General features: G+C 47.5%; 30 protein-coding genes and 1 non-coding gene across 38 annotated transcripts; 18 read left to right on the top strand and 13 right to left on the bottom strand.

The window, feature by feature from the left end:
- Positions 1-1862: 1862 nt before the first annotated feature.
- On the top strand, positions 1863-4622 carry LOC117843482 (mevalonate kinase). The gene is made up of 5 exons (XM_034724085.2): positions 1863-2079; positions 2161-2410; positions 2502-2761; positions 3257-3670; positions 4221-4622. The coding sequence occupies exons 1-5, from the start codon at positions 1950-1952 to the stop codon at positions 4328-4330; spliced, it is 1164 nt and encodes a 387-aa protein (XP_034579976.1). The 5' UTR covers positions 1863-1949; the 3' UTR covers positions 4331-4622.
- Positions 4623-4709: 87 nt separating this feature from the next.
- LOC117843483 (uncharacterized) lies at positions 4710-9078 on the top strand. The gene is made up of 9 exons (XM_034724088.2): positions 4710-4824; positions 5949-6065; positions 6149-6202; positions 6384-6450; positions 7215-7268; positions 7855-7944; positions 8373-8438; positions 8522-8554; positions 8804-9078. Exons 1-9 carry the CDS (start codon positions 4748-4750, stop codon positions 8933-8935), a joined length of 690 nt encoding a protein of 229 aa, XP_034579979.1. The 5' UTR covers positions 4710-4747; the 3' UTR covers positions 8936-9078.
- A 4039-nt stretch (positions 9079-13117) lies between these two features.
- LOC117845189 (brefeldin A-inhibited guanine nucleotide-exchange protein 5) lies at positions 13118-23805 on the top strand. Its single transcript, XM_034726141.2, has 32 exons — positions 13118-13446; positions 13545-13711; positions 14662-14783; positions 14865-14923; positions 15318-15375; positions 15461-15545; positions 15638-15841; positions 15937-15995; positions 16114-16183; positions 16269-16337; positions 16416-16538; positions 16650-16703; positions 16807-16895; positions 17019-17115; positions 17242-17340; positions 17422-17625; positions 17711-17821; positions 17921-18105; positions 18191-18814; positions 18914-19331; positions 19476-19715; positions 19819-19942; positions 20052-20200; positions 20342-20695; positions 20892-21058; positions 21138-21346; positions 21445-21608; positions 22242-22355; positions 22541-22677; positions 22755-23043; positions 23154-23249; positions 23342-23805. Exons 1-32 carry the CDS (start codon positions 13332-13334, stop codon positions 23402-23404), a joined length of 5118 nt encoding a protein of 1705 aa, XP_034582032.1. The 5' UTR covers positions 13118-13331; the 3' UTR covers positions 23405-23805.
- Positions 23806-24912: 1107 nt separating this feature from the next.
- LOC117845191 (secretory carrier-associated membrane protein 1) lies at positions 24913-29531 on the top strand. The gene is made up of 13 exons (XM_034726143.2): positions 24913-25199; positions 25525-25587; positions 25696-25800; positions 25934-25996; positions 26283-26316; positions 26805-26927; positions 27444-27506; positions 27591-27684; positions 28291-28336; positions 28441-28508; positions 28895-28943; positions 29097-29162; positions 29249-29531. Exons 1-13 carry the CDS (start codon positions 25143-25145, stop codon positions 29333-29335), a joined length of 918 nt encoding a protein of 305 aa, XP_034582034.1. The 5' UTR covers positions 24913-25142; the 3' UTR covers positions 29336-29531.
- A 139-nt stretch (positions 29532-29670) lies between these two features.
- Positions 29671-33511, bottom strand: LOC117845190 (internal alternative NAD(P)H-ubiquinone oxidoreductase A1, mitochondrial). Its single transcript, XM_034726142.2, has 4 exons — positions 31491-33511; positions 31204-31364; positions 31000-31065; positions 29671-30883 (listed from the first exon to the last, which is right to left on the bottom strand). The coding sequence occupies exons 1-4, from the start codon at positions 32362-32364 to the stop codon at positions 30269-30271; spliced, it is 1716 nt and encodes a 571-aa protein (XP_034582033.1). The 5' UTR covers positions 32365-33511; the 3' UTR covers positions 29671-30268.
- A 152-nt stretch (positions 33512-33663) lies between these two features.
- Positions 33664-34909, bottom strand: LOC117845192 (uncharacterized). The gene is made up of 2 exons (XM_034726144.2): positions 34544-34909; positions 33664-34355 (listed from the first exon to the last, which is right to left on the bottom strand). Exons 1-2 carry the CDS (start codon positions 34556-34558, stop codon positions 33849-33851), a joined length of 522 nt encoding a protein of 173 aa, XP_034582035.1. The 5' UTR covers positions 34559-34909; the 3' UTR covers positions 33664-33848.
- Positions 34910-41114: 6205 nt separating this feature from the next.
- LOC140221730 (uncharacterized) lies at positions 41115-41957 on the top strand. The gene has a single exon (XM_072291584.1). It carries the CDS (start codon positions 41181-41183, stop codon positions 41703-41705), a length of 525 nt encoding a protein of 174 aa, XP_072147685.1. The 5' UTR covers positions 41115-41180; the 3' UTR covers positions 41706-41957.
- A 1408-nt stretch (positions 41958-43365) lies between these two features.
- LOC117845686 (uncharacterized) lies at positions 43366-47290 on the bottom strand. 2 transcript variants are annotated; one of them, XM_072291582.1, is made up of 8 exons: positions 47120-47290; positions 46710-46878; positions 46237-46424; positions 45258-45336; positions 45039-45163; positions 44809-44890; positions 44491-44594; positions 43366-43962 (listed from the first exon to the last, which is right to left on the bottom strand). In XM_072291582.1, exons 1-8 carry the CDS (start codon positions 47210-47212, stop codon positions 43624-43626), a joined length of 1179 nt encoding a protein of 392 aa, XP_072147683.1. In that variant the 5' UTR covers positions 47213-47290; the 3' UTR covers positions 43366-43623. The 2 variants fall into 2 exon arrangements, with proteins under 2 accessions (XP_072147683.1, XP_072147684.1); XM_072291583.1 differs by having other exon boundaries at positions 44521-44594.
- Positions 47291-57290: 10000 nt separating this feature from the next.
- LOC117846623 (ADP-ribosylation factor GTPase-activating protein AGD5) lies at positions 57291-62414 on the top strand. The gene is made up of 11 exons (XM_034727856.2): positions 57291-57600; positions 58189-58247; positions 58651-58741; positions 59319-59373; positions 59471-59561; positions 59667-59859; positions 60639-60873; positions 60965-61143; positions 61336-61578; positions 61674-61729; positions 61880-62414. Exons 1-11 carry the CDS (start codon positions 57550-57552, stop codon positions 62037-62039), a joined length of 1413 nt encoding a protein of 470 aa, XP_034583747.1. The 5' UTR covers positions 57291-57549; the 3' UTR covers positions 62040-62414.
- Positions 62415-62674: 260 nt separating this feature from the next.
- Positions 62675-67411, bottom strand: LOC117846622 (protein FAR1-RELATED SEQUENCE 5). Of its 5 annotated transcripts, none has more exons than XR_004638366.2 (6): positions 66507-67106; positions 66089-66430; positions 63580-65992; positions 63445-63500; positions 63098-63249; positions 62675-63015 (listed from the first exon to the last, which is right to left on the bottom strand). XR_004638366.2 is itself a non-coding variant. In XM_034727852.2 (6 exons), the coding sequence occupies exons 2-5, from the start codon at positions 66507-66509 to the stop codon at positions 63448-63450; spliced, it is 2811 nt and encodes a 936-aa protein (XP_034583743.1). In that variant the 5' UTR covers positions 66510-66656; positions 67120-67411; the 3' UTR covers positions 62675-63142; positions 63445-63447. The 5 variants fall into 5 exon arrangements, 4 of the variants coding, with proteins under 4 accessions (XP_034583743.1, XP_034583745.1, XP_034583746.1 ...); XM_034727852.2 differs by adding an exon at positions 67120-67411 and having other exon boundaries at positions 62675-63142; positions 66507-66656; XM_034727854.2 differs by having other exon boundaries at positions 63098-63142.
- A 14990-nt stretch (positions 67412-82401) lies between these two features.
- Positions 82402-84256, top strand: LOC117843563 (uncharacterized). The gene is made up of 2 exons (XM_034724201.2): positions 82402-83407; positions 83595-84256. Exons 1-2 carry the CDS (start codon positions 82768-82770, stop codon positions 84008-84010), a joined length of 1056 nt encoding a protein of 351 aa, XP_034580092.1. The 5' UTR covers positions 82402-82767; the 3' UTR covers positions 84011-84256.
- Positions 84257-84667: 411 nt separating this feature from the next.
- On the bottom strand, positions 84668-93063 carry LOC117843562 (B3 domain-containing protein Os07g0563300). 2 transcript variants are annotated; one of them, XM_034724199.2, is made up of 12 exons: positions 92632-93063; positions 92227-92308; positions 92023-92124; positions 90703-91517; positions 90477-90573; positions 89802-89976; positions 89280-89356; positions 88453-88848; positions 88221-88270; positions 87605-87718; positions 86259-86326; positions 84668-85578 (listed from the first exon to the last, which is right to left on the bottom strand). In XM_034724199.2, the coding sequence occupies exons 1-12, from the start codon at positions 92988-92990 to the stop codon at positions 85016-85018; spliced, it is 2898 nt and encodes a 965-aa protein (XP_034580090.1). In that variant the 5' UTR covers positions 92991-93063; the 3' UTR covers positions 84668-85015. The 2 variants fall into 2 exon arrangements, with proteins under 2 accessions (XP_034580090.1, XP_034580091.1); XM_034724200.2 differs by having other exon boundaries at positions 90712-91517; positions 92632-93061.
- Positions 93064-115947: 22884 nt separating this feature from the next.
- LOC117846535 (sphingosine kinase 1) lies at positions 115948-120299 on the bottom strand. Its single transcript, XM_034727740.2, has 9 exons — positions 119813-120299; positions 118344-118466; positions 118161-118261; positions 117949-118021; positions 117632-117718; positions 117430-117507; positions 117209-117279; positions 116570-116875; positions 115948-116436 (listed from the first exon to the last, which is right to left on the bottom strand). The coding sequence occupies exons 1-9, from the start codon at positions 120180-120182 to the stop codon at positions 116110-116112; spliced, it is 1536 nt and encodes a 511-aa protein (XP_034583631.1). The 5' UTR covers positions 120183-120299; the 3' UTR covers positions 115948-116109.
- Positions 120300-123833: 3534 nt separating this feature from the next.
- LOC117842213 (uncharacterized) lies at positions 123834-125968 on the bottom strand. The gene is made up of 3 exons (XM_034722581.2): positions 125765-125968; positions 125585-125648; positions 123834-124105 (listed from the first exon to the last, which is right to left on the bottom strand). The coding sequence occupies exons 1-3, from the start codon at positions 125877-125879 to the stop codon at positions 123946-123948; spliced, it is 339 nt and encodes a 112-aa protein (XP_034578472.1). The 5' UTR covers positions 125880-125968; the 3' UTR covers positions 123834-123945.
- An 8233-nt stretch (positions 125969-134201) lies between these two features.
- Positions 134202-144364, top strand: LOC117846276 (myosin-3). The gene is made up of 24 exons (XM_034727414.2): positions 134202-135505; positions 136111-136212; positions 136302-136445; positions 136522-136672; positions 136750-136777; positions 136860-137025; positions 137119-137182; positions 137296-137309; positions 137392-137476; positions 137594-137697; positions 137783-137921; positions 138091-138209; positions 138287-138439; positions 138516-138605; positions 139398-139475; positions 140313-140471; positions 140628-140828; positions 141018-141223; positions 141322-141457; positions 141950-142079; positions 142243-142389; positions 142480-142604; positions 142936-143142; positions 143446-144364. The coding sequence occupies exons 1-24, from the start codon at positions 135011-135013 to the stop codon at positions 143917-143919; spliced, it is 3717 nt and encodes a 1238-aa protein (XP_034583305.1). The 5' UTR covers positions 134202-135010; the 3' UTR covers positions 143920-144364.
- Positions 144365-144938: 574 nt separating this feature from the next.
- Positions 144939-145995, bottom strand: LOC117846277 (chlorophyll a-b binding protein of LHCII type III, chloroplastic). Its single transcript, XM_034727415.2, has 2 exons — positions 145794-145995; positions 144939-145704 (listed from the first exon to the last, which is right to left on the bottom strand). Exons 1-2 carry the CDS (start codon positions 145926-145928, stop codon positions 145033-145035), a joined length of 807 nt encoding a protein of 268 aa, XP_034583306.1. The 5' UTR covers positions 145929-145995; the 3' UTR covers positions 144939-145032.
- A 13083-nt stretch (positions 145996-159078) lies between these two features.
- LOC117841969 (organic cation/carnitine transporter 2) lies at positions 159079-160953 on the bottom strand. The gene has a single exon (XM_034722297.2). It carries the CDS (start codon positions 160873-160875, stop codon positions 159262-159264), a length of 1614 nt encoding a protein of 537 aa, XP_034578188.1. The 5' UTR covers positions 160876-160953; the 3' UTR covers positions 159079-159261.
- A 5735-nt stretch (positions 160954-166688) lies between these two features.
- On the top strand, positions 166689-168498 carry LOC117842622 (F-box protein At1g61340). The gene is made up of 4 exons (XM_034723106.2): positions 166689-166849; positions 167351-167672; positions 167768-167842; positions 167943-168498. The coding sequence occupies exons 2-4, from the start codon at positions 167442-167444 to the stop codon at positions 168147-168149; spliced, it is 513 nt and encodes a 170-aa protein (XP_034578997.1). The 5' UTR covers positions 166689-166849; positions 167351-167441; the 3' UTR covers positions 168150-168498.
- A 6355-nt stretch (positions 168499-174853) lies between these two features.
- On the top strand, positions 174854-175899 carry LOC117842932 (uncharacterized). The gene has a single exon (XM_034723459.2). The coding sequence runs from the start codon at positions 174956-174958 to the stop codon at positions 175622-175624; it is 669 nt and encodes a 222-aa protein (XP_034579350.1). The 5' UTR covers positions 174854-174955; the 3' UTR covers positions 175625-175899.
- A 3155-nt stretch (positions 175900-179054) lies between these two features.
- LOC117845664 (uncharacterized) lies at positions 179055-180081 on the bottom strand. Its single transcript, XM_034726728.2, has 2 exons — positions 179623-180081; positions 179055-179517 (listed from the first exon to the last, which is right to left on the bottom strand). The coding sequence occupies exons 1-2, from the start codon at positions 179758-179760 to the stop codon at positions 179308-179310; spliced, it is 348 nt and encodes a 115-aa protein (XP_034582619.1). The 5' UTR covers positions 179761-180081; the 3' UTR covers positions 179055-179307.
- Positions 180082-184992: 4911 nt separating this feature from the next.
- LOC117842155 (uncharacterized) lies at positions 184993-187482 on the top strand. The gene is made up of 2 exons (XM_034722519.2): positions 184993-187087; positions 187195-187482. The coding sequence occupies exons 1-2, from the start codon at positions 185397-185399 to the stop codon at positions 187301-187303; spliced, it is 1800 nt and encodes a 599-aa protein (XP_034578410.1). The 5' UTR covers positions 184993-185396; the 3' UTR covers positions 187304-187482.
- A 1758-nt stretch (positions 187483-189240) lies between these two features.
- TRNAG-UCC (transfer RNA glycine (anticodon UCC)) lies at positions 189241-189312 on the top strand. Its single transcript has one exon. It is a non-coding gene; the product is annotated as a tRNA-Gly (tRNA).
- Positions 189313-194881: 5569 nt separating this feature from the next.
- Positions 194882-197344, top strand: LOC117844589 (sugar transport protein MST6). Its single transcript, XM_034725311.2, has 2 exons — positions 194882-195211; positions 195638-197344. The coding sequence occupies exons 1-2, from the start codon at positions 195079-195081 to the stop codon at positions 197086-197088; spliced, it is 1584 nt and encodes a 527-aa protein (XP_034581202.1). The 5' UTR covers positions 194882-195078; the 3' UTR covers positions 197089-197344.
- Positions 197345-203676: 6332 nt separating this feature from the next.
- LOC117844590 (uncharacterized) lies at positions 203677-205507 on the top strand. The gene is made up of 2 exons (XM_034725312.2): positions 203677-204636; positions 204918-205507. Exons 1-2 carry the CDS (start codon positions 204175-204177, stop codon positions 205281-205283), a joined length of 828 nt encoding a protein of 275 aa, XP_034581203.1. The 5' UTR covers positions 203677-204174; the 3' UTR covers positions 205284-205507.
- A 1777-nt stretch (positions 205508-207284) lies between these two features.
- Positions 207285-207969, bottom strand: LOC140221729 (uncharacterized). The gene has a single exon (XM_072291581.1). It carries the CDS (start codon positions 207813-207815, stop codon positions 207570-207572), a length of 246 nt encoding a protein of 81 aa, XP_072147682.1. The 5' UTR covers positions 207816-207969; the 3' UTR covers positions 207285-207569.
- A 2969-nt stretch (positions 207970-210938) lies between these two features.
- LOC117843278 (uncharacterized) lies at positions 210939-212804 on the bottom strand. Its single transcript, XM_034723844.2, has one exon. It carries the CDS (start codon positions 212415-212417, stop codon positions 211959-211961), a length of 459 nt encoding a protein of 152 aa, XP_034579735.1. The 5' UTR covers positions 212418-212804; the 3' UTR covers positions 210939-211958.
- Positions 212805-214290: 1486 nt separating this feature from the next.
- LOC117845731 (vesicle-associated protein 4-1) lies at positions 214291-219473 on the bottom strand. The gene is made up of 7 exons (XM_034726795.2): positions 219017-219473; positions 217177-217247; positions 216973-217054; positions 216759-216874; positions 214964-215041; positions 214751-214870; positions 214291-214659 (listed from the first exon to the last, which is right to left on the bottom strand). Exons 1-7 carry the CDS (start codon positions 219321-219323, stop codon positions 214600-214602), a joined length of 834 nt encoding a protein of 277 aa, XP_034582686.1. The 5' UTR covers positions 219324-219473; the 3' UTR covers positions 214291-214599.
- Positions 219474-225439: 5966 nt separating this feature from the next.
- Positions 225440-229751, top strand: LOC117844991 (protein THYLAKOID FORMATION1, chloroplastic). Its single transcript, XM_034725863.2, has 5 exons — positions 225440-225734; positions 227072-227342; positions 227826-228042; positions 228939-229054; positions 229344-229751. The coding sequence occupies exons 1-5, from the start codon at positions 225578-225580 to the stop codon at positions 229435-229437; spliced, it is 855 nt and encodes a 284-aa protein (XP_034581754.1). The 5' UTR covers positions 225440-225577; the 3' UTR covers positions 229438-229751.
- Positions 229752-231390: 1639 nt separating this feature from the next.
- On the top strand, positions 231391-232664 carry LOC117845796 (chlorophyll a-b binding protein CP29.1, chloroplastic). The gene is made up of 2 exons (XM_034726880.2): positions 231391-231962; positions 232049-232664. Exons 1-2 carry the CDS (start codon positions 231456-231458, stop codon positions 232412-232414), a joined length of 873 nt encoding a protein of 290 aa, XP_034582771.1. The 5' UTR covers positions 231391-231455; the 3' UTR covers positions 232415-232664.
- A 1792-nt stretch (positions 232665-234456) lies between these two features.
- Positions 234457-238831, top strand: LOC117845424 (putative 3'(2'),5'-bisphosphate nucleotidase, mitochondrial). Of its 2 annotated transcripts, XM_034726467.2 has the most exons (9): positions 234458-234613; positions 234732-234870; positions 236130-236232; positions 236310-236545; positions 236660-236719; positions 237364-237746; positions 238163-238241; positions 238352-238402; positions 238500-238831. In XM_034726467.2, the coding sequence occupies exons 1-9, from the start codon at positions 234510-234512 to the stop codon at positions 238641-238643; spliced, it is 1299 nt and encodes a 432-aa protein (XP_034582358.1). In that variant the 5' UTR covers positions 234458-234509; the 3' UTR covers positions 238644-238831. The 2 variants fall into 2 exon arrangements, with proteins under 2 accessions (XP_034582359.1, XP_034582358.1); XM_034726468.2 differs by lacking the exon at positions 236660-236719 and having other exon boundaries at positions 234457-234613.
- Positions 238832-247941: 9110 nt separating this feature from the next.
- Positions 247942-249721, top strand: LOC117844930 (uncharacterized). The gene is made up of 3 exons (XM_034725780.2): positions 247942-248300; positions 248395-248524; positions 248688-249721. The coding sequence occupies exons 1-3, from the start codon at positions 248168-248170 to the stop codon at positions 249517-249519; spliced, it is 1095 nt and encodes a 364-aa protein (XP_034581671.1). The 5' UTR covers positions 247942-248167; the 3' UTR covers positions 249520-249721.
- Positions 249722-255133: the final 5412 nt, after the last annotated feature.

Genomic DNA, 255133 nt, shown 5'->3' with positions numbered 1-255133 from the left:
TCGTCATCGCATGGAAGAGAGAAGAAAGCATGCCGATATCATAGCCGTCACACACACAAAAAAAAAAGTCAATAAAGCACAGAAGCACTGAATAAGCAACATGTACTGCGAAGAAAATTTGCTAGCTATTGAAATGATCGGCGAACAGGAATTTTGCAACTTGCGATCAACGGAATTCTTGCAACTTTTTAGGAGATGAGAATCACAAATGTCACATGGGCATTTCAAACTACTTATTTGCTTAAGTTGAGGATATTATAGCCACTTTGTCAAGTATTCATGTAAAAGCCATAACTCTCCAATGCAAACATCACTTAGTAAATCCTTTGATCCTTTTTATGTTCCATTGATTGTATTGCACTTGTGATTAATGGTTTAAGATTATTGTTAGCGCATCAGCTGCTTATGTGATAAGCAAAGCTTTCATCCCACATAATTAGAATTTAATGTTTTCTTTTGCTAAATGCTGCATTATATACTTTCATCCTAAATCAAGCTCAAATGTAAGGTTGCGATCGATGAACTATTTTTTTTTAAAAAAACATGACTATGTAATGAGTTGATGCGACCTTAAAATAAAGAATCTTCTACCAATCTTCCGTAGAATTTTACCCAAACACAAGTCGTAGGAACATGTACATGACACATTAGCTCCGGAGCAGCAAAACACGGTGCCAAAGCAAGTATATACCCGCGTAAAAAAATTTCGCAAAGGGTCCGATCTGCCTGCTGAGAGCCTGAGAAACCAAATCAGCCAAGCGAGCGTGCGTGCGTCGGTGCATGCGCGACTGTCCGAGACAACCAGGTCTGATCCGCCCCGACCTGGGGATATTTAACTATTTACCATCCTTACGGATGGCAACTCTCCATTTACCATTCTTATGGATGCACTTACATATTTACCATCCCTCTACAAACAAAGCAATACATTTGCCATTTTCGCTGACGTGACGCGCCAACTCACTCGTGCTAGCGTGGATCGGGATCGGAAAAGACCAGAACGCCCCTACCTTATTTCTTATTACCTATCCCTTTCCCCTCTCTCCACCACTGACGGGTGGGACCCACATCTTGGGGTCATCTTCAACCTTCGGACACTCTTGCGACCACGAGCTGTTGCCCCCCAACGGCGCTCGCCGACGGTCGGCCGGGGCGGCCGTCGCCGCTCATCCTCGGAGCTGGCGCTCGTTAGGCCGCCGTCTCTGGTCCCGTGGGTGGAGCTCGACAGGGGCTAGCTGTCACGGCCCCCGCAGCGCCCTCTTCACCGTCGTCGGCATGCAAGCTCGGTGGATCGAGAGGTTAAAGATGACCTGACGCATGGGTCCCACAGTGGCACGAGAGAGGGAAAGGGATGGGTAGCAGGAGAAAGGCAGAGGCGTTTTGATCTTTTCCTGTCCCAGTCCACACTGACACGGTGAGTTACGCAGTGAAAATTAGGGGGTGTTTGGATCTTTAGTCCCGACTAAAATTTATGTCACATCGAATATTCGAAGGCTAATTAGGAGGACTAAACATGAGCTAACTATAAAACTAATTACACAAATGGAGGCTAATTGACGAGACGAATCTATTAAGCCTAATTAATCCATCATTAGCACATGTTTACTGTAGCATCACATTATCAAATTATGGACTAATTAGGCTTAATAGATTCATCTCGCAATTTAGTCTCTATCTGTGCAATTAGTTTTGTAATTAATCTATATTTAATACTTCTAATTAGTATCTAAACATTCGATGTGATAGAAATTTTAGGAGCTCCCAGGAACAAACACCCAGACACTTCGTTTGAGAGGAATGACAAATATGCAAGCGCTTTTGCATGAATACAACACAAATAGTTAAATATTCCGCCGAACCGAGGACAGCAGCGGGTGCTCGCGGTCTTCAGATCTCGCATCCCCTTTCAGATCGCGACGACCGCGACGACCGACCGTGACCGGGGATCGATGGAGGTACGCGCCCGGGCGCCCGGCAAGATCATCCTCGCGGGCGAGCACGCCGTCGTCCACGGCTCCGCTGCCGTCGCCGCTGCCATCGACCTCTACACCACATCCTCCCTCAGCCTCCTCCCCGAAGGTGGCCCCCGCCCGCCCTGGATCAGATTATTTGTTCTTCGTCACTCCGCCGCCCTCACCTCCGCTTCTTCGTTCTACACAGGGGAGGATGGCGGCGCAGGCGTGGTGGAGCTGGACCTCAGGGACTCATGCCTCACCTTCTCTTGGCCGTGTTCGCGCCTCCGCGGGGCCCTGGGGGAGGTGGGCGGCAAGGCCGGGGCGCCGACGCCATGCTCCCCTGACGAGCTCGCCGCCATTGCCAAGCTCTTGGAGGGCCAAGAGATCCCCGAGGCCAAGATCTGGCTCTCTTCCGGCCTCTCCGCCTTCCTTTACCTCTACACCTCCATCATGGGGTTGGTTTTTTCTGTCCATATCAATCTTGCAGCGTCGACACCTGCCCCCACATTATATTTGACAGATGTGATTGGTTGTGTTCTTGTGCAGCTTCAAGCCTGGGAAGGCGGTGGTCACCTCGGACCTGCCCATAGGTGCGGGGCTCGGCTCGTCCGCAGCTTTCTGCGTGTCCATGTCGGGTGCTATATTGACGGCGGCTGGTGCAGTCGGCATTGGAGGAGACAGGGAGGCTGATGAGTGGGAGTTGTTCAGGAAGGATGATCTTGAGCTGGTCAACCAGTGGGCGTTCCAAGGGGAAAAGATCATCCATGGCAAGCCTTCTGGCATCGACAATTCTGTTAGCACTTTCGGTATGCTATCAAAGTGACTGAGTTTTTAAACCTTCAGAACTTGTAGGATTGCAATGCCTTCGCATTCCGGATTGACCTCTAGTGGAATCCTTATTGAGTTTTTTCCACATTTACTTACTGATTGATTGCTTAATGGCACCACCACTCTTAGTTGCTGCAAGGATTGCTTCTAGTTTATTTATGGCTTGTTTGTTATATGTACTTGAGTTACAGCTAGATGGATAGATGATGCATCTAGTGGAATTACTATCTGATAATAGATATACCGAAAGTTACCTGATGCTGCCATAGGGATTATCAGTATTTGAAATCAGTGATTTAACCTAAAAGTCTTGTCAATTTTAGGTGTCAAGCCATGGAAATCTTTGCAAATGGTGCAAAAAAGAAAAAAACTTGTGTAGTTTCCTAGAATCCATAAGACCATCTGAATCTCAATTCCCCCCTATCAATTCTCCTAACTTGTTTTGCTTCACTAAACTTATGTGTGAATGTTAGGAAGCATGATTAAATTCAAGAAGGGGGAAATGACAAACCTCAAGTCCAGGAACCCAGTCAAAATGCTCATCACTGATACAAGAGTTGGTAGGAACACAAAGGCCCTAGTTGCTGGTGTATCTGAAAGAGCATCTAGGCATCCAGATGCTATGGCTTCTGTCTTCCATGCAGTGGACTCCATTAGTGAAGAGCTTTCAAGCATTGTTGAGTTAGCAGCCGAGGATGAAATAGCCATCACCTCGAAGGAGGAAAAGCTAGCAGAGCTTATGGAGATGAACCAAGGTTTGCTTCAGTGCATGGGAGTTAGCCATTCTTCTATAGAAACAGTGTTGCGAACAACTCTGAAATATAGCCTGGTCTCAAAGCTAACAGGAGCTGGTGGTGGAGGCTGTGTGTTAACTCTAATACCGACCCGTATCCTTTTCATATCCCCTGACTGCATCTTTTCCTTCATTGTTTGATATGATATAAACACCATACTACTTATATATGGTTTCTGTTTATCTTTAACATCTCAATTCAAAGCTTCCAGAAATCTGGGTCTTGATATTCACTAATAAAGAATCTGACAGGAGAGAAACTTCAGAACTACAATGGCCTGTCTTTTGAAAAGCAAAATGCTCAGTACTTATAATAACATATAACCATGTAAAATGATTCTGGTTCGCATCCCATCTAATCTAGATGAATTTTAATGGACTAAATCTATCAACATGGAAGGAAAAGGACTGTAGCAGCTTAAATTTCTAATTATCCTTTTGTTTTCAGATCCGAGTTTCTAATTTGTACCTGCTTAGCTATGCATAGGCTATGGCATTGACTTTTACTGGTTTAGTCATGGTACTTCTTTGCGCTTTCATTTTTCTGCATATGCACTCAATAATGTTTGAACTTCATGGATCTTTCAATTTTGCGTTTGCTGTCCCTTCAATGATGCACAAAGCTTCCTTGACATGATTATCAGTATCAGCCAGCATAGTTTTGGAGAAAGTCGCCACAGAGCTTGAATCTCATGGTTTTTGCTGCTTTAAAGTTGAGGTTGGTGGACGAGGTCTTCAAGTATGCCGAGGATAAGACTCATCATGTTCCAAGGAGATGTTGTACCATACTTTTAGAAAATGCCTTACCCTACCGAACTAAAGAAGTTAAGATTCACTACTTCAATTGTTCGATGATTAGGATATTCTTCTGCCTTCCCTAGGAGATTCTTGTATTCACTACATGAATTTCAAGATGCGGATATTCTTCTGCTATTCCTAGCAGATTCTTGTATCGAATAAGCACCCAGCTGCACTATTGCTGGTGCTATTGTTGTATCAAAATTAAAATTAAACTTAATAATTATTGCAATGTTGTATCAATAAAATATCAGTCCCCCCCCCCCAAAAAAAAGAAAAAGAAAATCAGATCATTCCATAAATTGCTTTGAATTGTTCGTTTTGTGCAAACTTTATCCAATCAAGATCCTTGTTCGCTCTATGTGCACAGGCTATGCAAACTGAAGGCATTTTTTGTTGGACTGGAATCACGCATCAATCTTGTTGTATGAAGAACACAGCGAGTATACGGTATACTGCAATGCTCGTTTTGGCACCACCACTCTTAGTTGCTGCAAGGATTGCTTCTAGTTTATTTATGGCTTGTTTGTTTTATGTACTTGAGTGACAGCTAGATGGATAGATGATGCATCTGGTGGAATTACTAGCCGATCATAGATATGCCGATAGTTACCTGATGCTGCCATAGGGATTATCAGTATTTGAAATCAGTAATTTAACCTAAAAGTCTTGTCAATTTTAGGCGTCAAGCCATGGAAATCTTTGCAAATGGTGCAAAAGAAAAAAACTTGAGTAGTTTCCTAGAATGCATAAGACCATCTGAATTTCAATTCCTCCCCTATAAATTCTCCTAACTTGTTTTGCTTCACTAAACTTATGTGTGAATGTTAGGAAGCATGATTAAATTCAAGAAGGGGGAAATGACAAACCTCAAGTCCAGGAACCCAGTCAAAATGCTCATTACTGATACAAGAGTTGGTAGGAACACAAAGGCCCTAGTTGCTGGTGTATCTGAAAGAAGGCATCCAGATGCTATGGCTTCTGTCTTCCATGCAGTGAACTCCATTAGTGAAGAGCTTTCAAGCATTGTTGAGTTAGCAGCCGAGGATGAAATAGCCATCACCTCGAAGGAGGAAAAGCTAGCAGAGCTTATGGAGATGAACCAAGGTTTGCTTCAGTGCATGGGAGTTAGCCATTCTTCTATAGAAACAGTGTTGCGAACAACTCTGAAATATAGCCCGGTCTCAAAGCTAACTTTAACCAAAGAAGGTATTGTGTTACATGAAGTAACCTGATGCTTCAAACTTATCATTGCCTAGCGGTAAAAAAATGCAAACAAGGAAAGATGTACAGAAACGTATAATTTTGTCAGAGTCCAGTTTATTGGATTTTTTAAATCATGGTTCATGCTGCTACTACTATAAACTGACAGTTTTCTAGATGTTTCTGCTGCCAGGCATGTTCTAGGCGTCAAATGTTACTTGCCTTCTTAAAAGTGATCCAACTTTAAGTACTTGTTCCAGATAGGAGAAATCTGTGAAGAAATGGCATTATGCTAATGTTCTCCCCGAAAGGAGTTTGTTTGATCTGTTCATTCTCTACACCAATTTAGCTAATGCATTAATTCCTTTCAGATACTTAAATATAGTTAAATCAGAAGTGCTGGAGATATCACAACCAGGTCTTGACTCTAAACTTTCTGAAATTCATCACTGGATAACTGTTCGTAAAAAAACAGGGAGTTTTCATAGGTAAGTTCCATGTCGTGCAACCTTTATTTTGGAAACTTGTGGTTACATCATAACTAAATCAAACAGCATGTGGATTTGTATAGAAGAGTTAGTCGGGCTAACAAAGAATGTTCAAGAGAAGGACCGCCTTGTTCTGGGTATATTTTCTTTCTTGAATCCTTTCTTGTGCTACAACAGAAACTTTTGCTGATTAGCTATTTACATTTTTACTGCTTGATCTGGTTACACCAGAATCGTCTTACTGTTTAGTAACCACAGTACACTTACGACAAATATGATTGAGAGCTGTCCATGACATGATAATTATTTGATCCATAGATGGGTTGAGGGCATGGCGCCGGTTTTCTCAAAGTCTGCTTGGCAATGTGTGTGGCATCTTATTCAGGTAGACTTTGTCTTCATATAATTTCTTAACTAGGTTTGCATATTTGAACTTACCATTGTACCACACAGTATGACCGTTTTCCTTTCAGCGGTTCATAAGTTGTGGGCATGGGTTGTACAAAATGGTATAGGATTAGATGTCCATGTGTATGGCTAGTCCCGGTTGGTATTTGGACTCGCATAACTGTGGTTAACCATGTTGAGAAAAGTATGGACGGAAACCCAAACAGGCAAAGCTAGTGCATTTTGGAACTTGGGGCTTACGCTGACCTCTCTTAGTGTTAATTCTTCACATTTTGTTTCTTTCTGAAATACCTTAGGTCTTCACATTTTTTTTCTTTCTAAAATGTATTAAGTATCTATATTTTGCTTCTTTCTGAAATAATATGACTACAAAAGCAGTTAATATATACTAGATAGGTATTAATTACTTGTATCATTGGCCCAATATATTTCTGGATTTTTAATATCACAACTAAGATTAGTTTGGACTGTGGATGCTACATAGGTTGGCATTTTATGTCATTACTCGTGTTGTCACTGCTGCATTTGTCCGGAGCACAGGAAGGAGAAAGAGCCCACATTAATTCATATGTTATATTTAAACTGACTGTTTGATTGCTATAAGAGTATGATACATTGACATATAATCAACCTGCTTTTGAGAAAAGAAAGTACTTTGTGTGATATTCTCTTTTGTCTTCTACCTGGTTGACTTTTGTGGATTATTCCAGCTATTGATATATCTACATTAAATTTATACAGAATGATCTTATCCATGGATGGGGCAACGATTACAAGTTTGGGTATTGTGCTCAGGTTTGTTTAAATATTGTTTAAGTAACTGTGGCATGCTTTATAATTTAAGTTCATCTAAAGCATTTATTGATTTAAGTTGTTCATATGGCTTCTCTCCATTCATAATTATTTGTTACCATAATGATGAAAACTATAAATTATGATAGTAATCCCAAGAAAATTATATAACACTATTTTTCATGTGGTCAATATAATTTTTCTATGGTAATCTATTGAAAGTGATCTTTTTTTTGGCTCAGGTTAATTGATTTAAAAGAATAGAAACTTCTGTAGTCATTTATGTTCTAAAGCATCTACTCCCTCCATTCCAAATTGTAGGTCGTTTTGGCTTTTCTAGGTGCATAGATATTATTATGCATCTAGAGCCACATAGATGCATAATAATATCTGTGCACCTAGAAAAGCCACATAGATGCATAATAATATTTATGCACCTAGAAAAGCTAAAATGACCTACAATTTGGAACAGAGGCAGTAGCATTTTTTAATCCAGACTATAGTAACTCTGAGTTTGTGACCTCATTGTCCAAGATATCTTCTTCTTATTTGGCAAACATTCTAAATATAACTTGTTTTTTCTTATACTGCTTTCAGGGTGACTAACATCAGAGTAGTTGATAGTGAATTTATAGTTCATCGAGGAGTGCAGACATTAGGAGGTTCAACAACAACAAAGGTTTGTGGAAACTTCTGTTTTAGTGTTGCAAGTTGGAACCTTGATGTCTCTTCAAAACATGCATTCACAATACTTGTTACTTATATAAGAACAATACATTTCAGCACACTCCAAATTTGAGCTGCACCTTGTAATGCAACAACACACAAAGCTTTTGTCTGTTCTTGAGAATAACAGTTTTAGCGCACTTGTTTGCATAATTCATATACTCCTTTCATAATCAAGTCTTTTGAGGAGACAACAAAAACCCTTTGTCGTGATTTGTGGTAGGTGTGGTGGAAAGTGCATTAAATATTGCCATAGGACCTTCTTCTGATAATCCTCTTTGTATCTGCACCTTCACATCTTGTATAGTATGAATTTTCTTTGTTCATTTGCAAAGTAATGTTGAATGCTTCCTGTATTTTTCTCCTTTTGAATTCTGGAAGGATGGCGCTCGAGGCAAAAAAGCTAAGCAACTCCATCAGAAAGATGCTGAAGTGAAAAAGACAAGAGTATGTTCTTTGTGCATGACATCGTAATGCTGCGTTTTCTTATGTGACCGCTACATAACTCTTGTGTTATAATCTGTAACCAGGGGAGGGCAGCAGGTCTCGACATGCGAACAAAGGTGAGCTAACAAACCATTTAGCTGCTGCGCATCGTATCAAATGTCAACTCATCCCTCAGCCGGGAGAAAATGCTGTTGGAATCTGAAACCTCAGAGCTCCAGGAAAAAAAAACCACTGCCACAGTGCCACTTCACTTGTAAAATCTGCATTTCCCTTGAGTTAAAAATGACACCACAAGAATTAATCATAATTTTGTGTCATTAACAGATTGTAGTACAGATTGTCATAATTTTGTTTCAACCTTGCAGATCCGGAGAAAATCACGATCTGAGCTTCGTGATTTCCAGAAGCGTTGGGACCGGGCCACAAGGGAAGACAGAACATGGGTCGATCCGTTTGCTCGCTCTCGAAGAAAACGGAGGAATAGAAACCCACAGTAGATTGGCAGTCTTCATAGTTACACAATATCCCATTTGGACCATTGATTTAGAATGTATACTTGCATAATTAATGCCGTATAAAATTTCAAGGACGAAACAGAAACAAATGACCATACACACGTGAACAATTTCAGCGCGGTGCCTCGGTGAGTTTCCCGTGGGAAGTGTGGGTTCACGCTCCTTATCCACCCCAAATGTCATGCTGGTTTGCTGTACTAGGCTGCTAGCACGGGTGCTTTCGAGGCTCTGTTTCAGTGTATCTGGAACTTGCAGCAGCAGCGTCATAAATGGGCTGGCAGTGGTACCCACATACTAACAGTGGAAATTTGTGGTTTATGCTGATGTGTGCTGGCATAGCTCCAGTGGTGTTTTTGCCGTTGGCTGTGAATGTCAGCATGTTGCTTTCGGAATGCGTGGTAGTGGCCTGTGGATTGAGACGAATACCCAGCAAAATGAAATGTGTCTTTGGTCGCGCCTCGATTGTTGACTGGCTGGCACACACGAGCGAACAAAACAAAGGTCTTGTTTAGTTTCCAATTTAGGAGTGGCCAAATTGACATTTTGCTATAAATGCGCTACTGTATTATTTCGTTTTTATTTGTGAATTATTGTTCAAATATTGACTAATTAGGCTCAAAAGATTCGTCTCGCAAAGTACAACAAAACTGTACAATTAGTTTTTGATTTCGTCTACATTTAGTATTCCAGGCATGTACCGCAAGTTTGATGTGATGAAGAATCTTCTTTTTGCATAGTGATAAAGTTGAGAATTTGGAGTAACTAATAAACATGGCCAAAACTGGCGGACATGTCGCACGTCCTCGCAGGTTGGTCGCCGCGTCGTGTTCGGTGACAGCTAGTCCAAATCCGTGTTGGCTGTTGCGGCAGCGAGTTGGCATGGAAACTACGGCCCCACGAAGGTACTTGAAAAGCTGTTCTGGCCCGTGTGTTTAAACGAGAACTGACCGGTACAGGTACATCTCTGTTTTTTTTTTCTCAAGAAAAACAAATCCCTGGAGCTTCCTGTAGCATGGCGCAATGGCAGCTTCGTTCGTCGCACAGTTGACTTTTACCGGACGTGATTTTGTTTACCCCGTGAAAGAGACCACTATTTCTCTGGTACGTCATCGCGCATGGAAGAGAGAAGAAAACAGGCCGATATCATAGCCGTCACACACAGAAAAAAGGAGTCACTAAAGCACAGAAGCACTGAATAAGCAACATGTACTGCGAAGAAACTTGGCCAGCTATTGAAATGATCGACGAACAGGAATCTTGCAACTTGCGAGCAACGAAATTCTTGAACTTTTTAGGTGATGAGAATCCCAAATGTCAAAGGGCATTTCAAACTTCCTACTTTAGTTTCTCTCTTATGACTTATGTACCTCTTAAAAGGTGTTGAAGTTAGACCAAACGGCTTTGAGCGTACTTCTCGTTGAAAGCAAAATATTTATGTTAGAAGTACTAGCTCGTAATATACAGACCACATGTACGGTATCTGGAAAAAATAAAAAAAGAAACCCCGCAGGTAATGAAATCTTAGTGATGGACTCAATGATGGTTAATTACAAAACATCCGGACGATGTGATTATATGCTTAAGTTGAGGATATTACAGCCACTTCATCAAGCATTCATAAAAAGCCACAACTCTCTGATGCAAACATTATTACTTAGTAAATTCTTTGATCATTTTTATGTTCCATTAATCAGTAATATTACGTGTGTGATTAATAGTCTAAGGTTATTTTAGTGCACCAGCAAGTACTAGTGTGCTACGTGATAAACAAAGCTCCGTTCCACATAATCAAAATATAATGTTTTCTTTTTCTAAATACCGATTTATGCACCTTCATCTTGTAAGTCTAAATCAATTCAATTGTCGGGTCAACGAACTATTTTACCGATTTATGCACCTTCATTTTGGAACAGAGACATTGCAAAAGTGGGGTTTTGTATAGAACGCATCGTCAATGTTGATTTTGTCTACCGCACATCTTCAAAGCTCAATTTGGTCTGCAACACACCACATCGTATAAAGTACTAATCATTTCTGAGTAAGATGACAGGTAAAATGACCATTTTACCCTCCTCGCGGAGCCCACGTCATCTTCTTCCTCCTCGCCTCTCTTCATCCTCTTTACTCCTCTAACGACCTCTCTTCTTCCCGTCGCTATCCTCATGTGCATGTGCTGCTGCTCCGCTCTTGTTGGAGCTCTTTCACGCGGCCGTAGTGCTCACGCTCCCTGCTGCCGGCGGCCGTGCCGTTCGAGGTCCCCGACGTCGGCCGGCGTGAACCGCGCCGCCCGAGCTCTCCGTCGCCGACCGCGGCGAGCTGCGCACCTCGAGCTGCCCACCGGCCGCCTCCTGCACATTCCCCGCCGCGAGTCGCCGCGACGCCGCCGCCCGCGCGAGATCCGCCGCCGTCGGTCATGGGCGAGCTCGCCGCCGTCGGTCACGCGCACTCCTGCGTCTGTCCACGTGCAGGCCAGCACTCAGCGCCGCTCACGTGAGTTGCCTGCTGCTGCGTGCCGAGCTCCTCAAGTACGAGCTCGCGAGGTCCATTTGGAGAGAGAGGAAACACGAGGGAAGGCGCAGTAGAGAGAGGCCGGCGGATGGACAGGGGAGGAAGAGACGAGAGAGAAGGACGTGGCTGCCCGCGAAGGGTAAAATGGTCTTTTAACATGTTCTTTTTAGAAAAATGACTAGTTTATTTGATGTAGTGTGTTGGAGACTAAACTGCACTTTTACGGTGTGCTGCATATAAAATCTCAAATTTGATGTTTCAGTGTCCCGCGGACAAATTTTTCAACTATTGTTTTATGAAAAACATGATATTGAAATGGATTGGCGCAACGTTTAAACAATCTTTTATCATCATCTGCAAAAATTTATCAAACACATGTTGCAGGATACACGAGCAATTCGCTCTGGTGCTCTGTAACAGTAAAACGCCCTGACAAGGCAAGTATATGCCCGCGTAAAGAAATTTCGCAAAGTGTCCTGGCAATCTGCCTGCTAAAAGCCTAAAACAAACGAAGGACTCGTTTGACAGGGCTGTGACTATAGCTGAAATAGCTTCGGCTATGGCTGCTCTGATGGAGCGGTTTTTTACTCTGACTTTTCCAATTGGAAAAGGCAAAACGTCTTCTCCTGTATGTTTAAAATATAACAATATAAAATGTCCATACTATCCTTACCTTTTTTATTTATCCTCTTTTCCTTCCTATACTTCTTTTTCCTTCTTTTTTCATTTCCTTTCTCTTTTACTTTTCTTCCCACCGTTCTTTATCCATTCACGCCGTCTCCACGCTAGTACTGCTGCCGTCCGCTCCTCTACTCCACGCCAGCACCGCTGTCCGCTACAAGCCCGCTCTCTTGCGCCGCCAGTACCGTCCAGCCCCACCATGCCCGTGCTCGCGCCCTCCAGCCCCACCGCGGCCGCGCCCTCTTCCCACACCATCAACACTCTCCGGCCTCATTTCCTCCCCACGCCACCGGCGCCACACGTGCGCGCATGCTCCCCCATTGCCGCAGCGGCCCTCCGCTCACCGTCGCCCCAACCTCGTCCGCCTCCGCCTCCGCCGCCCACCTCGGCCGCACCGTCATCGTCTTTGCCTCCGCCGCCCACTGCCGGCTACCTCTACCCTCACTTCCTGATGTTGGCCCCCTCGCTCCGTCTGCGGGCCCCACCGAGGACAAGAGTGGCAAAAGGAGGAGAAGGGGTGTTTGATACATCCCACTAAAATTTAGCACATGTCACATCAGATGTTTGGATGCTAATTAGGAGTATTAAACATAGGCTAATTATAAAACTAATTGCACTGATGAAGTCTAATTCGCGAGACGAATCTATTAAGCCTAATTAGTATATGATTTGACAAGGTGGTGCTACATTAACCATTTGCTAATAGATTCGTCGCACGAATTAGCACATGGTTCTGCAATTAGTTTTATAATTAGCTCATGTTTAGTCCTCCTAATTAGCATATGAACATTCGATGTGACACGGATAAAGTTTAGCACCTAGTATCCAAACACCTCGAAGTCGCTGGAGCTATTTTTTTTTTTAAGCTCCCGCTACATCAAATGGCTCCCGTTAGTGGGTTTCAAGGAGCTTAAGTGAGGTCATTTTCATGTGAGGTGTTTGGCACGGTTTCTCCAAAATCAGCCGAGCAAGCGTGCGTGCGTGTGCCACTGTGCGAGACAACCAGGTCCGATCCGCCCTCGCCGAGCCGAGGACAGCAGCGGGGGCTCTCCCGGTCTCCTCCTCATTCAGATCTCGCATCCCCTCCAGATCTCGCGCCCTCTTCCATCCCATGCCCACTCTTCCTCCTCGGATCTAACCACTCCGCCCCTCTACCTCGTCTCCGCGGCCGGAGCTGAGATCCGCGGCCATGGCGGGCGCCGCGGGCGGGTTCGTCACGCGGGCCTTCGAGGCCATGCTCAAGGAGTGCGCCGCCAACCGCGGCAAGTTCGCCGCGCTCCAGCAATCCATCCAGTCGTACCTCGGTGCGTGCCCTTTCCTCGCCTCCCCTCCCGCGCATTGGGATCTCGTGGTGTCTGACGATGGAGCTGCGGTGGTCTCCGCGCGGCGCGTGTCGTTGCAGATAGCATCAAGGGCGCCACCGCGGAGGGCGCGGTCATCACGGAGGCGCTCGCGTCGGCCGGGCGCGTGCTCGAGGGACCCCAGGCCGAGCTCGTGCTGCAGCCGCTCCGCCTCGCCGTCGAGACCAAGCACGTCAAGCTCGTCGAGCCCGCGCTCGACTGCCTCCACGTAATTAATCATCATCACCGTCCCCTTTCTCCTCGTCCTTTGCTTACCTGCCTGCCTGCTTGAGGCTCTCAAAGCGGCAGATGTGTTGCATTGATGCCGAGAATCGTTGACTAGCAAAAATGCGTGCCGTTGGAGGGATCATTCGCTCTGGCACCATGTATGCTTTGGACGTTAGCAGGCTCGAACCACATTTCCTTGTCTAGGGTAGATGCTGGCATGGACCATTCCTCATTTTGCATGTGCAAAGCCAAGTCTCTGACAATTGGTTGTTTGGGCTAGAGATGATAGATAGTTGCAGGTTTATGCCATTTGACTTATTTACAATTTTGGCGAGATTGCAGACTATCGTTATGCAAAGAGGATATGTATAGTAGTATATAAAATGGAACTCAGGATAGTAAAATGAGTGCGCAATAAGAACATGTAGGTGTCCAGACATTAAGTTGATTCATCAATTATATTACAAGTTTCAATGAGATACGATGCTATGCCACCCATAATCTGGAATTCACAAACATGATGTGCAAATACGTCTATATAAGTTCTATGTTGCCAACTTGCCATCATATACATCTAGTGTATCTCTGAATTTGGGTCCTTCTTCTTTGCGTGGTAATTGTCTATACACTTATACAGATGTGAGATCTGGTGCTACCATATCTTCCCCATGATCCATCAGAAATCTATTTCCACCCCATCCTTATACTACGTGTCCAAAAGTTGGGGCAGTGCTAAATTACTTGGGATTGCATCAAGCGTGTGGATTTTATGCTAGTTGCAAAGCAGTCCAGATCAATGCACTAGTTGCCAGTCCTTTTCAACCCATTTTTTTGGACCAAGAATCAGCCTGCTATTGTATCTTTACCACTTTTTTTATGTAAAAATGCAACATTAGATGACAGATCTTAAACAATCCTTTCTGATTGAGCTGTTCAATGTTTTTTTACCAGAAACTTATTGCTTATGACCATTTAGAAGGTGATCCTGGTTTGGAAGGTGGTAAAAATTCCGCATTATTTACAGACATCCTAAACATGGTCTGTGGTTGTGTCGATAACACCTCCTCAGACAGGTATACATCACATTAAACTAAGATAATGTTCTGTCGCACTTTTGCACAAGTACTAACTTGAGTATCATCTCTGTGTTGTAGTACTGTTCTCCAAGTCTTGAAAGTGCTTCTCAATGCTGTTGCTTCAAATAGGTTTAGAGGTAATCTTTACAAGTTATTCTCATTCTCTATGTTTCCTAATATTCTGTTTATTGGGCAAGTTTAATTAACTCTGTTGTTTGTTTGAAATGCATTTGTGAGATATGATGGCATCATGCTAGGCAATGGCCAAGCTTATACATAACATTGCAAGATGCATGTATTAGTTTCGGCAAACGTTCCTTACTGTACTTTTATTTTTTTGCATCTGTTTGTGTCTTCATAAAAACCATGTACAAAAACACGGTGGAAGTCGTTAATGCATTCATATAATTTACTGCTAAAAAAAGGCAGTGAGGCCAAAATAGTTCTGCATGTAGCTATCTTACTATATTAAAGAACAATCTGAGCAGCAAATACATATTTTGAGTTTGCTTCTGTTTGTTTGGAATGCAGTTCATGGAGAACCATTGCTTGGAGTCATTAGAGTATGCTATAACATTGCTCTCAATAGGTACCTTTTATATTGCCGTCTTCTCATTTGCAGTATTTTACCCTTTAAAACATGTATGATAATTTATTCATTTGTATTTCCATAGCAAGAGCCCTGTGAACCAGGCTACCTCAAAGGCTATGTTGACCCAGATGATCAGCATTGTATTCAGGAGAATGGAATCCGAGCAGGCAAAGAATTTCCGCATATCCTCTCTTATGCATACGAAAATTATTCATTGAGGTTGTTTCCAGGTATTGATTTTACCTTTTCTTGGTTCCAGGTTTCTGTATCACCTGCAAGCTCTGCGGTTAAAGAGACACCGCCATCTAGCACAAAGGACTCTGAAAATGGGGAAATATCTACTGATAGCCAAGATGAGGAAAAAGTTACTCTTGGAGATGCATTGTCCATGAATCGGGCTTCAGAAGCACCTCCGACATCTGTTGAAGAGCTTCAGAATCTTGCAGGAGGAGCAGATATTAAGGTAGTGAAATTGGATCGTTTGTTGCTATGATGCTTCTATCAGGACTTCCCAAATGTGTCATGTATTGCATTACTCTAATACCAGTTCTTTTACAGGGGTTGGAGGCTGTTCTGGACAAGGCTGTTGAACTTGAAGATGGGAAGAAAGTGTCACGGTTTGTTAGGCTTGTTAAGTTGTGCTTAGTATATGGGATTTTTCTTGTCTTTCCAGGTGACACATCGGAAACTTGGATGTGACAGTTACTAATTGCTTTTGTCCCCCTCCTTTTCCAGTGGAATCGACCTGGACACTGTGAATATAATACAGCGTGATGCGCTGTTGCTCTTTCGGACTCTTTGCAAGGTTGGTTGGTTATATAGTGTTACTTTAATGAGAGCTAACACGAAAGTCACCCTTGCATCCTTCCTAACTTTTGCCATCCTTTCAGATGAGCATGAAAGAAGAAAGCGATGAGGTTGCTACAAAGACAAGGCTGCTGTCACTTGAACTGTTACAGGTTAGTTTACCTCTTTTGGGTTCCTAATATTTGTATTATTTGTTTGTTTTGATGTTATTTCGTAGCTATTTTCACCAGGGGCTGCTAGAAGGAGTCAGTGATGCGTTCACAAAAAATTTCCACTTCATTGATTCGGTCAAAGCATATCTTTCATACGCTCTTCTCCGAGCATCCGTCTCTTCATCTCCAGTTGTTTTTCAGGTCAAAATTGAAAATTTATCAATGTTGATTTCATCATACTTGGTGTGACAGTACTGATCGATTTTGTAACAAGTGGGCTATCATGCTAAACTGTCTTTTCTTCTTTGACAGTATGCTTGTGGAATATTTTCAGTCCTGTTGCTCCGTTTTAGAGAGAGTCTGAAGGTAAGTTTGTTATTAAGAAGATTAATATGTTTGTTGTTTTTGTTTTGTGTTGTGTTGCTTTTCACATCATTACATTCTTCGTGTTTTTTAAATACTTGTGCAGGGGGAAATTGGTGTCTTCTTTCCTCTGATAATTTTGAGGTCTCTAGATAGCTCTGATAGCCCCCTCAGCCAGAAGGCTAGTGTTCTTAGGTGATCCTCTTTTTTCTTTATGGAATCTCAGCTACATGCATAATGCATGAACAGACACGGTTTGGTCGTTCTAGATATCCTGTACATGTATAATTGATGTTATTTGACTGATTTTCCAACCAGGATGTTGGAGAAAGTTTGCAGAGATCCCCAAATGCTTGCAGATGTGTTTGTGAACTATGACTGTGATCTTGAGGGACCAAATCTTTTTGAACTCATGGTAAGCATAAGGTTTTTTTTTTGTTCACAAAGCATGGCTTCTGAATTTCTCATAGAAACCATATCTTCTTTTTTTTTTCTCCTTTTGTTTGGCTTGTAACATATCTGATCATATATCTCCTATCAGGTTAGTGCACTCTCAAGAATTGCACAAGGATCTCAAATTGCTGATACTAACTCCATTGTGTCATCTCAAACAGTTTCTGTAAAAGGCTCGTCTCTCCAGGTTACTATCATTCAGATTACTTACATCTCCTTGATAATTTCTTGTTTAATGTTAGTGTGACATGAAGACTTTGAATTGCAGTGCTTGGTGAGTATTCTGAAGTCATTGGCTGATTGGGAGCAACTTCGAAGAGATTCCTCAAAGCAAGGGAGCACTGTTGAATCTCATGAAGAGGATGCTTCAAGGAGCTTGACAACCGATGAGACCAAGGGCCAAGAGGATGGCCGGAATCAGTTTGAGAGAGCCAAAGCTCACAAGTCGACAATGGAAGCTGCAGTCTCAGAGGTGTAGTGCCTGCACCTGCAGTTTTCTTATCCACTTCGCAACTGAAATCTTGCCATGTTTCTTAAACGTTTTACATCTTTTGTAGTTTAATCGTAAACCAGCAAAAGGGATCGAGTATTTATTGTCAAATAAGTTGGTTGAAAATAAGGCGTCATCTGTAGCTCAGTTTCTCAAGAACACTTCCAGCTTGGATAAGGTGATTTTAAGATTTTATTGAGTGTCTTGCTGTAACATGCAATATAATATTATTTGTCAAAAGGTGTACCTCCATCTAACCTTTATTATCTCTATGCAGGTTATGATTGGTGAATATTTGGGACAGCATGAGGAGTTTCCTCTTGCTGTGATGCATGCCTATGTTGACTCCATGCAGTTTTCAGGGTTGACGTTTGATGCTGCAATTCGTGAGTTCCTGAAAGGATTTCGCCTTCCTGGTGAGGCACAGAAGATAGATCGCATAATGGAAAAGTTTGCTGAGCGGTATGTATATATTTATAGGACTCGATGCGTTTTTTCTTCAAGATTTCCACCAGTGATCCCCAAATGCTGATATGATTATTTGCAGGTACTGTGCTGATAATCCTGGACTTTTCAAAAATGCTGATACTGCTTATGTTCTTGCTTATGCTGTTATAATGTTGAATACTGATGCACATAATCCGATGGTGTGGCCTAAGATGTCAAAATCAGATTTTGTTCGTATGAACACTGTGAGTGATGCAGAGGAATGTGCTCCGAAGGAGCTCTTGGAAGAAATTTATGATTCCATTGTCAAGGAAGAGATAAAAATGAAAGATGATTTGCATGATGCATCAAAAACTATTAAGAGACCTGAAACAGAAGAAAGAGGCCGTCTTGTCAATATCCTCAATCTAGCCCTTCCAAGACTGAAGTCAGCAAGTGATACAAAGGCAGAGAGTGAAAAGATCATCAAACAGACTCAGGCACTTTTCAAGAACCAGGGACAGAAGAAAGGTGTTTTTCATGTTGCACAGCAGGTTGAGCTTGTTAGGCCAATGCTTGAAGCTGTAGGATGGCCTTTGCTTGCAACATTTTCTGTGACCATGGAGGAAGGTGACAGTAAGCCTAGGGTTGTATCATGCATGGATGGGTTTCGAGCTGGTATCCATCTTACTCGTGTTCTTGGGATGGACACCATGCGCTATGCTTTCTTGACGTCCTTAGTGAGGTAGTTTATCCTTTGAATTTCATCATATAGTACAATTCCACTTTTTTAATATAGTAATATGAACGCACTGCCATCCTTTTCTTAATTACCCTTTTGCAGGTTTACATTTTTGCATGCTCCCAAGGAGATGCGTAGTAAAAATGTTGAGGCACTGCGGACTCTTCTTGGTCTAGCTGACACAGATATGGATGCTTTACAAGATACTTGGAATGCTGTTTTAGAATGTGTTTCGAGACTTGAATATATCACTTCAAACCCTTCAATTTCTGCATCTGTAATGGTGGGATCAAATCAAATATCAAGGGATTCTGTAGTCCAATCATTGAAAGAGTTGGCTGGGAAGCCTGCTGAACAAATCTTTGTAAACAGTGTAAAACTGCCAAGTGATTCAATTGTTGAATTCTTCACTGCCCTTTGCGGTGTTTCTGCTGAAGAGCTGAAACAAACACCTGCTCGTGTTTTTAGCTTGCAAAAGCTTGTTGAGATAAGCTACTATAACATGGCTCGTATACGTCTGGTATGCCCTGGCTCTCGTTTGCGCTGTGCCATCCATTTCACTCTATTTTTCTTAAGACTATTAATATGAAGTGATAAATAGTGGGTTTAAACATGCAATCTGCCCTAGCCAGCAATAACTAACCATTTGCACATGGAAATGTAGGTGTGGGCTAGAATATGGTCTGTGTTGGCTCAGCATTTTATTGCTGCTGGAAGCCACCAGGAGGAGAAAGTTGCTATGTATGCCATCGACTCGCTAAGACAGCTTGGTATGAAGTACTTGGAGCGTGCAGAACTAAACAACTTCACATTTCAAAGTGACATACTGAAGCCTTTTGTCATTTTAATGAGGAATAGCCACAACTCAAAAATCCGTGGTCTAATTGTTGATTGCATTGTTCAGGTATGTCCTGATGCATGGAATTTAAGCCTCAATCAAATATGATGATCTGGTGTTTCTTATCAAATAATGTTATATGTAAAAACTTTGCTTGATGAACATGTAGTTGATCAAGTCAAAAGTTGGCAGCATAAAGTCAGGTTGGCGTTGCGTATTCATGATATTCACTGCAGCGGCTGATGACGAGGATGAATCAATTGTTGAGAGTGCTTTTGAAAACGTAGAACAAGGTAAATAAGGAATTTATACAGCTGGCTCATAAAGTGCCTTACCCAGCTTATATCCTAGCAATATTGAAATTTTATTGTCTGACTTTGTCATTTAAATGATGTTTTGCAGTTATCTTGGAACATTTTGATCAAGTTGTTGGTGATTGCTTCATGGATTGTGTCAACTGTCTTATTGGTTTTGCAAATAACAAATGCACTCCTCGAATTAGTTTGAAGGCTATTGCTCTCCTACGTATATGTGAAGATCGTTTGGCAGAGGTGGGGATTGTCAATACCCTTTACTTGTATATTAAGTTGTCTGCATCCACTTTTTGTTGATGTTGTCCTTCTCGTTGCTCTCTTATTCATGGGAATTGGGACTGCCTTCTTGTTTGCCTCATTCATCTCTTCATCATACAGGGGTTCATTCCAGGTGGTGCTGTTAAACCTATTGATGTTGTTCCAGAAGCCAATTTTGATGTGACTGAGCACTACTGGTTTCCAATGCTCGCTGGCTTGTCTGATTTGACTTTGGACTCTAGACCAGAAGTCAGACATTGCGCACTTGAAGTGTTGTTTGATTTGCTGAATGAGAGAGGACATAAGTTCTCTTCTCCCTTCTGGGAGAGTATTTTCCATCGTGTTCTGTTTCCTATATTTGATCATGTAAGGCATGCTGGAAGAGATGGGCTTTCGTCTGGCGATGATTGGCTTCGTGATACTAGCATTCATTCGCTGCAGTTAATCTGCAACCTTTTCAATACTTTCTATAAGGTATGTATGCTATCCTTCCTTTCTGACTCTAGTTGCTTCAGGGACATCCTTTGTGTAATTCAGAACATCAGTTTGCTGAATTGTTGATCCCTCCTACATTTCACAGACATTTTATATTTCATTTAAGCTGCCCATAGAACAAGAGATCCAATTGAAACTTGTTTGATTGGTCACCACCTGATTCTGGCATTTACAGGAGGTATCCTTTATGCTTCCACCTCTTCTGAGCTTGCTGCTTGAGTGTGCCAAGAAAACAGACCAAACTGTTGTTTCAATTGCTCTTGGTGCTTTAGTTCATCTGATAGAGGTTGGTGGTCACCAGTTCAGCGATGGTGACTGGGAAACATTACTAAAGAGTATTAGGTACTTTCTTAAATTTTATTCCTACCAAAGTTAGTATTTACGTATCATTATTTATTTATGTATTATTGTCACTTGTCAGGGATGCATCATACACAACTCAGCCCCTCGAACTGCTCAATTCATTAGGATTTCAGAAGTCAAACAACCAGCAGGTACTTTCAAGAGAAGCAGAGAGCAACTCACATGGTGATAGTTACAATGGCACCAGGGGAGAAGTCTCCATAAGCAATAATGGTGAATATAGTCATCCAGAAGCAAATCCACAAACTAGCCTGGATAATTCGGAAGGTATCCTGATATGAGGTGTTCCTCTAGTTGTTTTTATGCACTAAATTCGATATGGACTGCAACATGAAAAGATCTACACAATTTATGTATTCATCTAGGTTCGCCATCACCATCAGGGAGAACACAACCTGCTGTTTCCCCACGTGGCCAAAGCATAGGGCAAAGAATTATGGGCAACATGATGGATAATCTTTTGGTCAGAAGTCTTACATCCAAATCAAAAGGCCGATCTGATGATATTGCTCCACCCTCACCTGTGAAGGTATACGCATGCATTTTCCCCAACACAATTTGATAGGTCATATGTGCTTGCAGCTTGGTGTATCTGTGCATAACTAATTATTTAACCACACATTCTCATAAAAGAACTATTTATCAATAACTTTCATTTAGTATTGTCAAATTTTGTTTTGGTCCATCTCACGAAAGATGCTGGTTATTTTGTTATAGCTTGTATGTTAACTTCGGCACCTGAGTCCATTTGGGGTTGTGACTTGTGATTTTGTGAACAAGGGATGCATTGCATGAACTCATAAGTAATATGGTAACATGTATAGTTAATAAAATTCTATTTATGCATCCCTACTACTGTGAGCCTGTGACAGCTGATGGTATGTGTTACCATTAGTAGTCAATTTGTTATGTCAAATAAGTTGTTAGATTTCCTGAACTTTCTGCTATTCTGCTTGTTGTCCAAAAAATTTGGCCGTTGTTGAAGCTTGGCTCATTTGAGCTAGTTTTAGCCTGTTCTAACCCTTCATATTTGGTAGCTCATGTGGCATCCAAAGTAGCTATGAACACTGGAACTCAAGTGTTTTGGCATTGATACCATGAGTATGCAAGTATGGAAGTACTGATATTTCTCCTTTGGCTATGTACTTACGTGTTGATCTAGGCACCTGATGATGAGGCTGACAAGGCTGAAGAGGAAGAGAGCCCTATGATGGAAACTGTCAGGAGCAAATGTATCACCCAGTTACTGCTGCTTGGGGCAATTGACAGCATACAGGTATGCAGTTTCCATCCATTTTCTCACTGACATGTGGGTCTGGACGACTGGACCCAGTCTGTGACGCAATTAGGAGCTCACAAATTTCTAGTGGCAAATAAAGAATTCGTAACACCTAATATATCAGCCCTTTCTTGGGTAACTGGGTTGATACACTGTGACTGATTGCTGATGGAACATTGCAGAAGAGATATTGGAGTAGGCTAAAAGCCACACAGCAGATAGCAATAATGGATATCTTGTTCTCACTCTTAGAATTTGCTTCTTCGTATAACTCACCTTCAAATCTTCGAACGAGGATGCACCATATACCACCAGAAAGGTAAGGCTTGAAGGCCAATGCTTTTTTTCCTTTTGCTGATCTAGGCATCAGTTTCTTAACATTTTAATTTTGTGTAGGCCTCCACTGAATCTTCTTCGGCAAGAACTAGTTGGAACTGCTATTTATTTAGACATCCTCCACAAATCAACAGTGGAGCAGGAAGAAAAGGACTCGACTGAGGAAACAAATGGTTTTAGTGCCGAATCTGGTGAGCAGGAAAAGATCAAGAACCTAGCAGAAGGGAAGCTGGTTTCCTTTTGCGGGCAGATTTTGAAAGAGGCGTCTGATCTCCAGCCTAGCACTGGTGAGGCTGCCAGTGCAGACATACATCGTGTGTTGGACCTACGAGCGCCTGTTATTGTCAAGGTATAATATATCTGGATTCTGGGAGCTTTGTCTTAGAACTTTTGAGATTCTCATCTATATTTTGAGGTAATTTGTTTATGCTCTGACATGAAATTTTGTTTGCATTTCAGGTTTTGAAAGGAATGTGCATCATGGATGCTCAGATATTCAAAAGGCACCTGAAAGAGTTCTATCCATTGATTACTAAACTTATCTGTTGCGATCAGGTATGTACTTTCCCTGACATGCGGTTTGGTCTCAAGGTATCAATAATGAAACATATGAAGTTCTAGAGCTTTAACTTGTGGTTATGCCTCAGATGGATGTTCGTGGAGCGCTTGGCGATCTCTTCAGCAAACAACTTACTCCACTTATGCCCTGAAGCACAGCTCTAGTTCTTCTATTGCATATATCTCTTGTTGTTCATCATTGGCATTTTTGTGCAAGCATGGAGCACTGGTAGGGAGCTTGACATCCTTAAGGCACATGTCTGGCGCAACAGCCTACTCCCTAGGCATGAGCTTGGTTAGTGGGAAACCGCAAGTCCGAAAGCCACACTTTTTTGGATGATGGAAGGGGGAAGTAGGCTTGCCTGTTGCGCACGCCATGTTTTTCCTTGTGACTTATTGTACTTTTGGGCTATTTATCTATTCCCGGGTGGGGATGATGCTTCTATACGCACATTACACAGTAGGATAGTGCCGGCGATATGTACACATTGTTCAGGACAGTGTACTTGAGGCCTGTTGTTATTATATGGCAAATAGTAGATTATGCGTGGTAGAGTCTCCTTTTTGTGCAACTAATAAATCTGAGATCCTGAGTAGTATGAGCCTTATCTGACTCTGGTTACGTTCCGCGTTGGCAAATTGCTGCTGCCCTCCCAAGTTGCTGTGATGTTAGCATGATAGTGCATTTTATGATTTTATCTGTTGGTATTATTCTCTTGACCCTATTGGTGGTTGTCTTGTTTGATGTTGTGCGTTAGTGTATTAGTTGCTGACAATGCAGATATTAAGTTTGCATCTTCCGATCATTCATTTGTTGCCCAATGCAGCTGCATTGTTGATTTGTTTTCATCATTTTCAATCAGCTGCCGAGACAGTTGGATCCAGCCTCTTGGCAGCTAATGCTACTTTGTACACTCGATATGACCAGCCCAAGTTCCCAACTACCCAAAAAGTGCTTAATCATTTTAAGGCAAAATGGAAACTGGACATCGAAGGGTGGTGACCTTGTGCCCTTGTCCAGTCGGTCAACCTCTAAAAAGGACGACATAGTGAGCAGTTTTGCACAAAGCCGTGGTTCCAGGTCAAAGGTCACTGTCGGAAATATGTCCACAGTGTTTGCAAAGTCGTGCAGCTATAGGAAATAAAATACTCATGGTACTAACCGTGACCTTTTCTGGTCACATCATTTTCTGGTCGAGAACCACAAAAAGGTAGTGAGATTGCATGGCACGTCTCCAAACATGGCGTTACATGATGTTACAGTCCCACGAAGGAGGACGCGTGATCCTTCTCCCTGAAACTACGTTGTCTTTTTCGCGTGGAGAAGAACATAGATGTCTAAACAGCACATTACAAGGAAAATAGCAATTGTCGCTTAAGAAGAAAATCTTGGTGGTAAAAGCGTACGCTCACTTCCTTCCTTATAATGTTGCATCAGTTATTGCTACATATACAGTATAAATGAGAATTCGAGAAGAACACCTAACATTTGGTGATGTTTCGCTCGGATGAGTTTGCAAAGAAATTCGTAGACTTCCGCACGGCACAATTGAACCGTGTGGACCTAACTTTTCCCTATAAAAAACAGTTTGACGGGCCCATGCCCATGAGATAGGAGGGGAACAGCCGGGAAAAACCCGAAGTTTGGCCCACGAGCGGTTACTGGCCGGACAGGTCGTTCGGCGCGTGCGCACGTTCACGGTTCACCCGCCGCCTCCCCCTTCGCAAGACAGCAAAGAGGAGTCGCCATCGCCCCACCCCATCTAGTCGGCGTGGGGGCGGTGCTGCGTCTGCGCGCTCCCTCTACCGTTCGACAGGACTCCTCGTCGCCGCCTCACTACTCCAATCTCCATCTCGCCATTGCCGGCGCAAGCAAAGGAGCGGAGCGTGATGGCGGGGCGCTACGACAGCAACCCCTTCGAGGAGGAGGACGTGAACCCTTTCTCGGTACGCGCGCCCGATCCTCCTCCACTTCCCCTGGCCGTCGCGATCCCGCCATTGCCCTGGCGCAGATCTAGTTTCCCTATTTGGCATCATGTTTGCTCCGGGCGCTCGCTACTTCGGTCCAGTTTGGATCTGGGAGGGGCGCAGATCTGACCACGGCCCGGCGATGGAAGAATCAACAGATTTTTTTCCTTTTTATTTATTTTTCTCGACACTTTGCCGTCACCGGCGCTGCTCGGGGAATTCGTGCTGCTCGGATGATGCATTGGTGCCCGAAACCTCTTGTATGCGCGTGAGATTGAAGTATTTTTTGTCGGTTGCTTGGTAGGAACAAGCGCGCGGCAAGGCTGGCGGGCAGTCCAACTTCGGCGGCGGCGCGTTCTACATGCCGGTGAGTTGTTCTGTTCTTATGAGTCGTGGCGTCCGTGGAATGTCACAGGAGTTGGGGGGTTAATGTTGCTTGCCTGCTCACTGCTGCGTGATTTCTGCTGGAATGTAGAACCCCAGAAACGTGCCTCCCGCGTCCAATTCACGCCTTTCACCGCTTCCTCCTGAACCGGCAGACTTCAGTGCCACAGTGGATATACCACTTGACTCATCGAAGGTGGGTGTGAATGTGCATTTGGTTCTTCTCAGCTGCAAAATGCGGCTGTAACAAGTGCTCTTAGAAGTAAATGCTGTTTGGTGCCTAGCTCGTGTGACTGGTTGGGTTAACATGTGCTTCCTGGATCCTCCAGGACCTTAAGAGAAGGGAGAAGGAGCTGCAAGCAAGGGAAGCGGAATTGAACAAGAGGGAGAAGGTATGCTGCACATATATCTATCTACAGTGATGCTTTTCATTTTGACGAAAGGCAACACAGCCATAATTCCTTCTTAAGCTCGAGATGATTGGTTTAATGTTTCATTCCAAGCATGAAGAATTTCTTGCTAGGCTTAAATGCGAAGTAGAATTCATTAGTTATTTCTCTTCTAGACTCCACTCTGTAGCTGCAAAGTGTATTTTTGTGCTGTACTCTAATATATTTGCAGGATCCTCTGAAATTTCTGAAGTTTCTGAGTCTTTGCTATCTCTGTTATACTGTCCAGGAACTAAAGAGGAGAGAGGAGGCTGCAGCACGAGGTAAATGCTCGTTGCTTTACATCAATACTTTAGAAGAAACATTGTATCTTCATAGTATTTTTTCCCTGTTTGCTAGAGAAGCAAGGCACATGATAACCCAATGTTGGCATGTTAGGAATATGGCATATTATATCTGAAAGAATAACACAGTGCTAAGTGCTAATGCTATATACTTTTTGTAAAAACATATACTTCTACTGGTTTGTTAACACAAGGATAGATCTCATGCCAAAGCTGCAGATTTGTCGTTTATGATTATTTTTATCAGTTGCAAAACTAGAGTGTAACTAATTGTCTTAAAGGAAAAGGGTAATGTGGTCATGACACCACATGTGGTTATGTATAACAAGTATGGCTACTGCGCATGAGAAGCTTTGGGCAGCTTTCATATATTCGTTGACTTTTTTCTCTCAACGGGCTGTTGGCATGAAGATTATTGTGATCCATGTTTTTACATAAAGTTTATGTTTCCTTATTTTGTTTGGCAGCTGGCATTGTCATTGAAGAGAAAAACTGGCCTCCTTTTCTGCCACTCATCCATCATGATATCACCAATGAGATACCGAGTCACCTTCAAAGAATGCAATATGTTGCCTTTGCATCTTTTCTTGGTATGCATCTTCTGAATGTTAAACTCCTGAAATAGTTCACTTGGGTGAAGAATATCCTCCTTTATTTAATGGTGCAGTGGGCATGCATTCCACCCATATATTTAACTTCTTTGAGGTCTGCATTGGTTTGTTCCAACCTTTGAATCATGACCCCTGCATTCCTGCAGTGATTTTGGTCAAATGGGTTTTGCATCAGAAATCAAATATGTTGGTAGATATATTTCTTATTTTATAGCTAGAGCACAAGGGTGATTAAATTAATATGGTTGTATATCGCTGTATCGTCTGTACATGTTAATGGGGTTTCTAAAACATAGGTAGAAGTTTTTGAGATCTTAATGGTATTAAAAAGGTGTGCTTTATTTGAAGTTATATGGAGAGCCGAATAGCATTTAAAAATCTGCATATTTTCATAGGCACAAATGGAAGGATGAGCAATATTATAGTATTTTGCATACGTGAAGCATTTTATTTTCAGCAATACAAATTGTTGAAGCTTTATTTGGTATTGAATAGGGTTGGTTTGCTGCCTCTTCTGGAATGTCATAGCAGTTACTACAGCTTGGATCAAGGGGGAAGGTATACTGGATCCTTTTGGTGTGACCTGTGGTTCTATCAAATTTGTTAATCATACTCTTTTTAAAATATCGAATCTATTTTCAGGTGTTAAGATCTGGTTGTTGGCAGTGATCTACTTCATATCTGGTGTTCCTGGTGCATATGTTTTATGGTATCGCCCTCTGTATAATGCCATGAGGTAATTTATTTGAAATATCATTGCATTGACGCTTTTTGAAATATCATTGCATTGGCGCTTTTTTTTTTCTCGAACACGTAGGAGAACTGCGTATCATTATATTAAGAAGAAAAACGAGTGGGTCTAGAAACCCCATACAACCCCCCCCCCCCCCCCCCCCCCCAACACGCACACACTCACACTCCCTATTACATCTTACGGGAAAATCTGTTTAAAATGTGAAAGGCTTGACCCAAGACCACTAAAAGAACTCACGCATTGGCCGGCACTAGAGCAAGGAGATTGGATATTCCGCAGGCTCCGGCCAAACTGTAAAGGCGAAGTTCATCTTTCACAAAAACCAGAACCTCATTTAGATTCGGTTGGATCCCATCAAACACACAACGGTTACGGTGTTTCCATATGGACCAAGCCCCCAGAATGATGATAGAGTTGAGACCATTTTTAGCCTGATCCCCAGTTCCATTGTTCGTGCTTGTCCACCATTCATCAAAGGAGTTGTTGTCAGGCTGCATTGATGCATTGTTTTGTGTATCTCTACCATCAGGGTTTTTTTTTTGTGTGTGTGTGTGGATAGGTAACATTTGCTGGAAACTTGTTTTGTAGGACTGATAGCGCATTGAAGTTTGGGTTGTTCTTCTTGCTTTACTTGGTAAGTTTTACAAGTCACTTACTGAAGCATCCGTGATTGTATTCATCTAGTTCATTAATTTTAAATGCAAATTTATATAATGCTTGAATTTCCTGTGATTACAGTTCCACATTCTTTTCTGCGTGTTCTCTGCTGTGGCTCCTCCTGTTGTATTTGAGGGAAAATCATTGGCGTAAGTTTCTTGCCTGTATTTTCCTGTCTAGAAAACTGTGAATACTGAAAGCTTGCATCTTCTGTAAACTTGCATCAATGCAAATGTTTTTTGCTATGATTATCAATGACATGATCTGTTTATTGTGCACATTTTGATGTACCTATAAAGTAACATTCGCATCAGGATACAGTTTAGTTGGCCGTTGGGCATTATTATTGAACAAAGCTCCACGGCCCCATTCCACCTTGTTGGACAACCCCATCGCTTCACCAAGATAAAAACATGAAAAGTTTTACTAATTTGGGCAATGGCATTACAAGATCTACAGTGCTAGATAACTGAGCTATATGTAGTTGCTTGACAAATCCTTGGCATGAACTAACTTCTGTTTTATGTTCTTGCAGAGGGATTTTGCCAGCAATTGATCTTATCAGCGTGAATGCTTTGGTTGGGGTAAGGGCAGGACCTTTGTGTTTGCTAATTACATTTCCCACGAGATATGTAGCTTTGAAAATTTTGCTTAAATTTATTCCGTCCTATCCCTGATGCAAAGTATAATTCTCCACTTTGGCTAGTAAGAGAGTAATCAATATGATTGTTCTGCAGATCTTCTACTTTGTTGGATTTGGATTGTTCTGTCTCGAGTCATTGCTCAGCATCTGGGTCATTCAGGTCAGTGTTCTATAAGCAACCAATCTGATTTTCCAGAATTAAATTAATGTGAACTAGCTGAGCCATTTTGGATTTTATGAGTGCAGCAAGTGTACATGTACTTCCGAGGCAGTGGAAAGGCTGCAGAGATGAAGCGTGATGCGACAAGGGGTGCCATGAGAGCCGCATTTTAAGTGTGGCATGGTACATTTCAGATGATAGTCCCAAGCGTATACTTACCCGTGGATAGGTTGTGCTACAAATGAAAGTATATGTTTCCTCCTTGACTATGATGCCAAAACTATCAGTAGGTTATCGTGGTGTGACTCGCCATCTACTTTTTTTGACCTATATAGAGAATGTGCAGCTTTTATAGCGTTACTTCATCCATTTCCTTTTTGTTCCTAATCGCAATGTGGGAGTGCAGCATTATCTTTAACTTGTTGTACAGTACTATCGTTAACTATTTGTACTTTGCTGTAAGAATAAACATTGGCAAAAGCATTTGGAAGTGCGAAATAGCAAACCGATCAGATAGGGCCAGCCAACCAATAATGGTTTGGCGTCTCTCCATCTAAATCTCTAGGGACTTACATTTTGCTTACATTTAAGCCACTACTCAAATATACGACGTTTATGGAGGTAGTACTTCTTTAACCCTTGAAGCTGATATCAATGAGCCAAAGACTCTGTTGCTCTCTCATTCGTGCTCCCCTGGCCGAGCGAAATCCTAAATCTACGTGTCCCTCGTGCGTTAGCAAGGGTCCTATGTAGCCGAAGCTTTTGTTCCAAAATAAATTGATTTGTCGGCTTGTCCGTTGTTTTGTACACTTGTCCAGTTGCCGTCACTATCTCTTTAACCATTCCACCCGTTTAAATTGATTTGTAGGCCACGTGAACGCCGAATTTATCTAGTAACCACCATCAACAGAAATGGTGCCCATGCTTCATAATTCTCTCGTGGAAAATGTGAAACTTTGAACCGCTATAACCGTAAGAAGTCTAATAGAATTCTCTAAACACAGGGACGGACACGAAGCAGAAGAAAGGACAGAAATGACAGCCAGTCTGTCGCTCCCGTGGAGCACAGCAGCCGGCCAGCTAGTAAAAACTGCACCCCCACGTCGTCAGCCAATTCTGGTGTTGTCCCTGCCAAACACGAGCGTCGTCGCCCAGTTCACCGCCACGTAGAACCTGTTCCTCCAGCTCACCACCCGCGTCAGGTACGCCGACCGCCACATCACCCAGCTGAGGAACCCCGCCATCGACACCCCCTTGGCGTCCTTGTTCTCCCTCAGGTCGACCAGCGCCTTGTACCGCCCGACGGACGCCATGCTGCCGATGTGCTTGTACACGAACGGCTCGCCGAGGTTCGCCTTGCCGGCGCAGTGCGCCTTGCTGCCGCCCTGCGCCGCCACCTTGCCGAGCAGCCGCGCCAGGTACCTGCCCTCCCGCTCCGCCACCTGCGCCAGCGCCGGGAGCACCGGCTTGCCCGTCTGCTCCAGGAAGCCCGCGCAGTCGCCCAGCGCGAACACGTCCGGGGCCGAGGGCACGCGGAGCCACTCGTCCACGCCGATCCTCCCGCCGGGTGACTTGGGCAGGTCCAGGGACTTGACGAACTCCGACGGGCCGACGCCCGTGGACCAGACCAGCAGGCCGTAGGGCACGAGGGTGCCGTCGCTCAGGGTGATCTCCGTGGGCTTCACCTCCTTCACGATGCCTCGCACCAGCTTAACTCCATACTGTCAAAAATGCAGCGTGCGCACGGTTAGGATTGAGACCACACAAGTTAATGTGCATTTGCAAGAACATTGCTACATTTCAGAGTGTCATCACTGATGTCTGAAGCTTTCATTACCTTTGACAGGTGATTCGTTGCATACTGACGCAGCCCGACATCAAACGATGACAAGATCTCGTTTGCCTGGAAAGAAACAGATAATCGTGAACGATGAGAAGAGAGTGGCAACATACTTCTTTAGAAAGTCCATTCGATGCAAGATATGCTCCGATATGCTCCGGATCATGTAGTCTGTTCATGAGGTGCACTGTGTATCCGTACCTCGATGAGGGTGACCTTGACGTGGTCCTTGACGTGCGCGTACCTCTCCCGCACGTCGCGCATGATGAAGTCACTGAGCTCGCCGCTGAACTCGACGCCGGTGGGGCCTCCGCCGACGACCACGCAGTGCAGGAGCCGCGCCTTCTCCTCCTCAGACAAGCCTGGAGTAGATACAGTAACACTTAATCATCAGAACCAAAGGTTGCAATGCCCAACTGATGAACTCATGATCAATATAATGCATTTTCCTTCTGCAAACGTGTGTGAACTTGAACTGGTGTGGCTACCTGGATTCTCGGAGAGCATGAGGTTGGTGAGCAGCTTCCTGCGGATCTCCTGCGCGTGGTTGACCTCGCGGAGGAAGATGGCGTTCTCCTTGACGCCCTTGATGTTGAACGTCAGCGGCTCGGCGCCGCTGGCGATCACCAGCTTGTCGTAGGCGATCTTGAAGTGGTACGGGTCGCTGGGCAGCCCATCGCCGGCGGCGGCGGCCGTGCAGTACACCTCGTGCGCCTTCGTGTCGACGCCGGTGCAGTTGGCGAGGAAGAAGTAGGAGCCGGGGTGGGTGGCGAGCGCCGACTGGATGCGGCTGACGGGCTCGACGACGGAGCGGAACTCGAGCGTGCCGACGCACGTGGACGCCAGCAGCGGCGTGAACACCATGTGGTTCCGGGGGGAGACGCACACCACGTCGTAGGCGCTCGTGTCCACGTCCTTGAGAAGCCGGCACGCCGCCCACCCGGTGCCCAGCACCACCAAGCGGGGTTTCTCCGCGGGCTTCGTCGGCCCCAGGCTCGGCATGCGGGGAGGAGGCGCCGGCGCGGCCTCGGGCTCCCTCGTCTCCGCGTCCGAGAGCTCCGCCGCCACCGCCGCCGCCGACGCGGGGTGCAGCATCGCGGGCGTGGTGCCGATGCCCCTGCTGCTCGGCGGCGTCTGGAGGAGGTGGCCGCCGGCGCACGCGCTCCTGCCCGCGAGGCCCGGGAACGCGAGGCTGTGGAGCGACGACGCGTGGTGCCCGCGGCCGCGGGACAGAGCGGCACCGCGCATCGCGGACGCCGCCTCCGCCGGCGAAGCGCCGCCGCCGCCCTCGGAGACGATCCTCGACAGGGACTGCGACAGCGACAGCTGCGCGCACCTCCCGATCCTAGACCACGCCGCCATCTCTGCGGCGCGCTCGCCTAGTTCAGCTTCAGCTGCAAACCTCTGCGCAAGTCACCGCTCGAGGAAAGGATCAGAAGAGCCTGCAAAACGGACGTCGAGATCGCATTCAGCACAGATACAAAAACCGACGACAAATCTGCAAGGGAATATATATGAACGAGAACGGCAGCAGAGCAAAAAGCACATGGGTAATGCGACTTGGCTTTGGTTCGATTAGCTTTTTCCTGGGAAGATTCGGTAAGGAAAAAAATGGGACATGCGACATGGACCAACTTCCCAGGAAACCGGAGCCGACGAACTCTGCATCTACGAATTGTACTAAAAGTAAAACCAGTCAAATTGTTCCCCAAGAAATTTGCAGGAGAGAAGAAAGTACGATCCCCTTTCTATTTCCATTGGGCCTGGCAATCAGCATGCGCGCATCTACCACGTCGTGTGCGCGTTGGGCACGCCGCCGCCGAAACGGAGCTTCGTCCATGGTTCCAGAACTTCCAGCCCCCCTTTTGCCCTCGCGTGCTTGAAAAACCCTAGTGCCCCCAGCTTTCGTGGATGACCAGTCCAGACCCGCACCCGCACAAACACACGAAGAGTGGTTGAAGAATTTACCGTGCGAAGATCACCAGGAAAGCGACGGGAGGGGAGCCTTCCCACGACCCATCGCCATCGATCACCTCGGACTAAGAATCTGGAGGGAGAAGGACAGGCGGTATATGTTATGGGAAGGGAAGGGGGGGAGACCCGGAAAGATCTGGAGACGGCGGGGCCCTCCGGATATCTGGTGCCAAATCGATGTTGCCTTGCCTCGTTTTATTCCTGATGACCGACTTGCCGGAGGGGGAAGATCTCGCGGCGGGGGCGGGCGGGCTCGACTTGCGTCGCAAGAAGAAAAGGGCTACCGTGACCCCACACACAAGCCCGCTCGCCCCGCGCGGCCCGGGTCTCTCACAGGTTTTGGTCCGTCCCCTCCGTCAGCGTTTGCGCTTAGCCGTTGGCCGCCCAGATACTTGCGGCGCGCGCATACTGCTCGCCTTGGTGTTGTGTTTGTGCAGGCTTGCCGTTGACAAGACATGGTCACCTTCTGTCCTGTGCCCATAGTGGCATTCCAGCATACGGAGTAGTACTAAAGATGATGTGCCATTAGCTCAGCAATTTGGTATGGAGTCAGGAGGCGACAATGTGCTTGTGTAGGAGTTTGTACGTGTGCTGAAAACTTTACTTATATATAAGCAAGCGCTACAGATTGCACATGTTGTAATCTTGTAATTTTGACAGACATTTGCTGCTGACAGCTGATCGATATGCCTTTCAGACAAACACAGCTTAAGCATTTCCTTTTCATGCTTCTTGATCGCAGGTTCATAAACATTCCTCTGTGTTACAGAAGTTCAGGCGCGCACGCACAAAAGGTTGAAATTAAGATGTCACACAGTCACACTATAGCAAGAACGGCAAGGCAACGAGCTGCAACGCAACGGGAAGCAAGCTCATCGCAGCGGCTTGAAGACCTGGGAGCAGGGCGAGACGACGGCCTCCTGCACCATCCTCCTGGGGTCGTCGGGGTCCCGCCCCCACTGGATCTCGCTCATGTTGGGCGTCTCCACGAAGAGCATGGTGAACTCGCCCACCTTCTCCGCGCGGCCGCGCCGGCCCGCGCGCAGCACGAGCGCGTTGCCCCTGTGGTACGAGAAGATGCCGCCCGTGAGCCGCACGATGTCGCCCGGCTCGAAGGCGCCGCACTCGCCGCCCCACAGCAGGAAGTGCGCCGCCGCGGTCTCGTCTGCCACCAGCGCCAGGCACGTCACCTCCTCGCCGCCGCGGGCCTGGGCCTGGGCGTGGGGTTGAGGATGGGGGTAGGGCGGACGGGCCGTCGGCGCCGCCTTGTCCAGCACGATGAACGTCGTGTTCACCGTGTTGGTCGCCGCCGGGACCAGGTCCTTGAGCTTCACCGTCCCTCCGATGGTGCCGGGCGCGCCGCCGCCCGGCGCGTCGGCCTGCAGCAGAGTGCCAGGTTGATCAATGAATATACAAGGCTAGACGCTTCTATCAGGCTTTCCATCGAACACCTTGCGGGCGTCTCGGATTTGAACGACAACGCCGCAAGCATTGAAGCAAACGCGTGAGGCGAGAGAGGAGGGAAGGAGGCGAGGGGAGGGGGGGGGGGGGGAAGCGGCGGGCTCACCTCTCCCTGCGCCATCAACGGTGCTGCGCTCGGGAGAGCAGCCCCGCGGCCGCGGTCGCCGCCGGTCAGGTGCTTTTCTGCGTGCGCGGACGTGACTCGCCCCACGGTGTTGGGCCCGAGTCTTTGCCGCACAAACGGATGATGATGAAGTCGGTCGGTAACGCGAGGCGCTGGCCGCTGGGCCGTCACTGCGCGCACTGATATGGGCTCGGACTGGGCCGACTTGGTATGAGGCCATGCGGGCTTCTTGTCTTCCCATCGCCTCTACAAACTCGGCTGGCTGCTGCCTGCTGCAGAAGGCCGCAAACTCAACCGCGATGCCGCCGAGGCGCCGAACGCCGATACGTCGTCACTCCAACCAACGGCCATTCGGCCAATCCAATCCGACAGGCGACACCTCAGCACTGAAGTGCAGCGGCCAGCCAGCCAGCCACCGCAGCAGCTCACGTCGCCGTCGCCGTCGGGATCGCACCACCCCAATCAAGCCGTAGCCCGTACAACGCGTGTCCCCGCGCATCATGATCTTGCCTCCTGGCAGTAGTACACTAGCTAGTCTTATCACATTGTTGTGCGCTGGACTGGTGCCTCCAAAATGCTCTACACGCGCGTACCGACGGACGGCCGGCGCGGCTCGCCGGCCGATCGACAGCTGCCTCGCCGACTGCGGCCGATTCGCGCGAACTGTTCAGGCTCGACCTCGAGCGCTAACACTGTAGCAGTGCAGTGTAGGTGCAGCCTCTCTACCTCTAACGAGATGACACTTGCCAAGCCTGCCGATCGTGCTTCGTGCACGCATCATGGATAACTCGCATCTGTCGATCGACACACATACAGTCACGCCAGCGGATATACTCTACTAGCACTCAACATGTCAGGTCTTCTACAGTTACGCTGGCTGTGAGCGTACGTCTCCGCTAATCGTGGATCAGTCTGTTATGCTGCACTTATAAGTCGGCTGAAGAGCTAAAACAGTTAATTTGTTATGAGAAAAAAATATTGTTCAGTGGTTGATAAACTGAAGCGAACAGAGCGCGGATCATGCGTGATCCTACACCGCTGTACGATTGCATCTTGCAAATGATGGCACCACGACGACGTGACAGCGGCCCGTCCCTAAATTCCTTGTGGTCGAAGAGAGGATGAGCCGGTTTGTCTGTCAGTCCTCAGTTTCATGGGATCGATCGGTCCATTGCGTATTTATATGGCTTGTCTGCTTATGATGATGTCCCGAATTAAAGCCCGGTTAGTTACGCGGCAAATAATGCCAACATGACATAGGACGAAATCACGCGGACCAGTTATCAGTTACGGACGCACACGGATCCTATTTATGTCGTGCTGGGCGGCGCGGACCGTGCGTGTATTTCTCCCGGTATTGAGTATTGTTTCCGTCTATTATTTGGAGGATACGGTGCATAGGGACACACAGACTACATGCAGACGTTGGATTTCGTCCTGTGAAGCATGGGGCGCAGAATCTAGGTTCGTCTGGCAGGGTTGTGGTCGTTGTGGTCGTGGTTGTAGCTGTTGTGGTTGTAGCTGAAATGGTTCCACAACTCCTTCGGTAAAGTAGCTTCTTTAGTGAAGCTAAAGCTATTTCTGAAAAGTGTTTGGCAAAACAGTTTCTCATATATTTTTATGAATGGATGTAAGAAGCCAAATATCCTATATGCCCTTAGCTATGTGATTTGGATATACACATAAGTTTATGTTTGCCCTTAATTATATATGATTTGTCATATGAAATGAAAAAATTAATGAATAGAAATTAGATTAACCAATAATGAGTAGATTGTTATAATTCCCTTTTCTTCTCTTGTTTTTTTTATGAAAGAGGCAAATGTCTATTGTGCCCATTGCTATATGACTTGTACATGTGAATTTTATATTTTTTTAAGTTAAATACACCCGCGGTCTTTGAACTTGTCTCGAGATACCACTTAGGTCCATCAACTCGCAAATCCGAAATCTAGCATCTTGAACTTGTTAAGTGTGCCACTTAGGTCCATACCCCTTCAAGATCTGATTTGGCATGCTAACATGGCACCACATGGACGAACATATGCAAAAAAGCCCTTCATCCTCCTCGTCTCTTTCTCTTTCTCTCTTCGGATGACGCTAGGCGGGCCACGTGCGGTGCGATCGGGAAAGCGGCGCGCCAGCTGGGCGTGGCGGTGGCGGTGCCTTGAGAGGTGGTGGCACTCCTGGCCACGGGGATGGATGGCCCCCACCGGTGCCGGGTGCGGAGGGTCCCCAACCGTCGGGATAGGCGGCTCCCGCGTGGCACTTCGGCGGTGGAGGAGGAGGTGGCGGCACTGGGTGGGGGAGTGAGGAGAGGGAGGGAGACGAGGTGGAGGGGCTGCCAGCTTCGGGATGGCCACCGGCGCGGCCGAGGGAGGGCGGGTGGCGGCGCAAGGGGCCAGGACAGAGGGACGTTGGCGACTAGGGGAGGAGGAGGCAAGGCGGGAGGTGGCGGGGATTGGTGGCCGCCGGTGTTGGAGCGGCAGGCGGCTGTGGACGCTAAGGCCAGAGTGGCCGGCAGCAGTGGGAGCGGGGTGCGAGGCTGGCGGATATATATAGAGAAAAGAAAGAGACGAGGAGGATGCAGATATAAAAGAAGATAAAATTTAAGGATTTTTTGCATATATTCGTTCATATGGCGCCATGTGGGCATGCCACATCATATTTCGAAGGGGTATGGACCTAAGTGGCACAATTTAACAAGTTCAGGGTGCCAGATTTCGATTTTGCGAGTTCGTGGACCTAAGGGGTACCTTAGGACAAGTTCAAGGGCCGTGGGTGTATTTAACTCTTTCTTTAAATTTATATGTTATTTCATTTGAAATAAAAATGATTAGTGAATATATGATTAAACAATAATTTCTATTTTCCTTTTTCTTTTTTTCTCTCTCCATTTTTTCCCCCTTATTTCCATGCCTTATCCATTCCTCACAACCTCAGCCCGTACTCGTCCGTTCTTCACGCCAGGCTCTGCTCTACTGCCGTCCCTGCTCCTCCTGGTCCGTGTGTCCGGGTGTTGCTACTGCTAATTCATCGCAGTCCCATTCTCCCAGCCAAGCGATGCTGCTTCCCCCCAGCCGAGTGCTACTGCTGCTGCTGCTTCGTCATCGCTGCCCGCCACGAGGTGGCGCCGCGCCTGACCCTCACCCTCCTGCTCCATCGCTGGTCGCGTGATGCATCTCCCTCGCGTGCCCTGCTCCTTTCCCGCCGCGTTCTTTCTCCACTACGCAACACATCTCCGCCGCCACCACCCTTCCCCGACATGTGCCGTTGATGTGCGCTGCTCGGGCGGAGTTATTTTTGCTAAGATCTTGGGAGGTGGGGGTTGAAGTTGTGGGAAGCTTTTTTTTTTTTGCTCCCTCTCCGCTCTAGAGAGCGGGATATGCGGAAGCTTCCATGGTTGAGGTGCACTTTGGCAGGCTTTCAGGACTTCACTTAAGTCGGTGGAGAAGTCGTCCAGCCAAAGAGGGCCCTAGTCGTGAAATCTGACCAGATTCTAAGACCATCACTGAACGATCAATGCCACGCTCGCATTCAACGCCACTATTTTTCCAGGCATGGGCATGGAAATGGCATCATGGCGTGTTGCATCATCACGTAATAAGTCGGACGCGTGTCCTGGGAGCCGACTTTTGTCCGGATTCAAGAGCAGAGTAGCGGAGTAACGCTGCTCTCAAACGGCACGATACGGTCAAGCTGACGCCGAAGGTGCTCGACGTAGGCTATTTGGATTTCTAATCCGGATTAAAATTCATGTCACATCAAATATTCGAGAATTAATTAAGAGGACTAAATATAAACTAATTATAAAACTAATTACACATATGTAGGCTAATTCCCATACGAATCTATTAAACCTAATTAATCTATCATTAGCACATATTTATTGTAGCATTATATTGTCAAATCATGGACTAATTAGGCTCTCGCAAATTAGCCTCCATCTGTGCAATTAGTTTTGTAATTAGTCAATGTTTAATACTCCTAATTAATATCTAAATATTCGATAAGATAGAAATCTTAGGAGCTCTTGAAGAACCGAACGGGACCGTAGCTGCTAGTAGTACAGTGGTAATACGAGTACAACTGAGCTAGCAGCAACAGCAGACTCATGTCATCCAGGAAGCTATGCTCTGGCGCGTTTTGTAGCAGTACCGGCCGTAATCAATAGAAATCCGTTTGCCGACCAGGTAGCACGGATCTCGCTTGCTTCGCATGGAAGTATTTTTTGTGACGGTTTTGGCCAGAGGCAAGCGGGGATGCAGGATTGGCTAGCCATTTAAGGGCTTGACAGTGCCACCCTTCTAGATCCGAATTCCGAACATGAGATTCATATGTAGGTCTGGTTTAGTCTCTCTTCCTTATTTTTAGCACCCGTCACAACGAATGTTTAATTAGGAGTATTAAACGTAGACTATTTACAAAACTCATTACATAAGTGGAGGCTAAACGGCGAGACGAATCTATTAAACCTAATTAGTCCATGATTTGATAATATGTTGCTACAGTAACATTTGCTAATGATGTATTAATTAGGCTTAATAAATTCATCTCGCCGTTTTAATCTCCACTTATATAATGGGTTTTGTAAATAGTCTACATTTAATACTTCTAATTAGTATCTAAATATTCGATGTGACACGTGCTAAAAATAAGCAAAGGGAACCAAACGCCCCGTAGTAAACCCTCACTACAAATTAATAAAGCTTAGACTTTTCCTTGCCAAAAAAAATAAAATGTTACAAGACCTGGTAACTCCGATGCACAATTGCAAGGACTCGTTTGACAAAGCAAAGTTGTGGCTCCTCTGGTGGAGCAGCTTCTCTGGTGAAGCTAAAACTGTTCTGTAAAGTATTTGGCAAAACGTTTTTTCTTGTAATTTTTAGAATGGAGTGAGAGATCAAATGTCATGTATGCTCTCGGCGTGAGAGATCAAATGTCATGTATGCTCTCGGCGATGTGGCTGGTTTGAATAAATGAATTGGATATTTAATATTAGTTTATAATTTAAGTTCATTAGAAATATAAAAAATAAATTAAAAGGATTAGTGTTGTTTAATCAATAATTAGTGTGTTTAATTTTTCTTTATTCTCCAAATAATACCTATTCTCTTTTTTTTCTACTTTATCCATTCCCTTCCTCTCTTATCGTTACCCCCGCCGCTAGGAACGTCGCACGACGCAGGCTCCTCCATCGCCGCTCCTTTTTTCTCCATCGGACATGTTGCTCCTACTGGCTGCTGCCCGTCCCCTGCTGCTGTTGCTCCACCTGCCGGTTTGCTGCTGTTGCCCATCTGCTGCTGCTGCTCCTCCGCCTGCCACTGTTGCCGTCCACTGCTGCTGCTACTCCGCCTGCTGCTGTTTGTCCGTCCACTGCTGCTGATGATGCTCCGCCGGCCGCTAGATCCATCGCTTTGAGCCATCGTCTCTTCTTTTCCGGCTGCGCGGCCACCGCCCCTTCATCCATATGCGTTGTTGCCGCAGGTGGATCGTGAGAGGGAGACGGAAGAATCGCTGATGGGGATGAGGGCTTGTCCGTTCGGAGGTATGCGGTGGTAATTTTGCCGTAATTACGGCTAAGGTAGGGTAGTTTCGTACCGAAAGGTGGGGGCGAGGGGTGAAGCCGTGGGGAATCAGTTTTATTGGCTTCGCCCCTCTAGTATAAATTACAGACCAATTGTTTTGAGTCAGTTTTATTGGCTCCACCCTTCTGGTACAAATTTCAGACCAGTTTCTTTGACCTTCGCATGAGAAGCTGTTTTTTTTATACTGAAAAGTTAAATTGCTCAGAACAACCCTACTAAAGGGATCTAAAATTGCTCAGAACAACCCTACTAAAGGGGACCTAAAGTTGCTCAAAACAAGGGACCCAAAATTGCTCCGAACCCTTGTTGGTAAGGTAGATTCCTCTATTCCCAAACCTTTGGAGAAGCAAATTGTTTCTCGTAAAATTCAGGTCTGGTTTAGTTCCATCCAAACTTCCAATTTTGACACTATGCAAAAAGAAGATTCCCCGTCACATCAAACTTGCGGTACATGCATGAAGTACTAAATGTAAACGAAATTAAAAACTAATTGCACAGTTTTGTTGTACTTTGCGAGACAAAACTTTTGAACCTAATTAGTCAATATTTGGACAATAATTCACAAATACAAACGAAACGCTACAGTATGCTACAGTGCTACAACAGTAATTTTGGACACCCAAATTCAGAGCAACTAAACAAGTCCTCAAGCTCTTGCTTTGCAGGCGCTAGTACAGAGGCAATGATGCCTTGGCAGGTCATCATCCTTGAAGCGACAATCAATTTCAACCGGAAAGCTGCGAGTCCTGGATCGCACAATTTTCACCCCAAAAACTGCTCCCAGTCTCACACCACACATACTCTCGGCAGGTCGGCCGGCCGGCCGCCGTGATGAACGTGAACCCATCTCGGACGCGAGCTGCCTGCTCCAGCTCCACACCGGTGAGACCACCCTCGCTGTGCAGCGCCCGTTCCGAAAACCAAGTCAAGACGGGAACGCGCCATGGTCGGCCGGCTGGCAAGGCCATTAACGCCTCCTCCTACCCCACCCCTACCCCTCTACCACCACCACTCCTCCTACCCCGCCATCAATGCGATCCATATGCCCCGCCTTAAATTCCCCTCGTCCCCCTCCCGTCCCCCACGTCGCATCTCGCGGAATTGCTTCCTACTGGCGCTGCCTGCCCCCTGCTCCTCGTTCGCCATTGCTGACCTCACAGAAGCCTCGTCACCGCGAGTTAGCTGCAGGCCTCGCCCCGCTACGCATTGCCGCTGCACTGCCGCTATATAAGAAAGCGCCAAACGCGAGCAGATTAGTCTGTTGGTGTTGTTGGAGTCTCGGAGAGCCGGGCCGCGAAAGAAACCAAAAGGGAATCAAGGAGAGGGAAGGGATGGTGTTCTTCTGCTTCCTGGTGGACCAGCGGCGGACGGTGCGGAGCAGCAAGCCGGCGGCGGGGATCTGCTCGCGGTGCGGTGGGTGCGCGAGCGTGGCAGACATGGAGACCTCCACCCGGGTCTGCTACCTCCTCACCGTGCACCGACGCACCTGGCGCGCCATCATCTGCACCTTCTGCGGCGCCATGCTCAAGTCCTACCGCCACTACAGGCTCTACTGATCGATTTCCTCCTTCCGCGCGCGCCTTGTGAGGTGTAGTGAGCTAGTGATGATCTGCATGTGTTCTTTGTTGGTGATCTTGCTCGATCTCGCGGCTATTGGATTTTTTTTTTTGGGTTCCTGCTTGATAGATTATGCTCGGTTTGCAGATTGTAATGGCAGCTTGCCTGTGTGCATGCATCATGTAAATATGGGATCGGAGCCATGAAGTGAACCCTATTTCCGACTAATTAACAATTGATCCATATGACCATATCTTCTTCCTCTTCTTGCTGAAGCAGGAGCGCTTTTTTTTTTTATTGTGAAACAACATTGCAGAAGATTCACATTTCGCTCTTTCCATCATGCATCTGGAATGCCACTACTGTAGTAGGATCAGTTCTAGTTTTACATCTCTGGGATGCCATGCATGGAAGAGATGCAGGAGAAATGTTCAGATCGCCTTTTTTTTTTCTGCTTATTAATCGGTCAGCATTCATCGGTCATACTCATACACTTCTTCTCCCTTCCCCATAGCACCAACGTGATCCCTCACACCTGAACAGCCTCGTCAGATGGTACAGTATTTCGAAATATTATTTCCAATAAATCAATAAATAGAGCTCCGAAATTTTCATCTACTCCATGTATGCCCGACCACCAATTAATAGGCATTAACTACGCCATGCGAGATCATTTAAATTGACGCGGGCGGGGGCCTCCACTACAAAACAACTCCGGTTTAATTCCATCGGACCACACACACATGAGCAGCAGCTGACCAGCTGTCATCTGGTGGTGGCATTCCTAGGCTGTCAAAATGTCAACGTCACGGCGCTGGACGCTGGTGCGGCGGAGCATAGCCAGCCCGCCGCCGGCAGCCGCTAACGAGGACGAATAGCGGCGGCGCGGCGCGGCAGGGCGAGGCGCGGCGGGCAGCTGGTGGTTGGGGCTCGGAACCCAGCCAGGCGCGGGGTTTGGTGGTTGTTGACTTGTAGCAGCACACGGACATGGCGGCGGGGTGCCAAATCTGACTCGGTCAGTTGGGGGCGCGCCAGAGCGTCAGACCCGTGCGGTTGGCGAGCCGACAGCCGAGGCGCTGGCGCTCCGCCTCCTGGTGGCGCGCCGTCCCGTGCTCCCGACCGCCGAGGCGCGCGCATGACGATCGGCAACGGCAGGCATGGTCGGTTGAGACGTCACCGCTTGCCGGCTTCGCGCCGCGGGCACGAGGTGGACGGATCGCCGGGGACGTGAGGAGGAGGGCGGTTGGGCGAGCCGTTGATGGACACACGCCGGGGACTGGCAGCGTTGCTGCGTTGGTGTCTTGGTCACCGGCACCCACCCCTGCCACCCAGCGAGCTCTTTTTCCTTGGACTGAAACCGTCGGCCGGCTGGAGAGTTTAACATGGGCCGGTCGACAACTCAACATCGCCACAGAAACGATCCAGAATTTGGGGCCATTTCGCGGGACAATACCATGTGAACCGAAATGCGTAGTAATACTGGTGACTGGTGAGCAGTAACGGACAGTAGGACAGCGGTTTTAATGATGCATATGCCAGCATGGGGCGCATCTTCTGCTTGTATACACCATGCTGGCGCTGTTCTTTTCAGAGGTTGCCACACCGATCTAACGACGCCGACAGATAAAAATGATGGGTGCTGTATAAAGAAATTAAGAATGTAGTGTTCAGAAGCAAATGGATAGTTTACTCATAGTGGACTGTTACACAATGTGTTCTTTTGTTATACTGAACTGTACTTCTGAAAAGTCTAGTAGTCTACATCAGCTTCCTAGTAATAAAAAAGATCATACAGAAATGACAAACAAAAGTCTGTTAAGAAGACCTTCTCACTTCATCATCTTCTAGGATAAGAAATAGTCCGCACGAAGAGTGAAAAAGAGCACAACCAATAATCCAATATCAGCACTGCCAGGCCTAGGATGATTCAGGAACTCCATCATTCTTCTCAGGCGGAGATGCAGTATTATCCCCTTCGATCGATTTTTCCTCTTCGCTTAGAACAGTTTCATTCACCGGGGAGGCCCTTTCAGCTGAATCCTCAACTGCAGGATTAGCTGAGTCTGATGCTGGGTCCACAGCTAGTATCTCATCACCAGCATCAAAAAGGCCCTCTCTAACCAAGGCAGAATAGATGTCATGAACATTGATGTCTGGGTTTTGCAAGCTTGCCAAAAGTTCCGCCTCTTCAGCATTATCTGCTTCTGTTGATTTTTCATCCGCTGCTCCATCCATCCTGGTCGACAAAGCTGGGTCCTGAAGCCATCATTGAGGTAACATTGTTAGGGGATTGTTCATACTTGGGCCAGGACCAACAGAACAGTAAAGCAAGAAATACAAGTTAGTCGCGGATGAGCTTGGTATGAATCAAACAATGCAAAATTGTTCCGTTCAACATCCTTACTTCAAGTAACATCTTTAAAATTTAGTCAACGAAGAAGTAATATAGCTTTTTTTTAGAACAGGAAGTAATATAGCTAAGAATGCCCAGTATTTGGGACTTAGACTCTGAAAGTTGTAATGACCATCATTCAGGAACTCCCAGAAAAGCATGTAACGGAAAAGGGATATTTAATTATACTACAATTTTAAATAAAAATTATGGACGAGAACAAATATGCACAAATCTCTACATGAGGAAATAATCAGTTAGCTTGCCATGTCAACTGATGAATACATATGTGTGCTACTGCAAGGGGTTGCCTTGGATTTATAGGATTTATAAAAAAAAAATCCTTTTGCAGCCAAAGTATAGAAAGATGCAGAAGACAAAGCTACACAGACCAGTGGCATCGAGGTAGAAGGAGAATTAACTGTGTTATGGTGTACTTCACTCGTGCCTGTATTCTCTACAGAAGCATCTCGTGCTGTATTACTCGCATCATCATCTGCAAGGAGCATGATATGGCAGAACAAAGAAAGAAAAGTAATCAATTACGTGAATAAAATTATTGAATTTAAAAGGGTATATAACAATGCAAAATTGCAAGAAAAATCGAGGTTATGATGATATGATTATTCAATAAGCCAAATGGCATATGAAGTAAAACCATGTTTCAAAAAACTACGCACATAGGCAGAAACAGAAAAATAGTCACGTACAGAACTTGTAGGGATTAACAAGTGCAGCTTCCAACATTGCTTTGAATTCTCGTGAGGCAGATACTAGAGAGTCTGTCTCCCCCTGGATTACAAAAAACAACAGATTTGATACTATGTAGGAATACACACGTTGCCAGCTCCAGCTAAGAGTACTAGATATTCTAGAACATGCAAGAATATCAGACGGCACGGTGAATGAAGAACTCCAATATGATAAATAAACCATCTACCTTTTCAAAACCTTCCTGCACTCCAAGCATTTGAGATCCAAATAGATCATAAGGTCCCAAATCTGAAGACTCCCCTTGAAACTCTCGCAGCCAGCTGAAGTCATCAGTTATAGCTTGTGCATCATCTATTTGAATATATAGAAAAACTCAATGAATATGTTCACAGAAAGTATGAGACTTTTTCTGAAGACAGACAACTGGGAAAAAAAACACTATTACCTGCCAAGCCACAGCTATTGTCATGATTATACTCTTCAGAACCAATAATATGTGGGAGAGGATTGTATGTGGACATAGCCTTCAAGAGTCAAGAAGTGAATCCAAGTCAAAATGTTGAGCAAAAATCAAATGCCAATGAAATGGGTTTGATTTCAGGCAAATTGAACTTAAAAAAGGCGCTAGATGGACAGTGGGTTAGTGCATAACTGGACACCTAGGCAGACAATTTGACAATCAGGTGTTAGGCAGGAGGTGGGCTAGGCGACCTGTTTTTCCAACAGTGCTACTATCAACAATGGCATAGCTAAACAATCCCATTACCATATTGCCAAATTTTGGCTGTGGACCAGATTTGGCATGCATGTACTACCTGTCGAACTCTTAGCAAAATTCAGTTCAAAAAATCCTTTTTCATACCAAATCCAGGGTTATGAAAGGATCTGTTTAGCTGGAAGCTGAAATAACCCAATTATGTTTTCCAAGATTTGGCCATCAAATTGACCGCCAATGAACTGGCAAGAAAGTGAACTAAGATGCCAAGGGAAATGGAATCTTTCCTAAATTTGCCAGAAAACTAAATGGGCGTGAAACCCAGTCAACAACTCAACATGCACAAATTCTGGCAACAACAAGTGGCTCTTGCTCTTTGGCTCAAAAACAAACAAACCCAAATCCATGATAAAATTTACTATCCCAAGTTAGGGCACAAAAATAAACAGTTGCCAACATTCCTTTTGCAAGTAACATTACCAATACTGATTGGACATAATCTCTCTTGTGGCCTGGAGATCCTGGGTTTGAACCAGCCTCTTTGCAGAATTTTAAAGGAATTTTGCAAGGGTAAGGCTGTATATGAATTCCCTTCCCCAGACCCCACCTTGTGTGGGAGCTTTCAGCACTGGGTACACCCTTATTGGACATGATCTCTGTAACCAATCAATACTTTGCAAAAACCATTGACCATACAAGCAAAGCTTACCCTGAAAACAGAGGTCGTCGAACGGCCTTTCTTTCGAAAGTGATCCTTACAGGAAGCAAGTCCTATATGCAAAGCGTCTTTGTATCTTGGTAAGATATCACGTTCATAATCCTGAGCTCGCACTTGTGGCAGAGTAGAACTTCGTACACCGTCTCGTGTTTTCAAGTCAATATTATCATCATCAGAAACTTTCTGCAGTTAAAGCCTCAATGTCAGACTCAGCGAAAATGGTTTATGTTCCATTACTTGATGAGAAATACAAACATTGTTCTCTAAAACTAACGAAAATAACTACAGATGGACTTTGAAGGGCATGCCAGCATGAAATGAGTAACAAACCATACGTACAGCCAAAAAATAATCCTTTCATAATCTCAAGTCAATAGCCAACAGCTCAATTGTACAAACGACCATAATTCTACTAAATAGAGCGGTTCAGGACAAGGGCAGTGCACACAGATTGGAAACTCTACTTGCATGTTCAGTGAACCTTTGGCGGGTGAGGTGGTCGAAGGCGACCACCGCCGTCTTCATATCCAGCTCCAGCGCCCCGGCCTCCTCCAGCAACCCATTCACCTCCGCGGCAGCCCCTTTAGCCCTCTCCTCCACCCTGTCAGAGAAATGCTGCAGCCACTTCAAGACCTGCAATGTGAGAAGAGAGAAGGCACATCGCACGTTACTCGAGCAGGAACAATGCCTACTTGCCTAGGGTGGGCTTGACTATCAATTCCCAAGTCTGAATAAGATCTCAGCGCTCAAAGAGGTGGTGGACTGAATTGCTACTGATTCGAGCGAGTCTGCGAGCGGGCGCAGGGATCCGCATCGGCCGGCGGCGTGACGGCAAGAATCGCAGGAGGCAGGAGCAGGGCAGTTTAATCGGTACCTGGTTCTGGATTCCGACGTGCTTGGCGATGTAATTGGAGCCGCCGCCACCGCGGATTTCTCCTGCCCAGCGGTGGGCTCCCTGCGCCTCCATCTCGCTCCGCGCTCTTCCTCTCGCCACACGCTCCGGCGGACTTCGTTGCAGGAGGGAGGGGGAAATCGGTTTACCTGAGAAGCGTATTCCAGTCAGAAAATGCCTTACTGGGTACTGGACTGGGCGTCTGGGCCGGGGATGGAAGATAGAACCTGGGCCTTGCTTACTCTCGCTCGGCGGCTCTCTGGGCGACGGCCCGTGCAAGAGTTAGAGTGGGCCAGAAATCTCGAGTCCAGTATGTACAGCTCAATTTCATTTCATTCGCCTGCATGCCTTTTCTTTTTCATTCTTTTTTCCTTAGAGATTGGATTGGATGCATCCTGTTTTGCTTGACTGGGACTCCCGCTAGAACTTCAGCTCCACGCACGAAAATGCTGCAAAAACAATCTGTCAGAGTATACAGTATTATGTAGGAGCTGTGATCCAAGCACAGAAGAAGAACCCTGCATTCTCTACGGACTTCCAAATGGATGTGCATAAGTACTCGTGGCATCAACTAGCTTCTGCGTGCTACAAAAGCAAACGAACAAAGAGTTGCTACCAATCTGGGACCCCCTCTTTTAACTTAAGGTCCTATTTCGCATGGTTCTGGAGCTGAACTTTAGCAACTCTAGCAATAATTCTAGTCAAACATCTCAACTCCAAAATTTCATGGAGCTATAGTGCAAATAGGGGTGGAATTTTTGACCACCTCTTTTGCAGTTCTAAGACCATCTCTTTTGAACCTCCTCGTGGAGTTGGTGGGTAATTACCCACCAATACCATTGGTTAAAAAAGGTTCATTCTATTCCTCTCGAGACCCCCCCCTGCGCCACATCTCCCTCCCGCGCGCATGTTCCCCCGCGTCCACCCCCGCCGCCGGCCGCCGAGCCCTTCCGCCGGCCGCATCTCCCTCTCGACCGCCGTCGACCCGCCGAGCCCCGCCACCGGCCACCGTCCACCCCCGCCGCCCAGCGCCCTCCGCCTTCCACCCGCAGGGGTTGGGCGCACTGGTGGTGGGCATGGGCTGGCAGTACAGGTGGGACGGGGCCTCCGCGGTGGTGTCGTTCCGCGAGGCCCGCGGCACGCTAGGGCCATGGGCGGCGCCAGCCTACGTGGCTGCACACGCGCTCACGCTCGCGCTCTGCCCACCTTACGCCATCTTCTTCGAGGGTGGCGCCGCGCTCGTCTTCGGATTCCTGCCCGGCATCGCGTGCCTCTTCTCCGCCAAGGTCCTCGGGGCATCCATCTCCTTCTGGATCGGAAGGTTGCGACGCCTCTCCTATTCTCTTTCCCTTTCTTCCCTGCTCTGTCGTGCTTTGTTGCGTTCATGAGGAAGAAAAGAGGGGGATAAGAGGATGACAGGTGGGACCATGAGTTGGGGGCAAGAATGGTAATTCACCTTCAAACTCCTTTTTTCTGGAGCTGTGGATACCCTCCCAGCCAAACACTTCCATCAAACAGCTCCAACTCCACTCAGAGCTGGCTCCACCTGGAGTTCTGGAGTGGAGCAGCTCCACCCAGAGTTGGAGCCATGCCAAACAAGATCTTAGATCACGAACTCTGTCAATCTATCCCCGCCGTGTGTACACAAATAGTTCGCTTTGTTATTGTTGGCACTGTCACGTACTCAGCCGTGTATATATACACAGTAACACAGCCGAATCCAGAATGCTCTCCAGTTGGTACATTACACAATAGAAGCAACAAGACACCAAATAGAGCATCCAATAGCTCTCCATCAGGTAAACCAAAACAATACGAGAACAAACAACAAACGCAGAGGACCAGCTGCAGCACAAGCTGCATGACAGCCATGGAACAACCCCGGTAATCATATCAAAATTAAAAGCCTGAGCCGATAAACTATGTTGACAACTGCACACTGTTATCTCTCGTGTCGTCTATCTGTGGGCCTCTGCCTCGACAGGTCAATGTTAACTTTGTGTTGCATCGACATCGGGGTCAGAGGCTCGGAGCACTCGGACCCACTTCGTGGGTTCTTGCTATTGGGTTGAATACTTGAATCAATCGCTCAGCTTAGAACACCACGTAAGGGAAATAGTCCTTGGCTATAATAATCTTGGTGATTAATGATAAGATAATCATTGAAACTAATGTGTTTGTAAGATGTATCAGAACCATCAAAACGAGAAGAAAAAGAAAAACTTAGAAGAATTCTACGACATCCAAATGATAGTAAAGAAATCCAAAGACAGTCTTATTATAAGGTTTACAAATGATGGTAATAAAATCGGGATAAAGACATGCGAAGATTTGAAGCGAATCCTACTAAAAATATACACTGACACATTCCACTAACTCATACTATGGTAATAATAATTGTCACCGATTCAGTCAGTGACCACAAGACCACGGTAGGCGCGTGCACTGTTAGCACCGATTCATACTTTGGTAATAGTAACCGCACAGAATCAGTTGGTGACCACAGGCAGAGCCAATATAGGCGTGTGCATTGTTACCACCGATTCATACTCTGGTAACAGTAACCGTACCGAATCAGTCGGTGACCACAGGCAGGGCCAATGTAAGCGCGTGCACTATTACCACCGATTGATACTCTGGTAACACTAATCATCACCGAATCAGTCAGTGATCGTCGACTCAGCTCAGATCAGCTCAAAATCAGCTCTGGAAGTTTTGCAATATAATTGGGCCTCACCGATTCATACGGTGGCTACAGTCAGCAAATGAGTCAGTGATACGTAGAAAGTTACAATGGCTATGTAACAGATAGTTCTTGGAGTTAGGGCTATATATACCCCATTGCCCGGCCATTTGAGGTGTGTTAGAGCTTGGAGAAGCTATAGGCTTGGTTCTCATGTACACACAAGTGCTCAATCCATCAAAGTGCTAAAGAGAAAATTAAGGCAATTAGCATAAGGATTCGGTCTTGATTAGTGCTAGTTTAGATCTATTAGCGCATTGCTTTAGGGTTTAGCCTAGCGTTAGGCGAGGTTTGCACACCTTCTTTGTATCGGTGCTTCCGCGCATCAAAAGTTGTAAATCTGAGGCTTGTAACTCTTGCGAGACCCTCCAACCACCTAAGAAAAAAGAAGGCATGTCTTGGTTGTGGTGAGGAGGGACACTACATTGAATATTGCCTGTTGATGGAGAAGAGATGCAAGCAAATAAAGAAAGAAAGAAAGAAAAGAAAGGAAGAAGGAAAAGAAGGCAAGCAAGAAGAAGGCTTTCATAAGCATTGCAAAGGGGGTGGTTTGATATGACAAGCTCAAGTGATGAAGAAACCCACCGCAAGCCACGTGCCCTCTTATTATCATCAAGCTCACCACATATTTGCCTAATGGCCAAAGGTATGAAAGAGAGCGATGTAAGTGATGATGACTCCCCTCCTTCAATTCATGAGCTTGCAGATCTTGTTTATAGTCAAGAGGTAGTAATAACAAAACTCCTTAATAAAAATAAGAAACTCAAAGAAAAATTGGATAGCCCATCATCCAATTATAAAGAATTGGTCGAAAGGTTTGATGATATCATTGACCAAAATGATGAGCTAACTAAGAAAATTGAGATCCTTGAATAAGCTAAAACTACCTCTAACAAGACATCCACATCTTGTCAAAAAAAAATCTAAAAAGAATGCCTCTACTTCTTGCATTGATTTAATTGATAAATCTTGCTCACCATCTTGCAATGAGACTTGTGCCAAGAATGTTGTTGTAGAAACATGTGATGATCTCATTGCTTAATAAAATGATGATCTCAATCGAGAAGTGGAAAGGCTCATGAAGTACTTAACAAGGCTCAAGGGCAAGGAGAAGGCAAATGAGAGCGAGAAATAACCTCCTCAAAATAACCGTCCTAAGATGGTGAAGAAGCTTGAGAAGAATGCAATCGTGACTTGCTACTCATGCCAAGAAGGCCACAAGTCCTATGAGTGCAAGAACAAGAAGAAGAGGGAAGAAAAGAAGAAGTCAACTCCAACACCTAGCCTTACTTGAAGGTTGACAAGAAGAAGAGCACAACCTACCTCCTCAAGAAGAAAGATGATAAGACGGTGGCTTATTTGATCAACAAGCAAGGCAAGTGGTGGAACCAACCTATTTGGGTGCCCAAGAAAATCATCACTACCATGAAGGGCTCCAAGAAGGTTTTCGTTGCAAAGGCGACTTAGAGTCCATAGGACTCGGGAAGATTTGGAGACTTGGTCACAAGAGGAGCATTTCATACAAGTGCCAAGTTAATCAAGATTTGAAGCAAGTTGCAAATCATTGATGAATCCTATGCCCAAATCCTCTAAAGGTAACTAGGTAACCAGATATACTTTCCTGCCTTTTCAATTAGCGTCTAGTTCCTATGGTTGTATAAGATTGCATGAGCATATTTAATTTTTTTTTGCATTACCTAGTGTGCAATTTCATATGGTAGGTTGCTTGTGCTTCTCTCTAACCCATGAGCAACCTACATGGTTTATTAGTTGTAGGAAAATAGTACTAGTGCTTATTTCATACCTTATGTGGCTAGTCCAAGTCATAGGATAACTTCCCAATGTCGTTATTGACTAGTGCATGCCTCTCACAAGAATTTCAAATCCTTGTATGCACATATTTAGGGGGAGCTATCTTATTGTTTGTGATTTTGAGACTAACATTGTTTGCAAGCTTATCATGTGTGTAATCGAATGTTACAAGAAATAATCCTCGAAGATATGTAAGGATTATTCTTCAAATGGTGCTCAAATGTTCATTTGGTATCTTTGTCTACATGGATATCATACATTTCAATTCATTTAACGCTATCTCTCCATGCATAATATAGATTAAACTCCCCATCTTGTCTTAATTGTCTGTATGTATACACACACTTAGGAAAGCTTAGTCTATGTTATATGAGTTCCATGTTCATGATTTTGTTTGCCTTCCACATCCAAAAGATTATGATCTATGAAACTCTCCCTTGTGCTTTTAATATCTTCCTTTTTCGGCGTTTGATTCCAAGGGGGAGAATTTTAGCAACCAAAGCAAGTAAACCTTAAAGGGGGAGCCGCCCTTAAGGGGGAGCATGAAAAGAAAGTAAGAACCTCAACTATAGGAGAGATTGTACATTTTAAGCTTGTGAGAGATTGCAAGAATTTGGTCCAAGAAAGGGAGAAAAGTGGCATTGGATTTTTTTGAGGGGGGGCGGGGGGCTTATGATCATATGATCACATGAAAGGGATTTCAAGTTAGTTTTCAAATTGGTAAGAGTAAGGTATGGTTTAATTCAATTTGATATTCATTGCATATTTCAATTTGCATATGATTCTTGCTCTTGTATTGCATCGAAGCAAATAGTTGAACTTAACTTCTATATTATCTCTTGCTTTGATTGTGTTGTCATCACAAAAAGGGGGAGATTATAAGAAAAATGGCCCTAGGCCATAATGATTTTGGTGATTAATGATAAGATAATCATTGGGACTAATGCGTTTGCAAGATGTACATTTGTAGGTGTTTTATAAGTCACAAAGATGAATTACAAAACCATCAAAATGAGATGAAAAAAAAGGCTTAGAAGAATTCTACGACATCCAAATGATAGTAAAGAAATCCAGAGGTAGTCTTATTCTAAGGCGTAGAAATGATGGTAATCAAAATCGGGACAAAGATACGTGAAGATTTGAAACAAATCCTGCTGAAAATATGCACCGACACATTCCACTGACTCATACTCTGGTAACAAAAATCGTCATCGATTCAGTCGGTGACCACAGGACCAAGGTAGGCGCGTGCATTGTTACCACCGATTCATACTTTGGTAATAGTAACCATCACCGAATCAATCGGTGACCACATGCAGGACCAAGGTAGGTGCGTGCACTGTTACCACCGATTCATACTATGGTAACAGCAATCGTCACCAAATCAGTCGATGACCACAGGCAGGGCCAAGGTAGGCGCGTGCACTATTACCACCGATTCATACTTTGGTAACAGTAACCATCACCGAATGAGTCGGCTCATATCGTCTCAAAATCGACTCTAAAAGTTTTGGAGTATAATTGGACCTCACCGATTCATACGGTGGCTACAGTGACAAGGGCAGCGAATAAGTCGGTGATACGAAGAAAATTACAACGGGTAGTTCTTGGAGTTGAGGCTATATATACCCTATTGCCCGGCCATTTGAGGTGTGTTAGAGTTTGGAGAAGCTATAGGTTTGGCTCTCACATGCACACAAGTGCTCTATCCATGAAAGTGCTAAAGAGAAGATTAAGACAATTAGCATAAGGATTAGGTCTCGATCAATGCTAGTCTAGGCCTATTAGCGCATTGTTTTAGGGTTTAGCTTAGAGTTAGGTGAGATTTGCACACTTCCTTTGTATCGGTGCTTGCGCGCACCAAGAGTTGTAAATCCGGGGCTTGCAGGTCTTGTGAGACCCTCCAACCATGTTTGTGGAGTGGTCGCATGTGCTTGTAAGAGGAAGGAGAGGCCCTCGGCGTTTTGCCGAAGCTCCACCAAGTGAAGAGCGGCAAGGAGCATCCGAGAGAGGCTAGGCGGAGACCCACTTGCATGTGGGGAAGGCCCGTCGACTATCCTACGGAGTTACTTGACCAGGGAGTTTATGTCCTTGCGCGGGCATTCCCTTTGAGGAGGGCTCCAACAACGAGGACTAGTAGCAAGTTTTGCTTTCCGATACCTCGGTAAAAATCGTCGTGTCGCCACGCCGGGATTTTGCCTTCTCTACCTCATTTACCTTCCACATTTCTTATTGCACTTTCAGTTCCGCATTTACCTTTCCTAGAATTGTCATGTATAGTTTATAGGATTGGAACCTAGGGTGCAAAATTCTTTTATGGTAGAGATAACAACACATAGGAAAATCTAGTGCACATCTATATAGAAATTGATATAGATTTTTATTTTTGCTTAGAGTCTTAGTTTTTAGAACACACAATTCACCCCCTTCTTGTGGTGTCACGGTCTCTTCAACCACGATGGCATGCATACTCTTGTTTGTATTGAGATGAGGACATCCAAAGTCCAAACCACTGCGATCGAGGCTGCTCACCACGTATCTGTCACTCGTCTACATGAGCGTATCGACGGGTGCCGCCAGCTGCACGCCTGTCAGCGTCAGGCGGGGCTCTTGATCGCATCACTGTCCGTCGTCCTCGCCTTACGCCGTTGAGTTCATCACCACCACCATGCCGGCGCCTCCGGCGATCTTGATGACGATGATGCCTTCTCCACCATGTGCAAGTGGTTCACACCACGGTCGCAGATGATGATCTTGCCGGCGACCTTCTTTTGGGCGAGCGTGCCGGCCAAGCAGAGCCCGCCCCCCTTGCTCGTTGTGTCATTCGACGCTTTGGTAGCGTAGGTGAGCGGCAAGGTGTCGCCGCCGAACGAGGATACTCTTTGGCATCTTGTTGTTGCCCAAAATATGTTGGTGTTGTAGAACGTCGACGTCGTCTGCCACCGCGGCCTCCATAGCCGCTAGGAGTTCGGCGCTATAGCACACCCGCGGGCCCAGCACACGTTGTACGCCACGACGCGCACATGCCCCTGGCCGTGCCTACCCTTCCGATCCCAATGCCCCGCCTCTGTGCTAGCCGTGCTCGAGGTCGGAGCTAACGACGAGAACGCCGGGCTTGGACTCGAGGCCTCAAGCTGTGCAGCCTGCGCTGGCATCATCCGCGTCGCCGCTGGACGGTGTTGGCGCGGTGGAGGGTAGCAAAGCCGCCACCGCCAGAGCCGCATCTTTGGCACTGGCGTCCTCGCCGGCCGCCGTCTCATTGGCCTGGATAGTAGGGGTTTTCTGAAAATCAACGAACCAAGTATTTTTCAATAACACCCCTAATTTGGACCGCGATCAATAATCCTTAGGACGTCCGGGTGGATTTTTATGTAAAGCCCCTTATTTGAATCGCGATTATTAACCGCGATTCGATATATTTCATAGAGTCCCCTACTTATTTACAAATAAACCCTTCATTCACCTCTAGATGGGCAGCCGCTCCTTCTCTCCCGTCGGCGATCCGCCGCTGATGAGGGCCACCGCCCTCTATCCACTGCAAGCGCAAGGCTCGACCAATCCATGCTCTCCCCTTCACATCCTCGAGCCCTAGCACCAGCTCGTCACCCACCCGCCCTCGCGGCAGGGACCGAAAGCTCGCGCATTTGCTTCATACGAGCCCAGGTATGCTTAGGCCTTGCCGATCCGCCGTGCCGGGACGAGATTAGTCCTCCGGTGGCGACGTCCGGCGGCTCCGTGCGGAAGGAATTTGGTCATCTGGCGCCAGTCATGCTCTGTTCTTGCGGCCGAGAGAGAAAAGAGTAAGTTCACAGATTCAGGTATTCTAAGATGATTGTGGCCAGCCACGTGACAGTTATTCATTATGATCTTCTTTTGTTTTTCTTTCTCTTTCTTTATGTCGGCGTATGCGAGTTGGGTGAAGAGAGGGAAAATGATTTTTTTTTCAACGAAAAGAAAAAAGAATGGGTAATGGTTGACTTTTTTTTCAAGAGAGGATGATGGTTGACTAGCAGACGGGGATTATGATCGGTCGAAAAAGTTAGCAATAGGACCGTCCTAGAAAGGTCACATATGCATCATAATGCTGCCGACCATTGCCAGCATCATCGTAGTGCGCGGTGAGGTGCCCATTTCACCATGCAATTTTCACGCTCCTGTCGTACTCATCTTCAGTTCTTCACACTTTGCTTCAGCCATCTTTCCCTAACGGAATCAGTTTCTTTCAGTTTCCAAATGGTGTGTTAGATCCAAATGTTTTCAATTTCATTTTTGCTTCGTTCTGAATTTTAACCCAAAAAGGGATATAGAAGGAACAACCGAACAAGACACCAAACAGAGCATCATTAGCTCTCCGTCAGGTAAAACAACAGACGGAGGAGAGGACCAGCTGCCGCACTTCACCAACTAGGCAACTACTAATCATGCACAAGCAACTATCTGCACGACTGCACTCTACTGTCTCTCTTGTCGTCTGTGTGCCGTTGCCTTTGCCTCGACAGGTCAATGTTAACTTTGTGTTGCATCGAGATCGGGGCCGGAGCACTCGGACAGCCACGTGACAGTTACTCATCATGATGTTTTTTTTTCCCTTCCCTTTATGTCGGCGTAGGACAAAAGAACGGATACGACTAGGATGAAGAGAGGGTAAAGGAATGGGTAATGGTTGACTACCAGATGGGGATGGTATGCCGTCGAAAAAGCTGGCAATAGTACCGGCCTATCAAGGTCATCTATGAATCATGACGCTGCCGACCGTGGTGCTCATCATCGTAGCGCGCGGTGAAGTGCCCATTTCCATTTCACAATGCAATCTTCACGCTCATGTCACCTTCAGTTCTTCAGAATCTACCTTGGCCATCAGTTTTTTCAGGTTTCCAGATGCTGTCACAGCCATGGTTCAATTCCGGACTGAGTTTTGGTTGAAAAAAGTTTAAGCAAATTCGAAAATGTCGTCGTCATCCTTGCATCCACCGTGTCCACAACATGGTCCCGCATCGTGCGAGGATTGAGAGACGTCAGCTCCAAACCTGCAATTTCTAATTTGCCTTTCCTGACTCTAGTGACGTATCTTTGATAATTTTGGAAAATCGACCCTCCATACGTCTTTTGGCTCTAGCAATAACTTGAGACGATAAAACTATAATAAAATTCAAGAAAAAACAGCTACGCGTGAAACTTTTGACCTATATATATGACTTTATTTACTGTGAAAACTTTTGACCACAATCTACGAAATTCAGTTGAAACTGAAATCACTAATCACAGTTAAAAAAAATACAAATTTCGGCATGCACTGCCAAAATTTCCTTGGATAAGTCTGATGAAGACATGCCAATTTTCTGCCGCTAGCCACGAAGGATCAATGCGTTGAGAAAACATCTGATGAAATTTTGGGTGAGTTTATGTTCCAATCAATCCTACTCTAGTCGATGGTGAGCGCTGGAAAAATATCCGAGGCTTAATCGTGGTTAGGCCAGCAAACCCTCGCACCACCGTCATTGTCAAGCCACACAAATAAACTAGTCTCCCACCATAAACAAAACAAGAAAAAACAAGAAAAAAACAGATAAAGAAAATAAAGAAAATCCAGGGGGAAGAGAAAGAGGAAGAGGAAGCAAGCGAGAAGGTCAAGCCGCGAAGAGAACAGGCGCACGGCACAGATCCCTCTCCTCTCCCTTTCTCTCTCCTCGACCCTTCCGACGCGGCAAAGTAAAAACACAGGGAGGGAGAGGGAGAGAGAAAGAGGGAGCAGGAGGAGACCGTAATCCCAACCCCCAGCCCCAAATCCTGGTCCAACCTCTCAATCAGGGGAGCCTCCGGGTGTCTGATCGGGTCGGAGGATTCGGGGGGCGCAGCCATGAACGAGAAGGCATCCGTCTCCAAGGAGCTCAACGCCAAGCACAAGAAGGTCCGGTTGTTGCTTCCTGCTCCGAGTTTTTCTTAGATCGGGACCGCGCGCTGCTGCTTCGGTTGATGAGAGGATTGAGGGGGAATCCGTTTTCGTGTGCGGTTAATTGTTTGGTTCGGGATTAAGGATTCGGGATCTGCGGTGACGTCGGCAGTTGATTTCTCTTTCGCCGCTGCGCTGATCTGCGTAATTGATTTGTGATTCTGCTGTTGAGTTGATGCGAGGGGCGGATCCGAGCTCTGCTCTGTGCCGTTTTGCTACGGGTCGTGTGGGGGACCAAGGAAACGACGCTCACTGTTGGTAATGCTTAGGGCTCTTCAATCGACTGTTAGAAGGCGGATTGATTCCGAACTTTCTTATCAGTGTCTGTCTGTTAGACTTACAGACTATCTCGTTTATCTTGTGTATGGTGATAAGAAAGGATGAACCATTTTTTGGCTCCCTTTTATTGTAGTTCAAGTGCACCTCGCTAGCTGTCTTCATTTTCAAGCCAAAAATTCGCCAGTTTGTTGACCCGCTCAACTATGTCATGTATTCTTTATGCCGTGTTAACATCATTCTTAACTGATTGTATCTTCTCTGTTCCAGATATTGGAAGGTCTTCTTCGGCTGCCTGAGAACAGAGAATGTGCGGACTGCAAGTCAAAGTGAGTGGAACTGTGCTGTTTGGTTGTTTCAAACATGGAAAATGGTGATTTAGACATCTGGATGTCATCAAAATAACCCCCTTAAAATTTTGTAGTTATCGCTTGAGTAGATGGAATGCTATTTTATGGTTCAAAACATCTATCTAAATTTCTTTAGGCATATATGTTTCACGTGCAAACGCACCTTTGATTACAGGAAAATGGTCTAATGAAAATTTTATGTCAGCGGAAAAGGATTTCAGTGGATTGTAGTTTTTAGTTTTATCCTAGTCTCCTAGTGAATCTAGCAATTAGCAAAGCCTCCTTAACTTCTTTATATTCCATGTTGTTGCATGTACTATTGGTAGATACTTGTGCTTACAACTTTGCTCATGTTTACGCTCCTAATTTGACCATATTGCAGGGGTCCTCGATGGGCAAGTGTGAATCTGGGGATCTTTATATGCATGACGTGTTCTGGAATTCATAGAAGCCTTGGGGTGCATATATCTAAGGTCAGTGACTAATCATGTGCATGAGCTTTGCTGTTTACTTTTCCAACTCAGCATCTGTCTCTAGCAGACATTTTGTCCTTCATAGTACTCAGAGAATTGAATTGAAGCCACAACACTGATGTATGGCTTAAGATGATCTGCTTTTGAAGACAATTGCTAGCTGTTGACCCTTTGTTTTACAGCGTCAAATGTTTATACTTGAAATTGTGTATTATGCTGCCAACTTCAATTTCACTGCATAAAAATAGCTGGCATAACGGCAATCATGTTTCACTACAGCACTACCCAGTTCTAGAGTATCAGCTTAGTTATCCTTATCATGCGTGAACCTTGGCATCTAGCTGTGTTTATGTTTTTTGTCGGCTACATTGCTTCTACCCTGATCTTGTTGCATTTAAGTTTATTTAGTTTGTGGATAACAAAATTTGTGTAAGCCAGAGAGACGACAACAATTCTTTTGATGCCTTCACACGACACAGTTTGCTTTCTTTGATGTTGTATTGTCTTTATAAAGAGCTGGTTATCAAATAATCCACGACTTATATCATTTTAGTAAAGGATTTTCTTCCTTATGCAGGTAAGATCTGCCACCCTGGATACATGGCTGCCAGAGCAAGTTGCATTTATTCAATGTATGGATTACAATCTGTTGTGAAATTTGAAGGGCAATTTTAGCTGAATAAAACCATGATGGCATTTCTCATGATGGTTGCATTTGTTTTCTTACAGCAATGGGAAATGAAAAGGCAAACAGCTATTGGGAAGCAGAGCTGCCTCCTAACTATGATAGAGTTGGGATAGAGAATTTCATCCGTGCAAAGTATGGTTCTTTCCAGATCTTTCAGCACTTTGAATCTAGCATAACTTATTCCTATCTGCTTTCTTTTCAAACACTACATGTGACTAATATTATGCCTGAATGTAGATACGAGGACAAGAGATGGGTACCGAGGAATGGAACATCTCGACCTTCCTCCGGTGCTCGAGATGAGAAGAACCAAGAATCTCCGGCTAGTGCTAACAGAAGTGGATATGGTCACAGATCTTCATTTGAGCAAAACCGTGCTTCACCAGCTCCGAGCAAAATTGCACCTGTAGCTTCTAGGATGCCCTCTCAGGTATCCCTTAACTACCACAAGCTTTCATAGGCAATAGTCAATTTGTCAATGTCAAACTGATTAACATCTCTTCAGACAACTTCTTTAAAAATTTTAGCACTTGTCCGTCAACTTAAGATGAGTAATCCATGTTGCAGAATTTTTAATTATTAATCACTTTAATACACCAACAATAACAAGGCATTAAGTCCAAGAGTTACTTTAATAATGTACTAGTTGAAATGAAATAACTTTAACATCACATATGAGACACTACATACACTAAGCCATATTGACTAAAAACAGTTACAGCTTAAATTGTTGATAACCTGACATATTAAAACTTGAACTTGTTGATATGCAATAGCATGGTAATGAATGTTTCATGAATGAGCATGGATAAAGGCCCCGATAGGCATTATATGGTATATTGTGGTCAAGGCCATGTTTACAGTTTGTTTCTTATGCTTGTCCTTGACAACCAATCTTGATGGTAATCAGTGGTTTCATCTGGTTCATATAGTCTTCGCTTACCATAATCTCTAGCCTAGTTGGTCAAATTAGTCAATGTTTACACTTTAGCATTGTGATCATGTGTGATGAATAAAGGTATTATGTCTAACCAGTGAACTGTTCAGCATTAGGATTGCACATTATTCTATTTGAAATTTGAATACTGCTTCAAGTAGTTTTGGAGACTAAAGTTAGTTCATTCCTATTTTTTCTCTATATTTTATATGTTTCCTTGTTTATTTAGTTGAATAATCTTGAGTTTCAATCTGGCATTGCATGGGAAGCAGGCATCACCTCCAAAGGTAGAACCACCAGTTCCTAAGGTGGTTTCACCTCCTCAGCTACAGAAATCTCCTGTCAACGTTGATGCAACACCCCCTAAAGTTGAGAAGCCATCGGTTGCACCACCTCCTAAAGTTGATTACGCCACTGATCTCTTTAACATGTTATCTATGGATGGAACAACGGAGAAAGAGTCAGAGTCATCTTCAAATGATGATAATGCCTGGGATGGCTTCCAGTGTAAGTTTTTGCAACTAATCTTTTGACTGAGGAATTATTCAATTTCCTTTTTTTTTTTGCTGTTGCTCATGGAATATTCAAAATTGTTCAGCTGCACAACCAGTGCCTAGCTCAGAGAAAAAGGATTCTGCCAAACCAGCAGAAATTAAGCCCCAGCCCACGTCAGGAATAGAAGACTTATTTAAAGACCCGCCAGCTGTGTCATTATCCTCAGCTCCAGCCGTTTCCCAAGTAAATGCAAAGAATGATATCATGAGTTTGTTTGAGAAGGTGAGCACCATCACTCGTTTTACGACATTGTTCATGAAAAAATTGCTGTTCTCACAAATGAAAGGGCACATCTATGGTGTAAGGAATAGCTATGTCATCACTCATTTCACAACATTCTTCATGAACAATGGCTCTTCTCGCAAATTAAAGGGCACATCTATGGTCTATCTAAGGAATAGCTATGTTTTGCAGTCCAATATGGTATCACCGTTCGCTGCCCATCAGCAGCAGCTGGCGTTTATGTCCCAGCAACAAGCTCTTCTATTGGCTGCTCTTAAAGCAGGAAATGCGGGAAATGCACCCCAAATGATTCCGGGGAATGCCAATCAGCTAAATGCTAACGGGTCTATGGGAACCTTACCTTTCCAAAACTGGACAAATCTTGGTTATCAAAACCCTGGGTTGACTCCAGCAGCACAGAATGGTGCCACTAAGGTAAAGACTCGAAGGTGTTACATATATTTATTCACATTATTTCTGAATAAATATATGGTATATTTGTTATCTTTATTTGCTTTACTGTTTGACAGGGTGTGAGCAACAATCAGGACTTATCTGCTGGGAACTTCGGTTTTGGTACTCCTGGGTAAGCTGTATTGTCTGGCATTTAGTTGCAGATTCGTGGTTATTGAAATTTCGTGCTGCGCCACACTGGATTTGTAAACAAAGTTTACATGTGTATTGAAGTACTATTGATCATATGGCCATTTTTTCTGATGCGCGCTGTTGATTGCAGGCTGTACAACATTAGTTCAGCTGTCCCAGCAAATGGGGCCGCGGCTGCAGGTGCTAGCAACAATGGCACTGCATCCACTGCCTCATCTACTCTCCCGTCACAATCTGGCAAAGATTACGATTTTTCCTCATTAACTCAAGGATTTTTCTCCAAGCGATGAGCCCCTTGTGAGCTTGGAAACCGAACAGATCAGCGTGTGATGTTGGACAAGGCATATTGGTTTAGGGAGCACAAGGGGCTTGCACAGACTTATTTTGAGGCAGTCTTTTTTCTGGTGGATACATAGTTACATGACTTTGTAGCTGTCGGGGACAAATAAGAGGGAAAATATGTCGCTAAATAGCTCGTGATGTTTCTACAATTGAGGATTTCATTGTCAGTTATGCCTCCAGCTTTCCTCCAGGATTGTGCCTTGTCAGTTATAGAAGTATAATGCAGCCTTTTCATTATCTTGGTCGTGATTTAGCTGCAATGCCGATACTGATTACAGATTATTTTGTATTGTACAACAATTGGATTTTAATTTGTTTCCGTATTTGTGTACTGTTTTTTTTTTTGAAACTCGTATTTGTGTACTGTTGTGAGACTGAAGTGGCCTCACTAAGGCATTGAACCACACTTCTTCCCAACATTTGTTCATATATATCTTCAACAGTTCCATGTACCACATGTTTCCCAAGTTCGCAGGTTGCTTCACTATTACTTTATTTCCCTATTTCATGGGCTGCTCACGTACATTTTACCAAAGCCATGGCACGTTCCAATTTGACCAATAAAAAAACCTAACGAACTATATAGTACACCAGCAACTGATTACCAGTTGCCAAATACTATTGATATAATGATGTTAGAAAGATTCATACATTACACATTTGGGATGACTAAGCTACTGAAACAGCAATACAGCATGTACAGCACGGGTTAAAAGGCTACAGCTCATATGGAGTCGGTTAGCCTTGGTTAAGTGATCAGAAGCTCAGTAAACCAGGCCATGATCAACGTATCTGGTTGCTTATTCCAACTCATGAAAAACGCTTCCCAGCAAAGTATATACATGTATTGCTGGCTAAGGGGAAAGAATGCTTGACTTTCTTCAGGTGTAGAGCTACAGCGGAAACAATATTAGGCCTGCAATGCTGAGAATAGTTTCACAGGGAGTAGTCAGCGGTTGTGGCTTATGAGTTATAATATTTGAGATTTCTTCATAAGAAGACCTACTAAATGGATAAATCTCCAGCAATTTCGTATTCCTTCTGCAACGACCTGTGCAAGTAGATGTGCCATTGTTAATTGCAGCTCCATAATTAATGCGCAGTCACCAACAAATTAGTAGAAATCCAGTTATGTCATCCTGCCTAAAAAGACTTGGTCTGCAAATGAAAAACCAAATTATCTTCTGGCAGGTGGTCAAGCAGACATTCTCCACACAGATTAATGAACAAATAATGCAATCATAACAAGCATGGTTCCATGTGGAAACATAAAGACGATGTATCATGTGGTGCGTAGCAAAACAGAAATGCTCTGTTCAGTACTGCAGTATGACTTATAACAACTATAGTTACCTGTCAGCGGTAATCCAATGCGCCAGCACCCAATGTGAATGGAAATGTTAGAGAGCCTGCAATGCACAGAATGCACTTACTGCATAGAAATAATAAGCATTTAAATGGGGAAGAAGACAATACTTGAGCACCTACCATCAGCGGAGCCATTAAGAAAATTAGTATGACCGTGAATGCCTTCGGCGACAATATTGTCAACTGAACTTTGAGTTCGGTCACAATTAGCACCAATAAGGTCAACTATGTCAGGGGGCCTGGTTTGAATAACTTGCTCTACTTGATCCATCAGTATGTTTGATTGGTTTTCCATAAATGTGAATGATTCTGCAGAGGTTGCAGCCCTAGCCGCTGCTATACTGAATATGCGACACAGTAAATTGTAACGTTTTGTCTGAGCAGACTCAGGTTCAAATGAGAAAGCACAACCACCATTTGAAGACCCTGATTTGGCATCCTTTGTCCACCTTTTCACAATGTACTGAACAGGAAGGTCCTTGATATTCCTTGTGTCAAGTACCTTCAGCATATGGCGACATGGGATGCCAATAAACTCAAAGGTCTTACAAGTACAGTTCATCATGGAATTGTGTGAATCGAATTTAACAAAATGATCTTTTGGATTGTCTTCAACACTTATCCTGTACTCGAAAATAGTGCCCATCTCACCACAGTTGTAAAGCATGCAATCCATGTATAACTCAAATTCCCTCTCAAACATTTTAAAGGCAGCAGGTGTATATACATTGGCAGCTTGCCTCAACATTCGCATAGGTGGCTTCTTTGTGCTTTGATTAGCATTCACATCAGCTTCCAGCTCTGCAGATCGACGATCACATAATAGTCTTTCAAACTGCTCAAAGAAGTTCAAAAGGTCATATTCCAAGCATAAATGTTTTTTCAACTCACTTGTCAAGCTTTCCTTTTGTTGGACACTTTTCATATCAGCATAAAATGCATCGCGACCATATGGCAATGCCCATTTCTCCTTAATTGAGTACAAATCTGCTAGCCATTGATTATCTTCTAGGTCATATTTTTCCAACATTTCCTTCCATGCTGTCAAAAACTCATCCTCATCCTCACAATCAAATAAGCATCTCTTGAAGTTGCATTCTAGAGTTTTTGAACCGTGGAAAGCTTGACTCAACTGCTGAAGAGCATTTTGGTAAATTTGCCACACACAATAACGATGGGCTGTAGCAGGTAATGTGGCTGCAACAGCTTCACTTATTGCAGCAGATCTATCAGTTAACAATGTCTTAGGATTTCCATTCATTGCCATCTTGAAAGTATCTAATAACCATCTGAAAGCCTCATTACTTTCATCATAAAGTAATGCAGCACCAAAGATAACTGTTTGCTTATGATGATTCAAACCTGTAAACAGAGCAAGTGGCCTACCATAGCCTTGCAATGCATATCCTGAATCAAAACACACTACATCACCAAAATGGACAAAATCTACAGTAGACTTTGAATCTGCCCAGAAAAAATTCGTGAAGTTCCCATTCTCATCAGATTTTACAGCATAGAAGAATGAAGGGTTATCGTGTTGCATCTTTTGCAGGTACTCTAGAGTAGCACCAACATCACCATAGTGTGGAGTCTTTGTACACTTGTATCTTTTGCAACTTCTACCTTCTATGGAATTTAGAGTGGCACTTTCATTAATAAGATTTTGCTTGTGAACAGAATCATCAGGCGATCTATCTGCCAGATCAACTCCATCCTCTTGATCATTTTCTGTACTCTGTGATGCCATGGCAAGATCAGAAGCTGCTGCAGCCCCGAGCTGGTGATTGTGGAAGGTAACAAATTCTGTGACTTGATATTTGCCATTAGTTCCAAGCCTGATGACCATACATGCTGGACAGCCAGTCCGTGTCTCCGGTCGAGGTTTCTTTACTCTTTTCGCTCCTCTCTTCTTCTCACGGAACCCTTCTTTTGAACAAACAAACATTCTTCTGGTGATAACATTCTCAGTATTCACCGTCATGCTAGCCCTTCGCACATTGAACCCAATTTTCCCTGCATACATGCTGTAAAATTCATATGCCTCATCTTCATTTTCAAATTCTGGCATACTTACAGTCTCGTCAACCAGATTTTCTCTCACAGCCCGTGCTTTGCGCCTGATTTTCTTTGCTTTCAGCATATGAATTGTAGATGCTGTTGCCAGTTGATGGTTATGATTTGGTACAAACTCTGTCAAACGGTACTTGCCGTTAGCAGTAAGTCTAATGGTCAAGCTTGCAGGGCACCCAATTCGTGTTTCAGGGCGTGGGCATTTTGCTTCCTTGGCCCCCTTCTTCTTCTCCCGGAAACCCTCTCTTGAGCATACAAAAGTTCTCCTAGTGATTATGTTCTTTGAAGTTGTCCAGAGCGTTGACCTCCGGACAAAGAAGCCCACCTTCTCCGCATAAGCATTGTAGAACTCATACGCATCACTCTCGCCATCAAAAAGCATGTTCACCTTGGGCAACATATTCTCGTCACAGCTATCTATCGCAGGGTTAACATCTGCCGCAGCCACATCCGCCATAGCATTCTGCCCAACAAGAACAGCATTAGCACAACAAGTAACAAGACGTTGTTCTTCATTAGGAGAAATGAGCTGGATCAGAGTGTGTGAGGGAGAGCCTACCGCATTTTGCTGCGGATTTGCAGCACTAAGCAGCAGCGGGACAGGCACCTGAGGAGGCCAAGGCACACATGGACGCAGGAGTACTACATGGCCGGGCCAAGACTGCTGCGCTAGCCTCGGGTCTATGACGGGACTACCTGTGGCATCGGCAGGCCTGAGAGCCTGTACCTGCGGAGGTGCAGTCGCAGGCCCCGGCGCAACTTGGGGATCCTTCTCCCCAAGCGCCGACGGCATCGGGGGTCCCTTTGAACCGCCAATTTCGCTGGTGGGGATTGAACTGCGCCCTCGCCGCAGAACCCAAGTCCAAATCCTATGGCGCAAATTGACAGCTCGAGGCCAATCCTGAGCACGCAGAAGATTGAGAATGACTGACTGAACCCCGAAAAAAAATGAACGCTTGATTGGATTAGTACGACACCATGGGTGGAGGAACGAAAATTTTGGATTCGACTGCTCAAGGAGAAGGTGAATGATCTCCCAGAACAAAATCCACTCCGGGAGAAATGCACCCAAGCAGTGGCGGACCCAGCTTTTGGTCAAGACTAGGGCCAAAATTCAGCGACCAAAGCTACAGCACATGTGTCACATATAGAGTAATAGCAATTAGCAACAGGACATGAAAGGGTCCATCTTCATAGCAAAAACACCAAGGTCCACACAATTTGTAAAAGGATCAGCTCCAACATCAGCAATGAAATTATCAAGTTGGCACCAAAGTTTAGAAAGCTCAGTAGGAAAAGTCAGCATAGTAAATCTCAGCAAGTTCAATTAGTTTCTCACGGTCATAATTGGTAAAGGAATTCTTTGGATCTAGACAAGGTGGAGAGTGTTTATCAATTTCATTCAGTTGTGTGGCATGAACACGAGGTAAATAGAGATGCCAATATCCTACTCCTCTTCATTTTGCAGTATCAATTACAAAGCATAGGTCTGAAATTTCAGGGCATGGATGATTCAACTTTCAATCCAAAATTCCAATCAATGAATCGAATAGAAACTAGAAAGAGTCAGATTGGGGAGGGGATAAACACCTCAGAGGCTCAGAACAGGGAGGCCGGCGAGTGGCGGCGCCTGTCTCCTTGCGGCCGGCGGCGTGCACCGCAATGGCGCGCCGGTGCAGCCCGCGCGTGGGGAGACGACCGTAGGTCGGAGGAGGCGAGTCCGCGAGGATCCGAGCCGAGGGGCACTCCGGCGGGCAGTCCAGGCGGCGGCGGCGGCGGAACTAGGCGGGCGGTTCAGGCAGCGTCGGTAGCAACAGGGGATGCGAGAAGTCGCGACACTCGAGTCGCTCGCTAGACAGGCGAGGCGACGGCGGAACGGATTCTTTTGCCTTCGGTGGACTGGGCCTCCTTTTTTTTTTGCCTAAAATCAAGAGTGGGTAGCAGAGAAATTTGGGCCTCGACTAGGGCCACGGTCCAGGTGGCCCCAGCCGTAGGTCCGCCCCTGCACCCAAGCAGTTAGGTTCCTTACCAACGAAAAAAAATCGAAGCCGCGAAGGATCTCCAGTCAACGCCAGCCCAATAAAACTAGCGGTGACAGTGGGACGAGGGCAACGACTGGGGGTGTTTGGATTACCCTAAACTTTAGCACCTGTCACATCGGATGTTTGATACTAATTAGGAGTATTAAATATAGTTCAATTACAAAACTAATTGCACAAATGGAGTCTAATTCGCGAGACGAATCTATTAATCCTAATTAGTCCATGATTTAACAATGTGGTGCTACAGTAACCATTTGCTAATGATAGATTAATTATCCTTAATAGATTTATCTCACGAATTAGATTCCATCTGTGTAATTAGTTTTGTAATTAAACTATATTTAGTCCTCCTAATTAGCATCCGAGAATGACAGATGCTAAAGTTTAGCACGGAGTATCCAAACACCCCTATGAGGGAAGAGGGGCCTGTTCGCTTCAGTTTATAAGTCGGCTGAAAAGCTGAAACGACTGATTTGTTATGAGAGGAAAATACTGTTTGGTAGCTGATAAACCGATTGAATAAGCTGAAGCGAACAGGTCGGAGGTCTCTCCGGGGAGCTGGTTTGGCGGCATGGACGCGGGCGCCGGCGAAGGAGAGGACAACGATGGTGTCAGCAACGCTCCTCACTATCAGAAACGAAGATCGGAGGAGGTCAAGTGCCAGACTGGGCTGGGCCGGAACCGTGGAGTTGTATGAATGGACCCAGCCAGCCTGCGCATTGGGGGCAGTGGAAGTGGAACCCGACCGCGGTCGCCGTTTTCGCCGAACCAGCCAGGCTGTGAGGGTGGGCAATTGGTTGTGGAGAACAGCCCGTTCTTCGGGCACGTTTTGTGTTCTGTTCGGGTGGGCTGGCGTAGTAGTAGGCCCAAGCCATGCTGTTTCGCATGGGCCTTCACCAATGGGACGCCAATCCTTTTCCAATTTCTTAAAAAGAAAAATAAATCCGATCTCTCATAAAGGGATTATCTGATGGATAATGTGATCGTACCATTTAAATGCGCATGTCCACCGAAACCACAAGTTGAAGACTTTAAAACCTAGTCTTCAACCATTTATTTAAAAAAAAACAACTCGCAGTAAGTACGTAGCCACTAGATAACGTTCACCACTGTTACAGCGGAACAATTTTTTTTTTGGAAATACAATAGAACCTGAAAATTGTGTGGCGCTATTCTGAAGCATATCCTGATCCTGAGAGTCAAGGTACCAAGTAGGCTGTACTTATCTTGCTATCCTTTGTTATCCAGTCTCCATCCCAAAGATTATACGTGTCGACTTCAGTCCTTCTCGCCTACCCTGACATGAGTCATGACCATGGCTTCCTGTACGTACTCTGTAGTCTGGAGACTGGAGAGCCCATGAATACGTGCAGTTTTTGCGCGCAGGAAGATCCAGAAGCTAAGGCACCACTGGCCATACACTTTCGCCTACCATACATGACCATCTATACGGTCGGTACAAACCTACAACCGACACGGTCACCTTCCACTGCCGGCACGTCCCTTCGTCGAGTCTGTAGGGGCACCGTACAGTTCATCGGTGGTCAGGCACTGCAGGTGCGCTCTCTCTGCCGTCTGACTTGACCTTTGACTAGTGAGCATCGACCGAATGGCTAGTCTGCAACGCGCAAAGCTTGTCCGGTTAGTTGGTCGTTGGATGCGTACGTCCAGGTGCCTCCGGTCGTCCTCGACCGATGCATGGCCGGCGTGTCGATCAGCGTTTGGCTCGCCGGCGGCGCGGCAGTCGTTATATTAGCCGGGAAGTTAGGAGACAGAGACAGTGCCTGTATAAGATTTGAACGGACGCCCACGCTATTTTACACTTGATTGCTGATGAAAAAGCGCTTAACTCTATCTATTAGCCCGGCCCCACAGTTTTCCGGTCAACCCTGCCTTATCTTTTGTAACGGGCCAAAGGCTTAGCTATATATGTGTGGCGTCAGTTGCATGGACGACGTCGGCCTGGATCCATGCCAGGGTTGTGTCTCTGTTGCATTTGCATGGCCTGCGCCGACGAAGGATGGACCCGACCCGACCCGACCCCACCGACCGATAGATGCGTCGGGATACTTGCTGTACCGTACGTCTGTACGTGTACTTGCATCATACGTGTGTGCACACGTTGACGTGACCGCTTGTTTATTTTCTGTGCATACATACATACATACATACACTGACGGACCGACCAGCGTACGTGTGTAGCAAGGCTAGGACTACAAGTCTACAAGTGTTTGAACAGTGGTACGGTATTTGTGCGCGACGATCATGCTATACCGACAGCAATTAATGGATCATGTGTGTCGTCGCGTGTACGTGTCGTAGGGCTATGACAAAAAGGAAGTCGACGAAGTAGTGTTCCTGATCAAACACATGTATATGTACACTTGCAACTTGATCTCTCTCTGACGACTGCCTCGACTCGTCTCAATCTACTAGTGACAGCCTGACTGGTCGCGTAGAAGGTTCTGCTGGACGCTTGAAATTTAGGTTAGTTGGTTGGTCGGTCGGTCGGTCGTCGTAGCTGGTCTTTTGGATGAAGCACGTACCGGTCGTCATCCATTTCTTTCGATCACTAGCTAATATAGGTGGCCGGTCCCAGAGTCCCGGACGCGCTAGATCTCGGCTCGCGGCCGCTTGGGCAAGTGTCGAGCTGCTTTTGGTTCGCCGGTGGCACCAGGGCCGCCATGAAATCGATCGGGAGAAGTAAAAGTGATACTGGTGTCGACAAGATTAAGAATATATCCATGAATGAACTAAAACAAAGATTGGAAAAAGGATGTACACATATGCTGTACAGCTGATTCGGTGGTCAATGAGATATGTTCACACCGCCCGCGCGCGGTAGACGGATAGATGGATTGACATGGAGAACCACGCGCGCACCGTACCTTATTGCTACGACTTTGTTCATGGCTTACGTGCTCATATTCATGACGTAAATCGGAAGCATCTGCGTGGATGAGGTGGGCGTCCTGATCCATTACAAGTTTGTGCCATGCATTGCTTGCCTGAGCAGGCACCTGAACGCACGAGTAGCAAGAACTGCATGGGCGCATGGCCCTCTTGCCAACAAGCCCCTGCACATGGATCGTCCGGCTCGGTTAACGCGGCCCCTGGTCGGCTGGCTCACATAATCCCGGAAATGACAGGTTACTGATCGATGATGCGCGTGCCGCCGCCGGATGTCGCCATGCGTTTTTATGCTTGGTGTTGGTGCACGAGCCCGGCCGCGATATGATCGAGCAGAGTGCCCTCCACCCGGCACCCGCAGCTTTCTACAAGTGGCGGCGGACGAGGACGCCAACGCGCGCCGAGGAGCGGGATCCACCACCACGTCCCGTCGAAAAGTACTCGACGGGGGCTGGTGCCCGCCGCGTACGCGCGCCCACCGGCCTCGGTTCTGGATTTGCTGCCCAACTACCCTAGCAGGATACGAGACTACGAGAGAGTGCGAGACTAAGCTTTGACGTACCACAGTGTGATGCTTATATATAGTTGTGACAAGCTAAATTCTTCATTCACGGTAAAGAGGATGCGTATAATTAGGACAGAACTTTAAAAAGGTCCCGCATTTCAAAAGATGCCTAAAAGCGAACGGAGATCTTGTTATCTAGTATTGTTTCAAATGTAAGTTGTTTTAATTTTGTCGTAAGTCAAATTTATCTATCTTTGACCAAGTTAGTAGAAAAAATAAATACATTAATAATAAGAGCTTTGTTACAATATTTTCAAGTATGATACTTGCAGGTACTTTTCTTTCTTATCATTCTTAAAAAAAATTAAATAGATTTACACATAATTAAAAGAGTAATTTCTCACCATTTTGGTACTTGGTCTCACTAAATTGGTACTTCTCTTCAGGTACTTCACGGTACTTCCTTTGTTTCCACTGCTCGATTTCTCGGGATGGACGGCTCTCATTTTTTTCAATCACTTTAAAATCTCTCATAATTGATAAGACATATTATATGGTGTATTTAACAGAATTAGATGGATGTTTGTTAAAGTGTTGATGCATTTTCTACAAATTTGGTTAAAGTTAGAGCGATTTGACGTAGGCAAAATTAAAACGACCTATGCTACGGAGTCAATACATATCTCCGTTATGTAATTGGTTAGATTTCTCTATGGGTACAAATGTGCTTGATGGTACAACAGGTATGTATAACTAATTAAGATGTGTGCTGAGATACGTATACGATCAAAAAAGTTAGGTTTGTATCTTTAAAGTGCACATGTCTCTCTATCTCCATAGTCCAAACACAACAAGAAAATTAAATTAATCAGCAACAGTTTGGAAGCCTAGTATGATAATGTTTACAATATAGTTAGATTTTTTTTATCTTTCACAAGAGTCACAATCACTTTCTGATCAATGAATATTCCCTAGCTGGCTGACGTTCACAACATAGTTAGATTTCTTTATTTTACCACATATTTTATAGTACTCGAGATATTGCTAGATCTCTAACCATATCCTCATCCTGATTTTTTTGAGGGCATATCCTGATCCTGATTGTCAGAGGCACCAAATTACTTGTACTTATCTTGCTATACCTATCCTTGTTTATCCTGTCTCTAATCCAGGATTATTATCTGTGTCGACTTCAATCCTTTTCGCCGATGACGACGTTAACACTGCGGTTGTTGCCTCATGTACGTACTCTGTAGAGGAGTACCAGAGGAGTACCACAGGACACTTCTTGTACATGAACTACGACAGTTCTTGCGCGCAGGAAGAGCTAGGGCACTCAGCACTGGTCACACACACGTTCGCCTACTGCACATGCATTTGCAATAGTCGTCAGAAGCCCACTATCGACACATTTGCCACCAGTATGATCATTCGTGTCTGTAGGGGCACCATGCACTGCTCTGCCGACTTGACCTGACCTCTGACTAGCTCGTTACCGATGTGACTGAACGATCTCGTTGCAACGCGCAAAGCTTTGTGTCAACGGGGTGTTTGTTTCTTCGGTATTTCCTAAAATTTTTGTCATATCGAATATTTAGATACTAATTATTAAATATAGAGTAATTATAAAACTAATTGTAAAGATGGAAACTAATTTGCAAGATAAATCTATAAAGTCTAATTAATCCATAATTTGACAACGTAATGCTACAATAATCATTTACTAATGATTGATTAATTAGGTTTAATAGATTCATCTCGTGAATTAACTTCGTAATTAGTTTTATAATTAGCTCATATTTAATTTTCATAATTAGTATTAAATATTCAATGAGACACGGATTTTAATCCATCCTTCGACTGTTTGGTCGTTGGATGAGTCCAGGTGCATGGCCGGCGGCATGCGCAGGTGTTGGGCAGTGTTTGGCTCGCCGGCGACGTGGCAGTTAGCCGGGGAGTTGGGAGACAGTGCTAGCAAGTGTCCATCTCGATAAGATTAAGAATCCATGTGAGATTCGGATATACCCGTGTGTGCTTACGCTTGATTCGCTGATGAAGTTAAGGGCTCAGGTGAAATCAAATTTATTAATATATAAGCTTATAACTTTTTCATGGTCAACGCGTCATGTACGGCGGTGCAGTGTTGTGGATAGGTATGGCCCTAGCTAAGCAACCTTATTATCGCGGAGCGTCAATTGCATGGAAACCCTTGGGTCCATGCAGTTGTTATCTTCTTATTTTTGCCACTTTGCATGGTTTGGTCGTGGTGGTTACGCAAACCAACAAGTACTAGAGTACAGTTCTATAATTCTTTGTGTGACATGCCAAACGAAATGACGTCTCTAGATTTGTGAGTAACGGTCCTAAAAAGGAAGATTTGTGAGTAACGCATATGATCTCTCAACACTCAAGAACGGAGCAGGTTGATGCAGTACACGGAAATTAACAACTTAAGCTCTCTCCTATTCCCGTCATCTTCGTTGTAGCCAACGATCCTCCATTCCAAATTATAAGTCGTTTTGGCTTGTCTAGATATTTAATAATATTTATAAATAAGAAAATTTAATAATAATATTTATAAACTAGAAAATTCAAAACTTTGAAGTAATCAGTACCGATACTCTCAGCTGACGCTTGCCTCGATTTGCCCCTGGCTAAACGAACTGCACCCGGCCGGCCCTCTAGTCGCGGCACGTGCGTTCACGCTAACGAACCTTACGCGTTGACGTGATCGCTTGTTCTGTGTACACGTAAACGCACCGGCAAGTAGTGCAACATGCATGTACACGAACGCTGACACGGTATTTAATTTTGTGCACGTACTGTTGGAGGGTGTACCTACCATACACGTCGGGCTACTGCTACAATCTACAGCTTAAATTGGCACAGGATGTTTGGATACGAGGTGCTAAATTTTAGCAGGGTCACATCGGATGTTCGGATGCTAATTAGAAGGAATGAACATGAGCTAATTATAAAATTAATTGCACTGATGGAGTCTAATTCGTGAGATGAATCTATTAAAGCTAATTAATCCATCATTAGCAAATGATTACTGTAGCACCACATTGTCAAATTATGAACTAATTAGGTCTAATAAATTCGTCTCGCGAATTAGACTCCATCTGTATAATTAGTTTTGTAATTAGATTATATTTAATACTCCTAATTAGTATCCAAACAATGTGACTGTACAATTAGTTTTGTAATTAGATTATATTTAATACTCCTAATTAGTATCCAAACATCCAATATGATAGGTACAGTTTAGCACGGTGTTCTCAAACAACCTCATGGTCGGCACAAACCTTCAATGTGCATGTCTCGTCGTGACATCGTGAAACGGTAGTTGAAGAAGTGTTCCTCGTTCAAACAGAGAGAGGGCCGGGGCAGCTGCGAGCTAGGGCTCACTGCAGGTGCACTCTGGCGACCGGCTTGACTACTGCTGACGATCAGTGACAGGTCGCGTAGAAGTCTTCTCCTAAACGCGCAAAACTCGGGTTGGTTGGTAGTTTTATCTGGATCGGCCCGTCGTCGACCAGGTGGCCGGCCCCGGAAGTCCCGGACGCGGTGGCCGATCTCGGCGCTCGGCCGCTTGTGCAAGTGTCGAGAGGCTTTTGGTTCGCCGGCGGCACCAGAGCGCCCACCGGCCAGGAAGAAGTCAGGAGACAGTGATGGTAGTGTCGACAAGATTAAGAATATCCTTGTACATGTAGACTGGATAAAGATGTAACCAATCGATTCGCTGATGCAACCCGTTTCTATTATTAGGTCCCGTTTGGTTCTTTATTCCTTCCTAAAATTCCTATCACATCAAATATTTAGATACTAATTAGGAGTATTAAATATATACTAATTATAAAATTAATTGCACACGTAGAGATTAATTTGCGAGACGAATCTATTAAACCTAATTAGACCATGATTTGACAATGTGATGCTAAAGTAAACATGTGCTAATGATGGATTAATTAGGCTTAATAGATTCGTCTCGCGAATTAGCCTCCATCTGTGTAATTAGTTTTATAATTAGTTCATGTTTAGTCCTCCTAATTAGTCTTCAAATATTCGATGTAACATGGACTAGACTTTAGCTCAAGGATCCAAACGCCCCCTAAAACACATCGTCAACAGTTGGATCTTCTCCCTCTCGCGTCTCTCATGATAAGCACAAGAACAAAGTAGACAAGTAGACAAGGCACAATATAGATGGAGCTTCTCTTTATTCATCATATCGAAGTATTACAATAGGGATGCTCCTCCGATATATATACTCCGAACTAAGCCTAGTGTTTTGGTAAGAGCCCACAAGCAACCGGACAAGGACTATGACTTCTAGTCCTCCTTTCCATCCATACAAAGTCTGGTTGTTTTACAACACTCCTCCTTGGGCGATTACCGTGAATGCATATGCCTCATCAAAAACTCCATCCGAAAACCCAGTGGGAAAAAAGGTTCTAGAAGAAAAGAGTACATATCAACCACATATGTATTGCATATGTTGCCTCATCAAAAACCTTATGTGAGAAACTTCCAAGTAAAAACTCACAAAGGGAAAAGGAGCACAACATTAAACCTTCTTGGTTACATAGTATTCTATGTTTGCTATTCTTCATGAATAGTAATCAATCTTCAAGATTTATGCATGAACTTCATGATTCTTGCGATAAAGATCTAGAAGATCTAGAATAAAGATCTACATGATTGTCGGATTTGGTGACCGGCAGTCCACCAGGAGTTACCCAGGTGGTAGATTTGTAGGCGGGAGAGATCGTAAAACCAAGGACTTGAATGGTAACACAGAGATGCAATATTTAGATAGGTTCGGGCCTTCGGAGAGTAATACCCCACATCTTGTGTTCTGGTGGATTGTATTGCTAATCGTAGGTACGAAGAGTTAACGTTGGGTTGAGTTAAGGTAGGATGGTTCACCCTCGGGGGGCGCCCCTAGCTGTCATATATAGGCTGACAACCTAGGGTTACAATCAAATATGATCTAATCCTAGTTGGTTGTTACATGTAAAGCAATCTGAGTCGTTTTACAACAAGTATCTCATGATATCCGGGCTGAATTGATTTGCCCAGCCTCCTGGCTTGTGCTCCACGTGTTTTCATACCTTGACCCGCACGATATGGTCGGACGGGCTCACTTGCCACGGCCGACCGGTATCCTGTTCGGTGGGGACCCGTGGGTACCCTTATCCCTCAAGCTCCCGAGTGATGTGGAGTCGAATAAGAACCTGACGGATGCGCAACGAAGCTTGTAATGTACTCGGCTGAAGGTGTGGTGTCATTATAGTGATGGAGAGGCTGCGCAGTGCTCAAAAAAAGGAAGAAAAAATTGAAGCTTCCACAGGCGTATGATCAGATGCACATGACTATGCAACTGTCGAGCTCCGGGATATCTGGCATGCTATAGATCGAAGGGAAGCACATGGAGGACATCGCAAGATGCACTTCGTATGGAGCCGAGAATTGAAGCGATTAAAGTAATCGATCCAATGGTCAAGAATCTGATGTATTGTTTCCGTCGTAAAAGGGATACAAATATAGTGCTCAGCCCCCGAGCGCGAAGACTGGCAGAGCCATGGAGGCACGCCAACTTGAGATAGGCACCCAGCCCCCAAGCGCGAGGACTGGCAGAGCCAAGGAGACATGCCGAGTCGCCTACCGCCCCGAGCCAGAGAGGTCGGCCGGGCAATGAAAGGCACACCAAATCATCACGCTGAGTCGTCTGTAGCACCCAGCCTCTGAGCCTGGGAGACAGCCGAGCCACATAAGCACGCCAAGTCACCTCCCGAGCCAGAGAGGTCGGCCGGGCAACGGGAAGTACGCCGAGTCATCTGTAGCGCCCAGCCCCCGAGCCTGGGAGCCGGCCGAGCGGCAGGAGGCACGCAGAGTCGCCTCCTGCACTGTAAAAGACAATACAAAGATTATGCAACATAACGTAGAAAAATTAATGATTGAATAACTCGGAATTTTATTCGGCGTAGAAGTAAATTCTTGCGCGTCCTGCTCTTGTAGGTCATGTAATTCCCTCGGGTCATGTAATTCCCTCGGGTAGTTAGTTTGTTACGTTTAAGCACTTGACCCTGCCGGGGTGTTTCCAAGAGTGGGCTCGAGCATGCTTAGCAGGAAGCGACACATAAGGGCCATGTTTCACGAATTAAGCCATGTGCTACCCGAGTACTTTAGCAACCATTAAGAGAAATGGACAAGCCGCAAAGCAGTCGAAACTGTGCGGAAAAGTAAAATCGTGCACTAGGCACTCGTAAGGCGCAACCCCCTACTGCCCATTTAGTCGGGTCGCAACCAAGGTGGTCGGTCAAATTGAGACATAGAAGAATCGAAACATGTGGAGATATTAGAAAGTCATAAAATATTTAATTGAAATAAAACTTAGCTTGATTCCTAGCTGAGTCGGAGAATCGATGTTGTGTGCCCGAGTGGGCTGCTATGTGTAAACAGTTGTTGTCGAAGTGATTCGTGTGTTTGAAGTGGTCGACGGTGTATATCGACGGTAAGCAGTGCACGGTCATGTCGGTTGTCTCGTCGAGGCTACCGCCGAGCGCACCGGGTGCGCATGAGCTTCGACCCATGAGATCCGTCATCAGGTGCTCAGCAGGTTAGCCGTAAGGAAGACCATGCATGCGTCACGTTGGATGAATAACATATTAGAATAAATCTTGCCGGCCAAACAAGCGAGATCGGATATTATGGAAAGAAAAGTAGAATAAAGAGAATATTTCCTGTTCACGTAAGCTCCTTGTAGATTGATTTTTCTTAGCATGATCGCAGAGTGAAGATAGCAAACATGGTGGCGGCAACCATGGCAGTTGCCACGTCTTCCGCGCGTAGTTGTCATGAGGCCGTCGCTGATGACACGTGGGCGACGCTAGGCGGCGCTCGGTCCGATATTTCTACGATTGCTGCTATCAAGCTCGCCATAGGACGCAGATGCTAACCTCATGATCAGATCGGAGGGTGTGGGTGGGTGGGCATCATGTTGTCGGGGAAGATGATGTCAGGGCGAGATGCCATTAAGTTCGCTGGGGAGGATCTCACGATCCCTCCTACCTGGCGCGCCAACTGTCGGATTGGTGATCGGCAGTACACCATGGGTTACCCAAGTGGTAGATTTGTAGGTGGGGAAGATCGTAAAACCAAGAACTCGAATGGTAACACAGAGACGCTATGAGGTTCAAAGGAGTTTACAAAATTTAGAGAGCTCGTATACCTAAAACCATGTTTCTACAATAACGTGTTTTCATATGCCTCAAAGGGGTTATTGTGCTGATAACGTGCTATAAAACACATCGTCAACGGTTGGATCTTCTCCCTCTCGCGTCTCTCATGACAAGCACAAGAACAAAGTAGACAAGTAGACAAGGCATAATATAGATGGAGCTTCTCTTTATTCATCATATCGATGTATTACAATAGGAGTGCTCCTCCAATATATATATTCGGAACTAAGCCTAGTGTTTTGGTAAGAGCCCACAAACAATCGGATAAGGACACTTCTAATCCTCCTCTCCATCCATACGAAGTCGGTTGTTTTTCAACACTTTCCAATTTCCATGGTCAATCAGATATGTTCACACAGGCCGCAACCCGCGCGCGGTCGTTGTTCACGGATGGATTGATTGGTATGCATGGAGCCGCAGCCATGTGCACGGCAAACGTCTCCGCCGCACACCCAACGGCCTGGAACAATTCTTCTCAACACGACGAAGCATATTTGCATATATCATAATATATATGTATCTGGGCGGTGAAACAGCTTCGTCTAGGTCCAGCAGCTTCCAACGACCCGGACGTGTGTCGTCGATCAAATCAAATCGCGACTAATCACAGCGTTTCACGGCCAAGAATCAATGAGTGCTCCTCTGACGACGGACCTGTCCGCCGCCGACCCAAATGATGAGAACCGTGAAACGCTCCAAGCAAAAAGGTATGCCCGGTATCGATCTCCAGCGAATCCATGCCCCAACACGTGGCTACCCCCCACAACGACGATGAGTTTGTGCCCTTTAGGCTAGTCCCAGTGCAAGGTTTCATTGCACTGTAACCAAGGATGCCACATCATCCTATGAGGTGTATTCTCATGAATGAAACGGGAAGTCCCAGTGCATAGTTTCATTTCACGATTTCATAGGATGCCCATGACATTTAATTGTGAGGCATGTGATTGGCTATGGTTAGATGGAATGAAACTCTATAGCCCCCAATGCAAGTTTCAATAGGTTTCATAGTCTTGGAAACAGTGTATACACAGTTTCATCCTGATGAAACTCCTTCCCTCTCTCACTTCATAATTACCATGCCATGTCATCACATATGCTGATGTGTCACCGTATTTAATGTGCATGAAACCTCTATGAAACTCCCACTGGGATTAGCCTTAATTTTTTCCGCTCGCTGATGATGCATCCATCGTAAACGGCAAACCGGATCGCAATTCGATCACAGAAATTAAAGCTCTTGCCTCGACGGCTGGGAGTACTACGGCCACTGATTATATTGTTAATCCAAGCATAGACACTACTCTGGGAGTATGCATGATGCCCTGCGTACGGTCGTTACTAAATTGGGGCCTGCACATGGGTCCCCAGCTCGGTCGGCCGGAAATGACAAACTACTCATGAGTTTTGGTAGGTAGGTAGGTCAGGCGGTCCGGCCACGGATGTCCTTTCCATGGCTGGCCTCTTCCTTCCCGATCGGCCGGGCGGTTTCCGCTTCTGCACGGCACACGCATGGTGCACGCCTACACTGGCAGGCCGGCCGCGCGCGGGCATGCTGGTGGCGGCGGACGAGGACGCCAAGCCAAGCGTATCCACACGTCCCGTCGTAAAAAATACTCGGCCGTGGCCGCGGAGTGTTTTGACGTACATCATGTTGCTTATCCATCAACTGATCACCATTCTGCAAGCGGATTTATTTCTGCTTCAGTTTCGTCGGTAAGAAAATGTCGTCGAGACATGCAGGGTGAGTTTTGCACAAGGATTAAGGAATCGGCAAATTGATCGTTCGTTGTCAGCAGTACGTCACTTTTCTATCTTGCATGCTTGCCACGCTTTGATTCATCGATGTGTACATATACGCGCTCTCGAGCCAGGCTGCAACAGGTAGTACTGTAATGTGCTGAGATGCGCACTGGAGAAAGTTCGGTTTCGTATGGTAGAGCGCTGCCGGTCGATCCCTGTAGTTTAAGATCTAAAAGTCGACGCGCAAGCGTAGTGCGCTGCTTGGCTGCTCCATTGTTTTGGAGACACGAACGAGTTCGCGGGCCGGAAGCAAGCGTCGGGCGGTGGCACCAGGTCGCCTTATCGCCGGCTCCCGAGGCCACCGACGTCGCCGGGTTCGGGAACCGTCGCTATCCCGGAGATCCGCCGCGAGTCCAACTTGTACGCCCGGCTGTACCAAATCAATCATTATACTATTACAAGCAGGCGATTAACTAGCCCTAATCCTAGTTTAGAAATCTAACTGCTAGTTGTGTATACATTACACTGACGCTACTGGTATTGAACTAGTGCGATATTTTGCGAGTTGTTGATGAATTATTCATTATTACAATCGCTGTCGCACGTACGGTGGATATCGACCCAGCTCGGCTCGTTATCTTAACGAGCTAAAAGTCCAGCTCAGCTCGGCTCGTTTGCTGGCTCGAGCTGGCTCGTTTAGCTCGCAAGCTAGCTTGATAGCATACGAGTGAAAGACAAATCGCAAATTCCAAGCTCGTGCCCCTGGCCCCTTGGGCAAGGGCGTGTGGCGCGCACGAGAGCCGTGCGTGCCGCCACCACGTGCGGCGCGGGCGGCGGCACGCGCGTACGGTGATGGGCGCGGTCACATGGTGAGATCGAGTGAGAGAACGCCGGGCGGGCGGCCGGCGTGCAGGCGCAGCGGCCTCCCATCCTTTCTGCCCCCATGCCCCGTGCGCGCAAGCAAAAAAGGGGTAGCACGCTACCGAAGTTTTCTTGTGGTTGCGGGCGGAGAGGCGGGCGGGTAGGCGGGCGAGGGCGAAAGCTGCAGGCTAGGCTACGCATGCACACGACATACGTGCGCAAGGATGGCGCGAGTCGGGCTAGGCCACTGGCCACCGCACGACGCACACGTCGTCGATCTGATGCCGCGTGCCCGCATGTAGAAATACGTATACAGCTAGGCACCCCTGCATGGGCGGGTAGGCACACGGCCCAACCGAGCCGCACCTGTACGTATTTGCCGTGCGCCCCGTGTACGTGCCCCCAGCTTGTTTTGCCCCATCCGCCACGAGTCACACGTTGCGCGCCACGTTTCGATCGACACGCTCTCTTTCACGGCCCCTTTTTTGTACGGTAGCATGATGAGCACGCGGATGCATCTAAGCGCCGGTTCGTGTTCGCTAATCGGCTATTTACAGACCATTTCTTTTGCTAGACTACAACTCTAGGAGAGGATGTCATCTAGAACCTCCCGGTTATGTACCTAGTTGGTATTTTAGGGATACGAAACGTGCGTTAATGAATCATGAGGCGATGTATTTTAGATCCATTCACGTACGGGTAGCGGCACATGTCGTACAGTAATCGGCAGGTATGGCAGACGGCTGGAACCTGCATGTACGAGACGGCCAGGATCCGGGAGAGGATCACAGGAGAAGTCAAGATGGACTCGAGCTCTGACACCGATCAGGAGAGGCGTTGGTGATGTCAGCCGAGCTGGACACATTAGCCTAGCCTGGGAAAAAAGCGGTACGGACGCCAGGTTGGCCGCGGCCCCGGGGTCAGAGAAAGCGGGACCTCGCGTTTTGTTTATCGTGGGAGCCCGGCACACGTGGCTGCGCACTCGGGCCCACGCTGGTACGATAGATCCTGCCGGTTATATTTCCTCAGGCCCACCGCCCCACCCCCACCCCGCCGCACCCAACGGTTATATTTTTTCTGACCGTTTGAGTTGAGCCCAGAGCCCCCATCGTTTTCCTTCGAAGCTGGGTATCGCATCAGCGTTTATTATCAGCAGGGCCCGGGACACGGATCGATCGACCGCCGTAGTGAATGAACCCCACATGGCACGTAGTACTCTGCAACAGCAGGATGCCACGCCACCACGGCCACGGGATCCACCGTTCATCCTGAGCAGTGGCCCAGCACTGTGCGGACGCAATGGCCATGACACGGTCCAGTGGTGTCAACGACCCTGCAACGCTATGATCCGAGCCGTCTGATCAATGCGCGGCCCGTGAACAAACGCCATCGTGTGGACGGATGGACGAACCCGAGCCGGAAAACTTCAGCGGATTTCCGTGGCGCTTTGAGCCGCCGGCCACCCGGCCGGGGAGGTCGACGTCCACCTCTCGCCACCGGCTATGGACCCTGGTAGTCGTCCCCACGGTCACACCAGCCAGCCAGTCAGCCACTGCGTGTTACTGCGGCGATGCCTCAGCTGATCCAGACCTTTCTAACGAAGCAACACATATGCCCAGACAGGAAGGGCATCATCCACACCGCTCAGAACACCTCATCCAACGGCCCGCGCGTCGCAGCCGGCCCGGCCCTCCTCGGTTATAAATTCCTCGCCCCACCGCGCCCACCTCTTCTCGCCGCGACGCCCTGCTTTGCTACGCTTCCGTTTCGTTTCGCTAGCTGCCGCGCACAACAACGCTGCGAACAAACCAAACGGTCGACGACACGGGAAGGGCGCGGGGGGCGGCGGCATCACACAATTGAGACAACTCGTGTGTTGGCTTGAGGAACTGGAACCACAGGGGAGGAGAGGGTCAGGGCGGGGAGGAGACCGATGGGGTACGAGCGGACGGTGAAGGCGGCGGCAGCGGTGCTGGTGGCGGCGGCGGGGGTGCGGTTCCTGGGGCCTGCGGCGGCGGCGTTCGTGGAGGAGGAGCTGCCGCGCGCGCGGGCGGTCGCGGCGACCTGGCTCACGCCGCCGTACCTCTACCTCGTCATCAACGCCATCATCATCTCCATCGCCGCGTCGTCGCGCTTCCAGCCGAGCACCGGCGGCGGCGGACGCCCGTCGGCCACTTCTTATGCTTCCGCCGCCGCCGCTGCCGGAGGTGGAGGAGTAGTGGCGGAGGATGAGGTGGAGCAGGATGAGATCCAGCCGCCGGTTGCGCTGCAGGTGCCTGTGCCGGTCTTGGCGATGCCCGTGCCAGCTGCGCCGGCCGCGGAGGTCGCTGCTGTGGAGGAGCCCGTGGTGGAGATGAACGCTGCGACGGTGGCGCCGGCGCCGGTACCGGTGGAGGAGGATGAGGAATTCTCGATTTCAAGGTCGACGTGGACGCCGCGCCGGAGGGGCGCGGAGCCGGAGGTGGAGGCGGATGCGGAGAGCGAGGTGCCGTTCGCGGACCTGACCAACTCCAGGGAGAAGCCTCTGGTGTCGGCGAGGTTCAGCCGGAAGGCGGCCAAGCCAAGCCCCGAAGGTAAACACAACGTTAACTACACACTCCCATCATTATAACAGAGCAGAAATCTCAAATTCTAATTATTCCCCGAATGCTCTGCCTTGGGCAATCTGTTTTCGAGCCATAAGAAATTAAGCCCTTGATTCATGAATTCTACCATAGAGGTTTTGCTATGATACCAACGGGGATTTTTTTGGCATTGCAGGGAGCAGGGCACTGCGGGTGGCGCGGCCGCGGAAGGAGGAGACGCTGGAGAGCACATGGAAGGCCATCACGGAGGGGCGGGGCCCGCCGCTGGCTCGGCACCTCAAGAAGTCCGACACCTGGGACACCCGCCCGGGGCGCCGCCCGTCCGGCGGCGTGGGCAGCGGGGAGATCGATCCCGCGGCCGCCGTCCCGGCGGGGGCGATGCGGAAGGCCGAGACTTTCAACGACGGCGGCGCCGGGAGGGGCAAGGCGGCGCCCGCCGCGCCGGTGCGGCGGGAGCCGTCGCTGGGGCAGGACGAGCTGAACCGGCGCGTGGAGGCCTTCATCCACAAGTTCAACATGGAGATGCGGCTGCAGCGGCAGGAGTCGCTCAAGCACTACAGCGACATGCTCGGCAGGGGCAGCCAGTACTGAAACGAAAACTAGCTGAAAATGGTTGCAGCTTGCAAGCGAAGTGCTACCCTTTTTGTTTTCGTGTTCGTTCTCGATTTTGGGTTTGGGTCTTGGTCTCTGTAAGATATGGTTTTGTCAAGTAAGAAGGGATAGTTTTTTTTGCACAAAACAAAGGACAAGTTTGACAGCACTTGTTAGGAGTGAGTGACAGGTGCTGATTAGTGATGGCCTGAGCCATCCCCCAATTTCTTTTGGGGGTTCATAGTATCTTTGGAGTGCCTGCTTATTCAGCTACTGCTCGCTGCGTTTCGCTGCTACTTTTTTTTTCGATAGGAGTTGATTTTTTCGTTATGCGCTCCTGTGCTGTATACTCTAGATGAGCCTCACCGAAGCAAACACAGTCCTTTTTGAAACGATCAGACGAACAGAATGTAGTCACGATATGACTACGCGCCTGACAAAGCAAAACATTTCTCAGGTAAGCAGATGAGTCAAAACTTATCGTCGGTGTCAGGGCGCCCGTTTACAGTCTAACGCTAAACTTTGCAGTCAACCAGGATTATTCATCACCACTGGTTGCTAAACTAGGCAATTTTTACATACGTGAGACATACAACGCATTTATCTTTAACACAGACAGAAGACGGACCCATTGCTGCACAGACCAGGAAAAGAAGATAGCAATACTTCGGTAGCGAAGCAATGGAATACATGAATAACTCCCCGTTTACACTGCCGAAACGACGCGCTGATCTTGCAATACATACATCATACAGGGTATGCAAGGCCCCACGCAACACCTACGGATATCCTGACCTATGGTATACACGATAACATTACCACTGGAGTCTGTCTGGGGAAAAAGGAAACCAGCTCTATGGTATGGAAGGTAAGAGATAACACCTACACTACAACACCTCATGCCACATTTTTTTCTTAATGGGTATAGACATTTCGGAAGGATATGTTGGATCAGCTATCTATGTCCACTCTCGCCGGTATAATCCTGCCTCTCCGCTCGCCACCCTAAGTGGGATTGTCTCGGCTCAATGCACCAGCTGCGCCCGACTTTGGTGATTGCTCATCATCCCGTTCAGGCTGGCTGTTCAGGTCAATGTGGTTCTTGACGGGAGAGGATGTCACCTTGTGGTCGACAGCCATGTCTTCAGGCCCATCGGCATTTCCGACTGCTTTCTTGGAAGAGTTGGTTGCATTGGCACTGGTTGCCTGCAGGCCAGATCCAGCTTGTGTGACTGTTTGGCTGGATTGGCCTGTCTCTTTCCTGCGAGGCGAATCTGTCGTCGCCCTCTTCTCGCGGCGAAGCATGAGTGTTCTGAAACGGCGTCGAACCGTCATACAGACGTTGCAGGTGCATGTTTGCTTGTGCTTTGGGCCCTTCCCGCTTGGTGGTTGGATGCAGACGATACATGAGCAGCCAGGTCGATGGCGGGGATGTTTTGTGGTTGGCTGGGAAGGGAGAGCTTCACCTTCACCAAGAATTGCAAGGTTTGCAAGCGTGTCGAGCCCATCTGAAGTATCAATAGCTTCACCTTCTATCTTCGATTTGGGCTTTTTTGCTCCACCTGGACCTGCAATTCAGCAAAAGCTCCTTATTAATGTAACTCAACTGAGAAGCCAGCTATCCTCAAGTGTAATTGTAATGTAAGGGGGGTGTTTGGTTCTTTAGTTCGGAAATATTCGGATATTAATTAGGAGGACTAAACATGAGCTAATTATAAAACTAATTACACAGATGGAGGCTAATTCACGAGACGAATCTATTAAGCCTAATTAATCCATCATTAGCACATGTTTAGTGTAGCATCATATTGTCAAATTATGGACTAATTAGGCTTAATAGATTCGTCTCGCAAATTAGTCTCCATCTGTGCAATTGGTTTTATAATTAGTCTATGTTTAATACTCCTAATTAGTATCTAAACATTCGATGTGACAGGAATTTAGGAGGTCCTAAGGAACCAAACACCCCCTAATTTGCATCCTTAGAGCAGACATTAAATGCAGTTATAGTCCAATTGCTCGAGTAAATGAAACCTCCAACCTAGTAGACATTATGCAAAGAATAATGCGGGACATGTGCACTGTTAGAGTATATTAGGCAACTCCGGATATGGTTAGTTTAGGATTGATTGTAATCCTAGGATAGGAGAGGCTACTTGCCCTCCAAGCCATGTACTCCTATATAATCGGCCCATGAGGCTCAAGCAATACATCCCACGCATTATACAAAATATTACATGGACCATACCAGATTTTATAGGAATCAATTCTGCAAGCTCCTCCATACTTATTTCTTGTGCAGCTTCGCAAGAAGACCTGGAGACAAAAATAGTGGTGATTAATTGAAGAGCTAACATATAGTGATAAGCAAACCATACATAACCAGTCATAAAATAACAAATATCAGAACATACACCTAACTGCTCATTTCAATACCAACTGTGTATGATGTTTTCATGATGAAAAAATCCAATATTATTTGTAAAACCTTACTAGTTTTAAGTTATGTATTAAATAACGGCTATTTAATAGAAAGATCACGATAAACCTGGTAGAGTACAGATACAAATTATTTAGCACACCACCATATCTTCTAGAACAACACTTGAGAAAAAGGCTCGCTAGTTTCCACCCGGTGCTAAAAACAGTTTACCAGTTGGTCATATTTTAGTGTTCGATTTTGTTGGTGATATTTTTATTTTAAGCTTAGGTTTACTCATACATAGTAGCGATCAGCATTCTTCAGCATGCACTTTACATACAGATTTGCGTAGATCATTTTCCAAATAAACCGGAAAATGATTTTAGAAACCAAGGTACAATGAAAAATAGATCTAAATCGAACGACATGACGTATTCTTATGTGTAGAACACTGAACTTGTTGGTATCATATAGTTAGAGTAAACAAGAAAAAACCACACACCTTACCATTGCAATACAAAGGTGATAATTTAAAACTTATACAAGAAAATAAAGTGTCTTATAATTGAACATATCAGGTGTTCAGGTCAAATCACACCAGTGAATTATATTCTATGGATTACTGGAAACATTTGAACATGTATGTGGGCTAATTTTTGGCAACTTACTAATGACAAAAGAAATATGTGCTTATATATCAGTAGCCTTTTAATCATAGTTGCATCAAACCAGTAACATTCTATCTAGTACATGAGCAATTGAATCATGTACTACGTAGAGGCTGCAGGCATCATATACATCCTAGAAAATGTTCAAAGAATGATCACTTCTATGTAATGCCTCTTTTTATGAAGCTGCTATAAATTAAACAATGTCAAAGTTTGTCTAGTGATTCTTTGTCCAATGTTTTGCTACAGATTTTGATTCCACATACTTGGATCGATTACCCATTCCTTTAATAAGTTCTTATTACAACCAATATAGTATATATAAAGATCAGGCTGGCATTTGGGTTAAGGTTTGTTTCCAGGTAGGCCCACTTTGAAAGGAAAAGCTTCCACTGCAGGACCCATGGATGTAAATATGTTTTATCATTTTTCCATATGCCACAAAAAATAAAATGGGAAGAAATCATCTTAAAGAAACAACAAGTCACACTAACAAAAGATCACCTTTCTGAATCCCATTTATTGTCATTGCATGTCCATTTAGAGGGCATCAGGGCATCTGCTGGCAGTTTCCTCCATTTGGAACAATTCTCACATTGGGCCCATTGATGATTTGAACTGTTAAAACAATGATAAATTAGATGCAAGTGTGAAAGAGACTACTGTCCTGCTAAAAAAAAGCTTAAATTGCTGGGAGAATTACAGCTGAACTCAAAAGGATTTAAATTGCATTCTTCAGTGTCACTGATTAACTTCTTAACTCATACTCCCTCCGTCCCAAATTATAAGTCGTTTTGGCTTTTTTAGATTCATAGGTTTTGCTATGCACCTAGATATATATTATGTCTAGATGCATAGTAAAAGGTATGAATCTAGAAAACCCAAAACGACATAATTTGGCACGGAGGGAGTATGTCATAAGAACTGACAGCTAATATACATTTGAAGTTTGAACCGTTTAGTAAAAACACAACCAAACAGAGAGATAGCTTGATAACTTTGGTGAGCAAAACAGTTGGTATCAGCATGAGCGTTAACACAGCTAAGGTTATTGAAATCCATTTAATAAGATAAAATTAAAAAAAACACATGTAAAACTTCTGAGTTTGAGAAATGTTACCCTGATTGATCTGTTGCAAAATACGTCTTTCTTCCAAGTATCGGTGGCTCCTGAAATGCACAGGATTTCAATACAGAAACACGTGTCTTTTATTTTTGTCTATTAAGCAGTAAGAATAAACATCAGAACAAGTGTTGCATGCAAATATAATCCTTGAAAATAGATATTCTCAGAACAAGTTTCAATTTGAGAAGGCAATTTTCCAAGACAAATGTTGAAAGGAATGGCATACCTCATATTCCTCGAACTCATGGCCATCGACAATAACAATTGAGGGGGCCTTAGGAGGGGGACGGAGCAATTCTTGAGCTTCCTCCCATGTTATCTTCAACTCCATTGATTCCTCATTTTCCATCCGTAGTCGTTTATTCTTTGGAGTGAGATTAGTTGCTTTTCTCTTAACAGGCCCTGGGGAAGAACTAGCAGTTCCTGGCCCTTCCTTAGGTGCTGATACGTCCTTATCAATTTTAGAAGTAGCAGCTTGTTCCACAGGGCTAGAGCTTTTGGTTTCTGTGTTGACCTTGTTTTGTCGGGAAATTGCAGCATTTGGACTGGAATCTGGAGCAGAAACTTTACCATTTGCCTCTGAAGTTGCTGGGGCACCATTTGCAGGCTTTGTTGTTTGCTCCTGAGAAAAAAAAGACAATGAGTGAGGATGGTTTACTTTTAAAATTCTAAGATATAACCAACCATATTGTAGACTAAGTTTGATAAAGGAAAAATACACAACAAATTGTTTATATTCCTGACATAACTATTGCAATAGCTATCTCATTTCAGTTGACAAAAAAGGTCCCAGAATCAAAACCAGAACTTGAATCCTGAGAAATGGAATACAATAAAGATGTGCCATATCATCGAAAGTGCAGAGATTGGAGTGGTATGGACATTAAAATCGCATTTCATCAGTCACAAACAATTATTGACAGAACTGGAAGCATCTTACTTATCCATTTAAGTTACAGTAACTGCAATCAATGCACTAGCGGTTTAATCTTTTGAAAGCCTTTTTAATGCTGCAGCAACAACACATGTAATTAAATACTTCAATGTGCATACCTGTTCAGAAGACATATTAGTTGCCTTCCTGAATCCCATGATCAACTTCCCTTCTGGATCTATTCGGCTGAAGGTTACTACAGAAAAGTAGGATTTTAAGTTAAAACTAAAAAAATGATAACTGCAAGGATAATGAGAAATACATGAAATGATAAAGCACAACATAGTTTGGAAGACATAAAGTAAAAGCATTAGCATTGCAGCAAAAAGTCAGGTCAGGGTGTGTCAGGCAACATATTTAAGAAGTGCGGTGTGACTGGAATGCAATGGTAACTTAAATAAATATTGTCTCCATCGCATGAACATGAACAGTTTAGAGTAGTGTATCTGAATGGTGAGATGAGTCACAGTTATATCAGGATTTAAGATTCTTAATGTTTATTATGTACTGTAAACAGACACACTATACAGAAATAGGACTGTTCTGTTGTACAAGTAATTTATAGTTAGTATATCTAACTAATGTCAATAATCTTTGGTAGGGCTACTCCAATATCCATTTGTTTAAGAAAAGATACATACCTGTATCGCCTGCTTGTAACTGCATTGACTGAATACAAGGTGTGACACCCTCCAATACATACATCCTGCTATTATTATTAGGCCAGAAACGGAATTGAAATATCCATTCTTTACCACTGGCATCCTGAACCTTTAAAGGGAGCCCTTCAGCCTGAGAGATTGGAGGGAAGTACGCCTGTTCAAAATGATTTTCCTATTAGGGAACTTTTCTGAAATAAGGCAAGCACAAAAAGAAAATATATAACGGTCTAAGATTCTATGTACAAAATATGATCGTAGTCAAAGCAACAACTAGATAATCAAAAGTAAACTCTCAAGATAGTTCTCTTAAATAAGCCCTACTTTCTACAGATATTATGTAATTTAGTCATGCATCTATTAACAATTTATAAAATAGCCCAGGATAACTAACAAAGATGAATTTTCAACTCATACATTAACAAAACATCCTAATATGCACAACTAGTAAAAAAAAGATCATACAAATAAAACTAGTAACAGCAATAGCATTCCAATATGCACACCTAGTAAAAAAAAGATATCATGTTGACATACAAATAAAACTAGTAACAGCAACGAAGGCAATGTTGCATTCTCAATAGCATTAGGCCCTAAGATAGCATAATAACAGAGAATCTACACAACAAAAAAGTGGCAATCGAATCAACAACTCACCTCAGCACACTTCTTTGGCAAAACTAAACGACCAATGCGCCCAGCGTCACTAGCACTTAACATCTTTTCAAACAAAGGAGTAATGACAGAATTTGAACTGTGTGAAAGTTAAGGGAAAACTTAATAAGAGTTCAGAAAAATAACAATTCTACGGGAGTTGAGAATTTCAACTATAAAGAGGAATATCTTTCTGAAGGAATATTGCTCAATAACATAAGTAGAATACGTTGGATACTCGTTAGATAAGTGCTGTAGCTCTTGATCTGTTATTCTTGGCCAATAGCGAGGAAGTAACTGTGATCTCGCCTTTGCATCCATTCTGGGTCTTCCATTGCGCAATTGAGCTTGGAATTCACTATAACCAGTTACTGGGTGAGAATAGAATTGTTTCTGCAATGAGGACGAAGCCATTTGCGCTTGCTGCTGAGCAGGTGCAATTCTGATGTGGTCTTTCGGTCCATTCTGTGATGCAAAATTAGAAGCCAATCCAACTGAAAGGGATGGTGGATCATCCTTTAAAATAGATGGATGATGTGAATCATGCTTGAAGCCATCCACACCTGTAGAAGCATCTGGCAACGCCACTTTCCGGGAAGACAAAGAATCATTTTCTCCACCATGGTGACTAGGATCATGAAGATTATTTGGATGCGGTCCATCTCTGTGATAGAGGTTATAAGGGTATGCTGGATCCATATTGGTGGGCTGACCGTGCCCATTGGCATCTCTCTCCCTCATAATGTGGTTCATGCCAGCAGGAGTTGTTGGTCTGTCATGCATGTCATCAAATTTCCTTTCCTGGGCATGGATAAAAGTGCGCCCAGGAAGTAATTTTTCGCTACCACTAGGCCTATCAAACTCAAAAGCAAGACGCTGCTGCAAGTCCGATTGTATACTGGACACACTCCAAAGATTAGTCTGTCGCCACTGACTTGAAATTTGCCCAGCAGGAGGTCTCCAGCTTTTTACAGGAATGTCTTTTCTGTCAGCTACATTTTGAGAATTATGCATTGGGGACGCCCATACCGGACTTGGTGGTGCCTACAAAGCACAAGGGCCAATTGTGGTCAACAATGGATCGAAACATGAACTAAATTCGAAGAGAACATCTGAACTGCAAACTCCTACTATTTAGTTAACATAATAAATGGAACTATGGAAGCCTCTTCAATATGAAAATAGACATCCTCCATGTAAATAGCTTTCAACTTCAGTAAATGACATTAGCAATAAATAAGTGAAACATCCTTGATATAACTACATAAGTTAATTGATGATATTAGCAATATAGCATCCACCTAATTAATGCTGCCAATCAAATAGCATAATTAGAACACAAGTGGCAAACAGACCACTGAAATGCACTCCTTCAAGAGATTTCTGCCTACTAATGGATGCAACATGCTGAAATCTCACAAACTTAAAAAGCAGCAAACAGTCATCGATATAAGTGGCTCATGATGCATGCACTTAGCACCCCCCCATCTAATCACCCCCAATAATAGCAAATCCTCTGTGACAATCAAAATTTCCACAACATACATACCATGGCAGTACGGGTGTTCCGAGCACACTTGGCACAGTCAACCCCGCCAGCGTCACGGAGCTGATACTTGTGGATGGACACGATGCAGCCGCAATGCACCCTCTGCTCAATCAGAACACAAACGCACACGAACCGATCACTCATCAGGTAAAAGAAGCATGGACGGCCACCAAGAGGGAATAATCAGCATGCAAGAGCACGTACCCTCCCGCAGGATTCGCAGTTCCTCCAGCCCCCCTCATCGGAATGGAACGTCTCGCAGTATATCCCCTGTTCAAACTGCGAACTGGCCACACAAAACAGAGAACAGAGAGCAGCAGTAAGCCACACATGCATGCATGCATCAGGAATTAGGAGTCGCACGCAAGTCAAAGCACCCAAAAAAAACCACACCAACTTTACACAAAACCCCCGCGTATCCCGCGAAATCGCAACGACGTGGCGATCACTCCACGTAGATCCGGTGGGCGCCATGGGCGAATCCGCCCCCGACGGAGCGAGCTTCCCCCGCGCGATTCGAGCACGCGGGACGCCTCGCCGACGGCGCGATTGGGCGGGGAGCGAGGGTGAGAGGCAGAGGAAGGTGGTTAAGGGGGGAACGGCACGTACTAGCATCTCCCGCAGAGGTCGGCGTATATGGAGAAGGGCGGGCCCGAGCGGACCTTCCACCCGCGGCGGCCGAAGGAGTTGGGGTCGGGGTCCTTGCAGTAGGAGTTCCAGCAGATCGGGCCCCGGTACAGCGGCGGCTGCGGGCCCAGATTCAGGAGCTGCGCCGGCGTCGGCGTCGGCGGGCCGGAAACAGGCCCCGCCGGCTGCGGCTGCTGCTGTGGCGGCGGCGGCGGTTTGGGCTGGATAGGGGGCGGCTGCACCGAGATGGGGGTCGCGGTGACCCCCGCGGGTGCGGCCGGCGGCGGCGGAGGCGGAGGCGGCTGCGCCGGCGGCGCCTGCTGCGGCGCCGGCGCCGACATGGGCGCGCCGAACCCTAAAGCCGGCGGCCGCGCGGCGAGGCGAGGCGAGGCGAGGCGGGGGGGGTTTTGGGAGGGGGCGTGGGAATCGTGGGGGCGGAAGGAATAAGACGAGGAGGAGGGGCGGAGACGAGACGAGGCAGGGGAAGACGGGGAGGGAGGTGAGGGGAAGGCTTTTAAAGCGAGGCCCAGAAAAGCAGCAGCAGCAGTAGTACCGGCGTTCGGACTGCCTCTGCTACGTGTACACCGGCTTTGCCTCGGTCTCACCTCCCAAACCCACTGCCAGCGCTGTAGCACTAGTGTTTTCTTCTCATTTTATTACGGTTTATCGCTAACCCGTACGTAATCGTCTACGTGACGACCGATTCCTTCTTCTTCACCGAAACGGACGTACTAGTTTGCAAGCTCTGTACGATTCGTTGTTCACCACAAACAACTCGCAAGTGATTTGCTTGGGTCACCGTAGCGACTTGCATATTCTTGTACGTCCGGCGGAAATTCATGCATGCATGGATGGAAATTTTATCCCCTCCTCAATAAAGGAGAAAAAACAACAGAGCCGATAATGCCAGAAACAAAAAAGGGTGAAATTGTTGACTACGCCCCCTGAGACTCGTCAATTAGCAACTCTTCTATTCAATCCCCTCCCCCTTCCCCTGCAAAGTCAAACGGAGGAAAACGTGCTCGACCCACCCATGCACGTTCAATCCCAAGCCCCTCCTGCATGAGGCCGTAAAATAAACTAGCGAAAATGACAACCGGCGTTGTATACTCTCAATGCAACCCGCATCTATCTACCTGCAATGTACCACTGGCATTGTTAGGGGGGAGGAAATTGTTTTATGGTCGCTGATCGACGTAGTACTGCCGAGTGAATATAAATCAATACTTCCACACAACAACAATCATGCAGGGGACGTACGGGGTTACGTACGCGCGCTAGCTTACAAGGCAATAATGGAGTTCTTTTACGCCCCCGAACCGGGGCTCGGACGAACGGACCAATCGATGCGAGGCATGGCGTGGTGCGCGTAGCCGTGTAGTTAAGTTGTAGGAAGGGTAAGTTTTAAAAAAAAAATAAGTTGTAGGAAGGGCGCGGCGTCGAATGGGGCAACAGCCAACAGGGCAGGAGGCCGGCCGGCCGGACGGCATGGAAGCGCGCCGGCGCGCGGCGCGATCACCTCACCGGGCACCCACCCACCCCCGTCGTGCCCCGCGCGGGGACGGGCTCGTGCTCTCCTCGCTCCGGCTCCGGCTCGGTGCCGTGCCCGGGGGAAAAATGCTTTTGCGCGAGAGGGAAAAAGGAACGACGGCGGCCACGTCGTGCGGTCCTCGTCGCGGCGCGCGCTCGTCGTCCGTCAAAGGCCACCTGGCTACGGGGGCTCGGCTCGGTGCGGACGCCCGCGTCCGCGTAGCCTGTAACCCCGTGGACGCGCCGCGCCCGGCCGGCCTCCGTTCATCCATCCTTCCTTCACCCCATCCTCACGTCCCAACGAAACCAAGCGTGGTGGTGGTTCGCGACGAAACCCCTTGTTTATTTCCGCCTGCAGGGCTTGCTGCTCGGGCTAGTGGCGGGGCCCGTGGGGCTAGCAGTACTCTACTCTACTAGACCACGTGTCGTGCTTTGAGATCGGTGCGCGGGCGAGACGAGACCCCGAGACCGAGACGTACGTCGCGATCGCCCGCCAGACGCACAGGACGCGCGCCGGGTGTACGTACGCTGTACGCCGGGGGTAGTTGGTTGGGTTGGGGTGGGGTGGGAACCACCTGTCCGAGGGGGCGCGCATCGCATGCTGGACGCGGGCACGCGGTCGACCCGAGATACATGGATACTGTGCGTCCAGATCGATCCGACGTACGGTACGGCGTGCCCGTGAAGCGTCCCCACATAAGTAGAGACTAAATGTGATACAAATATCAGTCCTAGGAGGCTGATAACACATTTATTCGACAGATAATTCAGTTACCGTACAACTCCCGAGGGAGTGGGCGTGAAAGCCACGCAGCGATAAACAGTAAATAGATAACGGCGGCTAACCAAGCGACTGCCAAAAGACAGCACTCGGGACTACACGGCAGCAGCAGCATCTTGGGCAGGGCAACACCACAGGCAGCGTCGGGTGCGGACACAACCTCTACTCGAGGTCTTCTGCGACGAACTCAGGGTCTTCCTCTGTAGCAATGAAGCAAGGGTGAGTACTAACGTACTCAACAAGTCCAACCCCATCCACGGAGGGGATACAAGCAAGATTATGCACAAGTATAACAAGGATAGGCTAGGGTTTATTTTGCGGAAAAGCTAATTTTCAACACATGCAGGGGATCGTTTTCGGAAGGATTTTTGTAAAGTTGCCTTTAATACCCGAAATACTGGGTGGGGTTGATCCTACACAAAGGATCCAACTTTTATCGCTATCGGACTCCCCGTCCGTCATAGCGCACGGCACAACTGCCGGACTCTTCTGAAATCCCACACACACACACACACACTCATGACATCCTTGCCCAAACACTAGTTATGTGACCAAGCCGTAATTCGTCCAATTCCGTGGACACGGCTACCCGGATAGGTTTTCACTCTGCAGAGGGTGTACACTTTTCCCACAAGTAGGGTACCGTAGCGCGATCACCTTAGTGACGGTACGGATCCTAACAAAGCCATTACCCACCTTAGCTAAGACTGGCTAGTTCTCACGGAACACCCAAGGGGTCCACGGCTCATTCAGGAGACCGTAACCGGGACTCAAGTCACCAAGATCTTAATCCTTTTCCGTGGGTTCCCGTTGCTCACCAGCACTCCTGAGGACTAACCATCCAGCTAGTGGGGTTTATGCTAAGCCGTTGCCCATACAACGGTCGAGTGGTTGCACGATAGTGGAATTAGGCAAGATGACACATTAACTCGGTCCTTAATTACGATCGGATGGATATCTCCCAACATTGCCCAACCACCAAGGTACGAGCACCACAACTGGGCATCCCACGCAAGGAACACCCATCCATCCCGTCCACACATTTCTTTTCCCGAACCAAAAGCCATTATTCTTACTTGGACACATACACACCTTAATTTCCCGAATACACCATTGTAATAATGTTTGCATTTGAGTAACAGGTTCCTAAGCGTTCTAGCGGCGGTTATCAACTAAACAGAGCGAGTCATATTTAGAGATAAGCATAGGACAACAAGGAATGTTCATAATAATCAAGGGGTGGCTATCCAACCATGTCTTGCGATAAAATAATATGCATTTTGTAAAAACAGGCCAATAGGTTGTGTTTGAAAAACTAGGTATTAAGTATGCATCAAAAGGGTGAGATTGGACTTGCCGTCTTCAAAGCCTTCCGGGGGTTCCGGCTCGCGGTACTGGTCCTCGGGCTCGGGCTCGCGGTCAAACTCTTCCTCGGGCTCCTCCTCGGGCAATCCGCGATCTACGGCACACACAAACAGGCACACGAATAAATAAAAGAGAAAACGATTTTTAACCGTGAGCTCCGAACAGGAAACGCGAACGGAAAATAGGTAGAGGGATTATTTTTGGGAAATTTGGATATGGATCGGCGAAAGTATTCTGGAGGGTGACGTGGTAAAATTTGGGATTAATTGGAGGGAGTTTGGCGCATGAAATGACGGATTAATCATTGATTTAGGCTTAAATGGAGGTTTAGGGCTGATTTTTAATAAACCAGGGACCTATTTGTAATTTCTTTCGGAAGTGGAGGGGCTTATGTGTAATTTGGGGAAACTTGGGGGTTAGATCGGAATTCTTGGAGTTTTGGCTCCTTCTTCTTCCAGGAAACAGAGGAAGAGAGAGGGAGGGAGAGAGTGGCCGGCGGCCGGCCGGCCGGGCGTCGCCGGCGGCGAGCCGGGGGCGGCGGGTGGTGGAGGAAGAGGAGGGGGCCCCGTTTTGCCCCTCACCTTGGGGAGGGGTGGACCGGGCGCCGGTCTTTGGGCGAAGGAAGGCGGCGGCGGGGCTCACGGCGGCGGCGGTGGTGCACAGCGGCGGCGGTGGCGCACGGCGGCGGCGGCGGCTCGTAGTGGGTGCGGTGGGGGTGCTGGTGGGTGGAGAGTGGGGAGGCCGGGTGGCTTTTTATAGGCGGCGGGGAGGGCGCCGGCGGTGGCGTGCGGGTCGGGGCGCGGCGTGGCGCCAGGCGCCGGGCGGAGTGGCGGCGGCGTACGGCGGGGTAGGGGCCGGGCGGGCCGGCCGGGGAGTGGCGCCGGGCGGCGGCACGTGCCCCCCCCCCGGGCGCGGGCCAAGGCGGCCAGGCGGCGTGGCGCCAGGCGCGCCGGTAGGGCCGGGCGGACCGGCGCGACGCGCCTGTCGTGGGCGCGGCCGGGTTCAGGCGCGGGCGGGGTCGGGCGCCAGGCGCCGTGCGGAGTGGCCGGCGGGCCCAAGGTGGCCGGGCGGCGTGGCTCCAGGAGGGAGGGGCGCCGGGTAGTAAATGAGTTGGGGCCGGTCCGGGTGCCAGGAAGAAGAAGGAGGAGAGAGAAGGGGGGAGGAAGAAGAAAGGAGAAGGAGGAAGAAAGAAGAAGGAAAAAGAAAAAGGAGAAAAGGGGAAGAAAAAAGAGAAGGAAAAAGGAGGAGACCGGCGGCACTCGCGGCACGCGGTCGGAGCACGCGCACGGCGTCTGACACCGGCACGCGGCGAGATTCGCGGGCACAGATAAAAAGACAGGTGGGGGTCGGCATGGGTACCGGGACGGCGAAATCGCCGGGGAGGTTTTCGATTTCCGGGAGCTCAGCGGTAAAAGATTTTAAAGACGGTTTTTAACGGGTGATTTTTGTTAGTGATTTTTGCGGGCGTTACAAACCTACCCCACTTAGATTGAATCTCGTCCTCGAGATTCGACTGATTCCTGAAGAGATGGGGAAATTCCTTCTTTAACGCGTCCTCGCGTTCCCACGTGGCCTCTTCTTCGCCATGCCTGCTCCATTGTACTCTGCAGATCCGGACTGCTGTATTCCTTGTCCTTCTGGTGACAGTGTCCAAAATCTTGACAGGTACTTCTTGATACCGAAGGTCCTTTTGTAGGTCCATTGTTTCCACCGGTACTTGTTCCTCCGGTACCCTCAAGCATTTTCTTAGTTGGGAGACATGGAATACCGGGTGTATATCCGACATTTCTTCGGGCAGTTGGATACGGTATGCTACGGCTCCAACTTTCTTTAACACCTGGTATGGCCCAATATACCGAGGGGCTAGCTTTCCTTGCACCTGAAACCTTCGCGTACCCCGAATCGGGGATACCTTGAGGTAGACAAAATCTCCCTCACTGAAGCACAATTCTCGTCTTCTCTTGTTAGAGTAGCTCTTCTGTCTGGACTGTGCAGCTTTTAACTTCTCTCGGATTTCTGCTACACGGTCCTCTGCTTCCTTGATAAAAGCTGGTCCGACCAGGGAACGCTCTCCGACTTCTGACCACATCAAAGGGGTCCGACACTTTCTACCATAAAGGGCTTCAAATGGTGACATGCCTAGACTGGCTTGGTAACTATTGTTGTATGAGAATTCTGCATAGGGTAGACTCTGTTCCCAATCCTTTCCATAGGTGAGGACACACGCTCTTAACATATCTTCCATGATCTGATTTACCCGTTCGGTTTGGCCATCGGTCTGGGGGTGATAGGCTGAACTAAAATCCAGTTTGGTACCCATGGCTTTGTGTAAGCTCCTCCAAAACCTAGAGGTGAACTGAGTTCCTCTATCTGAGACGATTCGGCTGGGCACACCATGCAACTTCACTATGTTGTCGACGTAGAGTCGAGCCAGTTTTTCCCCACCGTAGGTGGTCCGTACGGGCAGATAGTGAGCAACCTTGGTGAGTCGGTCCACTATTACCCATATGGAGTCATTTCCTTTCTGGGTTCTGGGCAAGCCTACCACAAAATCCATGCCAATCTCATCCCACTTCCAAACCGGGATAGGCAAGGGTTGTAGCAAGCCGGCTGGCTTCTGGTGCTCGGCCTTGACTCTTTGGCAGGTATCGCACCGGGCGACGAACTGAGCTATGTCTGCCTTCATCCCGTTCCACCAGTATTTCTGTTTTAGGTCCATGTACATCTTAGTGGATCCGGGGTGAATGGAGTATGCTGAGTTATGGGCTTCATCCATGATGGTCTGCCGGAATTCTCCGTCCTTAGGGACACAAATTCTGTTTTTATACCACAAGGTTCCCGTGTCATCTACCCTGAATCCGGGGCTTTATTTTCTCCGGTCTGCTTGCGGATTTTTACTAGATCTTGGTCTGAATTCTGGGCTTCTCGGATTTTATCCTCCAATGTGGGCTGGACACTTAGCCTACGGCTAGTATTCTGGGGAATGATATGCACATTCAACCGGGCCACTTCCTCTCGTAGACGGGCATTCTCGGGTCCGGGCTGTCCATAGGACTTTCGGCTTAGGGCATCAGCTACAACATTAGCTTTGCCGGGGTGGTAATGGATTTCCAGGTTGTAGTCTTTCACCAGCTCTAGCCACCTTCTTTGCCTTAGGTTCAGATCGGGTTGGGTAAAAATGTACTTTAGGCTCTTATGGTCGGTGTAGATTTCACACTTATTCCCAATCAGATAATGTCTCCAGATCTTGAGGGCATGCACTACGGCTGCAAATTCTAGGTCATGGGTTGGGTAGTTCTGCTCATGGGGCTTAAGCTGTCGGGAAGCATATGCCACGACCTTCCCATCTTGCATGAGGACACAGCCTAATCCTTGTCGAGATGCATCGCAGTAGATGACGAAGTCTCGCTGGATATCTGGCAAGGTCAGCACTGGGGCTGTGGTCAATCTTCTCTTCAGCTCCTGGAAACTCCGCTCACATGACTCGGTCCATGTGAACTTCTTGTCCTTCCTGAGCAACTCGGTCATGGGCCGGGCTATCTTGGAGAATCCCTCAATAAACCTCCGATAATATCCAGCTAAACCCAGGAAACTCCTGATTTCACTAACATTAGTGGGCTGCTGCCAGTTGGAGACGGCTTCCACCTTCTCAGGATCAACTGCTACTCCTTCCGCGGTCAAGATATGACCAAGGAATGCCACTTTCTCAAGCCAAAATTCGCACTTGCTGAATTTAGCATAGAGTCGGTGGGCTCTTAATTTTTCCAAGACCACCCGTAAGTGGTGTTCATGCTCTTGAACACTCTTGGAATAGATAAGTATGTCGTCGATAAAGACTACGACAAACTTATCTAACTCGTCCATAAACACCTTGTTCATGAGGTTCATGAAGTAAGCAGGTGCATTGGTCAATCCAAAGGACATCACTGTAAACTCAAATTGACCATAGCGAGTGACAAAGGCGGTCTTCGGGATGTCGCTTTCCTTGATCTTGAGCTGATGATACCCCGATCTCAGATCTATCTTGGAGAAATACTTGGCTCCCTTTAGTTGGTCAAACAAGTCATCTATTCTAGGGAGGGGGTACTTGTTCTTAATGGTGACCTCATTTAATGCACGATAATCCACGCACATCCTCATACTCCCATCTTTCTTTTTGACAAAAAGCACGGGGGCTCCCCACGGGGATGAGCTGGGTCTGATAAAACCACTCTGTTGCAACTCTCCCAACTGTTTCTTCAGCTCGGCTAACTTTGGGGCTGCCATTCTATAGGGTCTCTTGGCTATAGGGGAGGTTCCGGGGACAAGGTCAATCACGAACTCTATGTCTCTGTCAGGGGGCATTCCAGGTAGTTCCTCAGGAAAGACGTCCGGGTATTCACTCACTACCGGGACTTCTCCTAAGATCTTAGTCTCCATGCTGAACACCATGGGGTCTGGACCACTTCCCTTAGTGTGACAGGTTACTTGCACACCATCTTGATTGGTCAGGTGCACTACCTTATCAGCACACCCTATATGACTGTCATGTAGGCTTAACCAGTCCATCCCAAGGATCACATCTATCCCCTTAGACTTAAGTACTACTAGATCCGCTAGAAATTCTACCCCACTTAAATTGATCCTTACCCGAGAACAGCCTAGTCGACACTGAATGTCGGCTCCAGGGGTCCGGGTTAATAGGGGTAACTTTAGTAGTACTGTAGGTATATGATGTTTCTCCACAAAACTTGAGGATATGAAGGAATGTGATGCCCCAGAATCAAAAAGTACTGTTGCCAAGACTGAGCTGACTAGGAACTCACCGAGTACCACGCCCTGAGCGTCGCGAGCCTCCTGCGCGCCGATGTGGTTGACGCGGGCTCGACCAAATGACTGCTGGGGCGGCCTCATCTGCTGGCTGTTGTTGTTGCTGGGGTTGCCACTGCTGCGGACTGGCACACGGTTGGCTCCTGACAATGCGGCCCTGGGCCCAGCTACTGAGTTGGACAAGGCTGATGCTGCTGGCTTGTTGGCATAGGGGCAGTTGGCGATGAAATGCCCTGGCTCTCTGCAGTTGAAGCATGCCCTTCCATTACTGGAGACCTGGCTGGCGCTGCTCTGTGGGGCCTTGATGGAGTTCTGGCTCCGGAATGGGGCAGCAGTCTGATGTGAGCCAGGTGTTTGGGACTGGGTCCGATAATGCATGGGAGCTTGGGATCTGGGCAAGGGATGACCGAAGCTCCTTGGCTTCTGGAAGCGGTCCTGCTGGTGTGCCTTGTTTTCCAGGAACCGACGCTTGTTGTCCCTCCGCTCTTCTGCCTTGGCCCTCTCAGTCAAGATGGCCATGTTCATCAAGGTGTTGAAGTCGGGGTAGATCTGAGGAGTGAGCAGGGTCCTTAATTCCGCGTTCAAGCCCTTCTTGAACATGTCCTGCTTCTTCTCGTCCTTGTCCACCTCTTCCGGAGCATAACAGGCCAGCTCCATGAACTGGAAGGTGTACTCCTCCACCGAGCGGTTGCCCTGGCGGAGTTCACGGAACTCATCTGCCTTGCGCTTCATGGTGGCGGCGGGGATGTGGTAGCGACGGAATTCCGTCATGAACTCATCCCAGGTGATAGTGGAGGCGTCCTGGGCAGCCGAGCAGTAGTTCTCCCACCAGGCTAGGGCAGTCCCAGTGAGCTGGTGGGCAGCCAAGAGAACTTTGTCCCTGCTCTCACACCCAAAGGGTTCCAGCTTCCTCTGGATGATGCGCAGCCAGTCATCCGCGTCCAGAGGGTTGACAGACACGCCAAAAGTAGGTGGCTTGGTCCGGAGAAAGTCCGTCAACTTCTCATTCATATTCTGCCCGCGGGGCCTCTAGCGGGTAACGGCGTTGGCTAGAGCTTCCAGCAGAAGGGTCTGGTTGTTCATCACTTGAACCAGATCGATGACCGGTGGGGGCGGTGGCTGCTGTGTTCCCACTTGGCTTTCTCCCCTTCCTTCTGGCTGGCTTACTTCCTGCTCCTCAGGGAGTACCGCCGGGGGCGGCTCCTGCCTTTCAGGCTGCCTCTCTGCACTGGGGGAGGCATGAGCCTGACTTGGGGAAGTCCTGGTGGCACGCTTGGGCGGCATCTGCAGATTGAGTGAGACCTTTTTATGAGAGTATGATTTGGATTTTAGTGATCTTTAAAGTGGTTATTTCATATTTTCGAAGAGACAGAATCCACCTCCTGTCGACAAACACACAGACTAACAAGCAACAAACGCAAGCGATTTTATTTATTTTGCCACGGGGGTACAACACTGCTGGGGTAAGGCCAAAACACGCACTACACGACCGGTTACAGCAACACAACTGAAGGGGTACAACTCTCAACTGTGGACCATGATGGCTTCATCCCTTGGGCAATTCTGGCTGGGCATGCTACTCGCGGGGCGAGTCTTCTCCCTGGACTGAGTGATCTTCTATCGGAAGGAGAAGGGCCAGCACCTCGTCCTTCAGAGTCCCGCCCGTGGGAGGGGTCTCGGGAACCACTCCATCCGACACCTCGGAGTCCCTTTCTGAAGGTGGTGGTGCCGGGGTGGCATCCGGGCTTTTCCGCTTACTGGGCCCTGGGGCAATGGGAATCCCTTCAAGGATCGGGGCCTCGTCGTCCTCGATGGCCACCATCCTCCTTCTGGCACGAATGGTGAGGTGGGCATCCTTCAGTTCCTTGGAGTGCCGATCCTCAGCCTCCTTGAGAGCCTCAACGGCAATGGCCTCGTTGCTTTGAGCGGCCGCGGCTCGAGCTTCGGCAGCGGCTAACTTCACCTGAAGCCTCCTCACCATGAATTCTGCGTCCTCAGCCCTACGGAGTTGCTGCTTCAACTTAGCAGCCTGCTCGTCGTAGAGCTCATCCAAGGTGAGAAGGTAGGCAGCCATGTGTAGCACAGTGGGGTCATCCTCGCGCTGTCCACGTCCTTCCAAGGTCCGAACCCGGGCCAGCCAAACCGGGCTGTTCTTCTTGACAGGCGGGTAGAACCTCATCGGAGTGCGGCCAATGTGCCTCTCATAGATCTGGCACAGGAAACGGAGGGCCTTCCGGGCTGCCACCTGATAAGTATCCTTGTGTCGGAAGCCAGTGGCAGTCACATTCCATGGCTGGATGTCCGCGTAGCGGCTACTCCGCCCGATGTAGATAATCATCTCACACCGAGGGGTCCCGCGGTCCTCGTACTCCCTGCTGGTGTACTCCGGACGCTCATAAATCCCAAGGCGGTCCATGCAGGCGAACAGCAACCTGGGAAAACCAGGCTCCTCCAGGCAGTGGCTGTTGACCCATCCTTCCTCGGCCATCTGGAAAAGATCCGGGGCACAAATTAGTTTTCCAATAGAGCAAGGGTAGGGAGAAATTTTGTAATTCTTTTGTTTTGGTCAAAAAGGTTAATCCAGTCCTAAGGTTGCGTCCTACAGCCAACGACGGCTCTGATACCACCTGAAGCGTCCCCACATAAGTAGAGACTAAATGTGATACAAATATCAGTCCCAAGAGGCTGATAACACATTTATTCGACAGATAATTCAGTTACCGTACAACTCCCGAGGGAGTGGGCGTGAAAGCCACGTAGCGATAAACAGTAAATAGATAACGGCGGCTAACCAAGCGACTGCCAAAAGACAGCACTCGGGACTACACGGCAGCAGCAGCATCTTGGGCAGGGCAACACCACAGGCAGCGTCGGGTGCGGACACAACCTCTACTCGAGGTCTTCTGCGACGAACTCAGGGTCTTCCTCTGTAGCAATGAAGCAAGGGTGAGTACTAACGTACTCAACAAGTCCAACCCCATCCACGGAGGGGATACAAGCAAGATTATGCACAAGTATAACAAGGATAGGCTAGGGTTTATTTTGCGGAAAAGCTAATTTTCAACACATGCAGGGGATCGTTTTCGGAAGGATTTTTGTAAAGTTGCCTTTAATACCCGAAATACTGGGTGGGGTTGATCCTACACAAAGGATCCAACTTTTATCGCTATCGGACTCCCCGTCCGTCATAGCGCACGGCACAACTGCCGGACTCTTCTGAAATCCCCCCCCCCACACACACACACACTCATGACATCCTTGCCCAAACACTAGTTATGTGACCAAGCCGTAATTCGTCCAATTCCGTGGACACGGCTACCCGGATAGGTTTTCACTCTGCAGAGGGTGTACACTTTTCCCACAAGTAGGGTACCGTAGCGCGATCACCTTAGTGACGGTACGGATCCTAACAAAGCCATTACCCACCTTAGCTAAGACTGGCTAGTTCTCACGGAACACCCAAGGGGTCCACGGCTCATTCAGGAGACCGTAACCGGGACTCAAGTCACCAAGATCTTAATCCTTTTCCGTGGGTTCCCGTTGCTCACCAGCACTCCTGAGGACTAACCATCCAGCTAGTGGGGTTTATGCTAAGCCGTTGCCCATACAACGGTCGAGTGGTTGCACGATAGTGGAATTAGGCAAGATGACACATTAACTCGGTCCTTAATTACGACCGGATGGATATCTCCCAACATTGCCCAACCACCAAGGTACGAGCACCACAACTGGGCATCCCACGCAAGGAACACCCATCCATCCCGTCCACACATTTCTTTTCCCGAACCAAAAGCCATTATTCTTACTTGGACACATACACACCTTAATTTCCCGAATACACCATTGTAATAATGTTTGCATTTGAGTAACAGGTTCCTAAGCGTTCTAGCGGCGGTTATCAACTAAACAGAGCGAGTCATATTTAGAGATAAGCATAGGACAACAAGGAATGTTCATAATAATCAAGGGGTGGCTATCCAACCATGTCTTGCGATAAAATAATATGCATTTTGTAAAAACAGGCCAATAGGTTGTGTTTGAAAAACTAGGTATTAAGTATGCATCAAAAGGGTGAGATTGGACTTGCCGTCTTCAAAGCCTTCCGGGGGTTCCGGCTCGCGGTACTGGTCCTCGGGCTCGGGCTCGCGGTCAAACTCTTCCTCGGGCTCCTCCTCGGGCAATCCGCAATCTACGGCACACACAAACAGGCACACGAATAAATAAAAGAGAAAACGATTTTTAACCGTGAGCTCCGAACAGGAAACGCGAACGGAAAATAGGTAGAGGGATTATTTTTGGGAAATTTGGATATGGATCGGCGAAAGTATTCTGGAGGGTGACGTGGTAAAATTTGGGATTAATTGGAGGGAGTTTGGCGCATGAAATGACGGGTTAATCATTGATTAGGGGCTTAAATGGAGGTTTAGGGCTGATTTTTAATAAACCAGGGACCTATTTGTAATTTCTTTCGGAAGTGGAGGGGCTTATGTGTAATTTGGGGAAACTTGGGGGTTAGATCGGAATTCTTGGAGTTTTGGCTCCTTCTTCTTCCAGGAAACAGAGGAAGAGAGAGGGAGGGAGAGAGTGGCCGGCGGCCGGCCGGCCGGGCGTCGCCGGCGGCGAGCCGGGGGCGGCGGGTGGTGGAGGAAGAGGAGGGGGCCCCGTTTTGCCCCTCACCTTGGGGAGGGGTGGACCGGGCGCCGGTCTTTGGGCGAAGGAAGGCGGCGGCGGGGCTCACGGCGGCGGCGGTGGTGCACAGCGGCGGCGGTGGCGCACGGCGGCGGCGGTGGCGCACGGCGGCGGCGGCGGCTCGTAGTGGGTGCGGTGGGGGTGCTGGTGGGTGGAGAGTGGGGAGGCCGGGTGGCTTTTTATAGGCGGCGGGGAGGGCGCCGGCGGTGGCGTGCGGGTCGGGGCGCGGCGTGGCGCCAGGCGCCGGGCGGAGTGGCGGCGGCGTACGGCGGGGTAGGGGCCGGGCGGGCCGGCCGGGGAGTGGCGCCGGGCGGCGGCACGTGCCCCCCCCCCCCCCCCGGGCGCGGGCCAAGGCGGCCAGGCGGCGTGGCGCCAGGCGCGCCGGCAGGGCCGGGCGGACCGGCGCGACGCGCCTGTCGTGGGCGCGGCCGGGTTCAGGCGCGGGCGGGGTCGGGCGCCAGGCGCCGTGCGGAGTGGCCGGCGGGCCTAAGGTGGCCGGGCGGCGTGGCTCCAGGAGGGAGGGGCGCCGGGTAGTAAATGAGTTGGGGCCGGTCCGGGTGCCAGGAAGAAGAAGGAGGAGAGAGAAGGGGGGAGGAAGAAGAAAGGAGAAGGAGGAAGAAAGAAGAAGGAAAAAGAAAAAGGAGAAAAGGGGAAGAAAAAAGAGAAGGAAAAAGGAGGAGACCGGCGGCACTCGCGGCACGCGGTCGGAGCACGCGCACGGCGTCTGACACCGGCACGCGGCGAGATTCGCGGGCACAGATAAAAAGACAGGTGGGGGTCGGCATGGGTACCGGGACGGCGAAATCGCCGGGGAGGTTTTCGATTTCCGGGAGCTCAGCGGTAAAAGATTTTAAAGACGGTTTTTAACGGGTGATTTTTGTTAGTGATTTTTGCGGGCGTTACAGCCCGTGTACGTGTACAGTTGCGTCTCATCGTGCCGTTTTCCAGTTGTGGGGACGAAGAATGCGATTGGACGACAAATGGTCCATGTGTTCGTGCGTGCGCTAGTACTCTCGATGACAAATACAACGCGAGACCCAGGTCCTTTCGGTGGAGGTTTATTTCGTGGATGTGGTTTTTTTTTGTTAAAAGGTGGTTTTACGATGTGGCGTGTCACAGAACATGTATGGGCACTGACCTGGTAGCTAACATCATGGGCCTGCGAGCCGTCTTAGGGCGGAAGCCGTGTAACGTCTGGGTAGACTAATGGAAGCAACGCTGAGTCCAGCGAGGGGACATCATCGAACAATACAAACCCTAACTACTATTTCCTATCTTCCTCCTCCATCCGAGGTGGCGCCGTCGTTCTTTCTGCTGTTCATGACGCCGGCGAACCTTCTACCTATCCAGAGCTGGGAAAGAGCATCCTGGCAGCCTCCACTCATCCACCAGCCAGCCCCCAAATCCGAACTCTAGCATGCCGGAAAAAGTCGACGACTCTAACATCAAGGATGGCCACGGCGGAGGAGAAACTTGATCTCCTCATCGGAGAAGTGAAGGCACTTCAGGTGAGTCAACTGGAGCTGACGACGACAATGAATGCCATCAGCACATGGAGCGACAACGTAGATAAGTTCTCAACGGAGCTTAGTATACATCGCGTATGTTGGCGTTGGAGGCAGCCACATTTGCTGCTCCGCACCAGTCCCGAAGTGCGAGGAAGAGGGGCGGGCCAACGGCCACCGCGTCGCACAACATAACCAGGGTGGGGATGTGGAGTCTGTGACTACCCATCACGCCCTGGTCAAGGGTGCAGATGTTGATTTACCCGAGTCCAGTGTTAAGAGAAATAATATCCTCCACCATCAGCATGACCCCAGAGAGTATAAACTTCCTAAGCTTGATTTCCGTAGATTTGATGGTGAGCACCCTAGAATTTGGAGAGACAAGTGTGAAAAATACTTTACCATGTTTAATGTCCCTGTGCATGTTTGGGTTCCCTTTGCAACGATGAACTTCTCTAGTAATGCTGCCTTTTGGCTTCACAAATATGAAGCGCAGCATTCAATTGGCAGCTGGCCTGAATTGTGTGTGGTTGTAGAATAGAAGTTTGGGCAGGAGCTATATCAAAATTACATGAGAGATATGTTATCGATTAGGCAAACTAGTGATGTTCTTGAATATACTGGTAGGTTTGATCAGGATAAACATATGGTGTTACTTCACAATAGCAACATTGGTGAAGTTTTGTTTGTGCAAAAGTTCCTTGATAGGTTAAAGTACAACATCAGTAATGATATTACATTGCACAAGCCTAGAATAGTTGATGTTGTGCTTTCTCTCGCTTTAATGCAAGAGGACTTACTGGAGGCTTCCACAAGAAGGTTTTCTCAAAGGCTAAGAGAAAATAGATACACCAATAAGTCTGCAAATATAACAACTAAATCACCATCCCCAAACCCTGGCATATTGGGATCACCGCTAGTAAATGAGAAGATTTCTACCAAGCCTAAATGGGATGAGAAGCTCTCTGCTCTAAGATCTACTAGAAGAGCAAAAGGGTCGTGCATGAAGTTTGGAGAACCTTACAACCCTCAACACAGGTGCCCCAAGCAAGTACCTCTCCATATCCTGAAAGAACTGTTGGAACTTTTGCACTTAGACCCATCTCGTGAAGTGGCAAATGACAATGGCAGCCAAGACAGTGATGAAGAACTACTGTCATTATCCTATTGTGCTGCAGTAGGCATTCATGGCAAGAAGACTATGAGACTCCAGGGGACTATCCAAAACTAAGACATTCTTATTCTGATAGATTTTGAGAGTTCTGGGACATTCATTAGCAGCAAAGTTGTGCAACAATTGAGTCTTCCAACTTCACCATCACCTCTAATACAAGTGGCACTTGCTGATGGAGGAAAATTATCGTCTGATAGAATTGTGGAGAATTTACAATGGTGGACACAAGGACATTCCTTCACCATCACAGCTAAGGTGTTGACTTTGGGATATTATGATATGATACTTGGCATGGACTGGCTAGAGCAATTCAGCCCTATGTGGGTTCACTGGAAGCGCAAGAGAATGAGATTCACTTATCAGGGATCAGGAGTGAAAGACTGCACTTCTAAATGTCTTCCTATGCAAAGAAAGAAGTTGCAGGGGCTGATCAAAAAAGGAGGTGTGGCTCAGTTAGTGCAACTATTAAAGACATCACATGAGATCGAAGCATCTCAGGTAGTTCCTGATAAAATCCAAGAACTGGTCGATCAACATGGACAACTGTTCCAGGAACCAAAATCGCTGCCACCTCAACGACCTTTTGATCACACAATACCCATGTTAGAAGGAGTTAAACCCGTCAACGTTAATCCTTATCGTTACAACCCCACACAGAAGGATGAAATAGAAAGGCAGGTTAAGAAAATATTGTTGAATAGAGTGATTTAGCCTAGCTCTAGTCCCTTTGCCAGTCCGGTGTTGTTGGTGAAGAAGAAAGACGGAAGTTGGAGATTCTGTGTGAACTATCGACATCTAAATGCTATAACAGTGAAGAACAAGTATCCACTTCCTATAATGGATGAGCTTCTGAATGAGTTACATGGAGCTCAATGGTTCTCCAAACTGGACATGAAATCAGGGTACCATCAAATTCGAGTCAAACCTGAAGATGAATACAACACGGCCTTCAAAACACACAATGGTCATTGGGAATTCAAAGCATGCCATTAGGCCTCACAAATGCACCAGCAATATTTCAAGTGGCTATGAACCTCATCTTTGAGCCATTATTTCATAAATGTGTGCTGATCTTTATGGATGATATTCTAGTCTACAGTTCAACCTTGGCAGAACACAAGCAACACCTTCAGTTAGTGTTTACATTACTCCAAGAAAACAACTTGTTGCTCAAATAGTCCAAATGCTCATTTGCTCATAAGCAAGTGGAATATCTTGGTCATATTATTAGTGCACAAGGAGTAGCAACAGGACCTGACAAAATCCAAGCAGTCCAGAACTAGGATACTCCTACAGATACAAAACAACTGAGATCATTTCTGGATTTGGTTGGGTATCAGTAGACTCCTGACTGATATTCTAAAGAAGAACACACCATTCAAATGGACACCTTAGCTGCAACAATGTTTTGAGACCATAAAACAGGCATTGATCAGTGCTCCTGTTTTAAGCCTATCCAACTTTGCCAAGGAATTCATAGTAGAAACAGATGCTTGTGATAAGGGCATTGGTGCTGTATTAATGCAACAAGGTCACCCTATAGCATATCTCAACAAGTCCTTAAGCAAGAAATCTCAAGCCTTATCAACATATGAGGAGGAATGTTTGGTCATCATTCTGGCTATAGATAAGTGGAAGCCTTACATCCAACATCAACCCTTCACAATTGCTACGGATCAAAGAAGCTTGATACATTTGGGGGAGCAGAAATTGACTGATGGAGTTTAGCACAAAGCTTTTGTTAAGCTGCTTGGCCTGCAATATAAAATGGTCTACAAGAAGGGGATGGAGAATAAAATAGCTTATGCTTTATCCAGAAAGGTAACACATGATGAAGTCTATGCTATTTCAGTAAGCAAGCCTAGATGGTTGGAGATCATCACTGAAGGCTACCAGAGAGACGAACAAACAAAACAATTGTTGATTGAACTCAATGTGTCAAGGTCAAATGATAAAGGCTTTTCACTAGTTGATGGCCTAATCAAGTACAAAGGGCAAGTTTGGCTGGGCAATCGTACTGAAGCACATCAGGCTATATTTGCTGCTCTGCATGATAATGGTTTGGGAAGTCACAGTGGAATTTCAGCAACATATAGTAAAATCAAAGCACTCTTTGCATGGCCCAAGATGAAGCAGGATGTATCAACATATATTGCCAAATTTCAGGTATGTCAACAGGCCAAACCTGAACACTCTAAGTTACCAGGACTCCTACAGCTCTTACCAGTACCTAATCAGGTATGGCAAATAGTTAGCCTGGATTTCATTAAAGGTCTACCCATATCCGAACAATATGATACTATCCTTGTTGTTATTGACAAATTCACCAAGTATGGGCACTTCATTCCCTTGACACATCCATACTCGGCCTTATCTATTGCACAACTATACCTCAACCATGTCTACAAACTTCATGGCTTGCCACAAATGATAATTTCTAAAAGAGACCGAGTGTTCACCAGCGCCTTATGGCAAGAACGCTTTCGTTTATCTGAAACCACATTGAATATGAGTTCTTCCTAACACCCTCAAACAGACAGCCAAACAGAGCGTCTTAACCAATGCTTAGATACATACCTTAAATGCATGGTCAGTTCTTGCCCAACGAAGTGGTCTCAATGGTTAGCTCTTGCTGAGTACTGGTACAATACAATAACTTACTCTGCCCATGGCAAAAACCCCTTTTCAAATACTATATTGTCATCCTCCACGCCACTTTGACATCTCTGATACATCTCAATGCACTGTTCCGGATTTGGAACAATGGCTCCGGGAAAGAGAGGATATGTCAGCCTTGATTAAACACAATTTGCTTTGAGCACAACAACGAATGAAGTATCAAGCAGACAAGCATAGACAAGAGTGTCAGTTTGCAATTGGGGATTGGATCTATCTGAATTTCCAGCCATATGCACATCACTCTGGGGCTAAAAGATTTAGTCAAAAATTGAGTTTTAAGTTTTTTGACCCTACCTGATCATTCAAAAGGTAGGAGCAGTGGCTTACAAATTACAACTACTAGCTTCTAACTAAATCCCTGAGTGATTCATGCTAAAGAAAGCACTACCTTCAAAAACTGCAGTAAGTCTTGATATTGATTTGAACTGTTTTTCTACCACAACTAGCTCTGATCCAGTATAGGCGATCCAACAAAGGCTTCAGAAGGTCGGTAACAAGTTGGTTCCATTTGGGCGTGTGCAATGGGAGTAACTACCTGCAGGTTGGACAACCTGGGAGAATCTCAACAACCTGAAGCTCTAGTTTCCAGGTTTGAAAATCAGTGGGTGATGATGCAATACAATATGTGGGTTGTTTAGCTAGAAAACTCGACGACGAGTTTGTGCTTAAGGAGCGGGAAATGTCACATAACGTGTATGGGCCAGTGGCCTGGTAGTTAACATTATGGGCTTGCGAGCCATCTTGGGCTGGAAGCCCGTGCAACGCCCGGGTAGGCTAATGTAAGCAACGCTGAGTCCAGTGAGGGGACATCATCGAACAATACAAACCCTAACTACTATTCCCTGTCTTCCTCCTCCATCCGAGGCGTCGCCGCCGTTCTCTCTGCTGTGCGTGACGCTAGCGAACCTTCTACCTATCCAGGACCGTGACATGACGCTACATAAATGGGGTATTTAAAATTATGTAGCGGAAGACATAGTGTATTTAAAAATATGCTAGTAAGCTGATGGTATTCGTAAGACATGCAAAATTGTGTGAAGGAAGTCATGGGTGTTGCAGTGTGTTTCTTTCATGGGTTTTGATGGGTTTTTTTTATGTGGTTAGTAATATTCATGCATCTAAAATTTTGTAACAAAAGGTATGTGTTTGTAGTGTTTTTTTGTGTACGCGGTCCGCAGTCGACGATATTCGTATGACATCTAAAATTGTATAAGGAAAGATATAGCTAGTATTTAAGAATGTGCCGGTAGTGTTTTTGTGTACCGCGATATTCATGATATACCTAAAATGTGTGACAAGAAAGACATAAGTGGTATTTAAGAATCTGCTAGTAATTCTTATATGTACCTAGTTCGTGATAGTAGTGTGTAGAATTAATATGATATCTAAAACTATATGACCAAGAGATATGAGTGGTATTTAAGAATATGCAAGCAACGCTTATGTGTACCTAGTGTATGAAAAGTATTAGATATACTATCGTATCTATCAACCATTGCTATGCATCATTTAGTAACTGAATCGGGAAATATGTGCCATAGAGTAACTGATCTGGGAAAATTATCATTTAGCAACTGAAATTAGCAACTGAAGAGACATCATGTCTTTTAATAAATTAGTAATAACCGAATGGAAGAGTAATCATCTAGATGTAAAAGTAGCAAAAGTGATCTTTCGCATTGAAACATATCCATTTAGAATAGATGTGTTCAAGTGTTCTTCACTAAATGGAGAACTCAAAAACAATGGTCAACCTACATATACTCGTTTTCTTTTAGAAGATGAAATTTACTTATGTTCATGCTTTGGTACTCTAGCTGAGCATGCATGGAGCGCAAGGTTCGGGTCCCTTCTTGTCAGTTTTCTCGAGTATATTTTTTCATAATTGCATCACATGGTTTGCGCGGTTAAATAATACAAATAATCTATATAATTCATATAAATAAAACAATCTCCTCTAGTCCCGCTAGGCCCTTAATTAGCACGCTCGTTTAACCACTTTCCACATAAACGATCTGAATTACTGTGGTCGGAAAGTAAAATCTAATAGATTATTCTACCGGTAGCAACTGCTAGCTAGTAGTCGCGTCAAATGACCACAACGGCGTAGATTAGTTAGGCCAGCCTCAGCGGATAATTTCATTGTACAGACTGAAAACTTGATAATTGTATTGAGTGTCATGGAGATAAAACTCCTCTCTCTTCTGATAAAATTTACCCTTGCCAAGTCAGCAATTTTGCTGATGTAGCATCAAATTTAACGTCATGAAACCCCTACTACAGAATTGGCTTACCGGCATGGCGCATACATGAGTGCATCCACGCCATCAAGCTAGAATATCCGTAGCAAAATTAATCGCCGCAGGCAAAGCTAATCGATTAATTAATTAATAACATATTACACTAGATTAGATTATATTATTAGGGGAGTTCGTGCGTGCAACCAACTCCCGCTCCCGTCAGCTGATGCGCGCGTCCATTATTCTTTACCGAAAGAAATGCTAGCTTGTTTACTTGTCACCATCAGATATGCCAAAAGGAATCATGAAATAAAGCTGAGTAGACGTAGCTGTTAAATGGGAGTGAAGAAAAAAAGAAAGAGGAAGAAACGAAATCGATAAACAAGAGGAGAGTGCCGTGCCTGTGCGCGGATCGGTGCATGCATGGCCCGCAAAAGACGCATGCATGCGTGTGCGCGAGAGGAGAGCCACTGGATGCTCGGTGGCCGGAGTCTCTGTTGCCATCTCTATTGCAAGTGGCTTGGCTCTGCTGCCTGACAGGAATTGGTTTCCTTTTTCTTTTCTTTCCTTCTCTTTTTTTGAGAAATTCTTTTCTTTTCTTTTTATTTTTGTTGTTCTGGAATCTGGGGCAGCCAGGGCGGAGGCTCGACCGCTCAACAGCTCAAGCACCAGCTGCATGCTACCAGTGTGCCACCGACTTGTGACTACTGTATCTCCACAATTTATTGAGCAGACAAATACGAAAAACCTTTTCATATTGCACCCATGCGGCCATGCCGCGGACGGCGACAGAGCTTTACTAGGGCCAAATACTCGCACACAGTCACATTTAAAAAAGTATCGATATTCAATCTAATTTGTTAAATAATTGGTTTGAAAACTGGTCGGGGAGGTTGCATGATTCATGTCCGTCGGGCGTCGGCCCCTCTGATCTTGGATAAGCTTCGCCACACAGTGCCTGCGGAATCGGATCCAACACACATGATCTAATTTAATTCTAGTCTATCTTCTGATTTACACGACTATTCAATTTCAATCAGTAGCACGCGTACAACCTGCCGTGCGTGCCAACCCCTTTTATACATGCAAAAGAGAAATAATGAAAATTGTTCCAGATGTAATGTCACGGTGGCCTTCTCCGCAGCATGCAACGGTAACGTACAAATAAAAGAGGCCACGTTTGGGTGTGCATGATAGAACAGAAACTGATGGGTCGACCAGCTGGACAAGCAATCGATGGGGCTCGATCGCATCGGCATCCATCGAGTAGCCGGCCGGCCACCTATCATCATCGGTCGCGGTCCCGGTCTCAGTCCCAGAGCAGAGGATCAGTGGCACAGGAAGAGACAGGGGAGCCCTTGCTCATGGCTCATGCATGGTGCATGCATGTCACGCACCCTCCCCCCCGCTTTTAAAACGAGGCATGCATGCATGCATGCATGTGCCACCTGCCATGTGCTAGCTTAGCTAGCTCGTACCGTGCATGCAAAGCTTGCAATGCATTATGCATAGTCTATTTATGCGTGCCAACTACTACGAGCGCTCGCCATGCATGCCGCTCCCCGCCAACGAGCACAAGCAAAAGCCGCCCCGATATCCGGTTTATTTCTTGCGTGCGGGCGGCGATGTGCGCGTCGAAAAATACTTTCTGCGACGAACTATGTTTTCTTTAGATAAAGGAAACCGGCCTCAACACTTAAATGTGTGTGCAATCAATCCGTTTTCTTGTCCTGTTAAGAGCTTCGGTTAATTCTCTCTGTTCCCTTTGGGACTGAACGTCTGAACCTGACATTAATTAGCATGATGAGCCGGCCAGTTCTAGTACTGAAGTCTGCCGACAGAATCACAATCAGAACCGAACCATCCGAAGAACCCATGCCTCCGCTCTCATCCGTTGCTTGCGGCCGGGCGACTCGCGCCCAGGGAAAAGATTATTCTCATCCCAGCCTCGCAGGGGGCACGCAAACGCAAACGCGGGTACGCGACAATAATGCCGCCCCCGCATGCACGTTGCCGCAACGCAAGGCCACCACACCCACTGCGTCAATCAAGGGTAGGGTTGGGGGGCCTTTTCTTTCTTTACGACCGAGATCAGGCCCCCGCGTCCGGCATCCCACCCCGCTGACCCGCGTGATGCCAAACCCTCTCCTCCCATCTGTTCCCGTATGCGAAAAGCCACGTTCGCCATGGCGCTGCGACCTGGCACGGCAAATCCTCCGCGTGCCTCTCACTGACCCTCTCACGTGCCCGCTGCTGCAGTGCAGAAAAGCTCGAGCAGCAGCAGCAGCCTCGCCTTCCCGGAAGAGTGTGAAAGCCAAGTCTCTTCTTTGACAAGGCTCACTCTCAAAGTGCATTTGCATTGAGGCCCGTCCCGGACCTTGTAATTTTCACGGTGGATTTAACACCAGCTTTGCAGGAAACAGAAAAGAATGTGCTGGCCTTGGTGTGGTAGCATCCAGAACTGGTATTGCAAGCTTCCCATTTCTCAAAGTAACGGTAAAGCAGTAACTGTGGCAACAAAGAATCTCGACGGACAGACATCTCGCTCCTTGGGTCATCCATTGGCTCTTGCAATATTGTGGTGTGAGAGTATTTACATGTATGTAACAAACGATTACAGACAGAGAAAATGACGGGGCTAATGAAGTGGAAATCACTATATGGTGAACAAGAACACGAAGAACCGTGTCATCTCGATCGCGGGGAGAAGATGGTGGCCAGCCCCCGGTCCACAGTCAGCTGGATGGGCGGGCCGTACGCCATCAGGTGCTCAGGCTCACCGCCGCCGCGGGACCCGTCTCCCCGCGCGATCACCTCCCCGTCCGAGTCGATGATGCCGCCCTTGTTGCTGCTGCCCACCCGCAGGCCCGGCTCGATCTGGATCGCCTTAACCTTGAAGTACTCCACGTACGGCGAGTTCACGTACGCGCCGTCCTTCATCTGGAACATGAGCCCAAGCACGTCCCACCGCGGGCAGTCCCTGATTATAGCTGCGTCCAGGTACCCATCCGCAAACTGCCAAAGGCGATAAACAAGAATCAATAGCTGGATGGAGCAAAGGGAAACCCGAAGGCAAATTTCTAACTCGATCATCAGTTCATGACCCCTCAACGTAGGGATGAGCAAATCAAAATGGAGAGAGATTGACCTCTGCTTTTGGTGCTGCCATTGCATCTTCACTGGCGAAAGGAACGTTGCCGAGCCAAACCGAAACGAATGGACCGCTCAGCGATCTCCATTCGAGATCAGCTTCTTCGATCGATGGGCCCGGATAACCACTCGTTTCACCATTTCTGTCATCTGCTTTGTCTTCTTGGCTACCAGTGCTAACCCCGTTCTGTTTACAGCTGGTAGCAGTTTGCTCCACGGGCTCACCGACTTCTTCGTATCCTGGTGCGGGAACGAAGAGGACACGCCCATTGTACCGTCGCAGGTTCATCACGCGGAGAAGGAACTGAAATGAAGTTGTATTGCACATGGCAGAGCACACTGTGAGCTTTTACAAATCCAAAAGATCCTGCCAAAGACAACTACCTTCTAAAGCTGGAAGCCTGGAACTTCAGACTAAGTGGTGAAGTAAGAGATGCATCTGTCAGTATGCCATCAGAATAGTGCAACTCTAGCCAGTAAGGGCATCTAATTTTGGAAGCACCTCTATGTGCCATGCACTGATGTGGTGATGAAAGTAGTCCATTACGAAAAAAAAAAAGAGGAGGGAGTTACAAGTTACATATGGATGCAAACAAAATTAAGCGCTTAATATAAGCTTTTAGGGTAGAAGGCATACATAAAATTCAAGGCGAGCGCTTCCCATCCACCTGTACTTCTCTGATTCAATATCAACATCAGCTACCAGACCTGCAGTTCATTGATTATTTTCAGGCTTGAATTAATATTTTAATATTTTATTTTTATTGCTAAAGGCGAGAAAGTGACAGTAATATCTGAGGAGGTGAGCTGTGTTATCAACTGCGGTGTGGAGAGAGTTAAAATCAAGCTAAAACATACCCCATGTAAGCATCAGGACACTAAAGAACCTTGTCTTTCCCTGCACAACAGAAGTAACATCAAGTGCACGTTTGTGGCCTGTGTAAAAGAAAGGAGCTGCATCAGCAATGTCCAAACACATCAAAGGGGGAGGAGATTCTGAAGATAGATGGCGTGGCTTCTCAGATGAAAACTCATAAAAATTGAGGACAAAAAGACTGACCTCTGATTATGGCAAACACGGCATTTGGTATGGAGAATGGTTCGCCAGCAGCATGCAATAGAGATTGTGCCATTCCATTTCCGGTACCTGTTGCACATGTAGTGTGTGAAAAGTGTGCTCAGAGAACTAATGATAATAAAGTGCCAAATGCTACAATCTGAACCAAAAACAATCTTGAAAAGGTTACAAGCTACAAGAAATCTTTATCAAACTTTTTTTTTGTAATGATTGCAGATGGAAATGAACCTATGACACAGTACTGGTTACTAATGTGCATCATTACGTCAATGTGACAAGGGAGCTGTTATGAAACTTACCTGCTGGGATGATCCCAAGTGGCACTTTAATTGCTGTTTCCCAGTCCTCCCTTTGCAGGAAACCATTAACAACCTAAACACAAAATAAAATAACAATAAGCAACAGTGCCAAAATACGGCAAGGAGGCAAATAGAATCAACAATGCTCAAAGCATCTGAAAACATACGATTTTTCAGAGTCTAAAAATTTGCATATAATTTATTTTGCTAACCTCTACCATAACACCATCTCCACTGACACAAATGATCCCATCATATTTCCTAATATCCAGTGAATGTGCAATCTCTTGAGCATGAAGGCGATGCTTGGTTTCTATACATGGTTCACAATTTGAAATTAGATGGCATCACAATTATCATTCTAAAAATATGATAAATAAACATAGACCACAAACCTTGCATCGTATAAAGAATGCCAGCAGCTTCAAGGAGAGGTCGGACTTCATTCTGGAAAATACTCCGACCACTTCTCTTTCCACCATAAGGGTTCACTATAATGAACAGTCTCTTTGGACGGCCTGAAGGAGGAATAGTTAAGAGCTTAAGAGTTTATTAATATGCAGAACTAGTGTTCGAATTGCTTTGTTAATCTACAACGCTTTTCCGTCGGAGTGTAGAGAAACATTAACTAATACTCCCTCCGTTCCAAAATGTAGGTCATTTTGGATTTTCTAGATGCATAGATTTTGCTATGCACCTAACTATAGGGTTTTGTTTAGATGCATAGCAAAATCTATGTACCTAGAAAATCCAAAACGACCTATATTTTGAAACGGAGGGAGTACCAACTAGAAATATGAAACACTTGGATCAACACTATCAAATCATAAAAAACTGACCAGAAAAAGAGTCAGCTCAGATATTTTTCGTAGATAGCAAACGCAACACTCAAGGGTTACGTTAAATGGCAACAGTGACACTGAGAGGAACATTTGACCAATTCTGACAAAAGAAAGATTGACCTACAAGGGAGGTACACATAACATTAGTACTAAAACGGTATCACCGCTGCATTGCACAACATGAACAGGCATCAGATTCAGACTGCAAGCTCGGGATATAATAACAGTATCATCTTTGCATTCCAAGCTTTGTGCACCATCAGCAACATGCACATTTGATCCCAACCATGGAAATTGAACAGACCAGAGTATCAGACACAGAAGAAGAATCCATGGACAAGTTCAAAGTTCAAACTCTTTGGGGTTCATTGGCACGCTGCATACTACCGCTACATTTGTGCATTTGACGCTTTGACCAGAGCATGCCCACAAGAAGAGTCACCAACTGCACACTGCACGCATACCAAGAAAGATTTGGAGCCAGGGCTGTGTACGCCTACGACCATTACAATCTGAACGATTTAGTTCAACCTATAATTGATTAATCGAATCAAAACGACTGGATATGCTCTGCTGGTATTGTGTGTTCGGTAGTGCTGGCTGCAGCAGCTGCATACAGCAATCGAACAGCCGCTACAGCACCTGTGTTGACAAAGGAGGCTGCAGCACCTGCTCGCTAGGCTGCTACGGCAGCTGCTTGTGCCAGCAGCCGAACGACTGGCTGCCAGCCGCAGCTGCAGCTGCAGCCACAGCGGCTGATAAGCATATTTTTTCCCCCTCCCAGCTATACAATCGAGTCAACGAATTCCAGAAGTCCGCGACGCAACAACCGCGACGACCGCCGACCCGATCAAGAGCCAAGCCGGCCCCCAACACTCCAACCACGCGATTGAATTAAAAAAAAAATCAACCGTGAGCAACTCGATCGCGCCACTATCACGAGTCAAACGCTACCCGCAAGGTGCAGGGGAATCGAAATTATCGAATTGCAACTAGGAGAGTAGCAGAGGGTGCTGAATTACCGAGCGAGGCGAGGCGATCCCTGATGGCGTCCCCCCAACGCGCCGCGGCGTCCTCGCTTTCCATCTCCAGCACCACCTCCCCTCCTCCTCCCCCTTTGCCCCCGCCGCCGCAGGCCACCGCGGAGGGCCGCTCCCCGTCTCCGCCGCCGCTCGCGGCAAAGGTTGCGACCCTGAGCTTCCTCCCCTCGACCCGGCACCCAAGCACCTCCGACTCCAGCTCAAGCCGCCGCTCCTGCCCCTCTCCGCCGCCGCCGCCGGCGGCGGCTGGGCGCCAGGCCAGCTCGCCGCCCGAGAGCGTGGCCTCCGCCGCAGCGCCGTTGATCCGCGCGGGCTCCGTCAGGGCCTCGGCCTGGGGCTGGGGATCGGCCATGGGATGATGAGGCGGGGCGGAGGCAGGAGCTTGTAGCTTGCTGGGAAGTATCGATGGGGGTTGCAAGCGAAGCGAAGCGAAAGGCCGCGGAGGTTTGGGAGTTTGGGAGGGGAGGAAGAGGGTGACGTGGTGGGGCGGTTAATATATTGGCGTTGGCGCCTTTCGGGCGGTGGGGTCCGCATGTATGTGTATGTGTGTATGTGGCGGGTATGGTGTGTTGTATTTGTAGGTATGTTTTGTGTGTAAGAATTTTATCTCGAATTTTAATGACCTTTTTGTAAAGAAGTCCGGGTACTTTGGGGGTATTGGTGGGAGGAGCCCGGAGCCCCACTTGACGGCCATTCTCATCGCTCTGAATCACTATAAGCTTCTAGATGCACAGGTAGGATGCTACGTGGAATTCTTTTGACGGGCCTTGGTAGGTGAAGTGGTGAGTCTCTTTTGTAATTCTTTCCACTTTTTGACGAAAAAAAAAGGTGATATTGCCTAATTTGGCTTGACACAGGACAAATGACGTTCAATTTCTCAGCATCATCTCAGCTTCACGCCAGTCAATGATATATGATCACTAAGGTAGACAGAGTACTCCCTATAGGCATGCTACTTACCCAACCGAACGTTTAAACTAGACAGCGCATAAGCATATAAGCAAGCAACAAAATGTGTCCAGCCAGACAGTGCGAACTCCGTTATCCTGTCACATCGGATGTTTGACACTAATTACGAGTATTAAATATGGGCTAATTACAAAAACTAATTGCACAACCCCTAGGCTAAATCGCGAGACGAATCTATTAAGTCTAATTAGTCCATGGTTTGATAATGTGGTGCTACAGTAACCATTCGCTAATGATGGATTAATTAGGCTTAATAGATCCGTCTCGCAATTTAGCCTAGAGGTTCTGCTATTAGTTTTCTAATTAGCTCATGTTTAGTCCTCCTAATTAGTATTTGAATATCTAATTTGAATATCTAACGTGACAGGATTAAAGTCTACCCCTGATATCCAAACGTCGTATCCTTGTGCGACCCATTCGTATATGCATTGTCGTTGTCGTTCGTTGTGGCCTGTGTTTAAACAACTGGATTTATCTCTCAGCTAGCGTGCTACGGTGCAGAGATCAGCCGGGCGCAGATTCCTGGACGTTTGGACCTCTTTGCATAACGGCTTTGAAAAGGCACCGAGCCGTGGGGCCCACTGCCATGCTGACCAAAAGTCGCCGTACGAAGAATTATCAAACGCCAAAGGTAGATCTACGGCTAACCTGTGTAATCACACGAGCAGCAATTATAATAGTCGCACCAAGTAGTTGTGTGTTCTATGGATGGGTGGCCGACCGCAGGTGGTTTAAATTGGTGAACTGCACACCAGTCCCCTGCAAGTTTTGACTGTTTGGGGAATCTCATCGATGACCATATCGGAACCTTTTAGAAGTACAAGCCTGGGAATTTCACGTAATTAAACAACGGTGCAAATCGTTGTGGGGTCTGATTCTTTATACCCATTGGAAATGTCTTTCAGATGCAGATGCGAAGAAGAAGAAGAAGAAACTGACAAAACCGAAACAAGATGGATGGCGGCTCTCGTCAATTGAAAGGACTTGCAAGCGAGCGAATTAACGGAGAACCGAGGCCCTGAAGCTGCTGGTTGTCTTTTTTTTAAAAGAAGCTGTTGGTTGTCGAGTGAGGAAAATTACTCTACTGTCACCGTCACCGGTCACCGAAGAATCAGGTCCCGTTTGATTCTTCGTGAGCTCTGAAATTCCTGTCACATGTAGATACTAATTAGGAGTATTAAACATAGAGTAATTATAAAACTAATTGCACAGATGGAACTTAATTTGCGAGACGAATCTATTAAGTTTAATTAGTTCATGATTTGATAATGTGGTGCTACAGTAAACATGTGCTAATGATGGATTAGTTAAGCTTATTAATAGATTTGTCTCGGGAATTAGCCTCCATCTATGTAATTAATTTTATAATTAGCTCATATTTAGTCCTCCTAATTAGTCTCCGAATATTCGATGTGACATGAATTTTAGTTCGGACCGAAGATCCGAAACATCCCTCAATCATTTGGTGAGTCGCTATCATCCATAGGAACGCGGTGATCTCCACCACAAATAGCTTTCCCGACGCAAACGAAACCGTCGACGTCCGGGTCGGGTACGAGTAAGATGGGGGAAAGAAGAAACCCAGCTTCACAAGCTCGCTACGAGCAGCACGACAACGAGACGGTGCGTCCCGGATACGCCGACCGATACGCGATCCCTGATGTGATAACGCATTGCTGAGCAAACCATGGAAGAGCGTTTGCTCCACGAATCCTTTCGGCTAACTTGTCTCTGTTCCTTGTGAGCTACGAGGCTATCTGCGATACATATGCGCTGAAAAGTACACGAGATGAGGAGCTAATTATAAACCCGTACTCCTTCCGTTCCAAATTGTTCCGTTCCAAGTCATTCCAACATTCTTGGAAAATCAAAAAAATCTTAAATTTGACCAAATTTGTACAATAAAGTACTAACATTTATAATACAAATTAGTACTATTAGATTTTTCATTAAATATATTTTTATAGTATATTTATTCGGTGCCATAAATCTTTATAATTCTCTCTATAATTTTGGTCAAACATAAAATTAGTTTGACTCTCCAAGAAAGTTGGAATGATCTACAATTTGAAACGAAGGGAATAGAATGTATAATCTGTGTATGCGCCAGTGAGGTATCAGGTTGTATTATTCTAAAAAGAGTATCTGGTTGTATATATGCACAAGATTGTCGTATTGTATATAGTACAGCTTCCAAATTGTAGGTCGTGTTGACTTTTCTAGGTTTATAGATATTATTGTGCACCTAGACATACTCTATATCTAGATGTATAATAATATCTATGAAACTAAAAAAAGCTAAAACGACCTGCAATTTGAAACGGAGTGGATTCTGTGAACGAGAAACCAATCGCCTTACAAACGATTGACTTCTGCACCCCTGATAAGTGATAACCCTTCTGTTACTAAAATGCTGGCATAATAAAAGAATTAAGCTGGTCAGAACAGCTGACTTCGAGCCCTGATGGAGATTTTTTTTATAACGAGCCCTGAGGGAGAATTGGAGAGCCTGTACGGATATGCTGTGTGCCTTGATACTTCACTGTTACGTAAGAAAGTGGATCGCAAGGGGTTGGGATGAACACCCCTGGCCCTGGTTCCATTTTCTCTATCAACTAACAAGTTTGCCAACCAACAAAGCCCATCAGAACAACAGTACAGTACATACAGATGATGCAGCCAATAATACTCCTCCGTGTTCATAGCTTTTCCTATTCATCTAGATCACTTTCCAGGCTCAGAATTTAGTGAAGACTTGGCACAGGTTTGCCTATGGCTTTACAGTTGCAGCCTCGCAAGGCATATTGAGAAGAAGACGACGCTGTCAACAGCACTGCTACGGCAAATCACACCATAACTTTTACAATTGACCATGCCCTTGAGCACTGCATCCTAAGGTCGATATCAAAGAATGCAACACAAGAACCTATCAGACATGATATGCGACTGCTACCAAGCACAGGCAGCATGGCACAGACAATTTCCAGAGGTCATGTAAAGAAGAAGCTCACAAGTCACATCAACCTTTGCTGGCTGAAGATTGAAACGCAGATTTTACCCTTTCTTTCAGAAAAAAAAACAAGTCTTGGTTGCTCTACAAGATAGAATTACATGGGTACACAAAATTCTGCAAACTACTAAATCTTTCAATCATACAGAGACTTGGCAGACTGAATCCTTGTCTTCTTGCTTTTTGCCTTCTGGATCTTCTCCTCAGATTGTTCATTATTTGATACGGCCCTGGCAATTGCTTTCATTTTCCTCGCATTCTGTGACCTTTTCATCTGTACTCCTTTTTTTATTTTCCTAGTCAACAAGATACAGAACAGACTGAGCATGTATATAGCCCACAACAGTGCAAGTTTTAGCGAAGACTGCTAACCAAACAAGAAGTGAAAAACGAGTTAACATTCATTTCTATGGAAGTTATCACGGATACAGTTTTAGTATCATCTGGTTAAAGTTTTAAAGGCAATTTCAGAAGGGACTAGGGGGGCAAAGACAACATAAGTAAAACTTCAGTAATCCACTCTCAACGGCCTAATATATGATGCATTAAGAGATACCTGATTGAAATTAACACATTTAGGTAGTTGCCTAGAGCTGGGAAGTGCTTGAACACAACCATAATCATGCCATGTAAGAAAACTCAGTTGGCCCTCAGGACACTAGTAGTGAACTATGTGTTAATTATGGCAAAACAGATGTACGTTAAGCCAACTTGGGTTGATTAAACCTTCTCAGCAACAACATACTTCTGTACTACAAGCTGAGCTGCGTAGCTTCACAACACTCTGACAAGAAGTATCTGGTAGAGCAAAACTGGTAAAACACTAGTCCCGTTTGCTTGATGGATTTCAGCAATTAGCCAAATGAACATGGGTGAAAGATAGAGCCACACATAAGAAAATTTTGTTTTTGCTGAGAAGATTCATGAGGTGAAAAGAAACAGGAGGGCCCATAAGTGCAAAATTGATTGTGGTTAAGGCTGCTAGGGCTCATCCTCCATAACTAATGTCAATTCCAACTATTTTGGAATCATTTAAGTTATGCCAAGTTGACTTTTCACATAAATGAATCAGCTCGGACTTATCTATTCCATCCATTTACCACAGAAATGGAATACAAACGCCATGCGACTCAAATAACTTAAAAGATTTTCTACAGATGCCTGCGATGGTGCCAACAACTCAACCAGATGACTGCTGCTTTACGTCAATGGATGGAGCATATTGTACTAATACAATTCATAAGGTAAGAGGTCAGAATACTTCAGCTAAGTTGGAGCAATAAGTTTGAAAAACCCACAACCTTCATACACATCCATCCATTTCCAAGTCAGCCATAACAGCTTGTATGGAGCACATGTAAATAATTAAATAAATTGAGGGAACCTCCTAGGTGTTGACCCACTGAAAAACTATTCATGGACAATGTGATAGAATACACACAATTGAAGAAGTAGTTCTTGCACATGTGTCCCTTGTGGCACTCAATTGCATCAGTAATGCATACAATAGACATCGCGCAAGAACAATAAGATAAAATCTTACAGAACCCATCATGTAGATCAAATTAAATGGTTCCGCTACCTATCAAAGCAACCTAGCTAGCACAAAACAGTGATCTCACGTTACCCCAGCAACAGTGACATATATTGTTAATGTGGTTACCGCATAACCTGGCAAATTAGTGAAGCTCACTCATAATTTATAAAGACCGACACAAGGAAATCGTGAAAAAATTTAAAAACAAAGAGCAATTTGCGGCACCTCATGTACTTACTTGTTGATCGAACCGAGCGCCATCGATGTCGACGATGGCTGATTCCCCTCGGATGTATCCATGGCTGCACCGAAAAGAGAAGCAACATGAAACAAGGCAATATTTTCAGGAATCCAAGGAGCGAACACCAACAAACCACGGAAACCACCCAAAATAAAACTGAAAAGGGGGGAAAGTTACGTTGCGGAGCCGACGCGGTGGTGGAGGCGACGGGGCCACCCTCGGAGGTGTCCATGGCGGCGACGCCGCCGGCGCCCTTCTTGGCCTTGTTCTTCTTGTTCCGGTTCTTCGCCATGGCTGCGGCCGCCTGCGCGCCCTTCTCTTTTTCGGTGCTGCTAGGGTTTCGCAAGGACACGCTGTTGGTTTCGGAACACGGAAGTGACAAGCCCGCAGCTCGCCGATTACGGTGCGATGAAGCCTGCTAGTCAAGACTCGTGGGCCGAGAGTACATGCGAAGTTGGACTGGGCCTCAGGAGTCAGGTGGATACTGACTGACGGGCCGTGGCGGGCTTGTTGTTGTTACTTGCATTTCTCATGCCGGCCCAGGTATGTGCTTCCATTTTCCTTTCTTTTCATTTTGCCGTTCCCCCCCCCCCCCCCCCCCCCCCCCCTCTTTTTTTTTCTCGAAGAAGAAGAGCGTGTTTCGGTGTACATGACCTTTTTTTTCCCGTTAAAAATACAAGTTAAACGCACGTAAGGGCGACACAGCCACAGCGTGGTGCACGCACGCGTGGTTGTCAATTGTCATGTAAATGTAGGATAGAGGAGTACTTATCAACTTAGATTTGGTGACGCCTTAGATAACACGCGAAGCTAACACTCAGGAAGCAAGTGTTGCTGCCGCCAATTAACACACAAAATGGCTCCCTACACGATTTGACTGGAAACATGGAAAGAATTGACGGTTGGTACTGTCAAATGTCGATCTCCACAGGCCACCGCATGGCAACCGTTGCCTCAAATTTCTTTGCTGAGTATATCCACTGGGCACTGCCCGGTTACTGAAAGAGACAATCGTCCAGGGACCTCTCATTCAGCCACTCTAGACTCTACCCTCCTGAAGACCTGAAGTGAAGTCAAACGTCCTGGCTGCCCGCCCGGCCGCCACGTCCGAGAGCTCGAGCCCACGTCACACCGATTGAAAAACCGCTCCTGAATTTTCCGAGCTCCAGACGTCGCAGGGCAGATCGATCGTCAAAGCATCAGCAGAAAAAAAAAACCAACGAAAGACGCAATCCATCGGCGACGAAATCCTGCGGATCTGGCGATCGACGAATCCAGGCAGGGCCAGGCCATGCATCCCCATCAAACCCCTACACCACCACCCCTGCGCCGGCGGAAACCGCAACCACGCGACGCGAGGACGGCGCTGCGCAACACGGCGGCGCATGCCCGAGCGCTCCGAGTCCAAATCCGGTGCGTGTAGCCGCCGCGCGTCCACTTGGTGCGATCCGGTGCAGCCATTCTGGATAGCCATCCTTCGGGGCCATCGCTATTCGCTCGCCCATGAACTCACCACACCAGCCGCCGTCTGTCCTTTTCCTCTCTCTGTGGCCCAGTGGCAAGTGCGCTGCCGCTCGACCACCAAACAGAGCACGCACCCGGCGTCGCTTTCGCCGGGACTGGGACATCTGGGTGACTGGCGCGGAGCGATTGGCCGGGCTCACCAAACCTTGCAGCGGCAGCCTTTGAGGTTTGAGGAGGAGGATGGAGGATGGAGAGATAGCACGCAACGTGGTGCGCTTTCCGGGGCGGCGCCACGGGCCGGCCGGCCACGACAAGCGTAAACGGCAAAGCGAAGCGTGCGCCCGGCCCGTGTCGTGCGAGCGGCCACGCAGAAAAAACAGCGGCGGCAGGGCGCGTGATGGGGAGACCTCTCGCTCCTGTCGTTTCGCTCTCTCTTGTGGATAGTGTTTTGCCGGCGCTTTCGTTTGGGCGTACAGTACGCTAGACCTTTCTTTCTTTGCCTTGGCGTGAGTGGAGATATTTTGCTTAGGTACCGCGAGACACATGGATGGGTTCCACTAAATAGCTTGAATGAGTAAAGAGAAAAATAAAGGTAGTAGCATATTACGTTAATACTTTTGTTCAAAAAAAATGCTACGTTAATACTCCATACCGAGTGGCACGTCGTCTATGTTTCACACAACGGTAAAGTATTTTAGGACATGCATAAGAAGTATAGCTATTGGGTTATACTTAGGATTTTGGAAGACATAGAAAAGTGTCAATAGCGAGAGCAGATAAGATCGTAACAAGAGATGAGGAGAAATGTCTCTTATGCTTCTTTCGACGATGGCATGTGTGGAGATATGTTGTTTAGGTAATGTACGCAGTGGTCGGTAAAAAAATTAAAACTATGAGAGTGTACATTAACATTTTATGGTTCCAAGCCACATTTAATTATCCATCTAGTTCGACGAATATAGCAATTAAAGTTTTTACACATAAAGGTGGCATGTCATCTTGCCAAGAGGTATCGGTTGCATTAGATTCTCCGCTAGATAATTGGTTATATACAGCACTAAATTCATATTGGCTCTTTATATCTCCACTAGATACTCTTACCCAACAAGGTTCGACCAAGTGGGTGGATAGGGGGCTTAAGCCCCCTTTTCTTCCCCGTCCCCAGGAGCTCGAGATGAGAAAGCAGGGCAAGAGAGAGGAAAGAGGCTACAAGACAAGTAACGCAAAGTGTGGACAAAATCAATGCCAAACTTCGCATGAGATACGCGAACAAGTGTACTGACAGAGGTAATCATGTTTGTCACAAAGCAAATAACAGCTATGTTTAGGTGTGGAAAATTTTGATCAAGAACCAAAAAATCCCAAAGAGTACGGGCAATAAAGTCATTTCTCTCTATAATTATCTTAGCAACAAACCAAATTTCATCGTATACTCAAATATCCAGGTCATGATATTGTAGAGAAACTAATTGTTAAATTTTTACAGTGATGTTTAATTGCCTATAATCAAGTTAACCTGATAATCTATAGGTCTACTCCGACTCCAACAAGGCGGATGTTATTTTGGTTATTTTTTTTACTATCAAATACAAGAAGTAATACCTTTTTGTTTTGCCGGGTAGTAACAATTCCTTATTAAATGCTCCAATTGATTGCTGCTAGCGCACCAAACTAAAATGACATTTGTCTAGATCAAATGTGGGGACGTGTATGCAAACATTAACCATGCATTCAGATAGTTAATTGCGGCGGAAATGGTCTGCGGTGGTTGTTTTCAACGATATATCGATATATAGAGTATTTTCGAGGCCTTGTTTGGGAATAGAATAAATTTTAAGCGAGAATCTCACAATCTAAATGATTTTTTATGTAGACCCCCACCTGCTCCTTCATCGCAATGCGATTTCCTAGTTTCTAGCGCACTCCTACTTCGCAAGGATAGGAACTACACAATAAATTGAAATCAAGCAAGTATGAAAACAAACCCCTTAAAATCAAGCAAGTATGAAAACAAACCCCTTGAAATCAAGGAACGATGAAAGTGGGTAAAAATGTCAGACCCATCCGCTAAAAAAACAGCTTCACTCCATCAACTCCACCTTTTTTAAGCTCAACTCCATCAACTCCAAGAAAATAGGGAGTTATGTATCTGTTTGGCTATCGGATACAAATCCAGCTCCAGTAATTGGAGAAACTAGTGGGAATAATCATTCTTGCCCTTGGGTGGTTTTTTTCCCGTGAACTACATTACCCGTGCCACTGGACACATTTCTACTATGCTTTATCTTATTTTTACCCATGGTAATTTGCATATTGGAGAATATAGACAACATTGTTCCAATAAAAATTTAAGATACCTAATAGGTGGCACCGAATGATATTATAAAATCAACCACACCAGCATTAACTATTTCCAAGCAAGAGAAAAGACGGTGGCCAACTCATCACGAAATACATCCATAGTTGGAGCATTGGCATCGGAAGTAGACCGGTCGGACGCCAATGGAGAAACTGCATATTTGTTATACCTTTCCGGGATAGTAGGTATGTAATTAGGATCACGATCAAACCGATCAAAGTTAATGTCTTCACCTCCATATTCACGGATATAATTGTGAAGGACCATAGTAGCCACAACAATCATGTTTTATTTGTACATGGGGTATGGTGGCATCTTGTAGAGAATTTTCCACTTCATTTTTAATAGTCCAAACAATCGCTCAATAACATTACAAATAGATGAACGAACACGATTGAAATAAGTTACAAATGATCGAAGTGTATGCGTCGGTCCAATCCATCATATCTCCCTGACCATGATATTCACATATATTTTCAACTATTTAGAACAATAGCAGTTGTTCAAATATCACAACAATCATGACACATTCCTACATGCATAGCAAACTATCAATATAGATGAACAGACATCAAGGATAATTTACATACCTCCTCTTCTTCATTCTTCTTGGCAGCCTTGGAGGCCTTTTTGCTCTGTCCTTAGCCTCGACGTCTTCCTGGCCGCTTCTTGCCACGGCCATGGCCGATACTTCCTTCGTTAGCACCAAGAATGGCATCATCCACGCTAGGGTCAGCCCTAGCCAGGGAGTGGCCGCCCCCAGCCTCGGCCCAAGCCGCAGCCGCCCCCGGTCAGGCCTCCAGCTAGGGGTTCTTCCAGGTCAGGCTCAGCCCCGCTAGGGGTGGCTGCCGTAGGCTAGGCCGTGGACGCTCCCGGCCAGGCAGCGCCCAGGGCTTCTTCCAGACCCGAGTGGCTCGCCGGCCAAGGGGCGCCCGCCCCTAGGAGTCAGCGGGTGGAGCGGACTTTGGCCAGTGGAGGTAGCGGCACAGGCGGCGTTGGCGGCGATAACTCTTTGGGCGGCGTGGGCTTGGATCAATGTCGATTGGAGGATTACTCACCGATTTGCTAGGATTGGAGAGTTGAGGATCATCCTCGGCATCCATCTTGCCGATTTTTTGGGTGCCGGAGGAAGGGGAGAAGGCGGCGGTGGCGACAGAACAGAGGAGTTCGTGAGGGAGGGGAGGCGGCTGCGGCAGAAGAGAAACAAGCGCGCGGGGGGAGGAAAGCCTCGATCTTTTTATCCTCCGTGAAACGGTATGTGTAACCAGTGGTATTGGTGGGTAATTTTTACCCAACTCCAAGAGAAGGTTTGAAACTAGTATTTTCGGAGCACTCTTTGTGGTGGTCCATAAAAACTTTGGAGTTGGCCTCTGGATCCAAGATGAATCTGGAGCGGAGCTATAAAACTTGAAGCGGAGCAGTTCCAAACACGCCCTTTACACTTGCTACGATAGTCATGGCAGTATCTTTCTAGTATGATAGCAGCAGAACCATAGAAGTGGGGTTGGGGACCTGGGAGTACAAGTACCAGATACTCGTGGTCCCGGAACCGGAAAAACAACATGCCCGGTATTGAATGGAAGGATTACGGAGCGCACTGGGTGCGCTTGGTTGGTTGGTTGGCTGTCCCCCCTGCCCTGCCCTCGCCGTAGCCCGTAGCCCCGGTGCGCCCTCACTTGCAAGCAAGGCCTGCAATGATGCCGCATCCCCTCATGATCCTGACCCGGCTTTGCGGCACCTAATCATCCGATCAAGGCGGCAAAACCGTAGTGGCTGTTTTGCTCATTTGCCCACACGAGGCGCAGGCGCAGCGGCTCGTCGCGCTCGGCTCAGATTCTCCCGCCATCATGGCTCGTGGGACGGCCATTATCCATGATCCGCTGATCATTAAGCTAGCTACTTATAGTGGCGGCTCGGTTCGAATTCTCTGTTTGCTGAGGGCATTTTAAAACGGCCTAAAGGTAAGTGTGGTAGAGCTTGGAAATAAAGGGCTTTTGGAGCACTGAGTCCCGGGGAATGATCATGCCACCAACCGTCTGGCCATAATGCATGACTGGGGTAGGAGTTGACACTTGATGTGCAAATTGATTTGCCTGTTTGGATTTTCATTTTCGGAGGCTTGGACCACCTAAGTCCGTAAGGTAACCATATCCTTTGTGGGGGCGTTGCCAGGACCAATGCTCGGTTGAGGTTGCATATATCTGCAAGCAAGAGCTCTGCAGTCACCAACTCGATCACCATGCCATGATATACTCCAGCAGAGACATGCATGCTGCCTGCCTCGGCTCATCAGTATTCAGGTGTAGCCATCAACATGTATGAATCCAGCAGCTTCCAGGTTCCAAGTTCCAACTTCCAACAGGCACCTGGCCACCAGGGGGCAGGGGCCTCACCACTCACCAGGGTACCTGACCGGCTGACCCTCCTCTTTCCGGCGCCGACCCCTGCCTGCCTCGAGATCCGCAACAGAAGACCGCGGGTCACGCATCATGGCGTTGGCAACGGGGCCCCGCCTTTGGCTGAGAGTCTGAGACAGCGGCTAGGAGATCCGCGCTCGTGTGTTTCCCCGTCGGCGAGCAAGCCAATCGAAAGCCGCCTGAAGCCGCGAGTGCTCTGTGCCCTGCGCGCACCGGCAACGCACGCATGCTCATCACCACAGCACCACTACTACTCTCTGCTGCAATTCTGCCGAGGCGGCGTGACGAACTGAACCGAAGACCAGGCAGGGCAGGGCCCTGCACTGCATCACAGCACTAGTAGTTCTCATTCTCAAAAAGGCAAAGGAGCAGGAGTAGCGTGCAATTACCAGAACCAGTACCGAATCTGCCCCCCATGACCGGCGCTGCAACCTTAACGAAAGCAAAGCTGCAGGGGTAGTAGAATCATTACTTAAAACGCAAAGATAAAGCCCTGCTACTAATCACGGGCTCCGAACACCGTTAGCAACTTCTCGCTCTCTCCATGCTGCCGACCTGCAGTGCAGTGCAAAGCTCTGCCACACCCACGTTGCTCGCCCCTCGTCCGGCGTGCGACGCTTACTGGATACGCGTCTCGCGACGCCCACGAATCACACTCACTGCTCGTGGGCCCGACACCACACCACCCTGGGTATAGTACGGACGTACCCTATGGGCCTGTCACGCGACGGGGATGCGTACACGTACACAACGGCTCGACGTCATGCTGTCCTCGTACGCCTCCTCCTCCTGTACTCTCAAGGACGCCACGTTCTCCGCTTTGGATCTCCCAGCTGCCACAAATTACTCTGCGTCGGGACCCCGAACCGGTCACCGGTGAACGAGAAATTTGCAGGTTTGACATTCGGTTAGGTATAAAACAAGAGAGAGATAAAATTGTACTGCCACGCGCAGGGATTTCAGAGTCACTGCAGCCTGCAGCCGGGAGGTATGTTTTTTGGCCCCTCCCTTTCCTCCGTTCCGTTTGGCGGGCATGAAATCATAGGCACTACTAGTTGAAGTATTGAAGCTAGCGTCCCGGCCATTAATCGAGAGCTCGCGTGGTTGCTGCGTTGGAGATGAGCCGTGCGGCCGTGCTCCCCCGTCACGTTCTGTAATGAGAGCCGTGACTTTTCTTTGCATGGTACGTCGTCCCCTGCGGTGGCCCTGGAATTTTGCAGCGCGGCGCACGCACCACTTGGCTGGTACACCGCTGCGCCGCGTGCTGTAAGAATTGGCTAGCGGCAACGTGCAGAGGTGCGCAGGACGGCGCCTTGCCTGTCATCTAAATCTCAAGCTTTAATGAGCTTTTGTGTTAAGTAGAACTTCTGTTTGTTTTTAAGCTGCGGACAGGATCAGCTAAAGTCTTCTAGCTACTTGAATATAACAATTATTCCTTTAGATAGTCCATTCCAGTTAATTTCAACTAAACAACTAATGATTTAGCTAGGTGTATCCAAACAGGATCTTAATAGGGTGCGGTTTTTACCGAGTAAGTATGGTTCACGGGAGGACAATGCATCATTCGCAAGAATTATGGGAAAAGCGTTGAATTCCTGACAACATTCTAATAAATCTTCTCGGGAGAGAGTAATTGGCTACTACCTGAGATTTTCGGGTACTGTTTTATCAAAGGCAGTGGAATCATGGAGGCAATTCTTATTTACGCAACCAATGCGCACGCTATCCAAGCTCATAGAACTTTGCAAACAAAAAGCAGCCATTGCAAAGAAGAAGAAGAAGAAAGGATTAGTGATCTGAAGACACTAACCATAACCGTATAACCCCTCCCATTGACCAGAAATACAAAACATTACTTTTTGGGGAACTCAACTGTACAACAAAAGAATGCATTTGTAGAAACATTATATCTTGGGTCTTCCCATTGACCATGCCACACAATCACAAACAAAAGTCAGCCTGCCAAACAGAAGCTTCTCCCGCACTAAGATTTTTCTTCCTCCGGATATAGCCTCCATCATTTCTTTTCTTTCTCGCAACAAAACAAGATCAGCAACAGCCAAACCATTCCCTTTTTCAAAGAGCCAAAATGACTTTGTGCCAGCGCACTAACCTCCAGGGGTAGTTCCGTAACTTCTCATCCCCAACTGAAGTCTTCCAGCGGCAGCCGCAGCCGCTCGCATCCAACGGTTCGACCCGCGCCACCCCGACCCGCAGCGCCCGTCCATCAACTAGCCCGCCATTCCCCCCTGGATTCACCAAAACGCCACTGGCCACGCAGCGTAATTAGCGAGCGGGCGCGAGGGTATAGGCGTCATTTGGCTTGCTTTGTCCTAAACATTTTTTTCCACTGCCTAAGTAACGGATCAAGGGGGGCAGGACGCAGGAGGAAAAGGACACGGAGATATGGGGAGAGGAGGAGCGGAGCGGAGGTTTGAAATGTGAGGGAGAAGCAAAAGCCCACCCAGAAAAAACAATTTCGGTTTTGTTTTTGCGTGTTCCGTTTTCGATTTTGGGAGGAGCGGCGGTTCGGAGTGGGCGGCAGGCTCCGCTGTTCGTTCTTGCAGCGGGGGGCGGCAGAGGAGGGAGGGGCGTGCGGGGGAATTATCCTGTTCCTCCAGTGCTCGCGTCTTGATTCGTTTTCCTTTGATGATTTCTTGGCCACCTGCGTGTGCTGCTGCTCCTAGTACGCCAGCGATTTGATTCGTTCGGCAGGCTTTGCTTTGGTTTCGGGTTCTTTGGCCTTTCCTTTCGCCAAAGATTGCAGCTTTGGCAGCCGCAGCCTTTTTCTTCTTCGCCGATTCCAAGCTTGGCCCGGCTATTCCCCCCTTCAAAAATCGCGCAGAGTTAGGGTGTTCACCCCCCGTCACGTGGTGCGGGCTGCGCCGAAATTTTTCCTTGCCGCGTGCGATTGGTGCTGAGTCGAGGTTCAGAGCCTGAAATTTTGAGAGATTCCTGGAGGAATTTTGAGTCTGTGTGTGGGATTTGGGGTTTGGGGGGTTGCCACTTTTGAGCCCTTGGTGAGTTAGGGGGCTCTTGCCTCTGAAGTTATCGCTGTTTTGATGCGGAATGGGGAAATTTCTGGCCCCTGTGCAATTCGGCTGTTGGATTCTGTGTTTCGGTATCTGAACCTTGGTGTAAGTCACCGGTTTGGGCTGGTGGCTTGCTGATTTCCTGGTGGTGATGCTCTCTGCGGCCGCCGTGATGGCACCTGCCGCAGCCACACAGAAGAGCTCCCTTGAGGTCTTGCTCGAGACGATAAAGAAGCGCGATGAGCAGCCCAAGGATGCGCCTCCGGCATTGCCGGCCCGACCAACTTGCCGAGGCCGGCTGCCCACAACAAGACGACCCTCACTGCCGGCTGGGTTTAAGCTTGAGAATGGCATGGCAACAGTTGCTGCCATGGAAACAGCGCCGGTTGACAAGAAACCTGATGTTGAGAAAGAGATTGCTGGGCTGGAGACCAAGGAGGAAAAGCTGGTGAAAGGTCGCATATTCGGGACTAAGCGGAAGTTCACCAATGCAGAAGTGCTGGAGGAGTCTCCATATGTTGAGAAATTCAATGAGGAGAGGAAGGGTACGACAGTTTGTAAGGATGCCCCATCTGTTTCGTCAGCAATGGCGAAGATGAATGGGAATCCTGCATGCCCAGATGTCATGGATTATGTCCTCCAGAAGGTGAGAAGCTTTTTCATCCTGGAATTTGTAAGATTTAATTATTTTACTGTGATGCAAAAAGTGGAAGTAGGATGAGAGATTTCATTCAAGTAGGCTGGCTAATTGCTTTGACATGATGCAAAAGCTTGCTTAAGATTCAGAACAAGAAATGTTAAATCAAATTGTCGCTTACCCTTGTGTGCCTATATCCTGAGTTCATACACCCGTTTGCTTAAAGGTTGCTTTGATATGATATCTATGAATAAGACTTTTAGGTGAAGTCATAGATATTTTTGGATTACGATGAGCTTATTTGTTTGACATTTAGCAGTGATGCAGTTGTTGCATAATGTTTTTTCCTTGTGAGGGAAGTCAGACTTCATGCTTGTTTCGGCCAGAATACTTAGGCGTGTTACTGTGATCCTTAGACGTACGGATATTGGATGACTGTAATTCGTTTTGTAAACTTAGAAGTATGGACACTGGAAAACTTAGAATACACTGTTTCTCACAACAGTATAGGTCCCAAGGAACTAGTTCCCTTATATTGAAAGTGATGTTTTTATGTTTACATCTTGGTTGGAAAAACCACTCAAAATTGTAAGTTGTGGAAAATTATATTTCAGAAGCTACGAGTTTGGTGTTCTTCACCAAGTGCAAAGTGGGAACTCGGACAGATTCAATCAATATCTGGAGATGATGCTGAAATACTCCTGGCTAGTGGAAAAGTGAGTGTCTTATATTGGCATATTGCCATATTGGCTTAGTTATTGGAGGAAACTCATGTAAGATTCTTACTCAAGGTTTCTTTGCATAGGTTTTGACAATGTCACCAGAAAGACTCTTGCCGGCCAACCCTGATGTTCTTGATGGAGTGGATGATTTGATCCAGATGAGTTACTTGAATGAACCTTCAGTTCTTTACAATCTGCAGCTGCGATATTCTCGCGATCTTATCTATGTAAGCACTACACAAGAATCTCATTGTGCTATATATGCCCTATTGTATGTATCCTTACCTGTATTCTTTTGTGTAGACAAAAGCAGGACCTGTTTTGATTGCCGTTAATCCATTAAAAGAGGTTCCACTCTATGGAAAAGCTTCAATCATGCAGTACAAGCAAAAGACCAAGGACGACCCTCATGTGTATGCAGTTGCTGATTTGGCTTTTAATGAGATGCTACAGGGTAGGTGTTAAAGAGAATAAATTGTTTATACTGTTTTGCAAGAATTGTTGTCTAATGCAGCTTTTGATACACTGCAGATGGCATAAACCAATCAATAATAATAAGGTTAGTTTGCCCTATCTACTTCCTCTTTAAGCTCTGGGTTACCTAATTTCTAACATATTTGGCTGCTCCTTGTCATATTCAGTGGTGAAAGCGGAGCAGGAAAAACTGAGACAGCTAAAATTGCGATGCAATATTTGGCTGCTCTAGGGGGTGCTAGTGGGATGGAGTCTGAGGTTCTTCAGACCAATATTATTCTGGAAGCATTAGGGAATGCAAAAACATCACGAAACCATAACTCAAGTCGATTCGTGAGTTCACCTTCATGTATAATTGTTGTCCTACTGTTCTTCAGTTAACAAGTCTTGAGTAATTCTTATTGTGCCGTTATGATTTTGATGTAGGGCAAACTTATTGAAATACACTTTTCTGAAACTGGGAAGATGTGTGGTGCTAAAATTCAGACCTGTAAGCTTTCTCTACCATTTATTGTTTGGATGGCTAGTCACTACATCCTTGAACTTCCTGTTAACTTGTTTCCTTGGGCATGTATGTTCCTCAAACTGAATCTCATGGGGCAGTCCTGCTTGAAAAGGTACATTAATTTCATGCATGGCGAACAAATCCATATTTTATTGTTTCTGTAAGGTCTAATATGTTGTATCTTGCCCCTGCAGTCAAGGGTGGTTCAAAGGGCACAAGGAGAGAGATCTTACCATATTTTCTATCAACTGTGCTCTGGAGCTCCTCCCCTTCTCAAAAGTAATCATACAGTAACGTTTTATGGGTTTGTCTTTCAGTAGCAAAGTGTAAAATTGACTTTGTTCAGATCTCGTCTTTCTCACTTCCTAATTCCATTACATGCATATGCTGCTGCAGAAAAATTGTTTCTGAAAAGTGCCAATGACTACAATTACTTGAAGCAGAGTAATTGCTTGAGAATTGACGGTGTCGATGATTCTAAAAAGTTCACGGTGCTAGTGGTAATTATTGGAAAATTCAAATTCCCCAACCAGAGGTCTGCTAGTATCTTATTTTTATTCATCCTATTTCTTTTTTCATGTGCAGGATGCATTGGATACTCTTCAAATGTCTAAGGAAGACCAAATGAAATTGTTTTCTATGCTCGCAGCTGTCTTGTGGCTGGGAAATATATCATTCTCTGTCGCAGATACTGAAAACCATGTGGAAGTTGTTTCAAATGAAGGTACAATTTCCCCTCGTTTACATCCAATTGTTGCTTTTGGTATACCCACTAGAAAATGTCCCCAAAAAATGCACACGTATATACCAAATTGAAGTTATCCTTGTTCGTTTGTGTCAAAAGTTGGTGTAGGTGTCATTGAATAACCTTTTACTGTGTAATGTGTTCACAGGGTTGGCTACTGCTGCAAAGCTACTAGGCTGCACTGCCAATCAACTGGTGACTGCAATGTGCACTCGTAAAATCCGAGCTGGAAATGACAGTATTGTTAAAAAGCTGACATTGACTCAGGTATGTAATTATCTGGAAATGTTATCTGAATGGATTAATTGATCCGATCCCTTATAATTTTATTCAAATTTTTCTAGGCCATCGATGCAAGGGATGCACTAGCAAAGTCAATCTATGCACACTTATTTGACTGGATTGTTGAGCAAATTAACCATTCTCTTGGAACGGGGAGGCAACGTACATGGAGATCCATCAGTATTTTAGATATTTATGGGTTCGAGTGTTTCAATGTATGTAGTATTTTCATTTTGCTTCATACTGATTTTTTGGCAATTCCTCAGCCATAACATCTTTGAACTGTTGCAGAAGAATGGCTTTGAGCAGTTTTGTATAAATTACGCCAATGAGAGGCTGCAGCAACACTTCAACCGACATCTTTTCAAACTACAACAGGAGGTAAGCTTCTAACATTTTCTTGCAATATTTGTGTTAGCACCAAAGATACGAATAATTATAGATCCTATTCCACATGCCTTCTTTCTGTAAACCAATGACCCTGCAAACTTTAGTACATTGCTGTGCACTAAAGATGTAAATTACCCTGTAAACTTTGCTACTTGTGCTGTCAGATGCTTGTTTTGTCTTATGTAAGTTAGATATGAACGGTTCGATCCCATCTGATCTGAATATTATTTGTTTCGTGTTTTGTCTTTCAATTGGTTCTGTGCTTCCTTGGGCAGAAATCATGTGGATGTCAAAATTATTGCAACCTGTTACCAGGGTTCCGAATCCAATTGGCTGTCAACTGTGATCATTTACCAAACTTTCGAATCTATCATGTAAACCAACAAACTTTTGGTGTTATTTCACTGTAGTTTGAGGAAATGTTAGCGTTTAGTAATTATCAACGGAGAAAATGGATTCTAGGAAACACAAAGACCTAGAAAACCACATGACATGACTGCTTTCTGCACCAGCAAGGCCTGGGATCTATATTAGTTCCAGTTCTGTTAGAACTCTGGTTATGACTGCGAAAGGTCTGGTCCACTATGGACATGACTCGTTTGTTGTAGGATCTATGCAGCCTGCATTATCTTTCTTTTCATGAAATTGTAGAACTACTTCCCTTTTATTTTCATGTGTCTGTTCCTGGCTGCTGTATCCATTTGCTTGCAGCTTTAGTGCTTTACTCATTTTAATCTCTGTATCAGTATACTTATGTGCACCTGCTGATTTTGTTCTTTCCAGGAATACTTGGAAGATGGAATTGACTGGGCCCCTGTGGAATTTGTGGATAACACTGATTGCTTGTCTCTCTTTGAGAAGGTATGCAGTGTTGTTTCGTGCAGCCCCTTTTTACATGGGGACCATATATTTAGGGGGTGTTTGGATACACCCCCATAAATTTTAGTACCCGTCACATCGGATGTTTGGATACTAATTAGGAGTATTAAATATAGTCTAATTACAAAACTAATTACACAGATGGAGTCTAATTCGCGAGACGAATCTATTAAGCCTAATTAGTCCATGATTTGACAATGTGGTGCTACAGTAACCATTTGCTAATGATGGATTAATTAGGCTTAATAGATTCGTCTCGCGAATTAGTATAGGGGTTCTGCAGTTATTTTTATAATTAGCTCATGTTTAGTCCTCCTAATTAGCATCCGAACATCCGATGTGACCCCTCCTAAAGTTTAGTACCCCGCATCCAAACACCCCCTTACTGTCTCTATTGTGATTTAAACAAACTTTCGAGCCTGACATTGATATGCATATATTTTGTGATTGCTTACCTGACGCACGCTGAAGAAACAATGTCTGCATTTTGGTTCTTTGGCTGTTTGGTTTTGCTCAAATTAGCTTTCTAGTTCCAATACATTGAGTTTATTGCAATTGATAAACTTTTTTATCTGTTGCACTTTGCCTTTTCAACGATGTCCAAGTTACTAAAATGCCTGATTTTTGAGCTATTACAGCGGAAATGAGCGTCTCCCTATATAAAATGAGGGAAACAGAAGCTGTAATCATTAATATTTAAGTGGAAGTCTTAAGAAAATTGCGATCTTACCATATTATGACTGTAAGCTTTACTAGTTAACTATTAAGATTTGTATATGTACTATCTTATTTATACATCACCTTTTTGTTGCTTTGCAGAAACCTCTTGGGTTATTGTCATTATTGGATGAAGAGTCTACTTTCCCAAAGGCAACAGACCTTTCCTTTGCTAACAAGCTTAAGCAGCAGTTAAGTGGTAACTCTTGCTTCAAAGGTGAACAAGAAGGCGCTTTTAAGATTTGTCACTATGCGGGAGAGGTTGGTAAATCCGCACGTTGATATATATATGTTAGTTATTTATCGTCTCCAACATTGTTTAGCTCTGCAAGTTTGCTCCTTCAGTTATCAGTTTAACTCATTTGCTGTTGAAGTTCTATATACGCATCTCGATAACTGTCCTGATTGTTATTCCAGGTGGCATATGATACAGCTGGGTTCTTGGAGAAGAACAGAGATCCATTGCACTCTGAGTCAATCCAACTACTCTCATCATGTACATGTGAACTTCCAAAACATTTTGCCTCTGTCATGGTTGCTGATTCTCAGAATAAATCAAGTGTTTCATGGCATTCAGTAGTCGATACACAGAAACAAAGTGTTGCCACCAAATTTAAGGTACTGATTCTAATCATTTACTGTTTCATGCTATCAGATATTATTGTAGAAAATATCTCCAGATATATTTTAGCTGTATAATTTTGTAGTGCTTTTAGTTCTTTGTTCATAACTCCTCAACTTAGGTTCTTCTTGTTGTTTCTGTAAAGTTGCATTCCATTTAGCCATGATTATCTGTTGTGTATTCAGGTTCAACTGTTCAAGCTGATGCAGCAGTTGGAAAGCACAACTCCTCATTTTATCCGTTGCATTCAGCCAAATGGCAAACAACGCCCCAAGTTATTCGAGCATGATCTTGTCTTGCATCAGCTTAAATGCTGTGGAGTGCTTGAAGTCGTTCGAATATCAAGAACGGGTTATCCAACTAGGATGACTCACCAGCAATTTGCTGAAAGGTTACTGTTTGATACAATCTAACTTAACAAATAGACCTGTTTCTTTTGTTCGATGTTGTGTGCCACTTGACTTACACATCCTGTTATACAATATGCAGATATGGATTTCTTCTCCTGCGTTCTATTGCATCTCAAGATCCACTTAGTGTTTCAGTTGCTGTTTTGCAGCAATTGAACATTCCCCCTGAAATGTATCAAGTTGGCTACACAAAATTGTTTTTCCGTACAGGACAGGTACAATACAATGATTTTTCTAGCCTTTCTTTATTCTAGACTAGACCCTCAAGTAGCCTGCAAAAGCTTTATAATCTGGTCAACTTTACTTACAAATACTTGTGAGTTAATTTCATAAAACTGCAACTACTCGTGTCTAACTATCAAGGAACTACAATTTTTAGATCATTTTCACAGACCTACGATTACTTGTGCCCTTAGTTTCACAAACCAACAACATTTTGTATGGAGCCACACGATACCCACACGTGGGTTCACACGTGTGTGGGCCCGAATAAAATGTTATAGGTATGTGAAAGTGATTGCGGCATGGCGCAAGTAGTTGCAGTTCTGTGAAATTGATCCTAAAAATTGTAGTTTCATGATAGTTAGGTGTGAATAGTTGTAGTTTAGTGAAATTAACTTAAAGCCTTATATTTTGGTGAACTTGACATTGTGATTACAACTACTCTTATTCATGGATGTGGTTTGCTATTCTTGATTGTTCTGTAGGTTGCTGCACTGGAAAATGCTAAAAAACAGATGCTCCATGGAACCCTTTGTATTCAGAAACACTTCCGTGGGTTGCATTCTCGACAAGGTTATCAGGGACTAAAGAAAGGAGCAGTGACTTTGCAGTCATGTAATACACTTTATATGCATTTTTTTCATTCAAAGTATTCCTAAATTCTACCGTTTTGACCATCATGTGGAGATTTTGAAATTTAATGTAGTCTTTCTGTCTTAGTTATCAGCTGACAAATGCTGGTTCTTTTGTCGAACTCTCTTGACTTGCCAAACTGCAGTTATACGTGGTGAAAGAGCAAGAATACACTTTGATAATCTTGTCAATAGATGGAGGGCAGCTGTTCTCATACAGAAGTACACTAGGCGTCGACTCGCCGCTACCATGTTTAATGATCAACTGAAACATATCGTTCTTCTTCAGTCAGGTAATCCATGCGATAAAAGAGGGTCCATTATCATTATATTGCCCCAGATTAGTGTATCTATCTCATCAATTTTTTCTTATGTTTCTGCAGTGATGCGTGGGTGCCTAGCCAGGAGGAAATACAAGTGCTTGCAGAATGAAAGGGAGTCAAAGGCCAGTCGCAACAAAGTTCAAGGGGACATGAGGAAGAATGTTTCAGAGTCAAGGACGTGTCATGTGAGTTCTATGTCAAAGGATATCACAATATTATCGGTTCCAATCTCCTAATGCGCTGCATGTTGATCTTATCCAGTACTGAATGAGCAATACATAATCTGAAAGATTTGCTACTCATATTAGACAATCCTCATCTTGAGTTTGCATGAGCATGGTTGTTTACTATGTTGCTTAGTTAGCAGCACAGAGCTTCTGAAATTTCTGTTATTGTGATATCCAATTGTATTTTTAAAAACTTGAGAAGTTTTTTCCCGAACATAGAATTGGTTCAAGTGTCTAATGCATAGGTGTAAATGGCATAGTAGTTCCTAATATTGATATTAAATGGCAGGAAATGAATGGACATTATCCACAGCAGCCAGTCATCAAAGAACTTGAGGGTCGTATTTCAAAAACTGAGGCTGCATTGCGGGACAAAGAGGAAGAAAATGTAATGCTGAAACAACAATTGGAACAGTATGAGAGGAAATGGTCAGAGTATGAGGCTAAAATGAAATCTATGGAAGAGGCGTGGAAGAGACAGCTCTCTTCACTGCAGGTAGTTATCTATGTGGATCTTTTTCCTGTTTGCTTGTAGTTTAAGGGAATTGGAGCAACATTTTTTTGCAACATGAATTCATCTGTTGAAGGATGACAGTACTGCAAGATACCTTCTGATGGGACTACTGAGGAAAAATATTAAAGATTTTTTCCAATGATGTGTTAAACGAATTAAAGAACAATTGCTCAGATATTGAATTTTACAGTGCCTAGCTAGTGCAGGTGCCCGAATAGTTTAGTGTTATTTTGCATTATCCTTCAGAATTGATCCTTTGGATGTGATTGTATCTATTCCTTTCAGCTGAACCTTGTTGCTGCTAAAAAGAGCCTAGCTTCTGATGATGTGGCCGCACGAGCTGCTCGGACTGATTTCACTCCGGCACATGCTCAGTATGACTCTGAAGATACATTGTCCACTGGGACCCACACACCTGAAGTGATAGAGTCGAGACACCACAACCACCATACTGAAGCTAAAGTTTCAGCAGGAAACTCAGATAGGCGAGTAAATGCTGTAAACCACCTAGCAAAGGAGTTCGAAGACAGGCGGCAGGTGTTCGAAGATGACGCAGGCTTCCTTGTTGCAGTCAAGTCCGGTCAGGTTGGTTCAAATATGAATCCAGATGAGGAACTCCGGAAGCTCAAGGACCGTTTTGCTACATGGAAGAAAGATTACAAATCTCGGTTGAAGGAGACGAAGGTAAATCTTCAGAAGGTTAGCACTCATGATGAGAAATCCCGGAAAAGATGGTGGGGAAAGAAGAGCTCAAAGTGAACGTGCAAGATAATCCCAGACTGTACCCCACATTTTGCTGCCATTGGGTCAAGGAGAGTGACCTAGAACGACAGGGCAGGCGAGAAGAAATACTCCTGGTTCTTCTCTTCATCTCAATCCTGCTGAGATGATGATGAGCTCCATCGTCGGTGGCGGTGCTGTTACTCATCCGGTTTTGCGAGTGTCAAAGGGATCATACAGCATCTGTAGGGATCATACAGCATCTGTAGGTGAAGCAAGAGTTCTGTACATGTATATTAGTCCTCACTCCTCAGTTGCCCGTGTATGTATGTCATCGTGTATGTAGAGTGATAAACCAGAGATATGGAAGGGTAATTAGTACAGATTATCCACCATGAGCAAATAGAGATGCGACACCAGCACTGTAAGATGTGTACAGTAAGAAAATGTTCAAATGTGTAACGCATTTACTCTGTTCTTCTTCCCTTTGGTGCCTGCTTACTCTGAAAGTTTATGCTCTGCTGTGGTACCAGACTATGAAAAGCCGTGTTGCTGTTGCTTTCGCTGTGAGTGTAATTGTTAGTGGAGGTGTCGCAATTGGTCGTTGTAGTTGTTTGATGGAGTGGTCCTAGTGGTCGTTGTAGTTAATGTTTGTCGTTGTTAACTCCTTTTGGGGTTGTTGTTTGCCAGTCCGGACCTTCTTCTTTATCAATATAATCGACTCCTGCTCGGTTCGTTTCAAAAGCTTATGAATAACTAACTGATGCTGCCAGGCGTCTTTTCTGAAAACTTTGCTTCCATTGCGTGACATTCTGCACTGCCATTTCAGTTCTTCATCACTCCACACTTGAATCCTGAGTTTGGATATGTGTCTATCTGATTAGCAGTGCTCTGAATTCTACACGGTTTCTGAGAAGCTTGTGTATGTCAAAACCTCAAAACATGAACTGAAATGCAAAGAGGCAGCTACATGTATAGATCGTAAATCAGCAGTTCAGCACATCATCTGTTTCAGGAGCACACAAGCCACAACTGACAGAGAGCATAATGCACATTCCTGAATCCTGAGAACAAGGTATTTGCATTAATTGGTGGTACAAAAGTAACGAGTAGTCTACAATGGTGGCAGGCACGAAGCAGCCGTCTAGCTTCTTAAGACCCGGGCGCGAACTTGGTGGCGTAGACCCAGGCGTTGTTTGCGACGGGGTCGTCGAGGTGGTCGAGCAGGTTCTCGAGGGGCCCCTTGCCGGTGACGATGGCCTGCACGAAGAATCCGAACATGGAGAACATGGCGAGGCGTCCGTTCTTGATCTCCTTGACCTTGAGCTCGGCGAAGGTGACGGGGTCGTCGGCGAGGCCGAGCGGGTCGAAGTACTGGCCGCCCGGGTAGAGGTTGTTGCCCTCGCCGACGCCGTCGAGGCCGTTGATGCGGAAGCCCTCGACGAGGCCCATGAGGATGACCTGGAAGCCCAGCACGGCGAGGATGCTCTGCGCGTGCACCAGGTTGGGGTTGCCCAGGTAGTCCAGCCCGCCCTCGGAGAAGATCTGCGCGCCGGCCTTGAACCACACGGGCTCCTTGAAGTCCACGCGCACCCACTTCTCGAGCACCTCGGGCGTGATGCAGCCCAGCGCGCCCAGCATCGCCCACCGCCCGTGGATCACCTCCAGCGCCCTGTTGCGGGCGAACGCCTCCGGGTCGGCGGAGAGCCCCGCCGTGTCCCAGCCGTAGTCGCCGGGGAACTCGCCGGTGAGGTAGGAGGGAGTCTGCGCGGAGAAGGGGCCCAGGTACTTGACGCGGTCCGGGCCGTACCACAGGTCGTTGCTCTGCAAACAACAAGGACTTGTTCGTCAGCACCTAAGCAAGCTGGACTGATGCTGTAGGCGGGTGGTTTTGGCACCAAAGGGGTACGTACCATGGTGATCCGGCCGCTGGCGGCTGCGGCGACGTCGCGGAGGGGGCTGGCATTGGCGGCGGCGCGGCCCTGGCCGAGGAACAGCGTCTTGGCGGCGAGGACGCGGGAGGTGGCGGCGGCCATGATCGATGCCATCCCTCGTAGCTTGCTGCTCTGCTGCGGCGGCACTGCACTGCGGGGGTGTCAAGGCTAGGAGAGGGGTTGCGTGGACGTATTTGTAGCACAAAGTGTTTTTGTTGCCGGGGAGACGCGAGATGGAGGGGGAAGGCGATTGGAGCGGCGGATGTGAGGTGGAGATTTCTGGATTTGGCTCCGGCCAATCGGCGCGCGGGGCTGGATTCTGGAGGTGCGCCGGTGCCAGCTCGGATGGCTCGTGGCTCCCCCTCCTCCTGTCGCCTATCGGGGCCACTAGCTGGCCATAGTTCGTCGCTATCCGTTCGTAGCGAACGAAAGCCTCCAGGTACTGTTCATCTTTCTTTTCTAGTCCTCCTTTCCTTTCTCTTTCTTTTCCTCCCTTTTCTTCCACCTATCAGCGAGCTCGGTCTTTCCACCCATCGGCGAGCTCGGTCTCATGCTGCCGCGACCGCCGCCCCACGGCGCTGCCACCGGCGCCGCGGCCGTCCGCCGCGCTCCCGCCGACCACTGCCACGTGCCACCTCCCACGGCCGGCGGCGACCTTGCCACCCACCAACCGCCCGCGCCTCCTCCACCCGACCTTTTTGAATCACTCCGGCGTCCTTGTCCCCACCACCAGCACAGGCCACCGGTCGTCCTACCCCGCCTTGGCTGGCGGCGCCCTCGTCGTTCGGCCTCGCCGTCCGGCAACCCGCCACCACCGCCGGCCGCCGCAGTCCCAGGCCCTCCTTCTCAGGTCGCCGGCTATGGATCCACCCAGCAACCTCCCAACTGTAACCCCTAGCCCGAACGGCAGCCCGACTCCGGCAATCTCCCATGACAAGGACGATATTCGCTGCTACCTGGTAGCAGCGCGTGCACGTCGTCCAAGGGGGTGATTGAATACTGCAGATAAAGTTAAAGTTTAACTCGTGTCATATCGAATATTTTGAGATTAATTAGGAGGACTAAATGTAGATTAATTATAAAATTAATTACAAAAATGGAAGCTAAACGGCGAAGACGAATCTATTAAACCTAATTAATTCATCATTAGCAAATGGTTACTGTAGCAGCACGTTATCAAATCATGGATTAATTAGACTTAATAAATTCGTCTAGCCGTTTAACCTCCATCTGTGCAATGAATTTTGTAAATAATCTATATTTAATACTCCTAATTAGTATCTAAACATTCGATGTGACAGGGACTAAAGTTTAGCCCAGGGATCCAAACACCGCCTAAGGATTTTGTCCTCCTATCCTGCTGCGCCATTGGGGTCCACACTCCGGGAGCTCCTAATCTCCTATATCACTTATGGAAACTTATGGAAGCTAGTTAACTTTCGTAGCTGCCCATTAAGCCCAAATAGAAATCTAAATCAATATTTCAATACCCCAAATTCAACAATTTCTGAAAATTAAACCAACATTTACAAATAATAGATTCAACATTTTTTTCAAATATAGTTCAACATTTTGCAAAAGAAATACTATATTCAACATTTTAAATACTGTGTTTCAACATTTATACAAACCAACATCAAACATTTTTTATAATTTTTTGGTTCTTCCCCGGCGACGGCACACGCAGCTCAGGGGCGTGGGCCTCGCGACGCGCGGCAGCAGCGTGCCAGGCCGCGGGCGGTGGCCGTGCAGACCCCTAAGCGATAGGCGCGCGGCAGCGCCGGGGACCTCGCGTCGGTGGCCGCGCGTGGGACGGCGAGCTGCGGCACACAAGTGGCGGTGGAGACTAGGGTTGAGATCCTATAGACAAGACTTGTCGCATGATCTCAAACACTAGACATGACTAACTAAAAAACTATCGGAAGCTAGGTAGGAATCCCTCCACACTCCAACAGTGTTGGGTGCCACTGGTTTGGCCCGGGCTGCTCAACAGTTCTGGAAGCCCGTGTGTTCATTCCCAACATAACTGTGAGCTTGCTGCGATCTCCTCCAGTTTTCTTCCCTGCATGACATCAGTTTGATCGTCCGAGAGGTGGTGGACCTGTTGGCTGTTGTCGCCATTCCAGTAGGAAGATTGTCCGGGTAAGTGAGTGGAGGCATTTGAGTTGGTCTCCAGACGCCCATCCGAGACACCGACTAGCTCGGGGGCACTTGACACATTGACACGTACGACGGAGCGGTTGGGCGTCGGCGCGTCGCACGCGCGGGTCTCCGATCGAAAATCTCCCTGGCGGCGACTCCGATCCTCGGAGTGCAAGGGCAAATGCACCCGTCCCGGATCACCGGGATTAACACGCCTGTCTTCCTAGTAGTAGTAGTAGTAGTAGCGCACATCCAACGATCCAAGATCCGATCCATAAAAGCCGAACAGCCAGCCAGTTCGCCTCTGCAACCAGGACTCTGGGAGCACGCCGCAGCGGCCATTGTCTGGCCAACAGAGACCGCACGTACTACCACCAAGCTACCATGAAGCTGAAGATGAGGGCGGGGCTGCCCAGCTTCTTCGGCGGCGGCCGCCGCGCGCTCGCCGTGGACGACGAGGAGCTGAGGGCGAGCTTGGAAGCCGAGGTCGCGGCCGGGCTGGCGAGGATCGACGAGGGCCTCGCGGAGATAGCCCGCAGCGTGGAGGAGCTCCGCGAGTTGATCGCCGACGAGAAGCGGGCCTGGGAGGAGCTCGAGCGGCTGCTCCCCGAGATCTTCCTGCACCGGTCGTGGTGGGAGAGGGTAAAAGATGCGTTCCGCAGACCCCGCGGCAAGGTCGCGCCGGTGGCCGAGGAGGAACACGACGGCGTTGTCACGGTTGAGATGATGAGCCCGTTCCTGCGCAAGTTCCTGTCCATGGACGGTTGATCGATTTCTTGGAAGAGATCGCCACGGCAGTAACATGGTGCTTACTGCTTAGCAATCACGGGTCCGAGGGCTAGGGGAGAAATTCACTGATTAGTCTTGTAAAATACAGCAATCAGCTAGCTTTACTTCTTGGATTGGCCTGTCCGAAACAGATGTTTTGCAATCAGTACTGAATGTTGTACTTCATGGATTCTGTGCTCCTACGTGCTTGCAGGTTGAAGAGACAAGGTATTAGAAGTACATGAAAAACTTGTAGCACACAACTAATCAAAATATTTATCTACTGTCCTTTTTATTTATTTTTCACACAATACTTGCCATAGAGTGATCACTTTGGTTAACATAATTCCATCGTATTCATAGTTTTTCCCTTTGCAATGTTTTTTCAGTCGTATTCATAGTTTTTCCCTTTTGCATTGCAAAAGTTATTTTCTCTTTATAACTGTAGGGGTTAGTAATTTAGATGTGGATTTAGTGGTTATTTTTCAAATAAGGGTAATTAGAATTACATTTAGGGATGCTTTAGGTTATTTTTTTCACAATGGTATGGGTAGCAATTTTAATAGAAAAGGGGTTAGTTTATGTTGTTTTCCTAATAGTATATATGGGTAATTTAGAAGCAAAATTGGATCACAAAGGCCATTTTTATCAACAATGAGTTTAGAAAATAGCAATCATTTTTGAATTTCTAGAATTTCTAAATTTTCCTAGAGCGTTTCATGAGGTTCAACGTGGAGGAAGAAAACACTCTGATAAACAATAGCAATAAAGATAAAAAAAGGAGGCATGCTGCGCCTACCTCAAGTATGTCAAGGCATGGCTCAGGGACGGTCATATTAAAGATGCTGGACACGCCACTCTGCCCACTTAAGGTCGTCACTTTTCACCAACCTGCAGGAGGCTAACATCGTCGACAAGCAGGAGTGGCAAAGGACCTAATAATTTAGCCTAATAATTTTAAAGTTCAGGCTCAACAAGAACCGGGCTAGAATACTATCTGTTTTTGACTAATATTATTTAGAATTTTGTTGGATTGTGAAGGCGACACAAGGGTCATGACCTATTATCACCCCTATCATCAACAGTTTGCTAGTCGCGGAGACATGGGAAGACAACACATATCAGCCAACCGCTCATTTCTTTTAGGGTTAGATTTGAAGTTTTCAGAGTGGACATTTGGGTGGGCCAGGGATTCTGATCTTCACAGGTTCCATGGGGCCTTTTGTTTTTCTTGGATCTCGTGTGTCTTTCTTTGATTGGGCTAGTGATTGCTTCAAAGAACTACGAAGGACTCTTGCAGAGATACTCTGATGGCCTAAATGCACAGCATATCTCTAGCTCGTGCAACTACGGACATTGCAACGCGAACCTGATAAGCAAAAAGTTGGGTAAATTAATAACAAAAGACACAAAAAAATTATAGAAGCGAACCCGATAAGAAAAAAGTTGGGTAATTTAATAACAAAAGACATAAAAAAATTATAGAACGAGGCCTCTAAACAAGAGTTCTCATATGAAGGACAATTCAAACTTTCACTACTATCTCACATACAATGGGTTCAAGCGACATAAAGTTGCAACCATGTCAGCAAAACATGTGAACACCTTACATTTGGTCAAAGTAACATTGTCCTCAGAGAGATACAGAAAGAGCTCATATGACCTTCGCGGCTTCCCCTCTACCATCTCTTGACACACCTGCTCATTGATTCGAGCATTAGTTTGTGCTATTATTGTGTCATAGGCATGATTAGCTTTGGTCGAAATCTCAATATCCATTTTGATTCGATACAACTCAAGAGTAAGATTTCTTAACACCTCATTAATCCTTTGTTGTTGAGAGTTTCTACGCCCTTTTTCTTCAGCTTGAAGTGCTTTTTCTTGACATTTTCTGATCAAATCTCTATTTTCAATGCCTTTATTGATGCTTCGTTTGAGTTTTCTTGTGATGTAAAAATCCAAAGTGAAAGGGACTTTTAGGATGAACATATTCAGTAAGTTGAAAATCAAAGACCACTTGGAACATTATGTGATTCTCAAACTAAACTCTGTGAAAAGATCAAAGAAAATGCATTGTGAGGAATAAATTGAGTCCAAAAACTAAGAATTCTAACTAGAATTGTTAGCGTCGGATGCCTTGTGGTTACCTGGAAATCGAAATTTGTCAACCACTCTGGCTCGAGCAGGACCTCCACGGACCACCGTAGCATCGAACTCCTTGTGTCGAGTCGACGGTGATGTCCTTTCGCCAACGAAGGTACTTGCTGGTAGAATAGAGAAATCATTTTTCTCCCAACATGTTTCAGATGACGAAGTCTCCTTCCTACGTGGCGATCTCCTAGAGCAAGCGGAGCGGTGGCGGCGACTTGTCGGGATGGCACGCTACTCAGTGATGACGACGCCCGAGGGAGGTCAGAGGCGACGGGTAGCTGCGGTCAAGGGCTATAGGTGCATGCACGAGTGTACAAATACACCCAATATTTTTTATACAATTTTTTGGCTAGTATATATAAACATATAGGTTTATATACTCGTAATTGTGCTAAGTTATGAATAATTTAACCGAAAACATGATAAATTGTCCCATTAACACTTAACTTTGCCGATATAGTACTATGTTTAGCGTTGGATTAGTGAGGGAAGGAACAACAAGCACCCCAATCACTCCAACTAAATCTTTTTTTTTGCGTTTGTCGGTTCTTTCTCTTTCTTTTCGACTCATTCCGCTTGGATTATGATTCAACATCCTTATACATGCAATTTCTAGATCTCTTTTTGATGTGAAATTTTAATTCTCTAAATTCATATATATTAATATTTCTATATTCATATATATTAAGTGAGGGCATTCAGAAACACTTGCGGAAACATAATTGTCTTAATCATACATCTTGTTGAAACTTAAGTAGCTTATATTCTATAGAATAAGATGTAAATATCATGACTGACAAAAAGCATAACAAAGAGGAGAACAAGTGAAATTAGTTGTGCATTCTACCATTTTGTGATTATGCAAAGGTAACATAGCATGCCAATGGACACCTTTAAAAATCTTTACGCTGCCAAGAAAAAATTTCTAGAACGTTATTTGAATCAAATCGATATTTTTTTTTGCTTTTAATGATATATCTAGATAAAAGATTTAATATATATAAGATATTTTTATTCCTATATAAAAGTGGTAGTGTGAATATTTTAGTTATGATTATACAATGACCTTAGTAAATTTTGCTATTTTACAAGAAAAACTACAATGTGACCGATTATATATTACATAAGCTAATTGATTATTGAATTCTTCATTGCTGAAGTCTGGGAGTGAGCCCATGACCTCTCACAACTTGAAAAGTAGATCGAGACTACATGCTTTTTTGTTTTTAGGGCTATTAGTTTATTGATGAATAGTTAAAAAAAACTTTATTTTCATTTAAAAATTGTATAAGTTTGATTAGAAATAATATATGTATATAGAAAGAAAATATGATATTATATACACCTATTTCTAAATCCTATATCCACCACTAGTTACTGTAGGCACCACGAAGGATGAGTCTGGCCTCGTCGTTGGCACCCTTGACAGCATGGACCCTCCGAACGATGTTAGAAATGATGTGGTGGCAGACCCTCAAGGAGATGGTGGTTTTGTTGTCCCAGTGGAGTGGTATATTTAAGGATCTTATGATGCCTAGAGGGGGTGAATAGGCTCAATTTAAAATTTTTCAAAAAAAAACTTCGCAGCGGTATTAGATACGTCGAAACTTCCGACACTGTGCCGAAACTTCCGATAGGGTCGGAATTTTCGGTACAGGGGCGGAACTTCCGACGACAGGAAATGAGCTGAACGAAACTCAAAATAAAACTTGAATCTGCCAATTCTATTTGAATCAAAAGATTAGAAGTGATGAATAGAGACTACTGCAGGTGATATATATAAGAGGAACTTCACAAATATATAGATCGGCACAAAAGAAGCTTCTAGGTTAATAAGAACTAGAGGAACACAACAAGCACACGAGATAAAGGATTTGTTTACTGAAGTTCACTTCCACAAAGGAAGCTACGTCTCCGTTGAGGAGCTCACAAAGAGCCGGGTCCTCAATAACCCTTTACCTCTCTCAATCAACCACAAATGATGATTGAGTCACTTACTATGAATCGTCAGAAAGAGGATGGGTGATACAAACTTCCCGGGTGCACCACACAAAGAGAGCGCTCAAACGGGTGATGCCAAACCATCTAGAAGCAAGCTTCAAGAGTAACAAACATGAATCATAGACCGAAGATACTTTAAGTGCTCTTAAGATGAACTTGTAGAACCTCACACTCAAAGCCTCAAGTCTCACACCTCCAATCCTTCTCTCAACCAAGTCCTAGCTCAAAACTCTTAAAGATTTAGCTCAAGGAGGGAGTGGGGACGAGTATTGAATGCTCAAGAGGGTGTTTGTCTCAGGTTAGGTTAGCAGCAAATGAATGGGGGCTGAGGGGGTATAAATACCCGAGCCCCAAAAACTAGCTGTTGCACTGCTGTTAATTCATTGTCGGAACTTCCGACACTGCGTTGGAATTTCTGACACAGTGCAAAGAAAACGGTTGGGAACCTTGCCTGAAGTTACTGGAAAATTCTGGTGCCTTTTATCAGAACTTCCAACACAAGGTCAGAACTTCTGACTCTGTTAAATTAAATCCGCTGAGCACCCCCTGTCGGAAGTTTTCTTCCGATCCCATGTCAGAACTTCCGACACTCACAGAAACTATGAGAAATTAAATGTGCAAGTGTGTGAGTGGTGTGTCTCATGGGTGGTTAGCATCTCAAACAAGCACTTTGACATCTTCAAGCTATCCATCCGTGTCCCCCTTTATAGTACGGTATTCCTATACTCAATTTCAAAAATAGAAAGTATAAAAAGGTCTTGTTTTATGCTCCAACACCGTTCTTCAATCAAATTGGGGTTCTTTTCTTACACCTCTGCACTTCTTAGGATTTAAACCTGTGAATTACTTGATAAAATCATTACTCCCTTAACTATGCATGTCGTCAACATCAAAACCCACTTAGGGGGGCCAAATGCACTTTCAGTATATCCCGCACCATATGCAGCTATGCAGCCGCACGAACCATCTGGAAATTTACCCCGCGCTGGAGGAAGAGGGAGAGAGCATTGAATCAAGAATTGGGTGTGTTTCTTGCCCACACCGATTCTTAATTCTTGCTCGCGAGAGGGTCGAGGCAGCGAGAGATAACTTCCTGCGTCGGGCCACGCGCCAAGCAGCTGCCGTTCTAAAATCTGAGCAAGACAACTGAAGTGGCTTGTCTGGTGGGCTGGGGCCATAAAACTTGCGGAGTTGGACCAAGGCCATGTCTTGGGTCGTCGTCGTCATTTGACGTGGAACGACTTGCTCTATCATAGAAGCACATGTCTTCTCGAGCATTCAGCTTTGTAAATAACTATTGCGTGCGGGGTCGCACCAGCACCTAAGCTCATGACATATACGGCCTATTGTGATCTGGCAAGATGGAGGTGGCCTGCTATAGCCCATCCGTTTTTATTTTTGTTTCGTCTCTTGCGATAACTCTTTAATAGAGTGACTATTTTCAATTCCGTCTTCACGGTACATTTCTTATAGTAAAATTTACAAAATAAGACTCATGATGCATATGTTTTGGAGTATTTTTTATGTACTTGTAATTTATATCGAATGTATATTATTTACCTATGGATAAGTATATAGCGACTTATGTGTAAACCTCTTAACAAATTATGTACATAAATTGCTAAAAACAGATTTTACACTCATGTTGCTTAGTTATCTGAAGAGTCTATGTAAGTTGCCACATCGTCATTATATAAGTTAATACCATACATACTGCATAAGGTGCTATATTGCTTGCAAACAAGTTGTTATAGTCCTTTGTACATTTATCTGTACATAAATTTATTACTCGACAAGTAGAAATAATATAAGTTGCTATATAATAATCTCTATATAAGCTTGATACATTGCTTACACATAAGCTATTACAATGTATCTATAAAAATTATCTCTTAGTGTGTATAGTTTCATACATGAGTTGTTATACAGAATGTGGATCTTATTTCGTATATCTCATTATAAGGAACACAACAGTGCAAACAATTTGAAAATGACGTTTGATAAGACAGTAACGATTGGTTAAAGAAAATACATCCACCTTTTTTTTTCACTACCATAATCCTAATCCTGAAAGCGATGCTTGTGCGAGGTATTGTCCTTATTCCAAATTTACGAAGGGAAGGTTCCGAGGTAAGAATGCTCCTGCTGTTGTACTTTTAATTTCTTATGATCCGGATAATTTACCTTCGGCTGTTGCTGATCACATGACATGATCGATGTACAGGTCGAGGCAGATGCTCGCCTGAAGGCCGACGAGGCGGAGCTGCGACTTGGCGTGGGAGGTCATATCCAGGACGGCTCCAACGGCTCGGCGCGGAAGGCTATCCTTAGGGCGGCTCCGATGAGGCGGCCGCAGCTCGGTGCGGTGCGCTCTCCCCCAATGTGCTCCGCCTTTCACCTCTCGCCGGACTTGCGCAGCCCTCCACGTCGACGCCGCAACGTCCATGGCACCGGCCGGCAGTGGCGCGGCTCGCACCGTGCGAATTTTTCCTTCTGTTCGCGCGAGGGTCGCTGGGAGTTCAGTTTTTTTTTTACTGTGAAGTGGGTCCCGTGTAGGGGGCCGCCGTTGAACACAACGTCGCAAACGGGGAGGCGAAGAACGCTGGCTGCCTGGCTCGGAACCCAAGCCATGAGCAACACAACTGGAGTAATCTGAAAGCTGACTCAACCCAGGCCCATGTACATCGCCCTCTCTGAGTTTCTGGGAACCTCCCCAAATGCGCTGGTGGATGCACTGAAATCCAACAGGCTTGATCGAGGCCCAGCAGGAGTAATCTTCTTCAGAGAAGTCTGGGACCTGCTCTATACCTGTTTTTTTTTCCTCGTTTGATATTTGGTGAGCTCCATGCTCTTGTAATTTTGTGCTCATGATCACTGTAACTAGCTAGCTTGGTAGTTCGCGATCAAGCTAACTTGTGGTGGAATAAAGCGACTCTTGACTTCAGAAGAAAAACTCTTGGAACCGATCAAAACTGCAGGCGCGTGATCGACCGAGCAACGAAGTGCGCGCGCCGCTGACAATGGCGCCCCGGCCCGACCGGCAGCACCGTCCGCGACGGCGAGACCGTGTGCTAAGCGACGCTTCTGAACAAAAGTTGCGACGCAGGACGCCCAAACCTGATCGTGCAGGTCGTATAGTTGTACAGGGCAGTAGTGCGTTTGATGGGATGGCAGACGACGCCAGGGTTCGCAAGACAGGGTCAGTCCGGACAATGCGACAGAATAGAGGGCAGCGGAGGGTCCCAGTCGATCTGGAAGGCTGTGTCATCCCTGACCCAAAAAGCGGCTACCAGTTTTTGTCACTTCATGGTTTGTTTAATCATTCACACAATCACACGTCATCGAGATATTATGCGTGCATGATTGTACTCCCAGATCTGCTGTGGTACCTTGATGCTCGTCATGCATATATGTCGGTAGTACAACCGAGTCCAAAGTTCCTGCCTAGCTAGACAGCTAGTCTACTAGTATCCATGGTTTGCATGCCGTTGTATTATAAGTCGTCCGATGCTATACCATCTAAGATTTTAGATATTGCCGGAAAAAAGGAGATTGAAGAAAAATGTCATTTCTTGTGAAATAAACGCTAATAAGCTTTAGTGCTATATTCCATATACGAGGCTATTTGCTATGAAAATTCTAATGATGACAACAAACGTAGGCGATTCTTCATTCTTCTCTCTTGCATAGCGACGGCCACAACCTCACATGCTCTATCCTCCAAACAAGCGGTGTAGGCTTGTGACGGCTTCCTCTTGGGTACATCTTGCCCAAAAGATGATCTAACTCCTCTGTCCTTTCGTACTTGTTTCTGGTTTTTCCGATCTCTACGACACAACTTTATTTGATCACCGTCACCGCAAAAATAAACCACCCTGACGAGGTATTTTCTTTGCAAGCAAGCCTGAAGAAATACGCTGAATGCAATGCGAAAAAGTCAAGGGACGGATGCCTCATGGCACAAGCACCTGTACACCCACATGGTACCATGGCAACACAGGAGAAAGGATGCGATTGTGAACTTTGGCAAAATGCCACCACACGGCACAAGCATCATGTATGAGCAGAGCACCATGTTCCGGGCACCTGCTAAAGCATGATAGGCTAGTTAGCACTAGCTAGAATGCTAATCACGCATTCCTATTGTACTGTTGGGCCAGCAGCATCGTCATGCGAGCTGTTGTGCTGATCCATAACAGATTGAAATGTGCTTCTCGACCGATTCCTTTGGCATTGGGGATCCCGACCGACTTCTTTGGCATCACCGGTCACCACTGAGTCAGCCGCAGCATAAAATAACGCGGGGACAGCTCCATGTATACTAGATGACAGCTGAGAGCATTAGAGACCAATGACACCCCCTTCAACCGTTGTGTACCTCTCAGACTCAAGCAGTCTCTTACTCTCCGTGATGTGGTCCGCGTGGACACTGGTCCAAAGATATGAGGTTCTTAAGCTCATTCGGAAGAGGAAAACTGGTGGGGCCATATAAAAGGTAAAAGTGCAAACCACAAGTCTTGACTGCGTGACAATATAATAATCCATGAAGATAGTTCAAAATGAAACCACGAAAAAGGGGCTGTATATGTAGAAAAGGAAAAAAAAGTTCAAATAATTTGAATACAAAACCAAGTCTGAATTGATCCAGGGCCTGCTTGAAAGTCGTCGTTCATTTCGAAATGCATAAGTAACTGCCACCTAGTTCATAAATATCATATCCTAACTACTGCCGCCATCTGGGTATACTATTTAGCTTGCTGATTTACTTAAATTCAAACCATGCATGCAAAATGACTATAATGCCCTAATGGGAGAAATAGTTCTGGCTTTATTTGGCTCATCCGATCGTACCCATCTAGCGAAGCCGCGTAGGATGGACAAACTTGCATTGATTCACACCCTTTTGCTGTCTCCCGGCCCTGGGGGGAGCCTATTATCTCTCCCGGCCCTGAGGGGAGCCTCTAGATCTTGAAGTCTACTACCCTTTTGCACTCGTGTTTCTCTTTCTACTGTCCCATGACGAACCTAACGTGCTGGGTCACTCGTGATTTTTTTTTGGCATGGCACTTCAAGAAAATTGGAAAAACTAAATAAAAAGACATTCAAGTGTTGTGGAGACCTCTAACATTCTCTGAGAGGACTTTATCAAAAAAAAATTCTCTGAGAGGCAAAGAAGCAACCTGTCGGAGATGCATGGGTTAATGTAGCAATGGATCCGGCGGTGACAACGAGCCTCCAAAGATGAGGAATACAGATCGGACTACAGTACGGTCGCAGAGAAGAAACTCGTCGGAGTTAAGGGAGAAGGCATAGGTAGCGGCGTGGGCTCAACGGCGTCGAATAAGTGCAGCAGGAAGGAAAAGTGCCAAGGTGAGCAACGAAAAACGAAAGTGCCGCAACCAAGGAAGCCTAGGAAATGGCAGGGGCAGAGTCGTTTTAGTAGGGTGCCTAATCCTTAAGCAAACCATGCTGCTCCTAGAGAATGTTAAGGTAGAGGACAAATAAGGCCTGGGTCCCATGTGGAAGTTTCTATAAAAGATTATGTCAATTTTACAGTTTCTATAAAAGCTGCAACTTCATGTGGAAGTTTTATATTGACTTTGTCGATCTACTCTCTCCGTTCACGGATGAAAAGTTTAAGCCAGATAGAAGACGCGTGTAGCCCTCATTAAAGCTGCTAGATAGGTTTGGTTGGTGCAAGTCAAGCGATTGCTAGATAGGTTTGGAGTACTATTAATTTGCGATAAGTTTGCAAGTCAAGCGATATGTTTGCTGGACGATTAATGAGATTTCTTACCTTATACTCCCTCCGTTCAAAATTATAAATCATTCTAACTTTTTTTGGAAAGAATAAAATTATAGAGAGGGTCACCAAGATTTATGTCACCGAATAAATATATACGATGAGAATATATTTAATGAAAAAATTAATTGTACTTATCTGATATCATAAATATTAGTACTTTATTGCATGAATTTGATCAGACGTTTTGACTTTCCAAAAAAGTTGGAATGACTAGTAATTTCAAATGGAGTATTTGTTAGAGAATTAATTTGGGTTCTCCTAGTGTGGATAGAATACTTTATATTTGTTGATAGAATTTGAATGTGCTCTACCGATAGGCATCGATCGAGATCTGCTTGAGAGGATGATGTGGGCCGGGGCGCTACTTTGGTAAGACTTCAACTTGCGGACTTGACGAGTTTTTGAAACAGAATTTATATGCAAGCAACTTGGCGGCAAGCTTTACACGATTGGACGGGGGCAGGGGTGACAGCTTGGTGCTTGACCTGCAGAGCAGATCTAGCTATCCTCGCCGCCGAAATATCGTCATCAGAGCAACAATTATTGCCGCGTCGTGAAACGAACACGAGCGTCGTCACACTACACGACGTCGCTGTTATCCTTCGTGGCAATGTCGGTTGCGCCGCCGGTGCAAGACGTGGCTGCGGCGGCCTCCTGCTTGTGCTCCTCCTCCTCCATGGTGTCCGACATGCTCCGGCCCTTCGTCTCCGGTAGGCAGGCGGCGAAGAGCCCGAAGCACCCGATGCAGAGCCCGAACACGCCGAAGGAATAGAAGCTCCGCTCCCGGCCGAGCGCCACGAGCACGGGCGCCGCCACGCCGCCGAGCACCAGCGCCTGCCGCACCAGCCCCACCGCCGAGTTGCGCACGGACGTCGGGAACAGCTCGATGGAGTAGATCAGGATGAGGTTGAACGCCGTGATGGTCGCGAAGAAGGAGAGCAGCTCGGACGCCATCCGCGCCGCCGAGCCCTCCGGGATGGCGACGCACATGAGGCTGAAGGCGCCCGCCGCCGCGGTGAGCGCGATCACCGTGGTCCGCCGGTTGACCTTGCCGATGAATGCCAGCGACAGGACGGCCGACGGCAGCTCGGCCATCGCGTTGTACGTGACGCTCAGGTACAGGTTGGTTCCCAGGCTGCCGACGTTGAGCGGCATGCCGTAGTAGACCATGCCGACGCCGAAGCTGGTCGTCATGATCGCCGCCAGCCTCCGGAGCGCCCACGGCCGCTCCCAGAACGCCCGCATCGTGGCGAACGCGCCACCGGCGCCGCCGCCGGCGTCCCCGCCGTCCGCGCGCATGGTGCACGCGTGCAGCATGGAGAAGCTGGACGTGATGCTGTTGCCATTGAGCGACGCGATCTGCTGCAGCGTGTCCATGGCGTCCTGCTTACGCCCGCGCACCAGCAGCCACCGCGGCGACTCCTGGGCGAGGAAGTAGAGCAGGACGGAGTAGCAGAGCGACGGCACGGACGTCCACAGGTACATGTTCCGCCACGACGCCTCCCGGAACGCGAAGCCGAGCGCCGGGAGCGACAGGAACCCGACGGTGAAGAAGAAGAAGCCGGCCACGCTCACCGTGTCGCGCCACCGCTTGCCGACGAGCTCCGTGGACAGGACCAGCGTGCACGTGCCCACCATGGACCGGCCGAACCCGGACACGAACCGCAGCGCGGCGTACGCCCACACGTTCGGCGCGAACGCGGTGAGCACGCCGGCGACGGACATGGACACGAGGGACGTGAGCAGCATCTTCCGGCGCCCCAGGAGCGAGTCCGCGAGCGTGGTGAGCAGGAACCCGCCGGCCAGGCAGCCGGCGAAGAAGGACGACGCCGGGAGCGACACGAGCGCCGGGCCGGCGCACTTGAGCGCCCACTCCGAGACCATCGTCGAGTCGGCGGGGCGGTCCCACGCCCACGCGCCCGGCGGGAGCCAGCACGGCGAGGCCGGGGGCGCCGCCGGCGAGCAGGACGGCGAGGCTCCGGTGCAGTGCCACTGCGGTTCGGCGTCCGTGAACACGGAGATGAACACCTGCTGCGCGTCGAAGGCCCAGGCGAATGCCAGCAGGATGGCCTTGAACAGCTGCATCACGCCGGTGGTGCCCATGTAATTCTCGATGGTGTCATCGATGGTGGGCGCCTTGGGCGGCTTGTGGCTCGTCAGGAGCGGGGCGGTGGTGTCCGTGTCGGCGGCCATTGCCACGGCAGTGTGTGTATGCGTGGTTTTGCCTGTGCTCTTTTGCTGCTCGTGAGTTGCGGGTTGGAGACGATGCCGGAGGCGGGTATTTATATGGGAAGCGCCGTCGCAGCTTGCCTCTTCAGGGGTGTTGGCCTGTGATTTTCCTACCTGGCAGGGTCGGATGTGCTATTTCGCCTTCTGTTGCCAGTTCTGTCTGTACGTTGCTGCAGCCTGGACACAACCCCCTGGATCACTGGAGTGGTTTTTATCATTTATGGGTCCGCGTCCTGGTAACTGAAGATTGCGGCGCACCACCACAAGCACATGCGCCCCCCGGACCTAGTAGCCGTTCTGACAAATTACAAGCATAAGAACACTCATCTTTGTCAATTATAGTTGTGAAAGAGTATAACTACGAGAAAACCGTCCGATTTATTTTTCATATTACAGTTTTTAAATATCTGTTGCGTGCATGACATTAGTCGTTAAGATATATAAAAAGTTTGAGAACAGCATATATAGAACTTAATTGATGTCCCCCCTGTTCCTATCAATTTGAATTTGTGCCCAAGTTTCGAATTCAAAAGAAGGTTAGAGTAGTGGTATGTACACGAGACTCATGCTCCGTCTTCAGAAGGTATGTAAAGTTTGACTGGCCGTCTATATAAATATCATCTATTTAAGAGTAATTAGGATTTATTTTAAAACTTTACGCATTAACTTGTCCTAGTCCATCCAGCTCCCATTTGATTCAGAGTATGATCCTGGTGTTTTCCTACATACTCTGATTTACTCTAATATGAGCGCCGCGATCAATTTACTCTGATTTTATAATCCCACTTGCGTGATCACCAGCAAACAACATTGACGACCGCTAGCAGTAGTGCTCTGTTTATTCTATGCTTATCGCCAGATCATCCGCCTAATCATGCGACTTTTTTATTGCGTGCCGCGCACGTGCCGGTTTGCCAGGTCATCAACTGCGTGCGCTTTGTCTCGCAATTCCCCTAGCCGACTCATCGATTGGCCTGGACTCACAGAGCTCTGCCGGTGTGCCCAGGATATTTCAGGGGGTGTTTGGTTTTCTAGGATCTCCTAAAATTTCTATCACATCGAATGTTTGATACTAATTAGGAGTATTAAACGTAGATTAATTATAAAACCAATTGCACAGATGGAGACTAATTTGCGAGACGAATCTATTAAACCTAATTAGTTCATGATTTGATAATATGGTGCTACCGTAAACATGTGCTAATGATGAATTAATTAGGCTTAATAGATTCGTTTCGTGAATTAGCCTCCATTAATTAGTTTTATAATTAGGTCACGTTTAATTTTCCTAATTAACATCTGAATATTCGATGTGACATAAATTTAGTCTGGACTAAAGAATCAAACACCCCTCGTTTGTTTTGTTGCGGTAGCTAATCCATCCACGGTTGTTTTAGAGGTGTGTGTGTTTGAAAACGGAAAGTTCACAAGTTCAGGGTGGGTGTTTTAGCTGGGCTAGCTATAGCTTTCGAGATCTCGTCTGAACGAAGAACAGCCTGTCAGTTTTAGGTGTCAATCGACCAGCTTTACTCCATGAGGTAAAAATTTTTACAGAATTATCCAGCAGCAGCAGCAACTAACAGCTAGCGCATGATACCTGCCAATCTAGCGTTCACTTACCGCTCGACGCGCTTCTGGTGGATGCTCGCCTGTGTCCTCTGGGACTGCACGCTACGACCGCCAACAGTGCACCACGGCACATGGAATGGGACGGGTCCATGCAAGCTAAACCAGTCGCGCTCCGTATCGTTGGCGGTGACGTGTACTACCTTGTGGGGCCAAAAAGGTTGCATAATTGGTACGGAGATCCATGGAAGCGTGGCGGGGAATAGCTGGATTTTGGACTTGTCGCGCTCCTTGCGTCTAGTTTGGGACGACACTGCGAAAGCTACGTAGCACATACTTTGATCAACGGTAACACACACGGTATATATGCTTGATCACAGCAAATTGTAGATCATTTTAATATTTCTAGATTCATTACTTTTACTTATGTATCCAGATATAATATATATCTAGGTGTATAAAATAAATACTATGAAATTAGAGATAAAAAATAACCTATAATTTGATACGGAGGAAATACTTATAGTTGATCGTTGTATATATAAATCGGTGGTCGATCGAGAATACATAACGTTTGATCATTGTAGAATCGGTGGTTGTGAAAAATTGCACTGCTACTTAGCTTGATCATTGTAAGTATAAGTTGTCTACCGGCAAGTAGTTGGGCAAAAAAAAAAAGGAAGGAAACGTCGCGCCGTGCACGCACATGGAGCGCGGGTACCGCAGGATACGTTCTTGGTTCGTGGAAGCCTCGATCGATCCCAATGGCAGATGCGCACGGCACGACGACCGCATCACACCAGCCTAGCTAGCCAACCAGCGGCTGCCGCTGCCTCCGTCCCTCGCCGGTTTTCTGCCGCCTGTCACGTACCCGCATCTATCCGTATGCCCGCGCCGTGGATCCTGTCGGATCCCCCGGACGCGATCACGAGACGAGATCAACCGGCGCGCGTCAGCTCCAACTCAGCCAACATGCACGGTCCCTCCCTTCTTGCTTCCCTCCCCCTTCCCTGAAGCCAGAGGCGCCCGCCGATTGGCTACACGCGAGCTACCGGCTCAGCTCTTGTTTCGGCGCGCCGCCGGGGCGGGGGGCCAGCTCGGGTGGTGGATGCATCCGCGCCGGGCCGACGCGCCGAGGAATATCCCACGCGAGCGCCGGCCGCAGCCGCGTTGGCGGATGACGCTGACGCGGACGTGAGTCGCGGCGGCCGGGCGGGGCCCGGCTCGGCAAGCAGCGGGTACGGGTACGGCGCTCCGAGGCCTGATCTCTATAATTGGCATTAGAAAATCGCGGGAGGATCATTGGCCGCGGCTGGAATGTGATCATGGCTGACATGGCACCATGCGCCGCAGACCACAGAGCCCAGAGGCTGCTTCCTGTGGCTAGCAGCGGGCCTTGTGCTCTTAGGGCGTCCGTAATGGTGCTGAGTCAGTTAGCTATTTGAGTGTACAGTTTAGCATGTATCTTATGTGAAGGAAAGAGAATATGTAAAAATATTTGAGCCGGCGACTTGCTTGTTGCTCAGCTCGCATGCGCGACGATGCGCCAAATCGCTAGCACATCCATTCTCTCTCTGTGCATGAAAGTACTAAAAATAACAAATAGCTAGCACTATATAGATAGTTGCATGGACTGCTAGCTATTTAGTGCTGACTAGCAATTAGCTAGGACTGTTGTGGATGACCTTACCTCTGTCTGTCGACTGTAGTTTCGACGGGACCCGTCGAAAGGACCGCAGCGTCTCTCTCCTGGATTCCTGTCTCAACTCTTATGTTTACCTTATCAGATCAACCTGCGCGTGTACGTGCACCCTATCGCAGTATGATTGGGCAATGGCCATGACTCGAACCCGAAGCAAACATCGCCGGCTGCTCGTCTTATCGCCATCCAGCGGCATCAGCCCCCGGTGATCCCGGTGTACGGGGCCTTCGACGAGGGGGGCGCGCGCGCACACACACACACCCCTGCCCACCGCGTCGTGTGTCTCGCCAATCCGGCCTATCCAGCTACCCTGGACTCCTGGAGACGGAGGGAATTGCACAGAATCGTCTGCTTCTGACCGGCGCCGGGCCGCTTTCCGAGTGCTCGTTTGTCCGTTTGCTCGGCTCGCGCGGTGGTTGCTCTCCTGACTCAGCACGCCTGGCGGCCCCGGACAGGAAAAATCGAAGCAAAGAACTGAAGCGGTGTTAATACGATGCCGTGGCGGCAACCGGCGCTGTACCAGGGGCACATGCATGGCCGTTTCGCTCGAGAATTCGGGGACTGTCCTGTACAGTGTACAGTGACGCTACAAATAGAGGATAGCACGATTTGCGTCCAGATCCTGCAACCCTCCATGGTTCTCTAGCTGTCCTAGTCAGTCGGAAGCGAAAATTTCCTTGGTCGACATGCATGCACGCAGAACGAGAGCAAAGCAAGCGCACAAAGGCTGTTCAGATGAGATGATTTGACAGCCAATAAATTTTGATTTCAACGTGTATATATACGGCCCATCAACACCTCCGCCAACATGGGCTTACACGGACGTCGTCTCGGCCCTTCAGGCCATGGGAATTGCAAAGGCCTAGTCAACTACGGGAAAAAAAAATATGGACGTGGCTGGGCTGGGCTCGTGCTGGAACACGTGAGCTGTTTCCGGGGTGATGCAGGAGGGCTCCAGGCCGCGCGCGGGGCGCGCGTCCATCGAGACGGTAGTAGCGGCGGCGCTACCGGACGACGTGCTCCCCGACATCCCCTCCTCGCAGCTGGGACGCGTCCCCGATGCCGATGCGCTCGCAGCGCGGAGGCGTGGCGCGGCGCCGCACAGCGGCAGCGGCAGCGCCGGCGCACGCGGGCTGCTTCCTGTGGCCTTCGCGATTTTTCGCGCACGCTCTCCCACAGTCCCACGGACCCGTCCCGATTTTTTTTTTGGTGGGTGCACAGCCGAATAGCCGATGGTCGCTTCTTGGGCTGCGCGTAACGGCAGCGCCGGCCCTAGAGCGACACTGCGGGAGGCGCTACGTGTGGTCCAGTCGCTGCGTGCAAGACGAAACCAAACGGGGATTGGTTGAGGAAGAGCTGGAACAGAGCCGCCCTACGAAGAAGGTGGGAGGTGCGCCCCACCCCCACCACTCGGCCGGCCGGCCGGCTAGTTGCCCTTTGACGCCGTCCTCGCTCTGTCTTTGACTCGTGTTGGTAACGCACTAACGCGGACGTGGTCAAATCGTTTGACTCAACCGCACCAGCGTCTCAAAACTAGGTAAACGTGAACACACTCCAGAAGCACAGTTTCTTTCGGAACGCACTCTTTTTCCACCAACCAAGTGATTATCGTTTTTTTCTTATATACAGGCAGCCGTAATCGAATTAAACGCACCAGCCCTCTCGTTAATTAATCGAACAGGTGGATAGACGACGCGCGCAGCGAAGTTCCTCATTAAGCAAATGGATGCGCACAGTAATTTTTTTTAATTAAATACATTAAAATTTCTCAGCTGAGCGAGCAGTGGACAGAGGATACTTGCGTCCCAATCCAACGCCATCTGCCGCGCCGCGCTTTGGCCGCCGTTTTGTTACCGGATTACCGCGCCGCGCTCGCTAGCTGTCCCCAAACTACATTTTTAAACCGCCGGAGAACAAGGGGCTTGACACGACATCCACGCGGCGAGAAACCAGACGGTGGGCGGCGACGGACCGACCTCCACCGACTTACTCGCGTGGCCGTCGTTTCTTTTTCGCGTGGCGATCCAATCTCGGCCGGTCAGCCACCACGTCACCAACCCCGTCCCCACTCCCACCGCCGCCGGGCCACGTCCCACCACCCCCCGCCCCCCAACGGCTAGTTCCAGACCCACGCGATCGCGCCACGTAGCCCGTCCACCACCAGCCCGCGCCGTCCGATCCCACGCGCTCCGCACCACACGCGGGTTGAGCGCCAACCCGCCTCGATTTCAAAAAAGTAACCCCGTAAATCACGCGCTCCTCCACGGCCGCCTCCACCGACCCACATCGACCGACGTGTAGGACCCTGTTTATCCGGTCCCGTGTGTCAGTGAGCGGCGCAGCGTGGATTAGCGGGTGGGCGCGGGAGGTGAAAAAGATCTTGCGCACGAAGCAGCATTGGATTCTGGTGGTTGCCGTAATTTTCTAGAAAGGCCCCCGCGCGGAGGATTTCTCTACTTCGTAGGCAGGTTCCCCCGGGTAGGAGCAAATAGAGGGGCCTCCTATAAAACCGGGGAAGGGGGAGGTCAGCTGTTTCCAAATTTACCTCGCAGGTCTGGTCCTCCAGCATTCGCCGCAGGTTAGGTTGCTTAGCAGTAGGGGAAGACATCCACAGGTTGTTGTGCGATTATCGGGAGCAGGAGGAGTTTGAGATTGAGAGCGAAACTAGAGGTAATCTCTTCCTCCGATCTCGAATTCCTGTTTCGATTCGGTGCTTGTTTGTCTCTTCTTCCTCGTCGGGCTTTGCTCTGGCAGTGTGTTCCTGCCCTCTGTTTCTTTGTTCTGTTTCGCGTGGTATGTCATCCTTGCGCTGAGGAGGATTGGATTAGAGGTGATTGGATTGTGATTTGCTGCCTTTTTCTAGCTTTCGCTGCCGGGGGATTGGATTAGAGCTGATTGGTTTGTGATCATGCTGCCTTTTCTAGATTGCGTTTGATGCAACGGCTCCTGTTTCGCTTTTGCGGCTGGTCTGTTGCCTGAGCCTTAGTGGTGTTCGACTGTAGTTTTGGTTTGTGGCTGGGGACAATTTGAATCGGGGATTTTTCGCTGAACGAGAGCTCCCGCGGGATTTCCGATCTAAAATTTTGGAAGGGAATCGGTTCGTCTTTAAAAGGAAATTCGCCAATCTTTTTCTTTCAGCTTGATGATTCTTATCTCCATAATCCCGTGCAGATATTCTTCCTTACGAGATCTCCGATTGGATAAGTGATCTTTTTATCACCAAAGACCAAGGGCAGTAGGGTTTAACAGGCAAAGGGGGGAAATGGCAATTGGACAGGGCGACGCGAAGAAGGGGTCTCTTGCCACGAGCTTGAGCTTCTCGAACTGCAGGAGCAGCACGAGAATCCTGGGGAGGAAGAGGGTGGCCGTGTCACCGACTCCGGGCCCCAGGAGCCCTCACTCTCCGGTCCGCACCCTGCGCAAGCAGCGCAGCGTCCGGTTCCACATGGATGACGCCGTCAGCCTTCTTGAATCGCTGCCTCAAGACGTCCTGGTAATTGCTTGTCACTGATCTGTTTTCTTTTATTACTCGCATTCTGATTCAGTCCTGTATGCCTTGCTTATCCCAATTTAATTCTGATTTTGCAGATTAAAGTCTTGTGCAAGGTGAACCACAGTGATCTGAGGCAGCTCTTCCTCGTGTCGAAACCAGTCAACGAAGCAGTACGCACTTCGAACCCCTACCACCTAATTCCAGATTCCAAATTGTGTTTCTTGTCCACTTTGTTGGCTAACATCGCCTTGTTCAATTCCTTCTTTGCAGACAGTTGTTGCTCGAGAGCTGCATTTCAAGTTTGCGACGCCGTCCTCGAAGGCCGGTTTTAGAGGCGACGAGGACGGCGAGGATGAAGATGGCCCCGGGGCGCCCATGCAACGCAGGGTTGCAAGGTCGCGCCTCCGGAACAAGAACCTGGATAGCATCGCCATCAACCTGTCGGCGTCATTCGAAACCTTGCTCTCCGAGGTCTAGATGTAAATATATGACATCACAGGCTTTCAGTTTCCACTTCAGCTTGCCAGTGTATCTAGTAGTGTCAGGCTGCAAAGTTCAGTGCTTTTTGTAGCCCACGTCATAGAGAAACTTTTAGGTAGTGGTAAGTAGTATACTCATATGAGTTACTAGTACTAGCTTATATATAGAGAGAGTTTCTTCAATGCTGTGATTGAAGAACACAGACGATGTTTTTATCTTTTTTTTTTTTTGTAGAAGTACCTTGTAAAAGTTATGTGAGATCTCTCTTCTCTTTTGTGTATGCTGTAAGTGTATGATCTCCGTATGCTAGTGTGCACGAGAAGATAAACTCTTTTATTTGCTTCAATATGGATGGTGTTATCTGTTGCAATTGTGTGAATCATGCGTGCACAGAGATTGCACTATCTCTGAACTCTGAAGAACTGCGTGCGGCATCAGTGGTGTTGTTTCTTCAGAGCTGCAGTCTGCCTGTCCAGATTTTTCTTTCGTTCGGTTTGTTGGAGTTGGTGGTGTGGCTTTCGGCTCTCGCCCACTACAGCATGGGCCAAAATCCAGAGTTCTGAATGAGGCTACTAGTTCGCTAGCGTGATTTTATTATGGTTTGAACATTTGCGATTCTTTTACACCCATTTGCTGTCGCTAGTACGCAGCCACCATCCGGTGTAAAACGACCCCAAACATACTCTAATCCGTAAAAGCAGTGCAGCTCCCCAACCCGGTGCAAGTGCACTGTGCAGATGCAATGGTATTATGGTAGGCAGCACAGTGCCACCTTCTTGACGCCATTCCACAGTCCACATTGATGGTTCCTGGAACCCGGAAGGAAACGAGATCGCTGGCAACTGGCAAATGTAATCGATCAGCAGTTGCTCGTGCAATCATTTGAGCCGCCCGGACCCAAGCGTGGAGCACGGCGCTTTTACTAGCGGTGCCACCACGGCAATGGCCGCGCAATTGCTACAGCACTTCACCGGCAGGGCAGGTGCAGCCGCCCCAGAAAGACACAAGAGGCTTGGCCTGGCCGTCCCACGCGTTTACGCCGGCGACAGGACGCGCGCCGCCTCACGCAGCTGTGCCAGCTTCCGCGCCTCCGTGGCTGCCAGCCGTGGAGCAGCCGGCAGCGGCACTGGTCGCCGCGGGCCGGCACCGCGGCACGTGTAGTGGGCGGAGGGGACCCGGCCGGGGGTGGTCGATCCCTGACGACGGCCGTCGCGCCGAACCAACGAATTATTGGCCCGCCGGCCGGATCGGGCCACGGTGCCGGTGGCTGGCGCGCCAAAAAAGTAAGCCAGCAGCGCGGCAGCCGGCGTCGGTTGATCGCAGAACGCCCGGCGGTCCAACACCTGCGCGGTCCCATCCCGGCCGGGTCTCTCCCTGTCTCTCTTTTCCGTCACTGACGAGCTCACGCTGAGTACTACAGTAGTATGAGTATCTCCCTTTTTTTCTTGGGGGCTGTCGAGCTTTTGTCATAAATATTTGTTTGGCGTTCAAGCCCTTGTTTACTTCACCCCTAACTCCCAACTTTGCCACTATGCAAAAAGAAGATTCCACATCATATCAAACTTGCGGTACATGCATGGAGTACTAAATGTAGATGAAATTAAAAACTAATTGCACAGTTTTGTTGTACTTTGCGAGATGAATCTTTTGAGCCTAATTAGTCAATGTTTGGACAATAATTCACAAATACAAACGAAACGCTACAGTGTGCTACAGTGCCGTCACAGTAATTTTGGCACTCCCAATTTTGGCAACTAAGCAAGGCTCAAAACTCTTCATCATAAACAACAAAACATGGCAGGTGCTGCCGGTCAGCCGGAGTATTTGGCCTGTGCGGAACTGCAGATAGAGTAAACCTTCACGTGTTCCACACTTTTAACGCTGGCATACTGTTGAAGCATCAGACTCGTTCTGCATTTTACGGTCTTTTCTGATTCATGGCCTGCCTGTCACTAGAAATCATTTAAACCTGCAAGTTGAGCTGCCGAAATCATTTCTGATTCATCACACTTGTTTGCTGTAGTACTTGGCTGGAGAAACCTAGCTGCTCATGCATGCGAGATGCAATGTTCCAGCATCCTTGGCTGTACACTTTTTCATCAGCAACTTGATCGATCGACGAGCTTCAGTTACAGTTGCTCTAGCAAGTACTCTACTCCATCAGCAACTTCCCGTACCTACGGCTCGTTCTTTGCCGTTGGCCGGTTAACCTTCACGCTCAGTACTATTCTACTCCAACCTCACCGTTGGCCGGTTAACTTGGTACTGAATCAAAGTGGAGTTTTTACAGTGGATCGTCGCAGTACTCTTCATCAGTTACGGAGGGGCTGTGCTTCCCCCTTGGCACCTTTTTGACCCGGACGCACCGAAGCCTAGCGCCCTCGCCCATCAGTTCACGTGCGGATGGGAAATCCCCTGCCCCCGGCAACCGGCATCATCAAATGAACAAGGGACAGATTGCAATCTCTAGGTGCAGGACGTCCTGCAAAAGCGTGTTCATATCTTTGGACAATCGGACTCCAACCATGCCCGCAGAATTTTTTTTTCTTTTAAAAAATAAGCCAGATTCCTCCTTTCTTGGACGCAAAAGGCGTCACCGATTGCACGTTGAACTGTTGAAGATTATCATATCATAACGTTGAAAAGCCACTCGTGTTGGTTAGATTTTGCGAGTTGGACCCCCCAATTTTGTATGGGTCACGTTTTTTTCACGGGGGGCAGCCGGGCAGCAGCTTGTGTGGTCGCTGCAGAAGTAAAATTTTATCAGTAGCAAGTATGAACATGCGCATTCATATGCAGGGGGCTGCTTGGGAGGTTCCGGGTTGGGACTTGGGACTACGCGGTGCGCCCTCCGTGGTTGTTCAGCGAGTCCCAGCTAGAAATGTCGGCAGATCATGAGCTCGTACTTCATATAGTGTGGTGATCTGGTAACGTCACTACGCAGTACACGCGACGGCTTCAGTTTGTTTGGATCCCGATCGCCATCAACATCACACAGTGCTAGCCGCCTGTTCCTTCTTGCACGAGAGCGACGTACCGGCTGCTTTGCTCCTACGGAGTACCTCCTAGTACTGTAGTACATCATACCGAGACATTCGCTCAGAACTCAGAACTCAGATCTCTGGGGCTCCGGCATCGCATCGTATGGCACTGCAACTTTGGCCTAGGGACGTGTACGACAGAAGGGCAGAAACCTAGGACCAGGTACGACTAGTACAACGTAGGATCTCTCGAATTTCGTTTTCTCCGATCCGGGCTTCGGAAACTAAAAACTCCTCAAAGAATCCCCCCAACTCCGTTCAGGAAATCTCTCATCTTCGAGAACCAAGAAGCTAAGCATCGGTTGAGGAAAAGTAACCTGGCGCGGGCAGGACAGTCCCCGCACCATGCCCCAGCCCAGCGCAACCAACCCGAAGATCAGAACATGCCTCCGTTGTAGGCCGTCCGTCCCCCGCGTCCCTCCTGGCAAAGCCTTGGAGTGCAAGCGATCCTGCCACTGCTCCGGGCGCTTTCCCGTGGCACGGCAGCGCAGAGGATTGCGAGTTTTGCGGTACGTGGCGGTGACAGCAACTCGTCCTGCCGGCGGCGAGCAGGTATCCGACTGTGACACTGTGACTACGTGCTGCTACGCCGCATGCGCTAGTGAGAGCCGTGCCAGAGGACGCTTTGCCGCTTTGGCTTGCCAGCTTTGTTGGTCTCGGCGCCCCGGCAATCGGCAGGCAGCAGAGGATGCCGCTGCTTTTGCCCGCCTTTGCCTCTGCGGCTCTGCCTCCCCGGTTGCCCGGATGGTCTGGTTTCGAATCGCCGTATTCCACTTCTTTGTTTCGCCTGCCCGAACCGAGGGAGAGCCACCGGCCCAGCCGTGCCGGTGCGCCGTTTCCTGCGGTTCTGTGTGCGCGGCGGCCATCATCATTCATCACTGCGCTGCTGCCAAGAGGTCGCAGCACAAGGCCACGCCGGTTTGACCGGCACAGGTCTTCCTGGATCTTGGCAGTGGAGACGGAAATGCTACGGGCACACATGGCACAAGAAAAACAGAAAAAAAATCCTACTATAACTATTATTTATGTAATCAAATCTATTCAAGACTTATTTTTCTTATATCTATATCTATACTTAATATTAAAGTACGGTTTCTTTCAACCGTCGTGGTTATTTTGCAAAAAAATCCTTCAATTTTTTCATAATAAACCCGCAGTTCTGGAAGTTAAACCGGCGTAATTCGTTTTCTCTCTCTCATCGTCTTCTTTCTTTCTCCGTCCCGCACTCCCTTCGTGAGCCCAAGCCAAGCAAAACTAGCAGGTGGCGAGCCTACCCCTTCTCTTTCTGACAACACCTTTGCTTCCGGTGCAAATCGCTGCAGGTGACGGTGGCTAAAAGCACTGGCGACGATTCCCCCTCCCTCAACTTACTGACGTGGGATACAAGAAATCTATGGCGCAAGGCCATGGCCGCGATGACTGTAGAGTGCAAGTGTCAAGGGAGGTTGCCCCTTCCTCTTCCCGCGCTGACGCCGCGGGCGGCGGCAGTCGCACCCTTCTAGTCCATCCTCGTAGGCAGCGGGAAGCTCAAGCTTGGCATCCGAAAGATCGATTTGGGAAGCGACGAGTTCGAGCTTTGTGTTTGAAGCTCGGTTTGGGTTGCAGGGAGCTCACGCTCGGCATTAGGAAGCCCAATTTGTGTTGTTCTTTGCCGTCAACCCGGTCATGTTCACCATGGCCAACACCAGCGGTGACGACTGCGAGCCGCGGCACCAAAACGCGCGGGCTGCAGCGGGAAGCTCGTGCTGACGGCAGCACTGTAGACGCACGGGCCGTAGTGGGAGCTTGAGGGGCGGCAGAGGTCGGGGACAAGGTTCAGGCGGGCGGCACCACGGCAACGGTGAGCTCGAGGAGCAGCGTTGGGAGGTTGGACGAAGTCGTTGCGGCATGGCCACGGTGAGCTTGAGGGGCGGCGGCCCCTCCTCTTCCCGCCCCGTCGTGCGGCGGCCATGCGATGCTAGGGGTTTAGCGGCAGGAAGGTGCTGGCCGGTGGTTGCCATGGATTGCCAGCCTGATGTGGGTCCCGCAAAAAAGACTGGGAAGAAATGTCGAATCCTCCAACGCTGATTTGGCTGAGTCTGTAGAACATTTGGTCATTGTTGACTGTATTATGAGGAGCAAATTGCTGAAGGATAATGTTGATTGCTCATGTTTCTTGGAGCAACTAGACAGGATATCAGGCTATCAGGACCAGGCATGAATTGTTGAGTATATTATAATCAAGGACTGAGCATTTAGTTTAGCCTTATAATTTTTTTCATTTTATAGCTTGAAAGTTTTGTGGATAATCTCTTATGTTCATAATAACTAAGACATGAGTTGCATTAGTACTGAATCTTATCAGAAGTTTTAATGCATGTTTGAACTAGATGTAGGACACATTACATATGTAATTGAGATTCTACCGTTCAAATAGGCCATGCAGAATTCAAAGGAGTTGTCCGTTTATTATTATCAGAGATGTATACAAATATTATGAAACATTCTAAACCAGATTAGAAAGTGAAGAAAGCGAACTAGGTGCTAGCGGATGACAACTTGGAAGTTGGTAAGAAACCGTAGCAATGCACGGGCATTTATGCTAATTTTACTTAAATGACATGGCATTGCACCCGCCATTTCCTTCAAAAAAGGAAACGTATTTGTGCCATTGTGCCAATTACGGTTCCAAAATTTTATCATAGCTTTTGTAACAATTAGAATCAGACCATCACGGTGTAAAACTCGTACCATCTGTGCCACAACCGTACTAATTCGAAGTATCAAAACTTGTTTGGCCATGGAACTAGGAATTGTACATCAAATCCATAAAACACTTCGAGCTATGGAAGGAGTAACACTTCGAGATATCAAGTTACCATCTCCAATCTAACACTTTTAGCGATATCAATAATATTAGAACGTCCTAAATGGAAGGAGTAATGCATATATGAAAGTACTTTTTGGTTAGTGAACCTAATTGTCTAAACCTAATCGGCAATCCACTAGAGGTTATTCAGGTGGTAGATTTGTAGATGAGCAAGATTGTAAGATCAAGAACTCGAATGGTAACATAGGGACGCAAGGTTTAGACAGGTTCGAGCCTCCGAAGAGCAATACGCTATGTCCTGTGTTCTGATGAATTATATTGCTAATCGCAGGTGCAAAGAGTTAACGTTTGTTGGGTTGAGGGGAGTTACCCTCGGGGGTGTCCCTGGTCGCTTTATATACGCTGACGGTCTAGGGTTACAAGTCAAATATGATTTAATTCTAGTCGCTTTATATATTAATAGTCATAATTAAAAAGAACTTTTGACTTCAACATGGGTGGGCTTAAATACGTGATCAGAGGAATAACACCATTCAATTGGTTATTTCCTAAATAAGCGATACCACTTCTTCGCGTACCGTAAAATCGTAAATGTACGCTGTTCTATACAGCTCGAAAAATCACCCAAAGAAAATACCGATGTCCAAGCAGTAGCACTTAAAAGTCATCCCAGTTTTAACGCGGCACGGTTTGGCCGTTCACGTTCTGAGCCCTGGACTTTCTACCCGACTGTCCTCTCCCCCGTTGGCGTGTACTTGCAAGAGCTGCCAAGCCGTAGCAGTAGTTCATCGACGCGGTCACTCACTCCATCTGCCTCCCTCTCCCCTCTTCTGCCAAACCGTGCCGGAGCTTTGCGGCAAATCTCCTCTGCTTGTCCGCTTCCCCTTCTATATAAAAACCGCCGCGCTTGGCGGGGTGCCGGCGCTTTAACCGCTCCACTCCTCCCGCCATAAATGGCCACTTCCGCCCCCTCCACCTCACCTTCCCCGCCGCCGCCGGCGCAAGAGGTCCCCGCCGGCGGCGACCGGCGGCAGCCCCACCACCACCACCCGCTCCTCGCCGCCGCCGCCGCGGCATCCCTCCTCGCCGTGCTCTACCTCCCCCGGCCGCTGCTGCTGTTCGTGCTCTCCCCCGCCTCGCTATCCTCCCTGCTCCTCCTCCTCTCCCTCCTCCGCCTCGGCTCCGCGCCGCCGGCGTCCCCCGCTCCCGTCAACCCTCCTCCTACGTCGACGCAGCCGGAGGAGAAGCTGCCTCAGCAGCAGCTTCACGAGGCCGCGCACCCGCCTCTCCAGCCGCCTCCCCCACCTCCTTCTCCGCCGCCGCCGGAGCGGGAGATCGTGTTCCCGGCGGAGGCCCTCGAGTTCGCGTCGTGGGTGGCCAAGGGGCGCGCCCTGGAGGTGATCCACGAGGAGTTCGAGGCGGAGTGGGGGCGGCCGGAGGAGATGGGCCTGTCCTGGGCCTCCGATTCCGACCTCGACTCCGACTCCGACTCGGACAGCGTCGGCGGCGACAGCGACGACGACGGCGTCATCGGCGGTGGGGGCGAGGGGGAGGACGGGATGATCGAGATCTTGCTGGAGGAGGACAGCCTCATCGAGATCGACATCTCCCGGTGCCGGTGACAGAATCGACTGCCCCGGACGCGACACACACACGTTTCGCCACGTCCTTTTTTCTACTTGGGGATTAATTCTTGGTTTCACGGGCTTTTTTAACAAAACTTTTGCTGATCGGGCGTGTGGATTTGGAGTTCTTGAGTGCGTTTATCTAGATGGCTTGCCGCAATGTACATATAGGATGCTGAGGAGATACTGAGAGTGAGAAGCTTTGCTGCTTTCCCTTTTTTCTCAAACGGATTGCTTTGCTTATTTGAGATCATGATGATGATGATAACTTATTCAGAGCCTACAGTTGTTCCGGTCTTTTTTTAAATTCACCGCAAAAGATTGAGAATCATGAGCTGCTGTGACTTCTGAGTGGTATCGATGGGCATTGCAAGATTCTCAGGCATCTTCATCTTCCTTGTGGCCAAGGTTGCAACTGCTGGGCCATTATGCTCCACTGGTACGCGCTGTGCTGCTGCATCACGCGTGTACGCCATCAGTGGCTGGACTGTGCTCGAATCGCCAAGCTTTTGTTGCGGATGGTCGAGTGCCTTGGCAATGCTGTTTGGATCTGGATTCCTAGATCGCATCAGTAGCCTGTTTGGTGGTTGGCTTGGTTGGTTAAAGTTGGTTCGCCGAATCAGTTCAGATTCAGAGCACAAGAACAATGCCAATGCTGATGTGATGTGACGCGCCAGTGCACACTGACTGAATATCGTCTCAGCCTGTCCATTTCTCGTCGCAAGTTTTAGGTGCTGCTGCCTGGGATTTCCTGCTGGACTATTTAGATTTGCTGTTACCTAAATTTATACCTTGCTTATCGCTGTAATGCTCGAATCTGTTGGTCTCCAGCGCTTCGTCAGACTGCACGTTGTTCAGGCATCAAATCGTTTGTCGCAACCTAACTGGGGCGGTGCTACGTGTCACTCAAGGCGACATTTTCAGTAACAGCCCCTGCACCACCTTCCTCCCTGGCTCCGGCGGCTCGCCGCCGAACCCGCTGCCTTCTCTCCTCGGCCCCTCTCTCTCCTCCGCTCGCCCCCGTGCTGTTGTCCTCCACCGTCTGCGGCAACTCTAGCCACCGCATCTGCCGCCGCCACCCTCCGTCACCCTAATCCGGCTCCGCCGAGAAGCTCACCTCCAACCTTCGCCCCGGCCAATCCCTAGCCTACCGGCTATCCACCCGTCACCGCGCCGCGCCGCCTCACAACCTGCCTCTGCCGTCAAGGTCTACCTACGATCTCCCACCCCTTTTCTAAGGCCGGTGGAGGAAGAGGAAGAAGGGAAAGGAGAACCGGCAGCGGGCGAAGGTAGAGGAAGAGGAGGCTATGGCGCTGACAAGTAGGACCCACGTATATGCGACAGATAGTTATTCAGGCACTCTCCCTGTCTCCCTGTCATGGGCCACGTGAACAGACTGCTCCCATTCCATAAACATGATTTGGACGGCAGCCGGTTCAGATACAATTGTTTGTTTAGGTATTCAGATACAATTGTTCTTGCAGCATTTCAAGACATAATTTTCGTGGGAACAGGACAGGGACCCCTACACGTCTTGTTTACACCTAACTCCGCTAGTGTCTACGTGCACGACATCTTGCATTTTTGACAAGTAAATGATTTGTAAACGTGATAACGATGTGTGCAAAAAGTGTTGAAGAAAAGTGAGATCGGGTCGTGTCACTGAGGTAGCAAGCTTACCCCTTGATAGGGTGTTAGGTGATCTGGCATTCTGGCTAGTTGGAACGGAAAGAGCAGTGTGTTCATGGGCCTATGGTTCAGAGACAGGGCCCAACGCTTGTACAAGTCTCTCTCTCTCTCTCCTGTTGTCTCCCAGGTCAGGTTTTGGCCCATGTGCTTTGCTCGGAGAGGAGATATTTTTTTATTTTTATATTTTTTTCGATTTTACAAAAATCTATAGTGGAATAAAAAATTTGCAAAAATGGGTTTATACGGCCGGCTGAAACGGCGGTACGGCCTGACACCCCCTACACCGGTCCCTGACACCGTTTCAGCAGGTGGGAGAGCCCTACCGCCGGTTGAAATGGTAGTAAGGCCCTCACCACCTAAGTGCTGCCGCCGAAGCAGTGTGCGCGCGGATCGAGGAACCCCCGCCGGTTGAAACGGTGGAAGGACCCTTACCGCCGGATGAACCGGCGGGAGTTCACGCTATATAACCGGCGCTGCAACAGCCCAAACAGAGAGGGGACCAGACAACGACGTAACACTAAACCAAGCTTAGTGTACCACAATGACGACTACAATGATGTCAGTTAACTGCAATGACGACTTCAATTCAATAAACAAATAACTATGTAACACTAAACCAAACTTACTAACTAAATTTACCGTAGACATGTACCAGAACTAATATACACAACAAATAAATCTCAAATCCACTAGATATTTCTAAATCTCGGATCCACTAATATTTCTTAAATTTACTGTGATCTAAAATAAAGCTACTGTACTACCTGAGCTAAATCTACTATACCACCTAAGCTAAATCTACTATACCACCGAAGCTAAATCTATTTTACTGTTTAAGCTAAATTTATTGAACCAACTAAGCTACATTTTACTATATCTAAATTCGGCTAAATGTTTCTAAGTCTTAGATTCACTAGCTATTTCTAAATCTCAGATCCACTAATATTTCTAAATCTAGATTTAGTCACTACACTATACTATCTAAACTACAAGATTAAAAAAATTTACCTCGAAACGACGGAAGAATTTCCTTCCCCCTTCTTCCCTCCTCCTCCTCTCCTCTCCTTCTTTTTTTTCTTCCCTTCTTTCATTTCCTCTCTTTCTCTGGCGTTCTCTCTCTGTCTGGCGCAGTCTGGTGCGGGGGAGGGGAGGGGCGTGGGTGCGGCTTATACGGTGGGCGAGCCCCGCTGTTTGACCGGCGGTAAGGGCCAGTTTCCTCGGATGCCGCGCAGAGCTTATCCGCTGGGTGACCGTTGAGGCGCCAGGCCCATACCGCCGTTTCAACCGGCGGTACCGTTTCAAATGGCGGTACAGTTTCAGCCGGCGGTATAAGCCCATTTTGCAAATTTTTGATTTGACTATATATTTGTGCAAAATCGAAAAAAATATGAAAATAAAAAAATTCCGGATAGACGGACGAAAAGGAAGGGATAGCGAAGGACTGATCCGTAGCCCATAGCCCACAGCTTCTGCGAGAACAATGATTCTGAAGATTCTGAAGAAACGTGAGAATGATGAAAATGCATGTGAAGTTCCACTCCGCACTTTCGGTGTGACCTGCTTCCGCCAGAACAATGTTTTTTACCAAGGGCATGTTCAGTTGCTCGATTTTGAACGATCAAAATCACTGTGCTGTAGCGTTTCGTTTGTATTTATGAATTATTGTCCAAACATTGACTACACAACAAAACTGTACAATTAGTTTTTGATTTTGTCTACATTTAGTACTTCATGCATGTACCGCAAGTTTAATGTGACGGGGAATCTTCTTTTTGCATAGTACCAAAGTTGGGATTTTGGGAAACTAAACAAGACCCAATTAAAAACAAGACCCAATTAAAGTCCTCCAAGTTTGATCGCTACACTCGAGTCTGGCCACTCTCACTCGCAAGCAAGCACGAAACGACGTGGCAGGAACACAGCCACACCATGACACGAACCATAATAACTTCGACCAATCCATCCTGCATACCCTACGCCATTCCGATCCCTCACGCCTCGACAGCAGCCTTCAGCGCCGTGAGCCGCGCCTGCTCCGCCGTGCCACCCTGAGGAGCGCCGCCGGCGCCGCCATTGAACAGCAGGATGGCCAGGTTGCCGATGCCGAAGTAGATGAAGCAGCCGGAGTGGTGCGTCACGAAGGACCCGAAGTCGGTGCCCACGATGCACTGCCATCCGGGCCCGTACGACCGGTCGAACTCCTGCAAAAACATGTCAGCATCAGAAACCAAAGAAACATGTCACCATTCTGAAAAGGCGTTCAGTGTTCGCTGCAACAACGAACGGTGACCGGCCGACCGACCGACCTTCTTGATGAACCGGGCGATCTCGGTGGAGTCGACGGCCTCGAAGTCGTCCAGCGCCTTCCCGGCCAGCCGCAGCGCGTCCTGCTGCATCGCCTGCAGCATGTCCGTGTCCCCGATCACCGCCTGGCTCTCCAGCATCCTCGCCGCCGCCGCCGCCGCCGCCTTGCTCTGTCGCTCCACGAGACTACGACACGGTGGCCGGCTAGCCGAGAGGAAGCGGAGCAGATGCCGGGGCGCGAGATGCGGCGAATGCTTCGGGTGGCTCGTCACGTTATATAGCCATTACCAAATGGGGCGCCAAATTGAATTTGAGGCCGGATTGGGAACGACGGAAAAGAGCGTTCGATCGCGTGCTGCTCGACATGTGGCCGCGCCGGGCGCACGTGCCTCGGTGTTCGTGGCTCGGATAGCGGCGGCGTGTAAAGAATTCGCCGCGTCCAACGCCGGCCACTGAAGAGATCGTGGAGGACCCTGCTCCACTTGGCTGGGAACCCGGGATAAGGCGGTAGAACGCTCGAGGCTCATGGACGACACTTTCGTCGCGCTTGCATGCACATTGTCGCCACAGGTTTTGGGATGGGCCGTTTGCCAATTCGCCGTCGTTGGGCCCTGGTACAGGCTGGATATCGAGGCTGTGCTCAAAGGAACTGCTCTAGAGCAACTGCTCAAAGGAAGTGCTCTAGACCTCCGGTAGAATCAGGAGGTGCTGCATGACTGAAACTCTGGATGAGATAACTTGGGACAGACAGTATTTGGAGCTTTTTTGGATATGAAAATGGTGAAGAAATGGCATATCGTGGCCGAGTCATGCTCATAGAGAGCTGTGGCCCACTAGAACCAGCAGACGGCGTGTCACGATACGGTGTCATTTTCAGAACCAATTGTGGACCAAGTTATGCAGAGTTTACAATGAAATTGATCTGAATATTGCTGTTAAGTTAATCGGTCTCATCAAATTTGTCAGTGATCTTTGGCAGTGATTTGTTCATGAGAAAGGTGTCATCGATCTGCCTGCAGGTGTTGGGTCGTGTCACACACAGGAGTTCTTCAGAAAGTTTCTTCAGTTGTGTGTTGCGTCCTTGTTTATCTGTTTTATTGTGATACGCTCTTCATGAATCTGCACTTTATTTTGTTTGTCTTATGTTGGTCTGTTTTTTTTTTTAGGGTTACGACATTTGCATGCAACATTTTAAAGATAATTTAATTTAATATTTCTTTGTAGATTCTTTATTCACCAGTCCCTATAATTGTTCCTGCCTTCGACCATTTGTCTTTCTCGACTGCATACATATTAATTCAGTCTTGTGTCGGAACTGCGGCAGAGCATGTGGAGTGGTTCGGGTATATCCAACTTATTCATTTTCCTTTTACCAAACATATCACTTCTTTATTCCCCAGCACTTGATTGAACACATCAATCTCTATGGAGTGCTGAAGGGATCGGTAAGATGACCAACCACTGATGATTCTAAACTTGTTTCCAGCTTACATTCTACGGTAACATATCTTGGATCCCAAACATTCAGTACAGTTTATTTTTTATAACCTGGATCTTGGACTGTTCTACAATCCTGCTTCATGATCCGGCAGGCTGCGTCAACAGTAGTAAACAAACACTGCTGCAAGAAACTACTAAAATTTAGCAGTAAATTAGTGAAAAAAAATAGTTTGTCATTGAAGAATATCAGACATGGTTCATTGTATCACAAACTGCATGACAATTTAAGACAACTAATTAAAGGATGCATGCATGTCAAACTGATGGTTGGTGGTGTTTTGCTTTCAGTTGGCTAATTTTAGGTAGCGAACGCTCTCCAATAATATTTTTTGATAAAACTTCACCAGTACAGTACTGTCCCAAGCAACTGTTCTGTAGCACTGGCTTGTCTCTTGAAAGCTCGAAAAGCAACTACTCCACCGCATGATCTTGGATAGCAAAGCAAAAGCAAGGTTCAGATTGGGTACATCTTCGTTCTACTTTGGATTACATGCCTTTCCGTCTAAATTACCTACTCTTGAGATCACCTAGTCTAATGATGAACTAGATTGGATCATATGCCACTAACTGTCAAGTTTGATTTTGTACTTTATAATCATGTCTGTTTCAGTATTAACTGCACTCACTGCATCCAGAAACATTTCTTTCTCCTTTTTTTATTAAAAAACATTTCTTGCAGAGACATGACAAAATCCTTGAGCCACTCAAAGCACCTAGAGAATCAGCATGCGCTAGGTTTGACAATCAGCGGCCAAATCTGCTGCGATGATTTGAGTCAATGCATAAACATTGCAGCAAAAGATAGCTGTTGGCTTACAAACTTTTTTCTTCTCAAGAAAGTGGGGGTGGCTTTTCCTCTCCATGGGGAAACCGAAGCTTTTACTACCATATCATCCTATGGGCTATAGCACATGTACTTTGTCACCCACAACCACTTTCCATGGGACCAAAACTTTGGGAGCGCTTTGCGAGCCACTACCCATGATGATCTTGAAGGGCAATCATGGGTCCAGATCAGAGATCTGTCCCTTTTCCAGGATCTCGTATTACCAATTTATTGAGTTTGTCCAGAGAACAATGGCATTATGAGGAGATGGGTCCAAGGTTTCTGAAGAACTAACTACAGGAGATGAGTGGTGGCTCATACAATCAGGTAGCCACAATCTGTGTGAAAGTTCTGTACAGACTTTGCCTTCATTTTTTTTCTAAGGAGGAGATGGTCTGTTATCCTGCTAGGTACTGATTCCAAACAGTAGACGATTCCAGCCATGCATACGTGACCACTGCAGCTGCATTTTCCGAAACATTATTGATTGATTTCATATCAGTGATATTGGTAGAGTCTCGCAGCTATCCATCCACAGTTCCAGCCACATGTGCTGAGCCCCCAGCTCCCATGCAGGCATGGGCTCTCACAAAGTCACAATCCATCCAGAGACAATAATCCGACGGACGTACCGATGCAGCATGCAGCCATACACGGCAAAATCATGCTAAATTGTTCTCATCTCTGTTTGCCTGATGGAATGTTCACGAATCACATGTTTCCATCCTGCACTGTTCTTTACCACGGCAATGCAGCATCACGGATCACACTGCAGTAACAGACCGGTAGCTGAGCAGAGCAGGTAGCCGATGCCGTTTGCCTCTCGCTCTCACATGACCAACCGCCAAGTATTCTGCGGATCTCCAGAAAGAGGAAAGCGGGCGCCCTTTTCTTGCCATGAGGGCAACAAGACCCTTGTGTGATCCTTGCCATGCAGAGCTTTTTATGCATCTTTTCCTGTGCTCCTTTCGCCCTTTGTTCCTTCACATCCACACCAGCTAAAGCGAGGCTCTCTCGTGAGGTGCAGGTGCAGGTGCAGCCAAATTAAGGAAGGGCTCACATGAGCGGCGTAGAAGCGAAGCGCAAGTGGATAGAAATGGACCCTTTCCTAGGCGACGAGAAGATTGGCAGTTCTAGAGTAGTAGTTTTCATGGCAGGATTGCATGCATGGCACGATGAGGCAGGCGCACAGGAATTGCTCCCGTGCATGCGCTCTTGTCCAGTCGCGCGCGTTCTTCGGCGTTGAGTGGATGCTTCAGTGCCAGTGCGGCAGTGCTTCGTGATTCTCGGCTGCAGGCTGCGCTGCTAGATGCCTGGACTGACTTGACAGACTTTGTTCGCTTTGCCATGATGCCATCGGTCGATGCTAAGAACTCGATGTTGCATCTCGTGATGAATCATGCGTCCGAGCTGTGGCGAGTTTCGTTCGTGGAAAGTGGTCACCACGTTGAGATTTTCGGGGATGGAAATTAGATAGGATACCGTTATATATTGCTCTTTCCACTTTTGTATCCATATTTTAAAATGAATTAGGATACTCTTGAATCTTTAATACAGATAGAAATTGGACTATCTGCACCTCAAATTATAAATTCTCTTTTCATTTCAAAAACCAAAGGATACTTATATTTAAGAACAAAAACACATAAAAACTAATAATGGTTTGAACATGTATATTGAGTTAATACTTTCTTAGAACCATTATAAATAAATTATTAAAAAAATAATATTTTGATTGAAAACCGGGCTAATATGTTAACCAAACACTGAGTTAGATGAATAAAAATATACCATTAATATTTCATATTTTTTCTATTTTCACAACTACACATTTATTTACACCAATCATATTACAAGTCATAAAAATACAACATGGGATATATAGCATTGCCAACATTAATTGAAATTAGAAATAAATAGTTTATACAATTTAATATTTTTATTATTCATAGATACCATTCTAAAATAGTTTCAAGATAATTATTGCAAATTTTAAATAGATTCAATTTTTAATTATTGAATGTGCGCAATTTGAAGTTAAATTGTATATCATTAGTCATATGATTAAAATTAATACCATTAACCATATTAATATCAATAGTCATAGATACAAATCTAAATAGGTTCAATTATAATGACTATTTTCAAATAGTTTCAAAATAATTAAAAATAATATATTTTGTAGCCTAGAGAATGCATGAGTATTGAGCGTGCTATGTAGATAATGCTAGGCATCCATGATCCATCCATATTCGCATACTACATAAAAAATTGAAACCATCAGTAAAAATTTTACTACATAAAAATGAATGGTTTATTTAACCGAATTTGAGTCGTGGTGTTTGTCAGTGCAAAGAGTAAGAAATGAGTTCAATTCTAGTGTATCATTATTTTATTCTCTATGTTATATCTAGGACAATGAGTTGTTCGAACCAAAAAGGAGTATATCATCCAAACCATCAGTGAGAAGTTTTACTACATATAAAAATAAATGATTTATTTGACCGAATTTGAGTCATGGTGTTTGTTAGTGCAAATAGTAACAGATGAGTTCCATTCTAGTGGAATAGTGGATACATCAAGCTATATGAATGAGCATTGACATCCATCCTGAAAGCTCTTGATGTGGCACTCAGATGCAGTATCAGCGTCCATATTTTTTATGAAAAAGAAATAAATATATTGGCACAACCACTGATTCACACACACACATAGACGTTCAGGGTGACAAGGTCACGTACCTTGCTATCAATGAGCAGTACACCGCCTATGGCCAAATAAATAGCCATATTTGTGAGAGATACAATACAAGACTGATGAGGAGGTTGTCGTGTCGGCTTGCATAGTTTCGTCTTTCACCGCACAGAACAAGATACTGTATATTTGTGTTGTTCAAATGGTTGACACTTGAGCTGGAGAGGGTTCCATATTTCTCCTCTATGTGCGCCTAGCATTTGAGCGTGTCACGCGATCCTAAACCCGTAGCCAGTGGACGCTGGCAGGCTTGGTCACTTGTGCCGCTATTCCATTCCCCTCGTCGTGCGCTTGCCGCTCCGCACCAAAGCTCGCCGATCCCCAGGGCAGGCGGGGCCTCGTCGTCGTGTTTCCCCGAGAAGCCCAGCGCATGCATCAACAGTCGCGCGCTCGTGCTGCGCCTGCGCCCCGGCCGGTAGGTCCACCGCCCACTGCCGGGCCCACCCGCCTCCACCTCCACCTCCATTAACTACCTGGAAGACGCCAAAGCTGCCCGTCTCTTCCAGTTCAGCGCCACCGTGCAGTTACAGTTATCACACTCCACGCACCGCTGCTTCCTTCCACCTCTCCTCTCGTCCTCGCTCGACCACCACCACGATGCAAGCTCGGCGAGAATCGAAGAGGTGCATGTGAGCCTTCTTCGGAGAAGGAGCTGACCGATGCTGCTGAGGCAGTGAGCTTGGACAGGACAGGAGGATGGGAGAAGCAGGGGAGGAAGAAGCGGCCGCGCCGGCGGCGGAGTTGAGCCAGAACGAGGAGCTGGATGAGCAGGGGATGCTTGCGGAGGCGCTGGACGCCATCAGTTCCTTGGTCTCCGCTTCCTTGTCGGCCACGCTGTTCCCGCTCAAGTGGCAGCTCATCAGGGACCGGCTCAACCGCCTCCACGCCGGCCTCGCCGACATCACCGTCACCGGCGCCGACGACGACAACGGCGAGGACAGGTGCGACGCGTTCGCGAGCCTCCTGCGGGACGTCGCGGCGACCGCCCGGGAGGCGCTGGAGCTGGTGCCGCGCAGCCAGGGGCGGCACTACGGCGGCGGCAAGCTGCGGCTGCGCAGCGACCTCGACGTCCTGGCGGCGGCGCTCGACGCGCACGTGGCGCGGCTGGACGAGGTGTACGCGTCGGGCGCGCTCACGCGGGCGCGGGCGCTGGTGGTGCCACGCCCCGGCGCCGGCGCCACCCGCGATGACGTGCGGTTCTACGTGCGGGACCTCTTCGCCAGGCTCCGGGCCGGCGGCGCCGAGATGCGGAGGGAGGCCGCCGCCGCGCTCGGCGAGGCTCTGCGCGACGACGAGAAGTGCGTCCGCGTCGTGGCCTCCGACGTCCCGGACGGCGTCGGGGTCCTTGTCTCGCTGCTCGAGTGCCCCGACCCGCGCGTCCAGGAGGAGGCCCTGGAGGCGGTCTCGGTGATCGCCGGGTCCGACGCGCACAGGGGCGACCTGGTCGTCGGCGGCGTCATCGCCCCCGTGGTCCGGGTCCTCGACGCGGGCGCCGGCAGCACCGCGGCGGCCAAGGAGCGCGCGGCGCGGGTGCTCTGCAGGCTCACCGAGAACTCGGATAATGCCTGGGCCGTCGCCGCGCACGGTGGCGTCACGGCGCTGCTCAACGTGTGCACGGACCACGGCGCGCGCGGCGGCGAGCTCGTGTGCGCGGCGTGCCGGGTGCTGCGGAGCCTCGCAGGCGTGGACGAGATCAGGAAGTACATGGTGGCCGACGCCGGCGCCGTGCCGGCGCTCGTGTCGCTCTCGCAGGGCGCCGCCACGGACGACGCGGCGCGGATCCAGGCGATGGAGCTCCTCGCCGCCATCGCCTCCGGGGACAGCTCCGCCAGGGAGGCCGTCATTCAGGAAGGCGCCGTCGAGTCCCTCGTCCGCGCGCTCGACCCGTCCTCCCCGACGCGCTCCTCGAAGGCGCGCGAGGTCGCCCTCCGCGCCATCGACGCGATCTGTCTCTCGCCGCCGACCTCCACGGACCGGCTCCTCGCCGCCGGGTTCCTGGACCGCGTCCTCTCCCTGCTACGCAACGGCGACACCACGCTGCAGCATTGCGCCCTCAAGGCGGCGCACCGCCTGTGCCAGGTGTCCGAGGAGATCAGGAAGGCGATGGGGGACGCTGGGTTCATGCCGGAGATGGTGAGCGTCCTCCGCGCGGCCAAGTCCCCGGAGGCGCGGGAGATGGCGGCGGACACGCTCTGCGCCATGGTGTCCGTGCACCGCAACCGGAAGCGGTTCGTCCAGGATGACCGCAACGTGGCGCAGGTGCTGCAGCTACTGGGCCCCGAAGAGGAGAAGCCCACGCCGGCGAAGCGGTTGCTGCTGTCGACGCTGATGCACCTCACGGACAGCAGCTCCGGCCGGAGGAAGATCATGTCCTCGGAGCACGTCAGGTACAGACACCACCTGTCAATCACTGACTAATCGTTATGTGTTTTTGTTCATCACATCTCATCTCACTAGAAATTCTCACGATCTGTTTGTTATGTTTCCATGGCAGGAATCTCGAGAAGCTCGCGGAGACTAATGTCCCGGACGCCAAACGGATCGTGAAGAAGCTTGGCGGGAGCAAGCTGAGGAGTATTTTCCATGGCATCTGGAGCCTGTAATCCTTGGCGACAAGAACTAGCTGTCACTTACTAGTACTGTACCTCTAGCTAACACACATGTTCCTTGCATCTTTTGTTGCTGTGAAGGAATCAAAGAATGAATCACCCAGTGATTTGTCACCCCATGTGTATATCACTCATCACTGTCAAATAAAAGTGCGAGTCCATTCAACAACTAATCCATCCACCCAGTGACTGCATCAGCATCAGAAAATCGCACACTTTTACCTGTGCATCGGATGTTTTCCTTCTTGCCGCTGGGCACATTCATCTTTGACAGAAAGGTGGGCGGCGTGGACCATGGCCCAAATGAGTGATGGAAACCAATCATTCAGCAGCAAAATGGCAAATCGATCTGAGCTTTCGCGATCGCGCGGTAGGGTCGCCTTCGCGTTATGATCTCTCGCGGTACAGTGCGGGTACTGCGTGCCTGCCTGCCGACGAGCTGCGATCATGGGCTCAAGCTAGCTCTCGCGATCGCAATAAGTCGCCGTCTTCTTTACCTCGATCCATCCATGTGGACACACTTATTGCACGCAGAGCTGCGGATCTATTGGCGACTGGTCGTCTTCTCTGACGCACTCGATCCATTGCTGCTGTGTCTGCAGACCTTTTGCAGGATGTAAATGTAACTGTGCGTTTATCTCGCGTGCTGCAGCATCTGCAGGTGTTTCTGAAGATTGTACTATCGAGTCAAAGCAGGGCAATAAAACTCTCTGACTGGTCGTGGAAGATACTGTAAATCTGCAATGTCGATGCAGAAGCACGGTCATTGAACATGAACAATACACGACTTTATGTGCTACACCAGTAGTTTGGATTCAGTACCGTGTGGCTGAATCTGAGACCTGGACCAGTGAAATTTCCAGCGTCACAATGCCGAGGCATTGGCGCGTAGACCTGCCCCGAGCCCCCGATCGACCGTCCGTGCTTCCGTTGCTCAAGCCTCGCTGTCGAGAGCCTGAAATGACCAATAACTGGCTGAAGGAGACACGCAACATTGGCATCAGCTTGATGGCTGCTTTTCTAGTTTCCTGTCCCCCTCTGAGCCGAACAGTCAGGTCAGTCCTTGTTCGATGAGGAGGAGCATTCGCTTGCTTCAAGTTTCAGACAAGATGTTTGAGCAGCTAGCAACTCAGCATGACTTCAGAGGTATGAGCCGAGATGGCAGTTCCGGCTACACGTACCTGTCGTGAGAAGCTTCAGTCAGAGACGTTGGACAGCGCATCTCCAGACACGGGTCGTTTATTCAGACAGGAATGGTTTCTTTTCGACGGGCAGGTTCGGTAGTTTGTTCCCCGGTCATCACTGAGTCAGAGTCAGGCGAGCTGCCTTTTCCAGCAGCCATTCACTGAGCAGTGAGCACATGAAAACGTCTGCCCAACAAGCAATTCCCTCTGTTTTATTTTGATCTCCAGTTTCCAACACCGGCCAACCTTACAATTGGTCGCACCATCAGCTTCGTAGTGGCATTGGCCCCTGTGATGTGCAAGGTGTCTGTCTCCAAGTCCGAGGCAGTTGAGGGAGGGGAGGCGCCGTTCTGCAGCAATCAAGAGCTTTTTGTTCTGGAACGTCAACGCTTAAAAGTAGTTCCGGATTTCTGGAAGACCGTGAGATGATTGTTGGGTTAGGTTGGCTACTACATCATCCAGAGATTATGTTACTCTGACGCTGCTTTCTTTCCGACTTTTTCTTGTTGAAGTTGACCACCTATAGAAAAGCTGAGCCCTGTCAACAGAGACCTAAAAGCTTTGCTGACTAACAGCATAGGGTCCAGGGACTTTGTGTTCTAGAGGTTCTCAATTAACACTGGGAGTCGGGGAAAAAGGTACAGAAATGAAAACATATCAAAGGAAAAGGGAAAGAAGGTGCCTAATATACATGCTCTCATGTGTCTGTTCTCTATTATTTTTAATCTTAACCTTTACCTCAACAAGGCGTTTGTAGTCCAACGGTTAGGATAATTGCCTTCCAAGCAATAGACCCGGGTTCGACTCCCGGCAGACGCATCTCTTTTTTTTGTTTTGCCGCAGCTGGCCGCCGCGCAACGGTCCTGTGATGCCGCCGTGCCGCGCCCGGGCCGTCCGGTTCAGGGTACACCTGTATGTGACGAATTTTTGGGCTTCATCTTCCTCCGGTGTTGTAGGTGGTGATCCAGTCCATCATGAGCGTGAAAGATTTGGGCTGATCTAGACCGACAAAAGCCCATGAAGGGATTGGTCCTCTCGCGCGCGCGTGAAGGCGCTCAGGCCCAGCACATCGATGGGCCATAAACTATCATTTCAAACAGCTTAAGCTCAGTATTTTTCTTCAGCTACATTACCGGAAATTCTCAAGCTGCTGCGCTTCACATCTCTGATCTGAACATTCAGCTTTGCAATTTGAGATCTGAGTTCACTTTGCTCTCCCCTTCCTTTCTTTGTACACTATCTTATCTAGTTTGCCAGCACCTCTGCTACCGTATCACGACTCACGAGCAGAACCCTCACAGAATGCGTCGCTACTCCAACTTTCGCCCGGTCTGCAACTCTGTATGATCAAAACTGAAGCGGACGTCCGCCTCGCTCCGAGTCATCTCGGTGCCTCTGCTTGCCACGTTTCCTGCATACCCCCACACAATCTCAGCGCACGGGCGACGGGCACGATCCACAAATCGCTAGTGCCCATCACTTGGGATTCCAAAATCAAATCACAGGCGAGAGGGCGGGCACCCGTGGAAAACGGTGATAGCTGACGAGCCAGTGAGCCACTCACTACAGGCACCAAGCTCGTGGCCTCAAATTCCTAGAATCCATTCCGGCCCTTTTTATTTGCACGTGACTGCGTGTGGGCAAACTGGGTGTCATTCTCGGAAGAATGTAGACCAGAATCCGCACATGATTGCACGTGACTCGGACGGCATTAGCGTTTGGAAACTGAACGAGTAAATGACCAAAGAATACAGCCCGCCAGTTTGTGCTCCATCCGCAAAAGAGAATGCGACCCCCCTCTCTGATTTCAGTGATTTGATAATGAGATCAGCCGATCAGGGACTTCAGGGGGGAAAAAAACAGACAGGTCGCACGTGTCTACTATCGGTCGACGAAATGCACTTGCTTAAGATTGGGATGAAATGAAGGGAAAAGGAAAACATTTTGCTATTTGCAGGGTACGTGAAGCAAATATTAAGTACGACGAGGATCGAATAATATACACTGTAGTTTGGTGTTAATCTACTGCTACTAGTAGTAGTAATTAAGGCCCATCTGGCCATCTTAATTGTGCACACCCGTGTTGCACATGTCAATCGATTCCATCGGTTAACTTGTAAGTAGAATAGTGGCTGCTGGTAGGTACGATTACTGGCGGGGCCACTCGTTGATGTGATGAAAAAGGAATCTGCTTGACTTGTAGAATATTGCCCGGCGGCTCGACCAGCCACACGCGCGTCTAGGCCTTTGCGTGCAGCGACGTGAGTGAAAGAGATATGCACGCCGCATGCCGTGCATTCACATATCTTATGCTCACTGACGATGAATATTCCTGCTGGATAAACCTGCTTTACCAGCTGGTTGAATGTGACAGTGAAAATTGACAGACTTAACTGGTTGAGGTAGCCCGTGAGACCAACCGGTGAGACCGTGATCGAGTGCCCAGCAGTAGGGATGCAGGCGGGGCGGGTTGTGGACAGCCACAACCCACATGCGTTAGCCCGCAAAGCATTTTCAATCAATCACGAGAAGCCGCTAACCCGCATGGGAATTAGTGTGCTTGGTTAGTGGGCCTGGTGGCTGTGTCCGCAAACCCCGCGAGCGTCCGAAAGAATCATCAGCGCTAGTCACAAGGCCTGCTGGCTCTCTTTGAGGTGGACGTTGGTGCCATCGGAGGCGTTGCTGGCAGGGTCGATGGCGACGAGAGGTGGAGCCTGCATCATGTTGCGCATCGTCTGGCAGGTTCCTGGGCGCCCCGTTCCGCGTCGACGCTCTCGTGCTCGGCACCGGCGCCGGCGCCGGCGCTGGCGTCGTGGCCGTCTAGACCACCATCACGTGCGACGATCGGCGTGGCCACGTGCGAGAGGTGAGCCTGCAAGCAGAGGGCGGCGAAGGCGGCGGCGTCATCGTGCTCTGCTGCTCCGGCGTAGTCCCGAGGAGCTACGATAAACTCCGGCGGTCGCGCGAGTGCATGGCACAGCTTATCGTCTTCAGCTGATCCGGCGTCGGCGCGGCGACGTTCCTCGGCTTCCTCGTTATGCTCACCCTCCGGTGACCATCGTCCGGCGGCGCCGGGCAGCACCGTGGCGAGCAAAAGAAAGGAGATGGGCGTTGTCATGAAGTGGGTCCTTGCGGGTTTTCGCGGGTATGCAATATTGTTTTGTGGGCTTAGCAGGCGAAGATTGTTTAATCCGCGTGGTTATTGCAGCTCGGCCGCAACGGCCACGAGCGGCAATTAAGCGGGGCGGCCTCGTGGGCTACGTTACTACCCAGCAGCATTGACCTTGAAAATATCCTGCGCTCAAGGAAGAAAATTACATCGTCCTCATGTAGGTAGCTCTGGTGGTCTTGCGTGTCACTGTAATTGACTACGGATACGGATACGGCGTCAACTGTAAACATCTCACAGGTCAGGTCATAGCGCGTGTGGTCTTCTTGGCGGTAAGAACTAGGAACAGAACAAAACGACAGTTGAAGTCTCAAATTAAACCTGAACGCACGCTTTTTCACTAACCTTTGGCACTTGATGGACGGAGCAGCATGCTTTCCTGCACGCCTTGAACGAAGAAATGGCGCGAGAACCGCCGCCGCTGAGCTTTCCACGTATGGCTCAGGGTTTTAGAACTCGGGCTTTACTGGTAGCGGCACATTGTTCATCTGCTGCTGCTGCTACTTGCACTCGCGCAGCTCAGTTTCTTAGGACGTGCTTTAGTCATTTAGCATATTGTTTTGGACTTTGGGCAGTTGGAAGAAGCAGATTACATATTTTAGTACAAAAGCAGTAGTAGTTTGTTTTCGGATTTCGATGAGTGCATCGTAACAGTATTCAAACATGACAACGTGTAGATTACACACCGTAGGCCCATGCCGAACGAAAAGTCGAAAAACTGTACTGTTGACAAACGGTGGTGTGCAAGTATGCAACGCACCACGCCATGCAAAGTTGCAGCAGCTCTTTCTTTTGTCTGCTAGTCTGAATATTCTTGGGTTTTGCTGGATGTTGATTGGTGGACCGCAGTCTAGGACTCTTCCTCCTACGAGACTTTTTCAAACGAGGCTGCTTGTAGGGTCCCACTTTCCACAAAAGGTCACCACGGACCACAGTACGATCCCAATCCGCACATTTTTTGGGCTCTTGCCAGCCGACTTGGGTTGGGCAGCAGCATCGTAGGAGTATCAATCAAGTCAAATCTCAGCGGGGTCTTATCCCGGCAACAGTGAAAGCCCAGCAAGGACTCGCAGTCGACTGGCAGCAGCAGTGGTTGACCCGGCTGGTTGGCATTGACTGGCGAGGCGCGAGAACGAGCGGCACATGCGGGAGCTGCTGCGTCCACACTGACAGGCACACGTCTTGGGGTGGGCTTGACCTCAGCGCCGGTCGCCGGACCCGTCCGCTGGCTTCGCTCTCGTCGTCGCGGTGACGCACGCGCATCGGCCTCTCCCTCCCCCCTCTTGCTCGGAACCATGGCATGGCTGGCCCGTCTTCTTCGCGTATCCCAGTCGATCGTTGACTCGGATCGCAGGCCTGCCTTCCGCCTTCCCCGTCCCGTCCCATGTGCTTAGCTTCTTCTTAGCCTTGTGTACTTGCGGTTGCCTCCTGCACTCCTACTGGCATGCCCTTCCTAGTTCCCACAGAGACCGACATGGGCGCCGTAGTTCCGTGGACCAGGCTAGCTTGCTCCGACCGTCGAGATCGGCATCCCTTTGACCAAATTATAGCAGTTAGCTTGCCATTACCCAGCAAGCCATTAGTGAGCCTAGGATCGTGACCGGCGCTTGGCATTACTCACGCATGCTACCGGGCTACAGGCCGGACGGGACCGGTACAAATGGGAGGCGTCCTTGTCGCGTCCGCGATGCGGCGACGTCGACATGGCTGCAAGCTAGCGTATCCCAGCGATCCCACACCTGCGGCCTAGCTTTGCCCGCACCGGCTCCCGGCGCGGTCCGGCCAGCTAGCCCCGAGCGCCCGCGCGCCTCTGCCGCACCCTCCTTTGACTCCGCCGGAAGCCGCCGACTCCAGCGACGAGAACGCAGTAATGTGGTGGCGTGACGACGCCACGCACGCACACCACCACGGCGGCGGGAGCCAGTACGAAAAGGAGAAATATCTCAGGCAGATCGTTCCTAACATGTGCCCGGATCGGAGAAAACGCCGTTGGCGGCGGTTCGCCGTGTCTGGCTCGATGGCTTTTCTGTACTAGTATATACGTGCTGGCGCACCGGTCGGCGCCGGACCAAGGAGATAGTAGATGAGGCCATGGTCGTCCGAGCTAGCAGATTAGCTGTCCGACGGGTACGCAGCCGACCGGCCGAGCCAGTCCCGGGGCACTGTTCGCCCACGATGACTGCGACGTGCTCGCGCTTGTGTTAAACAATGCCTCCATCATTCCGTCCAAGTCCCAACTTCCGTGGCCGCCGAGCGAGCATGTGTTCGGTGAATGCAGCCAAGTTGCGCACTTTGGATCTTGTGGGTCAGCATAGCATGTCACGGCTTGATCATAAAACGCCGCATTCCATTATCTGATTTCGTCGAGTTATGATGGTTAACCTAAGAATCTACATCATCGTTTAGATCAAGACCCATAACCTAAGAGAAAACTGAACCCTTTTATTCGGTTCTTTCTTTGCGCAAATTTGCCATGCCGCAGCCTGGTTAATCAGTTTCATCTGTTTTAATTTGGACCAGCGTTGAGCCGTTGACCCATCCACATGTGCTCAACACTTGCACAGCCGGTTCCACGTCAGCAAGCGTACCTCACCTCCCATGAGGAAGGCAACGGCATGCACCTACCCACCCTGCCAAATTAAACCACAATCGAGGAACTTGATCAGCAAGAATCGGATTCGCCATTAACGCTGCTACGCTACGCATGGAGCCTGCATGACCTGTCGCCGAGTCATCAGCAGGTGTGACTCCAGAAATCCAGACACAGCACAGCAGGAGATCCCCCCGCTAACTGTTCTTCTACCCTCGAACCTAATAATGCCGTTATCCACTGCACGTTTACATTTCGCAGCGAAAACGGGAACGGAACGGATAACACCGCCAGCCCATCTCGAGCGTGTACACGCACGCGTTCTCGCGGTGGACGGCGGCGAACGGCGACCCTCCTCCCCGCCGTCGCCGGGAGCGGAAAGCAGCTGGCGCGCCTGCACCGGCGCCGTGTTCACATTAATGGCCGCTGGGTCTTTCCAGGAAGGAAGAAGCGGGGGTGGTGGGGCCGGTAGCTGGGATAAAGATTTATCCACGGCCACAATTAATGAACGGAAAAACAAGCGCGGGCGGGAGGGAGCGTTGGCCCCACCCTGGCAGTCTCACCCTCCAGCTCGTCGCCCATTCACATGGAGGCCCCTCGCCCCGCCTATAAATGCCCGCCCGCTCCTCCCCCGTCTCAACAATCAACGCTGCCTCCGTTCGCCTCTGAACTCGCAGACGTTCCCATCTTCTCCGGGCGCTCACGAGCACTTCCATTCTTTTCCTCTTGGCATAGGCCTTTCGTGAAGTCTTCTGTGTGGAGCTAGCCTGTGATCGTGTGAGGCGAAAGCTTTGTGTGTTTGTGGTTTGAGTATTGGGCAGTCGCCATGGCCGGCGGCGTGGTGGTGAACACCGGAGGGGGCAAGGACTACCCCGGCAAGCTCACCATGTTCGTGCTCTTCGCCTGCATCGTCGCCGCCACCGGCGGCCTCATCTTCGGATATGACATCGGCATCTCTGGTAAGCTACGCATCCCGTCCCTCTGCGATGTTCTTCTGTTCCTGATCTTTTTCAAAAAAAAAATCATGGCTATGATTAGAAAGAGAGAGAAAACACACTCTCTGTTTGCATCTCGCACGCTGCTCTGTTCTTGCAAATCAGGGTATTTTCTCGGGCGCAGTTCACCTACCGTGCTGTCGGGAGACCCGACGCATGATTTTACACATACAAACAAAACTGCGATATTCCCCCGCCTTTTCTTTATTTGGTTTCCCAGATTCTTTCGCAAAGCCAAGAAGAATCTTTCCATGCATCACCTAGCCTTCTTTTTTCCAAATAAACAAAAAACATCACCTCAGATCATTCCTTCAGAAAATTAGAATAGTCTTAGAAGCAAAAAATCAGTGGCAAAGCAAAAAAAAACTGACGTTTGTTCGTGATGATCAGGTGGCGTGACGTCGATGAACCCGTTCCTGATGAAGTTCTTCCCGTCGGTGTACCGCAAGGAGCAGGAGGCGGAGCGGAACCAGACCAACCAGTACTGCAAGTTCGACAGCCAGCTGCTGACCATGTTCACCTCCTCGCTCTACCTCGCCGCGTTGGTGGCCTCCTTCTTCGCCGCCACGGTGACGCGAGTGGCCGGGCGCAAGTGGTCCATGTTCGGCGGCGGCGTCACGTTCCTCATCGGCGCGGCCCTCAACGGCGCCGCCAAGGACGTCGTCATGCTCATCCTCGGCCGCGTCCTCCTCGGCATCGGCGTCGGCTTCGCCAACCAGGCCGTGCCGGTGTACCTGTCGGAGATGGCCCCCGCGCGCCTCCGTGGGATGCTCAACATCGGGTTCCAGCTCATGATCACCATCGGCATCCTGTGCGCCAACCTCATCAACTACGGCACCGCCAAGATCAAGGGCGGCTGGGGGTGGCGCGTGAGCCTGGCCCTGGCGGCGGTGCCGGCGGCCATCATCGCCATCGGCGCGCTGTTCTTGCCCGACACCCCCAACTCCCTCATCGACCGCGGCTACACCGACGCCGCCAAGCGGATGCTCAAGCGCGTGCGCGGCACGGAGGACGTGGAGGAGGAGTACAACGACCTTGTCGCCGCCAGCGAGGAGTCCAAGCTCGTGGCGCACCCGTGGCGGAATATCCTGCAGCCGCGCTACCGGCCGCAGCTCGTCATGGCCATCGCCATCCCCATGTTCCAGCAGCTCACCGGCATCAACGTCATCATGTTCTACGCACCGGTGCTCTTCAAGACGCTGGGCTTCGCAGACGACGCCTCCCTCATGTCCGCCGTCATCACGGGGCTCGTCAACGTCTTCGCCACCTTCGTCTCCATCGTCACCGTGGACCGCCTCGGCCGCCGCAAGCTGTTCCTGCAGGGCGGGACCCAGATGCTCGCCTGCCAGATCGTCGTCGGTAGCCTGATCGGCGCCAAGTTCGGGTTCTCCGGCGTGGCGGAGATCCCCAAGGCGTACGCCGCCATCGTGGTGCTCTTCATCTGCGCCTACGTGGCCGGGTTCGCCTGGTCATGGGGACCCCTCGGGTGGCTGGTGCCCAGCGAGATCTTCCCGCTGGAGATCCGGTCGGCGGGGCAGAGCATCAACGTGTCCGTCAACATGCTCTGCACCTTCATCATCGCGCAGGCGTTCCTCCCCATGCTCTGCCGCTTCAAGTTCATCCTCTTCTTCTTCTTCGGCGCCTGGGTGGTGGTCATGACCATCTTCGTCGCGCTCTTCCTGCCGGAGACCAAGAACGTGCCCATCGAGGAAATGGTGCTCGTGTGGAAGAACCACTGGTACTGGGGCCGCTTCATCCGCGACGAGGACGTGCACGTCGGCGCCGACCTCGAGATGCGCGGCGGTGCCAACGGCAACGGCAAGCTCGCCGGCATGCAGTAGCCCGTGACGCCTGGGACGTCGCTCGCTGCTGACGGTGTCGGCCGGGCAATAATTTACTCATACGGCTTTATTCTTCGGGTTTAGCGGGAAATTTAAAATGGTTTAAGATTCACCGTATTATAATCATCGCAGTAGGTAGGATGACTGGATGATGACGAACAGTCAACTGGTCTTCGTCCCCTGTCTTCTTTTTTCTTTGTGGGGTATGGATTGGATCAAATCGAAGTATATGAATGCAAGTTGCAAATTAAAACTCTGCCTTTCTCCGTGCGCATGGACTCTTGCTGACTACAGGGTACTGAGTACTGACTTTCTGATCCACAGCAATTAAAGTTGGCACGTTTGCATGTCCAAAAGATTTTTTTTTAAAAAAATGCGGTGTTTTGATTGATTTCACACGGTGATCAAGATCAGCGAGCATGAGATTTTAAAATGAGAGTTCTGGAATTCCAGGGCTGCAAAATCTATTCGTTTAAACATGCGGGCGATTTCAAAATCAGCCATATGGCGGCAACAAGCTGGTGTGCCTTTGTCGGCTGATCATGTGCCCGTTTAGCAGCGCAATGGCTTTTGGCGTGTACCCACCTTGTACTCTCTGGAAAAATCTTTTCGCTGGGCGATGAAAATTTCTTCAGAAATCGTTCGCGCTTAAGTAGATTATGAGGCGACGAAAATGCACCGCGGTATCCGAGAATCAGTCACGGAGCTGCCTACGATTTGCCTTCAGCTGGCGAAGAATCTGCGGAAGGCCAACGAGCATCAGAACATGAATGATCGAACGCGAGCCCTTGTTTCTTCTCCTCTTTCCTTTCTCTTTCTCCATTTTTGTGTGGCATCACGTGGATCCTGGGTCACCCTGTTAATTGGGTTGTAACCCATGTTGTAACCACACCAATCTATTCTCATAAGAAAATAAATATAACCCACCCTAAACCAAACCTCCACTATCACACACCACACCACCCCAAACTTACTATTGCATAAGTTATACAAATTACTTGCCAAATATGGTTACAACCCAATAAGAACCCATTAGGTACCCAATAAAAACCCATTAGTTAACTTTTTTTTTTGAGTTTGTATGTGACTCTCAACGTGGGGCCCACATGTAAGTCTAGCCATACTACTTTGCACAAAGTAGCGGACTGTCAAGCTAATTCATCTGCAACAAGTTTCGGTCAATTCATCCAAAATTTTAAGGTGTGAACACGAGGTTTTAGTTTTAGGGTCCGACTCTTGACGCGGGCCCCACATGTAAGTCCAGCCGTACTGCTTTGCATACAGTAGCGGACTGTTAAACTAATTCATCTGTAACAAGTTTCGATCAATTTATCCAAAATTTTAAGGTGTGAACGTGAGGTTTTATTTTTAGGGTCCGACTCTTGATAGATGAGGCTCCAGGCTTTTGGGTTCTTAATGGGTCTCAACCCACGGGTTGAGAGTCTTTTAGATCCAAAAATAATACCACACACCCCAAACACCTTCCAAACTATTTATTTGTAAAACCCAAACCAAACCAAACCATCTAGCAGGCCAACTCATTATAAACCAATTCAAATGAACTTATTATATAAACCAAACCATTAAAACCAATAAACCCAACCCAATTAACAGGGCTAATCCTGGGGGTGTCGTGTTCGATGAATCTCTGAAGCACCCTGCTTATTAGAATTGGATGGATGGGATAACGACGCCGTCAGCATCATGAACGCCACCTCACGCCGTCAGCCTCCGCGCCGGCTCTGCCGCGCTACCACGGCACGCTGACACGCGGCCGAACCACCGGCTCCGTCAGGTAGGACTAGGCGTACGCCCGGACTACTACGCTGTGCTTTATGCGTTATCCACTGCCTGAAGCCCTCAACTACTAGCTGTGCCTGTTGTTGACAGATCCGCAAGCTGTCTTCTAGAACCTGCGCCAGGTCGACGACGTTGGTGAGCCATTTCGATCATCCAAAAGAGCAGGTTAACCATGCTTGTAGACTAAGACGTACGATCTCTAATAGACGAATCTCGGTCAGGCAATTGGGCCTTTCTCGAGCGCCCATTGTGCCACGTCGACTACTGATCTGCGTCGTCCATTCACTATCCTTAATTAATCGCACGGTCAGAACAGGCCCGTCAGTTAGCAACATTGTCCAGAGACTTCCTCGTCCCTCTCTCTGGTCTAGAGCGGCGATGGTTCTGAAAGAGAATGCCGCGCTGACGCTTCTACATACACCAGACACTATTTATTTCAATCCGAACCAGCAAACCAAATTCCCATCCAAACCCCTGGAACATCCAATTAACAGAGCACATCTACAACCGATCAAAAAGAAATAGACGCAAGCAAATCGACACCGTCGACCGGCCGCCGTGCAGGCCAGGCAAGTTTGACGGGTCCTTTACTTTGTTACCAGAATTGCAGTACAGGATAAACAAATATCTCTTTAATAATTATTAAGATGATGGATCCAAACATCCATAAATTCAGCTAGCTAAATTTTGGATGGATGGATCCAAATAAGATCTTGAACGCTTACACTTTAATCTTGCCTGAACGTTATCTGCAATGAACGCGCTCTAAAAATTTCAGTTTCCCGTTTAAGAAATGCATATTACTCTGCTTGGCTTGTCATGCAAATCCGGCGGGTGAACACAAACCACGAAAAAAGATACCAATTACCAAGCTAGAGAATACTCTTCTACCCCGCCTAAACAACGAGCTAACAAATATAAGCTGGTGGCCTCAAAGGATGGCGTGGCTTGGTTTTCCCATTCTGCATGCTATTGTGCGCAACGAACAGGAACATAATGCGGTAAAAATTTCAAGGAAATTCATGTGGCGCCACTAGCGTGTGTTTATTGTGGCAATTAACCATGCTGACAACCTCATTCAGGATCTTTATCCATCGTTTTCTTTGTAACCACACACACCGAGCACGTCCTAACCCACAAAACATTGTCGAAAAAGAGCGCGTCTCCGTCTTATCCACGACAGAAGCAGTGCTACATCACAGAATCAGGAACAAGAAGAGCGTGGCGGAAGTAAATACAAAGGCAGGCAAATGGAGCCACCAACTCGGCGATCCCTCATCCATGCTCTGCTACTACTGCTAATCTGTCGTCTTATCCACGCCTGATTCGGTCTCATCCGGGGCCCAGGCGCTTTTCCTCAGTTCCCACGTGTTCGATCCGGAAAAGCGGGCGAGAGCGGATCGAAAGAAGCCCAACGCAATTACGACCCCATAGAGAACACCACCAGACCAGATCCAGCTCGAGAGCTAGCTAGGCCCGCGAGATCATATGACTAGCGGGCGATTTCGAGCGACCGCGACGTGCTAGCGTCACGGGCTCGTCGTAGCGGGAAAGCGATGTGCGTCGCCCCGGCCGTTCTGGATTAGATTAGCGCGGATTATTAATTGCGCGCACGCGGCCGCGATGTGCGCGACAACTTTTTCCAGGAAAAACCTGCGAATCCGCTGCACCAGTCCACCCCCGTAAAATAATCTGATCCATCGGCAAGCCCGAAAGGTGGTTGTTGGCTCGGCGCTGCTGCGCCGGATTACGCAAATGTGATCCGGATAAATTTGTGGATAACCCTTTGTTTTCTCTCCCGGCGGACGTGTAAAGTGATCGATCCCGGCCGTGGCCAGCAGGCAGCATCTACCAGCTACCGCCACCAGTTTCCTTCCGGGTACGCGCGCATGCCACACGTGACAGGATCCGATTCGGGGACGCGCCACCGGCCGCGCGTTTCGCTCGCGTTCACGATCGCTCTCATCGTTGGGCGGCGACGGGCCCGTTCCGTCAGCGTATCGCTGCTACGTGCTACCATATCCACACACATCACGGGTTCGTGACCTGGCCTTTGGTGTGCCTTCCAAGCTAGCCCCAATGGAGCTGCAGGACGGACGGTGCGCGCGTTGGCGCGCGCTGGAGCTGACTCCCCTGCAACGGCCTAGGACAGCAGCAGCACAGCGGTGCACGCATGTGGTACACGCATGGGACGGATCAGCAACGACCCCCACAGTGTAGGAGGCTGGCTAGGTTGCATGCAGACGTGCCAGCACATGATGCATGTCTGGCTTGAGCGAGAATGAGCGCAACAAAATTCAAAGCCGGCTGCGCACGAATTTCCTCGATCTTCCATCGGATAGGCACAGGTTTACGCCGCTTTTGGATGTGCCCGGAGCTGGGTTTCGTCAACACTGGATCAGACGGAAACGTTGGCATTGGCAATGCGAGGACTAATGACGCTGTCTTCGTTGAAGCTGCGAATTCAGAGGCCCCGCCGCGTGTGCTCCGAAGCCGTGGAAGTCAAGCACCCGGTGACTCAGCCAGCACCTGGAACGGAATTGATTCGGGGCTTCGGGCTGGTCCGCGGGTGGGCTCGGCGACGCCCACCGACCGTGCGGATTACGGGGGCGGAGGCAAGTGCGGAAGTGCGGCACGGTGTGGGCCGCGGACTGTGACAGCGCCACAGCGGGTCCGGCGGACCGGCGCCGTGGCCGGGGGGAGTCGGTCGTCCCACGACGGCGTACAGCTGGTGGAAACCGCGGTGGAGCCCGGGCCAAAGTTTCCGCGCTCCGCAGATACGCATGCGTCACCCGTCGGCGGCGACTCCCACTTGGACGGAGTGGACGAACGTGCACGGTGCACGCGCTCGAAACTTTGATCAGTGATGGGGGCAAACGACTTTCTAGTCCAGTCTGTTTATTTTTTAAAAAATATTGGGTTGGATCCCCTAAACTTTGATCTTTTTATAAGTGATGGGGTATATATATGAAAACAATACCTTTACAACCGGTCACTTGCAGAGTGAACCTCTCAACGAACTCATGCTTGTCCGGTCAGCACATCCGCCTCTGCTTGGCACTTCCCCTTCGCAGGCAGCAGAGTAGAGCACCGAGGGAGAGGCTGGAAGCAAGCTCCCGAGGCCCGAGCGGACGAAGGAGCTTCAATTGATGAAAGGGCAACGGTGGCACGACAACCAAGTGGCTGAATACTTGAACTACCGAAGGTTCCACCGTATGGGCGCCTGTAAAATCATCACAAAGATCAGAAACAGATGCATGTCGCCACGATGGCAAAATCCGATAGACGAGCAATGAAAGAATAAAGAAGAGGATCCTTACACTGTTACACACCAACCCAGTTCCAACTCCATCAGGAACTGGAAGACGTACCTTGATGCTAAGCGACAGGGGATTTTCATCACAGAGGATGCCATCAACGACAAATACCCGAATGCAACACTAACCCTGCCATGGGCAAACTAACCTACCCAAAAGTTACTTATTAGGAAGGCGTATATACATGCGGACGTCGGACCCTGGTTCCCCGAACTAGAGGCATGAAGGCTACCAAAGACGTGGAGGATGGAAGAGGGCTCCATTTTTTCTCTCTTTAATTCAAAACGACTGACGCAGAATGTTAGGTGGGCTTGATGAGCCTCGTTGAGCATGCAAACATCAGTCCCTTGACTCGGGAACACCACCACCCATTTCGAGTCTTGTGGGCTGTCCCAAATCGGCCTCGTTTGAGCCTTGTTCCTTCCTCTCGACCCAACATGAACCTGCTTCTGGAAAGAGAAAGGCCGAGAACCAAAGGCGTTGTTGGACTGAGTTTTAAACAGGCCTGCTGCCCATTAACTTACCAGTGCAGGCCAGCCCAGGTATTAATAATCGGCCCATTTAACAGAGCGGACGGGCGCCAGGCTGCCAGCCAACCCACAGAAGAAAACAGAGATAAGTCTCGATAATTTTTGCCAGGCCCGCCGCCGACAGGTTCGGCCGACGGCGAGTCGGTGACAATCATCAGGTCGGACGTCGATGTACGATCAGGTGCACGGCCACACTCGCCAGCGCACGCCAATTAAAATCCGATCGCTGTCTCCGCAAGTTTCATAGTGTCGAAGCCAGCCGTTGTCGGTATCTGATCGACACAAAACTCCACGAACTGCACCGTGACGATCACGCAGGATCAGCGAACGTGTAAGGGGCTGTTTGGTTTCCGTTTGCTTATTTTTAGCACGTGTCGCATCGAATGTTTAGATACTAATTAGGAGTATTAAACGTAGACTATTTACAAAACCCATTACATAAGTGGAGGCTAAACGACGAGACGAATCTATTAAGCCTAATTAATCCATCATTAGCCAATATTTACTGTAGCAACACATTGTCAAATTATGGACTAATTAGGCTTAATAGATTCGTCTCGCCGTTTAGCCTCCGCTTATGTAGTGGGTTTTGTAAATAGTCTACGTTTAATACTTCTAATTAGTATGTAAACATCGATGTAACGGGTGCTTAAAAATAAGCAGCAGGCCTCAGCGACACCCACAGCACTGTCTGTACTTTGTAGGCTCGTCTGCTAACCCCAACCAGCATACACGTAATAGACGCACGACTGGCTACTACTGTAATCTAGTGGCAATGATTGATTAGCATTCAGCAGCGGCTCAAACGTGGTCTTGCTGTTTGTATGTTAAAAAATTACAGCCACCCCGGCGGCGGATCCAACCACTCGCCGACACGGTGCCCGCCGCGGCCGCGCCCACAAAACACACCGGACCAAGCAAAGCATCGCGCCGATCGTGAAAGCAAAAGCGGGTTCTCCTCTTCCTCCTTCCATTCCCCAAAGGAACATGGCCACAGAATAATCTGTTCACGGATCGCACTGAACCGGTGAAACCAGATTTAGAAATGCAAAGTCTGCGGCGGAAAAGGTAGAATGCGAGAAAACAAAGTAAAGAAGAGGCTGGAGCTGGGAGGTTAGGCGGGCACGAACACACACATGGCGGCCAGCCGGCGAAGTTCCAACACCAAGAGGGGTTGCGTGCTGACAGGCTGGTGTCCTGTTGCCGTCGCCACCGCCACGTTCAGTTCCACCCACCAATCATCTATCCCACCAGGCCACCACACACCATACCGTCCGGGACACCTACTACTTGCCCGCTACACGCCACCACGCGAGCGAGCTCGTCACTTGATCTCCCCTCATTCCCTTCGCCACGACGTTCCCTCGCCAGCTGCACCACTACCGCCGGCGCCGGCAGCTCGCTAGCTAAGGCAGATACTAGCTAGCCTACAACCATCGATGGCGCCGCGGCTGCTGGCGTGCTTTGGCCGGAGGGGCGGCGCGACGGCGTCGGCGCCGGACGAGCAGGAGGACCAGCAGCAGCAGCAGCAGGTAGCCCCGGGGCCGGTGTTGTTGGAGCTGTTCGCGTCGCAGGGGTGCGGGGCGTCGCCCGAGGCCGACGCCGTGGCGGCGCGGCTGGCGCAGGATTCCGCGGCTCAGCAGGAAGGCGGCGGCGGCGGGCCGGCCGTGGTGGTGCTGGCGTTCCACGTGGACTACTGGGACCACAGCGGGTGGAAGGACCCCTTCGCGTCCAGCGCTTGGACCGTGCGCCAGAAGGCCTACGTGGAGGCGCTCCGCCTCGACACGCTCTTCACGCCGCAGGTCGTCGTGCAGGGCCGTGCGCACTGCGTCGGCACCGAGCAGGACGCGCTCGCGCAGGGCGTCCGCGACGCGCCGCGATACCCGGCGCCCGCCATGAAGGTACTGTAATTACAACTTCCTTGCACATCCGATCCTGTTGCCATGTAGAAAGTGTTCAAAGCGGTCTGCAAATTTAAGAAGCGACAACCAGGATATCTGATTGCCTGTTGCTGTGGAACGTCTCATCAGCCACTGTTCTTATGCCGGATCTGCAATGAACAGTATTTCATATCTACCGGATACATATGGGTTCTGTAGATGCGGTGTCAATGTCACTGTAGATGCACCGTTGAAACCTCGACCTGATCTGATCTGATCCGCGTACGTTACGTAACGTGCAGGCGACGTTCCAGCGGCCGAACCCGACGACGCTGCAGGCGTCGTTCACGGGCACCCTGCGCAGCCGCGTGGAGGGCGCCGGCGGCGCGAGCGTGCTGGTGGCGCTGTACGAGAGCGGGCTGGTGACGGACTGCGGGCGCGGCGAGAACAAGGGCAAGTCGCTGCTGAACGACCACGTGGTGCGCCGCCTGGAGAAGGTGGCGGCGGTGCGGGAGGGCGCCTCCGCGAAGAAGTCCGTGTCCGGGACCGTCCAGTTCCCGCTCTGGGACGGCTTCCGCGCCGCCAAGTGCGGCGTTGTCCTCTTCGTCCAGAACGCCGCGCTGCAGGTGCTCGGCGTCCAGCACTTCGACCTGCCCGACAACGTCTGAGCTGTGTGGATGTGTGATGCACGGCTCGCGTTGGTGGTGCGGCCGGCGGCGTGCGTGATATTCTTTGTACGCAGCGTTTGATTGGCGTGGGTATTGTAGGCGATTATCGCACGGTGGTTAGATGCAAACCTGAGCACAGTATTCTTTTACTCTACTGCTACCACGTACTATATTGCGATTGGAGGTAATGGTCTAATGATGTCGAGGCTGTTGGAGTGTCGGTATTCTTTGGGAGGATGTTCGTCACTTCTTCAGTTCTTCTGCTGTTGTGAATATGGGCATGGGCTTCTCATATCCGCGCGCGATGCGTGGTGGTTAATGGGCTGCGGGTGCCACCTCTTTTATGGGCCTATTTCTCTGGGTACGTGGTGTTTCTTGGCTGTGCGTAGGAGTTTCGAAATAGCACATGGGCTATAGCCTGTTGGGCTTTATAAACGAGAAGAGATTACTTCTAAAAATCTCTCACTCGTTCGTTAGTTGGATGGATTGGGAGTTTCAGAATCATGTTAACTTTGATACCGTATAAAAATCATGGTTATCCAGGCTTCCAGGTAGGTTCGATCCCACACAACATCACTACATCAGGCCTGAGGTCTTGCACCCTCTTTTCCTATCATATGCTTCGTGGAGCATTGGAAGCTTGTGGAACGATTCGTATACGGTTCGGCTAGAGCTAGGCGGTAGGCACGCTATAGAACCCTCTCCACGACGCCTAAATTGAGGGCACGTGGTGTGCCGGATCAACGTACGCCGCGGTTGGAGTCGTTGCCAACGCAAGTTTCGTCGACTCCTGCCACTGCCAGCCCAGGAACGTAGGAGATAAGGAGAGCCGCTACGGCCACCGGCCTCCGCCAATGACGGCACGCATGATGCCAGCCGCTGAGTGAGAGTTGCTTACTTGCTCTTGCAGACTTGCAATCTTGCTCCCACTCTTGGCTCTCCGGACGTATTGCAGGAGCTGGAGCGACGGCGCACGCGCGGTGCATGCACCGGCCGCGAGCACGCGTCCTGGAGACCACGGCGTGGGGGTCCCGTCGCGTCGTTTGCCCTCTCTCTCGCCCATGCTTCGTTTCCGTCACTCGGTCGCGTCGCGTCGCGCCACCCGTCCCGGGACGCGACCGCGGTGGCCCAGCGTCACGTGACACCACGTGAAAAAGCCGGCGCAGGCCAAAAGCCAACCGCGTCAGGCTCCAGCTCCGCATCGTTGTCCGACGCGAGTCAATCATATCCGTCGCTTGTCGCGGCATGTCCCTCGCGCTCGCTGCCTCGCTCTCCCCGGTGCGATCCTGTCGCCGTGTCGAGCTCCGGTGCCGCGCGGCTCGCGAAGGAATGATGCGCGCGGGGTGAGTGGTGACGAATCGAGGAGAGGACGGCGAGTGATCGACTAGGGGATTCGCGGCTGCGTTGCCAGGCCTTACCGGACCTTAGGATCTGCGCCAAAACGGTTGGTGCCCGTGCGGCCGACTTCTCCGATGAACTCTGAACCCGTGCGGCCAACGGTTGGGGCAGCTGCGACCTGTTCGGGCGGCGGGAGGCGCACCTCTGCGACGTCCTCGTGCGGTGTGGGTAATCGCGTACGTCCCGTCCCCTGCCCGGCCATCGGTCCATCGAGCCGCTTGCTTGCCTGAAATTATCTGCGGTAGGAACGGAACCCGCCTGAACTTCAGAGTTTGAAGCCGAGATCGGCGTTCGCCGAAGTGCTGCCTGGTCATGGGCTCGTAGCAGTCTGTTCGGCCGGCGCCGGGCTCAACTCAACGCGTTGCTGTGCCGATCCATCAGGATGCCGGCTACGTGATTGATCGACGAACTTAAAAAGTTGTTATATACAAAATCCTTGTGAATTTGTGATGCCCGGGCCGGAGCGACACGAACTCCGCTCCCGCCCTTCGTTTTGACATGGTTGCTCGACGCTGGACACTTGGCACTTTGGCAGAGAGCTCTAATCGCTCAAACTCGACAGCGTTTGCTCTGACTAATCGATCGAAAGTTCCAGAGAGAAAGTAGCCGAAAGATTTTTTTTTTCTTTTTCCCTAGTTCCATTCGATATCTACAGGAAGCATATGTACAAGATTACAGTACAGTAACCCTTTTGATGATCCCACAAATTTCCCAGATGTTAATCCCAAATCACCGAACCCCTCAACGCATCTCGCGATCGCGAGTTCATCAAAGGCCCCAGCAGGCCCGGTCCGGCCATTGAGCATCCGCAAAGGCCGAGGCCCCTACACCGACCGCCTGTCCCACCCATCCGCCGCCCCGTCACATTCACAAAACGGCCTTATCCTCTCAGCTGGGGCCCCAGCAGCTGAGGTACATGGCCTTGCGGAGCGACTCGTCGGCGCCGGCCTGCCTGCGGCCGTCGTCGGCGGCCGCCCGCGCCGCGGCCAGCGCCGCCGCCTGCGGGGCGAGCCCCGCCAGCCGGTCCCGCGCCCCGGCACCCGCCCCCGCCGCCGCGGCGGAGGGCGCCCTCTCCCGCTGCGCCCGCACGGCGGCCACCGTGGCCGCCGCCCACACCCGGCTCATGTGCGCCATCCTGTCAGAAACACGAGCCCCGTGTAGTGTTCTTACTACAGCTTTCCGCTGCTCGCGCCTACTAGCTTCCTTCCTTCTCTGTGCTACTCGCACGCTGCTGCTGGTGGTGGTGGAGCTGGGAGGTGTGGAAGGGTGGGAGAGGGAGTGGTATTTGTAGCGGGTGGGAGGGTAATTGCGGCTGGTGGTTTTGGTATTATCCTTTCCTGCGTCTCTTTTTCCTGGCCCAGTTGCTTGCGGGGCAGAGGATGAGGACGTGGCCGCTTTTGCCGCTGCATCTCGGCGAGTTTCTCGGCTGCTTCTCACGAGAGCTCCGTGAACTCCCAACTCCCATGTCCCAAGTCCCAGCCCGTCACGTGGTTCCCTCTTCTCGTTCACGTTTCGACTTGCTCCGCTCGCTATCGATTCCGTTCCAGGTTGAGTCCGGAGCACAGCACCCTAAGCACACTGTTCTTATGTCTGTTTGAGGCACGGATTCTCTTGTGAAATCAACGTAAGTCATAAATCATAGTGTCATTTCTAAAGTAGGGTTGGTATACAGTTTTATACGTGCCACACCTATCTATCTATTGTCTTATTACAATAGTATTAAAAGAAGTCACTACGTTCATCGAGAGGGTTTAGAAATTTCCACATTAATCAGAAAAAAGAGAAGAATATATATAACGTCGGATTTTACAGTCTATATTAACCAAAAGAGTTGATGGTCTAGAAATTCCCATATTAATAAAAAAAACAAGAATACGTACCATTGGATTTTACGATGATCTAACGATCAATATCAAAAGAGCCCATATTAATAAACACAAAAAATCGAAAAATATAAACTATGCATGGAACCATAGCCATCATAAAATCAACCCTATCATATTCCGATAATCATAACTATGAGTTAGGCACGTATATATGGAAGCTAACATAAGGCAGCTCCTCCGACCTTGACATGTTGGAAGTTAGAACTTAGAACCAACACCGTTCATCTCCAGGACACATGGTTTCCGAAACTAATCTATCCATATATACGTATGTGTATAAAAAAAACAGAGACAATCGCAACACGAAATCATCTAGAGCAGTCACAAGCAAAAAACGATGCTAATTGGAGACATCTCGCAGTTCTCCAAGCACCCGCAATGGACGTAGCTAGATTCAGCGTCCACACGATTGGAGGCACTTCTACAGTTATCGGTGACAATCCGTTTTGGTTCAACTTTCAAACGGGCAAAGTGCCATCTCATCTTATGTATTGCCAGGACTTGACCGGAGGCCGTCTGCAATGGTAGACAAGCGGCCTGGATCTAGAACGGATTGTAAGTTTGGTGTTGACAATATCCTCGCCAGTGGCCGGCTGCAAGCGTGGTCAGCGCACTAAAACGAACAGGCGAAAAGGTCTTAGTTTCAGCCCAAGTTGATGGGTTTTCCAAAAAGAACTGTTTCCAGGTATTTTCCATGAAGGGAACCAAATTCAGTTTTCATGTAGTAAAAGAAATTAAAGTCGCAAGGAACGCTGGATTGCTGGAACGGCAGGATAAGGCTTGGCCAGATTCTAAGCCTGCTTGCGTAGCTGCCGTCGCAACTCGCAAGGAGAGATTGATTCAGCAAAGGAAAGGATTTGGAATGTCGTCATCATCGATGCTGATCAACCATGTGAGCAGCTACCGTCAGAATAATATTAGAAGCTAAATATCATATTACTCACAAGGTATTTTTCATGTACTATTTGTGACCGGATTTAGCAATTGCACTTCTATAGATATAAAGAAAGCAAAATAGCATTTGCTGGGTTTACCAGGTATATTAGTTACATGATCGCAGTTCATAGAGCATTTTATGCTTCCTTTATTTAGCAATTTCCGGCTGGATTAATTCGATTTGGTTTATGGGTACGAGGAAAAGTTTTTTTTTGAAATAGCTTCACTCTCCAATGTACGGACCAGGGGAAAGAGGTTCCTCCTAGCTGTCCATGTTCAAGTTCCACTCCAACACTTAACGAACACAAAATTAGCATTTTTTGATGGAAACACAAAATTAGCATTGTTAAGTGAAAGCTATAGGTAAAACTATCGTTGTACACGGATGCCATATTATTGCCATGAGTCAGTAGGTTGCTCATCATTTCTTCTTCTTCCTCTTCTCCTTCCTCTTTCTCTTCCTCCTCCTCTCTATCTTCTTCTTACACTCTTCATCCAAGGCTAAAAAACATGGGTGGGTGGGGCGTAGCTCCCCTAGCCCCCCCTAGATCCACCCCTACCGTGAGTATACTAGGTTTTCAATTAATCGACCCAACCAGAAATAAATTAAAATAACAAGCCCAAAATAAATATGTTACATATATTAGCTTTTAATTAGTTTTATTAAACAAGAAATAGCATAGAAATCCAACAATTTCAGAAACATAGGAGGATATCAATTTTCCTGAAGGGCAGGAGATGACCGACAATATAAGGAGGAGCTCCAAGATATCTGATATGCCAAAAAAAGAGATGCAGGCATAATGCTGCTTCATCAAACCAGACACTCGATTTGGTGCGCCAGAGATGAACACAACAACGAGAGATGCTGAGGCATGGTTGACAATTGTGAGGTCAGACATGTGAAATTATAAGCCAAAGCCACCGCCCATCGCAGCTCACGATGGGGAGGTTGGAATAGGACGGATTTGTTGAGTGAAAATAGTGGGTAGTGCAAGCGTGCGTGAGTGAGAACAAAAAAGCACCACTAAGGATTTTACATCCCTATGATATGATCAAAATTCTAGAGGAACTAAGATGAAGCGGTTAATTAACTTCAAATGCATGGAAACTGGATCAATGGTAAAGTGTTAACCCACAAAATTTGAAACAAGATTGATGTGTGCACATCAAGGAGCCGAGTGAAGCTCCACTAAATAAACCTTACAAATATGTCACAGCAATCTAGCCCACACTATTTGCGCGGGCCACCTAACTAGTTTGTAGAATTGTAGCTGGTGAGTGTTCGGTAATGTAGCACCAACGAGCAAAACATTAATGAAGCGGTGAATAATGGTCCTTTACTAGTATCTTCTAATTTCATGGGCTACTCTTTTCTTGGTTTGAGAAATAATATAGGATGAACCGTAGTCTGATCTCACTAGAATTATTGTGATGACCTTTGGAACAAAAAGTATTATTATGATGATCCTATGATAGACCATCCTATCCATGATGACTTACAGCACGTTTGGATGGCGTCATGACATTGTCCGGAATCATCCGAGCCTAAACCTGAAGCTAATCTTCTTGTTTGGTTTGCGATACGAGCCTAAACCTCAAGATGTCCTTCCAAAGCCACAAACGAGCATATTTCCTTGGTCCGCATCATTCGACATAAAAACGGCAGACGATGTCATTCCGGATGACTCCAACCCGGACCGATTGCTTCTACAGACCAAACATGCTGTTAGTTGATCCCTTGGAGTTGCTGGTCTTATTCTTGGACTTTCAAAACATTCCTGAAGCATAATCCTGCCGAGACGGCTCGCGGGAGAACCCGCTTGAGTGAGACTACCACAGGTGTCGAGGCTTATCCCGAGGCGCGGTGGTGAGTCATCGTTTTCCATCATCTGGCAGTGGGCACCTCCTGCTTTGTCGCTTTGGATGCTGCCGCGTCCCACTCTTGTCCATTTCTCCACCTCTTCTGTTTAGAGTATTTCAGACTAAATTATGGTGATGGTTGACACCGATAATTGGTCCTACTCTTGGGATAACACACGATAATATTACCCTGGGATTCTATCTTGATGATGCAGTCCCTGCTAATACTTGGCCTGGCCAAGTCATATTCATCAAAGTTTCTGCAATTGTGTGCAAGAAAAAAAAAAGCACACAACAAAAGGGGTGCATATCCATACATGTCAAGCTTGGTCATAGAACTAACTGATCCATATTTATAAGTTCATCTTGTTACTAATGTGCATGTCAGCTTGGTTGTAGGCTTGTAGCTTTGCTCTAGCTTGAGCCTTGGACGAGCATCCAACCAAGAACACGATGGTTCCTGGATTCGGAGCTCGGCGAGGACGAACGCAGATGTTGCAATTGTTATCGAGAGATCTCATTGATCGAAACATGTACATGCAGATGCAGTTGCGGCACTGGCCACTCCGCCGCGGCTGCAGACTGCAGAGCCTTAGCTTGGCCCCCAGCAGCTGAGGTACATGACCATCCTCAGCGACTCCTCGGCGCCGTGGCCGCCGCCGCCGTCGGCCCTGCCGGCCGACGACGACGACCGCGCCGCGATCACCGGCGCGGCGCCCCGCTTCGCCGCCGACGAGCACGGCTTGGCCACCTGCTTCTTGAGCTCCATGGCGGCGCCCAGCGTCACCGCCATGTACGCTTTGCTCGCCACTGCAAACCTCATCCTCCCCTGTGCAGCTGTGCTGCGTTCTGACTCAAAAACTTGGACAAACTCCTCAAGAACGTGAGCGTACATGGAGTATTGTGCAGCAGAATGAGCTATATATACACATGTCACATGTGTTGACGTGCCGTGCGTTGATGTCAGTGGCCAATGGTTTTGCGGGCAGCTCGGGAAACAGGTGGGCGGGCGGACCATTGGTTCCGCCAAACCGGGAGCTCCTGCCGGCATCCGAGTCCATGGTATGGCTCCTGGCTCATGGAGTCATGAAGCCACATCTGATTTGGATGGGCACTGCAGTTAGAGGCGCTTGTCCTCTCTGCAGCATCCAGTTCATCTTGCCTGAACCTGCTTTGCTCTCGCATCACTTTTAAGTCGTCACGCTCAGCTCTTCAGTTCCTTCACGTCCCTGTCGGTTCATACTAATCGCTAAGTTTCGAGTCTCCAATGCAGTAAGTTTCAGTGGGCTTTGGATTTGAATTGGGAGTAAGCTGGTCACTTTGGTTTCTGTCTTTCTGAAGTTAAACCACCTGCGGATATGGCAGATGAAATGCAGATAGAGACTAGAGAGTACTGTCGACTGAGATGGATAATGGATAGGTTCTATGATCTGGAGCATTATCCGTTATGAACATGCAAGAAGCGGCCGAGAATCAAGCCTTAGCTTCTTGCTGCATGTGCTCGCTTGAATTTTGCTCCTGACGCTGCATTAAGATAAACAATATAGTACTCGGCTAGGACCTGATGGTTATCCTTACATGAATTAAGAAGCGAGTGAGACAAATATCAATCTCTCTAACGGGCATGAGAAACCAGTTTGACTTCTTTAAAAAATCTCCCTCGGTAAAATTATTTTTAGAATTCAACCCTCGGTAACATTATGGTAGTGTACCTCTCGCATATGCTTTAGTTCTTTTCAGGACAACAAAATTAGCATCAAAGGACACAGTAAATAGTTTCTTGTAACTGTCAGTAATGTGTCAATGTAAAACTACATACCTTTCTAAAAGAGAACAGTAGTTAACAAGAAGATTAGCTAGATCACTAATAAACAATAACGATGATTAAAGTGACATGGTCACAGATAATTGCATAGACAGACTATCTGAGATCCATTGCAGATATTATATGCGTATACAAAGATCTCACGAATCTCATCGTGGAATATCATCACTTGTAGCTTTCTGGTCATGTCCTACATTTTGCACACAAGTGGATGTCGCAATCGAATAAACTGGTAAACATCAAGCGGTTTTATATTGCGTTAGGAGATAAACCATTATGTTATGCGACTTGCGGTGATTTACACGATTAAAATAGCTGCTAGGTAGTTAAATGAATCACTAGTGTGTTGATAAGGACGTCTGATCCTTGTTCATTACTCCTAGATCAGTACCATTCACAGTGACATGTATTCACATAATATCAAGCTATCGATTCTATACCTATGAACATATCTTTCCATGGAGTGTAAATAGGTGACAAATTCATCAAATGGAATCGAACTAGTTGAGAAACAGGCGCCTGTGCTACTTAACAACCAAGAAGATTCATCCAGGTGACCACTTACAGAAAATGTGATATTCACAGTGCAATCGATGTATACATAGATCTTTTCTGAACTAGTATACCCCTAACATATTTCTTGGTTCTATATGTGGGTGCAACCGAAGCTTGGAGCTCAATACAAATCATTTATATTTCATTATACCGTGGCATTGCAAAACTTGCATCAGTAGGCTGTACATGTGGTGCAGTGTAATTTAATCTTGGAGATATGGTTTAGGAATCAAAGAAAGTCATGGCCGATCACAGATTAAATTACCATGGCAATAACTACATTCGATACCGGCGATGTTATCAACAACAGATCTCACGCTAGAGAAAAAGATAGGGCAGTTTCGTAATGCTCAAACCAATTATCATGAGAAGGGCAACCTAAACAGTAAAGTAATTTGGCTTCTTAAAATTAAGATTACATACCAACACAACAGACAGATGAAGAAAAAGGTGAGCAATGCTGCAACAGGTTTTAAGTTTTCTATAAATTCAGATTAATATGATCCACCCCACCCCCAATCAGCACGGCATTTGCACGACAATATAAACAGGAAGCAGATATCCTACATGGCACTCGCCTCAACCTGTTCTGATGCCAACAATTATACGCTTTATTTTGCTCCGACAAACAAACGCATCCAGCACTAGCACCCACCAACAAATTTGTTAACACAATTACACGAAGAAGTACCGATAATACCGGAGGTTAGCTTGTCCTTTGGGGACTGATCCTGCAAGCACAACCCTAGACTACCACATACACTACACTACAACAAAACCTAAGAGTTTACAGGAATGTCACAGCCCTTGTTGAAGCCATATGCATAGATTGTGGGGCAGCAGAAGGTACAATTTACACCGAATCGACCACTTCAACCTGCTGTTGTGCGAGGTATCTTTCCCTCCGCTCTTTCTGCAATGAACACAAGTAATGATGGATTTTAGCACTGAGCCGGACAGAGCCAGAAGATTTCATGTCAGCTGAGAAAGCCTGAGAGGCATACCCATTCATCAATGACAAGCCCTTCACCAACTATTTTTGGGCCATTTTCTTCTGGAGGTTTCTTCCGTGCCTCAAGTGCAGCTTCTGCCTCAGCTAATTGGTTATTGAGCTTTTCCAGTTGCTTTGGAAAAGAATGAGTGAGTGAGATTTGTTCAAATTCAAGAGTCCACCAAAATATTCACAAAGAAAAATTTTGTTATTATCATTTACTTACAGGGCTTTGACCGTTTATATCCAAGAATACAACCTTCAGGATCTTCTCAACAACAGCTTGATCCTTCTGCTCATCAAACTGCATCAATAAAAAAAAAAATTAGTTTTCCAAACAGAAAAATGAACTACTGAGTCCACAACAGAAGTTACTGATAATTGGGGGAAAGTCACATCCACATGATATAAACAAAAAATTGCAGGAAAAAAAAAGGTTCAGAGTTCTTTTTTTTCTCAAACACACAGGAGAGCTGCATAACTTTGTATTGAAGAGAGAGCGTTGGCCCAAAAACACAAACTCCTCCAAACACAAAAGTAACAAAACCACACCACCCTCACACAAACATGAACACACCTCGGTGAAGAATATAAGACAAGATGCATATTAACTTTACAGGAACATGACCCACAGAACACAACTGTACTTGCCACAAGGCTCTGAGCCCCTTCATAAGTTCAGAGTTTCTGGAACCCTATAGCATATGGATCTCAATAGTATCATGTATTGGATCAAGGATATGAAACATGAATTGTCCCATGTCCATTCAACTCAAAACACCAAATGCAAAATGGGTCAGATTTGTAAGATGCAAAATGTTAGCAAATTGTTCAACTAGGATCACCCTATCAACTAATTGCTTTTAAGTTTTAAGAAACAAAATGTCCCCTTTAGTTGAATCCCCAAATTATGCATTGTATTACAAAATTAATACAATACTGAGACATTGTTTGGAAACATAGAGAGTAAAGAATTTACTGGACAGCAAAGCTAAGACCTTGACCAACCTAGGAGGAAACGATGGCATTCTAAGTAAGAAGAAATAAGCACCCAAATTTAAGTTGAAGGGAACACGAACCTAGGTGGTGGGAGTGCACACCCACACATCCCACCAACTGAGCTAATCTCAGTTCCCCTGTACAGGCTGCATCACATGAAAAGGCTCTAAAAAATGACCACATGAGATTTGCTCTATGTCATGAAATATATCATACAAAGTAAGGGTAAGGGGATGATACGGGCCTTGCGGGCGCGTAAGGATTCAGCCCAAATACTCTCTACAATCAAATTACAGGCAGATGCCATAAATTTTCATTATGTGGCAACCGCTAACAACCTTATAATCCACCCTAGCAGCCCCTAAATCCCGAATCACTAATTGCGTAATTAATATATATGTTGTTTAGTTTCCAGGAATAGAGTGGTCAGTAAATTTTATTTAACCGTAACTCAAAATGTATCTCGCTCGTTCAGTTTGAGGAACGCATGAGTTTAGCCCTTCACAGCTTGAAACATCCATAAGCTTTTAAGTCTACTACAATAAGGAAGAATAGTAACTATCACAAAAAAAAGTAAGAATGGTGTCATCCTACCAAAATCATACCCATGGAGGACCAATCCACCCTAGTTGAGCAGGTCCCCAAAATCACACACCCAATAAATTAATTACCCAACTTAGTGGGCTTACTTTAGCCATAAGCTCGAAATAAGACTTCCTGCCAAGCTCATCCTACCCAAGGTGTATGCCAACAATGTGTCAACTCTCTTGCCACCACACAACCTTCCTTTTCAACACAAACACTATCATCTCTGGGAATATTTTCCTACTTAGCCTCCATGGAGATCCACCAAGCGACCTCCCAGGGTACCACCTAGGTCAACCAAGTGACCTCGCACCTAGGGCATCATTTGTAACTAAGGCGGCAAGGCACTAACCTCTAAAGCTACCATACTCTCCCACCTCTTTAACCAGCCATGATTTTGGTATAAATCAAACAAGAACGCAGGACAAGCTACTAACCAGTTCTGGTGCATATTCCATTGGTCCCTTCACCTTCAAGCTCAAAATCTTGAATTTGACCTTGCACTTTTGTAGAACATTCTCATTATTCTCTGGGTGCTCCACAAACTTAAAAACTGGCAATTTAGAAACATGAAACAATAAGCACCAAAACAGAATACTGGGAGGCCTTGTTGTTATTCAAATACAGGACCCAAGGTTATAGAGGTATTACCAGTTGCTATAATAGTCTCCCCAGGGGCAAGGACAGCTCCAGGAGGGCGCATGAAGCAACTCTTGGGTGCAGTTGTTTGAAACTAGAGATTCAAATATCAGTTAACGGCCAGAAAAAAAAATCATTACCAACAAAACTAGTGTAAACACTGCTGATTCAACACATACTCTGTTGGAGTAGAGTTGTGCAATGCAATATACAAACCTTAAATGCTACATGGGACTTGCTTGTATTCTTTATCCTAATTGCACTTTTGACCTGCTTTCCTGGTTCATCTATACAAGGCAAGACAGGAATGTCATTAACTTCTCATCACAAAATAGCAAACATTAATCAAATACAAGGTTGAATGGAAACATTTTTCTCATTTGTTGCTGCTATTACTAATTAAAAAATAAGACCACTAGTGATTATGCAAGTATTAAGCTGAAAATAAATCAAGCCTGGGAGTGATTTAGCCAATCAAGCATTTTTCTTGTCCTTTCAATTAGCTATCCGATTCTGACAAGGGTTCTAGTCCTAGACGACATTTCAGCTTCAATAAAGTAACAAGGTATTGGCATCCGAAGAGTTGAGAATATGCTCGAGGCAAAGAAGAACAATCCGATTTTAAAAACATGGCAACCTACCATAACTGCCTTACTCATGTAACAGTGTGTTGCAAACACAACATTATCTAACAGAATCTAAGAGTATTGTAAGATCATCAGAAAGCTGCAGTAATAGCTATGTTTCGATTCTATGTTCTATCACAGGCTCACAGCCAACTTGAGAAACAAATACTTCTATGTATGTATCATTTACATGTTCAGCCGCAGCAAACTTGCGCATCATAGCATCAACAATCAACCAAAAAAAAATTGCAACATAAAGTAGATCATAATCTCACACCCCCATCTACCAGGGTAGGAGTTCTGTCACCCAAGTGTTACATACCAAACAACTGCTGCAAACAGGCACTTGATTACACCGACATACTCACATACCACATTAAGGCTATGCCAATGTGACGCCATCAAGTAGTTTCCATACCCTGCCATGTCACGTGGACACAACTCTAGACACCATTTTTTCCAATGCACCATGCCTATCCATAGGCCAAGAAATTGGTTACTCACTCCATTTTATCCCTCCTGTCTATTACTCATCTAATCCTCCCCACCTATTATGAAGACAGCATCCCTATGAGATCCAAACACCCCCAGACTATAAGAATCCAACCACCCAGACACCATCCCTTGTGTGGATTATAAGAATCCAACCACCCAGACTATAAGAATCCAATTAGTTCCCTCAACCCTACTATTTGGAGAGGGGTTAGAGAGAGAGAAAGGGACAGACAGCATTTATTAAGGCAGAATCCAGATAATAATCCTTATCCACTATCCAGATTCTTATAATCCCTATGAGATCAAAACATGCCCAATGTTTTGCATGAGACCCGGTTTTGTCCTCTCATCCCTCTCTCCCTTATTTAATACAGTGCCAAATCAGCTAAAAATCTAAGGCGGCAACGTAGTTAATGCTATGAAAACAATCCTACTTGAAGTTCAGTTCCAGAATCTTGTGAGTTCAAGTCTTCTACTGAAAATTCATTAATGGTACTCCCTGCTGGAACTTCTACTGCACAACAAGTGTCCATTAAGATTTAGATCCAACTCCAGATTGATGATATCCTAACCTCTACACCAAGATCAAGAAAACCGGGTGGAAATGGACCCAAGGTGTGTATCCCGGTCATGCTCAAAAAGGTATTTATCCCAGTCGCCGACCAAAACCAAACCCCAACGAATACATTCCAAGAATCAAGCAACTCATTCACCAAATCGACCGCCACTTCCTCGACAGATAACTTCGGAATAGCTAAGATCGCGCAAAACTAATAAATAATTGCAGAAAGAACATAGCGGAATCGAAGGGTTTTAGGCATGCGACATACTAAGCAGATCAGGGCAAAATGGCAACTTTCCAGACTACTCGAGAGGAGATCCCAAAATTAAACAAGCAGGAGTTAAAAGAGAGCTTTAATTTCTCGCGTCCTCACATGGGAAGTAGAGCTTGTTGGCCGGATCGAGTCTGAGGCGGCGGCGGGCCGGCAGCAGCGACTTGGCCACGGACGAGATCGAACCCGCCGACGCCCCCTGCGCACCTCCGTCCCCAGCGACGGGCGCCTCGTGGCCGTACCGGCCGGCGGAGTGGTGGATCCCGGACGACGACGACGACGACTGCGGAGGCGGCGCTGCCGGCGCCCCGCCCGCCTGCCGGAAGGGCATGCGGCAGAGGTTCCAGAGCTTCCCGCCGCCGGAGTCGCCTCCGGCGGGCGCGTGCCTCTCCTCGCCGGAGATCGCCATGACGCAAGTTACCAGTTACCACACCAAGCGCGGTGTGGCTTGGCTTGTGGTCCGGGGTGGCTGCTGCGCTCACGCTCTCCCCACTCTTCTAAAGTGATCTCCTTTTCTTTCACCGTTTCACCTCCAGCTTTCTCTACAGTGCGCTCTGCATCCTTGATCTCGCCCCTTTTATCGCGTCTTTTTCCAGTTGACTTTTATTTGATGGCCTGTGGACCGCGGCTTTATGCTGCTGCTGCTACAGTGAAGCTAATCATGGGCCCGTGATGGATCTGCTACTGTTTTCTATGCACCACCCGGACCGAGGAGGGACGAGGAAGGAGGTGACAGCAGTGAAACTCTGAAAGCATACATGTTCCCGTCCAGTTGTAGCTTGAAGCGTTGCTTTTGTCAATTCTTCCCCGGCGATGGATCCATGGTGATGCACGGGCACAGAGCTAAAAATTTCTTTGCGGTAAACAGCTTAGTTTGACAACCTTAGATAGCTAAAGTTGTAATGCTGCTTCATCAAAATTAAAAATGTGCGGCAACATTGGTTTTCTTCTAGGTTTAGGGTTCATCTTCATCACACCAACGGTGTTTGAGTGACATTGATATGACTGATAACAAGTTCGGGTGGCAATGGACGATGATAATAATGGCAAATGATATGGAGAGTGAACCACCAATGAAGGAGATGATAAAGCGGGAATGAAACCCAACAAAATAAGGAGTATGCCCATGGCGGCAGCAAGATATTGCATGATCAGTATCAAAAAAATTAATGTACAAGCTAGTAATGGGTTATTGTTTTTTCTTAGGCGTTACTGCTTTTGTTATCTTATAATATGGTGGCAGCAAGATAACGTTATCTTATAATAAAATTGTATTTTTGAATAACATCTATCATACATACTACAAGATAATATTACATCTATCTTATAGTATTCATGTACTAAAAGGCATGAATCGAGTCTCTTGTTCAAAGGACAACACCTTCGCATGCAAATGAAAGATGCAAATAATATTGCTAATTGTTTACACACCTTTACATAAACACGTCTAAAGGAAAGAAACACAACACTTGGAAGGGAAAAAAGTATGAGAGGGAAAGAATACGCCATCTTTAGAAGAGAAAATACAACACGTGCGATTGGAAAAGTCAAATCTCTATTATTGCTTAAAGAGGAAAGCAACCAGCAACCAGATAGTTTGGATATCAAAGACCTTAAACAATCAAACTCAAATGTCAAGTTTTCTTTTGAATATTCCATTGAGTTCCACAAAGCTCTGTATTTTTGTATGCCAATAACTTCTAGTGCGAAATGAATAAATTATAACAATTTACACCATTAACCTCTTGGGATGCATTTATTTGTTAAGGATGTTCTATTAATTTTACACTACCTATTGCTAATACATTACATTTATATTTTATTTTGTGCTATTATTACCGTGCTTACCAAATGTATAGCAAAATTCTCAGCTAAAGAAGTTTTGAATTTACCATACCTTTTTATGATATTCTACTTCTCCATGCTCATTGCCAGTAGCGATGAGTATTAATGGTTGTTAAAAGGTGTTTATTAAAGTGAGTAAGAACTAATAACATCGGAGCTAAAAAGTTATATAGGATGATAAGCCTCCTATGATTTGTTGATTCTACCTGTTTACCCCTTTCGTTCGCTTTTCTCTTTGGCTCCCCAAAGTTTAGTATATGACTTATAACTTTATCACACCACAAGACCAAAATATGTTCACTTCTTCCATCATACTCCTTTTATTTTTTAAATATGTAACATTTAGGATAAGCTAATTAGATAAAAAAATACCCAAATATCTTTGTTTTGCTCGTAAGATAGTTTTCACAAGAGTTGATACAGTTTTTGTTCATAAAAGTGGATGATATTTTGTCTCAGTTGACAATCTAAAGTGGAAATATTGCATGCTATATGTTATTTTTTTTGCTACATAACAAGAAATTATACTATGAAAAAATTTCACATCTCACATTTAGAGATGAAAAGCTTTCAAGAAAACATATTGCAATTTTTGCTCATATATATGCTATGTACAAAAAAATAAACGGTCTTACACTTCACAACTCAGGTTGGAGATATACAAAAAGTTTCAAAGAAGCATATTTGCAACAAATGGTCTATACCTACCAAACATTCATGTGTTCTTGTGCTCCAGAATATCAGTAGGTCCCGTATCCTAATTCTCACTCGAATTCAAGGAGCATTATCACTTTAAGACAACATCAACTTCTACAAACAAATAAATTATTCAGAAAATGTTATTATATGTCTTTATTGCGTACACACCTATAATATCCCTCAAAATTGAGTGATATTAATTGTGCAAGTTTTTGCAAAAAAAAATTAAAACTTTTTGTTTGAATTGCGTGCTCATTAAAAAAAATGAAAGTCAACTTCTATTTCCTCTCCTAAAATTCCTAATAAATAAATTGCACAATTATTTTTTTCAAAACTTGTGTGCTAGTTTGATTTGGTTCTTCGTGGATTTAATTTAGATTTCAAACTTGAGTGTGTTTGAATTCTGAATCTAATTCAAAATTCAAACTAAAGATGAAAGCAAAACCCAAACTAAACTAACCAGCCCAATCCTACTACCCCACCTAGCAGCCCACCTAACCAAACCAGGTCGGCCTGTAGCTAACCGGCCGACCCGTCTAACCTCTCTTCCACTTCGGCCGAAGCGGTCTAGCAAGTTGGCCCGTCAAGGCGGCCCAGCTAGCCCACCAAACCCCCGACGCCACCTCTTCTTCCCTTTCGCCCATCGATACGCGGGACCCGCATGTCACCCGCTGCCCTGTTCACTGTCTTCCACCTCCGGCCGTACGCATCACGTGCTGGGTACGTGCGCGCCCGATGGGATGGGCTCGCCGGCCTCGTCCATGCTGGCGCGCACTACCGCGCAGCCGCGCACACCTATGACCTCGCCCCGCTCCCCTCGCTTTTGTCCTAGCATCGCGGATGGCCGCCACGCTACCCCGCCGAGTTGCCGCTGCATCCCAGCCGCCAGCTCGCTGGCACAGCACACCCTGCAAACCCTAACCTTAGCCTCGGCAGGGGCTATAAATACCCCATCCAGCCATAGCCCTCACCATCCCAAACCACCCGGGGCTACCTCCCAAGCCGCCACCGTTAGTTCGTGAAGGGGGAAAGAGAAGAGGAGAGGATGAGAAAGAAGGAGGGCTGCATTGAGAGGAAGTTGCCGCCGTCTCAGAGCCGCCGTCGTTGCGCCAAAAGGAGGCGCCGCCACCGAGAACCTCAGCTGCGCACCGCCGTCCTTCGCTGCCAATGCCAGTCTTCCGCCGTGTCGCCGCCTAAACCCGGCCAAAGGCCAAGGCTTCCGCTTCTCAAAGCCATCGTCGAGCCACCTAAGACCGCGTCACCGTTGAACCTTGCCGAGCCACCAGTTAACTGTCGTCGGCCGTGCGCCGCCGCTGCGGAATGCATTTAGGGCATTCCGTCAAACACCCCGTGCGCGCCCTAACCCCAGCTTGGAGCGGCCACACTGGTGGCCACATGTTGAAGTGGCCATACAGGCCATAGAGGATCGCCGCGTCGGATCTGAACCTGTGGCAGCCGCGTCAGCACCGCGTGGACCGCTACGCACGCTTAACAGCTAGCCTACAGCCACCCTACAACCGCCTAAAGACCATACGTGGCCGCTGACTCAGCAGGCACGTAGCTGACATGCAGGCATTACAGCTGACCTATAGCCGGCCTATAGCTAACCTGCAGTTGGCCTACAGCCAACATGTAGATGCCACGTCAGCACATGGGATGCGCTGAACAGTAAACCGTTGACTTTACCCGCTGATCGTTGATTCGTTGACCAGGTCAATGCTGATGTCATTCGGACCCGTTGCTGATGTAAGACACGTGGCACGCTCTGGTGCTACCGCGTGTCGCTCTCCGATATTTTCTGATTTTCACCAATTATTTAAAAATCCAGAAATTGATTTGAACTCTAACAATTCATAACTAATTCATTCGAACTTAGAAAAATATGAAACCAAATGATTTAAATTCGTAAAATTGAGCCTATGCTGTTTGTAGTAGTTTGGTGTTATTTGGATATTCTAAATTTAGCTTTCTTGGAGTTTTTATCTAGATTTAATGCTGATTAATTTATATATGTGCATCGTATCTTGTTTTATTCAGACTCGAGCTACGATTCTGAGGACTCCTACGACTTCGACTACACCGAGGAGGACTTCAACGACAACGAATAAGGTGTTATATCACTCCCAATCATATAGATCCTATGCATGCTTAGTTGCTAGCGTTTTATTTATGATACTTGGATGATTGTTGATTGTATAGCCAATTTGTTAGCCATGCCTTGATAATTGTTTACCGTGTTTCCTTGATACCTACTTGTGGACTAGCTACAGACCGCTAGCTAGTTCACCTTACTTATATTCATATACATGCTTTTGAGTTATGGATAAGCATATACCATGGATTTGGTGATGGGATTCCTTGTATACTCGCGTGTGTTTTGGGTGAGCGTGATCCCTTGACGTGTTTTGACGAGAGCGAGCCGCGGTTAGTACTGGAGTGCCTTGCTAGGAGAGAGCATTCTGGACTCTCTCCACCCCCTGTGCTTGTGGCGGGTATCTTGTTTGATACTGATTAGCAAGTGCCGGGCTTGTACATTGCAAGTGCTTCAGCACATACTTTGTGGAGTTGAGTGCTCGCTCTCAGCCCCTAAGGACTGAGTCGGTTTACCACCGGTCACAGTATCTATTTACGTACATACCGTTCGTCTTGTTATGGGCGGGATTCGGTCCGAGACTAGTGGTGGATAGTGCTCAGCCTGTAAGCGGATTGGAGGATCAGTGTAAGGAGTTCAAGGCGTTGTCCTGCTTTGACCTGACTGCACCCTGACATGGGTAGGTTTAACAGCTTTGAGGCCTTCAACTAGTGACGGCGTGCCCTGTAGTTGAGAATAGTTCTAGACTCGAGGAAACAGGAGAGTGTTTTCCACCTATTAGAGCTTCGACTGTTAGGTGGGTTTTGGACGGCTGATCCTCGTTCAGGCTCCATCCGTGCGGGTACAGATGTACAATCTCTGCAGAGTATATAAACCTATAGCTATAGTCTGTGTTCACTGGTTATGGATAGTCCTGTTGACTACCACTACTTCTAACTAGACTTTACTACTCTTCTACCTTCCCCTTTTGAGACAGATCGGCGTTTGCCGTTGAGATGTGAGAGAAGGGAGCTCTCACATTGCCTAGTGTGTTTGGGTGCTAGATTCTTGGGTGAAGGATCTGGTGATTTGTGACGACTTCCTTGATATGAGGTGTTGACCTCAGAGATGCATCCTTGAATGCTGCTACTGCTGCTGCATAAACCTCTACAACCATATATAGGTTTTTCATGCATATAGTATTATTCCCCGTTTCCTTAGCTTGCTGCTATTGGGAGTTGACATGGCCTGCCCGCTTCTCGGGTAGACTTTAGCTTTTCAGGTTTCGACCGTGATTCGAAGATGGATGAGAAGACTAGGGTGTTGTCCTTCGCTCAAGTTGCCTGTTGGATATGGAGATCCACTCGCTTGATGCGCTGCGCTTCGTAGATCTTTTCTTATATTTGATTCGGTCCTGCCGGACTTGTACCGGCATGAGCTGAGATGTTGTACAATATAGGCATGTATTATCTTGATTATTTCCGTTATATTCGCCTTTGTATGGAAATGTACTATCTGAGACAAGGATTGCACGTAATAGCCACTTCCTGGAGCTATCACAAAGGTGCAGAGACATGAATTCTGGGAATTCGAGTTGTTTCAACACCACTAGGAAAGTAACATAGACCAAACGTGAAAGTAACAGAGACCAAACGTTTTGGTCGACATTTAGCTGCTAAAGTCTAAGCCAAAGCCATCAAACCACTAAATTCCAGATCCTAACTGCAAAACCGCAAGCAAATCCAACCTCTCATGACCATAAAAATTGCCCCAAAGACCTTAAAAAGTGTCAAATATACAAAATTGAATCTCCTACCAAAAGAATGGCATGCCACGTGGCAACTTATTAGTGGCCGAGAAACCTGCGTAGGCCTACTGGATAAGAAAGATCCCATCCCTCGCTACCCAGAGTCCCAGACGAACAATAGCCTTTCCTCGCACTCGCCGTCTCGCCCCTCTGCATTTACCATTTTGCCCTCGTCGGCGGCGCCGACCACCCGCCGCCGCGTCCGGCGGAACAACCGGCTGTAGGACCAAAGGGGTGTCCCATGGCGGCCATATCGTCGCTCCCCTTCGCGGCGCTGCGTGGAGCCTCCGAGTGGAGGCCGTCGTCCGCTGCGGCGGCCGTCTCCGGCGCCGTCGTGCTCAGCGCGAGGGCTCGGCGGGGCTCGCGCTCGGTGGTGCGCTGCGTCGCCACGGCGGGCGGTGAGCTATCTCTATTTTGTTCTGTCGGTCGTGTAGCTGCAGCGCTATCCCAAGCTAGTGAATCCAAATCACCATCCAGCATGTGCGACTCACCGCAAAAGACCTCCTCCTCCTCATCCCAAATTCACCCACCAATGTGCGATTCCTGGCCTCGCCAGCGGTGGTGCCTCCTTCACCGAGGCACACTACCTCAGATTCTTCTGTCGTCGTCGTCATGCTCCCTGCAGTGAGCTGGTGTGGCTTTTGTTGGCAATAAATTCTAGCTTGCTTGGATGAATTGTTCTAATCGTTTTGTTCTAGTGGACCTTTCTTTGCTATGAGCAATCAAATCCAAATATTTTTTCCGTCAATCCAATCAGTCGGGAGTTTGCTGGCTGCATGGTATCGTACCAATCCAATATATGCATCCATAGCTCCATTCAACTCTTCACCCTTTGCCTGTGCTAGAGACAGCAGAATTCAGATGCAATAAGTTTGTTTTTTCAGTTGATTGGATTTAGTCAGGATCATAGTCCCACTTGGTGCTTAGAAAATGCAGTTTTGCAATGCGCTGAACTTTTATGTGTTGAATTCCACATGAAGAGGACTGGCTTGAGGTCCTTCTGGAAAATGAGGACTGGTGTGAGCAAGTCACCTAAAGAAGCTTAATCGTGTAGGAATAATCATGAGCAGTTAATTTTATAGAGTATAGGCTTTTGACATCCAGTGTTGAATGAGATCAATGAAATAACAAGCCCAGTCCTTTATTTTGTAAGACCAATCTTTATTCCTTCTTAATATAATGATGTGCAGTCCTGCTTATTTGAGAAAAAAAAAGTTTAACAAACCCCATATATTTTGGAGGTGTACTAGTTTTGGATTAATTTAGCCATACATTTTTTTTGCTAATACCTGCTTCTGAAATCATGAGACCCTTTCGTGCATAGGTTTCTGGGCACCATCTTCACATACAATTCGATTACCAAAGAAACACAATTTCTTTTGATGCTTATGAGTTGAACTGGTGTACCAAAACAGGTTTCCTTGGTAGTCTTGGCACAAAATGAAATGCTTCTTTCTGCTAAACTTTAATAGTTTTCACATAATCATCTCATACCAGAAGCTCCTTGTGTTGTTCTGTGGCTTCTTCCATTGTTCTAATACTTTGTCATGACTATTTTCAAACAAATTGTAACTCACTTGTCAAGTATTTTCTACTAGGCCATGGTAATCCACACACTGTCCAATATATTCTGATTAAAACTGGCTGGATTCGATGTAGAACATCTTATTTGTGTAAGTAGCATAGTACAGAAATTTATTTCTGCATCCTTCTAATTTATTTATAATATGTGCAGATGTCCCACCTACTGTCGCAGAAACAAAGCTGAACTTTCTTAAGTCATACAAACGCCCTATCCCAAGCATTTACAGTACAGTTCTACAAGAACTTTTGGTTCAGCAGCATCTGATGAGATACAAAAGAACCTATCAGTATGATCCTGTGTTTGCTCTTGGTTTTGTCACTGTCTATGATCAGCTCATGGATGGTTATCCCAGCAACGAGGACAGGGATTCCATCTTCAAGGCATATATAACAGCGTTAAATGAAGATCCTGATCAATACAGGTACATTTCATAGCTCACATATCTGGCTTTGCAAGTCATATTATCATCCAGTTAGTACTGTGGCAATCAGAAACTGTGGTATTTCATAATATATTCTTCAAAGATGTTTTCAGATACTGTGGTTTGCAAATACTGTAATATCAAAGCATGCCCTTATTTTTTATGGTAAATTGTTGTTATTCTAAGACATCAATGTTGCATGAAACATATTTACTCTAACTTTTTTGTGAAACCTGGATTTTTTCTTAGAGAGAGATTTTACCAGCTTGTTTGCTATACCTCCTTTATATTTCTGAGGTACAGTAGTTAAATGTTTACATGTTTTGTTTTGGGTCACTATATGCTATCTTTCTTGGCATCAATAACAGCTTATGCATTTTGGTTTACTAGTTGGCAACTTGGCATCCATAGTCTCTTTCCTCAGAAAGTAGCATTTCTATTTTGAACAATCCGGATAAGCATTCTTTTGTGTCCACTGTACAGAGCTGATGCACAAAAGATGGAAGAGTGGGCACGTTCCCAGAATGGCAGCTCATTAGTTGATTTTTCTTCCAGAGATGGAGAAATAGAGGCCATTCTGAAAGATATATCAGAAAGGGCCAAGGGTAAGGGAAACTTCAGCTACAGTCGGTTCTTTGCAGTTGGCTTGTTCCGTTTGCTTGAGCTTGCAAATGCAACGGAGCCAACAGTACTAGACAAGGTTGTTCCTGCCACTATCAACTTTTTTGCGCATTTCTTATTAGTCATTGCATGTGTTCTTAATTATGCTTCCTATTCACCTATAAACTTGTTTACTAAAATTTTTACAGAAAGGACTTGTTTTTTTATGTATGTCTTATTTTTGGCTAAAGCGCACACAGTTTAGCCTAAATCAATTTGGTGTCCGGTCTGAATCTAATATTTAATATTCACAACCGCTTTAGGATCCATGCAGTGTTCTTTACAAGAAAACATTGAGCCACTTATGATCTGGACTCATTTCTGAGATCTTATTGCCTTTACATAGCTTTCGTTTTTATACTGGTCTTTTCAATATTGTTTTCCAAGGGTTGAGATTATATATATGTTAATCTTTATGGCGTTCAAGTCAGTTTAGAATTGATCCTTGTTCTATGATGTTTCTAACTAACTAGAAAATGACAATTCGGGTTCAAGGTAAGTCGTGCTAGGTAGCATTTAGCATCCTCTAGGACCTATCCAGATATTTCTATAAGCAGACTCATCGAAGTTAGGCTTCCTTCTACAAACTTCATTTGACCTTGACTTGACACCTGTGATTGGTTTGGTGTGCCAAAACCTAGTGCAGTCGGGTAGCCTTACAACTAACTGTACTTACTGTTTTTATTCATAATGTTATTGGCTGGTGCTTGGGCATATGATAGGTTGCCATTCAATTGTAAGTTATCATTTTTGCATATGTGAGGCAGTGTAGCACATCGTGGCAAAGTCATTTTTTGCAACGTATAACAAATATTTCAGCAAAGCATGTGAGCATTTTCGGTAGTGCTTGGTGTTGATATCAGATTTGAATGCACTAATTCACTGTTACATCACTAATGTTTCCAGCAAGCACTGACTTCATTTCTTGCTTGATAGCTTTGCGCTGCATTAAACGTCAACAAAAGAAGTGTGGATAGGGACCTCGATGTTTACCGCAACATACTCTCGAAGTTGGTTCAAGCCAAGGAACTTCTCAAGGAATATGTGGATAGGTAATACCGTGTCCCAGCAATAAATTAATTCTTTGTCACTTTACGTGTCATTTAAGTTGGACACCTTCATTAAATGATATGCTAAGCTATTTGAGAAGTTCTTATTGTGAATGAATTTCTTGAATACATAACTTGATCAGTGTTTTTTACCCTTTTTGGCCACTTGAATCTCTCCTCTTTTATTTAAGGACTGCTAATTTCTTAGTTTGGTCTACCCTTTTGCATTGTCCCTCTTGCCAATACGTTTCCAGTGACAGAAAACTCACCCAACTTAACTATATATTGGCAGGGAAAAGAAGAAGAGAGAGGAAAGATCAGAAACTCCAAAGCCGAATGAAGCTGTTACGAAATTTGATGGAGACCTTTATTCCATGAGGCATTAGGTCAGCCTTCCGCAGAGGAGAGTTTCCGTGGATAACAGACTTAACAGTAACATCTGGACTGTATTGAGAGAATATCGATCATCCCCTTTCACCACAGAGACATCTTTGGCTGCTCGTCGTGTGGTGTAGCGTTCTGCCGTACAAAGTATCCAGATTATTCTTGCTATTGAACAGATATTTGTATTTTCTCATGTATCTTCAAATGTATTCATTCTCACCGCTTGTTCGAAAGTATATGAAGAAGTATGTGGGAACCAATGTTACTCGTAAGCTGAGAAATATAGCTTTCCGAAATATAGCTTTCCTCTTTTGTATTTTGGTGGAGATATAATTTGAGAGGCTCTGTGTTCACTTTATATTGTGGTGAACATGAAATCAGTTGATGTGTTGTTTGTCTGAATTTCTATGTACCTGGCACAGTGAACTGGAAAATATCTTAGGTGGAAAGCACAAGGCACTAGACCATTTGCGCTGGATTCACCTGTGTGAGAAAACTGCAACATTTTCACTTTGTTAGCTAGGAAGCAAGGCCGTGTTCCATTGGTTGCCTGGCTGGGCAATTTTAGGACTGCTCCGCTTAAAAAAAATAACTTCACTCCACCAACTTTATTTTTTTTAAAACTCCACTCCAACTCAAGAAAATAGGGAGCTATGAGGTTAATAGTGTAAACTTCAGCTCCAAAAATTGTAGGAATTGGTGAGAATGGTCTCTCTTGCCCTTGGTTGGGATTGATGTTTTTGTTTACCAGCTACGTTAACCGACTGCTACAGTACCGATCGCTACAGTATCACTTTGCTACATCGCTTCGCCTACTTTGCAGACTTCATTGTGCGCAGCTGACCGTTGGAATTTTTCTGGAATAAAACTCCGCGTCATTGTAATAAAGGATCACTTTTGAAAACCAGCACGATCGTCATGTGTTCGTATGAGGTCATTCGGTAGTCCATGATACTGAAAGTGATTTGTATCCTTTTCCAAAAAGAATCCGCAGAAATCTTCACAAAGTAAGTTGATTTGGACTACCATAAGAAATCCAGTGCTCTCAAATGTTGCAGCATAGTTTACGTCATACGCGTTGAAAATTATGCCACCCGCAGATTGCGACCATCTTAAAGCATTGAAAATTGATGTGGCCTGCGACATTGGACCCAGGAGATGAATCATCCAGCATTTCAGCAAACCGGGCTCACCAAGGATGCAGATGACCAAACTAGGGTGAAATCGGACGCCAAAGGAAGGGGAGATGGCGACGACAGCGGAATAGAAGAGTGTGAGAGGGAGGGAGAGGCGGCAGCGACGGAAGATGAACAGGCACGGGAAGGTGTCAATCTTTTTTTCCCCTAAATCGGTATGTGTAATTGGTGACATTAGTGAGTAATTTTCAACTAACTTCTATTGGAATGAAACTTGTGTTTTCGAAGCACCATTTGAGAAGCTCCAGAAAAAATCTTGAAGTTAGCTCCTAGATGAGAAAAAATCTTGAAGTTAGCTCCTAGATGCATATTTTTTCCTTGAAGTTAGCATTGTTAGAGCTAGAAATGTTTGGCAAGATGATTTTAAAGTGGAGTTAGAAAACCTAAAGCGAAGCGGTCCAAACACGCCTTTGAGATCCGGTACCGTCAACAACAGAAGCAGAGAGCTTCACGCCCATTTTGAGTTCCAAAACCACGTGATCTCCAAAATCATTTTGGCCGATATTTCCCAGCCCCAGGCACTCCGAAGACCACAAATCTCAGGCGCTCCAGACGCTCTCCTCCCAATCACGGCCCTCCACGTGTCCCGAGGCCCTCCGCCAGCAGCCCATCCATTGGACCATGCAGATAAGACCCGGATAAGGCAGAGCCCATCGCTGCCGTCAAATAGATCACATCCGTCCCAGGGCCGTCCGATCTGCCACGCAGGAGATAGCACCGGAACTCTTTCTTATTTGTACCCCGGGACGAGCCCTCTCCACGCCACACACCACCACCACCTGACGCTCTCAGCACACCCAGGAGGAGGAGGAGGAGCAGCAGCCATGGCTTCGTCGGTGGCCGCCGCGGCGAGCACATTCCTGGGCACCCGCCTGGCGGACCCAGCGCCGCAGAACGGGCGCATCGTGGCCCGGTTCGGGTTCGGCGGCGGCAAGAAGACCGCCGCCCCGAAGAAGGCGGCCAAGACGTCGTCGGTCTCCGACCGGCCGCTCTGGTTCCCCGGCGCGGTGGCGCCCGACTACCTCGACGGGTCACTGGTGGGCGACTACGGGTTCGACCCGTTCGGGCTCGGGAAGCCCGTGGAGTACCTGCAGTTCGAGCTGGACTCGCTGGACCAGAACCTGGCCAAGAACGAGGCCGGCGGCATCATCGGCACCCGCTTCGAGTCCTCCGACGTCAAGTCCACCCCGTTCCAGCCCTACAGCGAGGTCTTCGGCCTCCAGCGTTTCCGCGAGTGCGAGCTCATCCACGGCCGCTGGGCCATGCTCGCCACCCTCGGCGCCCTCTCCGTCGAGTGGCTCACCGGCGTCACCTGGCAGGACGCCGGCAAGGTATGTATATATACATATGTGCACCAAAATTGTTTCATTCCATCCTTATGCAAGCGTCTAACCTGAACGTTATTGATGGCTGGCAGGTTGAGCTTGTGGACGGGTCGTCCTACCTGGGGCAGCCGCTGCCCTTCTCCATCTCGACACTCATCTGGATCGAGGTGCTCGTGATCGGCTACATCGAGTTCCAGCGCAACGCCGAGCTCGACCCGGAGAAGAGGCTCTACCCGGGCGGCTCCTACTTCGACCCGCTCGGCCTGGCGGCCGACCCGGAGAAGAAGGAGCGGCTGCAGCTGGCGGAGATCAAGCACGCGCGCCTCGCCATGGTCGCCTTCCTCGGCTTCGCCGTGCAGGCCGCCGCCACCGGCAAGGGCCCGCTCAACAACTGGGCCACCCACCTCAGCGACCCGCTCCACACCACCATCTTCGACACGTTCGGAGGATCCTCTTAAGCCGCCATTGCTCCGTCGTCCATCGATCGAAACGTGTTCTTGAATTAATTAACTGTGATCTCTATCAGCTGGCGGAGATGGATGAACCCATGCGTGCGTGATATCATTTTGTGATGAGTGAGAGGGTATGGTGGGAAGATGGATCCGATAGTTTGTTAATGGAGGTCTCGTTAATTAGGAGAGCTTGCTGATGGGGACTTGTGATTTGTAATATATGAACCAGTGATGAATTAATGCATTCACTTGTACACATCTTGAATTAATTCGTTAGATCGATCTTACCACTACCTACGCAACAACAATTCCCTGCCGGAAAAAAAATGGAGCTGTGGCCACTGGCAACTGGCCGATTCTGTAGTCGTGAAGGCTTGGCCTGAGCAGTGTTCGCCAACACGGTCGTTTAGTCCGTTTACGCACCATTTAAACGCTACACAGTGGTTAGTCGTGTCCGTTTACACTACTAGAAAAATGACCTCTCGTCCACAGCCTCAGTACCGGTCATATTTGGACCTGGTACTAACGTTAGCATTAGTACTCGGTCCAAATTTGAGATCCTCAGAGGCTATTTAGTATCGGGTGATAGCTCCACCTGGTACTAGAGGTTATCGGGTGGAGCTACCACCCGATACTAAAGCTCCATCCTCTCTCTTGTTTTCTTATCCTTCACCTGCCGCTGCCAGCTTTTTATCCGTCTCCCACCTGCCCTCTCATCTATCTATCTCTCCTCTCTCACTCTCTCCTCTTCCTTACGCGGCCTCCTCCTCTTCCTTGACTTAATTCCTCCTCCACCTCTGCCTCCTCCTCTTCCTTAACTTAATTCCTCCTCCTCCTCACCCGGCACCCTCACCGGCCCTCACGGCGGGCGGCAGCGGAGCGGGTGGGGCGGAGTAGGAGGCGAGCGGCGGAGGAGCGGGCGAGGTGGAGGAGTAGCCGGGGGGGGGGGGGGGGCGGAGCGGGCGGGCGGTGGGGATTTCATTTTTTTTTAATTTTTTAACATCTTCAACTGGTACTAAAGGGACTACCTAGTACTGAATTGCTAGTAGTGTTAATCGTCCATTTACCCCATTTAATGACCGTGTAACCTGTTTAAATGTCCAGCTAAACGATAGGTGGCTGACTATTTACCATTTAGCGTGTAGGCTAACATTGGGTCTGAGTATTCCTTATCCGTGCCTTTATCCCTGGCAGCTGTGTTGATGCAATCAGCGTAGATAGTATACGCATCGGCTCTCAACAAACACCGATCAACGATTTGGAAACATTGCAAAATTTTCTCTACAAATTAAATAATTGCACTTACACCTCGCACCTCCAGTCTCATGGCATGCTCTCACTATAAATGGCATATCACCAAGATACTAACTTAGACCAGGCCGGGCGTGATGGTGAAACGTTGGTAATGGTGGTAGTGTTTTGCTGCTAAATGAAGCCCTCCACGAAAACGGCGACGAGTAGCAAGCAATGCGCAATGATGGTCGTATTCAATTGAATGTATCTGTACTATTCTCGTCTACTATAGTCCATTTCGAAGGTTCCAACTACCAAACGCAACCAGCGAGGCAACGTAGAAAACTTACGTGACTAGTCGTGATTAAGTTAATATAAAAATATATTAACATTTGCAATAGCAAATAAAATGCATTATTGAGATATATTTCATGGTTCATCTAGTGAGACTAGTTTGATGTTATAGATATTTTTACATTTTTCGATAAATTTGATCAAGACTAGATAAGTTTGATTTAGGAGAAAGATTTGAAATGGACGGAGCACATTGACGTTCTTCTAAAAAAAACCCCCAAATTCAACGTGCTCGCTACAAACACTTTCTCTAGCTGCTATAGCCCGATTACTTCTAGGCCCAACGAACTCAGAAAAAAACTTAGGCCCAACTAGGAAAGTAAGGGACTGGGCCATTATTAGTTTATTACTATGCTCGTGATCGCGTATCAGCGAGAGAAGCGTATCCAGCTCTTGAACGCGTATTTTGTCTTCCCACTAGTATGTCGCGAATATACCCACCGAATACGTATACGTATTCCCGTGCGGCGGCATCGCAGCCGCGCCGCGCGTCTCGCTCCCGCCACACACAGCCATGCCGCTCCTCCACCTCTCGCTCCCGCCGCACCGCCTCCTCGTCGCCGGCCGCGGCCGGCTGTGCTTCCCGCCGGCTCCCCGTCATACCCGCCTCTCAGTCAGGTGAACAAACTCACGACCCTCCTCCGGATCCTAACCCTACCCTGTCGTCACATGCGCGCGAGTTTAAGAACCCGACCGCCGCCGCCGCTTCTGCTCACTCATGCTCGTTCCTGGACAGGGCGGCGGCTGGGGATGCAGCCGTGTCAGTCGCAGCGGAGACCTACGGGCTCCCCTTCCCTCCGGAGCGCGCCTCCCACCACCACGAGCTCGCCGCGGCCATCGCCGCCGTGGAGCGCGCCTGCCGCCTCTGCGTTGACGTGAGTTGACCTCATCCCCTCTCCTCCTGATTTACTGGTTCGGTGAAATTAGAGGCTTCTGCTTAGGTATCAGCGCGGGATAAATTTCTGTTTGGCGGGATCACTTGATGTAGGCAGCCGTGCATATAATTCGTGCAGCATTGGGGAAACACTAGATGTTCTAAATCACAAACTGGGCTCTCACAAGCTCACATCTTCTTGGCAATGCAATAGTACGGCTGAACAGAAATGATCTAAATGGTCAACTAGTTTGCATAAGGATTGACCTTTTGAGAGAAACATTGTGTTGATTTTTCTTTAGAAACATAAGTCTTTACGAATTTGTGGAGCACCACTGCACCAGGCTGTCAATTTGATGCCATGCTTTCAAGAGCCATGAAACTTGGTCAATCCAAAGTTTCGCTCTACATTTCCTGATGCTTAGAAATTAATAAATCTGCACAGGGCAACAATATAGTACTGATTGCCTCCGCTTTATTTCCTTCAAGCTCCGCCACTGCTACATAGGTTTGTGATCCTAATAGCATTGATTTTCTGTGTACCCACAAGCTTCAGTAAAACCATCCAATGAGGCTTGTTTGCCTTACGAGTAAGTGTGCATTAATCGCATAAAATGTTATTTAGTTATTGTCAAACAAAAAGATTAAAAATTACTATCCGCTTAGTAATGCATGGACTACCTAAGGGTGGGCGTGGTCTAGAAATTCCCTTCCCCAGCCTCCTTGTAATTAAGAAGGGCAAGGCTTTCTAGAAATTCCCTTCCCTAGAGACCTTGTGTGGGATCTTTCAGCACCGGCTACGCCCTCTTTTTATACCTAGAGCACGCCACTCCATTTTCCTAGACAAAATGGGTCAAAGTCTTAGCAGGATATATCATTTATGCCTGGGACAGGAAACACTAACCATGGTAGAGGCAAGTTCATACTATATGGGTTACATTAGGAAATAAAAAGTTTGACGTATAATAATTCACACAATGCTGAATGTACTCATAAACAAATTATTCATGGATCATTCAAAAAGAGAATTGACATTGATCTAGTCTGAATTTGAGATATTACTAAACAAGCATAGTAGAATTGGGAAGCTCAACAGGGTTTGCTTTGTATGTTGAGCAGCCAATAGTCTGCACTGTATCAATATGTAATTTTTGTGAGTTATCATTCAGATATGATGGAACAAATCTGAATGTTTGACTGAAGTCTCACTACAAAAATGTCTGAGCTCCATTTTGCTTGGTCGGTTGTATGTTTTGACAGGTGAAGAGGTCGCTGTTTTCAGGTGGCAAGAGTATTCTTGAAAAGAATGACCAAACTCCTGTCACAATTGCGGATTTCGGGGTGCAGGCCCTTGTTAGTTTGGGTAATCCATAGCACAATTTCGAAGTTCAGTTTTGTGGCTTTGTCTAATGCCATATTTTACCATGTTGCTATTGGAAGAACTCCAGAGACTGTTCCCATCAATACCTCTGGTGGCAGAAGAGGACTCGGCATCTCTAAGGTCATCAGAAGCTGACGATAATAGTAGTGATGTACTTGTTGAGTCAATTTTTAGTGCAGTTGCAGACAAAGTGAGCAACAGTGGTTCACCTTTAACTCAAGATGATGTGCTGAGAGCAATTGATAGAGGAGGCAAGGATGCTGTCTCATTTGATTCAAACCCTGCTACTTATTGGGTAATCAGTAAGCTGTCATGTTTTATTTACATACACGTTCAGTTCTTTGAAGTTAATTCATTTATTGGTATCTGCCAAGTTAATATGTCATAAAGTTTATGCTTTGGTTTGGAGGTACTTGATCCAATTGATGGCACCAAAGGTTTCTTGAGAGGGGATGATGCTCTTTATGTGGTATGATCCCCTAATTTCTTTCTAAAACAGTAAAACTTATCTTTACATGCTGTTGATCTGGCACTGATATGCTTTATTCAGCCCCTGCTACATATTCTTCAATTTTACCTAGGCTGAATAATTTTTGCACGAAAAATGTCTTCCATTCTGCAAGCACGGTCTCTTGGGTAATTTCTTGGTGCCACATTTGTGCCAGGCATGTTCCTCTGTCTTGGGATTTTCTATATTGATATTACTGTAGGTTGGTTCAGAGCCTCTGTTAATTTCCTCATATAGCATAAGTGATCCAGACGCTCTCAGCTATTTACTTGTCACAAGATTCATGGAATGCCAAGGCATGTGATTAGAGGATTTCCAGATAGCCCCTCACCCTCATTACTACAAGACATTATAATGATTTCACATCATTAACGTTAACTGAGGTTAAGAATGTTCATACAGATTTTTTATGAGGCACCTTTTTTGCCTTTTGAGTTCTGCAGCACTTTGTTATTTGGTGACAGACTTCACGCATCTGAATACCAAGCGTGTTCAGCATGGACTGGCTAATTCAGGATTCTTTATTAAATTATTTGTTATTAACCTGGCTTGCTTTTATTTACGTGTTCTTTTTCTTCTAACATACATTTTTGCCATTTCTTAAGGTGGGTCTGGCTCTTGTGGTGAATGGAAAGGTAACAGTTGGAGTGATGGGATGTCCGAATTGGACCAATTATACCGTAGCCAACGGGAAAGATGACAGTGCTGCTGCATGTAATGGCCGTGGGATTCTTATGATATCTCATCTAGGCTGTGGTACATGGACTAGGCGCTTGTCTGCTGACATTGGCCAATTCACTACCGCACCGGATATTTGGAAAAGATGCTTTGTTGATACATGTTCAGTTGTTCACATGGCACGCTATTGCATTCCAGATAGCCAAACATGGGATATGATACCATTATCTGTTCTCTTCAATTCAACAACGGGTGAATCTGATCCTAGAAATGAGAATGAAATTCTTCTCCTATCGGTTTTCTGTGGCAGGTTTGTTGCACCTTCCATTCATGATTTGATACTTGCATAAGATTTTTGTTATCATGCCTCCAGCAAGTTAATATATGATGCTAGCTAATGAGCTAAGGCATTCCAAACAATGACTGATTTCTCCAACATATGGTGCTAACGATGACCAACAGTCATTTAAAGCAATGACTGTTTTTCTCCCCATCCTCAAGTTAGCTATGGATACTATGCTCTTTTGTTTATGTACCGTAGACTTTCTGGCATAGCCTAAAATGTTAAATATCTTTCTCTATTATTGTGCTGTCCTGCTATCATTGAATTTCCTATAAAAATCTGGCTGAGGTTGATGATGACTATATTAGATCGATTAATGTTTATCGATTGGTCGGCTGCATATGAGTTCATCCTGATGTGCTCTTCTTGTTGCTATTCTATAGCTTGTGCAAGTATCTAACTGTAGCTTCCGGGAGAGCCTCCGTTTTTGTCCTTCGAGCACGGACGACAACTCAGATCAAGGTGCCTTGTTTGCCTACAATTTCCCCTTGTCCTGCATGACAAGTTAAACAGCTTGTTGACTTAGTTAACTGGTGCACTGATGACCCTTTCTTTTCATACTGTTTACATAGTCCTGGGATCATGCTGTTGGGGTAATTTGCGTGCAGGAAGCCGGTGGCCAGGTTTGTACCTTCCTTGCTTGTTAAGACAAGATTATCCCAAATGTCAACCCAGTTCCCAGTTCATCACGATGATCTTGTAACTTTCTGAAACTGACAGATTAGTGACTGGAGTGGAAAACCGTTGGATCTTGCAGCTGACCTAACATCTCGCAGAATCATCTACCCTTCGGGCGGTGTTCTGGTGACAAATGGAGCTCTGCATGACAAGCTTGTTGAAATGATCTCAGCTAATTACAAGTAGCTGCATTGATACTTCACACATCAACACATTGATTTTTTTGGAACCAATTTACCTTATTGACCCCCCATCAAATTGTTTTCTGTCTGACATTCAGATTCAGCAGAGAAACCGCAAAACATACTCATATGACTTCCATTGCCATTACCACAAAATTAAATGGATGGAAACACACTATTACCTCGGAGCAATGTGCTGAACAACTCCTTAAGCAACTTCATTCAGACGCAATTCATGCGAGCCGTGATGCTCGCCTTCGTCGTCTCTGTGCCCAATTTCTCACAAAATTCCTGAACATTTGCCTTCACAATGTGTGAATTTGTTGTGCAACCCTGATGCTCTGCTCTCATGGTCGTACGACGTCCACGCACGCACACCTGATATCCTCCAATAACAAAGGGGAGAAATCTCTGACCAATCTTGCAGCAGGGCGCCATGCAGGGGCATATGATGTTTGGCCACCAATTCAAACCGAAGAAAAAGACGCGGAAAGGGCTGCATCTTCGCTAGGATAACGACCTTGATTGCTCATTCAGGTCCTAATGCAGGATTGGCAGCTTCTAAAGCATGATTAGCCCAACCAAAAACCTGCATGGTCAGCACGAAAACTCTGGCTGCAGAAAAGCCCTGCCCAGATCAGCGTTGCTTTCCCCAACGGCGACGCGTCAGGCTTCCACGAATGAAGCTCCAGTAGATGACTTGTGGTTGGCTTGTCGTTGCAATCCATGCTGACTTTTGCCACCCTGCATAAGAGGCGCCACTGATCCATCGGATGTTCTTTCTCCTGAAGAAAAAAAAGTCGCGCTTGCTTTTGCGCGTTAGAGGAATTATTCAGGATAATGTAATTCTTGTCTCTGTAAGCACGGTGAAAATTCCCTGGGGTTTGAGGAGTTTATCCTGATCTGAAACCGCCCGGGCGGCCTCGCGCTAGCTGCCGGGTACCTGTCGCTTGTTATCGCAGAAAATCCACCATGCTGGCTCCGAGTCAACCATTCCGGCAAGTGTTGCCTGCCTGACGAACGGAAATCACATGTTCTTCATGTACAAGTGGACCAATGAACCCGGATTCAATTCAGAGTCGTTTATTTCAGATAACAGCGGAAACTGATGAAACGGTGTCAAAAAACTTCTAATTTGTTTTATCCAAGTGAGATATATGGCTCTGATATTTGTGTGCTAAACTACAGTCCATTTGTTGCGTCCTGGGTGAGTTTTGTCTTAGAAACTCAGTTAAACACGCGACGTCTTCTGGAAGAACACAACAAATCATGTCATCTACAGATCTACTCCGAGCTGGCAAGAGCAAGATCAGCTGCGAGCTTTCAGGGACGACCAACCAAACCGTCATATCATCAGTGTATGAACCGCCGAAAACAGATGTCAAACCGCTGAATATACAATTCCAAATCGTGAAGAGACATCGTTCTGTCTTCTCAGCCGCGTGCATTTCCAGTCACAGAACCGACCATTTCTTTTTCCTTTTTTTTTGGGGGAGCTCATCGTGAAGCTTCTGATGATGCCGCCGCCGCCGGACGGAGAGCATGGAAGAAATCAAGGACCTGGCAGCAAGTGTGCTGTCCGTGCCACCAACTATTCCTGATCCAGATGTCAATAATACCACATAAGATACACACTGCTCGCCGGATCGATCGTTCTTGCCATTTCGAGCCACATGATGGAGCATAAAGAAATGGCGGGATCGGAGCAAGTACGTGCCCTGGCGTGTGCATGGGCCATGCAAGTGGTGACGGGGCGAAACCATAATGGTCTCCAGCCATCTACTCCTGCTAACTCCGGGCAATGAAGGGATCGGAGATGGGAGAGGATCGTGTCCAGGTCACAGGCTCACAGCGGCACACAGCCACAGGCGCGTCCTTCCCAGGCCCCCCATATCTGGGCATTGTTTTTTAGGGCTCGTGATGTGTGCAACGCGACGACATCGATCAGCAAACGCAAGCAGAGTGAGAGCGAGAACAGGTACGGTGCGTCTTGTGCGGTTTCAATTCAAAGGTTGTTGCTGCTAACTGGACACCTCATCGTCGGCGTACATGTACACCTCGATCGAGCGTTCTGGCCACAGGCCACATGATGACATGATCATCTGAGCGGGGGCAAAAAATTTAAAAACTGAGGCCATGTAATGAACGGCTGCAATTCGAAAACACCAAAACATGCATAAAAGAATCCGGATTAGAGGTGGACACAGCTGTTACTCCGATCCTACATTAAGACCTTCGTCATGCATGCCTAATCATCAGCAGATGAATGTTCCAGCAGGGTCGTCCCAGCAGAGAGGTGTAGATTATTGGATAAGCTACGTCGTGTGTACGTACTTGTTTAGTATTTTACCTTGATCCATTGCATGTGACTTCATTCCGGCCGGCCCCTTCAATCCCGGTGGCAGTAGTCCTGATCCATACACGTCACACGACCATCGATCACAGGTACGGTGTTACCCACAAAAGGGCACGAACACCACCCAAGTGTCAAATTACAGCAAAGTCAGAGCACGTCGTTGCCGCTCGACACTTTCCATTACTCTATATATAGTATCTACAGGGCGATCCGCTCCGTAGACCACAGCATCAGCTAGCAGCGCAGCGCCTTGACTCGCCGAGTCACTCACGACAAGATCACACGGCGATGTCTACACCCAAATTTTCAAACCATTCCTGGTACTTTTCCCCCTCTAGAATAATCATCCAAGCAAAGGCCCGACGATTAAACTAAAGCACGGGCCAAAAGAAGCAAAGAAAATTAAACCCGGCCTAGTTAATAATGAATCCGGCGGGTGTACGTGTATAATAGTATAAACGTCAACGTTTGGATGAAGCAGGCGCGACCGGTGACCTCACGGCAGATCACGCGAATAATCGCCCAACTAATGCGCGGATCAGGGCCGGGGCAGCATATGCTCGCCACTAGATTATTGGAGAGCTCCGGGACACGTAGGCTGGTGGTGCGTGTGCATGTCGCGTCTATTCGTAACAACTCTCGTGTCTCGCTCTCGCTGCTCGCGTACGCATGTATGGTAGGGGTGGTCAAACCGCCGATGCAAGCATATGCATATATATATAAATATATAAACATATTATATACTCCCTCCATCCCAAATTAATATTAATATTAGATTTTCTAGGTACATTATTTTTGCTATGTATCGTATATATCTATACGTGCATATCAAAAGCTATGCGTCTAGAAAAGTCAAAACGAACAGTAATCTGGGACGGGAGTATATAACAAGTAACTGGTGTATACTAAGTTTGGGCAACCATACGCCAGGGAACACTTGGGAAGCGCCACGTAGGAAGATAACAATTGATGTTGTCTTTGACGAAACCATAGTTAATTTGGGCTGCGTGTGTGCTAGCTTCATATAATTTGGACAGTGCTTGGAAGATGGCGGGTGTCTCCTTGCCGAGAGACATGGGGGCACTATTTAAAAGGTTACTTCCAAATCTAGCCCGGTTTATCTTGCTGGGATGTTGAAACTTATCGTAATCTAGCTACGATATACCTAGTACATAGCTAGGGTATTTTACTAACTGTACGTATATAGTAGTATTTGTGTATGTATATATCAATACGTGTATGTGTGTATGCATGCCGGTGTGTGTATTATTCTATACTGATCACTGGAAGTTACAGGAGATCACCAGTCGTGTGTGTGATGATCTCACTGAAACCGTCGAAATGAATTTAAATTTGCCTTAGTTTAATTGCGGCCTGTGTACGGCCCGAATTAAAGTAAGTAAGAATGCGCTGTAAGAATAATATGCGCGATCGAGATGATCAGCTGCAGGTTGGACGCGTCCGCACGCATCGCGTGCTGGAGCTTCACACGTGTGTGCAGGGGGCGGCACGAGGCACTGTCAACATGGCGTCGGCTAATCTAGCCCCACCAGCTGAATTTCCTCCGAATTCGTTGGATCGGCACGTACTGTTGAGCTCAGCAAGACTTGACCTTGTGAAATAAGATTGCCGCGCGCCAGCGATGTGTGTGGCTGCGCACATTTGCCGCGCTGCGTGATCAGTTACGTTACATGCGAATGGAACGTTGTCAAATGAGAATTCATCTCGTGAGCAGTTGCTGCGCACATTTGCTAGCTTTTCTTGATCGAGTTAATTCTTTTTAATGTCTTCCTGGCATTTCGTGCTTGAATAGTTGAATCGGCGGGTACACGGAAGAACGTGCATCGATCGAGCTAGGATTCGCGCGTCGGCCCTTCTGTTTTCCTTTCCTTCCTTCTTACTGCAATGTCGTGCAAAACTTTTTACGTGTCATTTCTCATTTGTAGTAATATTCATTTGCAGAGAAACCAATTTACCAATGAATCAGAAATCGATGCGATGCACCTTTAATTAGGTTCTCTAGAAGTCTAATACTGTCTCTTAAAGACCAGCAGCATCTACGTACAGGAAGCTCACTTGACTGAAACAGTGACAGGGAATACAGAATACTTCATAGTATATCACATGAAATATCTTTTCGTTCCTCCATGAATTCGAGAAGGACGAGACTCAAGTGGTCTAAACAGCTACAGTCCAAGTAGATGCAAGGTTCTTTTCATGAGATGATGTTCCTTCCCATAATGATGAGCTTCTAAAGAGTCGACGGGAAAATAGTGTGAATCCGTACCGTTAGTGGAGCAACTTGAGAACTTGCGGTTGCCTAATCTGGACTTAGCAGCCACTTCCTTAAACTAATACGGGTGCTTAGTTGGTGGCTAAGCTAAATTAGGGAGTGGCGTTCAGGTGCCTGCTGGTTGGATGACCAAGTCAATTAGCCCAAAACTGCTATTACAAGCATTCGATGTGATTTGACTCCTTTAGTTGCACGTTTGATGGAAGTGGATGAGATCTTCTCGTCTCCCCCGGCCCTGTCTCCCTCTTGGATACATCACTGTTTCTTAAGCTACACTCTTTGTATCCTTTCCACCTTCCCTCTCCATCCTGTTTCAGGAATGCTGACCTAGGGTACATCTACTAATAGCTACTACTGATGCTATTTTCTTTCTTCTTTCTGATATAACAATCGTCCAAACGCACACACTGCACTAGCATACAAATTGTTCCCCCTATTAGCAGCAAAAGCCAATGCCTAGAATTGTGGAGGACGCAGGTTGAATCTCCAACCTCACATAGTTTGGCCATCCATTTTCAGATGATTATATTACCAGTCAGCTACATGAAAACCGTAACAAGCTTATTAACAAATAGTTAAATAATATTGCAGCAACTCACACTCCCCCTTTTATGACGTGCTTTTCCCACTTAGCTTAAAATTTCCCAAGAGGCTAGCTTCTAGAATAATTTTGCTACGTACTCTTTCAGCTTGCGGTCCTTTTTTCTGCTGTTCTGCTGACATTTGCAAAATTTTGCAGTCCTTTTTCATCTTTGAAATAGTCTTACTATTCCCTATAGGCCAGCCATCCAAATTAACTAATATAACAAGGCAATTTCGTTCTGTAACGTGTTAGTTTACCAGTAAAGTGCAAGTGTCCCAGTCATCCGTGTCTAGTTTAATTTTTCTTTTAATTTCGTCCGGGGAGGGGTGTGTGCGCGCATTGAACGGTCAAAACCTTAATCGAATATTGAAACATACCGCATGTACTGGCTTGTACAAGTGGACGTGTCTTTATGCCAAGCAATTATTGTGATCTTCTCGCCTCAAAGTCAACTGACATAGACACCGGAGGCTGCCGGGACACGCGTCGCTGTGGAACGGTGCTTATCACAGAGTTTTGGTGCGTGCAGCTAAGGCGGTTCGTGTCACAGGCTCACAGTAACTCCGTAGAAATTCCGCGGTAAACAGTAGTAGTTGTTGTCTTCTTCTTCCGAACATGACTTGTAGCTAAAAAAGACTTAGTTTCACCGAGTTAATTAACAAGTGGGCGCTATCCACCACGGATTGATTACATTCGAAACATATAATATTGTCGCGGTAAAAACATCACTTTACATTGGCACGCTAATCGTTCACGACGTGTACATTTGGATGGGATTTTCCTCTCTCTCGGTTGCCTTTTGCCTTCCCTCTCTGGTCGCTGTCACGCCCCTTTACGCCTCAGCTTTATTTACTCGGGCAAACTTTTTGACATTTTGGATTCCCGCTTTTAACTAACAAATATTATCTTTTGGTGAAGGAGCCTCTCGCGCCCTGCCGCGCACGGCGAGACACGCACGCCGCGCACGAGCGAGGCCGGATCACGGCAACTTTTCAACCGGAACACGTACCCGTCTCGGCGGATCGCGCTGGCCGCCGCGCGCTCACGGTCGTCGTCGACGATCCCCGGTGGTTTATTTCGATGCTCAAAACTTTTGGGAGGGTCGGAGCTACCAACACGAGGATGGTGGAGACGAGCCGCGCGGAGCCTTGTGGCTAGCGCGCGCGCGCTGGGTGAAACGGGTTTCTTTTTTGAAACATAGTGAAACGGGCTTCGCGTGCCCATTTTTCTGGGAGATCCTGTTCACGGCGCGGGCAGGGTACGTGGCGGTGGCTGGCGTACGGGTACGGCGCTGGGACGTTTGGTCGGCCGGGCGGCAGTGCCTGCCACGCTGGCAGCTCGCTGCAGGAATTAAAGGCGGGCAGGGCGGGCCCGGGCAGGCCAGGCTCCGCCGCTGCCATGGGCGCAGCGGGGGGCAGCCGGCAGCGCGAGCCATGCATGCATGCCCTGCGGCCTGCGCGCAGGTTTCGCGAGGGGGGATTGGCTATTTGGCTGGGTACGGGCGCGGGCGCGTGGGGGCCAGCGCTGCCCCGTGCCGTCAGCCGTCCAAGGTGGCAGGCGCCCCAGAGCCCGTCAACGCCAGGTGATGCGGAGAGGGGAAAAGGCACACAGGCGCACGGGGCCAAGGGAACGGTCCCGGATCCTTGTCGTTTGCTTGGAGCACCTGTGCGAAATTTGATCTTAACCGCCTTTAATCATGTTGTGTCTTTTCAGGCTATATAGTGTTTATTGGCTGCTTTTTCTCTCCCCTACTTGCTCATTTTGTTTTGGCCCGGAATTAGAAGTTACCCGCTCCATTTCAAATTATAGTTAGAGGTGCATCTTTGCAGAGGTACCCCTTCAAAGCAGTTCGGTACGACCCACTGCTGGTATTGCCACCGTATAACGTTATTGAGTATCGACCTGCCATGATATCAATATTGTCATGGTCAACCAATACTAGTGTACATGATTCCTATCAACTCATGTTCACCATTTGGAGTGGGGATCTCGACCTCTTGGTCAATGTACATCGCTTACTAGTTAGGACAGAACGTGACGGTGGCCTCTAATGCAAAGTTCTAAAATTCAATATGTTGGTAATTTTCATGGAGATATGGGGACCCTTTGGCAATTTTCCAAGAGGAGATATGCTGCCTCCACCCCCAAGTATATAACAAGGGTCAATTTGGATTAGAACCCATCGGCCGGCTTTTCCCTCAGATAAGGTTGGAGAGACTCATTCTTCCTAAGGCTCCTTCAAGGCTCTTAACTGGAGATTGGGTCATTTTTCCATACTAAAATGTGACTATAATTTTATTAATATTATATAATAAAAAGGACTTTTGTTTTGACTAAGTACCGATGAAAAGGATGCAAAAGTTTATTTTTTCTTAAACTAACCGATGGAAATCTATCTTGATATATGGTGCGGAAATTCTTCTTTTTTAATGGGGGACTTAAGAGCATCTCCAGCAGTTCCCTAATAAATGTTTCCCAATTACTAGTTAATGGGGATGTCCCAATATCACTTTCATTGTTATTGGGAGAGTTGCTTTTGTAGTCTCCCAATAATCACATCCCAATCATACTACCATATTGAGAGAGTCACAACTCTCCTTTATTTGGGGAGAGTTGGGGTGAATTATTGGTTTGTCCCGATAGTTATTGGGAAAAAGGTAAAGGTAAAGGGAGTGTTGTCGCACTATTTTTTTCACCAATTCTTCCAATATGGTAGTTGAATTGGGGAATATGGAACTGCTTCTTGCTGGTGTGTAACCTCCTTTATTAGGGAGCAACAAGTACCAATAGGTAGTCATTTCAAAATTTTCTTTTTACTAAAATAGTTTCTTCAATTGAGTTCACACACACATATACAGGCCCACGCAAAAAGTGCGTGCTGATGGCAAAAGGAGACCAATCTATTTTTGAACATTTCTCAACCACTACTTTAGGTTCCATATACTTGTTCTCTACTTTCTCCGCGATTAAGTCCCATCAAGGTTATGCCAAAAAGAGATCATAAATATCGAACCCACCGCACCCACCATCCGTTTTGTTAGTTTCTACTGTATCATTTATTATTAGTTTTAGTTATTGCTTATTTAGGGGTCCCAGCAGTTCTTATATACAGACCCTGTGGGAGAAAACACGACTGCTTGTAAACAGAAATTTAAAATTAACCAATCTCACATGAAACCATTTCGAATACAAATTTGTGGTTTCATAATCAATTATGATTTTTCAGAAAGGTAGTTGCCATTTCTTGGATGGCCAACACGGTCCGAATCACTGGCCTTGACATCCATCCATTACATTGACATTTTCCACAGCAAAGTTCCATTTAGCAGCGTTACGTTGCATGACTTTTGAGAAAGATCACGTAACATAACCAACAAGAACAGGGAGAAAAACAGATATTTTTTCTGACAAAGCTAAAAAATAGATATTTTAAACGGGGCTGACATACCCAACAAATTTGGCAGCACGGTTACAGTCCTGTGCGTGTGCGGTAACAAGCCTGGTTGGTAATCTTCTCCTATCGATCCAGCAGTAAAAAGGAGATTCTGTGAGCTTCGGGTCGATAGGCTCGAAGCGAGATTGTGCCCATGCATGGAGCCGATTAGCCGTGCCGTCGTATGGTAGGGTCGTTCTGTTCTGTTCTGCTCCACTGGTGTTCCTTGCCTTCTGGGAGCTGACGCTCTTGCTCAGAACGCTCGGCTAGCTAGCGCTGGACCTGCGGTGGGCCGGTGGCACAGCTGCCTGGTACGGGCAGCGCCAGCGGTTACTTTTCGGGGCCGGGACCGGGACCGGGAGGGCGATCCCCCTGCGTGTGCTCCAGCAACTTTTTTCACCCGATCGACGGACGGATGGGTGGATGCATCCTCCCGTCTGGCCGTCTCCTGGTGCCCGCCGAACGGAAGCTGAGCCGCTGTTCTGCGGCCCCGCTCCTCCGAAGGCCGTGTTGCCCGGGGGGCGCGGCTGGCAGCCACGTCGCGGGCGCTAAGCACAAAGGCCGGCACCGAATCCTGTTGACTTCCCACGCCCGGCCCCCGTCGCCCTCGCGCCCTTTATAAGCCATCCCCCCGCCCCCACCCCCTACTCGGATCTCCTGTCTGCTTCCTCAGTTTCATTTCACACCCCTGTAGCTGGACGACGCTCTCCCGGCCTGTCCGTCCTGCTCTCGCTCTCCTCCATCTGCTGCGCGCGGCTACAGCTAGCTGCGAGACAAACCGGGCCTTTTCCCTCGCTCCCCCGCCCTTCCACACGAGCTGCGTCGTCGTCGTCGTCCCGAGGTAGCGGCCGGTCGATCGATCCATGGGGCGCGCGCCGTGCTGCGAGAAGAGCGGGCTGAAGAAGGGGCCGTGGACGCCGGAGGAGGACGAGAAGCTCGTCGCCTACATCAAGAAGCACGGCCAGGGCAACTGGCGCACCCTCCCCAAGAATGCCGGTGAGCGCCCCGACCGATCGCCGTACATGCTGGCCGGACTCGGTTTAATTTTGTATATATGCTCACCTCGCTTGGTTGATCCTTGTCGTGGCAGGGCTCGCGCGGTGCGGGAAGAGCTGCCGGCTGCGGTGGACCAACTACCTGAGGCCGGACATCAAGCGCGGCCGCTTCTCCTTCGAGGAGGAGGAGACCATCATCCAGCTCCACAGCATCCTCGGCAACAAGTAAGCATCACAATCAAGTGATTTTTTTTTCCTCCTCGCATCGACAGCTACTAGCTGGCATAGCTTCGCTGTTTCTGCTCTACTACTACGTACTAGCAGTAGTAGTAGGTAGGCGTACTAGTACGGTTTCTGATGGATGGGTGCATGATTGGCTGCTGGTCAGGTGGTCAGCGATCGCGGCGCGGCTGCCCGGGCGGACGGACAACGAGATCAAGAACTACTGGAACACGCACATCCGCAAGCGCCTGCTCCGCATGGGCATCGACCCTGTCACCCACGCCCCGCGCCTCGACCTCCTCGACCTCTCCGCGCTCCTCAAGCCCGCCGCATACTACCCCACGCAGGCCGACCTCGACGCGCTCCGCGCCTTCGAGCCGCTCGCCAGCTACCCGGACCTCCTCCGCCTCGCCTCCACCCTGCTCTCGTCGGGCTCGGCGGCCGCGCCCGCCGCGATCGGCGACCAGCAGCAGCTTCTGCCGTGGCTGCTGCAGGCGCAGATGGCGCAGGCGGCCGCCATGGCGCTGCCGCAGCAGGCCGACCATCAGTTCATGTCGCAGCAGCAGCAGCAGGCCGGAGCTGCGTGCCAAATGCCGGACCTGGTCCACGCGAACCCGATGGTGCAGCAGCAGCAGCTGGCGGCCGCCGCGCAACAGCAACAGCAACAGCACCAGGACATGGCCGCGGCCGCCTGCAATAGCATGCAGGCGCCACCGTCCGGCTACGTGGACGGCCTGGACGTCCCGGCGCTGATGCAAATGGTCCAGCCCGACGCGTCGAACCTGCAGCAGTGGAGCAGCACGGTGACGAGCAGCAACAACAACAACGTCGGCTCCGGCGTGTCCACACCGTCGTCCAGCCCCGTGGCGGCCGGGTTGAATCACTCCGCCGCCTCCACCGCCACGACGTACGGCGGCGGCGCGAGCGCCAGCAGCGACGCCGCCGCGCTGTTCAGCATGCAGCTGTCGGAGCTCCTCGATGTGAGCGACTACATGTAACACACCCAGAAAATCCCACGGGACCCGACGATCCGTGGAAGCTAGGTCCAAGTCCAACACTTCATCTCGTACCACCGCAAGGAGCGAACGCATCGAAATCTATCTCATCATCAGGGACGCATTTTTGTACAGGATTATTGTTGCACCTCCTTTGTGCCAGTTCGTTCATGTGGTTACAGTTAGAAGCTTCAGTTCCCTTGAATTTCTTTCTCTCGGCTCACTGTAATTCTCGTCGTTTCAATTGGACGTGTGGTGCGTGTCAGTGTGGGGAACCACGGCGAAGGTGTCCTCGCATGATTGGTGGAGGCGGCCGCTGTCGCTCTCGCTCGCATCACCGCCTTGTCCCCAGCGAAGAAAAATTAGGGTTGCTTTTCTTAGAATGCTACTAGTTTATTCACCCTTGCTTTCTTTGGTTCCTTGTGTCACTGTGTGATTGGGGGCTCTGTGTGGCGCGAATATAAAAAAAAAGGAGAGAAAATCATCAAAAAAGGACGGGGAAATAAGCTTGAATAAGGACACCAGTAACTGTCATAGTCACATGATATAGGCAATAATTCTTTAAAATGGTTGAGAAAAACAGATCACTAGCTAGCACTGGTGTGGTGTGCAACGTAACTTAATGATTGCGGATGCTTGCCTGCTCCCTCTGATGAGCGGCGTACAATTGCATCGATCAACTGCTGACAAAATATAAACTATATATGTTGGACTCCTGTTGGGTTTTGTGACAAGTCAAGTAAATTTCCATCGATGGACACATTATTACTTTTCAAGTCGGATCGAGCTTGATATTTGTGTAGAATATTGTGTGGCTATGTTCACCAGGTAATGGATGGCTCATTTTGACACGACTTGCAATCTTGCATGTGCCTACGGCACATACAGTAGCTAGCTAGATGTACTACGGCCAATCTTCTGAGACCAAGTGTGTATCGGAAGTGGCACACCGCAACTGACCTCTGATCGATACATTCATTTTGTCTCTTGGACGGTATCTACAAACGGAAAGTCAACGTTTGCATGCATGCACGTAATCGTGTACGTATAAACAAGCTTATTATCGCAGCTAATAAGATTTCCCCTTTGATTAAATCCGCGACGAATGCAGCCGCCATGACCTCGTCTTGAACTGCACATTGACGTGGAGTCTTCTCACATATGTACTACTACGAGCAATTATCAGTACCCTTCTAGAGGCCTGTATTCACATGCATCAATGTGGAACATCTTGTTTACCCTTCAAAAAAAAATGTGGAACATCTTGGCCTCTTAGGTACCATGAGCTAGACTTCTTCTTTCTTATATTAACAGCTCCATTTTTTGCAAATTATACGCTTCTTTCATTTAGTTAGAATAAGCTTTTGACCAACAATTAATCTATTAATACACAATTTAACTGTCATTAGATTTGTATTAAAAATACTTTCTAAATATTATACTTTTTATATAACATAAATAAATTATTAATAGAGTAGTTATGTGTCAAAGGTTTGTCCTAATAATGAAACAAAGGATGTCCTGTAAATAAAAATGGAGAAAAAAATAGGAAGCAAATTGACGTGGCAACTATGCCTATTGTAGCATTGTAGGTTTCTATATATGATTAGTATTTCTTCCATCCCAAATTATATCCATTTTAATTTTTCTTAAAAATTTATATATTTAGGTATATAATAAATATCTTAAAAAATAAAATAAATAATAATTTGGGACAGAGAGGTACTCGCTAGAGCGAGGCCTGGTCCGGTGAATATGAGTTTGATCAATACTAATGATTATAACAAATAGTGTCATCAGTATGGAGTTAATTCAGTTACGTGTTACTACTAGCTACAGTAACTAGCTGGTTGACCAACTTACCTCTAATTGTCACGTGTTTTTATAACATTTATGATATAGGTTGGTCAAGTCCAGTGACTGGGTATGCACCAAAAGCTGTAACTAGAGGACAAAATAAAGCGTAATGATAAAGTTGTGATTGAGGGATAAGGATGCTAGCGAGGGAGAGTGAAAATGTGAAATCCGAGAGAAAGTAAAAAGCTTGGAATTGGTGCAGCATGACGTGTGTCAGTGCGCAAGAGGGTACAAATCGACGTGTGGATGCCGGCGGACTGCTGTTGCCAGAGGGGTGTACGTACTCGGTACTCCGTTCGTACTAGTGGATCGTTTCGACCCGAGAGGCCGAGACCGTGTCACGTCGCTCACGTGTAGAAAAAGGATCGAGCAGCAGGCCGGGCAGCCGCTAGCCACACGCACGGCCGGCGGAGCGAGAGAACAAAGTAGCGTTCCTGCTGTGAGGTCGCCGTAGTGGTACGCCCGCCGCATGCATCCGTTCCGGCGCCGGCGATAGGGGTGTGTACGTGCAGCGATGCGCGGTCCTCTCACCGCCGTCGCGGTCTGTGTGCGTGCGTACGGGCCCGCGCGACCGTCGCGATCGCGGCATGCTCCGTCGCCGCGCGGTGGCGTGGCTGGCCGGTTTCGTCGCGTCGCGGCCGTCCGGCGCGCCTCGGCGGGGACGCGTGGGCTGCCACCTCCGCGCGCGGCCTCGGCCGTCGCTGTCGCCTCCCCCGGCCCCAATCTGCCAATCATATACGCGGCTGACTTCCCCCCATCGGGTCGACACGGATGGACGACGTACGGGCCGGCGCCTCATAGGCTCATACATCACCTCGATCGCTTCGCCGCCGCCCGCGGCGTCGCGTCGTGCAGTTTCTGTGGGCGTAGTACTACTCCGCTAGCCAAGGCACGGCGTGTGCTAGTTACAGCTGTTTGAATGAATCGTCCAGACGGAGTGGTACTACAGAATTACCACGAAAACTCTCCCCTTATTACCTGCTGCTTCAATTCGCCGCCGCCTGATGGTGATAGATGGCGACGGTCATGATCGGGGGCAATTGTGCGCGACGACGTTCATCCAATCATGTCAAAGTATGTGACACGCTTCTCTTTGAAACCAAGGAGGTACGTGCCACACGTACTTGCCGAGGTGATCGTCCGTTCGACCTCGATAGCGCACGTAGAGGGAAGGGAGATCTGGTGATAGGACGGCCGGCCGCTCGGCCGTGTACATCAGTACATGTACATGCATGGAAGGACGGCTTGAATCGCGCATTTATGTATACCCATGCACGGGACCATCACGACTGCTCTACTGCATGTAAGCATGACGGCACACGTACGTACGCAAGACGGCACCAGTCGCCACGTACGCTCCGTTCTCCACGTTACGTCTACGCACTACAAACAGTTGGTTTGACCGGAGCTGTAGTGTTTGTACACTTGTGCGCCTGTACAGCGCTCGGCCAGCTCGCCTCGACGAAACCCCTCCCTGCCGCAGAAACGCGCAGCGCAGGCTCCGAATTCGGGCCAGGACCACGGCGACACGCGCGCAGAGGTGGCCCGAAAGCGATCTGCACGAGCCGGTCCCGCCGGCGTCCGTCCCCTCTCGGCGCGGCCTTGTAGGGCTACCATCCACCAGCTAGCAGCGTGCAGCCGCGCCCCATACGTCGCTGTACGTGCCTGCGGGCTGCGCCCGCGCTGCGCGGTTTGACCTGCGGGCCGGCCCGGCCGGAGAGCAGACAGGGAGGAGCAGAAGAAACTGCGGGAGGCAGGCGGCGCGGCGCTAGCGCTCGATCGGGATCAGGACTGATCGAGGAAGGATGCTACGGAGGGGGGCCGCGCGTCGCTTTCCCGGGAGTAAATACGCTACGGCTCGGTCACGGTGCGAGTTCACCGCGGGCGTGTGTGACAGCAGCGCGTAGTAGCGCCGCTCTTGCCGCCCAGGCGGTGGCGTTTTTGACCTGTGGGCGATCCGCGCGGCCCCCCGTTTCCAGGCCCCCCGCCGACCACGGAAACGGCCGCGGGGATCCGTGACCCGTGCCCTGTCTCGCACGGGGTGAAAGCCACGCGGCCTCCCGGGCCACACGACGTCCCGACCCGGGGGACCGGGGGTACCAAACCAAAAGTTCCGTTTTGTCTGTCCTCTATCGCGGCATGGCGCTCAAATATCCTTTCGCTTTTCGTTGTGACCGGACCGGCCTAGCTAGTCGGACCTGTAGCACGTGCATCCCGAGTGTTGGTGCTACTAATAGCTAGTACTAGGGCCTTGTTTAGTTGCCCAACTTGGGTGCACCCAAATTACTGTAGCAACACTTAGCGTTTCGTTTGTATTTGTGAATTATTGTCTAAATATTGTCTAATTAGGCTCAAAAGATTCGTCTCGCAAAGTACAATAAAACTGTGCAATTAGTTTTTGATTTCGTCTACATTTAGTACTCCATACATGTACCGCAAGTTTGATGTGATGGGAAATCTTCTTTTTGCATAGTGTCAAAGTTGGGAGTTGGGAGGGAAGTAAACAAGGCCTAGGCTGACCACGTAGTGCTGCTACGCGTGAAGCGTGCATGCATGAAGATCGCGCGGGAGAGGTTGCTCGGAGCAGTGGAATCATTGACCGACGCGGCCATGCATCCCACACATAGCAAGATGTGCTTCACTAGGAATTTAGGTAGGGAACATGAGAATTCGTACTGCATAGGACAGGGGTTCATACCTTATTACCACTAGGAACTTTGTTCGAACGAACTCTGTAGGTTCATATGCTCTCGAGTGTCGTCTTTCTAAAGAAAAAAATATGCTCGACTGTCACGTCGAAATCGAAGAGATCAAGAGAACACACACTTTTCTTCAAACTATTCTCTGTCTGTCCTTGGCGGCCGGAAAGGCAGCTGTGCTGCCATATGCCCATGCCTATTGCATTGGCTGTCGACGTACTGTGTGACAAACTGCCAATACGCGTGGCACGTGCGATGCGTGCAAGCGAGGAACGCTACAGAAAACGCCTTTTCGACCTTGGTGCACATCTGAAAACACTCTGCACATTATTTTTTTTTGAAACTTTGAAACACTCTGCACATGACAACGACGAAAGAAGCAGCCTCGACGTCGATCGCTCGCTCAACTTGGCACTGTGGGCCTTGTGGTCAAACGAGGCCACAATGCAGCTGCACCAGCAGCAGCACGTTTGATTCTTCGCTGCATATATATGCGTCCATGGCTACGCTTTTGTCAGGCAGATGATGGCGGTCTCCTGGTGTTCCTGGAGGCTGGATCGAGCTATAGTTTTCAAGAGGGCGAAGACTTGTCAAGCACTCAAGCTAGTGGGAATCTTGGAAAAGGAGGTGACAGAATAGTGTGCTGTGTACAGTTGCATAGCCTTTTGGTGCGGACATGATTTTTTTCTTTCCGTCACGCCTTTACGATTCCGCCTTTCTTTCCGCTTCAAAAGAGAGAAAGGGATTGGCACATGCCACATAAGAGACGACTACGGGAGAGACTCAAATTAGAATGCGCAAGGTAATCATGAGTTTACAGCTGCATGCATATATCTCCAAGATACAGAGGACGGAGTGTTCATATTCCATTACCAAAAAAATGTAACCATGCATGACTCGGCAAACTCTGTTAACAAACCATGGAAAGCTAGTTCGAGAAAGCCATGCAAGCATGCACTGGAATCCTCTAGTTGATGAAAAACCAATGCAAGTTGTTCAAAACATTCCAAACACCTGGAGCTGGAGAGAGAAAATGCTAATTTGACGCACGTACGCCCCCT

Source organism: Setaria viridis, chromosome 2 (assembly GCF_005286985.2).
Source record: "Setaria viridis chromosome 2, Setaria_viridis_v4.0, whole genome shotgun sequence".
Lineage (NCBI taxonomy): Eukaryota > Viridiplantae > Streptophyta > Magnoliopsida > Poales > Poaceae > Setaria > Setaria viridis.
The sequence above is the reverse complement of the archived record's forward strand: the minus strand, read 5'-3'. Positions and strand labels throughout refer to the sequence as shown.

Coding starts and splice junctions, on each gene's coding strand:
- LOC117844930 (XM_034725780.2), top strand. CDS start 248,168: ATGGGGCGCGCGCCGTGCTGCGAGAAGAGCGGGCTGAAGAAGGGGCCG. Junction 248,301..248,394: donor CACCCTCCCCAAGAATGCCG/GTGAGCGCCCCG, acceptor TTGTCGTGGCAG/GGCTCGCGCGGTGCGGGAAG. Junction 248,525..248,687: donor CACAGCATCCTCGGCAACAA/GTAAGCATCACA, acceptor GCTGCTGGTCAG/GTGGTCAGCGATCGCGGCGC.
- LOC117842622 (XM_034723106.2), top strand. CDS start 167,442: ATGGCAATTGGACAGGGCGACGCGAAGAAGGGGTCTCTTGCCACGAGC. Junction 167,673..167,767: donor CGCTGCCTCAAGACGTCCTG/GTAATTGCTTGT, acceptor CTGATTTTGCAG/ATTAAAGTCTTGTGCAAGGT. Junction 167,843..167,942: donor CGAAACCAGTCAACGAAGCA/GTACGCACTTCG, acceptor CCTTCTTTGCAG/ACAGTTGTTGCTCGAGAGCT.
- LOC117841969 (XM_034722297.2), bottom strand. CDS start 160,875: ATGGCCGCCGACACGGACACCACCGCCCCGCTCCTGACGAGCCACAAG.
- LOC117846623 (XM_034727856.2), top strand. CDS start 57,550: ATGAACGAGAAGGCATCCGTCTCCAAGGAGCTCAACGCCAAGCACAAG. Junction 57,601..58,188: donor TCAACGCCAAGCACAAGAAG/GTCCGGTTGTTG, acceptor TCTCTGTTCCAG/ATATTGGAAGGTCTTCTTCG. Junction 59,562..59,666: donor GAGAATTTCATCCGTGCAAA/GTATGGTTCTTT, acceptor GCCTGAATGTAG/ATACGAGGACAAGAGATGGG.
- LOC117845424 (XM_034726467.2), top strand. CDS start 234,510: ATGCCGCTCCTCCACCTCTCGCTCCCGCCGCACCGCCTCCTCGTCGCC. Junction 237,747..238,162: donor CTATCGGTTTTCTGTGGCAG/GTTTGTTGCACC, acceptor GCTATTCTATAG/CTTGTGCAAGTATCTAACTG. Junction 238,403..238,499: donor TGCAGGAAGCCGGTGGCCAG/GTTTGTACCTTC, acceptor TGAAACTGACAG/ATTAGTGACTGGAGTGGAAA.
- LOC117842155 (XM_034722519.2), top strand. CDS start 185,397: ATGGGAGAAGCAGGGGAGGAAGAAGCGGCCGCGCCGGCGGCGGAGTTG. Junction 187,088..187,194: donor ATGTCCTCGGAGCACGTCAG/GTACAGACACCA, acceptor TTTCCATGGCAG/GAATCTCGAGAAGCTCGCGG.
- LOC117845664 (XM_034726728.2), bottom strand. CDS start 179,760: ATGCTGGAGAGCCAGGCGGTGATCGGGGACACGGACATGCTGCAGGCG. Junction 179,518..179,622: donor TCGCCCGGTTCATCAAGAAG/GTCGGTCGGTCG, acceptor ATGTTTTTGCAG/GAGTTCGACCGGTCGTACGG.
- LOC117845191 (XM_034726143.2), top strand. CDS start 25,143: ATGGCGGGGCGCTACGACAGCAACCCCTTCGAGGAGGAGGACGTGAAC. Junction 25,801..25,933: donor TACCACTTGACTCATCGAAG/GTGGGTGTGAAT, acceptor TGGATCCTCCAG/GACCTTAAGAGAAGGGAGAA. Junction 25,997..26,282: donor AATTGAACAAGAGGGAGAAG/GTATGCTGCACA, acceptor TATACTGTCCAG/GAACTAAAGAGGAGAGAGGA.
- LOC117846535 (XM_034727740.2), bottom strand. CDS start 120,182: ATGGCCGATCCCCAGCCCCAGGCCGAGGCCCTGACGGAGCCCGCGCGG. Junction 118,022..118,160: donor GAGATGGTGTTATGGTAGAG/GTTAGCAAAATA, acceptor TTTTGTGTTTAG/GTTGTTAATGGTTTCCTGCA. Junction 117,719..117,948: donor ACTTGGGATCATCCCAGCAG/GTAAGTTTCATA, acceptor CATGTGCAACAG/GTACCGGAAATGGAATGGCA.
- LOC117844991 (XM_034725863.2), top strand. CDS start 225,578: ATGGCGGCCATATCGTCGCTCCCCTTCGCGGCGCTGCGTGGAGCCTCC. Junction 227,343..227,825: donor GAAGATCCTGATCAATACAG/GTACATTTCATA, acceptor TCCACTGTACAG/AGCTGATGCACAAAAGATGG. Junction 229,055..229,343: donor CTCAAGGAATATGTGGATAG/GTAATACCGTGT, acceptor ATATATTGGCAG/GGAAAAGAAGAAGAGAGAGG.
- LOC117845686 (XM_072291582.1), bottom strand. CDS start 47,212: ATGGAGGCGCAGGGAGCCCACCGCTGGGCAGGAGAAATCCGCGGTGGC. Junction 45,337..46,236: donor CGACGACCTCTGTTTTCAGG/GTAAGCTTTGCT, acceptor TGACTCTTGAAG/GCTATGTCCACATACAATCC. Junction 44,891..45,038: donor TGCAGGAAGGTTTTGAAAAG/GTAGATGGTTTA, acceptor TTTGTAATCCAG/GGGGAGACAGACTCTCTAGT.
- LOC117845731 (XM_034726795.2), bottom strand. CDS start 219,323: ATGGCGATCTCCGGCGAGGAGAGGCACGCGCCCGCCGGAGGCGACTCC. Junction 217,248..219,016: donor CAACAAGCTCTACTTCCCAT/GTGAGGACGCGA, acceptor TGCCTTGTATAG/ATGAACCAGGAAAGCAGGTC. Junction 215,042..216,758: donor TGGAATATGCACCAGAACTG/GTTAGTAGCTTG, acceptor TTATTGATGCAG/TTTGATGAGCAGAAGGATCA.
- LOC117843278 (XM_034723844.2), bottom strand. CDS start 212,417: ATGCCGGCAGGAGCTCCCGGTTTGGCGGAACCAATGGTCCGCCCGCCC.
- LOC117846276 (XM_034727414.2), top strand. CDS start 135,011: ATGCTCTCTGCGGCCGCCGTGATGGCACCTGCCGCAGCCACACAGAAG. Junction 136,673..136,749: donor TTTTAATGAGATGCTACAGG/GTAGGTGTTAAA, acceptor GATACACTGCAG/ATGGCATAAACCAATCAATA. Junction 141,458..141,949: donor TGTTTTTCCGTACAGGACAG/GTACAATACAAT, acceptor ATTGTTCTGTAG/GTTGCTGCACTGGAAAATGC.
- LOC117844589 (XM_034725311.2), top strand. CDS start 195,079: ATGGCCGGCGGCGTGGTGGTGAACACCGGAGGGGGCAAGGACTACCCC. Junction 195,212..195,637: donor ATATGACATCGGCATCTCTG/GTAAGCTACGCA, acceptor CGTGATGATCAG/GTGGCGTGACGTCGATGAAC.
- LOC117843483 (XM_034724088.2), top strand. CDS start 4,748: ATGCAAACTGAAGGCATTTTTTGTTGGACTGGAATCACGCATCAATCT. Junction 6,203..6,383: donor GAAGGACCGCCTTGTTCTGG/GTATATTTTCTT, acceptor TTTGATCCATAG/ATGGGTTGAGGGCATGGCGC. Junction 7,269..7,854: donor AGTTTGGGTATTGTGCTCAG/GTTTGTTTAAAT, acceptor TTTTCTTATACT/GCTTTCAGGGTGACTAACAT.
- LOC117842932 (XM_034723459.2), top strand. CDS start 174,956: ATGGCCACTTCCGCCCCCTCCACCTCACCTTCCCCGCCGCCGCCGGCG.
- LOC117843563 (XM_034724201.2), top strand. CDS start 82,768: ATGGGGTACGAGCGGACGGTGAAGGCGGCGGCAGCGGTGCTGGTGGCG. Junction 83,408..83,594: donor GGCCAAGCCAAGCCCCGAAG/GTAAACACAACG, acceptor TTGGCATTGCAG/GGAGCAGGGCACTGCGGGTG.
- LOC117843562 (XM_034724199.2), bottom strand. CDS start 92,990: ATGTCGGCGCCGGCGCCGCAGCAGGCGCCGCCGGCGCAGCCGCCTCCG. Junction 91,518..92,022: donor GGAACACCCGTACTGCCATG/GTATGTATGTTG, acceptor TGTGCTTTGTAG/GCACCACCAAGTCCGGTATG. Junction 88,271..88,452: donor ATGAGTTCGAGGAATATGAG/GTATGCCATTCC, acceptor TGTGCATTTCAG/GAGCCACCGATACTTGGAAG.
- LOC140221730 (XM_072291584.1), top strand. CDS start 41,181: ATGCGATCCATATGCCCCGCCTTAAATTCCCCTCGTCCCCCTCCCGTC.
- LOC117844590 (XM_034725312.2), top strand. CDS start 204,175: ATGGCGCCGCGGCTGCTGGCGTGCTTTGGCCGGAGGGGCGGCGCGACG. Junction 204,637..204,917: donor ACCCGGCGCCCGCCATGAAG/GTACTGTAATTA, acceptor CGTAACGTGCAG/GCGACGTTCCAGCGGCCGAA.
- LOC117845189 (XM_034726141.2), top strand. CDS start 13,332: ATGGCGGGCGCCGCGGGCGGGTTCGTCACGCGGGCCTTCGAGGCCATG. Junction 15,376..15,460: donor TATAACATTGCTCTCAATAG/GTACCTTTTATA, acceptor GTATTTCCATAG/CAAGAGCCCTGTGAACCAGG. Junction 15,996..16,113: donor GATGGGAAGAAAGTGTCACG/GTTTGTTAGGCT, acceptor CTCCTTTTCCAG/TGGAATCGACCTGGACACTG.
- LOC117846277 (XM_034727415.2), bottom strand. CDS start 145,928: ATGGCATCGATCATGGCCGCCGCCACCTCCCGCGTCCTCGCCGCCAAG. Junction 145,705..145,793: donor CCAGCGGCCGGATCACCATG/GTACGTACCCCT, acceptor TGTTGTTTGCAG/AGCAACGACCTGTGGTACGG.
- LOC117842213 (XM_034722581.2), bottom strand. CDS start 125,879: ATGGCGAAGAACCGGAACAAGAAGAACAAGGCCAAGAAGGGCGCCGGC. Junction 125,649..125,764: donor CACCGCGTCGGCTCCGCAAC/GTAACTTTCCCC, acceptor TTTTCGGTGCAG/CCATGGATACATCCGAGGGG. Junction 124,106..125,584: donor GCGCTCGGTTCGATCAACAA/GTAAGTACATGA, acceptor CTTGTTGACTAG/GAAAATAAAAAAAGGAGTAC.
- LOC117845796 (XM_034726880.2), top strand. CDS start 231,456: ATGGCTTCGTCGGTGGCCGCCGCGGCGAGCACATTCCTGGGCACCCGC. Junction 231,963..232,048: donor CCTGGCAGGACGCCGGCAAG/GTATGTATATAT, acceptor GATGGCTGGCAG/GTTGAGCTTGTGGACGGGTC.
- LOC117845190 (XM_034726142.2), bottom strand. CDS start 32,364: ATGGCGGCGTGGTCTAGGATCGGGAGGTGCGCGCAGCTGTCGCTGTCG. Junction 31,365..31,490: donor CATGCTCTCCGAGAATCCAG/GTAGCCACACCA, acceptor TATCTACTCCAG/GCTTGTCTGAGGAGGAGAAG. Junction 31,066..31,203: donor TCAAGGTCACCCTCATCGAG/GTACGGATACAC, acceptor GTTTCTTTCCAG/GCAAACGAGATCTTGTCATC.
- LOC117846622 (XM_034727852.2), bottom strand. Junction 65,993..66,088: donor CAAATCCGCAGCAAAATGCG/GTAGGCTCTCCC, acceptor CTTGTTGGGCAG/AATGCTATGGCGGATGTGGC. Junction 63,501..63,579: donor TCTTAATGGCTCCGCTGATG/GTAGGTGCTCAA, acceptor TGTGCATTGCAG/GCTCTCTAACATTTCCATTC.
- LOC140221729 (XM_072291581.1), bottom strand. CDS start 207,815: ATGGCGCACATGAGCCGGGTGTGGGCGGCGGCCACGGTGGCCGCCGTG.
- LOC117843482 (XM_034724085.2), top strand. CDS start 1,950: ATGGAGGTACGCGCCCGGGCGCCCGGCAAGATCATCCTCGCGGGCGAG. Junction 2,411..2,501: donor CTCTACACCTCCATCATGGG/GTTGGTTTTTTC, acceptor GTTCTTGTGCAG/CTTCAAGCCTGGGAAGGCGG. Junction 3,671..4,220: donor GTTAACTCTAATACCGACCC/GTATCCTTTTCA, acceptor CATGATTATCAG/TATCAGCCAGCATAGTTTTG.